The sequence below is a fragment of the Acinonyx jubatus genome, chromosome B3 (genome assembly GCF_027475565.1).
Source record: "Acinonyx jubatus isolate Ajub_Pintada_27869175 chromosome B3, VMU_Ajub_asm_v1.0, whole genome shotgun sequence".
Lineage (NCBI taxonomy): Eukaryota > Metazoa > Chordata > Mammalia > Carnivora > Felidae > Acinonyx > Acinonyx jubatus.
Genome location: NC_069386.1, coordinates 103,451,692 through 103,740,049, shown reverse-complemented (window position 1 = coordinate 103,740,049; position 288,358 = coordinate 103,451,692). Strand labels below are relative to the sequence as shown.

General features: G+C 41.0%; 1 protein-coding gene and 1 long non-coding RNA gene across 3 annotated transcripts; both read right to left on the bottom strand.

Moving 5' to 3' along the window:
• Positions 1-79,385: 79,385 nt before the first annotated feature.
• On the bottom strand, positions 79,386-242,049 carry LOC128316045 (uncharacterized). Its single transcript, XR_008299428.1, has 5 exons — positions 240,117-242,049; positions 238,867-238,938; positions 138,602-138,742; positions 91,261-91,358; positions 79,386-79,630 (listed from the first exon to the last, which is right to left on the bottom strand). It is a non-coding gene; the product is annotated as an uncharacterized LOC128316045 (long non-coding RNA).
• A 10,475-nt stretch (positions 242,050-252,524) lies between these two features.
• Positions 252,525-262,732, bottom strand: DACT1 (dishevelled binding antagonist of beta catenin 1). 2 transcript variants are annotated; one of them, XM_027065821.2, is made up of 4 exons: positions 262,043-262,732; positions 259,677-259,809; positions 258,780-258,935; positions 252,525-255,582 (listed from the first exon to the last, which is right to left on the bottom strand). In XM_027065821.2, exons 1-4 carry the CDS (start codon positions 262,385-262,387, stop codon positions 253,694-253,696), a joined length of 2,523 nt encoding a protein of 840 aa, XP_026921622.1. In that variant the 5' UTR covers positions 262,388-262,732; the 3' UTR covers positions 252,525-253,693. The 2 variants fall into 2 exon arrangements, with proteins under 2 accessions (XP_026921622.1, XP_026921623.1); XM_027065822.2 differs by having other exon boundaries at positions 252,525-255,471.
• Between the last annotated feature and the right edge of the window lie 25,626 nt (positions 262,733-288,358).

Genomic DNA, 288,358 nt, shown 5'->3' with positions numbered 1-288,358 from the left:
AGTCTGGGGTCATCAGTAACCTGACAGCTTGACTACGGCTGTGGCTGTTGGCCTCAGTTCCTTGCTGGCTGTTGGCAAAAGGTCTCAACCCTCATCCTGTGGGGCCTCTTCACTGGACTACTCACAACATGGTACCAGGCTCCCCCCACAGTGAATGTCCCAAGAAAGAACAAGGTTGTAAGACAGCAACCAAAATAAAAGTCACACAGGCTTTAATAGTCTCTTTTTGAAAGTGACATAACATTGCTTCTATCATATTCTCTTGGTTACACAGAGGAACTCCAGTGAAACGTGGAAGGGAACCATACAAAGGCATGAACATTAAAGCAGCATGGATTGCTGGGGGCCATTTTGGATGCTGCCTACCACAGCCTTTAAAGAAAGTGTGATTTGTTTGTTTATCCAATGGTTTCTCCTTGTCTCAGTGGAGGTAAAGTCTTTCACATTCTTCCACAACCTAACCAGCAGCAGGATGACAGCCAAGGGAATGTATTTAAAGTACAATCTTCCAAAATAACTCTGTCTTAACTTAAAAGCATGTTTTTAACTAAACACATTTTGATCCTTTTTTAATTAGCTTCACTGGCCATAAGACGGTGGATCTGTTGACATCGTTAGAATTATTGGTACAATTGGATTTCCAAGAGAAAATAGTAACACCATGCTAATAGGAAAAACCATTTAAAAGACTGGAAGGCAATGATACATAGCAATTAAGACGCAGATCCTAAGTCATGCTGGCCTGTGTGCAAATCCTAGGGCTGCCCTGTTCTTGCTATTTGACTTTGGACAAACTGAGCCTCGGAGTGTCAATTTCCTTATCTATAAAATGGGCACATTCTGAGCTCTGTTGCCTGAAAACCAGGCAAGTGCATAGCCAAGTGTGATCACTGTTAATAATGAGGCTTTTGTGTTTTGGTATAGAACCCATGCGGGCAAAAGCGTCTTTAGGAAGTTTTTTCCAACTTCACTGACCCCTCCCTCTCCTTTCATCTTAAGGAAGTTATTTAGTCTTTTTTGCTTTCTATAGAAGGGGGATGTTTCTTAAGAGATTCTTTATTTTCAACGTTCGAAGGCTGTGACCAGCAAGGGAAAGCCTTGCTTGTGAATAGGTGTTTGCTTGCAAGTGAATAGGTGTTTTATTCAATTTTTAAAATTAATTTCAAGAATCTGTCCGAGGCAGGCATTTCGAAGCTAGTCTGCTGTGGACTGTGAAGGTTGTTCCCTCACCTTTCCCCTACTCTTTGCCCTGTCCCCCAGAGTGGAGCAAGTACGTGACCTGAATTGCGGTGGCAGCTTTCACGTGTAGAGCTGGCCTGTGGAGGTCCCAGGAGAGGTGAGTGGCTGCAGTGTACCAGGAGGCATCTATTCGTTACCAAGTACACCGATTCTCGCTGCTTAAGTCTTGAGCAAGGTCATTATCCTCAGTCTGCGATGCAGGGGTGCACGGCAGGCCCAGCTGATTGTGCACAACCCATTAGTATTCTGCACATTCCATCGGCTAAATTTGCCATTTCGTTTAGAATGCTTCTGATTGCACACTTTTAATACTCCTGGCCTCCTCAGAGAAACGCATGCCGCTGTTGGTGATCTGACAGGCAGCAGGGCACACAGTGACGCGTCTGTGATCAAACTAAAGGGGAAAGTTATTAAAACACTTGGCCGTCAACCACGAATTTGGTCAGAATCATTTAAGTCATAAAAGTGCTTTTACAGGCAAGAGCCAAAAATAAATAAGTAAATCAAGGAAGAATGGGGGGGGTGGATTTTCATCTCATAAGTTAGAATTTACTGAAAAGACTGCCTTTCTTCTATAATTATGTCCAAATAAAAGTAAATGAATGCAGACTTTTTTTTTTCCAGGCTACAAAATCATTATTGGGCCATTGATCTCGATATCTGCTCAAGGCACATTTGGCATCACATACTTTGCAAACGCCAGAAACGACATGTTTTAAAGTATGCACCTTTAAAAGATAATTAATATTTATATTTAATTATGCTCTTCTCAATATTTCTTCGATGTGATAGGCCAGAAGACATCTGAATTGCCACTTCACAAAAGAAATAAATGAGGAGCATTGTTTTATGGGCTGTGAAGGGAATGTAAAATTTGTCCTCCTATCAGCAGACCTACTAAAAAATGGAAATTTATGATTTTTGCCCCCCAGAAAAACCTCATTAAGCTCCTTGAAGAAATGGAAACCTCATGAGCAGTAATCAAAGCATATGAAGCCTCCTGAGTGGTTAACAGAACCCACTTCATCAGACAATTCCACTGAGGACGGAGTTGCCCAAGGACATGCTTCTTGCGGAATGTATTATGAATTAAAATTCAGCTGCAGAGAGTGACTGAGCTAGAAAGCTTGAACACTAGGATCCTTCCTGAGAACATATTGGCCTTCCATCATCGTCAAATCCCCCAGGAACCATAAACAAGCAAGAGGCAGACTGATGGGCTCCATTCAGGGCAAATCCATGGACAGAACATTCCAGACAGATAGGCAGTGGAAAGCCCCACTGCTGGAGGTAAAGGCAGCTAGATAATACCACTCCTCAACAAGTCAGTGTGATTTTGAACCACAGTCTGTGTATGTATCAGCTTGGACTAAGCACGCCCTCTCTGTTTCCACCAAGAAGACCACTCATACATGAGCCTAGATACTACTAGCCTGAGGAAGGAACATCCAATAGAAAACATTAAAAATACTTTGATTTTAAGGACATCCTGTAGGATGGTCCAGCTTGAGGCTGCTGTAACAAAGTACCACAAACCAGGTAGCTTAAAACAACAAAACATTGTGTCATAGTTCTAGGGGCTAGAAGTCTGAAATCAAGGTGTTGGCAGGATGGTGCTCCCGCCGAAATCTCTAGGATGGAGTCCTTCCTTGCCTATTCTAGCTTGGTATTTGTCAGTAATCCTTGGTGTTCCTTGGCTTAAAGATGCATCACTCCAGCCTTTGCTTCTGTGGTCTCCTGGATTTCTTCTCTCCATGTGTCTCTGTCTTCACATGGTGTTTGCTTTTCTTATAAGGATACGAGTCATTTTGGATTAGGGCCCACCCTAATGACCTCGTCTTAACTTGATTACATCTGCTAAGACCCATTTTTCAAATGAAGTCACATCACAGGTACCAATGGTTAAGACCTGATGTACCTTTTAGGAGACACTATTCAACCCACAACAGACCACTTTGGTTGAAGGAGGCTGGAACAATTCATTTAGATGGATAGGATGCAGACTATGAGAAAATTCACTGCAGAACACAGAGGAAGAGACTTTTAGAAGAGTGTGGCCAATAGCAGTGGATTGACTAAATTAAAACATTAAGTAAAATAAAAACCAGGTATCCATTGGATTGAACAGCAGGGAAGTTTGTGACTATGGAATGATCAGGGCTAGGACCATATTGCAATGGGTAACAGAGTGAGCAGCACATAAGGGCATGAAGACCATGAGTGTAGGTCAGTCTCAGGACATTTAGCTGTGCAGAGATCCGAGACAAGAAAGCTATGGGAGAGAACACCGATTCTATGCAGGGCTTTAGTGTCAAGAAGCTGGAAGCACATAGCATGTTTTGGTGCTTCTCCATACTGAATGGCCCTTGATCCATTCATACACCTGCCGTGGATGAAAACACTAGCACCTCCCTTTTGGTGGCAACGATTCTATTTGAGAGCATATTGCTCCCTGCTTATAATGTGGTAGGCAAGGTGTTTGAAAAGGTGGTTTCAACTGGGAGGGGCTTGTTAAGCATGCTTCAATGAAGACCACGCTTTCCTCTACAAACTGTCCCCAAAACTGACTCTGAGCAGCTAAGTTTGGCTAACTCTGTGACACTTGCTTGCGTCAAGGGCCCAATAAACTCTCCTGTGATTTGCGGGTCACCTGTCTCTATCTGTCTTTCACTACCTGTATCAGTCAGGGTTCCCCAGAGAGAACCAACAGGCTATATATGTACGTAAAAAATATTCATTTTAAGAAATTGGCTTAAAGGATTGTGGGGCCCTGGCAAGTCTAAAATTTGCAGGGAAGGTCAGCAGGCTAGGAACTCAGGTAAAGAAGCTGATGCTGCAGTAATAACAGTTAGAAAAGCAGCATTAGGATTTAGAAATGCAGAAATAGCATTTCTTCTCTGAGACACCTCAGTTTTTCCTCTTAAAGCCTTCAACTGTTGGGATGAGTGAGTCTCCACCCTCATTATCGAGGGTCCTCTCCTCTACTTAAAGTCAACCGATTATAGATGTTAACCACAGTTACAAATACCTTCACAGTGACATCTACATTCATGTTTGATTGAATAACTAGACATTATAGTCTAGCTAAGTTGACACATGAAATGAACCATCACCTCCTCCTACAGACCTCTGAGAAGCCACAGCTTCTGAAAAAGCACACCCATTCTGTCCACAGCAATCAGGCTACTTTATTGTTACAGGCTTGGATTTAGGTATTTATAGAACAGTACTTTCAGAGAAAAATCTACATGGTAAATGGAGTCAGTAGCCACAAATAAAACTATTTAAGACAACTGGTTCACAGAATTATAGACACTTGCGTTCTTTCTAAAACAGAAGTTGAACTATGATGTGCTTTGCTCATTCATGGTATAAAAACACCAGTCCCTGCCTGTGGCAATTAGCTCATTTTCTTATAGTAACACTACCTATTACTATCTGGAGGTGTCATTAACCTCCTTTCTCCTCAGAGGAGAATTTAATACAAGGCAGCTCTGTCTCTCTTACCATTCAGTGGAGCATTTAATTATCAAAGGATCAAAAGCATCTTGTTAGTATGTGGCTGTGCAGTGTGGACTCCGAGGGAATTATGAAGGACAATTTAAGTGTAATTTCCTAAAAGAAAAGGCTGTCAACAAAAAAATTAGAACACAGAAGACGATAACTTCAGAATCATAAGCCGCTTATTTCCATATTTCTATCACAGAAAACTCTATTAGTGTAACTTACAACAGGAAAAGCATCCAAAGAAAGCCAGATTGTTTCTCATATGCATGCACTGAACATATGAAAGTGTCACCAAAGGTGCTTACTCGAGAATGCCATATATTGTTATCAGCCTTTAACATTTCAGTTTAGGTCACGTATCAAAAGACTGTGGTAAATGGTGAAACACACACACACGCACACACACGTGAGCTTCCCCAAACTCCCGCAATTAAATGAGGTTTAAGATCCTTCACTCCCTGATCATATTCCTTCCACTCGGAAATGATTTTATTATAGCTTCTCTTGAGATTTTTTTGAAATTGAAATGACATAATATGCCAGCAGAAAGATAGAAACTCACAGTTGAATATACAAAGGTGTCATTTCTAACTCATCCTTCCAAGACAAAACGAGCTCGCCTTTGTATAAAAGCTTGACGGGTTTGTGCAGGGGCTAAAACAATGCAGACAGCCATTTAACGTGAGCATTGGAAAGAAATCCGAGCGCCGCCTTTTCCTGTTTATATTTCTCATCTCCAACCCGCATATATGATTAAAAGATGTCACTCAATTACATTTCAATTTTTCTGCCAGCTGCATTCATTACAAAATTTCAGAAATGTTCTGGGAGGGATAATTTATTGAACGGATGTTGACTCTGCTGTTAGAAATTGACAAGTACCAGGAGCACATTTTGTTCTCTCTCAGAGTTCATTTATTTCAAAATATTGTAGTTTTGATAAGTGGACTGTGTTTGGGACTTTAGCGTGTCATCCAGAGTATAGTAATTCCTTCTTACAGTGATTTAAATGCTTTTATTACTAGGTCTTATCAAGGAAAAAAATGTGGGTTATATTAGTGAAGGGGATTATTTTTTATTACATAAATATTTTATGATATCTATTTTCCATTTCTTGCCCTGACACTTTATTACTACCCACTCTTATTAATTCCATGCTTGATATAAATTAAATGTGAGATTTTGATGTGTGTGGTTGCAAGGCCTTGAGGGCATAAAATCTCTTCTCTAAAATTACAATTACCTAACTTCTCCTAGGATTAATATGCCTAACCACAGTCCCTAAGCTATCCAAGAAAGGGATAATTTGGAAACATAGCAGTAGGCTTCAGATGTGATAACTCATAACCTCCTCTTTATGCAGTTTGTGGGAACTCCAAGAGAGAGTTCACCAAGAAACCTTTTATAAAAAGCTTGGGAAATTGAATACACTCAAACTCTCCACTGTTCAGAGGCCGGTGCTCTTGTCTGGGGACCTCATTACTTGCTGGCACCTCCGCGTGAGGCTAGATTGGGCTTGGGGACCCACACCATGGTTACCACTTGTTAGCAACTCACAAGAAATGTGGGTATGGTGGCAGAACCAAGCTCTGCCTTCCTTGGGGACTTACTCAGGCCCTCCTCACCTCGGTTATCATCACAAAATTGATTCGACTGCTGTTGTTTTTCTAAGTTTCTCCCCAAAGAGAAAGGATAAACACAAGTAGAAATGCTTAAACCAACAGGATATGATTAAGAACAATGAGGATGACAGAGTCATAGGGTAAAGGGAAAGAACACTGGAAAGACAGGCTAGATCGGATGTCAGAAAGACATGAAGCTGAAAAGTGTGCATGTTTTCTGCAGGCTGTAGTTCCTTAAGTACCTTACAAATGCCTTTTTATGTTACTTGTTTATTTATTTATTTTGTCAATATTTATTTATTTTGAGAGGGAGGGAGCACACACGTGCATTTGGGTGAGCGGGGGAGAGGGAGAGGAAGAATCCCAAGCAGGCTCTACACTCAGCAGGGAACCTGACTGGGGGGGCTCAATCTCATGACCTCCAGATCATGACCTGAGCCGAAATCAAGAGTTGGTGGCTTTGGGGCACCTGAATGGCTCAGTGGGTTAAGCGTCCAACTCTTGATTTCAGCTCAGGTCACGATCTCATGGTTTGTGAGATTGAGCCCTGCATCGGATTCTGTGCTGACATCTGAGACCCTGCTTGAAATTCTCTCTCTCTCCCTCTCTCTGCCCCTCTGCTGCTCTCTCTCTCTCTCTTTTTCAAAATAAATAAATAAACTTAAAAAAAAAAAAAGAGTTGGTTACTTAACAAACTGAGCCACCCAGGCACCCCATAAATGCCTTTTTAAAGGAAACAATTATCCCAGTGTTAACTTTATGAGATATAGATACATGTATATATATGTGTGTGTGTGTGTGTGTGTGTGTGTGTGTGTATATATACGCACACACATATATACGTATAATACACGCATATGTAAAACATATGCGTGTATTATACGTATATATGAAAATTCCCCACTCGTGTTCTGCGTGGTTGGCTGAAGCTCATGGTTAACCTTGCATTATCTTCATTATGGGGTCAGGGCTGAAGAAGAAATCCTTTTCTACAATATTGCTGGGCTCATGCCAGAAAGAAAGAAAGAAAGAAAGAAAGAAAGAAAGAAAGAAAGAAAGAAAGAAAGAAAGAAAGAAAGAAAGAAAGAAAGAAAGAAAAAGGAAGGAAGGAAGGAAGGAAGGAAGGAAGGAAGGAAGGAAGGAAGGAAGGAGAGGGTGAGATACGTAGTGGCTCTGAAAGCTTCCTCTGGAAAATGGCACATTCACGTTCATTCACATTCTATTTGGCTAATCAAGTGGTGCAGCCAAATCTAAAGTCAGGAGGGTGGGATGTAGTTTTCCCACAAGGTCTGTGATGTGACCAGATAGTGGCTACATTCTCCCCACACTTTTCTCTACTGGAGCCATTGTACTGAAAACCTGCCTACAAACAGTTTACTGTCACAGCGTTTGGACTTCACATGGATCAAACTCATGACAAATTTCGTCCACTTCTGTTCATTTTTCATTAATGCATGACATTTAAAATTGTATAACTTGGCACCAATAAGATCATAAAGAGATCTGCAACACAGACAGTGAAATTTTATGACAGTGATAAGACAGTCGTTTAGATGTTCCGGGATATACTTATACTATTTTTTAAAATGATTTTTTTCATTGTTATTAAAACACAAAATTCAGAAAGATCCCAGGCAACCTAAACGTGACCTCCCTCTTCCCACAAGAATGTCACCCCAGGGGTCTGGGAACACTGCTATAATGTGGAAGGGAGCCGCTGAAGAATTTCATGCCATCAACTCTTAAAAGTCAAATTTATTTTTGAGAAAGATCATGCTTAGGAAACCAATGGGCACCAGTTTGGAGGCATGACAACAGGCTGGGTAAAGGTGGGTGGAGGCCTGAACTTAACGGTGGTATGAATAAGATGGAATGAAGGAAACTAAGTGTTTAAATGGCCAGCTATGAAATCTGGAGAAGAAAACTTTGAAGAAGCAGGGAGAGATGAATGGGGGATAAAAGGCTCACCTGAATTCAGGTACATAAAATCTCCATGCCAGCCTCCCAGAGCAAGAGGAACTCATCGCAAATAAGTCTGTGGGTGGATGATAAGTCACAAAAATCGGAAAGAACACCGAACAGAGTTAAAAAAAATATATCAGAGTTCCAGCTTCAGCTCTGCCACTCTCCAGCTTTGTCACCTTGGGGAAACAACAATCTGAGTCTATAAAGAGAAGATTCATGAGCAGTCCTGCCTATGTCACAAGTGTTTCCGATAGCAATACACGAGGAAGCACATGTAAGCAGTTTTACATTCAGTTCAACAAATACTTCTTAGGTATCTACTACACTGAGGGAGGAACTTGGAAATTTGTCAAGTGCTATACGAGTATGTTACAAGTAAATTTTTTTCCCTGTTCCTTCTGTTCCTGGAGCCCGGAAAACCCAATAATAAAGTAATAGAATGGAAAGTTTTGTATGGAACTCATCTGACCAGGAGCCAGGCACTCTTTCAGCATAAGGTAAGAATGTAAGCTAGAAAAAAAACTCATACATAGAAGTGTTCTGATTTCCTTTGGAGAGTCTGCTCTTTCCTGTTCCATTACACGCTTAGCGCCTGGGCTTCCACTTGTCCCTGTCAAGCTCATAACAGAAAATGGCCACCCGTGCCAGAGGCTGTGACACAGGAGGATAAAGAAACTTCAGAGGAAGAGAACTGGCCACAAGGCCAAGGGATTGAGCGGAGGAAGCAGAAAAGGAAAGAAGAAATGTGTCAAAGGGGGTGCTTTCTGCTTCTGAATGGGGAGCAGTCAGGTAAGGCACCTGGAGAGTCCAGGAACAGAGGCCCCAGACAACACGTAGATAAGTCAGTATGAGAAAGGGACTCCGTACTGGTCAGATTGTTGCTGGAGGCAAAAAACGGCTTGAACATCCTCTGGGGGTCTGTGTGTGTGTTTGCTCAGCTGAGGAAAGGCTTAGCCCACTGCCTTCACACTTCCTCATCCCAATCACCAGAAGATACCTGGAATCTGACAGGAGAAAAGACCAGGAAGCAAACAAGTCATGTGGGATTAATCACTAGCTGACCAGTGAGACATTCTTCTGAACTTCTTCCCTCCCACCAAGACAAGAAACACAATGTTCATCTTACACTATTCTTTTAAATCCACCCCTCTGCTGTAGCATGATGGACTCTCCTTAAAGTTCAGAAACCACGAAACATTGACCTGAGCAAAGAACAAAGAGCTTCTTGTGGGAAAGCAGGTCTTAGAACAGCATTATGATTTGTCACTCTTTGAGGAGTTTTATCTTCTATATTTTGATTCCTGACTTTCCTGCCATTTTCTGAGGCTTTCAAACTGAAAGTAAATGTGGGTTATTGGCCTCTAAGCCTTGTTAAAGGAAGTATTAAAAGGAACTGTGGTTAAGCTACTGGCCTTCCATCTTACAGAGGGCAATTCAGCTACATACAAGGACACATTGTGGACTTAAAGTAAATCAGATTCAGCAACTTTTTAAAGGTGGATTTGAAATCTGCAATGGTAGCCAGGGAATTAAAACGTTGGAGAATACTGAGGCAGACACCGAAATCATAATATTTATCAAATCTTACGTCACCTTACCCTTCCAGTACAAAAGGTCGCATAATATTATCCTTGAGCAAGAAAGAATGTTGTTCAACATCTGAAATGAAACACCAATATGGCTATACTACTTTGCAGGAGTTTTACAAACATTATTATAACAACAGTGTTCTCTCAAGAACGTTAAGACCACTTTTCCTTTTCTTAGATGGGCAACTTAAAGGACTATCTTCTTCCTTGACACCTTCCAAAGCCTCAAGACACTCCCCCAAATTGTGTAGGTCCTAGTTTATCAGTCCAGAAACTACAAGAACAAAGCTTCTGATGACTATCTGTAATAGCCCATTAGCACCTGTGGTTTCAGGAATGCTTGACATCCCTATGAGGCAAGTAACTCACAAACAGTTATTAGAAGATTGGATTAAGAGAAGTTGAGTGTGTTAACGAATGAGTGGTGAGCAGATCTAGTTGTTATGGTTCCCAGATTGGTATTTTATCTCCTGGGATAAATCACATTGCCAGCATAGAACTCTATTTTAGAAGATCAGATGCCACCACAGTGAATGGAGGTTAATGCTAAGAGGTATCAATTTTAAAGTTGGGTCCTGAAAAAGACATGAAAATATCTAAGTAATCCAATAAATTTAACTAGTGTGGGGCTATTGACTGAATAATATGGCTCTCACTGTAACATGTGTGTATGTTTAACCTCATACATGTGTCCTTTGAAAATCTGTGTAGATATAATTTTTTTTAAGTTTATAATTCAAGTTTTATTTTAAATATCCAAGGGGAACTCACCATTGAAAGAAGGAAGCCTCTTTTGCACATGCCTATCCTTTTTAGAACTTGAATCCTCACTCTCTCGTTTGGAGGCTTTAGAGTCTCAGATTTAGTACATTTGTGTTTCCTGATAGCAGGGCTTGCCGAAAGTTTGAATTAATAGGAAAATAATATTTTGTAACAGTTCACGTTTGGCAGATGTATGAGAGTTGAATATATTCATGAAAGGCTTTTACTTGTATTGTAGGCAATGGTATGAGAGCAGTAACTGATACCAAGGCAACATTCTTTTTTCTACTAGATAAAATCTCATAAACATATTTTTAGACCGTGCCCATCTGCTCCCATGGCCTTAAATTGTTAGGCGTGTCTTATATGCATGGGTTGGCTCTCAGAGAGTTATCTCTTTCACAGATATCTGTCTAATTGGTAGCAGCTGTTAATCAAGCACATTGTCACAAATCCTGTAGTGTAGCATTTATCCTAAAGGTTTGTGGATTTTTACATTTTGAAGAGAAGCCATATGCCTTAGGCAGCATGGAATGGAGTAGATTTCAAGTAATTACATTGAGTCAATGTAATTTGGCCTGAAATATCTGATTTGAATGTTTATGTTGATCAAACTCCCTGGGAAACTGTCAGGGCTTATCAACACTTTGTGCTGTTCACACATAACCTAAAAGGAAACGTCCCTTTAACACTCTGGTTATAGGCCTTGGGAACAGAGAATTGAAACATAGCAGCATGCTGTCAGCGGAAGCTTGGCTTCAGCAGTCTGGGGCTTGAATCCACATTCTATCATTAATTCGTTAAATTACTCAGCCACCTTTCAGTGTCTGGATACATGTAGCGCTGTGCTAGATGCTGGGATACCAAGGTAAGTGAGCCATAATTTAGCCTCAAAGGCTCCCATCTACTGGGGGACACTTCAATCACCGGGGCACAACAAGACCAGGCAGATGCTCCAAGACACCCAAACCCATAGGCCCCTATATCCTCCAAGCCTTCTACCCTAAAATCTGTCAGACCAGGTTGAAACTACCTCAAGTTCAAGGAACCAAAATATCCACCCTTGGGTCCAGCGCCTACCTTCCAATGGGAGACGGTCAGGACTAAACCCATTCAATCTTCTCATCCCAGTTCTTTTCCGTCAATGCCCAAGTCTAAGCTTCCTGCTCCTTTAATCTATTCTGCAGGCATTACAGTCGCTATAATACTCTGTCCTTCCTTATCCTCAACTTGATAACCTGACCTCTCTCCCCGGAGCTCTCTGAGTCCCCTCGCTGTTATCAGACTGCTCCTACCACCTCAACCTACCCTGCAAGGGCTTCCTCCACTTCCTTTCATGAACGGAAAGGTGACACTCGTCAAATATATCCACTTCTACATAGTTCTGTCAAATGAGGCTCTTTACTCTCATACACCAAGCACCCAGGGTTAGTGGTATGCTTTACGCTCCCCCATGCCTTAACCCTTCAACCTCTTAAACATGCCTTAACCTCTTAAACATCTTCAACCTCTGTGGCAGACTGCATTTCTCAAAGGTGGCTGTAGCAATATCCCCCATTTCAACTGTCACCTTGCCACGGGGACAGGAACTCCCTCATCCTCAGCAAATGTACATGCATCTGCCTCATCTTCCTTCCCTCTCCTTCTACTTTGGAGTCCATTCTTGTATCCATTCTCTTCTCATTCCTGCATTTTAGGCTTGCCCCCTCTAGTGAATCCTTCCCAATGCCAATAGCATTTACACATTTTCATGTTTGGGGGCACCTGGGTGGCTCAATCAGTTGAGCATCCAACTTTGGCTCAGGTCATGATCTCACTGTTTGTGGGTTTGAGCCCCACATCAGGCTCTGCGTTGACAATGCAGTCTGCCTTGGATTCTCTGTTTCCCTCCCTTTCTGACCCTCCCTGACTTGTTCTCTCTCTCTTTCTCTGTCTCTCTGTCTGTCTCTTTCTCTCTCAAAATAAATAAAGTTTTTAAAAAGTCCATGTTTTTGCAAACTTAACAAAAAAAAAAAGGTACTTGATTGTCCAACCTCAAAGATAGCCTCCCTTATAGCCATGCTTGTCAAGAGTTGTTTATCCTTGTTTTTTCTGTTTCCTCACTTCCTTCCCACTCTGAAGCCAGCCCCATTTGATTTCCATCTTACTGATTCACCAAAAGAGCATTCACTAAGGAAAACACAGACCTCTGTGGTGCTCATTTTTGTAGATATTTTTCAGTCTTTGTTATAAATGGTGCCAGATCTAGGGATATAGTTTTAGGGGTGAAAATAGGGATAGGGATCCTTCAAGGAGAAATCCTGAATACCAAGAGAGACAGGGGGAGGGAGAGGAAAGGAGAAGACCCAGAAAAAAGAACTTCAGAGAAGGCTAACACATGGAAGGGATGAGAAAAAAAAATTCTGAAGAAGACTGAGAAGGCATGGTTACAATATAAGTAGAGATCAATATTATGGAAGCCAAGTGAACAATAATACATGTGTTATTGCTTATATGTATTCATGTAGTGCTCATGTATGACTGAGACTGAGAGGGTCCACTGGATTTAGGAAGTAGGAAGTGGATGGTGACCCAAGCACAACAGAATAATGAAGCAAAAGACTGATTAAAGACAACAGGAGGGGTGGATGGGTGGCTCAGTGGGGTAAGCATCTGACTCTTGATTTCAGTTCAGATCACGATCTCACAGTTCATGAGGTTCAGCCGCACATTGGGCTCTGTGCTGACAGTGCAGAGACTGCTTGGGATTTTCTCTCTACTCTCTGTCTCTCTCTGCCCCTCCCTCACTCTTGCCCTCATAAGCTCTCTCTCTCAAAATAAATAAATAAAAATTAAAGAGGAAAAAAAGAAAAAAGAACAGGAATGGAGACACTCTTTTGAGAAGTTTACCTATAAAAGAAAAGAGAGCAGGGTGCCTGGGTGGCTCAGTCATTTAAGCATCTGACTCTTGGTTTCAGTGCAGGTCATGGTCTCATGCTTCATGGGTTCGAGCTCCGCATCGGGCTCTGCACTGAGAGTGTATAGCCTGCTTGGGATTCTCTCTCCCCCCTCCCCCACCTCTCCCCTGCTCGCACTGTCTCTCTTTCAAAATAAATAAATAAACTTAAAAAAAAAAGAAAAGAGAGAGATGAAGCAGCAACTAGCATTCTCTCTGCACCTGTTTTCAATTCTGTTAAGTAGTGAGAGTAATCACTTACTTGGCGGAATTATTGTGAAGGCTAAATTAGATGAGGAAGAGAAGATGTATGGCATGTAGCATATGCTCCACAAATGATAGCTATTGTTATTAAAGGATGAACATGAGAAATAGAGTACATTTGCAGTTGGCAGGAAGAAACTAATGGGGAGGGGTTGAAGATAATGGGTGCAGGAGAGAAACGGTAGAGAGAGGTCCTGTGACCCTACTAAATGAGATCGAGCGGGTAGGTGGAGAAGCTGCCTTGACCAGAAAGAAGGAAATATCATGGCCCCAGACTGAAGAGAAGGGGAGAGGGACAAGTGTTGCTACAGAAGGCTGCCTCTGGAGGGAGAAGAGCCATGAAACTGAAGTGTGTGACTGAAAACCAGGATCTATTAGGCAAGTACATGGGGAGGTGATCTGCTGATAGTAAACGTGTGGGGGAAGATAAGGGGTGTCAGTAGGATAGAGTAGTTGCCAAAAGGAACAGGACACAGTGCTGACCAAAGACAATTTAAGTAGGTGGGCATTGCTGAGGGGGCCACTGAAACTGGAAACCAGAGATGTGCAATGGCCCCAACCCGCACCACAGTGAGCCTTGCTCTCATTGCCCTGGGTTGATCCATGCATTGCCCATCTTCCACCAGGAAACACAAACTCCCTGAGGGTAGGATCTGTGTTGATCTTGGTCACCACTACATCCAGTGACTGTGCAGAGTAGGTGCTCAATAAATACCTATTAAAAGAACAAACAAATTAACAGATATAGAAATGCAAAAGGAAAATCATAAAGTTGTGTGGGTTTTGGATGTGTCAGATGGAAGAATTAGGATGGGAAAGAAGTAAGGGAACACATAGGAAAATTATGAGAATGTGTGGTGCCTGGGTGGCTCGATCAGTTGAGAGTCTGACTCTTGATTTCAGCTCAGGTCATGATCTCACTGTTTGTGGGTTCGAGCCCTGCATTGGACTCTACGCCGGTAACATAGAGCCTGCTTGGGATTCTCTCTCTTCCTTTCTCTCTGTCCTTCCCCTGCTCACATGCATGCATGCTCTCTCTCTCTCTCAAAATAAATAAATAATCTTTAAAAAGAAAATTATGAGAATCACATAAGTGAATCAAACTATTACTGGAGATATTAAATCTAGGACATGCCCAAAGGACTGAAAATTTAAAAAGAAATGGAGACCAAAGTCAAAGGACCTGAAGGTCAAGGAACTATGAGAACAGAGTGAAGTTTTCATCATTTTTCTAGCTTTAGTACTATGAAACAGACTGAAAACAAACCATACTGGATATCTCTCCTCCCAGGGTTATTTGTACTCATCTTATCTTCCCGGAGGGTAGGGACTGCACCATACTAATTTTAGGTCAATGGTTTGTACATAGATGGAACTTTGTTGAAGCGAATAAAAGATAAGGGAGAATTGCCTATTCCCCTTCACTCAGACACGCCACGAAGCCAGAACTGTCAATCAAAGGTAATGATATGAAAATCTGTCCCATTCCTGTTCCAAGGGAGGCTAGCCAAATGTTAAAAAAATAAGAGATTAGCAATTAATTTAGCAGCAGAGATGATGTCAATGACAGATTGCCTCAAATATCAGTTCTATGATTCCTCCCTTTAAATGACTCTTTGTTAAAGGTGAGATACAAAAAAGACTTCAAAGTTTAAAGTTTAACAAATATCGAATCAAAAAGATACAACTGGGATGAATTATCTCCATTATCAAAGTGCCTGGCCAATTGGTCAGCATATCCTATCCTCTCTCATCCTCAGTTTTCTCATATCTAAAGTAGGGGGATTAACAGTACTATCCCTCCAGGATGTTTGTAAAGACCTTAGCATAGGGCCTGGCACATAGTAAACATTTAAGAAATGAAAGGTATAGCTATATTTATCCATGAGAATGATGCAAATCCCAGGCCTCCTAACCTACCTCCTTACATCCAGTCATCCACAGGGATAGCAACTCAAAAGTTAACTCTGGCCTTCCAGTTCAATATGAGAGATAGAAAATAGGCATTGACTTCTCCTCCCCCAAACCCAATGAATCACAGTAACGAGGCGTAAGAAGAAATTCCCATGGGGTGCCTGGATGGCTCAGTGAGTTAGGCATCTGACTCTTGATTTTGGCTCAGGTCATGATCTCATGGTTTCTGGAAACGAGCCCCATGTTGGGCTCTGCACTGACCATATGGAGACTTCGTAGGATTCTCTCTCTCCTCTTGTCTCTCTGCTCCTCCCCCACTTGTGCTCTCTCTCCCTCTCTCAAAATAAATAATTTTTTAAAAAGAAATTCCTGTGTGAAAGCCCTAAAAAAAAATGGGAAGGGTGTTAGTTTGCTGGGGTTGCCATAACAACATATCACAAACTGGATGGCATAAACAACAGAAATTTATTTCCTCACAGTTCTAGAAGCTATAAGTCCAAGATTGAAGTGGCAATAAGATTGGTCTCTTCTGAGAGCCTCTATTCTTGGCTTGTAGATAAGCATCTTCTCCCTGTGTCTTCACGTGGTCTTACTTCTGTGTCTGGCATGCCCAAATTTCCTCCTCTTACAAAGGCACTGGTCAGATTAGGGCCACTCTAATGACCTCATTTAACCTAAAGAGCTTATTCCCAAATAGAGTCACATTCTGAGGTACTGAAGGTTAGGGCTACAACACATGAATTTAGTGTGGGGACACAATTCAGTCCATTAAAGGAATACAGGTAAGAAGGAAAAAAAGATATACATAAATTTTTGGAAAACAAAATACAGTTGGAAACCAGATGATGGATAATCCAGGGTGGAGACAGATAAGGCTCAGAGAGGGGGATTCCAGAGGATTCAGAGATAATTGATGGGGGAGAAAATAATACAAAATAGAATTTAAAAAAAAAGATATACAGAAATCAAGGAAAAATATTAAAAAAGAATTGAGTGAAAGAAAAAGGAAGGAAACAAACCAGGACAGTCAATAGCGTTCTAACAGGAGTTCCAGAAGATGAGGACAATAAAAGTAAAGGCATGGGGATTATCAGAGAAACAACAGAAGAAAAATCTTCCAAAAGACCAGTCTTCAGACTGAGAAAGTCAGACAGCACTGAACTGAATGGAAGAAAAAGACTCGCAAAACTCCAGGACATCAATCATGATGAAAAAGTTGCCCAAATTTTGAGAAATAAAAATCAAGTTACTCACAAAGGAAAGAGAATCAGGTTAACATGATACTGCCTATCAGCAACCTTGAAGTTTAGTAAAAGAGCGACCAAGGCCTCTAAAGTTTGAAAGTCTTGAACCTAATATTTGGTATAAATAAATAGAATTCTCTATGCAGAAAAATTCTAATGGAGTGAAAAAGTGAAATACAGACTTTCAGACATATACATACTCAAAGTCTCCCTCCATGAATCTTTACAAAATAATTTTAACAGACTCTTAGCTATAGAGAACAAACTGATGGTTACCAGAGGGGAGGTCTCAGGCAGGGGGGTGATGGGTGAAATATGTGATGGGGAGTAAGGAGGACATTTGTGATGAGCACCGGGTGTTGTATATGAGTGTTGAGTCACTAAATTGTACACCTGAAATTAATATTACACTGTATGTTAACTAACTGGAATTTAAATAAAATCTTGGAAAATACTGTTTAAAGGTGAGGATGTATTTGTCCAAAACAAAGAATAAAAAGAATAGGCAAAGAGGGGTAGAGGCAGAGAGAACTGTAGGAACATGAATTGCCTGTGTTAGCTATTTTTAAACCCTTAAGTAAATGTAATAAATTAAGATATAGACACTTAACTATATGATTTGAAATTATGAACACTACCAGTAGATTATCTGAAAATAGAAACACATGGAAAAACTAAATTGGGGGCAGAGCAGGATTACTGTTGGTTAGCTAAATTCCTCAATCCCAAACAGGAAGATAATAAAGATAAATGTCTATTATGTGGCATCATGCAGTTAACTACTAAAATAAAAAGACACACAAATAATCAGAAGAGGTTATCTTTGAACTTGGAAGGATAAATAGAAAATGCAAGAAGGGCCGTGGGTAGGTCAGTATGGGAAGACTTATTTCTATCATCTGCACTATCTGAATTTTATCTCCATGTAAATGTATTATTTTCATAATAATTAAAAAGGAAATTCTTCTCAAAGATTCCTAAATCTCAAAACCATCCCCCTGAATCACAGTTATATCCACCTCCACTGGGCTTAGGGACATTCTTTAAATAGCTACATGCTCTCCACCTGGAAGAAATGTCATCAACAGTGAAAAACTGGACACTTGTATGTTCAGCAGTTTATCTAATACAGCCTTTTCCTAGCTAAGCAATATTTCATAAAATGTTGATTATGGTTCTATTCTCTACCCTATCCCCACTCCTTTTTTATTCCCATCTTTCCTTTTTTTCTGGTCACATTGCTATGAACTCACACATTCTGTGTAATCTAATTATGAAATATCTTCTCACAAAAACTCATTAGCACCTTTAGTCTGCAAAATACATCAAATCTATATCTTTCTAATGATAAAGTTAACAAATGTGATAGTATTTTTTAAGTGCTATATTTCACACGTATGTGTATGTAAATCTATGATATAACATAGCTACAATTTCCATCGTAAATGAGTATCAGAGGACTGACTGGAATAACGCTTTTATTCAGGACCTCAAATTGAATCACCACGGCATCACTGTAATTCACTCCCCTCTGCTGAAAGTGGAGGGCAAAGGTTAAGCTTTCAGAGGTCCCTTTGCTCATGTTTGTGCTGGTTCCTCTTGGCCATCTTGCCCAAGAATCGCACTGATAAGGGTCATTTTTCCACTTGCCTATTGTAACACCGTCAGTAAACTTCAACCTCACAGTAAATAAACTCAGGTCTCTCTGTTTCCAATACCCTGAACAACGAACAATTGAACTTTAGACATAACTGTTCTACTGCTTTTCTCACTGAGAAAGTGCATAAGCAGTAATATAAGACTTTTTCAGTTTTGCCTTATTGTACTAGTTTCCTATTGCTGTTACAACAAATTACCACAAACTTAGAGGCTTAAACAGGGCACATTTATCTTACTGTTCTGTAGATCAGAAGCCAGATATGGGCTCACTAGACTAAAATCAAGATGTCAGCAAGGTTGCATTCCTTTCCGGAAGCTCTGAGGGAGAATCCTTTCCCTTGCCTTTTTTGGCTTCTAGAAGCTGCCCACATTTGTCGATTTATGACTCCCTTCTTCCATCTTCAAAGTCAGCAATGAATGGGTCCTTCTCACATTGTCATCTCTCTGATTCTTCATAGCTGAGAAATGTTTTCCACTTTTAAGAATGCATGTCATTAGGTTGGGCCACCTGGTTAATCCAGGATAATCACTCCTTTTCAAGGTTCTTAACCTTCATCACCCCTTTTGCCTTCTACATAACATATGCACATGCTCTGGGGATTTGGGTATGTATATCTTTGGGGGACCATTATTCTGCCTGCCATTCTTATCAATTGTTATTCTTTGATGCCCTGGACAGATTATTCCTGTAAATGAGAATGAAAGCATGATCTTGATTTAGGGACCAACATTTTAAGTACTTCAAACACTTATCAGAATTACATATTGATAACCAGGACTCTCAGTGAAGGAATCTACAATTCTAAATGGCATAAAAGAAATTCACATACCACACCTGATAACTTACACAAATATAACTTAATAGAGTGTGACTTTGAGTCTATGGATGTCCTTTATAGGAGAGAAGAAATAAGCTAGGCTCATGGCAGGGACTCGATGCATTAAAGGGGTTGTGGGAGGTGGGAGATTTTATATTCTTTATTTTATTTTTAACACAATTTTTTACTGAGTATAAAATGAATATATGCTCATTTTGAAAAACTTGGGAAATATATAAAGATGTACTGAACAAAAAAAAAAAAAAAAACAAGAAAACTGTAAGTCGTCTCATCTCTTCCAAAATTCTTATTTAGGTTCACATTCAATAGATGACCATGGATGGCACTTGTTGTAACACCACCACCATAATAACATCCCCAGATATCACATTTTCTACATTAACACTAAAGATTATTTATACTCAAATGAAACAACTTTTAAAAGACTGAAGATCACCTTCAGTTGATTCTCTCCGCTTGAAAATCTAGCTTAGTCTAATATCTCAACACCTCCAGAATTGACTTGCCCAAAAAGCAAGCAGTTGGTAAGAATCTTGAAATGTGACCACATCGAGGCTCTTACAACAACAATAATAAAGATTTATGGGGTATTTCTAACGTGCCAGGTGCTGGTCTACATTTATTAACTCATTAAATCTTCACAGCCACCTATCGGGTCGGTGCTATTGCCACTCCCTTTTTACAAATGAGCACAGGCAGACACCCAGAGATTAAGTGCCTACTCAGATCACTCAGTTAGTATACAGCAGTCCCGGGGCTTCAGACCCCTGCTCGCAACTTCAATTTATTTTTCCAGCATCCCCGAAGCTCCAGGATGTCTTGCTCTTTGCTTCCCATCAATGCATCAGAGACCAGAGAAGATAGATATTAGAAAAACTGCATCTACCTCAAATTACAGAAGGAAAGGTCTGTAATGGTGTCAAAATCCCAATAGCGGCTAACATTAGGAGTCACTGTGGGCCACGTGCTGCCAGATGCTTTATCTCATTTAATTCAAACAACGATTTCATAAGGGAGGAGCTATTATTGACACCATTTCACAGATGAGGAAGTTGAAACTTAAAGAAGTTCAATAACTTGGCCATGGCCACACAGGAGGCAGAACCATGATTCCACCCCAAACCTCAAACTCCCGGGCCTGCCCTGTTAGCCAATGCCTTTTATGTGATTCTGTGCCTGTCCCAGTCCTGTTCCGTAATTTTATGGATAAAGACACAAAGGCACAGTGATGGACCACTTCAAAATTCAAAATAAAAACCAAAATTAAACTTGACGGCCTGGAGTGATGTGCAAAGAGAAGAGAATGGAGATGTCAAGCCATGCCCCAGGGGCCTCAAAGTAGTTCACTGTGCTACTGGAACCTATGAGAAGCTGGAATCTAGGAGGGCTACTGAAATATAAAGTCTATCTAAGACAAGATAATTTGACAAAGATAATTTGTAGTTGCAGAGGGAAGGTGTGGGGAAGGGCACAGTCCTAAGCTGGGGAGCAAAACCAGAGATCTGATGGCCCAGTCAGTAGAGCCCTCCCCCAAAATCTGAGCACAAAGAGGCTAGACTGTGTGATATCATAGGTATATCTTTGAAAGGAGTCTGAGGAAATGGAGAAGGGGAAATCAAGTAAGTAAACAAAAACAGAAAGGTTACAAGAGCTGATTTCAAATATTTGGAAGACTAGCTATTGTGTATAAGTGGAATTAACTCCAGGCAGGTAGCTTAGGGTCAACAAATATATTTTAAAGAGATTTTGATAAGCAGGTAAATTTGGTTGGGCAGAAGGAAGACCTGCAAACAAAGTTGTTCAAAATGGAAATTGTAGTATTATGTTCCCTCCTCACCTGGAAGATTCAGCCGCAGCCTTCATGACCACCTGCTGGGAATGACATAGAGGGCCCAGTGAATGTGTGGATTGGGTAGGGGATCAAAGGGGAACCATTTGCTTTAAGTTTATTTTCATCTCCACAGCTCTGTGATTTCATGAAATGGGCACCGGCAACTATAGCTAGGAGGTAAGAAAAAGGAGGCAGGACATCAGTAATGGGAAAACATGAGGCGGACGAGTTTCATAAAGATGGGAAGCTTGATTTCTATCAGTCTTAGGGCTCCTACCCACTCTAAGATTTGCAAAGAGTTTTCTGTTGTGGCTTTCATCTGAGAAAAGGAAGGGTTCAGTGTTGTTTCCTAGTTCTCAGGAATTACACTTCTGCCTAACTAATTGTCGACCTGATTATTAGGTTGTAAATATGTTTCTACCTGTATTGTGAAATAAAAGTACATTTTGATGGATGTGAGTAATGAATGGAATATATCGGCCCCAAAACAACTCCAGGCTGTTGGGAGGAATGGAATCTCAGAAAAGGTGGGTGGCCACTGGAGATTTGGAAAGAAATAAAACACCTTCAGAATCCCTGGGATCTGGCCTTTGGAAAGTTGTCAAAATTATACCTTTGAAATGCAAAGATTCTATCAGGGGTTTAGTTTTTGTTCACTTTCAATGACTCCAACAAAAAATTAAGGCAATGCATTCTTTTATTGAAAGGCTATAATTTGCACTTTATTGTCTGGCATTCTTGATAGTGTATTGACAGTGAAGCCAATCTCACGTGTAAATGTGGCTGTATGCACACCCGGAACACCTTCCACATTGGGAACACATGTAGTTTTGCTCTGCTGAGTAAGTGACCGCATGTTTCTAGGATTTGTCTTGTTGGCAGCTCAGTCTCTATGCTTTGCTAGGTATATATTTCTTTTGTTCAATGTGTGCCACACATTTCTGATTATAACATGGAGCTTAGGCTGCAAAACAAAAATTCCTGCAAATGTTTTGCCATATGGCCTGAGGCCATGCTGAAACATACTTTTATCACAATTTTTTCTACCTTCTCCTTTCGTGGTTTTGGAATCATAGCTTGCTACTAAGTAATTAGCTCAGAAGTCTTATTCTAATGTGTCTTCCTTCTTTGTCTAGATCAGGGGAAATGAATTATATGGAGTATCATTCTGATTCCAGCCAACTTGTGGGTCAGAGAGTCATTGCTGTGATCTTACTTCATGACAAATGACAAATAAAAGGATGCCAGTAAAAAAATGGCACTCATATTTGATGGGATATCACTGCCCCCATTAGATTTTTGGCCATAAAATAGATGAGTACCTCGAGCTATGGTGAAGCTTAAATATAATATACATTAAGTACTTCAAAGCTTGGCACATAGTAAACACTCAATAAAAAAGGCTTATTGCTAAAACCGGCAACTGAGCAAGGCGTCCTTGTTTTACATATTCATAGACTTAATCTCTATCACAGAGCATATCACACTAATGTGTTGTGCTCTCTTTATTTATCTGTCTCCCCATGCAACCAGACTTCATGTCTGTATCCCAAGCATATAAATCAATGTAATTTGTTGAATTGCAAATTGTAGAAGACTTGCCTTTGGACTCCTAAATCAATCAACAGTTATGCTGACATCTAACTCCATTGGCTCTCGAAAGATTAGCAATATTTCTTGTTCACATTTTATAAGTATTCTTTTTATTGATGCAATCAAAACATAAATCAAAGTTTTTAAAATATTTGGATGTAATCATACTCTCACATACATTAATGAAGTAAACTTCACAGTTACAGACTGATTATTCTGGAACTCACAGTACAGTTCTGCAACATAGAGTATATGGTAGTTGACCATGTACATGCAACTATTATGTCAAACCACTGAACCGGACAACAAAAAATCTGAATAACAGACTTCCTTCCTGGTCGGGTCTGGGGAGACCATGGAGACAAAATTCAAAAAAGTCACAGAACCTGGAAGACGACGTACAGGGAAACTAAGAACAAAACCAATGATTCCTTAACCTTAACCTAGGTATTATAGATAACCCAGCCACTAAAAAAGTAAATAAATTTCTCTACCAAAGTATTAGAATGCTCAAGAAGAATAAAGAATAGGATCTTACAAAATGTGGCAGATTCAGTATGCAGTGGTGTTAAAGCAGGTGGGTAGAGGGGGAATGATTGGGACAAAAAAAAAAAAACACATCCTGGTTATGCCAATAAAACCCTAATTCCACTTTCACCATTAGCTCACATGCCATTAAAGATTCTAAAAAATAAGTACATATTTTCTCCAAGTGGATGAGTTCTGACCCAAATTTTTGGGCCACAGCTTTTCTCATTGAGTTCAGATGAAGACCATTGCCTATTTTGGATAATAATACCATGGTTCCTATCCTGCCACTCTCAACCCTGCCTTAGCAGAAAGACAGAGACCAAATCCTATTTGCCCAGTACCATTACCCAAGTCCTGGTTCATGAAAAGATGTAGGCAAGAAGAATTTTAGCCCAAGTGGACTAACATAAATGTATAATGAGCATCAAAAATATTTTTAAATCAAAAGTTCTCCTAACATTGTTAAAATCAAACTACCTGTATAATTTATATACGGTTAGTCACATGTTATTTAATTGCCTGTCACAAAGAGGAGATTGTGTTCTCAAAATGTAATTTCCAGAGGATTACAAAGTATGGCAAGATGCCAGTCACTGAGTTGGTTTCCCTGTAATAACCAGTAGCAGGCTTGTGATTTTACAAGGACAATTATGCTTCCCAAGGCCAGTCACCTACCCCACAGAAAAGCCTGCCATTCCCAAGCAGCATCCATAGTTATGCTCTGCTTTGTCAACATATATCCGTTATGCACCCACTGTGCCCTTGATTCTGCCCTGGGCAATGGGGCACACAATTGTGACCAAGACTCAAAAAATCCTACAACCCAAGTAATGAAATAAACTAAACATAGTTGCAATGCAGAGCAATGAGGACTCTGGTATGAGATAAAAGCACTAAAATAATGTGAAAATTAGTAACTACAGAGCAGCAGAGGATAAACTGAGTCAGCCAGTGAAATGTAGCAGTTATTCAGAAATTAATGCGATTGTCTAAAGGTGTTGAAATTTGCCTGCATATAAAGATCTTAATATTCTTTCACATTCTTCTCACAGGATTGAGGGGATCCTTGAAGCACCTATGTTTCTCTGGCCAAGTGTGGTTAACCACATAACTCAAACCATTAGGTGAGCCTGATGGAGAGGACAGGAAGGAATAGAAATACATTTTTGGAGCAACCTTTAGTTCTTTATTGCTAAAGCAATAAATTGACATCACAGTATAATGATGGTTCACAACTCCCAGTAGGTTCTTTCTACACTTTTTCTCCTCTTTAAAACGATAGGACACTCTCTGATTAACTCATTTTTCAATGGCATATTTAAAAAACAAAGATAGTAAGAGGGGTATGTGACCAAAAGCAATCATAAGAGGATGTCACAGACCTGGAAGAACGGTGTCAAAATATAGGATGCTTTCAGAATTCACTGCATTGAAACTTGAGGAAAACACCAAAGATGATGCATAGAAACTTTTGTTATACTCAAGCACAAAGGATGGAGTGATAAATTTGCTCTTGAGAGATCAGCTGTAGAACAATTACAGGGGAGTGTTAAAATAGAGACACTGATGAATATCTATGTTGCTTCTCTTTTATGAGGATGATGATCTTCAGATGGAAAAGGACAGCACTGGTATCAGCTAAGAAAAGATCACAAGCAGTTGGGGATATTATAAGGGAGTCCCTAACTCCAATGAATATTTCTCAGCGTTTCTAGATGATTAGGAATGATCACCACAGCCCCAGCACATGATTTTTCAAGTACAGAGTATTCTAGGCCAATTTCCCAGGAAGGTGATGTAAAGGTCAGGATTTTGATACAAGTGATTTATTTTGGAGGTGATGTCAAAAAGCATAGGTAAGGAAGTGAGAAAGAGAGACAGAAATGAGAAAAAAGACAATATAAGATGGGTTAGTAAGCAGGTGATCTCCACAGGCAACTAGGACTTCATTGTGCTAGGGAACACTGTGCGACAGTATGAAAATGTCTCAGAGTAGTCCTATCCAAGGCACAAGGAAGTGGGAAGTTTTCTCTAACTCTAGAAGTTTCTCCTCCTGGGTCATTCACTCTTCACCATTCCAACTTGTCACACTGCCTAAAAGAAAACCTTAATGTAGGGTCATAGGTGTTTGTGGTAAGATTCTATGGGCACACCAGGAATGGGTGAGCACTGAGGGAATATGAGTGGGACCCCCAACAATGCCTCCTACAAGTGGCAAGGAGAAAATGGGCAAAAAACTAGTAACAAACCAATGTAGACCCAGTTTTCAAAAAGGGAAAGTGGAGTTCTACAACCAATCTTGGAGATCTTGCCAGTATTGTGGGGGCAAAAACATACTGTTACAGGGTCAGTTTGGGGTACCTAAAAGAGGAAGCAGAAGTGATGAGAATCTAACAAGAGACTCATCAGATTAATGTCATATCTCTTTTTTTAACAAGGCCACTAAACTGAGAAGTGAGGGAAATAGGATGAACCAATCTAACTGATGTATGCAGCTCTAGGTTCTTTGAATAACATGAAATTGACCAAGCTGAATCAGAAACTGCCGTAAGCAAATGGTTTACTCAGGATCAGGTGGTAGAACTTCAAAGAATGCAATCTACATAGTATTCTGGGCAAATGGTGCCCCCTGGAACAGAACATAGAATATAATGTGACTAGAGCTATGCAATACCACTGACCCTGTGGCACACAGGTGTAGTGAGAGGACATAAAAGGACGTTCAACATGCAGAGAAAGGCTTCGACCCTTCCCCTGAGAGGCTTGCAAATCTGGAGGAGGAGCCAAACAATCTGACCAAGGTTCTCAAGTTTATGCAGCTCCTCTTGCAAGGCCTTTAAGTATGCAAGGCAGGTAGGATGTTCTTCAACATAACAAGACAGAGCTTAACAAATTCAACATTTTCATGTCCATGGGCATCCATGGATATTAATCTATAGAAAAATCCTTGTGGCATGCCAAAACGTTCCTACCAAGATTTTTATTAATGACTTAGTGTCTCTGTTTATTCTCTCCCTCCCCTCCTCCAATCTCTCTCTCTCTCTCTCTCTCTCTCTCTCTCTCACACACACACACACACACACACACACGCACACACAACCATCTTACGTGCACAAAATGCTCACTCACCTGAAGCCAGGTGATACTAAATTTGCAGATCACATATACATTTGGGAATTGTGAGAGAGACTGAAGGTTAAGCTTCTCAACCTCCATTTCACTTTCCTTCTGTTAAAGATGAAGAACAGTCAAAACAAAGAAACAAAACACCTCTTATAAGTAGGATTCTGGATGCAAACTGCATTCCACCACTCAGGGATGCTCATGTCGAATTTGGAAGATGGAAGTGAAGCACATCCCATTTTCCTACCCCTTTCCATTGTTTCAGTACCCTGTGAGGTCGTGGAACAGGAGTGTTCCTGCAGCTGTGTTCCAGTGTCTCTTTTACATCCTTCTAGATGTAAGGAGTTGCACATCAGTGGTGGTAGCATCTTTATTCCTGGATCACAGCTAGGGCTCCGTGTTCTTGAATTTATAATTTCAGAGGTGGCCTTAGAGACAACTGTGTAATATTCCTGGAGCTATCTCTAAAGACTCAGCTTAGGATCCATTCTTTCCCTCCTTCCAGTAATTTTCCAAGCACCTAACTGTATGTGTTAAACTTCTTCCTGTTGAAAGTGCCTGGGGAAGTTTCTATCTCCTCCTGCATTGGATACCGACTGACACAGTAGTGTTGATAAATAGTATGTTGAATGACAGAATTAGGGTAAAAGGCAAATATAACGTATAGTTGAATAGGGAGAAGTGGAGAAGTTCAGTGCTTAGGTCCAAAAAGTCACTGCACATCTACAGGCTAGAGGAAATATAACTTAGCAGCTTCATGTAAGAAAAGTCAAGAAAGGGGCCACCAAAGATGCTAACGTGGTATCAGAAAACAAACAAACAAACAAAGATTAGACATGTTCTACTAGTCTATTCTGGTTAAGACAACATTTAGAGAATAGTGATTAATCCTAGGCATTGTGCTTTAAGAGGGATACAGCCAAAATGGAGATCCTTCAAGGGAGACTAAATAGATTAATTAACCTAAATAATAGATTAAATTAAATCAAGGAAGACCTGAATCTATATCACAGAAAAAAATGCTTGAAGACCATGGGAGAAGTATACCCTGAAGACTAGAAGAGATTTAAGGTGGACCATGATAGACATCTTTAAATATTTACCTGGTTTTCCGGTGAAAGATCCAGTAGACTTGCTCTGTACATTTCAAAGGTTTGGAACCAGGACCAACAGAGGGGAGATACGGGAGGCAAGATAAAAGTTCTTCAGTAAGAGATGTCAGAATATGAGAGGACTATTCTGGGAGGCAATGAATTTTCCAACATTTGGAGTATTCAAAAATAACCTGGAGATTCACTTGATGGGGTGACTGTCGGACACACTCAAGCATCAGATGAGTTGCTGGTCCAAGAAAGTAACCTTTGAGGCTTATTCCAAAGCAAATAATTTTTATAGCAAAAATTTTATAAGACTCATCGGATATTCTTATAAAACTCATATATAACCCATATTCTTGGAGATACAAATAACACACACACACACACACACACACACACACACACACACACACTGAATGAAAGATGTATGGAGGTAGCTGAAAGAGCCCAGGATTCGGAATTAAGTAGGTGCAGGCTCACAGCTAAGCACTGCTGGGTTCCATTGCTTGTTAGTTGGATGACCTTGAACAATTTAAATAATCTCTAATTCTTTGTTTCTTTCTTGGTGGGAAATGATACCTACCTTATGATTTTATTATGAGACTTTAAAAAAATATGCCCTATGCCGGATAAATACAATTGTTACCAAAAAAAAAGTTGTTTTCTAAGACTTTTTAACTTTTTTTCCTTAATTTTTAACTCTTTCAAACTGCTAGATAGGAATGGATGAGTGAGGGTTTTATAACTATCTAAGTTGAGGTAGTTTCCCCTCAGATTTATAACTTTGCCATAAAGTAGGCAGTATAGCACAATGGTTAATAGTAAAGGCTCATAGTCTAGCTGATCTGGGTCTAGATTAGCCTCTTCTTACCATGCAACAACATAGTTTGTAAACAACTGAGAATTCTAGTTCTCTTATCTGTAACATGGTACCAGTACCTAGCTTATAAAATCTGGTAAGGATAAAATCAAATAATTTAAGTAGAGCATTGTGCTCAGTGGGTGCTCCAAAGCCATTCACCAATAAAAAAAATTATGGTATGGGGCGCCAGGGTGGCTCAGTCAGTTGAACTTCTGACTTTGGCTCAGGTCATGATCTCGTGGCTCATGAGTTCGAGCCCCACATTGGACTCTGTGCTGACAGCTCAGAGCCTGAAACCTGCTGGATTCTGTGTGTGTGTCTCTCTCTGCCCCTCCCCTGCTCGTGCTCTCTCTCTCTCTCTCTCTCTCAAAAATAAATACATATTAAAAAATTTAAAAAATATAAAACCATTATGGTGAATAATAGTGATGGTAATGATGAAGGCACAAACTATATGGAGCATCAATCTGAAACATTAATGCTGTTGACTTTCTTATCCTTCAACATGTTTATCCTGGATCTATTATAGCATTCCTCATGTGGTGAGATTATTTAGATATTTACACTTTTTTTTGTAGCTACACCACATTTCACATTGACTTCTAATTGCCTTCATGTTTCATGAAGGTGACAAAGACATACAGCCATAATTTAACTTAGCACATACACTGGCTATAGACCTATTTGGGAGGCCAGTATACCAGGAAGGCTAGGAAAACACTATTTTTTACTAGCAGCATTAACTCAATAAACCTCCCAGGGGTGCAATAAAAATGCAGTAGCCAGCAGTCTTAATGAGGACATGCTCAGAGCATAGTGAAATCTTATAATGTGCTCAGTGCCCTGAGGAATCCATAGGAATTTGATTTAGCAACATTAGATTCCAGTTTCTCAAGATATTAGCAAATATGATTTGTAATAACTGGTTCTTATTTTAGTGGATGACATTGCAAATTACAAGTGTTAATATGGCATCGTTTATAATTCAGAGATGTTGCCACAAGAATCTGCCTTTCAGCTGTTGGCATATGTGAGTGGAGTTTGCCTTTGTTAACACAGCACACGCCAAATTTTTCCTTAAGGCCTTTAATCGGTGTGGTGCATCTATCAGGGCATATGAGAAATCCATTTAGGCAAAACAATTTAAAAGGCAACCTCTAGGGGCTCCTGGGTGGCTTAGTTGGTTAAGTGTCCGACTTCGGTTCAGGTCATGATCTCGCAGTCTGTGAGTTCGAGCCCCAAGTCGGGCTCTGTGCTGACAGCTCAGAGCTTGGAGCCTGTTTCAGATTCTGTGTCTCCCTCTCTCTCTGCCCCTCCCCCACTCGCTCTCTGTCTCTCTCTGTCTCAAAAATAAATAAACGTTAAAAAAAATTTTTTTAAAGTCAACCTCTATTCTATCATTATGACATTTCAAATGAATCTTTGTCTCTTTCACTCCCCAAATATTTTCAACTGGGCCCCTATTTTGCTCTCCACTAATCCCCTAAAACCCCGAGTATTGGAATGGCCTTATAAATTGAAACGGCCAAGAAAAAGAAGTATGAGAAATGTCTTAGCACTTCAAGAACTCCCAGGTTCCACTTCTCAGGAACTTATTATCTTTGAAGTTAGAGGTAATAATAGAAATGATAATCACACTTAAGTGATAATTCATAGGCAATGCCTAGGGATAGCTGGGAGGGAGTACAGAGAAAAAGGAAGGTTTAGGGTGAATATTAGTAACTTGCCCCAGATGAAAGAACATTTATCAGCTATTTCAAAGGCACCAAGATCAATCTAAAAAGAAATCATGATAGAAATGAGCTGAATATGTCCTAATTGGGAACTAACTTAGGGGGAATTTTCAAAGTAATTATCTGGAAAGTATAAAAAAATCTCCTACAGCGTCACTTGAACATAAAAACTAATCACTCAGCATGTGGGCCTATCAATGGAGTTAATAGGCAAAAAAAAAAAAAAAAAAACTGCGCTGAAATACACCATCTAATTGAGAGTCCTACCCAGTGGTGGCACTTATTCAGAATATAACTGAGGGGCTCAAGCCTAGAAAGTCAGCCCCTCTGAGCAGCCACAACAGATGTGTGACCCACAGCATCTGTACCTCAGGCAGGTTGTATCACGTCTCTGTGCTTCAGTTTCCTCATCTGTTGAAGGAGGTACAAATATAAAGCACACGGTGAAAATACTCAATGCTTTTGTTGTTAATCTTATTGTTATCATTTTTATTACTGTTGTTACTACTGCAACAACTACTATTTCTACAAATGTAGCCATAGGGAAGCCTCTTGGGCTCTACTGACCTTTTTCACTCACTTCTAACAAGCGTACAGATAGCTATGTGGCAAGCACCTAAAAGAGTATCTGGCGTGTAGTAGGTCCTAACTAAAAAAGTTTTGAGTGAATAAAGGCTTTTGAGTGATCAAGAAGGCCCCCAGTATTTATTGGAACACATGGATATCAGAACAAAGGCTACATTTCTCAGCCTCTCTTGCAATTAGATACAGCACACTGGAAGGATGAAAGATTGCTAGAGAAGGCATGTGTATTATAGCACAAATTAACAAGGCATCTTCTGAACTCAGCAACTTTAGTTTTCACCCTTCCCTATGAAAACCAGACAGAAGAACTCAAATGTAGCAAAGGAGCAATTTCACATACCTCTATAGCCTTTAAGGGAAATCACTGATGTTGATAATAGTGATCCTGAGTTATCACTATATCGGGACAAATTCTCTTTGCCAAGGACACATATACATTTAGTAAAGATTACATGTATATGTAATATATACATAAAATATTTAAAAATACAGATAAAATAAGTCTTAGCATTTAAAAGATAGTAAGGTCTCCCAATAAGAAGTCAGAGACAAAAATATTTAGCAGCAACCCAGTCGGGATCCCTCACTCTTGACAGCTTTGTACTTTTGTTCAAAAAACTCTGTATCACTTTGCTAAAAAAAAAAAAAAAAAATAGTAATCTTTATCAAGAAATCTAGCATTTTCCATTAATGTCAGATAAAGTGGGTAATATTAAACTTTTTTTTCTAGATACAAAATTAAGTAAGCCACTTATTTTGAAGTCTTTTACAAGGTGTTAGAATACCTAGTAAAGAAATGCAATCACCAGAAGTTCTGAGAGGTGTATTGACCTCAGTTGGTATTTTATTCATTCCTTCAATAAATAATGACCAATGTGTAAGGCCCTGTGTTAGGTGCAAAGTTTGTACAAGGTGGAAGTCTGTGTTCTCATGGAAGTTATGATTTGGGAAGAAGATGAGATGTCCACTCAGAAGCCACTTTGAGACAGGATACGGTAGATTATGTTGAAGGAGGAAACAGCAAAGACCTATAGAAGACAGAGAGCCACTGCAGCAGGGAAAAAAGGAAGCATGGATCTTGGGTTTAATTAATGATCCAAGAGCCCCTCAAGGTGAGCCAAAGTTGCCCAAGATTCCACTGAGAGCCTAGAGATGATTCATCCTAAAATGTCTTCCAGCAGCAAAATTCTGCCTCTCGAAATTCCCTTTCCTTATCACTAATAGTTGTTTTCAATCTATTACCCCACCTCTGCTTCCTTTATCCTAATTATCTTGCCAATTTATCCCCAAGTGATGGTTCATGAAATTATTTATAATAGCTAAGATTTACAGATTGCCCACGATGTGCCAAGTACTGTTCTAAGTACTCTATATGATATTAACTCACTTAAGTTTTACAATAACACTGTGCATGTAACAGGTACTATTATTATTCTCATTTTATTATTTTTTTAATGTTTACTTATTTTTGAGAGAGAGAAAGAGACAGTGCTTGTGGGGGAGGGGCAGAGAGGGAGACACAGAATCTGAAGCAGGCTCCAGGTTCCGAGCTCTCGGCACAGAGCCCAACGTGGGGCTTGAACTCATGAACCACGAGATCGTGGCTTGAGCCAAAGTTGAACATTTAACTGACTGAGCCACCCAGGCACCCCATTCCCATTTTGTAGAAGAGGAAACCAAGTCACAAAATGGCTAAATAACTGTCCCAAGGTCATACGGCTAGTAAATGGTAGTGAATGGGCAAAATATTCCCTATTATATGTCAGACTGAAAAAAAATAAGGTAGCGATTTCTGATAAATATGTCTGATTTTCAAAAATATAATTGTACATGAAAACATATACAATTAAAATTTTTTTAACGTTTATTTATTTTTGAGGAAGAGAGACAGAGCATGAGCAGGGGAGGGGCAGAGAGAGAGGGGGAGACACAGAATCTGAAGCAGCCTCAGGCTCTGAGCTATCAGCACAGAGCCCAACGCAGGGCTCGAACCCACAAACCGTGAGATCATGACCTGAGCCTAAGTCAGACGCTTAACCAACTGAGCCACCCAGGCGCCCCGAAAACACATACAATTTAAAGGACTGTCCTGGGGCGCCTGGGTGGTGCAGTCGGTTAAGCGTCCGACTTCAGCCAGGTCACGATCTTGCGGTCTGTGAGTTCGAGCCCCGCGTCGGGCTCTGGGCTGATGGCTCAGAGCCTGGAGCCTGTTTCCGATTCTGTGTCTCCCTCTCTCTCTGCCCCTTGCCCGTTCATGCTCTGTCTCTCTCTGTCCCAAAAATAAATAAACGTTGAAAAAAAAATTTTTTTTTTTTAAAATAAAGAACCGTCCTGTATTCTGAGATTATGCTCAAATGTCTAAGCTTTCATGAAATGATAGTCTAAGGAAGTTACACAATCACCATTTTTTTAAACAGACCCATAAAAATCTAAATCCACTGAACCCTCCTTCCTGCTTGAGGAGCAAACTCTGCCCCCTGGTTGCCCCCATCCAGCTCTGCTCCAAGTCCTTTCCCTCCCTGCCCTTTCCTTCACTAGCCTTTCATGTTCCCCTGCGAGATGCCGGTTAAAGCATGATCATAATCCGTATTTCCTTCCAGTCTTCCGGGTAGTTGAAACCTGACTCCCATCAGTGGGAGCCACTTCCTTGGTTGAGCATACTCCGTACTTTTCAGATTGCTCTTCTGCTATCATTGGACAGGCTCTCCTCCTCACCTTTACCACCCATTCTTCCTCAATCATTATGCCTTCCCCTGCTTACTTCTGGTACCCTTTCTCCGTTTCCTCCATGACTTTACCACTGATAATTATGTCCTTCTCCAACCCAAACCCCTGCTACCTGCTGCCTATCATCAGTGTCCAGAAAGATGGCCTTTATAACATCTAACCATTAAATAGCCTCCCCAGTTCCGAGAGTATTTACTGTCACTCTACTTTGCTTAACCTTGCCATGTGTGTCCCATGCTGAAAACATGGGGAAAGAAGAAGGTGAGTCTGTCGGATTTGGCAGTTAGCATATCAGTGGTGATATGCTTCCAGAGAGCAGCTATGGTAAAGATGTGGAAACAGATCCCTGGCTGCAGGAGGCTAAGAGGTGAGTGGGGGGCAAGAAAGTGGAGGCCACCATCACTCAAAAAACGTCCCTTATTGGAATCCATTTGATCCCATGGCCAAGCACCTTCTCTTTTTAAACCCTATTCCCTTAGCTACACTGACACTAACCTGATTTTCCTCTTCTATCTCTGACAGGTCATTCTCTGCTTTCATTTAATATACAAAACATTTCTTGAAGAGTGGTTGAAGCAGGAGAGTGGTTAAAAAAAAAAAAAAAAAAAAATATATATATATATATATATATATATATATATGCCATTGAGAAGGGTATAATACCACTGGGACCAAATTGTGTAGGATCTAAAAGAGAATGCTTATAATTTGAATTTTACCTTGTAGGCCACGAACAATTACTGAAAGATATTGAGACAGTGACACCGTAACAGCTATGTTTTAGAAAGACAGTTCTAGAAATGGCATGGACGATGAAAAGAAAAAAAGAATGCAGAAATACAACTCAGCTGGTGCAATGTCCTAGGACACATAAGCCCTACCTTGTGTTTCTTCTCCCTTTTTTTTTTTAAATGTTTATTCATTTTTGAGAGAGAGAGAGAGAGAGAGAGAGAGAGAGAGAGAGAGAGAGAGCATGAGTGGGGGAGGGGCAGAGAGAGAGGGGGATGGAGGTACCAAAGTGGGGTCTGTGCTGACCACAGGGAGCCCTATATGGGGCTCACAAATTCATGAACCGCGAGATCATGACCCGAGTTGAGGTCGGACGCCCAACTGACTGAGCCACCCAGGTGCCCCACCCTGTGTTTCTTCTTGATTTGCCTCATAGCCTGTCTCAGTGAGAGCTGCGGGAGTAGCTCTGATAATAGAGAAGGGAAAATAATATGAGTCCCCTCAAGGTGATTTAATCACTTCAATCAATGGGACCTGATGACCAATTAAATATAGAAATTTGGAGATCAGGAAGAATCAAGCTTGATTGGAAGTTTTAAACTTAGTTGACTAGTGAAATAATTATATTAGCACCCAAGACGTAGAGGTTCTTTGCCAACTCTCCTCCCATGTCCTACTCCAAAAGTTTTCTCTTTTATCTTCTTTTCATTTTCTAAATTCTTTGCATGACATTTTCACATCCTTCGATTGTTCAACTGTCATGTGGATGATGCCCGAGTATTTCCTTATAGCCAGTATCTCGATGGGTTCCAAGCACACTTTCTCAATTTGCGTTCTAGAGGCCTCTGGCCGCTTCTCTCACTACGATCACAAGTTCGCTTTCAGATGTGAAACTATCCTCTCCTTACCTTCCAACCAAACCAGCTCCTCCAGGCTTCTCTCTTCTGTGCTTAATACCCTCCCACCCAGCCCTAAACCTCTCAGTAATCCAGTCCCACAACAAGAGTTCACTGCTGGAACATGTTGAGTAAACCTCGATTCACCCTCCTGTCATCTCTCACCCCCACCCCTCCTTTCCATCCCTCCAGCCAGCTCTTTCCTAAAGTAATCCTCCTTCACTTCATCTCACCTCCAGGACTCCCAGCAACACAGGCTTACTAACACATGCTTAAAGCTCCATTTTATTCTGTCTCTGCCCAGGGCAACAGTGTTCAGTGGGGTCCTGACAGTGTCCCCAGCCCAGTGATAGACATTTTCACCTTTCATCATTTTAAGGTGCTCCCAAAGCAGTAAGAAAGTAGCGTTTCACCAAAGCATCAGTTGTAGCTCTCTTGGGCAAGAGCTGCTTTTCACTTAATTTGTTACTGTTTGTAACACATAAGGCAGGCCCATGTTCCTAGGATAATGCACTTTCTAATCATAGAAGAAAAACGGTTTCATACACCACCCTCCGAAATGTCTACCCCTGAAACAAAATTTTCTATTCGAATAGATTTTTTTTCTTAATCTTTAAACTAGTTCCACAGCAAGATTCCACTCGCGTCTACACATCAAATTCCTTTCCTGAGATTCCGTTTTCTCAATATGAGCTATTAGACACACCGCAGTAATTGGCAATCATGGGAAAACACTTGCAAACCAGAGCCCATGGGTCCGTTTATTTTCTCTAACACAGTCCTACTAATCGCTCTGTCTCATTAGCAGACTTCTGAGTCCACAACTGACTCCAGGTCGACTCCCCTTCACAAAGGCAGCACAGATGTTCTGTCCCTGCCGCAGGCTGCAGTTTCGCACTGTTCCACGTGAGTGAGATATAGGTCACCAGTAGAAAGCAATTGGATTTCAACCCAGGGAGCCCAAAGTGCCACTTTGGAAAGGCAACCTCTTGCTCGGTCCAAGCGCGCCTCTGAGTCCAACGGCACGTGCTTGCCTCTAAGGGAACTTTCCAGTCTCTACCACCCAGACCCGGGAATAAAAGAAAGGAGACTCCTTTCCAGCTGCCTTGGCAGCTCCACTCCACCTGGCTGCGGACTCACAGGCGAGAGCTCCCTGGGCTCAGAGCTCTGGTGAGCAGTCGGGAGGGGCTGTGACTCCACTGCTACGGTTCAGAGATCAGCACAAATGGATGGGGTGCCCTGTCCAAAGAGGACACTTTCGAGAAAGACGTCAAGATGACAAAGTGATACCTGTGACTCAGTCTTCCTGAGCCCCGAGCCCGTGAGCAGAAGCAGCTGACTTCACCATTTTCTGAAAACAAGACAAACTCTAAGCAAGCATCACACTAGCATGCAAGCCTTACAGGAGCTTCTGGTACTGCTCCCCAGCTACAGGTGTGCTTTAATAAGAGAAAAGACACCGGGCACCTGGGTGGCTCAGTGGGTTAAGCAACCGACTTCAGCTCGGGTCATGATCTCGCGGTTTGTGAGTTCAAGCCCCGTGTTGGGCTCTGTGCTGACGGCTCAGAGCCTGAAACCTGCTTCACATTCTGTGTCTCCCTCTCTCTCTGCCCTTCCCCCACTCATGCTCTGTCTCTCCTTCCTTCAAAAATAAATCAACATTTAAAAATTTTTTTTAAAAAAATAAGAGAAAAGACAGGAAGATTCTGATTAACTCACATTTTAGGGTCATTTTTAAAGTGACCATTTTTTTACTGCAAAAAGAGCACGTGTTCATTGGAGAAAATACAATAAAGAGAAGATGAAAATAAAACATAAAATAAAATCATTATGATCCCAAGACCTAGAGATATCCACTACTACTAATAGACGACATTTTCAAGAATATGCCTTCAATCAGTGTATGTGCATGTATGTGCATATATTGCATGCATATGTATGTATTTTTTTATTCCCATATATTCTTTTCTCCTCCACCATCCTAAAATGGGATAGTGCTGTACTTAGCATCTTGTAACCAACTTTTCTCACTTAACAGTATATCATAGACATTTTCCCATATCACTAAAAATTCTCCCATATTGTTTTTAGTGGATGCTTAGTATTCAAAAACAAATTTTACTTTAAAAACATATTTGCATCAACCTAAGGTTACTATTGTTTGCGAGCCATTCATAGGGCAGAACAAAGGGGCTGGTCAGGCATTGCTTCAGTCTGATGGATTCTAATATTTGGAATAGATATTGCTAAACTTCTTCATAATTCTGTACCTCAGACATATTTTTATCCAGAGCTCAAGGTCATCAGAGATATTTTATGTCAAGAAAATAAAAATATATAAAGAACTTATAGAACTCAACACCAAAAAATAATCTTATTAAAATTGGTTAGAGGACTTGAATTGACATTTTTCCAAAGAAGACATACAGTTGGCCAACAGACATGTGAAAAGATGCTCAACACCACTAATCATCAGAGAAACACAAATCAAAACCACAATGAGATATCACATCACATTTGTCACCATGTCTAAAATAAAAAACACAAGAAACAACAAGTGCAGGTGAGGATGTGGAGAAAGAGGAACGCTCCTGCACTGTTGGTGGGAATGCAAACTGGTGCAGCCATTGGAGAAAACAGTATGGAGGTTCCTCAAACATTAAAAAGAGAGTTACAATAGGACCCAGTAATTCCACTACTGGGTATTTACCCAAAGAAAACAAAGATGTTATTTCAAAAAGATATAAGCACCTCTATGTTTATTGCAGCATTATTTACAATAGCCAAGATAAAGAAGCAACCCAAGTGTCCATCCATAGATGAATGGGTAAAGATGTGGTATATATATATAATAAAAAAGAATGAAAGCTTGCCATTTGCAACAACATAGATGGACCCAGAGGATATAATGTTCAGTAAAATAAGTCAGAGAAAGACAACTACTCTCTGATTTCACTCATATGTCAAATTTAAGAGCCAAAACAAATGAGCAAACAAAGAAAAAATGAGACAGACAAACAAACAAGCCAGACTCTCAAATGCAGAAAACAAACTAGTGGTTGCCAGAGGGGAGGTGAGAGTGGGGGCTGAAATAGAAAGAGGGAATTAAGAGTACACTTATATTGATGAGTACTGACAAATGTATAGATTTGTTGAATCAGTATAATATACACCTAAGACTAATACAACAGTATGTTAATTACACTTCAGTTAAAAAATAGACATAATAACGTCTAACTTTTTTTGCATTCAAATATGCCAGGCACTGTGCCAAGCAAGTCCCATGCATTATCTCATTCAATTTCATCAACACTCTTTAATATAAGGAGGACTGTTGTTTTCCATATTTTTCCCATAAAGAAACTGAGACTTACTGAGTTATATGACAGACCTAGCATTCAGCCCAGTTAATCCAGAGAACTCGTATAATTCATCCCATGCTTTTCCAATAAGAATTTCTACTCTCGGGGCACCTGGGTGGCTCAGTTGGTTGAGCATCCAACTCTTGGTTTCAGCTCAGGTCATGATCTCACAGTTGGTGGGGTGGAGCCCCACGTCGAGCTTTGTGCTGCTGGTGCAGAGTCAGCTTGGGATTCTCTCTCTCCCTCTCTCTCTGCCCCTCCCCTGCTCATATGCACTCTCTCTCAAAACAAATAAATAAATAAACTTAAAAAAAAAAAAAGAATTTCTACTCTCTAAGAAATGAAAGGATAGCTCACGTTAAAATGAACTCCTTATCCCTTCACACAATTACTCAAAAGGTCATAAAGTGGGAGAAACCATATAATCCTTTACTTGTGTCTGTGAATGGAGTCTTTAACTTTGTGTTTTGAAGCAAATGATAAGAAAAACTGAAATCTTTTGTTCCAAGTGACTTCTAAGATTTAAAAATATAGTCTCATGTGTAGATGTTTTTAAGAATGATCTCCTTCACCACCTCACACTGCCTTTTAACGAGACAGCCACCTCTCACATCCTGCGCCCCCAAACTCAGTACAGGCGACCTATGAAGCCAGGCTCTGCAGGACAGGTAATTTGCAGACAACGTCTGGCTTTCAACACTAGATGATTTCTGCTCACAGAATGACTTTCTAGGTACTACAGAAAAATCTTACTTCTCTGGAGTAAAAGTCACAGACCTTAAATTTCTTTTTTTTTTTTTTTTTTAATTTATTTATTTTGACTGAGAGAGAGAGCATGCGCGATTGCGGGCAGAGAGAGAGGGAGAGGGAGAGAATCCTAAGCAGGTTCTGCACCATCAGCAAAGAGCCCAACTCGGGGTTCAAACTCACAAACTGTGAGATCATGACCTGAGCTGAAATCAAGGGTCGGATGCTTAACTGACTGAGCCACCCAGGTGCCCCCCAGACCTTACATTTCTTAAACACAACCTTTAACATTTGCTTAAACATTTTTTTTCTTCTCCTGATGATACAGCATAAACTTAAGGACACAGATGATCGGATCAAGTAGCAGCCCTTAATCTGTAAATAATCTCTCTGGCTTTGTGGCAATCAGGAAAACAGTGGGAAACAGCTGGTTTAAAATGAAAGCGACAACCTATTAGCATTCAGAGAGAAATTATTTCTCTCATCACCTTTACTGGAAGATGTTGTTGCTATGGCAGCTGGTCCCTGCATTCATCCCATATCCAATTGCTGAGATGACAAGGAAGCTGGTCAGGCCAGCTTTTAGGTGACAGCCAGTAAGACCTGTGAGGGAGATTCCTCATACAAACCCAGCCCTTTTCACTGTGGTGAAATGCTGCTTGACTAAGCTTCCCTAACTTGGGTCTTTGGCTAAAACTTAAGTTCTTTAATTTAATTCAACTGGTTAACACTTAACTCATGAACTAGGATATGCCTCAGGGACATTTGAAATGTTTTTCCTTCTATGCTTTGCTCCACAAACTAGGTGTGTCTGGGGTATGATATGTTCCTAAGGGATACAAAACACGCTGGACAGAGATAATCTGCAATTGGGTTTACGGCAGGAGTAGGGCCACAGCTGTTCCCTCAACACCTTGGCAGTCAGATTTCAGGCTGAGGCTGAAATGCGGATCACGGCGCTGTTTTCTTATATTTTGCCCTACTCTCAGAAGCCCAGTGGGATTCTCTAGAAGCTCTAAACTCACACTAAAATCACAAATGGGGATACGTGTGCACTCTGTGGTAGCTACCTTGCCGTAGAACCCATGGAGTGCGTTTCTTTAGAAGTCTGAACACACAAACACATCTCCGGTGGAAACAAAGTACGCAGCCAAATCATTTAATTCTATTTCTTGAAGGAAACCCAAAGGACTGGCTTATCTTGGGTGACCACCTCAGATGGTTCCTAGAGCACCTCAAGATCGTGATGTTTTTAAACCCATTGCAAGAACAGAGAACCTACATTCATCATCCTGCTGAAATAATAAATGCACAGCTTTTAAAAGTTTCATGTGAGCTGGAAACCAAATGTCCTTCAGGGAACGCTCTCATTCATCAGCAAGCAATTTCCATTCATGACTCGTGCTGTGGTAGGCTTAAGAAGAATGAAAAGGAAGTCCATTTTCAAAATCATACGGTCCTCAAGTGCCCACCGATAGCCCTTTGTCTTCCGTTTCCAGGGGGCCGTGTCTATTCCCTCCCGACTCCAACATGACATAATAGACCCAAGTAATTTCTCTGGGATTTTGCAACGAATATCCCTTGTTAGTTCTGTGCCCAAAATAAAAACATGCTCGTGCTTTGGCCCAATTGCAAGGGAAACTCTCGGCTACTTTGAAAACTTGATGGGCAGAAGAGAGAGTAAGCAGCAACAGAAATAATTGCTTTGGGGTTAATAGTTATCAGCTAGGGAGCCTCTTACGTGTGATTTATCGCTTGTGATTTGATACGCACAGGTTGGAACAAACTTTTGATTCCAGATTGAGAAAGCTTTTTGCTTTTTAAAGACATGCTGCTATTGGCCTTTGGCCATTCCAGGAGTCTCTGGAACGCCACTGTCTTACATATTTCCTTCACTTGAGAGCTTGTCTCTTTTCCTGACTTGCCACGCACTGTGTGTATTTTCCCCTACTGAACTCACAATGCGGATTTTAGAATGCCTTTTGTAACTGATGATACTGAAGAACCAAAGAATGCATCTTGTTGTCGGATTTTTTTAAGCCAATACGGGCCAGCCCTGGGCAGTTTTAGAAGAATAAGGATTCGTTTTCCCCAACATTAAATAAAAGTATGGCACTCGACAAAGAAAACTGCCTCAGGCAGTAGCATGTGGCAAAGTTCCAATCCACTAAAGCAAGGTTTTGAATAATCTCTACAGTCTTGCAACGCCTCATTTCATATCCTAGAGAGCAGAACAAGTGTCTGTTCGTGGTCCCATGAAGGCCTTCCAGCCCCAGGTTGCAGGGCTTCTCTCCCTGCTAATGACACATTCGCACAAACCCACACAAGAGCAGAATAAGCAGTGCCAAAGCAATTGATCATGGGGTGCATATGACAGAGCCTAGTGACGTCTACTTTGGGTTTTTTGAGGGGGGGATTATTTCTTTTTTTTAGTTTTGAAATTTAAGATAACAAAAATTACATTGTAGAAAATTGGAAAAGACGAATAAACTAAAAGAAAATTTAGAACACTTATAATCCCATTCCACAGAGATAGCATTTAGTGTGTATGCTTCCAGAACTTTTCTATTTTTCCTTTTCTCAAGAAAAATGGATTACGATACACCTATTGTTTTTCTAAATCTCCTATATGGTGAACACCTTTACACAGCAATAATATTCACCTGTGCTGTTATTTCAATAGTTGTATGGTCCGTCTTATAGGATTAAATCACAATTTCTTCAGCCAAATTCTCTGTTGTTGAACCTTGAGTTGCCTGCACAAATACTTTACTGACCATCCTTGAATGTAAATCGTCACATCCTTGTGATTTGGCTGAGATTGATTCCTGGAGGTGATCTTGCCAGATCCAGGGATATGTAAGTTTTTAAGGCTTTTGATACATAGCTTCAAAATGTTTTCCAGAAAATGTCAATTTACCCTCTACCGACAGTGATTCAGAGTATCCTTTTTTCTTCTCTTAATCAAAATCTCACATATCCTAGAGTCAGATAGAAATACTTTTCGGGAGCCCGCACCGTTGCTTTGCTCCGCTGACATTGGTGACCACAATTACAGAGGGCCACAATGAGCTCTCACACCTTACCACATTGCTGTAGCATTCTGCTCTTTTTCAGAGAGAGTAGGTGTGGGACACACCTGCAGACACTGCCCTAGGGCACTCTTCCCACAGGGGCTGCCCAGCACCCCCGTGAGTCACAGAAAGGAACCCCAAGTAGGAACTGGCTTGTCTGTGATCACTCATCTCAGGACAGTGGGCTTGTTGGGTCAAGGTGAATTCCAGTCAAAGGTACAGATCTGATTTCAAAGGTCTCGTGAGCCAAGTTTATATCAGGGGCCGCCCAGGTTCATGGATTCCTGGAGAGGCTATTCCAGACTATTGGGAAAACATGCCTTCCTTAGCCCCTCAGGGGAACTCAGAGGTTCCCCTGAACCAAAGTTAATTGGCTCAGGCTGGTACCCCCAGAGCCCTACAGCTCACCCCCATTTTCCTGTCAAAGCCTTTCTTTGTCAGCAGGATGGGGTGGGTTCCCCCGCCAGTGTACAAATGAGAAGAGTCCATATACAAGGGTACCTTCTTTAATAATTAAACGTCAAACTCTGTTCTGGGATGGAAAACAGTTATCTAGTATTTCTAGAGTGGGTTACAAATGATACACTTGATTCTCGTTCTTTCATTCACTCATCAAATAATTATCGCATGCAGTAGAGACATTAAAGAGTATGACCCCTGGAGTCAGACTACCTGGGTTCTAATCCCAGCTGCAGCTCTTATTATGTGACCTTACACAAGCTACTTTTCCTTCTGTGCCTCGGTCTTCTCACGTATAAAATGGAAGTGATACAGGAGAGCATTTCTGTGAAGATTACATTATATTTTTCCTTACTTTGCTTAGCTTAGAACTTACATAAAGCAATGTCTGGAACCTAAGGGCTCAATAAATCCCAGGTATTATTGCTCCTACGTACCCAGGGGCTGGCTAGAAACTAGAGACACGAAGACAAAAATTCCCTGGATTCCCAAGGCTTCCTTTTCAATAGAGAAGGTGATTATGTAAACACATCATTAGGGCTGCGTGCTAAGTGTGATACTGTAGACGTGAAGAAGGCGCGACAGGACAGGATCGCAGAGAAGGAGTATTTAACTCTGCCTGAGGATGCTGGGGAAAGTTTCTTCTCTCCCCTGGGAGTCTGAGTCTTTAGGGTAGGTTGGAATTTGTCATGCAGAAAAGGGGAGGAAGGGCATTCAGGCAGCACAACTCACGTGAATTCATGGAGAGGAGCTATGCAGGGAGAATTCAGCTGAGTCAGGTGGACTGCATGTGACTTGTTGGTGTGGGGAGAAGGGGAGATGAGCAGGGAAACGTTGGCAGAGATCTATTCGTGAAGTCCCTCCTATTTCATGCTTAAACGGGTTCTCCCTTTATCCTGTAAAGTCTCCCTTTCGCTCACCCTGGGGTCTTGGGAGCATGTGCCAAGATCTTCCAGGCGTCAGAAGCATAGTTCACTCAAAAAAAAAAAAAAAAAAGAAGCATAGTTCACTCAATAATAGGTATGATAACTTGCATCGTTATTTCCCTATTACAAAAAAACCTCAGATATTGTGGAGTGGACTATAATATTTGCATAACTGTTCAAGGAGCTGCATGAAATGTAGAACTTGTGGGAGAATGGTTAGGGCTGGCTATATACCTCCAGCCCCCAAGAGCAGGAAGTTTTTCTCCTCTGCCAGTCAGGTCCACCAGAGGAAAAACAGGAAAGATGGCTTGTCTGAGAAAAGCAGAATACAATTCTGTGATGGATCTTGTTCAAAGACAGCTTTGCAAAAGTATTAGGGAACCATAGAAGGATTTGGAGGCGGGCGAGGTGTTACTAGGTAGATTTACCTTGAGAAGGATCACCCGGGCTTCAGGGTAGCTCCAAAATAATAATAATAATAATAATAATAATAATAATAATAATAATAAAAACAGAGGCAGAAAGGCCAGTGAGATTATTTTCATAACCAGAACCCAAGATAGTTCCTCCTTTCGTTATTCTCAAATACCCTGCACTTTTCTTACATAGCTGCAACTTTATTCAGTGTATGTGTTCCTCACTGAACTAGAAACCCCTTGAAAGAATAAGCTAGACATTTATTGCTATATCCCCAGTGCCCAGCACTATCTCTGGTATATGTTAGCTGCTAAATAAATGGTGGTCAAATCAATGTACGAATAAACAGCACCACATGGAATTGCTGTGAAATTATTCTCAGAGGTCTAAAATTTTTCTTTGGAAGAGTCTAAAAAGATAAATGCCTAATTTCATTCATGATTTGATGTTCCTTTTTATTGTTGGAATTTAAACTCGTGAAACAATACTTGTTCAGTTCATCTCAGTTTTTTTTAATTTTTTTTTTAACATTGATTTATTATTGAGAAACAGAGAGGGACAGAGCATGAGCATGGGAGGGGCAGAGAGAGAGGCAGACACAGAATCTGAAGCAGGCTCCAGGCTCCGAGCTGTCAGCACAGAGCCCGACGCGGGGCTCGAACTCACAAACCACGAGATCATGACCTGAGCCAAAGTTGGCGCTTCACCAACTGAGCCACACAGGCGTCCCTCATCTCAGTTTTATTAATACTATTTGTTGGTTCTAAATATATTATCCTTTTTACAGATGATGGCCTGAGAAGCTCAGATTGAGATTAAATACTTTGCCAGGGTCACCCGCTCAGTAAGGAAGAAAGAACTTGACCCTGTGCCTGGCAGCTGGAGCCTGTACTCTTACTCACTGTACTAGGCTTTAGACTTAAATGGGCCAACTCGAGAAAGCTTGGTGGAAGCCATGACATTTAATCCGGTTCCCAAACGGAAGGTAAACTTCCACGTTTGAGATGGGGATGGGACATTCCAATTCCAGGGAGCAAACATGAGCAGAATCCGGCGTCTAGAGAATTCCTAGTACCCTGGGAAAAGAGTGAGTAAACCAATGTGGCTTGGATACATAGAAGATGGAGAGAAAGAAAGTCAAAGTGGGAAATCCAGTTAGTGAAATGGGTTAGATCCAGATCTTGTTAGGCCAATGCAGTCCAGGAGAGAAGTGAGCCACTGCAGGTTTCTAAGCGTGAGAGGGCACTGCCTAAGCTGAGTGACATGTGCATTGTTTGAGGCTTGAGCTTTTATTTTAAGTTTTTTAAATATTTACTTATTGTTATTACTTTTGTACAGTTTTTTTTTAAGTAATTACTTTTGTACAGTTTTTTTTTAAGTAATCTTTCCCCCAACATGGGGCTCAAATTCACAGCCCTGAGATCAAGAGTCACATGCTCTTATCGACTGAGCCAGCCAGGCACCCCAAGGCTTGAGCTTTTAAAGGTAACTTTGGGGAAACCAACTCCTTTTGCTTATCAGTTTCCATACCTGTAAAAGAGCAACACATTAACTCAGTCTTGAGTCCTCATTCCTCAGCTTGCTAGGAATGTAGCCTAGTTAATTACCACAACTTTACTGAAAGTAATTATGATGACAGGTTTTCCTTTCAACTTCGAATTCATCGGTGGATGTAAAAACTAAAATTGCTTTTCTCTGCTGCTTTCTCTGCTTCTGGCTTTTGTGAACCTCTTATTTACTTAAGCCAAGTATTCCTCTAGTTCATGAAATCATACTATGGACGGATGTATCATTTGTCTCTTCATTACAAGACCAGAAAGAGATGCATCTGGCCTTCTTGGTTTCTAGCCATCATTAGAATCATCTTGGCTCAGGGTCCACAATTTGTTGTGGATCTTAGTGGGAAGGTTTGAAGCTTGCTTCTCATTCTCCAGGTCTTACAGAGTTAAATGAAACGACGTGGGAGTAGGAGCTATCTGGCTCCTTCCATTTGTCCCTCCCTCCCTTTTCCTTAATGTTAGATGTTCATCAGCCTTGCCTTAAAGGAGGTTACAAGCCAAAACTAGCACATAGTTGGGTGAGGTCTGGAACACAGAACCCTAGGCAGGCAAACAGCAACCACCCCCACCCCAGCCCAGAGGATTTCGACATTCACATTCCCACGTCTGAGCATATATGATATGGTTATATCCTAAACATCAAATGTAAGCTATGGAAACAATATGGAAAACACTCCTTGTGAATTCTAAAACATGGTAATTGAAACCAGACTTTGGATCCTTATTTCTTCTAAATCCAGGTGAAAGTTCCTTATCCTCAGAAAGAAATTAATGTGATCAAAGTGCTTTTCTTGGACTTGGAGAATATTGCTCAGACTCCACTCCATCTTGTCTGTTTGAACCCCCTCTGCCCCCACACCCACCTATTTTCTTCCCCTCTTTCACGGGTTTGTTGTCCCTCACTGTGCTGCCTGCCCTACCCTATTCCCACTCACGGCTCCAGGACCTACAGGAACACACAAGGGTTATTTCCTCAGTAGGCTGGGCTTTCGGTAATGTTAAACTGTTTAGTTTGGAGCTGTGGACTAACTTTGTCAAAAGCCATCTGGTGCTGAGACAAAACTGGGGAGAGGAGAACACAGCTAAGATCCGCAAGATGTGTGGCGAACCAAAGCTGTGAGTTTAATGAGGAAAGAAGAGATTAAGGGAGTTCTGGCTTTTTTGGCAAAAGCCCCAGTTGAACACAGGAATGCCCAGAGGCAAAAGCAACTCAACCTACAATAAATTAATAAAACAGCCTATTGATTCCAGCTTTGTTGTCCACACAGTAGACTGAAGCTGCTTCTCAATTTTCAGGAAATATGCGCTCTCGGGCCTCCCAATTTTACACGTAGGCATATGCCCCGTCTCCAGGGACCACAGAGGATGAAGTGCTCTTTGCAGGCCTTTCTCAGCTGTGTAGTAAACTAGCAACGTGTCGCATTTATAGCAAAGTTCCCTTTCTTTTGTGAAAGAATTTTGTACACCCGTCCCACATGAGTTACCAGTGTGTCAGTGGGTTAGTCCATATAAAATCACACTATGAAGAAAAGCCTCTTCATATTGGTTTCGCTGGAAATAAACAGGAGAGAAAAATATTCTCTTTTTAAAGATGTTCCCATGAACGAGAAAGTAAATTATCTTCTACAAGTTAACATCCACAAAAGTCATTCACCCCCCCTAACCCATCATATAAAATCAAAATATGTTTATTCAAGTGGAATTTCTATTCAAATATTTTTGACATGGAGTTCATCTTGTCATCTCCAAGTCTTTCATTTCTAACTTAAAAAAAAAATAATGACTCCAAAACACAGAGAAAGTGAAAAAACTAGCTGTACTTGATAATAAATAAGTTGATTGCATTCATCTCAAGGCAAGGCAAAGAGAGCCCTAATAGTCTGACAGCCCTAAATAGGCCACTGCACTGGAATTAGAAATGGACAGGTGCATACTGGGTAAACTCACCATGTGGATTGTTATGTATGTAAGAAAGTCAGGCCATGAACTGGACTCCTAATTTGGTAAGGGTAGAAAGTTGAACAATTTACAGAAGATATGCTAATATAAGACTCAGAGCAGCACTCAATACCAGCTAACACAGAGGAAGAGAGTGATACCCGAAGCAAGCTCTGAACAAAGAGGTGAACACCTGCGTGGGAAAGGAAGAACTTCAGGCACAACAGTAGAAAGGACTATGAATGTTTAAATTTAAAAAAAAAAAAATTTTTAATGTTTTTTTTTTTTGAGATAGAGAGAGAGAGAGAGAGACAGAGTGTGAGTGGGGGAGGGGCAGAGAGAGGGAGACACAGAATCTGAAATAGGGTCCAGGCTCAGAGCTGTCTGCACAGAGCCTGACGTGGGGCTCAAACCCACAAACTGTGAGATCATGATCTGAGCCAAAGTCTGATGCTTAACCAACTGAACCACTCAGGCGCCCCAAAGATTTGGAGGAATATTTAAAATTTTGTTTAATGTTTATTTGTTTTTTAGAGAGAGAGAGACAGGGAAACAGAGCGTGAGTGCGGGAGGGGTAGAGAGAGAGAGAGAGAGAGAGGCAAAGAATCCGAAGCAGGGTCCAGGCTCTGAGCTGTCAGCATATAGCCCGATGCAGGGCTCAAGGTCACGAACTGTGAGATCATGATCTGAGCCAAAGTTGGACATCATGACCTGAGCCAAAGTCGGACACTTAACAGACTGAGCTGCCCAGGTGCCCCAGGACTATGAATGTTTAGTTGGGCTAAATATTCCTGCTTCCCCATTCCCACAGGGATCTGGAAAGCATCGGGTCAGCAGCAGATGGGAACTCCAAAGGAGAGAAACTGAATAAAGCTGACAACTGAGGTAGGAGGAAGAAGGAGAGATACCGAGAAGGGCAAGGCAGCCCAGGAAGAGAAGCCAGACAGAACAGCCAAGACTGTTCATTTTGCCTTCCATTAAGGCTTCAGCAGAAGATAAGGAAATCTAAGCCACGTCGGTGAAGGGAGGACAGCAGGAAGGCCTGTGGGTGGGGGCTGGGGGGTGGGTCATGATGTGGATTCACTCAGCATTGATGAGAGCAGCTCCCCAGAGAGAGATAGTGAGGTAGGAACTCTAGTTATTAATGGAATCGGGATGAACTCAGAGAGTGTCATTTGTAATCGTTTAAATTCCAGGAAACAGAAGAGCTTCAAATCATCAATATAACTAGATTATGTAAAGCCTATTTCAAAGAAAAAGACTAGGTCTAGGAAAATAAATTTGTGGCAATTCTGTTTAGCAGTCCAAGGTCAATGTTTCAGTTCTTCAAAAATGACAACGAAAGTAAGCCATCTGTGCTCAGGTAAAAGGACATTGTGATGTTTTAACAGTTGTGGGAAAGTAAAAACACATTTGGAATTTATGCATGGAGATATGCATGAGAAAAAAATATAGCAAGAGAAGTGGAATTAAATGCCCATGATGTACTTTTCAATTAGAGGTAGAAAAGGTACAACAAGATAGCCAAAGGCAAGACAGAGGGATAAACAGAAATGGATGGACGGATGGATAAATAAGCCAAAAGACTAATGGATACAATTAAAAGATAGGGCAATGTGCAGAAAAATCTATTTAGGTATTTTAGGAGATTCAGTTTCCAGTTTTGCATCCTTGTAAAAATAGAATTTTATACAACCTTGGTGATGGCAAAACTAAAACATACTTAGGCAAACGGTCCAATTCACATCAAAACAAGAAGAGGCCTACACAGCTGGGCCAGTTAACATGAATGAATGAACAACTGAGCCAGTAACATTTGCCAAGATGAATTTAGACAAGACTCCAGAGGTTGTAAGAGGAGAAGGCAGACAGGAGGCTTCCGGAAGAAAATGAGAAAAATAAAGGTGATGAATTTAGGATTTAGGAGTGAGAGTGGAAGGGTCAGAGAGTACAACATTTTAATAAATGCAAGTACAACATTCTAATAACTAAGCTAGCAGGAATTACAGAACTTAGGAAACAAAACAGAGATGCATGGATTCATATTACAGAAGTGAGGTGTGTGTGTGTGTGTGTGTGTGTGTGTGTGTGTGTGTGTGTTAAGACATGCCAGCCCATGGGCCAGAGAGGTTGCTGGCTGCCAGCCTCTTGAAGACTTTGCATGTGCTGATGTGCTCACCCAGCTCCAGGGTCTGGCCTTCAGCCTTGCAAAAAGCTGGATTTTGTCAACACTGGGACTGGATCCAAAGCCCAGGCTCACAGAGATATATGAACCCAAATGTCTGTTTATACACGCACAAGGACAGTCTTCCCCACAGACAGTCTCCAGGGGAAAGCAAACAACTGGAGTATCGCCTGGTGTAGATGGTGTTATGCCCAGAATTCGTGATCCCCAAAGACCACTAGGGAGCCAAGTCCGATGCAAAAGCAAAAGAGCCTTTATTCAAGCTAGCTCGAGCTCAATCCACTACCTGCACCGACGCAGCGGTGAGATACCAGGGAGAGAGAGCGAGTTTCAAAAGGACAAAGGTTTTATTGGGGCCTAGGGGCAGTTGGTGAGGTAATGGCTATGGCCTCAGCCGATTGGCTGGGGAAGGGTCCTGGGGAAGGGTCCGAGTCCTGTTAGGCAGGTGAGGGGGGGTTACTCAAGGGGAGGAGGTGTGGTCAAGGTGAAGGACACAGAACAAGATGGAGTCGGCCAGCGTAGGCCCGCCCTTTCAATGGCACTGGCACAAGAGAAGTCCTGAGGCACAGAACTAAAACCCCACACTGCGTAGCACATGGATTTGTCACTTGCTCGCTACGTGGCCCTGAGCATTTGATTTAATCTCTGTGTCTCAATTTTCTCCTCTGTAAAATGGGACATTCCGGTTATCTAGTCCTACGTAACAAATCACTAAAATTCAATGACTTTACTCAATAATCTTTTTTTTCTTTCGAATCTGCCATTTGGCAGGACTTGACAGGGACAACTCATATATATAACCCATGGCATTAGTTGGGGTGGCCCAGTGTGGGGCTGTGGGATCCATTTACAAGATGGCAAGTTGGTCCTGACTGTTATTTGGGAGCTCAGTTGGGACTATGGTCCCAGGATTCAGTTCCTCAACGTGGGCCTTCCCGTAGGCTTCTTTCTGCGGCTTCCTTAAACTGTGGTGGCTGAATTCCAAGAGCAAGTGCCCCTAGTGACAGAAAGTAAAAGCTGTTCCTCTCCTAAGGCTCTTGACCAGAAACTGGCACCTGCCATATTCTATTAGCCCAGCAGCCACAGTGCACAGATGCAAAAGGGGCGGGTGTAGGGCCACGCATGCCTCTCAATGGGGAACGTGTCAAAGAACTGTAGGGTAATGCTTTAAAACTGCAAGGGTCTGCCCTCTGGCTACAAATAATTTATATTCTTCTCATGTGCAGAATACATGCACCCTTCCAAGACCCCCATCACAGCATCACACTTCTTTTTGTTTTGTTCTATCTCTTTAGGCCAAGCTGGTATTCCACTACAACAATTTTCTGACATTTGGGGTTTTGTATAAATCACATTGGGGTTATTCTATTGGACATAAGCCCTAACCGCAAATCTCTTCAAAATAAGTCCTTCTTTACTTGGGCTCCCCGTGAGGCTGCTATGGAACAAACATCCTTATGATACTTAGAAGCCTTTTGTTTTTAATGAGGAGCATCTAAGAGGCATCCCTTCAAATCCTTACTGGACCTTTTGTCTGTCTGAAAAATTCTATGAGGCACTGCCTCAGATCTTTCTGAAGTCTTAACAAAGGATTTGATAGTCCCACCCTGGATTTGATCTTTGGCCTGAGGCCCTCGCTTAATTTGAGAATTGCATGCCATCTGGAGAAGCTAGGAGAGAAATGGCTTCGTTTTCAAATCCAGCAAGTCCTGGCTTCTTTATATTTAATAGTTCATTCTTTATCTCCCTATCTCTTCTCATTTTTTAACCATAGACAGTGAGACGAAACCAGGCAGCACTTCTAATATTCTTCCTGAAAGTCTCCTTAGCTAGAGCACTCAATAGGTACATTTCTTATTTTCCACACTACTTCAGCCAACAGTGTTTCCAAACCTTCTACTGCTGCATAACAAGGATCCCTTTATTCTCGCTTCCAATAACATTTTCCTTAATTTCCTTTCTGCCCTCAACCAGCAGCTTCCTCCAGGCTCTACAGGCTTCTGCCAACACCCTCCTAGAGGCCCAACCACCTTGTACCCTCCACCCGGTCTCAAACCAATTCCACATGTTTTAAGTTTTTGATATACAGAGTCCTCCCTCCAGGTAGCAAAATCATCTTGGTTTCTTATGAATCAATTCATACTTTATTAAAAACTATGTCCTTAGAGAGTAATTGTGATGATCAACTTAACGCCTATAATGTGTTGAGGGCATATAATAAGGACTCGGTAAAGGTTTTCTGTTATTTAAATGCTTTTGATAGATGCTTGATGTATTGCTTGAGAATATTCAATATTGCTATAGAAGACAAGAAAACAAATGGGATGCATGAGACTCAAGATGTTTCAAGTATATGTGTGTGCGCGCATGCAATTTAGTAACTTGGATGACATATTTAGAAATAGGAAACATAAGTAGAGCATAATGAGTGCTCAATATGCTTCACTTACGTTTTCTCGATAAAAAGAAAACAATGGGATGGAAGATAAAAGAGATAAAAAGTATGGAAGGACCAAATAACACTTGGTCATGAATATTGTAAATATTAGTGTATATTCATGATAAATTAAAACAGGAAATATGAGGGGCGCCTGGGTGGCTCAGTTGGTTAAGCGTCCAACTTCGGCTCAGGTCATGATCTCACGGTTCGTGGGTTCAGGCCCTGCGTCGGGCTCTGTGCTGACAGCTCAGAGCCTGGAGCCTGCTTCAGATTCTGTGTCTCCCTCTCTCTCTGCCCCTCCCCCACTCATGCTCTGTCTCTAACTCTCAAATATCAGTAAACATTAAAAAAACAAAACAAAACAAAACATTAGATATGAGACTCCATTCCCGAAAGCTAATTTGATCATCCACTGGTGACATCCATCCTGGTCCCTTGTGTTTTCTGCCCATAGCTGCTCAGTAGACTAATTGATAAGCTACAGTTGTATCTCTCTAATAAAACATGTGCTTGTCATTGAGCCCAGATACTTTCTTTTTAAAAGATATCTTTTCAACATTTATTTATTTTTGAGAGAGAGAGACAGGGTGAGCAGGGGAGAGGCTGAGAGAGGGAGACACAGAACTCGAAACAGTCTCCAGGCTCTGCGCTGTCAGCACAGAGCCCTACATGGGGTTCCAACTCAGGAACTGTGAGATCATGACCTGAGCCAAAGTCGGACGCTTAACTGACTGAACCACCCAGGGGCCCGGAGCCCAGATGCGTTCTTATTGAATCCTCTTACTCAAACCTCAACACTGGTCCTTGTAACCACATCAATAACAGAGAAGGCTGATGTGGCAGAGAGATGGAAAGTCATGTGATCATTGTATAACTCGGGAATTTTGTGGTGTGAGCTTTCCACCATTTCTTTCCCCTGTGTTGTGAGTGGAATTGTGCACCACCAGCCATAAAAGATGTGTTGACATCCTAGCCCTACGTACCCATGAAGGTGAATCTTTTTTGAAAGTAGGGTCTTTGCAGATGTAATCAAGTAAAGGTGAAGTCATACTAGAGTAAGATGGGCCCTAAATCTCATCACTAGCGTTCTCACAGCAAAGACACACAGAGACACACGCACAGGTAAATAATGTCATGTGTAGCTGGAGGCAGAGATTGAAGTGAGGCATTTACAAGAGAAGGGGCATCAAAGGATTGGCAGGAACCAATCGGAGCTAGGAACGGGTGAGGAAGGTCCTCCCCTTGAGCCTTCAGAGGGAGTATGCACCTACCAACGTCTTGATTTCAGACTTTCATTTTCCAGAACTATGAGAGGATAAATAAATGTCTGTTGTTTTAAAGCTATCCGGTGCATAGTATTTTGGTATGGCAGCTCTAAGAGACTAAGATACCTTGCTTCTAGCTGTGAGTTTTAAATTGATCTGCGGAAATAAATCGGGTTATTAGAGTTATTAATGTGGTCTGTGGGCCTTTCTGTTTTGTGACTCCTCAGGTAGCCGTGTCGCCATGTGGTAGTATTTTTGGCAGTTGCCATTGCATCAGGACATTTCCCTCACACCAAGTCACATACAGTCACGTCTGCCTTGGACAGTACTTCAGTAGGGGAACTGCCAACCTCTGGCCCCTGCAGTGTTCATGTTTTGTCCTCTAAGGAACTGATTTCCAGCATTTAATATCACCTGGGGATCTTCTTTATTTGATTTTTTATGATAAAATTGAGATAAAACATTGTGTATTTTAAGGTGTACAGTATGTTGATTTCATGTAATTTTGCAAAATGATTACCATGATAAAGTTGGTTAATAACTCCATCACTTCACATAATTATGATTTCTTTGTTTTGGTGAAAGCATTGAAGATCTACTTTCCTAGCAGTTTTCAAGTATATGAAAACATTATTACCAACTATAATCACCATGCTGTACTTAGATTCCCTAGAACTTTTTCATTTTATAACTAGAAGTTTGTGCCTTTTGACCAACGTCTTCTCACTTTCCCTACCCCCCACCCCCTGGTAAACACCATTCTACTTTCTGTTTTTGAGTTTGGCTTTTTTAGATTCCACATATACGTGAGATCATACGGTATTTATTTTTCTATCTGACTTATTTCGCTTAGCGTAATACCCTCAAGGTTCATCCCATCCTGTCACAAATAGCAGGATTTGCTTTTTTCTCATGGCTGAAAAATAACCTACTGTGTGTGTGTGTGTGTGTGTGTGTGTGTGTGTGTGTCTCACATCTTTATCCATTCATCCATTGACAGATGCTTAGGTTGTTTCCAAATCTTGGCTATTGTGAATAATGCTGCAATGAACATGGAAGTGCCAGTATCTCTTCAAAATATTGATTTCATTTCATTTGGACATGTGCCCAGAGTGGAATTACTGGATCATAGGGTATTTCTATTTTTAATTTTTTGAGGAAACTCCATACTGTTTTCCATAGTGACTGCACCAATTTATATTTCCACCAACAGTGCATAAGAGTTCCCTGTGGGGGGGAGCTTGTTTAAACATAGATTTCCTCCCTCCAAACTCACACCCACATTAAGTGTCAATTCAGTAGGGGTTGAAGACATTACTGGTGCTCACCCATGTATCTAATTCTCCCCTCCTTCCTGGCATAAGGGACATTATACTTACTACCTCCCCTGGAGTTGGGCAGGGCTACATGACTGGTTCCAGACAATAAAACGTGATCAGAAGTGACATGTGCCACCCATTTAGGCAGAGGCAGTGAGAAACCCTAGTGTATTTCTCCATTCATTCCTCTTGCCCTGTTGCCACAAATGCAAAGTCCTCATGTGAGATGGAGGGGCCCCAAGAACAAAGCAACTTAGGTGAGTGAGTCCCTGAATGGAAGTAGGCTGTTGTAGAGAGTTGCCAGACATGGATCTGAGTTTGGGTTACCAAGAAATAAACTCCTGTTGTATTAAGCCATGAAAATTTCGGCAAAACCTATTTAGTTCTGACTAGTAGATATGAAGTGGGGTCCAGACGTAGGTACCTCAAGGTTTACTTTTTCTGTCATATAGGTCCATGGACCACATTTTGAGAAACATCCTGTCAGGCTGACCATTTACCATCTTCTACTCATGGTCTTTTTCTAAACTGGGAGCTACGAAGTTTAAATGTTCTTTTGTAATTCTCTTAGAATCATATTACCAACTAGCTTCCCTTCTTTTACTTTCGGATCATTTCCATGCACATTTTGGTTGCTTTCCAAAGCACGTATTCATGGTCTCTTTGTTCTCCCAATTGTTGGAGATTTTGGTAAATTTCTTTTAATCTGATTATTATCTTGTAAGTACATTACCACTACTCCAATATAGTGAAAAGAAAATGCCTGCAGAAAAGGAAATGGAGAAGGAAATAAAGGAAGCATCCAGAAAAGGTAATAGAAGGACAAGTGCGGAAAAAATTACATGATCATAGTGGATGGAAAGAAGTGAAATATAAAAATTTATCAAGGGTAGATCTTATTTAAGTGTTCTTTTCACAAAATAACAACGATAATCAAAATAAAGAGGGCACGAGGAAACTTTTAGAGGTGATGCATATGGTTGCAGCATAGATTGTGATGGTGGTTTCATGTGTGTACTTATCTCCAAATTCAGCAAGTTGTATTTATTAAATAGGTACAACATTTTGTGAGTCAATGATACAATACAGTGGCTTAAAAAAAAAAAAAAAAAACCTGACAGGTAAAAGATAAGGTGCAAAGAATCAACGAGGGAATAAAAAAAAAAGACAGAGAAAGTGCAAAGAACAACCTAATGGAACAAAAATCACAAAGTCCAACTAATCAAATCCAAGTTACCGAATGTAAATGCTACAGGCCATCGGGACAAAGTGATCATGACAACACTCATCATAGCAGCTGCCAGTTATACAACATTTGCTATATCCAGGCATATATTCTTTTCCTTTCATCCCTACAACATCACAGAGTAAATTTTCTTACCACTAAGATGAAAAATCAGGCTGGAGGACATTCAGTAGTTTATTTAGGGTCACATAAGAGAGTAAATGGCAGAACCAGATTCAAAACCAGTTCTGTCTTGCTCCAAAGCTTTGGGCTTTTCCAGGATATCACAGGGCCTCCCCATAACATAAAGGTTAGAATGGGAAAGCAGGGCTAAATATAAATAAGAAAATGTACCGTAAACGAAAGGCCCAGAATTCTAGTCAACACAGAAGGGAAATGAGACTGGAGGGCAGATTTATTTCTTTTTCCCCCTTTTTAAACATACAATCTGGAAGCTTAAAAGGCCAAGATTTTTGTGGGAATATGCATGGTCACAGGGATGAATTGGAAAGGGGGAAGGAGAGGGAGGCCCTAGCTCTCATTTCCTACATATAATACTAAAAGCCGCAGTGGCAAGAAGTTTCAAGTGAGATTTTGGAAAAGGTGGGACTGGAAATAAATCAAAGTGGCCCCCAAATCGAAACATTTAGAATCCCTCGATAAGAACAGATAATTTAAAGATTACTTACTTAGCACACATGCTAACCGTCCCCCAGAAAGGCCTTGAGCCCAGGAAGTTTAAGAGCCATAAAAGGAATAAAATCACTTTATTAATGATAAGGAAATAACTGAAAATAATTTATCAAAATGAGGGATATTTTACAGAGGTATATGGCAGGTAATCAAATTATCTTCAAACGAAATACATTTGTAAGAAGAATGATTGAGTTGATGAGAGCCCTCCTGGCTTTGGAAAGGATAAAAGAATGGCAGGACATGTTTAAAAAATGATACAAAGAAACTCAAAGGAAGGAAGAAAGCCAAAGTCTTTTTTAAAAACAAATAAATGCTCCCAGCTGTGGTAATGGCTAATAAAATGCATAGAGAAAGGGGAAAGTGTGGAAACTGAAGCCAAAAAAACAAATAAATGAACAAATAGGAAATGTTGGAGGCAAAGTCGAGGTAATGAGAAATGAAAAAGGAGATCAAGAAAGAGTGAACTATCCTCTTGTGAAGATTTTAGTGTTCAGAGAGAGAGCAGAGAAAATGGTGATGGGTTAAAAGAGAGGCAATAAAATTGGGAGAGAAGTTAAGAGACTGGGTTTAAAAGTCAGACACATGGGGTTCCCTCCCAGCCCCAGGTCTTAGGCAATTTTCTTCTTCTTTTTCTTTTCTTTTTTCTTCTTTTTCTTCTTCTTCTCCTTCTTCTTCTCCTCCTCCTCCTCTTCCTCCTCCTCCTCTTCCTCCTCCTTCTTTTTCTTCTTCTTCTTCTTCTTCTTCTTCTTCTTCTTCTTCTTTTCTTTTTTTTTTCTGAAGGAACTTTCTTAACTCTCCATGCCTTAGTTTCTCTTTATGTATAAAATTGGAGACAAGGGAGATTTCTATACTTACATATTACATTTACTAGCCTGGGCTAGAGATGATAAAAAATGAGGAATAAAATGAGATGATACATATGAGCCTTTTAACATGGGGACTGGCTCATCAGGAAGAGTCAATAAATGTTCACGATTGATGATTAATTATTTATGATAACCTTGGAAGATAAAAACCAGCAAAGAGCACTGAAAGAGAAACTGCAGACAGAGGAACTGTTTCAAGGCGGAAAACGCACAGAGATGCAGACTCATGTTTGAGAATCAATAAAAAAGGACAACTCTCAAATAATTTATTTAGCAAATGCAACTCAACAAGTGAGCCTCACTGTTGAAGTGTTTATTGATGGGAAAGGATTCCTGGGTCTAGCTGACTTACTGCTGGGTTCTTAAGAAGACAACTGACAATGTCCAGCATCCTGCCTTCAATGAAGTATGAGAGAAGATTGAAACAAGATCCACGGTGAAATAATGAGGGTTAACAAGAGCTGCTTGAGGAAAGAGGAAACATATTGACAATTTGCGGTCACATCCTAAATGCCCATCAATAAAGGATAGTTAGTTAACTAAGTTATGGTTCGTCTGTATCCTCAGAGATTGCTACAAAGAATATAATGGTTCTGCATGCACTTTCATGGGATAACTCCTCTATAAGGTGTTTAGTAATAAAGTGCAGAACATTGTGTATATTAAAATGCCCTATTTTAGGAGAATATTTTATATGATTATATGTACATAAATGAATCAGATACACAACAGACGAGGAAATGGGGCTGGGGTATGGGAGGGACTTTTCCTTTTTATTATTTACCCAGAGGAAGGTGAAATGGTACAGTGGTTAAAAACCCAGGATCTGGGGGCACCTGGGCGGCTCAGTCAGTTGAGGATCCAACTTCAGATCAGGTCATGATCTCTAGGCTTGTGAGTTCGAGCCCCGCATCGGGCTCTCCGCTGTCAGTGCAGAGCCTGCTTCAGGTCTTCTGTCTCCCTCTCTCTCTGCCCCTTCCTCGCTTGCACTTTCTCTTTCAAAAATAAATAAATCTTTAAAAAAAGTGATCTGCACCACTTAAGTAATCCTGGGTAAGTTACTTAACCTCTCTGTGCCTAGTTTAGCCATCTGTAAAATGAGGATACTAGCTTGATAAGGCTGTCATAAGGATAAAATAAGATCATGAACATTTCATCCAAATAACACTTGGAACAGGGCTTAGCACCTAGAACTCTCCATCATTGTCCGCTGTTGGTGTGACGGCTGCACCTCGGTAATGTTTGTCGTCATGTAACCACAAGCCTAAGTTGCTTCTGTAAATCTTTAAAAAGCCCAAGTGAGGAGAATGGAGAAGATTTATAAAGTTATAAAAATAAAAAGAAGTTTTCTCCATTCTTGAATGTTTATTCCTCTAGGAAAGTGTCAGTGCCACTTTGCTAAGTTTTCCACAAAATCTTGTATTTTACTTGGCACTGTTTTAAATTTTTGGATTTGTTGAGGGAGAACAGACACTCTCACACTGTTGAGCCGTCATATCCAAGATCAGGGCGTGCCTTCAAGTTTTTCTTACATTCTCAGTATACTTAATTTTTTTTTATTTGGGTCTGCACATTTCTTAGGTTTGTTGCAAAATTCTTTTTTATGTTAACATTGTAAATGGGATCTTTTCTTCCAGTATTTCGTCTTACTTGATGTTGTTTGTATATAGGAAAGCTATGAGGGGGATGAGCCCTATCAGATAAAATGTATTAAAAGGACTATAATAATTAAAAACAGTTTGGTTCTGAAGAGGAAATGAGAAGAGCAAAGGATAGAATAGGGAATCCAGAAATAGACTCTAATTCATATGGGAATTTAGCATATTCAAATCAAAATGAGAAAAATGAGTTAACCTGTAAATCACAATGCAAAACTAGCTAACACTTAGGAATACATAAATGCCTTCCTCATTCTTTTTACCAAGCAAATTCAAATTAATATGAGGGGTTTTTTTTTAACTAAAACTATAAAATTAATCTTTGATTTAAAAACATCAATTTAGTATAGGAATAGAAGAAAGCATAGATGAATTTATAATCTTAGAATAAGAAATGATTTCTAGGTAATACATATAAAGCCTAGACACCGTAAAGGAAATTAAAATATTTACGTGGTCAACTTCATCGAAATATTTGTTTAGAAAAAAATACGCATCATAAATAAAGTCAAATGACAACACACCAAAAATATATTTTTGGTGGATATTAAAAGGGCCAATTTCTACAATTCCTTAATTCATGCAAATCAGTTAGGAAAAAAATCTGACAACCGAACTGAAAAATAAAATGAATGAAGACCATCAGCTCATGAACACGGTTGGTAGAGATGAAGTAGAACTTCATAACCACCAGGAGCAAATCCAAGCGTACAAACAAGTCCCAACAATCAGGCAGGACCTCAGGGAGCACAGAGGGGATCGAGGACTAGACATCTCACTTGGCAGGACACAGAGCATGGATTGTTCATGGGCCCAACAAGTCCATAAGCTGTAACCCACACCTTTTCTGTGCTTTTTTTTTACTGGGATGATCATTTGGAATGGCTTTCACGTCAGCATAGTATATGGTTAAGTCAAACTCACATGGATGAGCTAGGTGTGAACGATAAAGAATTACTTTACTGTCAGGAATGACTTTTTAGTTTGGTGTTCTCAAGTCGCAACTTTAAAAAGAACTGTATCTTGGTGTCCTGGTCACCTAAACCTGACTGAGTTTCGTCCTTCCTGTAGCCTTCTGTCCTCAAGTGTTCCATCTCACGCGCGGAAATGTAACGCTAACAGTTTTGTAATGTAATATGTTCTGAGTAGGGTCTCTGCTGAAGTGCAGTTATTCTTTCTGAAACCTCTTAAGGTTTTTTGAAAGTCCCGATTCTCTTGTCTGACACTTTTTCTTTTCAGTATAGGTTGCCCCTGGTGTTTCTACGTACAAGATTTTCGTTTCTTTTCTAGATCCTTCACCTTCAGATAGGACTGTGGCACATCTGTCACAATAGCCTTTAAATTTTTTTTTTTAATGTTGATTTATTTTTGCAACAGAGAGAGAGAGAGCAAGAGGGAGAGGGGCGGGGAGAGAAGGGGACAGAGGATCCCAAGCGGGCTCTGGGCTGACAGAGTCTCAAACCCATGAACCGTTAGATCATGACCTGAGCCAAAGTCGGAGGCTTAATGGACTGAACCACCCAGGCACCCCTGTCACAATAACCTTTTCATGTGTGATCTGTCTGTGTTATTTGAAAATCTTTCTCTTAGGGGACCACCACCTTCCTTCTCCCAGTCTTTGGGCATGGAAGCTTGTTCTCTAATAACCGATTATATTCCATCTTCTTAAAATTGAGACTTGAAAGCACAAAACTGTAATTCCAAAGGAAAATAATTCTGCCAGCATTCTCTGTTCCCTGTGAGAACCTACTGCCTGATGTTCTGGCTCCTCTCTTAAAGGCTAATGCGCTGAGTGTCTCTGCCATTAGCAACTCAGGAATCTAACACAAAGGAGCAGGTCAGTTGCCCTCCTGTTTAGTTACATTTAGTTGCGTTTAAAAGAAAACAACTAAATAAATAAAAGAACTCTTCCTGCAGGGATCTTTCTATTTCCCACAGTAAGGAAAGAGATTCACCATGCAAACACTAAGATACGCAAATAACCTAAGGATTGTTAATATCCACAATGGCCATCTTTTTGGTAATTATATAAATATAATTAAACATGTAATGTATACATATCTATAGCCTCTGTACATGTCAGATAGTCACAAAATATATTTTATAAGTCTTATAATTATATATGTATGTATGCATATATATACATACGTACCTATATGTATATATATACGTATATATAACATATTTGTATGTAGTAATAGTATATAGAGAGAGACATGTTATAACATCTAACACTTAATGGAACATTTAGTCTGTGATGGATGCTGTCGAGTACTTTATATATACTGTCTTAATCCTCTCCATTACTTGATTAGATTAGAACTATTGTAATCACCACCTGTGGTTGATTTAAAAGGCCCACAAATTCTTTGACCCTCCTCCCATTGAGAGGGGAGGTCTAAAACCCCTCCCTTGAATCTAGGCAGGCTCCGAGACTGCTTTGGCCAGTAGTTTGCGGAAGAAGTGATGCAGTGCCAGTTTCCAGGCCCAAACCTCAAGAGTCGCCCTTTCCCACCTCATGTAGGCTCCCTCTCAGAGCCCTGGGCTGCCACTGTAAAAGCCCAACTACCCTGCAGAAGATACCACCCGGAGAGGCTCTGAGCCCATCTGGAGAGAGAAAGGGGCACAGCTGAGCCCAGCCTCCCTTCTGGTCACCACCCCCCCCCCCTCAAGGTGCCAGACCCTAAGGGAATTCTTCTTGGAGCCTCTAGACCAAAGCAGCTGCCAACTGAATACCACCAAATGACCCAGTCAATGCCACATGGAGTGATTGTCAGTAGAGCTCTCCCTAAAATTAACTGGCTCACAAGATCATGAGCTTTAAAAAAATGGCCATTGCTTTAGGCCACTAAATGTTGGGGTAATTTGTAATACAGCAAGAGACGACTGGGATTCCATATCCCAGATGCAGAAGCAAAACCACAGTGAGTGAGGTAGGGGGTTCTGAATCACATGCCTCGTTAACAGTGCAGCTGAAATTCCAACTCGGGCAGCCTGCCTCAAAAGCCTATAATCTCAGCCACTCAACTGAATTCTTTTAAAATTATAATTAACTCTTGGAGATAGGGCATATATAACATCTTGATTCTTCTTAGCATCTAGTCTAATTCCAATCTAATGAAGAATTTGTGCCAAAGGCATATATCCTCTCTGCATTCACAGTTACCTATTTATGCTTATTTTCACACCCTTCTGAATTTTAAAATGTGATGATTTTCTCCAACAGATCTGCCTGTGTTTATTTTAAGAGGGTAGGATAGAGATCCTCCTTTCTCTTTCGCCCTCGGCATAGATCATATCAGCAGTGCCGCTTAATACCAAAGGGCAGGCTAATTCTGGGACTCAGGAAGTTGATTTCTATAGTATTAAATGCGGCTTAGTAATTTTCCAAGGAGACAGAGACTCTGAGGTCTTGGTAGTTTCCCCGATAAGCTATCATCCCATCTATTTTATATTAGAATGTATTGTTTACTGAAAAGGGTTAGGAATGGGGCAAAAAGGAGCCTCGGTAGCAACTCCTTGACAGGCAAATAGATCTGTACCTGCAGCCTTTCTGGAGCCGAAAAGGTCAGGGGTCGAGGACCCAGAGGTACTGATGAAATCAAGGCCCTTAAGCTAATTAAACACTTCAGCAATATGCACTGTAGTGTAGATACTGTTGTTTCCACCACAGGATAAATAACATGATACACTACATCAAGGAAAGCAGATTCTCTGTGCAGGTGTCATCCTCTGATCACAACAAATAGGAATAATCAACAAAGCCTAGATGTACGTTTTTTGGCATCACTCCCAAAACATTTTGATTTCCGCTTCCCAAGGACTAATCCCATTGTGAAAAAGAGCCCAACAGTGATAGGCACACGATTATCAACATTTCCTAGAGCTTAAAACATAAAGTTAGGAAGCAAGCACAAAACACTTCTAGGCACTCCAATGATTCTCGTTAGATTTGACTTTCTGAGGTTACACTTTAGAAAAATCTAGAAAAAAAACAACAACATAGAATTCTGAGATTTTAGAGATCAATTGGCCAAATGGCTCATTAATAAAAGTAAAATCACAATGTAATTTTATTTTCTTCCCTTGGCTTCCAATAAAAGTAAAACCACAATGAAAAACAATGGTCCTATGTCCCAGTACTGTTCTAAGCATTTTATATTGACTAGGACATTTATCTTCACAACCACTCTATGAGGTGATTATAATTATCCTTTTTATAGATGAGGAAACCAAGACTTAGGTTAAGTGACTTGCTAAGATCATACAGACAGGAAGTCAGGGAGTCTGGACTTAAACCTAAGTTAACAGTTTACAGTTTACAGCATACAGTCAAATATTTTCTTCCGTTATATCCAGCTGTTCATGACTGACCATAAATTAGGTTGAATATTTTTACTCTTTTTTTCTTTCCAGCACTATCCCAACTTCTTAATTTAGAAATCAGAACAGTTCCTTTTATTTAATTTTTCTTTAACATTTATTTATTTTTGAGAGACAGAGAGACAGAGCACAAGTAGGGGAGGGGCAGAGAGAAAGAGGGAAACACAGAATCTGAAGCAGCCTCCAGGCTCTGAGCTGCCAGCACAGAGCCTGACACAGGGCTTGAACTCACGAACTGTGAGATCATGACCTGAGCCGAAACTGGACCCTTAACCGACTGAGCCACCCAGGCGCCCCTGAACAGCTCCACTTTTATTCGCTTTTATACATAAGACTGAGAAGTATATTTATTTTTCAATTAGAGCTCAATAAAGCTGGGGGAAAAAACCAGACAAATCCCAATTGAGAAACATTCTACAAAATACATGACCAATATTCCTCAAAATTATCAAGGTTATTAAAAACAAGGAAACCTGAGAAACTGTCACAGTCAAGAGTTGCCTAAGACATGGAGATTAAATGTAATGAGATGTCCTGGGACAGAAAAAGGACATTAGAGAAAAACAAACACATTATGGACTTTGGTTAATAATAATAATGATATTAGTTCATTAATTTTGGCAATATCCTGCTAACATATTATTAATAGGGAGAAGTAGTTGTGGGGTATTCTCTCTCTACTATCTTCATAATTTTTCTGTAAACCTAAAACTATTTTAAAATGAAGCTTATTTTTTCAGAAAAGAAATATATACTTGATTTTTTTAAAAACTCCTTGAAAATCACTTTTTTAAATGTTTACTTATTTATATGGTAGGGGAGGGGTAAAGAGAAAGAGGGGGAGGGAGAACCCCAAGCAGGCTCTGTGCTGTCAGTGGGCTGGAACTCATGAGCTATGAGATCATGACCTGAGCCAAAATCAAAAGTCAGACCCGTAACTGACTGAGCCACCCAGGTGCCCCTGAAAATCACTGCCTTAATCTAACCATTGCTTAGTTCTGTGAAGCAGCAGAAGTGCCCAGTGGTTTCTAGACCTACCCACACAGAACTGGGGCATGCCCTGAGTCCAGAACCAGAGTTCCTCCCTGGTGTACAATCAAATGTTTCTTCTGCTCTAGCCAGGAGGTATTCTTGACTAACCATAAATCAGATTGAATATTTTCACATTTTTCCTTCCATGTTATCTTTCTCTCTATATAAAAACACACCACTGGTGGGGGAAAGGAGCATTATTTTAACCCGCTTCCACTTCTCAAAAGGAAGACCCCATGAGAATGTTAATGCCTTGAATTTAAGCACATGACATTCCCACAACTAGTCTGGGGCCAGGAGGAATTGAGCATCCACGAATCTTGGACTACCCATAGGACACCAGCAATGGTAAAAAAAAAAAAAAAAATACTATTTGCAATAAATATAAGCAAACTAAAGAAATAAAATCAATGAAAGTACATTAATGCTATTAAATTCTCACTGAAAACAGTTGCCTGCTGACGACAGAGCCTGAGGTCTGCTCTCTCTTTTCATAAGAAAAGGAGATTGTAGGGGTGCCTGTGTGGCTCCATTGGTTGAGCATCCAACTCTTGATTACAGCTTGGGTCATGATCCTGAGGTTGTGGGACCAAGCCTGGCATTGGGTTCCGTGTTGAGCATGGAACCTGCCTGGGATTCCCTCTCTCTCTCTCTCTCTCTCTCTCTCTCTCTCTCTCTCTCTCTCCCCCTCTCATCCTCTGCCCCTCTCCCTTACTCACATGTTCTCACTCTCTAAAAAAAAAAAAAAAAAAAGAAAGGAAAGGAAAGAAAAGGAGATTATAGAAAGATGTTAAAGACGTTCCTTTCTTAATAACTGAATAATGGTAATAAACTTCCTTTCTTAATAACTGAATAATAGTAATACACTTTTTTTTTTCTTTCAGTAAACAAAGCCAATCATGGTCCTTTCATTGTTGCTTCCTCACAGAGGAATTTTTACTGTTGTAACAGGTTCAGCAGTCTTCCAGAGATAAATTATGACGGGGAAAAAAATTACCTCTCAGTCTTCTTGAAAATGACAGAGCAAACCAGTGAGTAGGAAGAGAAGAGGAAAAATACAAATACATTTTATGTCGTAAGAACCGAAAACTGCACTGAACATCACATGATAACGGTGCACCCAGCCCATCCTAGGCTGCTCAAGCCTAGAACTGTGAAGCAAACGCCTTTCTGCATGTCTCCATGACTGCCAAAATCTGGCATGTGTAGTGGATACCTCCATAACCGGCCTAAATCTCTACCCAGAACCCTGGGCAGCTGGCAAGAGCCGACCTAGATCTCAAGTTCAAACAGTTCCTTTTTTCTACGACAACGCAGAGCTACAAGAGTTAGATCGGAGGAGGGTGGCTACCAGCCTTGAGTCCAAGGGGCACCAGTGGTGATCAAAGACTAGCCCTGCAGCACACAGACAGAGGAGGTTCGCATGCCTGTGTACACATGAGGCAAAATAACGACGAGAGGGCTTTCCACTTAGGGTCCACAAACTATTCAAGGTCTGCTGTGAAGTTTATATGCCCGGTTATAAACGAGAAAAATTCCACACGTTCGTTTTTCAAACTTTGGTCTTGGTAGAACATATATTTCAGAGTATAGTACGAAGTGTGCACATCGGTGAAAAAGAAAAATAACATAGTCAACCAAAAAATGAGTGTGGAATCCACTTTATCAGCACTTTAAACGCAGTTCTTAAAATAATATCTAAATAGAGGCTTTCCATGCCAAAGTGGAGACAGATGTGCTTTAATATAATATCCCGATGTTTGTCTATTTCCCGATGACCCTTAGACTTCTAGGGTGGGCTCCTATTTTCTCTTTTGAAACAGATGTCGGTAAATGTCTACTCCTAAAACCAAAAATTCTGATCTACAGAGAGTCCAACCAGTTGTTTTCTTCTTTCTCTCAAATTTGCCTCAGCCAGGTCACATTCTTTGTCTGCAGCTATGACTAATAGACTGTAATCGGAAAATAAAGTAGGAATACCTTGATAATTCAGGACGAAAGCTTTCGTTTCAAACATTCAAAATGTGCTAACCTAAACACAGTTCCAGAGACAACTCAGGAAAAGTGTAATTTTCCCCTTTACCTCCTAAAACTGGATATTCAGTAAATGTAATTTTATACAGTCAAACATATAATTACTGTGCTAACCAAATGTTGCCTAGCAAAAAGCCTATTAAAGCATTAATCGATAAGAATGGCTTAACGCTAACATATTACAGCTTCAGCGTAAGCATTGTTAGCCTCGACAGGACACTAACACGGCAGTTTGTCTCTAAATTACTATTTCTTAAATGCTTGAAAACACTTTGGCTCTCTTCAATAGACAATCATTTCCTTTGAACTTTGTTCATAGTCTTGTTAACAGGCTTTTATTTTCCTCCAAACATTTGCAAAAAAAAAAAAAAAAAAAAAAGCCAACTTCATGACCCCAGTAAAAATATCACAAATTCTAATTACTCAACTACAAATCAAGGCAATTTTACTATAATGTCTTTATGGTGCTTTCTTAGAAAATTATTAATAAATCAAATTCTTTTTTTTAAAAAAAAATCCACCAGGAGCTCATTAAAAGAAACCTTTGATCAATCCAAGAATTTTTGACAACACTGATAATTATCTTCTGATGGACTTGTTTTGTGAGCTCAGACATTTAGCAATGGATTATTTTAAAAAGGTCACACCTGTAATTTTGGCTCATCAAGATACCATACATTTCTCTCTTTCCTTTTAAAGTAAGCCTTATTTATTTTATTTTTTGAGTTTATTTATTTATTTTGAGAGAGTTGAGAGAGAGCGCAAGCAGGGGAGGGGCAGAGAGAGAGGGGGACAGAGAATCCTGAGAAGGCTCCACACTGTCAGCCCAGAGCCTGACATGGGGCTCAATCCCATGAACCTTGAGTTAATGACTGGAACTGAAATCAAGAGTTGGATGTTTAACCGACTGAGCCACATAGGCGCTCCCTAAAAGTAAGCTTTATGAATAGCAAAAAGGACTCTGAAAACTTCAAATATTAGAACAATACAAAAAGACAACAATGAGTAAAATTCAGTCTTTAAAAGTATAATTTTGACAAAAACAAAGAAAATTGTTTGCTTTAGTCTGTTAACCCGTTTTCTACAGAAAGAAATTATACCTTGTTATTTCTAAAGGTTAAGTTTATGTCTTTAAGGAAAATCACTAAACCAGAAGTGCCACAAATACTCTTTATCTAACCAGGTGTTTTGCACATTAACAAAAGAACTAATGCAGAAGTCAAAAGAGAGTAAAATTTTGCTAAACAGGGAATATGATAAGAAGAATTACCGTATCATCCAGCAATTTCACTTCTGTATATACTCAAAAGAACTGAAAGCAGGGACTCAAAAAGATATTTGTGCACCAGTGTTCACAGGAGCATAATTCAAAATAGTCAAGAGGTGGAAACAACCCAGATGTCCATTGACAGAGGAATGGATAAACCAAATATGGTCAATTCATACACAGACTATTATTCAGCCTTTGAAAGGAAGGAAATTATGACACATGCTACAACATGGATGAACTTTAAAGACATTATTCTGGGGCATCTGGGTGGCTTAGTTGGTTAAGCATCCGACTTCAGCTCAGGTCATGATCTCACGGTTTGTGGGTTTGAGCCCCATCTCGGGCTCCAAGATAACAGCAAAGAGCCTGCTTCAGATTCTGTGTCTCTCTCTCTCTCTCTCTCTCTGTCCCTCCCCTCTTGGGGGGTGCTCTCTCTCTCTCTCTCTCTGTCTCAAAAATAAATAAATAAACATTTAAAAAATAAAGACATTATGCTAAGTGAAATACATTAGACACAAAACAACAAATATTGTATGATCCCACTTATATGAGGTACCCAGAGTAGTCAAATTCATAGAGACAGAAAGCAGAATGGTGGTTGCCAGGCACTGGGGGGAAGGGGAACTGAAGAGTTACTGTTTAACAGGCTGAAATTTCATTGTTACAAGAGGGCAAGTGGCCTGGAGATAAACGGTGGTGGGGGCTGCCCAACAACATAAATGTATACACCTAAAAATGGTTAAAAAGGTAAATTTTATGTTATGTATATTTTACTACAATTTTTAAAAATGTGGCATTTTCAGCTGTGATAATAATCAGTGATGTTTAAATTGGAACTGGGTATCAGGGAAACTCGGATTCCCCAAAACCATGCTGAGGGCTCAGCCCAGTCTCACAGCAAAGGGTCAGCCACCAACAGACCTCTCCTGACGTCCAAGATAAGAGCACTGCCTTGTGAAGCTGAACTAGGCAACAAAGGGAGTAGGGTCATTTTCTATTTCATTCTGGTCTCTTCCTTTTCCAAAAGGCCATTTCCATAAATGGTTCCTTCTTGGTAGAATTTGAATAAATTTCATGTATTTGCTGGTTTTTTACTAGAACAAAGAGAAAAAAAGGTAAGAGAAATCCCTTTGGGGGAGAACAAGAAACGAGAAGTTAAAAAAAAAGTCAGGGAACATTTTTGATGGAAGTGAAAGTTGACTCAGAAGAGAGTTTGATTTGATTCTTTTTAATGTTTATTTATTTATTTTGAGAGAGAGCTGGAGCGCAGGGGAGGGGCAGAGAGAGAAAGAGAGAGAATCTGAAGCAGGCTCTATGCTGTCAGCATAGAGCCCGACACAGGGCTCGATCTCACAACTGTGAGATCATGACCTGAGCCAATATCAAAAGTCGGGCACTCAACCAACTGAGCCAACCAGGCACCGCAGAGAGTTTGATTTTTAATAAAATGCTAGACATAATTACCAGGTGAGAGAAGGGAACTTACCAACACAAGTAAGTAAAGGACAAGAGATAAGATCATCTACACATTTATTTCCCAAAATGCAATGAATCCTGCATAAGAATGTTAGATTAATCAAAAACGTTGAGTTCTGTGAAAAAGAAAAATTCCAGGTCATTATACATTCTCATCTGCTAAAGATGTGAGATACTTACTAAGCTGAATGTGGAGATAAAGTTAAAAATGTGGCCTAATCACTACATTTTACATTACACTAAAATAATCAACCAAAAATAAGCAAAAGAGCATAGCACCACAGAAAGATTTTTAATATCAGTACTATGTGCTTAGACATATAAGGACTGTGCTTTTGCAAATTGTCTAGAAGCTATTTGGACGCATTCTGAAATAAATAATCTCTTGTCCAATAACAGAGTATGTATGTTATTGAAAACAGGGAAAAGAAATTGCAGTAGATGCTGATTTTAAACCCCCGGCAATGGAGAGCAATGAGACTAACTATGTAGAAGGTATAGGTCTCAGATGCTATATATGTATATATGTCCATATTAAACCATTATATGTCCATATTAAACCATTCACAGCCCATCACTTGGCATCAAAAAGTCCCACATTACATGAAGAGCAATTTTGAGCCAGTGAGCACAAAAATAAACCCAAAGAAAATCTGCACTTGATGATTACATTAAATCTTGCACTGATGAGAGCCACCTAAGAAATCCTAGCTTTTAATAAGTATATCAGAAAATAGGAATTGCAGAGAATATCCACAATCTAAATAAGTAAGTACCTGTATGAAATGAGTGACAACGTTTTTTTTAAAAAGCTTATATACTAGGTTTGATCAATGTAAAATCTGTCTTTTAAAATTGAAGAGTAATTTGAAGTGTATTACAGAGTTAGAAAAATTGCAGCAATAACAAAAAAATACATGGTTCCTAAAGTCCAAAAAGGACATTACGAGAAAGAATAATCACTGTCTCCATGTACACATCAATTTATAAGGAATTATCTATTTTTTATTGGTATGGAAATATATGAATTTTTATAACTTGCAAATCTGCGATTAAAGGGAACAGTGTGGCTCACATATTTTTCAAAAGCACAAGAAAAATGGAGACTATACCCTTCAAAATTTTATCCCAAATGTAAATGTTAATTTAAAACAATTACTTGGAGGAAAAGTAATTTTAAAATCCCAAGCAATAGCAAGCATTTATTAAAACAAGTCGTTTCAGGTAAAATCACATAATTGCTCTTGGCAAAATTATGAAGTTTGTTTAGGAAATAATACACAATTATACAGGGGAGAGCATTAATAAAGCATCCAATATAGCACTTAATAAAATGTTTTCTGAAGAAAATTTAAATTAGCTTGGAAATAAACATTGTCAAATAAACTAAAAGTTGGCTTTTAGTTATTTTAAGTTATTTAGTTATTTTTAGTTATTTTAAACAAAAGAAATTGATAAATGGCTCCATATCCAACTGAGACAAGATATTTGGCAGAAGGTCTATTCTCTCTGGTCTCAATAAAAATTTTATAAGTGACTTGGAATAAAGAATGAGCATTAGATTATTGATATTAGAAGTTCTGTTTTGAATAGGCAAAGATTGTGCTCAAAATACACAAAGATCAGAAGGGACTGGATCTAAAGCCAAAAAATGATAAGCTAGAGTCAGCTTAGAAAATTCAAGCTACCATAGCATGCAAAAAAGAATTTGAAACTAATTCAATTCCATGAGAAAACATAAGGAATAGTAGACAGAATATTAAGTACCCACTTAGAGAACGGTAGGAAATAGAAGCGGGCCAGTGCTGATTTTCCAAACTGTCCATGTCCATTGCCCCGTGGTGGCCGTTAGCCACAAGGAGATGTCAGTGATTAGGTAAGGTTAGATTGGCAGGCCTTTCCTACCTACATAGTCTGACCACTTCCATCACAGACAGTGGGGAGGAAAATGGTAAAGTTTTCAGCAGAACCCCATGGTTGCTGAACCCTGCCTCATACCAATGTCTGATTTGTTTGCTTTAGCTGAGGTTGGATAGAAACAGAAATGAATCCTATAGCCATTGATAGCAATTCAGGGAAATGGGGCTGAGCACTAGACTGGAGCTAGACTGAGAACACTAGCCTGGGAGTCAGCGAATCTTCCACTGACCAGCCTTCATTGCCTCCTTCAGACGGCAAAGAGGTTGAACCTTTACATTCCTAAGATCCTTCCAGCTCCAAATCTACACGGTGGTTACTTGGGTCTTTTGAAAATAAACTGTATTTAGAACAAAGACCCTGTGATAAACTTAAAGAATATATTACTCTGATAGAAGAGGCTGAATATATAGGTGGATTCAAGAAAAAAAAATCTGAAACTCTTTAGGTTCTGATTAATAATTCATGTGTATTGAGTATTTCCTATTGCTGGGCACCATGCTGAGCCCTTGACATGGATTATCTCATTTAATGCTTAGAAGACTTTTTCAGAGTAGGTGGGATTTTTCTCTCTCCTTTAGGGACAGTCTCACTGAGTCTTATAGAGCTTAAGTAACTTGTCCAGGGTTGCACAACTAGTAAGGGGTAACATTCTTGGACAAAGTCTTCATCAGTCCTTAGTGAACTAAGAAAAATAAGGACAACGGTGCTCCGGAAATATTTGTTAAATAAGTAAAATGACAACTGGGAGACACCTCCCTGCACACTGTCTTTTGGGAGATAGCGCAGTGAGGGAACTGGCATAATATCTGTTAAATGCTGCCAGGCACAGTACTAGGCACTTTACGAATATCCCATTTCACCCTCACAATCAAACTCTGTCTAGATGAGATAGATGTTGTTATCCTCATTTTACAAGTAAACAAACAGAAGCCAGCTTCTCATTGATGTGACCCCACCTGGACAGCTACCCCCAGAAATGTGGCATTTGGAAGTAGGTCTGGAGCAGAGGGGAGCAGAGAACGGCCCCCCCACCCCCCAACCAGCAGCATCCCAGTCCCTTCTGGCTAAGTTAGGAGGCATGTGGTAGACTTGAATCACTTTTTAGCTTGACAGCCTCCAGCTTCCCACTGCCTTGCTTTTGTATCCAAATGTCCTTTCTGGAGAGTCCCCATTTTGTATGGCTCCGGTGAGAAGGGCAACTGTTACCTACTGCCCTTAGATGCCGAGGAGGCCAGGCCCTTCTCTTCCCCGGCCTGCGCAGCCTTCTCCTGGAGGGTTGGGAGGCCTTGAGTTTAGATTGAGCCAGATGAAGGTTTTTCTCCCAGAACTTTGAATCTCGAGCATGTGAGAAAAGGGCGGATGGTTGGGGGTCACACTTCTCACAGCTGTGCAGGTGGTGCATGGGGCAGCCTGTCCCTGCAGGGGACATGAGAAGCTATAGTCCTTTCTGAGGCCTGTCTTGAGGAGACTTTGGTTACTTCCCATTCTTCAAGACTATTCTTCAGCTTCCCAGTGATTTTGTGAACCCCAAATATCCTTCTAACAAATTCTTTTTGGTTTAAAATAAACACAGCTGAAGGGGGGGGGGAGGGGTGCCTGGGTGGCTCAGTCAATTGAGCGTCCAACTCTTGATTTAGGCTCAGGTCATGATCTCATGGCTCCTGGGATGGAGCCCTGCATCCAGCTCTGTGCTGACAGCATGGAGCCTGCTTGGGATTCTCTCTCCCCCTCTCTCTTTCTCCCTCCCCTGTTGGTGCATACCCTTTCTCTCAAAATAAACAAAGAAGCATTTTTAAAAACTACTTTCAGATAAACAGAACTGGTTTCTGCTGCTTGCAACCTAGAAGCCTAAGTGGTACAGACTGTGGGTAAAAAAGCAAAGGCAGGGATTTGCAGAGCACTTAAAATGCAGTCTTGTTACAGCACTCTCTCAAGTGATAACTTCTGTCCTCCCGCTTCCCAAGTACCGAAGGATCATTCCCTGATCTGTGACTGAATATTGGTACCAATTCATATCCTCACCCCCAAATTCCTCAAATTCCTCCTCTCAGCTCCACCAGCTTTAAACAAAAAGTGTGCAAAGGCACAGTATAACAATCGAGTTTTGCGATTTGTGCTGTTTATGTCATTTTGATATTTGACCCCCTTAAGATGAAATCCTTTAGGTAATGAGAAAAGAATGCTTCAAGTTCTGTTGTAGGTACTGCATGTATTGACAGAAAAGACAAGGCTTCTTACAGTAGCTCAAGTGTCCTGCATGAAAAATGACTGCTCACTACTGAGTTAAGCCACGAAAGTTTCCCCTCTCCTTTTCTATTATCCTTCTACACAGACACACGCGTGCTCACTTGCAAATGCATTCACTCACAGCTACACACCTTGCTTTATTTTTCCCTCACAGCAAAAGAGAAAGGTATAGCCACCGCTCTAAGCTAACAGTACTTTTCTGAACAGAATGGAAGAACATCCATTCAAAGAGTTTCACACTCAGATTCTGTTATCTCTGTGTTGGAAGAAAACCCTCCTCAGGCTATTCTGAGCTGTTCTCCACACAGGTGTCTAGGTAGGTGGAGAAGCTGGGCAAGAAGCTCTGAAGTCAAGAGTGATTGAAGTCCTCTGGGAGAAGGTGAGGCAGGGCCTCTGGGGCAGATCACGAAGAGGGTGGAAGGAGGTGTGAGGGTGGCCCTGGGCAGCCTCTGGAGGACAGGACCGGGAGGGAAATGGGGCAGCCCTCCACTGTGGCTGTCCACGGGAAAACTGTTGCCTCCGTATTTGCGCCTGACAGGAGAAAACCTGGGAACGAGAGTTCCAGGGAGAAACCCAGGAAAGAAGCAATGTGTAGGAGAATGGTCCCTCAAAGTATGTGGAATAAGAAATATAACAGTTTCTTTCCTAAAGTCTTATTCCTAAGAATGTTGTTAGACCATGAGCCCGTGAAGAGTTATAACTGGATTTTCTCAGACTGATTTTCCACGGATTCTAATATATGCCAATAGAAAAATGCTTATATAAACAGAGTGCAGTAGTATTTTGTGCTACAATGAACCAGTCCACTGGAATAAAAAAAAAAAATCTCTTTATTGCTTATATGCACTAAGCACATGTTTGCCCCAATTTTGTCTGGCTGCAAGCCAGGATCTTTGCAAACTACCTCACTACTATTCATTTTGATAATGCTTATTACAAAGCACTATACTGTAGGTCCCTTGAAAGCCTAGTGTAACCCAAAGTCAATAGAAGGGTCTTCTGCCCTTTGGAGACCTAGGAAAAATTGACTCAAGTCTCCAGATTCTGTACACTGGAGAAGTCCAGATTTCACCCCAAGATTTCCACAAAGCCCCTTAAGGGCCTAACCCTTGTGATGGCTTCCTGGCCTCCTGTGGCTTCAGGATGGCTCTGTGCTGTTCTACGTCTCCCGTCTCCCGGGGGGCCCTCCTGCTCACTCACAGCAGGAACAAATCAACATCACCTTCTTTACTCAAGGTGTTGGGAGGGAAATGGAGGGGTATTTCCATGTCAGAAATTCAAATGGAAACATTGTCGTCACAGTTCTTCTGTATGCTTCAGCCCCTCCATGTCCAGGGGCCCATAGGCCCTCCATCCCACACTCCCAGTTGGCAGGCCTCCCTGCTTTGTGCTCTCCTTTCCCACCCCCTCAGGCACCATTTCTCTCTTGTCTTCCTTGATGAGGTGTGGGCACCAGTCCACCCCCCAGCCTCACATCTCAATTTCTGCCCTTAACTATTATTATCATTATCGTGGCCCCTTTTCCCAACAAAGAAATTTACTTTGTGTTGGGGCCCTGGGTGGCTCAATCAGTTAAGCATCTGACTCTGATTTTGGCTCAGGTCATGATCTCACAGTTCATGGATTCAAGCCCCGCATCGGGCTCTGTGCTGACAGCTCAGAGCCTGGAGCCTGCTTGGGATTCTGTGTCTCCCTCTCTCTCTGCCCCTCCCCCACTCACAGTCTTCTCTCTCTCTCTCTCAAAAAATAAATGAACATTAAAATTTTTTTAAAAAAAGAAGAGGGATGGGAGCTGATGATGTAAAGAGTTCAGGAGTTTCTGCTCGCCATCCCTGAGGTAAGTCTGAGTGTGGCACACCCTCAAAGGGCTCAAGCAACCAGGGCTTGAATTGACTTTCGATGAGACTCAGACCCTCAAGTTTCTCCCTGACTCAGTGACCAACCCAAAGCCATAACCTTGCACCCAATGGCCTGTGCTGTGAATGCTTAAAAAAAGAAAAAATTTAAGAGACAATTGTCCCAGATCTTTTTCTCTGCCTATTTTAATCTCAGATTTTCTATGCAGTCTGACACAAGCTGTTACTCTCCTAATACTACAAACCCACTACTAAATGTCATCATGAAGAATAATTTTGAACAGTGCCAGGAATTATGGAAAGCATTTATCAGAAACTGGAAAGGTGGTAACTATCTGCGGAGAAAGAGGGAGAGAGAGAGAGAAACAGGAGAGACAGAGACAGAGATGAAGAGACAAAGGTGCACAGAAAGAGAGAAACAAGGGGGGAAAAACACCTCCACAGAAGATAATGCCCTCAAACAATAGCATCCAAGCTTCAAATAGCAGTGACTGCCTTCTAATTTCAATTTGACGTGTGCAGAATTCTTTCTTTTCCAATGCCAAATCCTGAATGAAACATGCAATAAAAATTACTGCCTGAAACATGGTGATAGCATTTAATCCTCTGGCAACACATTAGAAAGGCTTTCAGCTTTAAACCGAGGACTGCCACACTGCAGTCTTGCTCGTGAAATTATTTATTCATGCCTTGGTTTATAAAGTCCTTTTTATATGCTTTCTATCGGCTAATAATGGGCTGGAGCACTTATGTTCTCAGCCTGACAGATTCCACATTATGAGGCTGGAAGACCAATGCCTGGCAGAGAGTTGAGGCCTGGAGGGAGCCATCCCATCTGCTTGAATGGGTTTTAGCATCAGGAAGCCGCAGGGACCATGGCAGGTTGGGGCACCTCGGTGACCAGAGGGTTGACATGTGGGGAGACACAGAGTGCAAGGCAATGAGGGAGGAAGGTGATGTTTGAATACGCAGTAGCTGCTGACAACTATGTCCTAAATGTCTAGGACAGTGCGTGCAGAAAGGGAGGAGAAAACTCCAAGGACACAGAATAAATCTCTCCATAAGCCAAATATCAGTGATCATTAATTAGTGGCAATATGTAAGGGCTGACTTCCCTTTTGTGACTAGGAAAAAAGTGGAGAGAGGGTATTGATTTGCTGAGCAAATGAAAAGCGGAAGCATCTTACAAAGAAAATATTATATATTTAGGAGATCAAATTAATTTGAAGCGCTTTAGTATGTATTTATTTACGTGCAATTTATCTCTAAGGAAAGGTAAGGCTATGGTGGGGATGGATAAAAGCTTACTGAGATCACTCCAATCCACTCGTTAAAGCAGGACTGCTAGAAAATAATATTTATGTGGGTTAACTCTTTCCTGACATTTTGATTTGGTCAACTCCTGCTATTGAGTATTTTCATAATACCATACAACCTCTTTTTCTCAGCACCTATCACAGTTAACAATTTGATTTAATTTTCCATATATGTGTGTGTGCGTGTCCCAAGAGGATTCTCTGAGGGACTGTGGTTTTTTTCCCTTCCACTAGTACCTATGAGTAAATAAAATTACCTTAACTCCGACTTTCCATTACATATTGGTTATGTGAAATGATAGTAAAGGGTACAGCAAATCACCCAAATAATAACATACATTGAAAGGAAAAATATTATTCTTGTAAAATATTGGCAATCATGGACAATGTTAAGATCTCTTGGCTTTAATGTTAAAATAATTATTAAAATTAGTAAAGTTCAAAAATCCTTAATGGTATGGTTTTGTAACTGTAAATACACTAAAGTACAGTTCAATGAGCTAAGTTTTCACCAGAATTAAACAAGTCTTCAATGCTTTGCTCTCGATTGTCAGAGAAAATACACTGATTTCCTCTTTCTTGATCATTCTGTGCAAATAGATCATCTTTCCACCATCCAACACCTCGATTGTTTTGCTTCAGCCCATTGGCCTTCTTTCCACTCTATTCCCACCTCAGAGTGTTTGCACCTGCTGTCCCCACACCTTTGTAGGACCTCTTTCTTCTCTTCCTTCTGGTCACTCCAGAGAGGCCTTTCCTGACCATGCTAACGATACTCATCCCCACTTCCTCTGAAGCACATTTCCCTCTTTCATTTTCTTACTGGCACTTGTCCTTATCTAATATTATCTTACCTGTGGACTCATTGGTTTGGAGGTCCATGTATTTTAGGTCTCCCTACAAGAATGCAAAGTTCTGGAGAGGAGAGTACTATATCTGTCTTTTCATGTTTGAAACCCTAATGCCTAGCATGGTGTCTGGTAAGTAGTAGGTACGTCATGAATATTTGCCAAATGAATGAATGAACAGAAAGCAGCTGGGGGAGTAAGTGAACCTTCTTTGCTACATAGTTGCAAAAGAGTTTGATACCATATTCTTAGATGAGGTGAGACAACAATGTGTAAATCTTGCTATTAAAGTGTCTGTGTTAGCTGAGTTGGCTGGCTGTCTATGCATCTAATAGCTTAGAGCTTAGGTCAGCATTTACAGTGTACTTGAGCGTGTGCCTACATTTATTTATTTGTTTCCCACAACTATCTCGTAAGTAGGCAGGGCAAGGACAGAGGCAGGATCATTGTTTTTACAGATGAAGAAGCTGAGTTCAGAGAGGTTAAATTACTTTCCCAAGTCATGCACATAATAGGCAATAGGACCCGGTCTCCAGTTCAGTTTGGGTTTTTTTTTGTTTTGTTTTTTGTTTTTTGTTTTTGTAGCTTTCCTGCTATACTAGCCAGAATCTGACTCTTTTGTTTCCAAACAAATTAATCATTTATTTAGTTATTCTTTCCAGAATCCTAAATCAGTCAATCCTAAACCTACTATTGACTGTGAAGGACTCTCTTAGGCACTATGCAGGAATAAAGACGTGCAGACAACAATTTTTCTCTCTGGAAGATTAAAAGCACAAATGGCTAACCCACCTAAAGATCTATGAGTTAAGTGTCTAATTAGTAGGAAAACCTCAGTGTTATCAAGGTAGAAAAACCTGGCTTGTGTAATAGTGGGATGGGCCTCCAGGAAAAACAATTTTGTAGCTCTCCTTGGAAAGGTGGATGGATTTTAACACAAGAAAAGTAGAGAGAGGACATTCTAAGGAAAGGGAACAAAATGAAACAAGAAAACGTGATCTGCTTTCAGTAACCAGTATGGCGCTAATTGAAGGAAGTGTTTGAAGCAGGGAAAAAATTGGAGGAAAGACTGGAATTCATCTTAAATGACAATTGCTGTTTGATGCCTTTAACATATCAGGGTGGAGTCTTGTGAGTCTTGTAAAATGCTAAGCCAGCTGCCTTGGAAATGCATTAGTCACATGCCATAGAGGAAGGTAGGCGCCCAGCTGGTAGCAGGAGCAAGAAAATGGTATCCCAAAGCCGAAAAGTTCAAATTGCGACAGGTCTGGGGCCAAAGGTACTCATATTTAAAGTTTGAAATGCTTGGTATGGAATATCTACTTACAGTAAAATATATATATTTTTTGCACCCAGAGAATATCAATTTAAGTTCCATGAAGGCAAAAAGCCAGAGAAATGTATAAATTAGCTTGGCGGGGGCGGGGGGTGTGGAGAATTCTTTCCATGGTTATGATTTAGTTAGTAAGACTCTATGGCTATATATTTAAGTAGATCTATAGAAATACAGAGATACAGCACAGAAGCATATCACACACACACACACACACACAAACACAACACACTGTACCACCACTTTCCTTGGTACGTGGATGGACAGTTCCTCTCGACAATACTTTCCTTACATGTTGGGATACGTTCAAGTTCACTTTTTACAACAGAATCTAATCATTTTAATAACCAAACCCGAGTTAAACTTGTGATTCACTTACGTTGGTGGAACATTGGCAAGGTGATCTAAGAGATCGATGGTGAGAGCTTCTTACTTCAGAGATGTGGTATTCACAGAGTAGGTAGGTCTCGTGCATCCTCATAGGCAACACCATATTTGCATATACACATTCCTTGGTACTCTCAGCGAATGGGCTGTTTTATTCGAAACCAAATTTTCTTGTTACTGTGGTTACGAAGAGTGTGCACTATGTCATCAAAAGGAAATGGACTCAAATCCCAGCTCTTTCCTCTGGTCACTGTGTGATCTGAGGAAATAATAACCACCTACCTCCCTGGGGTGTTGTCAGGATGAAATTAAATTTGATTTGTGCACAATGTTTTGAACAATATCGCACGCCTATTAGCCACTTAGTAATCATACACATTAATAATCATCATCATAATTACCTTTAAAAATCAATGACAATCATTTCTTGAGTGCCTAATATGTTCTGGTTACCTCAAACACATTAATTCTAATCTTCACAGAAACTCTGTGGGTTACATTATACTATCCCATTTTACAAATGGAAAAAAAAATGAAGTTTTTAGGGACTCATAAACGAACAAAATTGCCCAATGATAAACGGGGGAGCTGAGCTCCGACCTGTATTTGACCCACCTTATTCTTCTTTGTTAATTTTGCTGTCGCTCTCGTACCTTGAAGTACCTCATGTGCCTCAATAGGCAGAATTCCTTTTGCCTGGAATAATGCCTCATAAATATTATGACATACAAAAGAGCTCAAATAATACACCATTTACTGAATGGGACTTGAGAGATCTAACAAAGGAATTAAATAAAAGAATAGTGTGCAAGGCAAAACTTGTGCAGGTAAGCAAACAGACAAAAATAAATTCTAGTTGATGGGTCATCTAATAGTCATTGATACGTGACACTGGTGAGGCGCCTGGGTGGCTCAGTCGGTTAAGCGCCTGACTTTGGCTCAGGTCATGATCTCGCTGGGTTTGTGAGTTCGAGCATCGCGTCGGGCTCTGTGCTAACAGCTCCTATGCTAACAGGAGGCCTGGAGCCTTCTTCAGATTCTGTGTCTCCCTCTCTCTCTGCCCCTCCCCCACTCACACCCTGTCTCTCTCTGTCTCTCAAAAATAAATAAACATTAAAAAAATAATAAAAATAAAGACATTATCAAAAGCCAAAATAACAAGCCTGAAATAAATATAATAAGGCACATAACTGTTTCTTTTTGATTCTTTATAATAGAAAATTGAAGGTATGTAATCTTCATTTCATTGCAATTAACTTTAGATCACCTTTAAAACCTAAAATGAATATTTTGTGGGCGGTATAATTTATTCCAATAAAGCCAACTTCATTCCCTATTTTATTTGGAGGCTGACTGGGCAGGGACCCCCTGGGAGGCAGTGCGGTATGATGGTTAAGAAAGCAGAGTTAGGTTCCCATTGCATTTTTCCCATTTATTCGCTGTGTTAGATTGCACACATTAGGTAACTTTCTAAGCCTCAGTGTTTTCATCTGGGTGGACATGATAATAAAAGAATCTGTCTCGCGGAGTTGTTGTAAGGATTAGGGAAGAATACACGTGAAGCTCTTATTTCACTGCCTTCCCAGAATAAGTCTTCAATAAATATTCGTGGTTACTCTTTTTACTGTGGAAAAGTAGAATGGTTTAGCAGAAAGCATATGAGATTTGGATAGGATATACAAGGCCTCATTCAATTACTTCCTATTTATGGAACTAAGCACATACAAAACTGTCTTCCAAGAAGGAAATCTTGGAGAGGTTGGATTCTTTATTGGAGGGGTTCTAAGGGTAAAGCCAGGATAGATCTTGAGGGATGAAAGTAGTTTGTTTCTAGGAAAGCCGTGATAATGTATAAGTTGTCATGCTAAATCTTCAACCCCAGCGAAGATATTGAACTTTTAAGCGGAAATAAAAAGTTCTCCAAAAAGTGACATAGACCAGAAAGCTGGCAGGGAGAAAAGGGGTTTTTGATTCAAACAGCTAGTGTGCACCACTGAGAATCACATCCAGTGGTACGAACCGCTCAGATGCTATGACTTGCTCCACGATCTCAACGAGCCTAGAAGGAATGCATGTCAAAAATTATAAAGGATCTGGTATTTTATCCAACTTGCAAGCTAGCAAGTTAGCGTACCACAGTTTCATGGATGCTGATAGAAGAGGCAACACTCCTGGATCAGAGATGAAGGACAGTTAATTACTCGCAGCAGTAGCAGTAGCCGGAGTATTGGCAGTTGGTTGTGCAAGTTTCTCAAACTCCAATGCCTAATTTTAAGGCTGTGCAAAAAAAAGGGGATGATAATATCTGCACACGCAGGAGGTTGCATTGTGAGAGGGAAGTCCGAGCTGAGGAAATCCAAATCTTTAATAATAGGTAGTAGATGTTTGCCTGCCCTTTTCTCCAGAGGTGGACGCGATCTTTATTATAAGGGACAATAAGCATGCCTGCCCTTCGCCCAAGAGGGAGATCCTATCTTCCAGGCTGATCACTATGCACACATTCTTGTTCAGGACGAAGGTCAGCCAGTGTCACTGCTCACAAGATATGCAGCCATGTGAGTAACCCACGGAGAATTATTGCCTAACAATGCGGCAAGATGCATATAAAAGCTTCTCAAGTCACCCATGTTGGGAAGGAAAGTGCCGCTCACAAAAATCTCTTTAGGATTGTGAAACCCATCTATCAAGGCCTCATGTTCCCTACTCTTAAGTTCCCCTTGCCTAAAGCTGGGCTGATCACTGCAGGAGCCAGCTCTAACAACGTACTAACCACCAGCTTTGCAGAGCCAGAAAACACCCCTTCTGATGTGCCAGCTGGTTTGGGGCCTGATGCTTTGCATCCTCACAGCTGCCCGGGGCGTGTTCTTTGCAGTGGGTGAGTGATTCCCTGGATAATGAAGAACGATAGGTGATTTTTTTTCACCTGAACCCCGTTCTCTATTGACACACTGTGAAAAAGCAAAAGACGGCTTATTTCAAACCCACTCTGTAACCGTCCCATTGTTGTGAGAGGAGCACAGTGTCACAGTTCTGACTGGGGGTCTCCCTGGGGAACCCTGGCTTGCCAGGCTCCCGGGACAGGGCAGCAAGAACCAGAAGAAGAGGCAAATCTCTCAATCTGCCCTGGAGCTCCTTCCATGAAAGTGAAAGTTTGCTACCCAGGGATGGTCTGGGATTCTTTTCCGGGGACCTTCTTTCAACATCAGATTTCCCAGTCCTTCCCATCAGGATCCATTCTGAGAAAGGCATCAGACATCACACAAATTTTACCTTAGTGTGGTTTAAGGTAGTCTCGGTTGTTATGGGGGCAGAGGAGACTTGATTTTTAAGCCTGTTCTTCTAATGAAGAAATAAATCACTGTCTCTAATTCAGAATAATCATAGCATTTGCCAGGTGCCAGGCACTCATACAAGTGCTTGGCATATGTTTACCCATTCTGTTAAGGTTACCTTTATGTCATAAATGAGGAGCTTCAGGTACAGAGATGTTATATAACTCCAAGGTCACACAAATAAGTGGCAGAGCTAGGATTTGAACCTAGGCAGTCCAAGGCTAAGTCTGGGCTCTTAGCCACTAACCAAGACAGCCTGTGGGATAAGAGAGTGTTACCCCCATAGTTGACAGACTCCACCCTACAGGCTGAACTTGAGTAGTGCATATTGATATGTTAATGGCTTTTAATGTGTGTATGGGAAATAAAGTTGAGTTTAGAATAGACGAAAGCTAATTCTCACTAAAAAACAAAGAAACTTCTCTTCCACTCCAGATATGAGGCAGCAAAACTCACCCACCCAAAGTGATTAGCAGAAAGATCTCCTAAAAATAAACCATGAATATGGTGGGGCTGGGATTTACTTTCTCAGATCTTTGGAACTACATTCCCTAAAACAATGACAAATTACATCTCCATCAAGCACATGGCAACTGAAGCCCAAAGCTCATAAATCATCATCAAGAGGCCAGGACGCCTTATTGCACCTGCCACACTCTCTCCTGATGGGACAGCTGCAGCACACCTGTTCTTCCCTGCTTCAAAGTCAGGAGTTATTTGAAAAGAGTTGTCCCAGATTCAGGTTTCAGGGACAATCAACCGGTGCTGATATTACCTCCTTCTGGAGCATCCTATTTACCAATTTCCAATTGTTTTTCCTTCTTTTCCTGAATGGCAATTTAAAAACCCTTCTTTGACACATTGACACCTATGCTCATCAACACCTGAAGTTAAGAAGTGACTCCAGGAAGGGGCACCTGGGTGATGGCTCAGTCGGTTAAGTGTCCGACTTCAGCTCAGGTCATGATCTCATAGTTTGTGAGTTCAAGCCCCGTGTCGGGCTCTGTGCTAACATCTCAGAGCCTAGACCCTGCTTCGGATTCTGTGTTTCCCTCTGTCTCTGCCCCTCCCCGACTTGTGCTCTATCTCTGTCTCTCAAAAATAAATAAACGTAAAAAAAAAAAAAAAAAAGAAGTGACTCCAGGTAAATAATTGAAAGCTGTGTTTCTATGTAACCATGTCATATATGCAGTTGACAACCCCCTCAAAGTGTTTACTGTCTAAAACTTGCTGGTTTGGGTTCCATTTATCATTTGTGGCCCATTTAACATTTTTATCTGGCAACAGATGGAGAACCTCATGATTGCCTAACCCCTTATCACCTCCCACAACCACACATGCACACAGATATGCACACACACAAACATCTAAAATTACAGAAACAAAGGCGTCGCATAGACAATTCAGTTTACACTGCTTATTTTATGGATAAAAAAAAAAAAAACTGAGGTCCTGAGATACATATATGTCTACTTGGTCACTGTGTTAGTTAGGCCCTTTAGTTGCAAGCAACAGAATGTTACCTCAGACTAGTTTAAGCAAAAAAGGAGAATAATTACCACATGGATACAGAAATGCCTCCAGGATCTTGAGGGAAGAAATATAAGCAGACTCAGGAAACTGACGGAATCCAAGCCCTGTCTGAAGCCTTGATTTCCCTTTCCTCTACACCTGCTGCTTCAATGTCCTTTTCTCTCTTTCTCTCTCAACCTGCTTCCTTGACTTCCCCACCTGAAGCCCAAATTCAGGGAATAAACTCACTGACCCAGCTAAGTCAGCTGCCAACTTCTCAATCAAGAACTCAAAACCCAGGAACACGGTCACATGGTAACATGACTGCTTCCACCACAACAATGTGGTTGGGAGGAAAATTCCCAGAAAATGAGCAGAGGACAAAATGTTCCATGTGAATCTAGAATTTAGAACTCCTCACTCTTGGTTGTGTTGCCTTTTCTGCTTCATCTCTTAGCCTGCTTTTTGGGTGTTTTTTTTTTCAATTTTTTTTTCACTTTTTGTTTGTTTGTTTGTTTGTTTGAGAGAGACTGAGCGCAAGCAGGGGAGGGGCAGAGAGAGAGGGAGACACAGAATCCGAAGCAGGCTCCAGGCTCTGAGCCATCAGCACAGAGCCTGATGCAAGGCAAGGCTTGAACCAACAAACACAAAATCATGACCTGAACTGAAGTCGGAAGCTCAATTCACTGATCCACCCAGGTGCCCCTCTTATCCTGTTATTTGTGAATTAATAATTCAAATATATGCAAAATCTATACTGTACTCATTCATAACTATTATTTATTGAAGACCTCCTAGATATCTTCTGTGTACTTAACAACTACATAGTTGCATTTTATTTTCATGATTGCTTGGCAAAAGAAGTAATATTAACTCCATTTTCTAGATCCACACTGAATCTCAGATAGAAAGAATGAATAAATAACAGCCAAGACCCAGAAACTAATGTTCATCAACAGATGAACGGATAAAATAGATGTGGTACAGATACACAATGGGAAATTACTCAGCCACAAGAAAAGAGGATATCCTTTCATTTGCAACAACAGTGGATGGACCATGAGCACATTATGCTAAGCAAGGTAAGTCAGAGAAAAACAAGTACCATAAGACATCATTTATATGTGGAATATAAAAAAAAGTCAAACCTTACTGTAAAAAAAGAAAGAAAACAGAGAGTAAAATGGTGGTTACTGGGAGGTGGGGTGGAGGTGGGGATAAGATGGACGGTGTTTAAGAGAACAAACTTTCAACAAGTAGTGAATAGAGATCTAATACATAATATAAAGAATATAAATAATATTGTACTATAATTGCATCATGTGGTAAATATCACTACAATGGCAACCATATTATAATACATAAATGTATCAAGGTAAATTTAAATTGTATAAACCTTCAATTTACACAATGTTACATGTCAAATTTATTCAATTTAAAAAAAAAGGTGAAAAGGAGGAAGATGGGAATGAGCGCAGGGAGAGTACATGGTAGAGGGAAATAAATGAAATCAACTCTGAGCTTGAAGAGAAGTGTACCAGGAGGCAAACTCTAAGTTCAAAACACCAAAATCACTTATCCTATACAAGAGAAAGATTGTGAGTTTCTTTTTAAGAACCCACAGGCAAGCCAGCCTCACTAAATTTAAAGGCTATCAGTTAAGGTTTCCAGGCCCCAAAATATCAATGCCATGACCAGTTATTCCACCATTTTTTATCACGATTTCATGGCAAGGGGGTCTAAAATATTCAAGGAGACTATTATAGAGGGAGTATGTGATTATTACAATCAAAAGTAAAAGTTAGAAGTTGACTGGTTATGTTGATTTTTGTATACATTTGGATTGTAGAGTAATTAAGCAGGTCAGCCCGAAAAGATGTGTAAGCAACACATTGAGCTGCATCCTATGGAGGGTGAACTGGAGAACCAGTGCTTTGCAGGCTACTGTGCTGGAGACAGATGAAGTCCTTAAGTTCCATCTCCACTAGATGTGGGGGAACTAGAACTAGGCCTGTGAGGGACTAATGGCCACTCAGTCCCAGAGAATCATGTGCCCCTCAGTGATTGTCCCTGGGCATTCTCACAGAGCAGTAACTCCCAATACCCATGAGGCAGTTTTCTGAAAGAGGCTGAGAAGAGATTAAGAATTAAATTCAGGCACATGGCACAGTATCTCATTTCCAACAGCAACTTGGGGAGGTAAATACTCTCATCTTATTTTACAGATGAAAAGCCTGAGGCTCAGAGGACTCAGATATTTGCCTGAGGTCACAGAGGGAGGAATAACACATCTGTCAGACCCTACAGGCTCTGTATGGTATCTCTTACCACCGGCAGGACAGTCCCCACACAACCTGTCCTAAGCTGGGAAGAGATAAAGAAGGGTCTCCTCATAGCCCCCTGATCCTTGTTCTCAGTTTTAGAGAGAGAGAGAGAGAGAGAGAGAGAGAGAGAGAGAAGAAGAAGAAGAAGAAGAAGAAGAAGAAGAAGAAGAAGAAGAAGAAGAAGAAGAAGAAGAAGAAGAAGAAAGCAGACACAGAACACTCTAGAAAACTACTTCCTCACCCTCTGAGACCAATCCTCTGTTCCTGGTCTTGTATTAATCACTTCCTATTCTTAATGTTCTTAAACAGAGGCCAGTCCCTCCTTTCATACCCTACCTTTCATCCTTGTGTACTTTACATACCCCTCACTTCCTCTTCTGTCAAGTCTCTCCCTTCTCTTTGGGTGTTCTCTCTCATCTCTTTGCTCCTTTGTATTTTCTTTAATTTAGCTCTTCTCAGCCCTTCCTCATTTTCTTGCCACAATAGCTCCCCTGCTGTGCTTACCTTGGGGCTCCTCCTACCCTCCATTCCCCCTCTCCCAACCAACTCCAGCCCCCCAAAGGCCTCCAGTATCAGGTGGGTTGTGCACCCTGGACCCTCACCATTTACACTCCCCCCACCCACGGCACTGGCTCCACCCTTGCCCCAGTCTGGCCTGCATGAAAGTTGATGCCTGCAAATGCTCTGTAGGGGACAAACAATAGCAACAAAAGAAAAATGGAAGAGGAAGGCGTAAATATTTATCGAGTCAAATATATTCCAGAAACACAAATGTGTATGTTTAAAAATGAACTTTAAAAATTAAGTAAAGTGCTGAGTATCGTGACACTTTTGTATCCAAATGTGTATGCCTTCGATAAAGAAATACAAGATATTAAAATTAGATTGCCACTAGGGACCTATCTTTACCCCTGTGAATTGTAGGAATTTTTATGGTTTCCATCCAAAAACAAACAAACAACTAGTAATTCTAATTCTCCAACACTTTTCTTTGAATGAACTACATTCCTTATAGATCAAATCCATAGTTCCACTGCTTTACTTTCTTTAATCAATATCTGAGTAGAAAAGAATTATATTCAGGAGAAGCAGCAGTATGAGAAATCTGATGCCCTAATTGACTTTCCGGATAAAAGTTCTGGTGCAGAGTAGACCACACCATATATATATTTTAAAGATTTATTTATTTTTGAGAGAGAGAGCGCAAGTGGGGAAGGGGCAGAAAGAAGGGGAACAGAGGATCCAAAACAGGCTCTTTGCTGACAGCAGTGAGCCTGATGTGGGGCTCGAACTCACAAACCATGAGATCATGATGTGAGCCAAAGTTGGACACTCAACCAACTAAGCCACACAGATGCCCCCAGAGCAGACCACACTATAAAAGATCATCCCATTTAAAGTGGATCTTATGGGGCGCCTGGGTGGCTCAGTCGGTTGGGTGACTGACTTCGGCTCGGGTCATGATCTCACACTCCGTGAGTTCGAGCCCCGCATCGGGCTCTGTGCTGACTGCTCAGAGCCTGGAGCCTGTTTCAGATTCTGTGTCTCCCTCTCTCTCTGACCCTCCCCCGTTCATGCTCTGTCTCTCTATGTCTCAAAAATAAATAAACGTCAAATAAAAAAAAAAATTTAAAGTGGATCTGGTACATGAAAAACCTGGGTTCCCCCGAGTAAATGAATTATTTGGTCATTCTTCACCATGCAAAGGTCACACACACACACACACACACACAAATTCTTTAAAATGTGCTGACCTTAAAGAGTTAAAGCAGTATTCAATTCACCATATACGCATTTGCATACAACTATTCCAGTCTGGGGAATAGTTCCTCTGAAAGAAGTACGCTTGTAAGCAAAGCTCAAGTCAAGAAACCCCACCCACTGATTCACAGGAAAGACAAAGAGGGGCACCTGGGTGGCCCAGTCGGTTAAGCAACCAACTTTGGCTCAGGTCATGACTCACAGTTTGTGGTTGGAGCCCCGCATCATGTTCTATGTTGACAGCTCAGAGCCTGGGGCCCGCTTCAGATTCTGTGTCTCCTCTTCCCCTCCCCTGCTCATGTTCTGTCTTTCTCTCTCTTAAAAAATAAACAATTTAAAAAAAATAATAACAATTTAAAATAAAAAAATTTTATTTAAAATAAATAATTTAAAAAAATTAAAAAAGAAAGACAAAGAGAAAATTGTTAGCTTCTTGGAACAGCCCACAAGAAAGCCAACCTTAAAAATAGTAGGATTGAGGGGCACCTGGGTGGCACAGTCGATTAAGCATCTGACTCTTGGTTTTGGCTCAGGTCATGATCTCACGGTTCATAAATTCAAGCACTGTGCTGGGCTCTGAGCTGGCAGTGTGGAGCCTGCTTGGGATTCTCTCTCCCTCTCTCTCTGCCCCTCCCCCACTTGCTCTGTCTCTGTCACTCTCAAAATAAATAACCTTTAAAAAAAAAATAGTAGAATTTAAAGGATATTGTTTGATGTCCCCAGGCCCCCAAGCACCCATCACATTACCATTCATTTCGTCACTAGATTGAGACTCAAGTTCTCAAGAAACATCAATGCTAAGTACAATTCCTCAAGTCCTTTGTTTTTAAGATTTTTGTTACAAAACTCTTTCAGATTATGATTTTTTTTTTTTAATTTGAGAGAGAGAGAGAGAGCACATGAGCCAAGAGAGGGGCAAAGGGAGAAAGAGAAAGAATCTTAAGTAGGTTGCATGATCAGTGTAGAGCCTGACATGGGGCTTGATCTCACATACCAAGAGATCATGAGCTGAGCCAAAATCAAGAGTCTGATGCTCAACAGACTGAGCCACGCAGGCACCCCTAAAATTCTGATTTAAAATTTCCCCTAAAATATGCTCATCTACCAGAGATACACCAAATTTGGCCTCTTTTTTTTTTTTTTTTTTGAAGGGTCGGTCAGTCCCCCTGCCTGAAGCTAAGGCCTTAATTATCACTTAGCAACTTCGCAAGAAACTAACAGTCAGCTGAGCACAAAAACAGAGCAGAAGGCAAGCCCTAAAATCATGGCATCAGATGAGTGGGAAGTATCCCACGAACCAACAAATTCTTTACGATATTACAGATCACCAGACCAAGCTGGAAGAACACATCCTTGAAAGCTCTGAAATTTTTGCACTGGGGGAATGAAGGTAGCAGAGGTTGAGAATTGTTTTAAAAGAGTTTACATAACTTTCAAGTGAGTGGCAATCCATTCCCTGAGAATTCTTTAGATCAGAATTCTACCATATCTTTACAATTTCTTAAATTATACATTCTCAGACAATGAATATCCAAGATGTGGCCAGAGCTGTTATGAAACACTTCAGAGCATGTGAGCATAATTTCATACTGCATTATAAGGGATTTCTATGAAATTATACGATGCATCTTTCTGAAACTTCGAGTCTACCCAAAAACACAAGTGCCCTGAAACTTATCAGTACATTCCGACTACTTGGCTTTCTTATAACAAAGCTTTCAGAAATGAAGAATATTCTTTAAGACTACTTAAATCGGCCAAAATAGACAGTCCCCAATTTAAACAAGAGAAGTTTTGTCATTAAATGGCTGACTTGGCTAAGCATAACATTCTTTTCATCACTTTGTTTTTTACCCAGTGTTTTTCTGTCTTAAAGATATTACGTCTCCTAAACTTTTCTCCAGTTTTTCTTTCCAGTGAATCCACTTAAGTCACAAAAGCTAGTCATTGGAAACAAACTTCTTCATTAGCCAATAGGCAATTAGATAGCTGGTCAAATTTTAGACTTCAGCTCTATTTTAAGGCAAAAACGATTCTTAATTCTTGCTTTGATCTAAGATCACTTGGGAAATCCAGAAGCGCTTCTTAAGGAACTTAGCTCACCGTTTTTGGCAAAGAACTCAGAAAACATGGAATAAGGATCTGACCACCCAAGGGGGACCACCTAATACATGTGTAAGAGAAGGGCAAAGGTGTATTGTCCATTTGTTCAGGCATATTCTAATGGAACTCAGGGTCCCCCAAGGATCACCACCCCATTTGGACAAATATGGTCTAAATCATTAGTATTCATCTCTCCGTTTTTCTGACACCGGTCCAACGTGCTAATAAGAAATTTCCAGCTGCCTGAGGAGTGCTCCCCGTTCATGTATTTCTGGGAGTCTCCAGAGTCTGTCTTCCATGTGCGGTTCCCACAGCACCCACAGTGCATGGCTGGCGGAGGCGGCTCTGGGAAGCACGGCACACTCCTGCTGGGGGCCACCTGGCAGACGGGACAATTGCTGCCTGCAATTGCTCCCAGCACTGCAATCCTCCCATGGAGAAGAGGCTCCCTGCCTTTGTGGCACACTCTATAGATGGGTCCCTATGCAGTAGGTCACTGAGCCCCCATGTGTCACAGATTGGCATGGCATGGCTTTTATTTACAGTTGCCCCTCTCTTCCAAGCCCAGAAGGGCTCCAGGAGCTGGGCTGTGATTCGAGTCTCATATCAACTCCATGGCTGGACTCCATCTTCCTCCTTCTCTCTGATGAGTAAGATGTTCAGATAAAATCCCCCTCCACCCCAAGGGCTGTTTCTCACAAGATCTCCTTAGCCCCCCTACAAACAGTCATCAGGTCAACTTACCTGTTGTGGATACAGCTGAGGCTCAGATGAGGTCCTTGCTGCTCAAAGCCTACCTCGACAAGGCTCCAAACGTTCCCTTGGAGGTGATCAGACACGATCTATGATGTAAAATTGTCTTGATTAGAGGAACTAAGATGTCCCACATCATAAAGAACAAAGAGGATTTGATTCAGGAAACAAAAGACCACCAGGGCAGGCAAATAAGGAAAGGCAAGGAGAACAAAAAAGGGAAAAATATAAGAAGGAAATAGAAAGCAGTGGGTTTGTGCCAGCAAAGGGCTTCCTGGTAATGTGGCTGACAAGGTTTAAAAGCAACTTTTCATTCCGGCAATAAGATGGTCATTCCCAGTTGGACCAGGCCCCAGGCTCCACTCCAAAGCACTTTGCATAAAGGGTGGGTAAATGCAACGTGACCTACTTGTGTCTGTAATCCAGGAAAGCCAGAAGAGGAATAATGACAGGGTAAAGAAAATTCATTATGCTATTTACCCCCCTCGGACTGAATGCCCCAGCTGTTTGATTTTGCTGATCCTAACAAGCTGTAGTATGGTGTTGGGGATGGCAAGAGCCTGCCAACAGTTGGACGTTTCCATGGGTTTAATTATTCTCTGATAATAACTTCTCCCTATTTCTATAAAGAACAGATGATCAACAATACCAGCCCAGGGTCCTGCATACTATGCAGGGGAAGATACAGCTTTTCCCAAACACAGTTTATGAATGTCGTATCCACATTGTGATGTACTCACTGCAAAGCTTTAATATCAATAATAACAGTCTTTCCATTACACATATTTAAATAAATGCTTTCCACGTGAAGCAAGAGTAATTATTATCAATATTTGGGTGAGCCAGAATACCGGTGACAGCTCCAGCAGCTGCATTCAGCTTTGGCTCAGTAACAAAACGCAGAAAGCTCCCCAGTGAGAAACAAGGCAGGGTTTGATGAGTTCCACTCAGCTCTTCAGTTACAGATTATTAAAAGATGAATTATAAAATTGGCACAATAATGGCCAGGCACATTCTTTCTGGCCAGCATCATTCCCAAGACTCGGATAGTCACAGAAGAATCTTTAAATCAGAGGACACTTCAGGTCTAACTCAAACAGACAGTGTTTGTAAAACTGCCACGCATCATTAGCACATTCACTTCCCTGAGCGATTGTTCAATTACTCACCACAGACAGCCACATGCGGTTGCTAATGGGACAAAGACAATACGGGATGACATAAGGGTGTGGACATTGCCATTTTCTAGTCCCTGGATAAGAATTAAGGACATGGAGGCAAGTAGACAATGCTTTCAAAGATATTTCACCAGAAGCCCTGGACCGAGAGCAGAGTTCTACGTGGTTTCCCAAGCAGACAAAGGTTTTTAGCCGCATGTTCATGGGAATTCTAGGTAGAAGTCAGCAAAATATGCTGAATCTATTAGGATGTTGACTAATTCCAGTACCACACACTAAATATTTATTCCCTTTCAGATTTCCTGTTTTAGTAAGAGTTCTCCAGATAAACAGAACCAGTAGGACAGATGGATCTAGATCTAGATATCTGTAGCCACATAAATAGATAAATAAGGTTACAGATACAATATAGATAGATATATTTATATTATGTTATATAATATAATAGATACAATGTATATATATTATATATTATATTTATTATACATAATTATATATTATATAGATACTGTATATAGAGAGAGATAGAAAGATAGATATATCTAGAGAGAAAGAGAGAGAGAGAGAGAAAGAGAAAGAGATTGAGTTTTAGGAATTAGTTCATGTAAGTCTGGGCACTGGCAATCTAGAATCTGTAGGGCAGGCCAGCAGACTATATTCAGGTAAGAGTTGATGTTTCAGACTGAAATCTGCACAGCAGGCTGGTGGGCAAGAGATTCAGGCAAGGTTTCTACGTTGTGGTCTCAGAGCAAAACCCAACTGATTAGATGAGGCCCACCCGCATTACAGAGAGTAAACTGCTTTATTCAAAGTCTACTGATTATAAATGTTTATTACATCTAAAAATTATCTTCGTAGCAACATATCAACTGGTGTTTGACCAAACAACTTGACACCATAGCCTAGCTAACTTGACATTAAAATTAACCATCACAGGGCACCTGGGTAGCTCAGCTGGTTCACCATCCAACTCTTGATTTGGGCTCAGGTCATAGTCCCAGGGTCATGGGATCGAGTCTCATGTCGGGCTCTATGCTGAGTGTGGAGTCTGCTTAGGATTCTCTCTCTCTCTCTCTCTCTCTCTCTCTCTGCCCCTCTCCCCTGCTCACATGCTCTCTTTATAAAATAAAATTAAAATTAAATAAGATAAGATAAAATAAAATAAAATAAAATAAAACCATCACATTACTTTTTCCTAAAATATAATGGCTGAAGATAGAATATGTATATTAATGAGGGTTCTCAGCATTCCACATATGTGGCTGAGTATGGCTGCCACTGTGTGTCTCACACTCACACACATCCCCCAGGACATGAAGTTAGCAGGCATCTTTCAGAGTGGACCCAGGAAGGATACATGTGCACAGGACTTCAGTGAGCTGAAGTGAGGGCTGGTGTCTCCCTCCCTGACCCTCCACCCTTTCTAGGTTGACCTTTATCTAGCACACTTGAGGGGAAGGGAGCTTTGACGGGTCCCTGTGTACCTATCACTTGACCCTCTCACTGGTCTCAAGACAACATTGGACCTCCACTTGTGATGCTTCTGGGAATCCCCCGAAGAAGGCTAAGAACATGGTTTGTCCTTAACAAGAGGCTGGCCTAGGCAGATGGGGCCAGGAGAAGAACTCTTCAGTGCTCCTTCCTTTAGTTCCTCATCTAACACACCAAGTGGTATGGGTGCAATAGACTTTACTGAAGGTTTGGAGATAGCTAGAAGATACTACAGCATAGAAATAAATTAATACTGAACACTAAGCATGATTGTTCAATGTCTGTAGGAATTTACCAAGATAAACTCTTCTTAGGGACTCCCCCTAGGATACAGCCCAATTCCAAATCTCAATTCCCTGTCTTATAGTCCATCTTTCCCTTACCCTTTGAAGACAGAGCTATTTCTTCTGTCCTTCCCAGAGTGACTCTCCATCCCCTCTCTAGGACTGATCTGCAACCATACCAAGGCAATCTGTGGTCCTCCACAGTCTCCAACAATATCTTTCCAATCCTGGGATTATTCATCCAGAATGTGTTCTGGTCAATAATCCAAGTTAGGTTATGGTATTTCAAATATAGTCACCCGTGGAGATTTCTCCACAGTGTGATGTGACACATGATCTACTATACCCCAGGTTCTTCCTTTAGTCTTCTAGGGTACTACAGATAACTTCTGGACAAAACACACACATATGATGCAGACATATACATAACAAGAACAAAAATAATTCTCTGAAGCAGTGCAGTCTAAATTTAGAAGAACAAAGAAAAATATTTTCTTCAAACAAGAAATCTGTCCAGCTTTGTCTACCCACAACAGGAAGAATAATTTATGTTTTTGTGCATAGTGATGCTAGTTCCCCTTTTCATCAGCTCCCTATTCCTGATGACTCTCGGAAGCCCAGCTAGGCCTGGGCATTGGAACATATCAGAGGACCTTTCTTAACAGCAGAATTCCTCTCCACCTGAGTAATACCCTAAGACAGTCCTTCCCAATCTTGATCATGGCACATAATAAACTCATAGTATGATAAACTCATATAGTGCAACAGGACAAATGGACTGGTACGTTTATGGCAAGAGGCTGCCCCAGGCCCCATCTGGCCTCCCAGAGTAAGAAAGGAACAGTACCTTGGCACGTACCTACTCTATACATAACACCCCCAAGGAACCCCAGCATACCTGTAGGGAAGCTCTGCCCGTGCTATGTGCATCTCCCTTGAACCAGATCAAAATTTTAGACAAAACTTCCTATCCCAATGTCATTGACAAGTGGCAGGAGAACCATATAAAGATAGATTGTCCCACCATGAGCAGTAAAGCCCCCAAAACTAGACTGAGAACCTGGGCTGTGGTTTATTAGATGCATCTATAATAACTGGCCTTCAAAACATTGAAAGAGAATCTCTCTCTGAACTCAGCTATAACAATTCCTGAGTTGACAAAATGTGGTTTGAAAAAGCTGATTGGAGAGGTTGACTACTCTTTTTATAGGGGAGAAAACAAAGTTCTTATACTCTAGAAAAATCTCCCTCTTTTTCACCTGAAAAGGTGAAGAACAACAAGAACAGAACTGTAGTCCCAACCTTCTTGATAAACATGAAAAATTCTATTACTTAAGAGTATTTGTACCCAAATCCTGGTTTTTGACTGTCATTAAAAAATAAGGACAGTGTCTTTCTTATTTTCCATTGTATCCCAGTTGCTAGGAAAATGTTTGGCACCCAGTAAATGTTCAATAAATATTTATGGAAACAATGTGCCCCACACTTTGAAGGATTGGACAACTTTTAGTACACTCATCCAAGATTTAGGGAATTGAAATTCATTCCACTTGTCAATTATAGTTTAAGGAGATTATCTAGCGGGGGGTGGGGGTGGCTTTCTTGAAATAAGATTCCAGACAGAACTCCATCTGTTGACTAATGATACAGATATTAAGAAATAAGAAGTCTCTAACAAAATTGTGAAGTCTGGCCTCCTGCCTGTGTAGAGAAGCAGTTCAAGTGCCATTATCTGCTTACACGGCAGGACATGAATCCTTCAACTCCTGTCCTTCACCTTCAGAATTTGTTGAGAAAGCAGTTACCCCCACCATGGAGCAAACAGGCGCTCATGCTGGTTAGACTATAAGACATCCTGCTGGCCAAATTCTTCTCTGAGCATTCAAAATGTTTCTAAACATATTCACTAGTTTCTTGATGAGAGTCAGTAGCTAATGCAATGCATATGGCTCAGTTAAAATAAACACAAGCACAGTTAAAAATTTATTCAAATCATCATTCTTTTTGTTGTTGTTGTTCATAATAACTGGACCAGAAAGGAGCCAAAGTTTCTATCTTTCACATCTATGACAAAACAAATTGTTTAAGCAAATACATAGCATATATAAGCAAATATATTAATAAAATTATAGGAGACCTCACTAATCCTACTGTGAAACCTAAAATTTCAAGTATCTTTATAATATTTATACATAAAAGGGTTTAGGCTTAAATTTTTTTTTAATGTTTATTTATCTTTCATAGAGAGACAGAGTGTGAATGGAGGAGGGGCAGAGAGAGGGAGACACAGAATCTGAAGCAGGCTCCAGGCTCTGAGCTGTCAGCACAGAGCCCGACGCGGGGCTTGAACTTATGAACTGCGAGATCGTGACCTGAGCCAGTGTCAGATGCTTAACCGACTGAGCTACCCAGGTGCCCCAAAAGGTTTAGGCTTTATCAAAAAGACAGTCATATATTTATTAAAGCATGCTAACCGGATTTCTCCATCAATGCTTTGTTGTAGTCTGTTACCTTTAATGATGCACTAAAAAGTGCAAAGTACGTAATCCACAGTATTTCGCTTTATAGTATCTTAATTTAGTATAAATTGGTGAGGTTTTGTTCTATGAAAACACTGAGCTTATGAACACAAATAATACTGCTTAACCAAATATATGGGATTAAAAAAAAAATAGAATGCTTCCACACCAAAACATACAACTCTTTTGCAAATACCAATTCTTGTCCTTTCTCCTTGACTATGACCAACATGTCACCCTAGAAATAGTGACTGAGTAACACAATGGAAAGAAGGCAAAATAAAGGAAATGTTTTTTTCTTATCATCTGTATTCTTATATTTGTCTAGTTTATCACTAAACTATTCACTTTCTAAAATTTAGATCCTAGGTCACAGAATCACAGAAAAGAGAGTGAGAGCCAGACCATGCCTCTGTCGGCAAAGACAAATGGGTTTTTATCTTGGTCTTAGATTCCCCAGAAGGTATTTTTTGTAATGTTATTTAAGATTCATTTCACACATACTTAATATGCATCTTCCCTGTGCAAACTCACACTTCTATTATGCTTCTAGAAATATTTCCCTTATTTGGTGACTTAAGTTGGAGGACACCTAATTAGCCACTTCTGGAACTACTCGTTTCTAAGTTTACACTTTCAAGAAGCATTTTATAACCTTCTCTGGGCCCAGCACTGGGCCTACAGGGAAAATAAGGCAGTCCTTTGCCTCAGAAACAAACTCACAATCTAGAGAAAAAAATAGACCTGTAACAAATCAAGTTAATGCCACTTAATCTGGAATACAACAGAGGTAGTTACAAAGGAGGGCCAGCCAACTCTGTCTGGGTGCTGAAGAAGGACATATGGAGAAAACAATAGTTCATCTGGTTCTCTGAAAGATAAGGAGATATTCTCTGAAGGAAATATGAGCACAAGGCATTCCAGACAGCAGGAATAGCTGTGCATGGTGAGGGAAAAACAGTGGGCAAATGATGCATAGGCCATTATCATCAGAAAACAATAGCATAGGGGATGGGTAAATGCTAGAAAGCCAAATTCAAAAAACAAATCATGAAGGATCTTATATGCCCAGGATAATTCTGCTCACTTTTATAAAAGCCAGTGTCTTTTAACCTATTTTTAAGTGACAGAAAGCTTCAATTAATTGTTGGAAACTATGACTCCTCTCCCTAGAAAACACACGACATGTATACACAATGTGTTCCCTAACCACATGGTACCTCTCCACTATCCAGACACACCATCCTTTGTCTTTTCATTGTCCTTGCATCTCCAGACTTCTTAATCCAAAGATCAGGGTCTCCCTTCAGACCTTGACACAGGAACTTGAATATGAGTGAGAAAGTCCCGAGAGATTGTCTTCACAACTCAGACTGTTTTTCCCTCCTATCTCCAGTCCTAAACTTGCCAATAAAATCTGCCTTTCCCACGTCTTCTTATTCTCTCCTGCAGCTATGCCATCGAGAAGCCTTCAAATTTTGAAACATCTCTTTCTTTTGGAAGATCTCTTTCTGCTCTGGCTCCTTCATTTTCAACTTTGGGTTGTAACAACCATGCCACCAGTATCTGTGATCACTCTCATCCAGCACAGCCCAGCCTATAACTCTGAAGATATTTAGAGTCCCTCTTGTTTCATCCCATCTACAATTAGCTTCTAGATGTAAAGATGGGCAAGCTAAAAATAGCTATGACTTTAACATTTCTTCTTTGATCTTATTTTTCTATTTTAATAATTTCTGTTACTTTATTATGGATCTTTTACACGTTCTCAAGAACCTTTTTAATAAAGAGATATAAGATTAAGGCTAAAGGCAACGAGTAATTAGCAGTTCCCACAATTTGATGTACTATGCATACATCCTACAACACACTGTCCTTCCTAACCCCAGAGTCTGATTGCTACTCTGTTATTTTTTTAAGTTTATTTATTTCTTTTGAGAGAGAGAGAGTGCACGCATGAGCAGGGGAGGGGCAGAGAGAAAGGAGAGATAGAATCCCAAGCAAGCTGAGCTGTCAGCGCAGAGCCTGATACAGGACTCCATCTCCTGAACCATGAGATCACGAGCCAAGCTGAAATCAAGAGTCAGAGGCTCAGTTGACTGAGCCACCCAGATGCCCCTGGTTGCTACTTTAAACATAACTTAGGGCTCATGACATGTTTTTTCTAAACATCTCAACCCACAATAAAAATATCAAACAGATCATTGTGTCTCCATGGGTAAACAACAAATCCTGGAGGCCTATGAACAAGTCAAGAAGGAGACATTCTCCATGTTTCCTACCCCTGCTTGCCCATGTGTGCTTCAAATATCTCCAAAAAAGTCTCAAGAAAATGTGCGAGCTGAAGTCCCAAAGACAGAGGAGTCAAACTCATGCCTGGAATAAGTATAGATATCTGTCAAAATAAATCACTGCCCCTTTAGGGTGAAAAGGGTCCAATGTGGTTAACTTATGACCGAGAGGCTGGATGGTTTCCTCAAATGATAGTCTGTGCTTCTGGCCATTGAGCATGTGCTGAAGCAGTAGCTAGATCTGCTGTGGTAACTGGGAGCCCTTATTGTTGAGCTCACACATAGTCCCCATCTCAACCACCATGACTGCTGGGATTCACAGGCTTATTCAGGCATTTTCCCTAATAATCACTGCCATCGAAGGCCAACCCTTGAATGGACTATCATGCAGCTGTATTATTTCCTCACATTCTATTTCTGAGTCAACCCGTCTGCAAACCAAGCTCAGGATTTTCCTTCTCTCAGTTGGTCAGAAGAGATTACTCCTACGTCCCTTAGGTGTAAACTGAGGGAGAGGTGCTGAATGCCTTCACAGGGAAATCTGAAGCTGGGATGACAATTCAGAGTTACTTCAAACTGAGGTGAGGGGTACAGATCTGTATATCCCCACGTAGACCAGTCTACAGAGAAGAGCTGACCTAGGAAGGAGGTGTGACCATGGATTAGGAGACTCTCCATCCAAGACAATTCCATCTGGTAACTGGGAACTATCTTCTAGCAAGAAACACTCCCAGAGGCAGACCCGAAGGAGGATCTAGGGAGCATATCACAGAATCCATTACACAGCCGGAGTTCAAATCCAGAATTTGCCAGTTTTTAGGTCTATAATTTTGTGTATTAGTCTGGGTTCTCAGTGAAGCAGATACCAAGACAGGATTAACCTACAAGAGATTTGTCAGGAGGGTAACACTAGTGTACCTAGTTTCATAGTGTTCCCACCAAATCCAAAGCCTTCCCAGGACCTCAGAATGTGACCTTCTTTGGAATTGGGTTTGTTGCAGATGTAATTAGTTAAAATGAGGTCATAGTGGAGTAGGGTGGTCCCTCAATTCAAAATAACTGGTGTCCTTTTAAGAAAAGGAGCAGAGACATGCACAGAGAGAACACGTACAAAGGCACAAACACTGAGAGAAGATGGTCACAGGACAAGAGAGGCAGACACTGAAGCTATACAGCTGCCACCCAAGGAGTACCAAAGACCGCTGGCAATGCCAGAGGCTAAAAGAAAGGCATGGGACAAGTTCTCCCCCAGAGCCTCCAGAAAGACTGGCCCTACTCACGCCTTGATTGGAGACTTCTAGACTCCAAAACCAGGGACAATAGATTTCTGTTGTGCCAAGCCACCCAGTTTGGGCACAGTAGCCATGGTAAACTAATATAGCCTGAGAGGAAAAATGGGGGAAGGAGTTGGAAAATGTTGGGAGTGATGTGAGCCTGTGGTGCCTGACTGACACTTGTGAAGAAAAGCAGACGAGAAGGAAGAGGGATGGAAGAAAGATGTTTCTGCTTGTCACAGTGAAGGGGGTGCTCAGTGTCCTGCAATGTCCAGGAAAGCCCCTGCAACAAAGAAGTATCCAGTCCAAAATGTTCGTAGTGCTGAGGTTGAGAAACTGAGCTAGAACAATACAATTAACCTTTAAGTTTCCCTGGCTGTAAAATGAGGTCATTTATTTATTGTACAGCTAGTACGTGTGAGTGAAACAAAGTCCTCATGGAGGTTATACTCTAGTGAGGACAATAATATCACCTACTTCATGAGGTGATATTATTTAGGCTTTGAAGCTTAAAGGATTAATAAATGTAAAACACTTAGAACAGTACTGGGCACATACTAAGAGCTTTTTTAAAGCAATGATTACATTACCTATTACAAAGTATGTGCTCATTAAAAAGCAACTGATAGTACTGTAAAACATAGATGAGTCAATATTTCCTAGCAGAAAGTTGGCTTCCTGAGTACCTCATGTCTCCTGTGCCTGTCATTCATCCTCAACTTCCCATGGGGACCCAGAGGCATTCCAAAGCTTCAGAGGGGTAATAAGCCCATGTTAAAGAAAACAATTAGTAGGTCTAGGTGGTGCTTTTTTTTTTTTTTTTTTCCTGAACAAGTGTAGTAGTTTCCTAATGTTCTCAAAGAGGAACAAACAAAGAAGGATACAAATATACAAGGGGGAAAATTCCTTGGCAAAGGCAGCCTAACTCTATCTCATACTAGAATTCTGAATTAATGATGCCCCTCCAGAAAGCTCAGTACCCATCTAATGGAAAAAGGTGGTAACAAGAAAAAAATCATGGTGGTCCTTTGCACAAATTTCCACCAAAGTGACAGATACGGGCATCATTTTGTACTAGGCTTAGTCAGCTGATCCTTGTTTACACATTTTTTTGGTGATTTGTTTTGCTTCGCAGGCTTAGCCACCCCTGGCTCAGGAACAAGAGAGCCCTAAACATTTCATTCTGTGCACTCTTGACTGATTCAAGGGAGAGGCTGACCTAGCAAGGCAAATCACACAGCCCAAAGGACAGAAGCTTTGATTCCACGCAGAAAAAGCTCTGACTTCAACTCTCTCCTACATTGCTTGCTAGAGAATTTGGGGAGGATGAATTGCCTGTATGTGCTCCTTGCATTCCTGCTGGCGTAAGAGGTTGTGTCCAAAATTTGATGAGGGATTGCTAAACAAGAAAACCTCACTGGAGGAAGGGGAATGCAGAACTCATTTTTCTCTAATAGAGCAGAGCTAATTAGTCAGCATCAGATTTTTAGGTAATTATGAAATCACAGAGAATCACCATTGAAATGATTTTCTGCTGCTTATATTTCTCATGGAATTGTTTCTAGACATGAAAAATGGATCCCCCTCCTATACTTGCCCAAGGGAAAAGAATGACTATTAACAAGATTTGTGTGTTTAATAAGGATTTGATTAGGATTGGTGTTCTTTCCAACTGTGACCCTGACTTGGGTCCAGAATGTAGATTTGCATTCATTGACAAAGATGAAAATGAACAATGGGCACAATGGAAAATAAGGAGAGAAGTTCCATGGATGTTTAGGGACATGGTCTGTTTCATCATGACTAATGAGTTGTAACTTCTATCTTCTCTTTTATGGCATTTAAAAAAAGGGGGGGGGGGTGCGGATTCTAACAGATTTCAGTAAGACTTTCCATACATTCTTCCTTTCCTCTCCAGGGGACAGGTATACTTTATTACCTATGGTCCCTTCCCATACTTGACTGCCCCACGATAGAATTTTAATTATTTGTTTTAAGATCCAAGAATGAAATTGTGTTCCAATGTATTGAAAGAAAAAAAGAAAGAAAGAAAGAAAAAGAGAAAGAAAAAAAAAGAAAGAATGAACCTGTCTCTCTTTTCCACTCTTAATTTTAGAAAATTTTCATCACACTTGAAATAACAGCATTCATCCTCCTTAGCTTTATGGTACAACTTTAATTTATAAATGTCAGGGATTTGTAAATCTGTTGTGTGAAACATTATACGAGAGAAATGAGTCTTTACATTGTTTTTCTTAAACAGCACAGGTTTTGCAATTAACTCCACCCTTCCTTAGAGGCATGTAAGTTAACATAGCTCAAGGCCACCTCCCTGACAATATCTCCTCAAGGGAGTTGGCTAGATCTATTTCTATACTTTAAAATGCTTTAGAGTGTTTTCTGAAATTGCAAATTTCAGTGATAAACTTCTTCTACCCTAGAACTAATAGAGCAATTTTTACAGTTATGACTATGTGAATAGAGTTTAAATGGACCCTCAGCAAAAACTTTTTGAAGATCATTTTCTTTGACAAAACATACAAATGACAGACATCCTTTTGATTCTGGCACCAAATTTCTAGTCTCCCAGTGTTTATGAATAGCACAATCGGGGATATATCAAAAAAACAACACATAGAACTTTTGATATTCTACCTTTCTTTTCATGAGAAGTCGGACAAAACTGACGTACTCTACCAAGAACATTATAAGCAACCTAGACTCAAGATTGGATGTGTTAGCAAGTTTCAACCTCTTTTCCTGTCTGATATCACACAGAACTAAACTTTTTTTGCTAGAGAATCTAGAAGAATGGTTGCAATATAAGTGGTCAAGAAAATTCCATCACAGTTTTTTTTAAAGATGGTTTATTTTAGTTATATTCTGTTATATATGCTACACATGGCACAAAAGTGAGGCAAACATATAACACGGAAAGAGAATATTACCTCGACCTCCTCAGTCTCATGTCGCTTTCCACACGCCTCTGTTAAGACGCATATGGTGTGCTATCTGTCTGCCCTATATTCCCACTAAGCTCAGCTCTGGGAGAATAGAGAGCAAGCCTTGGTCTTCTTTGTTTTCTTAGGACCTAGTTCTTAGTAAGTATTCAAACATTTATTAAGTAAATAAGAATCAGGTAGTTCACTTCTACTGTTACTTAGTAGCCAAACAAGGACTAAAACTGGAAAAACTGATAAATAAATTAATTACACATTTCTTCTCTAGTAATCAAAACAATCTCAGCCCTTCAAAACCAGGATTCCTCAAGAGAAATCAGCCCTGCAGAAAATGATTTGCATGCTCGTTTTTTTCAGTTCTCTCAAGGATGGTACATTCTTGATGCATAGAAGAGAAATTAATTAGTTCATTATATACAATAGTTCCTTAGGGCATTAGGGCTTAAGTCTCTCAAACTCTTGTTGAGAAGGGTTGGTATTGATCGCTATTGCACAAATTTAAAATATGAATATGAAAAATATTTAAATCAGTTTTCTGTCTGACCTTAGGGAAAATAATGTCATGTATTGATTAAGCCAATCTGCTAATGAGCTGGTTAAAGGTTTAGTGATTAGTGTGGTATCCAAAGCCCAGATACCCTAGAAAGCAGAGCCTGAGACAAGGATTTAAGGTATTAACACTTTATTTGGGAGATGTAAGCCCAGGGCAGGAAGGAAAAGAATGAGTCAAGAAACAACATGATGCAGGTTGCTATCTCCCTTCCCCGCACCACCCCCACACATGAGCTGGGAAGGGACACAGCAGGTCACTTGGCAGGCATGTTCACATAGCACCTGAGATTTGTCCAGAAGGACAAGGAGGAACTGTACCCCAACATGGTCCACGGAAGCTGGGATGGAGGGAGAATTTATCTATCCGGCCCCCCTCTCATTTCTCATTGGTCAAGCCTCACCCAGAGGAAGCCAATACCCACCCACTTCTTGGTTGCATCATCCAGCCCCTCTGCAGTCCCTCAAGATTCCAGATCTCACACCTGCAGAGCAGTATTTTAGTCAAGTCCAAAAATGCAGGGGCTACCAGTTGAGGGTGGGGTCCACTGACAGGAAAAAAAGAAGCAGCCATGGAAATCTAAGACTTACTACCTAAGACACAAGGCTTATGCCTCAGCGCAGCTAGATTAAACCAGGGTGAGGGGCTTAGAAAGCACTTTCTCCCTGGAGACCAGTTGTTACGGCATACATGAAGGGGCGTTCCATTATAATAAGAAAGGATCCTCCAAAGACTCTCTCTGCCTTAGATTTCATGTTCTGAGGAAGTGGCTCTGGTCCAAAACACACACTCTCCTTTTACCTTATCTTGGAGAACGCTGGGCGTTAGTCCAAGCTACTAGTTTACCATGTCTCCCAAAAGCTAAATTGCTATGTCTGGGTAGAGTTTGAGGAGACCACTCCAAGGAATTGTTTAGCTTGGGTTGTTTTCAAAAGCTTACTATTTGTACAATTCTTCAGGCAATTTGTGTTAAGACCTGGTGTCATCAGTCTTTCACCTTTATTTAGTCTTTTGGCTAATTCACCTACACTCATGAATTAAGTATTTCAACCAGCCCTATCTAATTCCAGATAAACTAAGCCAGGTAAGAGTTAGTATGATCTGTCTCTTAAAATGGGTAGGTGACCACAATTCTTAAATTCTCTGCTAGAATTTATTCTCCTACAATAAAACTGAACACTGATGAACTAGAGGTGACACAAATGTCTAGGGGCACAACACAGCTTTTCTAACAGCAGAAAACTACACTCACCGAACCTTTCTAGGCTTTGGTCCACTTCGACACTACCATTTGGAATGATATATATCATTCCTTAGGTACCCTGTGGAACAAATCTACCTGTAAATCCTGCCACTCATTTGAACAGTTAAATGTTGAGACACATCTACCCAAGTCCAATCTATCCAGATCCAACCATACACGATAAGATATCGGTAGAGACCACCAGAATTTTGTCAAGGGTTACAAGCATTTGGGATTTACCATCCAGTTTCCTTAATCTTCTGTTATAATGTTAACAGTCCCTAGAGCAATTACTCACAGTGGAAAATTTAGATTAAGAAAATACCTAAGTGTATCAAAATCCATTAGGCAAAAAAAAGTCTAAGAACATTTAGTGTTTTCAAGTTAAAGCTAAATAAACTGGAGCAGTGCATTGAACTAAGGCCCTGAGGAAGAGAAAGGCTGCTAGATCCCTTGTGTAAAGGAGCAACTCCACTCCTGAGTTCTCCCTCTGTGAAGCCATTTTTTTTGGCATCAGGCTTGCGTTTGATCCATTAGCCTTCATCCATTTGAAAGGCTCATGACATCATCTGTGCATGCTCGCAGTACTGAAGGTTCCTTTTTGTGGAACACTCTACCATGTCGCATCATTTAGCAAAAGCAGCTGGCCTCCATCTATACCCTGACTTAGTCTGAACTGTGCCTAAGAGCTGCAATCACTATGGAGACTGACTTATTACATTTCTGCTGAGATCTCTGCTGGAATGAGTGATTGATGGCCAAAGCCCTCCCCCTTGACCCATTTTTCCCAGTAGCCCCTTCTTCTATAATTCTTTCTATTTGGCTCCACTGTAACCAAAAGTTTGTGCTCATCTTAATAGAACGAAATGTATCGTGGTGAGACAAACACAAAATGTGGCCCCTGCAGTGCCAATCCTAGCCCTAAGGCCAACTGCAACTGTGGTCTTAGGCAACGTGCTAGATACAGTTTCATAGACCACAGAACATGTAGGACTGAAATCTACCAGATATAAACTAGTACAGTCACAGTGATAGTCAAAATGTTGAAATATTTTTATATTTCTTGCTAAGGAGCTGCTGCCCCAAGCTCCCTACTCCAGCTTCAACACCCAGCTGCCCTGTCTCCTCTCCCTGAATCTTTGATTCAGTAACTACCATGCAGTAACTAAAGGGGTAAACCTAGTCCGTTCTCTGCTCCAGCATTAGAGCTGGCACCCACTCTGATCCATCTTGACCCATCTGTGCCTGAGCTATACCAGTTGTTCAGTCATCTGAACAGCACCCCTGAGAAAACGTACTTAGAAGCAATAGCCATAAAACTGCGGGGCCCTGAAGAATATTGAGAACAATTGAAATGACCACTCTAGAATAGATTTACTCCCCTTCTAAACATCTGTTGCTAATTTCTCTTGTCACTTAACTGAACACCAGGGACTCTTTCCACTGCTGTCATTTTGGCCCAGTCCTTATTTTCCCAGTGCCTATTGTGATTTCAATTAGTTTCTCAAAGCAAGACACGTGTTAACCATCCTTTGAATATAGTTATAGAAGAACAAAGTCCTCTCTGAATTGATGTATTAACTCAAAAAACTGCCAATCAAAATTTCTAGGAAAATTCAGTATTGGCAAAATAGAGCAGAGAGAAACTGAAAAGAGTAAGAAATTGAGCCTGAAAAAAGAGAAAAGTAATGTGAAAGAGAATCCAAAAACTCCCCCTTAAACTTAAGCTACCGAAAGAAGAAATGGAGAGAGCCAAGATGTACCAGGCTTTTCAGTAATCCAGGAGCAGCAAAGTCCTCTAAATTCCTCTGGAATGTGGATGGCTAAGCTCAATTGACCCAACATATGGAGGTTATGCCGCTGAGAGGCCCAGCTTCTGAACAGACATGAATATCACAGTCATTGTCACCAAAGCCACTCAACAGCAATATTTGAATACATGACATTTTGAATTAAACTAAAAATAGTCTGAGAATCTAAAGACTCTTGCACCTCACAGATACAGGAGAGAAGGACATGAAGAAAAAAATTACTGAAATACACAGGGTTTTGGGGGTTCTGTAGCTCTTTGGGATAGAAATCAAAGAAACAACCACAGCCTGTTTAGTCGTAAGTGACCACCAGTTCACTTATACCTATTCAGTGAACAGGTTGTAAGAACTGAATGAGAAATGCCTTACTGAACCCTCACTGTATGCTGGGCACTGTACTAAAAAAGCATTTGTATCCACTATCACACTTAACTCCATAACTACAATAACCCCATCTTAAAGATGAGGAAACTCTCGCACAGAGAGGTAGAGTAATTTATCCATATTCAGAGGGCTGTTAAGAGGCCGAAGCAGGATTAACCCCAATCAGTTTGTTTCCAGAGACCTTGCTTCTAAGATATTATATAATTTCAGAAGTATTAATATCCTAAAACATTCTTAAAGTAGAGTTGGTATTTTCCTAGTGAGCACATTGTTATTCTCTCTTACCCTTTTCCAGAGTTTAATCCTACAACTGTCCAGTCAAATAAAGGACTATTCTGTTATCCTTTAATTGCAGTAATCTTTTAATCTGAGTTCTTAAAACAGCCATCTATTCTCTTAGCAGCTAAAATCCACACCCACCTCAGTTTGCATTCTCCATACCCTCTCCAAATTCAGTATTAACAAACACGGTCTTTATTATATCATGTTTCCTCCTCAGAAGGACAACACTCAGTCGATGACTTAAATGCCACATTTAACTGCAACGCCAGCCAAACAGAAGTGGTTGGATTTTTTTTTTTTTTTTTTTGACATCTCTTAAGCAGCTGAACAGCTCACAATTTGTCTAAAGCCAGTTCAGTGCTAACTGAATCCTGGGAAGGTCTGTTTTCATTATCTGTACCCCAAGACAATGGCTGGTAAGGGCTGCATTTCAGAGATCAGATCACCAGGACTCTAAAGGAAGGTCCAGATGAGCCCAAACCTAATGAAGAATTCCTCCTTCCCTGGAGGAAGATGAAAAACACGATATTGGGTTCTCCTCATAGTGCCCAACTGAGACGACTAATCCATACCTCCAAACTGAAATTAAGCAGGCAAAACCAAACTGGCCTTAAACAGAGCACATGTCTGGAAAACCACTGAATTCTCTATCCTCAGCTCTTTGCAGTAGTTAAGGAGTGTTCCCATGACTGAGGACTAATTCCTTTCCAATGGGCAGGGAATAATGTCTTCTGCTTTGTTATATTACTTTTCTCCAGTGAAGACTTAATCACAATCAGCAATGTATCTCCAGGTTGTACCATGACATATGAGAGATTTCTATCTCATCTGCTCTTACAAGGTCATAAGAATTTTCAAATCCTTGGCCGTGTAGAGTTTTGAGAACCCTACATGCAGTAGAGTTTTGCACCGAAATTCACTTTTTTTCCAGTGTGGTAATCTCAGGGTATATTTAACAAGAATTATAAAGCCTGAGGCTTCTATGATTTTGAGATAGGTCATCTATTTTTTTCTTCCTAGCAATATAAATTACCAGTTGGCAATCATTTCCATAAAACTAAAGTATTTGCAATTCTAGTCCCCTGAAATACTCATCTATCAAATAATTTTCACTCACAAAAGGCATGAAATAATCAACATTTTCTAAGCTTATTTTATTCCTTCTCTTTGGTATGGAATCTCAGTTTTCAATCCCAAGATTTAATTTCATTTAGTTGTGGTATTTATATTTCACTAAATGATTCTAGAACCCCATGGGTAAAAGGTATGTTTAAACATATAACAACAACATAAATTATTTCCACAACCGCTTGATTCTTCCTAGTCCTTTCTCTTCTCACCCATTTATTCCCACATAATTCCTTCACAAATCCCTCCATTTAATACAGGAAAGTTGATGATTCCTAACACTGAAGTGTCCTTGAATGTGGAAAAGCAGTTAACTATTTCAAAAGAAAATGCTACAAAGAAAGTAATACATCGTGTAAGTAATTATAGAATCAAAATGAACATTCATATTCTCACATTCACTAATCTGCCTCAAAAAAACACATGATCGGAGTCTCTAAGATAATCTAACTGGTGCAAGAAGAATATTCCCATGTGAATGTCTTGTTTATCAATCATTTCAGCCTCAATTCAATCATTATTCCAAAATGATTTGTATGCCTACTCTTTATGCACTATTGAGGCTTCATTCTTAAAATGGAGATAGTAAGTAAACATGATTATCTTATGATGATAAGGTGTGAAAGGAATGTGCTGTGGTTGACATGGAAAAAGTGCCAAATATAAGCTAACAATGGATGACAATGTTGATAACAATGGTGGGCAATGGAAATAAAAAAAAAGATAAATATTATTTTATTGACCTCAGTCTGGTCAAAATCTAGCAGGGAAGATACGTGGCTATAATAAGAGTACAAATGGCACCATAAATGCAGAAACATTATATTCTGGATATTCCAGGATAACTAGATTTCAAATATTTTGCCCCATTGACAGACCCTTGAGTTCAATACATGTCTCATTATGTTATTCATGAAATATGATTTCTATATCCATAACAAAAACACAATTGAAATAAGAGAATAGGGAAAAGGAATTAGAAACTCTTGCTTTTAATAAGTATATAGTTTTGTTAAAAGCTTTATGCATATAAAACCATTTAAAAAGCAAGGTAAAATAGCCTGTAGCCTGGGGCATCTGGATGTCTCAGGCAGTTAATTATCTGATTCTTGATTTCAGCTCAGATCCTGATCTCACAGTTCCTGAGATGGAGCCCTGCATTGGGCTCTGTGCTCACAGCAGGGCCTGCTTGGGATTCTCTCTCTCTCTCTCTCTCTCTCTCTCTCTCTCTCTCTCTCTCCCCTCCCCCGCCTTACCCCCTCACTCATGCACACTCTCAAAATAAATAAATAATCTTTAAAAAAAAAAAAAGCCTGGGGGTGCCTGGGTGGCTCAGTCGGTTAAGCCTCTGACTTCAGCTTGGTTGGTGAGTTCGAGCCCCATGTCAGGCTCTGTGCTGACAGTTCAGAGCCTGAAGCCTGCTTTGGATTCTGTCTCCCTCTCTCTCTGCCCCTCCCCTGCTTGTGCTCGTTCTCTCTCAAAAATAAATAAACATTTTAAAAAATTAAAAAAAAAAAAAGCCTGTAACTAGGCTCAACTACATAGACCAGACAATAAGTACTAAAAGGAATATAATAATTCAGAGGAACTTTTAAGGATAAATTGGACTTTCTGGAGAAACTTGGATTTTAGCTTAAACTCAAAATGGATAGGAATTTCATAGCAAGAAACAAGATTACAGGGAAGAGGCTGAGCATCATTACATTGAAGAAGATAATAAAGGTACAGATAGATCTAATTTCAGATTCTAAAATTGTTCCCTCAAAGAGGTAAAAGCAAATGTGTTCAGTATAGTGGGGGAAACACTACTATGGATACAATAATCAGGAACGATGTCCTCAGACAATGTGTTTCCTAAAGCAGCTTGAGAAAGGGAATTCACTGGTTCCTGGACCAGTGGAAACTGAAGGTATAAAAAACATTTTATTTAGCTGCAAATCCCCTTGCATTTATTTAGTACTGTTACCTTGGCCAAGTCCTTGCTGTATGGGCTCAATGAGTCTGCCATGTAACTGTAGCTAGCGGCTGCATATAAGGCAGCTCCCTTCCAGCCCTGAAGCGGTGTCTGCAGTTCAGTGTTCAGAGTCCTAAAACACTGGCTAAGGAATCCATGCCTGTCCCTCACTGAGTCAGAAAGCACTGCTAATGGAATTGGGCCCCTAGGAAATGTAAACTCAGCCTTGATTTAGAAAGACCTTTAGTGTTATATAATCACTGACTAATTGATCGGTTTCCTTCTTACATTTAGATATGGTTTGAGACCCTTTGGAAGTGAAATAAACACTCCCACATCATCAATTCCCTCATGTAATGAGTGGTAGGTATTTAGCTGTGTTCCATAAGGATCCAGACGCAAAGAACGGCAGAGCATTAAGGGTTTTTTATTGACCAATAATACAAAAGAGTAAAGGCTGTCTTTTTTGATTATGGAAATAGATGTACCATAATATATGCAGCTCTCCAAAAAATGTCCTCCCATAACCAACTTGTTAGAGAAGTAGAATGTTCCCCTTCTACCAGAGCTAGGAAATGTTTGGAAATGATGCATGTCAAGTAATTTTATAGTACCCCAATTGCTCCTTAGCATTTTAGTCTGTAGTAGCTAGCTACTCTTGGCAAACTAAGAAGTCTGGCTTTAAGTGGAGTTAAAAGCACCATGTAGACCCAACAGATCCCTTCATGACCATAAGACTGTGCCTTTCCCCATCTGGAAGAGAATTGTGCCTTGAATTCAAAGAACATCTTGACTCTGTTCTCTCCAAGTACATTTACATTTAGGGCATTGACTTGTCCTATAAATCTTTCCAACTTTCTCATCACTGCTTTTCAAAAAGGTAACTTCAATATTTACAGGCTAAGTGATTTGTCCCAAATCATCTGGGGAGCCCAGATTTCACTAAAATAGTCATTTTGGGGAGCCACAGTAAGGAGCTCCTAGAAAAATAAAATTGGGAAAAGTTCTCCTTGGAGAATGAAGCCAGTAGGAACCACTATACATGGAGTTTAAACAATTATAGAAACAGACACCCCTATGAGATAGTTTATAATAATATTGTTCCTAAAACTGGGCAAATCAGTGAGTATCCTCAGGAAAACAGCTGAAATGTAATTGATACAAAAGAAAACTCAGTGAAACTTATGTATTATAGGGCAAGGATAGCTTTGGTGAAAAGTTTTTAAAAGCAATATAATGTTGAAAATCTCTTCATGATTATCAAGCTCTCTTGAAGGCAAAACAACCCTAACTTGAAGAATCCATCCCTCAGAAATATCTGCTCTGATCACTATCATTCTGTCTTGACCAAGAGACATTTAGGCCTCTAACTTAGGTACCTGCATAGAGGTACACTACTCACCAGGAGAAAGACTCCCAAAACTGTGTATGACTACAAAAAATTATTCTGACAGATATTATTTATACCATAATTTAATGCATAGGAATCTGATTTTCAAACCAATGCCTTGTGAATTTTATTAATGAGACACCACCTAGTCATCTCTGAGTAATTGAACAAATCATTTCTGGACCTGTGAAGTTGAGGATCTGTTCATCAAATGTGATGCCCTCTCCAAGGTACTGATTCCCATGGGGTTCTGCCCATATCTGCCACACAGCCTCTGTATCCGTTCCTACCCGTGGCATCTTAGATCCAGTGCTCTAGATCAGTCTTTCTCAAACTTTAATGTTCTTTCAAATCACCTGGACTTCCTTTTAAATTGTATTCCTTTTAAATTGGCTTCACAAGCCAAACAGATGGCTTAAATTCCTTTTAAATTGGCTTCACAAGCCAAACAGATGCATTATTTTTTGCTGCATAGAATCTAAAATATTTCTATTTCCGTATCTATAAAATAAAGGGGGTTGATGATTCTTGATGGTGAGTAGGTTTGTTCTCTTGAACCATTTATGAGCTGTTGGTCATGACTGTGGTTGTTCTATCTTGGGAAGGAGTCTGAAGCTGTCTCAGGAAAGGGGACTGATTAATAATGTCTGTCACATATTTAGGTTAGAAAAAACATGGCAGACATGTGACATATTTAAAATTTCATATATATATATATATATATATATATATATATATATATATACACACATATGTGTGTGTGTGTGTGTGTGTGTGTGTGTGTATATATATATATATTTAAAAATCCTATACAGATATCCTGTAAACTTCCTAACTTTCCATGATTCTTGGAATTCATAATGTTCTAGACATCTTGGGAAAGATAAATGTTTCTTTGAATAATGAAAACAAGCTATCTACAATCCCAATATTCAACATTTGTGAGTGTGCTTGTATATGTGTGTAACAGAAACAGCTGCTAAGCCCAGACTTTTGAAAGTTCAGATTTTCTCTAGGGAAGTTCCAAAAATAACACATACCTCTGGCTCACTGCCTCTACCAGAGTGGTACTACAGCTTTGTGTGTGTGATCAGGAGTGAACGAGATGTGTCTATCACACTGTCACAGCTTCCTAGAGCTGCTGTAAAACAAATCCGTTAAATTTTAATGAGACATGGGCAAGATCCAGGTAAAATGTGAGGAAGTTGTGAAAAGATGAAGAAAAGTTCCTCAGTCCTTCTTGAACTCCTCTTAATATATATATTAAGATCCAGTAGAAACAAGTCACCTTAATGCTTAAGGTTAAGGTATATCCATTTAAGGGGATGTTATAAGGCCATTAAAATTGTTTATGAAAAATATGTAGTAGCAATTTGAAGTACTCATGTTCCAAGTAAGGCAAGAGAAAAATGAGATGAAAATTTTCACAGCTATTAAAATACATGCTCGTGGAGGGAAGGAAATAGAGTGAAAATAGCCTTCAAAGCAATAAACTTGTTTTTGAAGAGTCAGTCTAAAGGCACAATGTTTCTTAAATTTCCATATTTGCTACAATGAAGATGTATCTATATTGCTTCTATAAAAGGAGATAAATTACAAAGAAAAGCTTACCATGTTTGATTTAAAGGAATTTTTGCCTTGTTAGTTATAGAAGTAATTTAACAATATTAAGGCAAACTGGAAATGTGGATTCACATATAATCTAATCAGTTGGTGACATGACTTTTTTACTTTTTGAGTATTACCATAAATATATCTTAAGGTTTTAAATAAAAGCAATTGCACCTTCTAAGGGAAAAGTGTCTGTGACTGGGGTGTTAAGCTGTAAAACTCAAAGGAAGTTAGCTGTTTGTAATTAAGAAAAGAGTTATGTTAATTCAAAACCCATCTTTATATAAGCTTAGGACTTCAAAAACCAGAGCAAGAAATACAGTAATAGCCGAAGACTATGCCCCCTTCTGACTAGAAAATAACTGACGTAAGGGATTCAAATCTGGAGTGATTCCACAAATGATTATAATATCTTCTTTCCAGTTTGGGGCTAGCTACATGGAACCAAAAACCAGTATTTCCTGTGTGCAAAAAGACATCATGACAATAATGGTAATATAAGTAAAAAATACCAGCATTTTCCCATTTATGGAACACTTCAGTTGATTTTAGCTTATTCTTCTCAACAACCCTGGAAGGGAGGTACGGTTATTCCCACTTTACAGACTCACATCCTGAGGCTCAGGGATGTTGACTGGCCCACACAATTAGAATAAAACTGAATGCTTACAAGAGAAACTAAGCTGCCTGTCAGAATGAGGAAGGTCATGTGCTCAAGAGACTCCTGATTAAAGCACAGTGATTCTCAGAGGAGCACAGAGGCCTACCGGAATCATTTGGAGAGGCTTTTTCAAATGGTACACCAACACCCCACAGGGTTCTCCATAGCTTTCTAGAGGCACCATGTTCCCTTCCACAGAGCAGTAGACCTCCATTGCATACTAGCATTACCAATGTGTGATGTGTACTGACACTGTGTTCTCCCATTCCTGTCTTTTGAAACAGAAAAAAAGGTTTGAAAACTACTAGTGTTTTGGCAGAAGAAAAACTCTAAGGAACACAAAGCCTAATGTGGCTGAGAGTTATGAAGGTCTTAGAGCCTTAGTCAGAGACTGCGCATATCAAGAAAGATTCCAAAATTGAGTGGCTTCTTAGAGAAGGGTCAAAATTCACTAGAGTGAGATGCAAGATGCTGATTCTTCTCCATTTGTTCTCCAGCCCAGGCCCTTCCTCTGTGTTTCTCTGGCTGTCTGTGTCCCCGCAAGACTGATGCTCACGGGCAGTACTATCTAGGTTCAGCTCTAGTGTCCTGTAGGGTTCTGTTAATGGAAAAAAGTAGCAGGAGGTCAGAGGGTGGGAAAGAGAGATGCTTGTTCCTGCTCAGCCCCACGGTTCTGGCAATGATTAGGTCCCGCTTTGACTACAGCTCCTGTCAGGCAGCTACTCTTCCATAGCATGAGCTCTCAAAGGACCCCAGAAACACTGTTTTCTTCTCTGCCCCCTCAGTCCCAGGAAACACTTTCTCGTGCTGCTGGTCCCTGGGTGCGTCAACATTCCTTCTTGGTCCCTTTAACTCTGCCACAGCTCGGTAAATTGTCCTTTCACTGAATTCTCTTCAAGATATCTATTGACTAGGGGCACCTGGGTGGCTCAGTTGGTTAAGCATCTGACTTCAGCTCAGGTCATGATTTCACAGTTCGTGAGTTCAAGCCCCACATCGGGCTCTTCACTGACCGTGCAGAGCCTGCTTGGGATTATCTCTCCCCCTCTCTCTGCCCTGTCCTGCTCATGCAATAAATAAATAAATCAATTAATTAATTTAAAAAATCTATTGAGTATGCTGAAAAAATGATAACAGGCAGAGATTGATGTAAAAACTCCTGCTTGTGCCTAGTTATGCATATTTCTTTCGATCCTGCTCAAAACAATCTTTAAATGCCATGGTACCATGATTAATTGACATTAATGTATTGATATTTTACTAAAGAATATATTTGTATTTTGTAATATGTAATTTAAATAATCTCCAAGGCCCCATGTGACTCAGCTTGGAATTACATTCAAAAGAAACACAAATCTGACTTCATAAACTTTGGATTATATTGTAAATATTTGTTATTTTTTTTAATGGATCATCCAGGAGTTTCATAAAGAGTACCAACCAGGAAGTTTTCCAGAAATTAACTTTAGACCTCAGTCCTTATCTCCCAAATTTCACACCCAGTATAGCTGCTTCAAAACCTTTTCCTGTCCTCTCATTTTTGAGACTGTCTCACCATGATTCTGCCCTCTGTTCACTTCCTCCATTTGTCTCTGAGCGCTTTCCCAGGCTAACTAGCCAGGTGTGACCATCCCGATTGACCCACACCTGGCCACCTGGCTGGAGAACTGACTGTATAACCCCATGTCACCAGATCCTTCCTCGATTCCCTGAGAAGAAAGCGTGCAACCTTCTGGGAATTCTTCTGACTTCTTTTTGTTAATAAATTTAACGGAAAATTTCTGATGAATAAAGTTTTTCCTTCCATTTCAGTGAAAAATATGTTATATCCTCAGTTACCCTCACCTAAGGAGAAAGCTTTGCCCTTTGAACCTTGGGTCTGTAGCCTAAACAATATGGAGCCACCGAAATACAAACATACTAAACCCAGAAGGAAGTGAATTATCTCCTTTAGGGAAAGACCCCATCACTGAAGACAGATGAAAAGTCCCACCAATGGAAAAACCACATTGACTAATGGCATCATACCCAATGTTTATTTATATTTTAAAGAATAATTTGTCCACTAAGGAAAAAAATTAAGATGTTTCCTTTTACATTCTAGAAAGAAAGAAGCAGATGAAAATATTTTTTGAAGGGGCATAAAGCAGCTCACTAAATCAAGAAAATATGGTAAATCTGTGGCCAAATCTATGATGAAAAAGCCAAAAAGAGTATCCAAATCATTCAGGTCTCTTTCTATGAGAAATCCAGACTGCAAGTCATTAAATCTATACACTTATCTCAATGATTCAGTTCTGTCGCACAGAATCCAGAATAATCATATGAAATTACAGGATAGATTCTGGCCAAGAATAATCTCATCATTTTCAATGTCACTGCCATCACACAAAGGGAACAAAAACCTAAAGGCAAACTTATGAATTGCACATACTTCTTCTCAAGTTTTAAGCCCCCTTTCTAACTTACATAAGATGCGTTAACATTACTTGCCAGAAGCAAGCCCAACAGCCAAGGGAGGTGGTTGAGAAGCACAGATGAAAACAGCAGACCACAGGTGCCAAGCATTTGGAAGCCAGCCTGCCCCTGGAACCATTCACCCAGGACTGGCTGATAAGGAAAATTGCTCCTTTTTGTTTCTGAGTCAACATCAAGTTCTGGCACATCTTCCTTTGTCTATTCAATGACAGTTAAAGAAGGTGTCTGAGAAAAGGTGGGCAATCAAGTTAGATATCTCTACTACTCTATTGGTCCATTCAGACCACCCTACAAAATACCAGAATGGGTAGCTTATAAACAGCAAAAATTTATCAAATACTTATCATTATATCCTCACATGGCAGAATGGGCTAGGGATCCTTAGCCTCTGTGGGATCTCCCAAAGGCCTCACCTTCTAACACCATCACACTGGGTATTAGGATTCCAACATGGGAATTTAAGGGGGACACAAACATTCAGACCATAGTAACTATTATAATCCTGAATGATTCACAAAGAATTCACCTTATGAGCAAGTAGCTGGACCAAGAGGTCACCCCCAATGATTCACTGTGCTAAGAATCTCTAGTAAATATAACAATACACAGAGGAAGCCATCCATGGCCCACATCTTCAGCATCTACGAGTACTTATGTAAGAGAACGCGATAAATGGGAACACCTTGCCCCTTACAATTCCCCAGGGCTTGGACAAAGGTTTACAGGTATACATAAATATTAAACGTGATAGAGTAGGACATAATAAGAGCTCTTAGCAGACTAAAGGAGAGGTCTCCATCACAGGTGACACATTCCCACTGGGAAATCCAAGAAAGCACTGAGGTAGAGCAAGGCTGAGAGCCCTTCTGGATGGGTCTTTGAATGGTTTCCCAGATAGAACTTCACATAGGCGGGAAATCCCAGTAGGAAGGGAAATACGATGAGGGCTTAACAGCCTGGAAATCTCACACTTGAATCCCAGCTCCCTCATTGACATTACTCCTTTCCCTCCCCAGCCTCAGCTGTCTCACGGGGTTTCAAAATGGGGTTGGTGTAAGGATTAAATGAAATTACTTGCATAAAGTGCTTAGCATAGTGCCTGGTGTATAATAAGCACTCAATAGGATCATGGCTCTGGCATCATTACCCATATATTCCCTTATACTTTTCTCTTTACCTTTTTATATTTGAAAGTTACTTTCCAGAAACCTTTCCTAGGCTCTGAAGGAGGCACACTAGAAGAATCCTGTCTTTTTCCCTCCGGAGCTTGGCTACAGAAACAATGATTTGACATCCTCTCCCACTTTCTCCTCCAAACCACCTTCCCTTATGCCTCACATGATAAGCCAGAGTCAGACCCAGATGGAAAACTAGGTAAAATGTAAAAATCCATGAAGTCAGCTGTTTTCAATTATAAACATAATACACTAATCATACCCACAACCTTCTTTGTAGGAAGCAATGAACTGACGGAGAAAATTGCATGTAAAAATACTACAACATGCAACAGTAAGAATGAACTGTTATGTTCCACTTTTACAAAAAAAATCGCAGGGGTTGGGGGTGCAGATACGGGAATTGTGGCACAACCGAACTAACCTTAACTGGAATGGAATTCTGAGATGCCAGTGCATGGCTTGTTTGGAAAACTGAGCACCGTCCTGCAAATCAGAACCAGCTGGAAGATTCTATCTAAAACAGATTTGGCCGTGGAAAGGGAAAAAATCTTAAACTGCCTCAAACTGGCTTTGTCAGCCTGCCCTTGGACTAGCAGAAAACACAGGGTGGACCCTTCGGTTTCAGCCTTTTTAAAAATTTTTATTTTCCTAATGGGGTTAACTTTTTAGGGCCATAGATACCAGATCCCAGCACAAAGTATAAAGCCCGTTGTCCTAGTTCCCCCACCTTTACAGTCAGTTTGGCACTAACAAAAAGTCGTGTCACTAGGGTAGGGACTCGGCTTTGGCATCAGGTTCCGCTTATTTCATTTTTCTGTTTCCAGGCTTCCTCATCTCTAAACACAATGATCTTTTGAGGATCAAATGAGTTCATGTACATAAAATGGTGCTTAGCATCTAGCAAGCCCTCAAGAAATGTTAGCTATTATTATTTCAATTCCCCGCTCTTATTGGACTTATTATTCCAAAGCAGTTTTTTTAATTATTAATAAAGAACAATTAAAAAATACAATGTCTGAGAGCAAGCCTCCTCTAAAACTTCAGATCCTTGAAGGATCTGAAGGAGAACCAGCTTCTAAGTAATGACCCTCCAAGTGCTTCTGCAAATACAGTATTTGCACTACAAAGGCCAAAAGAGGGCGGGAATAAAAACTTTCCTCCCTGTGTTCTCAAGAGCTCTGGCCAAGCTTGTTTTAGAGAATTCTCCTCTCCCTAAAACTCGGGGTGTTTTAGACACTGTTGTGTTCTAACACATCAGGATATGTGTTTCTCCATACCATAATACTAACAGTAAAAATTTATTCACAGCCAAACTACAATCCAAAGCAACTAGTAGAAATGCAAGGATGTTTTCACAGCCAAATTGCTTCATTTTCGCTTCTTCTTTTTTTTGTTTTTTAAGTAAAATTATCAGTGCTCTTGGGATTTATAGAAAGCAGTCAGCAAAATGTGTTATAAACACCTTCTTCAAAGAGACCCCAGAGAGCTTGACTACAAAATTTCTCACTCTTATAATCCTCCCTATGCCAGTTCCGAATAATCTTAGAGGCACTCTGACATAGAAATTATGGAAGCTCAGATGGTGGGCTACTATAAAGATGTGCTTAGAATGTTTCATGAAGAGTCTGTCAATTATGTTAAGGCTCTGTATAAATGCAACAGCTATTTGATAATCCTATACAAGACACTGGGGATGGTGGGGAGGATACAAAATGACCCATACATGACCCTTGCCTTCAAGAAACCTATATCCCAATGTGAAAGAAATAATCATCTCTTCTTATATAACATTAAAAACTAAATCACTACATATGAAAGGTTTTCTTCACCCTTGTTCTCCCACAAGCATCCTTGAATCTTTTTCTCTTATCTGCATACGAACTCATCTTCCCTTGGCCACCATCATGTGGTCTTTGATCTCAGTACTCTCTACCCTGTATTGAAGACATTACTTCTGACTCCTTTATTGTTCAGGCTTTGCCGAGATTCCAGAACTGTCTGGGTGCTATGAGTGTGCTGGAGGTAAGGGGGATAGTTGTAGATGTGAGGGGAGATGGGGGGCAATGTTTATACATGTTGGGGGTGGGGTGTTTGTTAAGAGATGGGTATACCAGTAAACTCTCTTCCAGACTGTTCTTCATCCCATCCACACCCACACCCACCCCTGAGGCCAGAGTTATCTTTAGTCTCAGGCTTGAGACATACCAGGAAATAAAAAGAATAAACAGGTCAGCTCAGTCTCCTCAAACAACCCACATATCTACCCCAAGGCTCTAAGTTTCCAAGGTTATTCTAAGAGAAAAGTTGATGAGGATGTTACCAGGTGCCTCTCAACTCTGTTAGGAGCCCCTTCTGGAGGCTAGGAGTCCTGGTCTTGTCTACCTATGTGCCTTGGGAAAAAACACAAGTAGGCTAAGATAAGGACAGGAAGGAGGGGAAGGAAGCAAGAAAGGTTACGCTGTTGGCATCAGGACCCTCTGCATCTCTGAGCTGACTCCAGGCAAGAAAAGATTAACAGACATGGTGGGAAGGAGAGAGAAGCAGCACCCACAGCCATTCCAGGGTTGTGATCTCTCTTTGCCAAGCAGAGGCGTGCTGTGATCACCAAGTCCTGCCTACCAGTCCCTGCCTACACTGATATTTGAGCATAAATATAATATTATGCTCACCCAAACCAACCCAACCATCCATGTTGCATGCTGCCATAACTGGCGGGTCTTACCTAACAAGATATACCTTTTTCCTCTCATAGGAATTCATGAACCAATGAGAATCCACAAAGATCCAGAAACTATAGTGAAAACCAGGAACCTTTAGGTAAGAAGGCTACTGCAATGGTGTCTTCAAGTAGGATGGTGGTGAAACAGATAGACAATCTACAGATACATTTTGGAGGTTGAACAACAGGGCTTGCAATTGGGTTAGATGTGAGGAATAACATCCAGAAGGCATCAAGAATGTCTCTCAGTTTTCTGTAGTTTGGCAAGTGGGTGGATGACATAGCCATTGACTAAGGCAGAAGAGGATGAGAAAGGACCAGTTAAGATAACAGATTTGAGAAATCTATTAGGTATTCAAGTGGTCATGTCAAGACAGTGGTTGGGTATATGTTCTCAAAGGAGAGGACTCTTCCCTAAATCTGTCTTCCAAATTACTGCTCAAACTAGACAGTAGTGAGGCCCACCAGGAGCTGAGGATCGTTGAGTACCCTGGGAAGAGGAACCATAATGAAATAGCAGGACACACACAGTGAGGCAGCTATACTCATTTCACTTTTTATTCATTATTTTAATAAATATTTACTATATGCCAGGACCATGCTAGGTCCCAGGGGAAAGATGATGAATAAAACCTACATAGCTCCTGCTGTCACAGAAATTAGATCTAATGGAAGAAAAAAGATTAAAGGTTTATTTTTGGGGTGCCTGGGTGGCTTAGTCGGTTAAGCATCTGACTTCGGCTCCGGTCATGACCTCACGATTTGTGGGTTTGAGCCCTGTGTTGGGCTCTGTGCTGACAGCTCAGAGCCTGGAGCCTACTTTGGATTCTGTTTCTCTATCTCTCTCTCTTTCTCTCTCTCTCTCTGCCTCTCCCCCACTAGTGCTCTCTCAAAAATAAATAAAAGTAAAAAAATTTGTTAAGTTTATTTTTAAATAAATAAAATAAAACAAAACAGAGCACACATTCTGAAGCCAAACAGAGCTAGAATCAAATCCTAATTCAGCTGCTCATTAGCTATGATAACCTTGACAGATTTCTTGACTTCTCTGTGCATTTGCTTCATCCTCAGCAAACTGGGGATAAGAATTCCTACTTCACAGCTGTGAGAACAAAATGAAATAATCAGTCATATACAATACTTAGCACAGTGTCTGGTGTGCCCTAAGCACTTAAAAGATGTTAACCAATATGACAGGCGCCATGGAAATCATAGGAGGTTTATGTTTCTAAAGATTTATTTATTTTTTAAGTTTTTATTTATTTTTGAGAGAAAGAGAGAGCATGAGTGGAACAGAGAGAGAGGGAGACACAGAATCCAAAGCAGGTTCCAGGCTCTGAGCTGTCAGCACAGAGCCCAACACAGGGCTCAAACCCACAAACCGTGAGATCATGACCTGAGCCAAAGTCGGAAGCTTAACCGACTGAGCCACCCAGGTGCCCCAGGAGGTTTATGTTTCTAGAAAGAGCATTTGTGAGGGCCTGAGCAGGAGGGAGCTGGACAGGTCTAGGAATGAGTTATGGTGGAAAGGTTAGATGGCACATTAAGCACAATGGAAAGCCCTTGAAGAGACTTGGGTAGGAGCTAGGACTGTCCCTCATGTGCCCCTCCAGCCCCCATTCACCATCCCCACCTGTATTTACATACTAAGTCTATGCCCTCCCATGCCCAACACATGCAGGGACATGCCTTTCTTCCAGACAATTCCTTTCCAATCTGTGAAAACTCTGCACTTTAAGGAGTGATGACAGGATGTGAAGGAGGTTAAAACAGGAGCTGAAAGCATCTGCTTTGTTAAGTGGACCATTGTCTTTTCATCATTCCTTCTGAAGGTGGACCATTTGGGGCAGGGGAGTAGATTTGTCATGAATAATACTAGCACGGGCTGCGAGAACTCACAAGCATCCTTGCTCTGCATAAGCCTTTTTCTCTGGCCTCCACAGACATGGCTTTCCTAGTTCTTTCTACACTTGGGGGAGAGCAGAGCTGCCCTGCCGGACAACAGCACAGGCCCAGGCTCCTGGTGCTAATGGCAATGCTTCTGGGAGTCTCCTTTCAGCACTGCCTCACAGACTCAGAGCGGCGAGATCATCCATCACCCTTCTCTTCCTTTCCCCTCTGCTCCTCTGATTTCAGGGACGGCTCAGATAGGGAGCCTCTATCCCAAGCCCTCGACAAAAATCGAACCACAGAAGTCACAGGCATTTGAATGAGAGCTGGTCGTGAAGGATTAGCAGTGGGTGATTGAAGGCCCAGGTCTGGCTTAAGTGAGTCAAACCGCAGTAATGGATGGAGCAGTGCCGGTCTCTGCTCTGCAGCCAGCTTGGTCCCATTTCTTTTTCTTTTTTCCCCTCAGCTTTACTGAGGTAGAACTGACAAATAAAATTATATTTAAAGTATACAATTTGATGATATATATATATCATCAAATATATATGTCAACAAATATATATATACACACACACATACACACACATATACATGGTGAAAGGTTTCCCACCACTGACTTAATTAACACATCTATCACTTCACACTTACTTTTTTGGGGGGTGGGGGGGTGAGAACACTTAACATTTTCTCTTACCAAATTTCAACTGCACAATGCAGTGTTTTCAACTATACTCACCACGTTATACATTAGATCTTTAGACCTTACTCACCTTATAACTGAAAGTTTGTAGCCCTTTACCAACCTCTCCCTATTTCCCCCACCCTCCAGTCACTGGGCACCATTTTCGATGAGTTGGGAAAATGACAGGATTGTCATTTTTAAGGCTTAATGATATTCTACTGTGTGTGTACATACATATATATATATATATGTATGTATACATATATATATGTATGTATATACACACACACACATATATACATATATATACACACACATATATATACATATATATGTGTGTGTATATATATATATATATATATATATATATATATATATATACACACACACACACATACGTACACACCACAGTTTTCTTATTCATCCATCCATAGATGGACACTTAGGTTGTTTCCATATGTTGGCTATTGTGAACAATGCGGCACGAACCTTGGAGTGCCGATATCTCTTCAAGACAATGATTTTGTTTCCTTTGGATATAAGCCTAGAAGTGGGATTGCTGGATCATACGGTAGTTCTATTTTTAATTCCTTGAGAAACCACCATACTGTTTTCCTTGGGAGTTATATATCAATCCCATTTCCAACTCTTGAACGGTGCACAGTTCAGAAGAGGGCTGGGTCTCAGGAGAGTTGAACAGCACAGATACAAGAAGCATCTGATTGGTAAGAAAATGTATAACTCCAAGCCACGCAAGGAAACATGCACAAGAGTTTAGCTGGCTTGAGCACATAGTAAGAAAAAAAAAAATGTAAGGACAATGGGCAGAATCAGTGCAATACCTTTTGATTTTGGACTTTTAACCCCAGGACAATAACAGAAGGCTATTTCTGTGATTCCAGTTTTACATTACTGACTGTTGGACACTGTGTCAAGATACTGTAAATGTGAAAGAACATTTTTATGAGATCATCATTGTTTAATAGAAAATTTCAGTTAATTGGGGAAAAAATATGTGCTAAGTGTCAAAATGATGGAAGAGTCATTTCCAAATGATGTATCCCTGACTCTCAGTTAATAGGGATATCATCATTGATTTAAATATAAAATCTTATTTGTAACAAACATTTTTAAAGGGCTTTCAAAATAAAGGAAGGATTTCTTGTCATTCCTAAGTCTATCACTAAATAAATACAAGAGTGAATCTCTATTGCAACAGTATAAATAAATATCCACTTTATTTATCCTTCAAGTTTCCTGGGAACTATAGGATCCACACACAAGGAAAACAAATTAGTGGGGTAATTTGATGACAGAGGTCCCAGCATTCAGACTCCTTCTGTGTGTATGCAGCCACAGAATGTTCAGGCACAACTAAAGGGCTCCTGCTACTTGGGGAACCAAAGGCTGGCTGAGCTGAGAAAGGAAATGACTGGATTCTGGAGTGGAGTGTGGAGATGGTGGTAAAACAGCCCCTGTACTAGGCCTCCTCAGTCCCTAGGGAACAAGCACTGTCCTCTAATGACATTTTCTCCGAGCTTATATCACCTGTGTCCTGATGAAAGAGAATGTTGGGGCACATGACTGTGGCAGCATACAGTGTCACATGGGTGGGTCTTTTGGATGAAATGACATATTTTTCCCCCATTCACTTTGGTCAAGTTTCACAGACTTCAAGGGGGGGTGGGGCGGGTGGTGAGCTCTGTTGCCTAATGTACACAAACAATTACTAGTTGTTAATTTTTCATGTGGAGTCCATGACCGATTGGTCACTGTCTCCTTCAGCTATCACCTGACAAAACTCCAACGTTTTGCCTATTCCACATACCTACCTAGGTAACTGAGCATAGTCAGAAAAAAGTATGCAACCACACTGACAGATCTTTCCTCAAATTCTCACATAAGACCTTGGCTCTGCATCAGATAGACCATTTTATCAGTGTCCTCTGCCTCTCTTCTAGAGAGGCTATTTCACTTCTCATCTCTCTTCAAATCTCTGGCACAGCACTCTGCATCCACTTGATTAGCCCCTGGCCTTGCCTCTCATTTCACCAGGGTAAAAGAAGCAATCAAAAGAGGGCGTGCATACTCTCCCGCAACTTAGTCAACCATCCTACCTGCATCTGCGCCCATAGCTGCCTTCCGTCTTGTTGATGAATGAGTTACCTGTGCCCTAGCAAAAGCCAAACCTTCTTCTCTTTGTACAGAATCCCACTCCCTCCCATCTGCTCAAGAACAGAGCTCCTACAGTTAGGTCATCTCCCTCCTGCTTCATCAATTTTTTTCTATCGCACTGGATCACCCCACTATTATACACTGTGTTGTACCCTCACCTTTTTGTAAAAAAGATTTCCTAGATCCCACCTTTCCTCCTCTAGCTATATGTCTCTGTTCCCTTTTATAGCAAAGCTGCCACAAAGACTTGTATATACTTGTTATTTCTACTTCTCCTTCAATTCTCTCTTGAATTCATCCCCATTTGCTTTCAATCCTACACGCCATCAAGATTGCTTAAATTCTCCAATAACCTTCTGTGGCCAAAAGCAATGCTCATTTCTAAATCCTCATCTTACCTAATGTATCAGAGGTATTTGATGTAATTGATCCTTTCTTCCTGAAATACTTTCTTCACCTTATTGCCAAAAAACCTGAGTTGGTCACTCTTTCTCAGTCTCCTCTGGCCTCTAAATATTGGAGGGCCCCAGACCTCATATCTTCTCTATCTACACTCACTTTGATTTTATTGAGTACCCTGACTTGAAATATTCTCTATCTGCTGTGGCTCTCAAATGGACATCTCCAATCCCAGTATCTTCCCTTTAGGCCAAGCTCATATTTCCAATCACCTACTCAACATCTATGTCAAGCCTTATCCTCTTCCAGTTGTCCCCATCTCAGTAAATGACTTTTCCATTCTAACCAATTGCTAACGTCAAAATCCTTAAAGTCATCTTCTCTTTCTCTCATACTCACATTCAATCCATCACCAAATTCTGTTAACCCTTCCTTGTAAATATATTCAGAATTTGACCACTTCTTAGCACATCCACCATTACCTCTATATTATAGGACATTACCATCCCTCTCCTTGACAATTACAGTGATCTCCTAACTCGTCTCCCTTCTTCTACCCTTCTCCCCGCCCCCTACAGTGTATTCTCCACACAGCGGTCAGAGAGATTTTGTTAAATTAGAAATCAGATCATGTCACTCATCTTCTTGGAACCCTTCAATGCTTCCTGTCCCACTCGAAGTAAGACTTAACATTGTTCATGGGGCACCTGGGTGGCTCAGTCGGTTAAGTGTCCGACTTCGGCTCAGGTCATGATCTCACAGTTCGTGGGTTCGAGCCCCGCGTCGGGCTCTGTGCTGACGGCTCAGAGCCTGGAGCCTGTTTCAGATTCTATGTCTCCCTCTCTCTCTGCCTCCCCCTGTTCATGCTCTGTCTCTGTACCAAAAATAAATAAATATTTTTTAAAAATTAAAAAAAGACTTAACATTGTTCCATGGCCTATAAAATCCCAAGGGACCTGCCTCTACTGCCTCCTACTCTCCTCTCCCTCCACTATTCCATTGCATCTATATTGGCCTTCTTCCTGTTCCTTAAATATATCAAGCCTGCTTGTACTGCTTTGAACTCGCTATCTCTTTGCCTCAAATACTCTTTCTTCAGGTAACCAGATAGTTCCCTCTGTCACTTCCTCCAAATCTCTGCCCCAAAATCACCTCATCTGTATTAAAGAACACCCATACCCACCATTGCTCTATCCCCTTTTCTTGCTTTACTCTCCTTTGTATCACATACCACCACCTGACTTGTACCGATCCATTCCTGGAGCATCTCTTTCCCCTCTTTCGATTGTAAGCATCATGGAAGGAGGGACTGGATCTATTTTATTTATAGACATACCCATACTACCTAGAACAACGCTTAGCACATAATAGGCACTCAATTTAAGTGTTTGTTGAATAAATTAATTAATGGGGCCATTGGTATGAAGTACTGAGAACTTCCCTCCAACAGGATGAAAAAGACAAATAAGAGCATTTTGCTGCGGTGGGTAGATGCTCTACATTTGTCATTTTCCATGGAAAATCAGGTAACTGGGTAGAATGTGGAGAAAGATGGCAATTTTCAAGAGCCACAGAGTCCCTCTCCCCTAACCCAATCCTCCTGCCCTGAACCCAAAGAGAGAACTTACAGGGGGCTGAAGTTTCTGCAGTTCATTGAGAAGATAGCTGAGCCTGAAAAATAGCATTCTGTTACTATTTTGGAGACCGTAATGTACCTCCAGCTGGCACCCTAGGAAGCACCTGTTACCTTTATAGTGATAAATGGTATATGTGTTTATACAGGTCAATAAACAATTCCATAATAATGCTCTAAATGACCACAATTTGAGATGCTCCACAAAGGGGATGGAGTCCATTAACAGGCTCAGTCATTCTGAGTCTCTCCAGAGGTGGTTCAGATTCCACAGGATGGCTTGAGATCAAAGGTTCCGTGGCTTCCTGGGCCAGGGTCTTAACCCAAAGGGCTACTTCTGCCTCCTTCTGGGAGACAGGAACCAGGATGATAATTCTGGCTGATGAGGACACCATAAGGGAACTGTAAACCACCCAAACCACATCCTAGGATTAGGTCAACAAAACTACAGGAATTGGGGCAGGGGGGATGCTGCTGACTCATAAACTCTATGGAATGAAACTAAACCTAACACTCAAAGTACATTGGGACCTCAAGGCACCAATTCCATTTGAGAAAGGAAATCAGTAAGGAAAGCTGGAATAGATCCTTTTTTCCCTAAGTGATCTTAGTAAGAAAAGAAAATAGATGCACTAAAGTCACATTTACGACCTCAGAATCTAGTAATGATTAATAAACATGCCTGTGATATATTTATCAGCACGCTTAGCAGATTATAAAGCCAAATAAAAGCCTTTTTTTTATTTTACGGACATATACCCTCCCTCCCCTAGAAATGCCAAATATATTGCTAAGCAATGTTCAGTATATGAGGAACTTTCCTATCCTGGTAAAATCAAACAAACATCTATTTTCTTAATGTATATTTAATCCACTAATGCTCTACTAATCCATTTCCAAGTTCTCTAAAATTTTCTTCCTTTTTTGTAAAGACTTCCACATGCAGCAGAAGCTCCACAGTATAGCTAATCTAGTTGTTTAAGAGAGATTCCCTTCATGAGCTTGTTCTTTCTGCATGTGTTGCTTTCTGCATGTGTAGTGCATGTATGCAATGGTCAACTCCTAAGGGATTTGTCTCCTGAGCTGCTCAAAGTATTTTGGGTGCTGTGGGCTCATAGCTAAATTCTCTCCCAGAAGTGCTCTAAGCGCCATCTAAAGTTATGCTCCTTCCTGGGGCAGCTCACAGCTTATGACTGGTAGGCACTGGGGGATGAAGGCCTAACCTCTTGTCTCAATAAAGAACAAATCCAAAGAAGAGTCACATGTGCAGAGCTCCTCTTGGACCAGCTGAGGCTTCTGAATTAATTGTACTTAGCTCAACTATCTTCTGTCCAGCTCTGCTCCCCTCTCCCTCCCAGTGTTCTCAGCATTTATTTCCCAGGGAACCCCACCTAGGAGATCCTAGGTGAACTTCTAGGAGTACCAGGTAAGTAAAACATGGTCCTGTCCCTGTCTCAAGTTACTCAGAGGCTGAAACACCAAAACAACACAAAAATACACATGCTGTATACAGGCAGAAGGTGGAGCGAGCACCAGCACTTACTTTAGAAGACTCCACAGGGGCAGCGACGCTGGGACTCACCCTTGTCGGATGAGTTCAACTGATGGAAAAGGTGACAAGGTGAGCAAGTATTATAGGTGGGTGCGATAGCATTGGCCAAGTCAGAAAGGTATGACAGAGCCTGGCTGGCTTCAAGTAATGGTAAACCTGTCAGTGTGGCTGAAGCATACCATGAGGCAAGAGAGGAGATAGAAAGTGTCAGAAATGAAGCTCAGAAAGCAGGATAAGTGCTATTACTAAGGGATAATCTAGAACTTCACCAAAAGCCTGGATTCTGGGGGTGCCTGGGTGGCTCATTTGGCTAAGCAGCCGACTTCAGCTCAGGTCGTGATCTCACGGTTCATGGGTTTGAGCCCCGTGTCGGGCTCTGTGCTGACAGCTCAGAGCCTGGAGCCTGCTTCTGATTCTGTGTTTCCCTCTCTCTCTGCCCATCCCTCACTCGTGCTTTCTCTCAATCTCTCTTTCTCTCTCTCTCTCTCTCTCTTTCAAAAATAAAACATTTTTAAAAATTAAAAAAAAAAACACACACACCTTGGATTCTGGTGTCAGACGGCCTGGGTTTGAATGTCAAATCCACAACTCACCAGCTACGTCACCACAGGTGAACTGCTGAATCTCCCCAAGCCTCAGTTTCCTCATCTAAGAATGAACATAAAACTATGACCTACCTCATAGATATTGCTAAGGAATTAAATAAGGTAATGCACATAAAGTGCTTTGTAGAGAACTGGGCTCAGAGTGGGCTTTCCAAAAAAAAAAAAAAAAATTATTTGTTGTTACAGGCTTTCTCTTACAGGGGATGGGAAATTATTAACAAATCGTAAACAGATTTATACTTTTAGAAAATAGCTCTGATGAGGTGTCTCCTTTCTGGAGAAAGGTTCACACTGGAGAGGGAAATTTACAAGAGACTTAAAGCCAAGAGCCCAGGACTTGAAGCATGGGCAACTCATACAGAGTGAGAAAGGGGCCTGTTTAAGGGCAGCCGGAGCAGCAGCAGCAAGAGAGACAGGACAGAAATCAGCACAGGCTGCTGGGAAAGCCAAAGATGCCTGCAGGGAGGACTGGAGTCCCATTCTGAATATTGCAGACCATAAATTATAGGAAAAGCTCTGAGAGCTAAGTAAATAACATTCCAAGTGTTGCTGCAAAACATGCAATGCGAACATCCCTGAAAACTAACATGCTTGCTGTCTTCGTTCATTCAAAGACTACATCCTCAGGATTCTGTTTATCAAAGCCTATTCCTAAAAGCACATCCCTTATTCGCTTCCTAAGATACACCTCCCACCCAAAGAAGTGTTATAATGGATATTCTCGTACGAGTGAGTATTAATGAACAGCAATCAGGATGATTTGTAAAAAATATATTTAACTAAGCCTCAGGATAATTTAAGGAAAGTGCCTATATGCTCCAATCTACTTCTGGAAAATGAAAATTAAAGTTAAAAGTCCAGCCAGGGATACTGATCAATCAAATGTCAATATTTAGAACAATTATTGCCTAAGTTAAACTCAAAACTATATAAGTCAAACCTTTAATTATATAGTTAAACAAGTATGGAAGTTAAATCTTTAATATATATAAAAATTCATGTATATTAAAGTTAAACTTTTATTAAAATCATAATGAGATATCACCATATATGCAGCAGAATGGCTAAAATCAAGAGGAACAACAACACCAAATGTTCACAAACACGTGGAGCAACCAGAACCCTCACACACTGTTGGTAGAGTGTGAAATGTGAGAATCGCTCCGGAAAAAATATCCGCCAGTTTCTTATAAAATTAAGTCTACGCATACTCTGTAAGCTAGTCATTCCATTTCTAGGTATTTATCCAGGAGAAATGAAAACATATGTCCACAACACGACTTGAACAAGAATATTCATTGCAACTTTTTTTTATGTACTGACAACTGGAAACAGCCCCACCCCAAAACTGGAAGACTGGAAGAACACAGAAGGGAATATTCATGCAATGGAATTCTATCCAACAATAAGAAGGAACAAACTACTGAAACAGACAACAAAAGAATCTCAAAAACATTATGCTGGATGAAAGAGACTTTACACAAAGGAAGCAAAGTGCATGAGTCTATTTCTATGAAGTGCTAAAACAGGTAAACCTAATCTATGGGAGGAAATAGAGCACTAGCTGCTGCTGAGGGAATAGAGGTAGGTATTGACTGAGCAGGGAACTTTCTAGGTGATGCCAATGTTTTATATCTTGATAGGGGTTTGGGTTACCCAGATGTATGCATTTGTCAACTCACAAACATACACTAATGATACGTGCGTTTCATTGTATGCAAGTTTTATGTTAAGAGGAAAAAAAATGCTTTATGCCCCCAAGAGAGAAGCAACTATACATAAAGCAAATATTAAAAAAGAAAAATAAAATAAAAACTAAACAAATATTGAAGTCTAGTTACTGATATACATAACGAAGTAATTAGGGGTTAGGGTACAGACATCTGCAATTTACTTTGAAATGTGTCAAAAGTGAGACGAATATATGGATAGATATATGATAAAGCAAGTAGCATAATATGTTAATAGAACCTAGGTACGGATTTACAGGTTTCAATGTAAAAACCTTTCTACTTTCATGTAGGCTTTTAATTTTTCATTAAAAATGTTGCGAAGGTACTTTTATTTTAGAAGACATAGATTCAAGGGGCACCTGGGTGGCTTAGTCAGTTAAGCGTCTGACTTCGGCTGAGGTCATGATCTCACAGTCTGTGAGTTCAAGCCCCATGTGGGGCTCTGTGCTGACAGCTCAGAGCCTGGAGCCTGCTTCGGATTCTGTGTTTCCTTTTCTCTCTGCCCCTCCCCCACTCACTCTCTGTCTCTCCCTGTCTCTCAAAAAATGAATAAACGTTAAAAAAAAATTAAAACACGACATGGATTCAAGTCAAAGGATGGAAGCTTAATCTCGCAACTGCCACAGCCGGTTTCTCTGGGTGGGTCAGAGGCCAGCTGGAAAGTGAAAACCCTGATGAAAGTATCAGGGGTGGGGGAATGTAGGGTGCATGATGGGAAGAGCAGGGGTGCAGAATGTACCAGGACAAGGCTTCCCTTTCTTGCTCAATCTGGTACTCGGCAGACCAAATGAAATCCAACAGCTGAATATTCCATAGACTGAGCACTTCCCCATTAGCTTTGAAACTTAGACCTAGCAGACAGTCTGTGGGCAACTCAAACAAATAAATTAGCTAGCAGGTCTTTGCAGGGGTGAGCAGTAAGTGGTCTACATGTGCAGAGCAGAGTGGAGCGGGGGGGGAGGGTCTTCTTCCTCCTTCCTGTGGCACAGACAGGCAAAGCTGCTGTGAAAATAAACAAATGGATCTGTGGGGTTGAGGGGCTGTTTGGCTATGCTTGGGCTAAGCCCCCTGCCCTCTGATCCCACAATGTTTGTGGAGCCTATATTACTGTCTAGCAACAGGGTCTATTTTTCTATCCCATGGCACTGGTGGATGCAGCTGTCTGTGGCTGATTTATAGGAGGAAGTCACCAGTAGGAGCCCCAGGAGGCTCTCACAGCCCCCATCTTCATTTTCACTTCCCAGTTCACAAGCAGCCATGGGAACTCAGGGGTGGGGTACTCAGTGAACTGAGGGGTGTTGGGGGCTTTATCCTTCAGGGAGGCACCCCTCACTCCCAAAGAAGCCCCAGAAGGCTGTCAGACTAGTCATTTTCTCTGCAACTGATTGGATTTAGATACTGTTTGCCATGCACATTTTTCATTGTTCTTCGTCTCTAGCCCTAGAGATGCTATTTCCCCCTTCAGGGGAGGGTTTAGAGGTGGGGCTTGGGATAAAAATGGACATCTTTTTTCTTCAGTTTATTAAAGTAACACTCCTGTACATTTGTGTACCTTAATGGAAGCAGCCCTGCCTTTCAAATACGTACGTAAGTATACAAAGAATCCAGAGTCTTTCCAAGAGGGGCAACCACAGAGAAAACACTTTCCATCCATTATTCTGTGCAATGCTTGCCATAGCCTATAGAATGGGTAGTATCATCTCCAGTTTACTGCTGGGGAAACTAATGCCCAGACAGGTTGAGTGATCTTCATGAGATGCACAGTTAGAAAGCTTTAGAGCTTTCTGTCTGACTCCAAGTCCCACAGTGTGAAAAGCCATTACCCACCATTCAGACTGGGAGACACTTTCACCCATATTGTTTATTTTATATCCATGGTAGAAGCCAATCAAGTAAATCCTCATTATCATAAACTCCCTGAGATTTCTCTCTCAGGCTGAACTTCAAGAGCCAGTAACCCTAACAGCAATGATGTGGCAGGCTTTATATGCGATGTGGCCCAGTCAGCTGAGCCTCTGACCTTTGATATCAGCTCAGGTTGTGATCTCGTGGTTGTGAGATCAAGCCCCACACTGGGCTCTGTGCTGACAGCACAGAGCTTGCTTGGGATTCTTTCTCTCCCTCTCTCTCTGTCCCTTCCCTGCTTGTGCCCTCTCTCTCTCTCTTTCTCAAAATAAATAAATAAATTTTAAGAAAATAAATATAATGGGGTACCTAGGTGGCTCAGTCATTTAAGCATCCAACTTTGGCTCAGATCATGATCTCATGGCTGATGAGTTCAAGCCCTGCATCAGGTTCTGTGCTGACAGCTCAGAGCCTGGAACCTGCTTCAGATTCTGTGTCTCCTTCTCTCTCTTCCCCTTCCCCACTCACTCACTCTCTCAAAAATAAATAAACATTTAAAAAATAATAATAAAACTAAAAATACTGATTACACTCAAAGCCATCACTAGATATGAATCTGGCCTAAACCGTTAGTTGCAGTTCATGCCCCAATTTTGCACCCCAAACCCCATCAAAACCCCTGAATCATTAGCACCCTACCAAACCCCAGGAAAAATCCAAGGCTAGCCCTAAGTCGTGACCCTTGAGAAGCTAAGTAGCTCTCCAGAGCTTCCTTGAACACCAAATAAGGAGATTATACATGTTTTAATCTTTAATCTTTGTATATCTAATTTATAACTTAATATTAATAACATAGTAATTTTAGTTATAGTAATAACTTTAAGTAATTTATAACTGAAATAATTTAATATATTATTTAATTCTTATCACCACCCTACAAGGCAGATAGATACCATGATCGTTTTACAGATAAAGTAATTGAGGCCCAGAGAAGTGAAGAAATGTCCAGCAGCCAGGGGTGCCAAGATTCACATCCAGGTCTGTCTCTCTCCTAAAGGAATCTAATAACCATGGTGTAGCAATTCCATTCTCAGACCTGTCATTGCCATGCTATACTTCTTCCTACAGGCTGCCCTTCCCCCTCTGCTGTATATGAGTATCCACTGGAGAATGTGGGAGGAGCTAAAAGTGGAGGCAGGTGATAAGCATGTCTCAGCAATAGACTGGAACCTGGAGGTAACTGCTGGGCTCGAGGGGATGGAGAGGAGGAGTCTGTGAGTGAGCACAGATTTCCAGTTTGATGGCCTCCCATAGGGTATCCCATCTCTTCACAAACACTGTAAAGCAGTAAATCCCTAACCACAAGAACACTCAGATAGCCTGTGGTCTTCTTCAGCTGGCCCACCGATGAATTTCCTTGGGTCTTTTAACTGAATTAAACTTCAACAATTAAAAATGAGATTTCACATTAAAAGCCCAATTTCTAGCTTCTCTCAAGAAATCAGAAGATTCAGCAAGACAAGGCTCATGTTCCCAAATGGCCAGGTCCAGCTGAACCGACAGTAATGGCTGCGTGCCAGGATCTACATTCTCCAGTTTGCCCAGCATCACCACCATGTGCTAGTCTTTCCCCAGGGTCACCACCATGTCCCAGTCTTTCCCAGGCATTCAGACATTTACTTGGCTCCAGGAGCTTTTGAGTTGGCAACCTCTACATACGTACCAAGAAGCAAATATTCATTCAACAAGCATCTTAGGCCCTTGACTGGCAAGGCATAAGCTGCTACCAGGGATACGAGAAATATGATATGGCTCCTGCTTCCCAGACAGTATGGTCTAGTGGGAGATGTGAGTGAACATGCCCCCTAGAACATGAGCTCCCCAGGACAGGAACTATATCTATTCTGCTCACAGTTGTCTCTAGCACCTGGAAAGTACCAAGCACACAGATGCCCATTACTTATTGTTGAATGGAAGGAAGGATAGAACAAAGGAAAGAGAGAGTGAGAAGAGGGAGGGAGAGAAGCAGGCAGGCTGCTTCAGTCCCTTCTAGAACATTAATCAAGAGATGACAGGGAGTTTGGCATGCAGGGCAGCCAGTGATTAAAGCCACAGAGAAGTGATACTAAGTGCTCTAGGAATACAGAGGAAGAATTTTTCTATGTGGCACGACCAAGGGAGGCTTTTCAGAAGAAAAGAGGCTTACTGGATGTTTAAAAACACTCCTGATATTTAAATATTTGCCCTCTCTTTAGTAACCTGGATTGACTTGTTGAGATTGCTTCATCTCAAAAGAGAAGGTCCAGGTCTAAAGCCCACAGACTGCTCAAATATGCTCCCTCCATCAGAACAGACTCTAGCCAGGAGGAGCATTGGATGGGACCCCAGGCTGCTGTTCCCATGAGTCACAGGGGCAGCCAGACCACAAGCTACTACAATGGTAGTCTGTGCAAAGAAACCTATCTGGTCCCAAGGCTCAGGAGGTGGGAGTGGGAGCAGCCTTTATTTCAAAGTGGACCGTGCAGAAGCTCCCAGTTTGGTACAGTGAAGTGCACTGACCTCAGATTTCTGATTGTTCTGTGGACAATTCTCTTGTTTCACCCTGAGCCATTCAGTGAAGCACAGGGGCATCTAGCCACCTCTGCCTCTCGCCTGGTCTTCTAGAGCTTCTGTCACACAGGGCCTCACTCTCTCTACCCAAGGTAGGAGAATATGCGTCTGTTCAATATCTGAGGTCTTGATTCAAGTCCAACAACACACTGGGCTTTCCTGAGGACTCCTGGTAAGAAGACACTACTTATCTCCATTAACCTCTGACCCAGCTAAGATGAAACAGCTTCCATCTGCAGGCCTGAGTGCCCCTGTCCCTGAACTGAAGCTAAATAAAGTATGAGGGAGGGGGCAGGAACCTGGAGTGGCCCCAGACTCGCTGCCTTCATCCCCAGGGAACGGCTGCCCCCTCCCTCTCGGGTATATACAGCCCAGAGCCTGTTAATAGATGATGCCTTGGGAATCCCTCCAGGTGGCCTCGGGGTTAAGAACTACATCTGGAGGAAGTAGTGCCTCCTAGGAAGATGGAAGGGCCATAAACCCTCAAAGACAGTCCATTTGATTTATGTAATAATCATGGGAATGTTCATCTCCAACGGCAAAGCCATTCATCCAAAACTCCAGCCTCCTCTGTCTCCACACCTGACTTTCATTGGCTGTTCCCATGAGCTGTGAGCCAGGCTTTTTACATGCAGCATCCCATTTAATTCCCTTCACAAGCCAGAGAGCCATATATTCTCAGGATGCTCTGTTTACAGATGAGGAAACAGAAGCTCAGAGAGATCAAGTGACTTGCTCGAAATCACAACTACTGGTTGCTGAGTTGTTCACAAGAGTGAGTGGCCCAGCTTAGAGCATACCATGTCTGCCTGACTCCAAAGTCTATGCTTTTCACCCCTGTTCCACACTTCCCCAGCAATCACACCGGGAAGTGCCTATTTGGTTAAAAAGAAAAAAGTCCAGTTCATCCAGAGGCTACGATGATCCTGCTCTTCAGTTCTTTTATTGAAATCTTAATTTACAGGACAGCAGAATAGGAAATGTATTATCTGCCCTCTGAGAACTGTACTTCACTCCAGTTAATACTAGACGCCTGCTCGGAGGCATCACAATCCCAGACTTCAAGCTATACTACAAAGCTGTAATCATCAAGACAGTATGGTACTGGCACAAGAACAGACACTCAGATCACTGGAATAGAATAGAGGACCCAGAAATGGACCCACAAACGTATGGCCAACTAATCTTTGACAAAGCAAGAAAGAATATCCAATGGAATAAAGACAGTCTCTTTAGCAAGTGGTGCTGGGAAAACTGGATAGCAACATGCAGAAAAATGAACCTGGACCACTTTCTTACACCATCCACAAAAATAAACTCAAAATGGATGAAAGACCTCAATGTAAGACAGGAAGCCATCAAAATCCTCAAGGAGAAAGCAGGCAAAACCCTCTTTGATCTTGATCGCAGCAACTTCTTACTCAACACATCTCCGGAAGCAAGGGAAACAAAAGCGAAAATGAACTACTGGGACCTCAACAAAATAAAAAGCTTCTGCACAATGAAGGAAACAATCAGCAAAACTAAAAGGCAACCAACAGAATGGGAGAAGATATTTGCACATGACATATCAGATAAAGGGCTAGTATCCAAAATCTACAAAGAACTTATCAAACTCAACACCCAAAAAACAAATAATCCAGTGAAGAAATGGGAAAAAGACATGATTAGACACTTCTCCAAAGAACACATCCAGATGGCCAACCGACACATGAAAAAATGCTCCACATCACTCATCATCAGGGAAATACAAATCAAGACCACAATGAGATACCACCTCACACCTGTCAGAATGGCTAACATTAACAACTGAGGCAACAACAGATGTTGGCGAGGATGCGGAGAAAGAGGATCTCTTTTGCATTGTAGGTGGGGATGCAAGCTGGTGCAGCCACTCTGGAAAACAATATGGAGTTTCCTCAAAAAACTAAAAATAGAACTACCCTACGACCCAGCAATTGCACTAGTAGTAAAATGGCATTTATCCAAGGGATACAGGTGTGCTGTTTTGAAGGGACGCATGCACCCCCATGTTTATAGCAGCACTATCAACAGTAGCCAAAGTATGGAAAGAGCCCAAATGTCCATCGATGGATGAGTGGATAAAGAAGATGTGGTATATATGTATACAATGGAGTACTACTCGGCAATCAAAAAGAATGAAATCTTGCCATTTACAACTATGTGGATAGAACTGGAGGGTATTATGCTAAGTGAAATTAGTCAGAGAAAGACAAAAATTATATGACTTCACTCCTATGAGGACTTTAAGAGCTCTTTGAAGACAATAAGCAGTGATAATCAGAATGAATTAAAATTAATTTAAATAAAGAGAAATCAAAAGTATTTTTTTTAATGGTCTGCTGCTTGGTGGAGTTGACCAATCAATGGACTCAAAATGAAAGCAAGGCCACAAATCTGAGACCATAAAAGAAGTCTTTTTAAAAGGATAATTTAGGTAAATTTGGATGGGTCCATAAAGAGCCCCTTGGGGGTAAACTATGTCTTATTTGTTTTTATATTCCTAATGCCCAAGACGTAACATGTGCTGAGTGAAGAAGCATATGAATGAATGATTTGCAGGCTTTTCCAAGCAGAGGCATTTCCTGGGCTATGCCACGAGCATGCTATGCCAACTGCATAGCATATAAGCAAACTTAAATGAATTCATCACGGGGAAAAAATAACCTCTGAGGACTTTCTTCATACTGCCTAGGTACATGGAGGTGTGTTCTCTCATTTAATACAATAAGACTATGAAAGCTCTATTGTGCACCTTGAACAATGAGCAAACTAAGGTTTATAGAGTTTAAGTGACTTACCAAAAAGCCCAGAGCAAGAAAGCAGTGAAGCCCCAATCCAGACTCGGGTGAAGGCTCTTGAGTGCACTCCCTCTCCCTCACCACACTTTCAAGGAGTTCGTGTTTCTCTGCTGAGGAGGACGCTGCAGTGGACCTCCAATTCTGCGAAGAAAGGCAAATGGCAAATCACTTTGCAAAGAAGAGAACTATAACCACTTAAAATGGAAGTGAGGCCACATTGTGACTAAACTGGAAGTTCTTAATCTTTTTATTTTGAACATCACTAGCCAGAGGAGAGAGGGCTGGGCACATCCCTGTCGTGCAGTCTGCCCTGTTAGTGCACGATTGGTGGAAAAGCAGACACTAAGAGCCCAGCAGTTAACCTCCTTACTCTCAGATTCTTGCTCTAAAACCAGCAAATAAAGCCCCTCGCTAGCACCTCCACCAGAGACTTTAGAGAAGAAATAAATGAACAAATAGATTCAAAGGGGGCATTATTGCTGTTTGTAACCAATTATAGGTTTGTTTTATCTTTCAGGAGATGAGGAGTATTAGGAGGATACAGATGGGGAAGAAAGTTGAAAGGACATTGTTTTTAAAAATGTGTGTAATTTTCTTTAAATTTAAATTTAAACTCCTTTAAACTCCTTCTTCTAGCTAACCCCAATTGGCTGTACAACCAGGCAAGTTTGAACTGTTAGTCCTATACACGAATTAACAAAAATATTTTATTGTGTGTACCTTATTGCCCGATGCCCATTTTGCTGCCTGCACAATTTCTTTGCAAAAATTTCCAAGGTCCGATGCAACTGGTTTAATTTGGCCTGTAATTGAGCTTTGCTGACAGCTAAACTCTTTTTGAAGTAGGGTGGATAAAGAGGGAACCAGGGAAGCAGAGTTCCCTAAAAATCTTTCCATGTGCACACATTTTTTTCCAGCCTGGTGTGCTCTCTGAACCATTTCCTGCATTTAGCAGGTGGAGCAAGGGCTCATGTGAAGAAGGAAGCACACACATCATGACTCCTCACTGAGAGTCAGCTCTTTTACCCTCTGTTCCTGCTTCCCCCGTTGTGAACATATTTGCTGGATCAAAAATTGAGACACATGATCTGGCCAGGAAAAATGAAATTAAGAAAATTAAGAATGCTCCAGAAATTCTAGGACATATGTTCTCCAGAGCTGTAGCAACCTGGCACTATGTACACAGTAGGTGCCTAATAAATGCCTGCATTGAAAATCACAGCAGCATTCCAAACGGCACTTTGAATTTTCTTCAAAAATCTTATCTGCAGCTAAAATTTTTTCTAAACCCTAAATTCCTTCAGAACCCAGGAGTATGCTGATTTGCTATAGGCCTCTGCTGGGTCCATCCAACTTAAGTACCACTGTTTTCATTTTGAGATTTAAACTAAATCTAAAACTGAAACCTGGGGTAACCGGGTGCCTCAGTCCATTAAGCATCTGACTCTTGATTTCAGCTCAGGTCATGATCTCAGGGTCTTGATTGAGATGGAGCTCTGTGCTGGGCATGGAGCCTGCCTGAGATTTCATTCTCTGTGTGTGTGTGTGTGTGTGTCTGTGTGTGTCTGTGTCTCAAAAAAAAAAAAAAAAAAAAAAAAAAAAAAAACCCAAAACGAAACAAAATAAAACCTGAGGGCTCTCACTTAAATCCTGGGAACTTTAAACTATGGCTAAAGATGTACTATATTCTTTTCCACTTGAAAAATAAATAACTGGTTTGATAAGTAAAGTGCTACTCCAAACATACAACAGTAAAATGCCCCCAATGAAGTATTAACTGTTGGTGTGTTTAGATAAGAAATACATCGAGTCAAAATCAAGCTGCAATTACAGGACTTCAAAGCAAATAATTTGGCTCGGCAATGTTCGCTCTAATCTCACATCAAAAGCAGCTGTATCATACTCAGCTTATGAAAAGAAAACAATTCTTTTGAACCAATGTGAAGCATGGGAAAACAAGGATAATATTTCCTGAAAACTTCAGGGAAATAGAGTCACACGTGGAACACACAGAGAATTTCAGAAGTTTCTATAAATATAAGATGCCTAGAAACACTACATTTCATGAAACAAGAACAAGCATAAAAACCCCAAAGGGAACATCCAATTTTCATTTTTAAGACTTCTAGAAGAGCATTCATATGAAAGAAATCACCATAGCTAAGATCCATCCTGGACACCTGGGGATAGAGAGAGGAGACACAGAGGTGAGAAGGGTGACATCCTAAAATTCATCCAACGAATCCCATTCTCTGGACTACAAAGTGGACCAGTACTTCTCACGCTTTAATGGGAAGGAAACCTGTTAAATGCAGAGTATGGTTCAGTAGGGCAGGGGCAGGGCCTGGGAGTCAGCATTTCTAACAAGCTTCCAGATAATGCCACTACTGCTGGTTCACGGACCACACTTTGAGCAGCAAGGATGTAAAACTTCTGACCTCTGAATCCCATACATCAATCACTCCTTGCAAAAAGCCAGCAGCCTAACTAGATAAAATGTGGCACAGTGTGTAACCCTGAGGAGGTAAGGGGTATTTTCATGTGTTAAATGACCTCCCTTAGAGCCAACACAACAATATAAAGCAAAACAAAAGCAGAATTTCAATGGCAAAGACCAGCTCATTAAAAGCATATCATTAGAGAGATTTAGATAAAAGGCAACTGAAGCCGGCTGAAGAGGGTGCTGGAGCTTTTACCTGAAGCTTTTGATTTCTCTGTAAAGTTTGGTGAAGAGTCGCAGAAGGAAGGCAGTCGAACAAGTTGGTAGCCAAAGTCATTATCCGTCCCAACTTTGACAGATTGAAAAACATCCATGTGAATTTGCACCAGAAACAGCTGACTTGGAGAAGATTTCATCATACTTAATGAAGATTTGTAAGTTCGTTATTTATATTATTAGGCTTATATTACATTGATTTGGGATATCCAAGAATCTAGTTCCAACACAAAAGGATCATAAGCTATGAAAATGTATGGGGCCTCACTAGGAAAGTCATCCACTGAAAAGAGTCTATTAATCTAAAACTGGTGACAATCACTCAACTAGATACTACTTGTTGGAGACAGACATTTATGGGAGGAGGGGGGAACCTGTTAGTACTTCATTCCTCGCTTAACACAGAAATAATAACATGGGGGAAAAAGTCATTTGAAAAGCAGATATTAGGCCTACATGAGTTCAAGGAGAAATATAATTTTTCAACCTCCAGTGCAGAGGTTATTCTTACTTTAAGAACAGTAAACAAAACAGCCACTAAAAAAATCTATATTTTGTTGCTGATGCAATAAAATAAAAAACAGCAATAAAAAAAAGCAATATTTTCTCAACAGTCCCCAGCTAAAGCCCACATTAGTCAATGCTATGAGTTGAAAAAAGAGGATGTCTTTGCCAGCGGGTGGTAATGTTCAATTTTTCAAGAGAACAACTGTATGTCAGTGAAGGAAAATGTCAGCATATAATTTTATTACAGAAGGTTCTCCCACACATTTGCCTTGGTCCTTATAACTCTAGCATCAAATTTCAGAAGGGTCATTGGTCAAAACACATCCTTCTTTGGGGGCACCTGGGTGGTTCAGTCAGTTAAGCCTCCAACTCTTGGTTTTGGCTCAGGCCATGATCTCATAGCACCTGAGGTCAAGTCCCACATCAGGCTCTGTGCTGATGGCGTGGAGCCTGCTTGGGATTCTCTATCTCCCTCTCTCTCTCTCTCTCTCTCTCTCTCTCTCTCTCTCTGCCCCTCCCCCGCTCTCTCTCTGTCTCTCTCAAAAACAAATAAATAAACATTTTTTCTTGCCTCATGAAGAACTCATTTCCAGCGAGAAGTGAGATCTGGAAAGTGAGTATGGTATAAAGAACTGGGCAGAGACTGGGAGATGCTGGAGACCCACTAGAGAGTGCCTCAGTGAGGGCAGGAGTTCTGTCTGGTTGGATCACCAAAGCGGCCACATCACCGAGAACGGTGCATGAATGTGTAAACCCAGCTTCGTAAATCTGACCACCAGGCTTTACTTCTCTCATTGGCCAAGTAGGGAGTTAGAACCCAACATGGTCCCTCTCCATTAAGATTCAGTAACGTCCTTCCACCATTAACATTCCAGGATTTTATGACTATTGCTGTGTATGGCAGAAACTTCACGGGATACATATTCCCAATGTTAGAATATCCTAAAGATTGGCTTCCTGCTGAAACAGGCAAGATAAACTGGACTAGTCTCCATTTTAACCACTCTTCAACAGACAAGAGATATTCAAGTCCATTTTTAGGCTGGACAAGAGGGAGCCTCCTGCTCTCTAGGCATTCTATGCTAACTTGTGTTTGAGCGCATGAAATGCTTGGCTGAGTCTCTGAAGAAGCCTGGACTTCGCAAAACCTTGGACATATTTTTTTCCAGGCCAATGAGGCTAGAATCCAAGGAATTTCCCAAACGGAGCTCCTCTGCTGAAGCTATACCAAGGACTATACCCCCAAATAGTCATGCAGTTGTCCATGTATACATTGCTCCTGCATCAAGTGCCAGAAAGCCTTCCCCAACCTCTCTGACTAGTCACATCTCCATATCAGGAGCGCTTATACCCCGTATCCCTCCCTTGCATGGCACTTAGCCCAAGGGAAATTGCACAGTTGTGTACTTATTTGAGTATACTAGACTCCAGCTTCAAGGGCTCATCATCCATGACTACTGTTGCTTACCATTGTCTGCCCAGCATTTAGCATTTGGCACATGTTAGACACCTAACAAACACTGAATGAGTAAGTGAATGATTTAAGTGATCTGCTTAACTAGGGGAAAAAGGGGAAGTGCCTAGAACACCTAAATATTCCTTCTAATTTTAATACCAGGAACAAAGAGCCCTGTGGGCTTTCTATAGAAAGGCAATTTCAAAATCAACCGGGCATCCTCGTGCCACCGAACTGAAATATAATCCCATGTGCTGTGGTCGGCATCCAGATACGTAGCCCACATCATGGCAGGGTAATAGTGAAAACATGTGCTTCAGATCCTTTCAGAGCTGGGTTCAAGCCTTGGCTTTTCCACATGACGGCTCTGTGACCTTGCAGAAATTGCTGAATCTCTCTAAGCCTCAGTCTTTCTTATCTATAAAATAAGACTCATTCATAGGACTGTTGGAAAGATGAAATGAGAATACACCCAAAGTGTTTAGCAAAGTGTGGGAAATATGGAGAGTGTTAGGAAAATGTTAACTCTTCCATGGGGAGCCTGGGTGGCTCAGTCGGTTAAGCGGCCGACTTCGGCTCAGGTCATGATCTCGTGGTTCGTGAGTTTGAGCCCCGTGTCGGGCTCTGTGCTGACAGCTCAGAGCCTGGAGCCTGCTTCGGATTCTGTGTCTCCCTCTCTCTGACCCTCCCCTGCTCATGCTTTGTCTCTCTCTGTCTCAAAAATAAATAAAACATTAAATCAAATTGGTTTTTTTAAAAAAAAAAGAAAATGTTAACTCTTCCCAAATATCATTCATCGTGTCCTGAAATCAAGCGTAGCATCCGTACAGCCAACAGAAAATACTCAAAAATAATGATTCTCAAACATTTTCAATCCTATGACCATTTTCTATCATACCTGGATCTTGCTGTTTTGGTTTGATAATCCTGCAATTCAGTGAGGAACATCTTGGATGAGATCTCATAAATAAATCATTGGCTTATCCCAGAAAGAGAAACTGAGAAATTGTTAAGAGGCGGCATAAGACCCTAGCCAGGGGCCACATAAACATCCCCGTGCTTAAACACCAGGCTGGAAGAACAGAGTGCGATGTTGTGATTGGAAGGTCAGGAGGGCACTTACTTTACTTTGACTTTCTCAGCAGCCCCCGGGGCCCCCACAAATACTGCCCTCTTGATAACAAACTTCCCAACATTCATTTGCCCCCTGTCCTGGGACAATGTGACAGTTCAAACCAGATCCAGTCTCTATCAACTACAACAGAGCATTTGAGGATGGCAAGATTAGTAAACTTCAAAAGGTTAGAAGGACTTGATAAGCCAAGGGCAGGGGTGGGGATATTTATTTAAAAGCTTACAGTGCCTGAAATATTCCATTTGAGGCCCCTCATCACCCCCTACCACCCCCACCTTCTTTCCCCTTGACCTTTCTGCGACCCTCTCTCAGCTCTGGAGGCTTCTTGCCTTGGGTCAGCTGCATTTCCAGACATAATGCCTTTTTTTTTTTTTTTTTTTTTTTTTTTTTTTTTTTTTTTGCCTAGTTAAGGTTCCAGAGACATCCCTCTCCTCAGGGTCCCTTGAGGGTTTAAAAAAGGAGATCAACATTTACATTGGTAAAATACACTCAGCTGTGGGGAGGGTTTAATCTTTTTTACAACCTTCCCCTGCAGCTGTGCTGTCCGCTTACCCCCCACTGGCCCTCTGCCTTCCTGGAAATAGCTCTCCCCACACAGCACTGATCCCAGCCTCACTAAATATAGTTAAACCGAGATCTCTCAGAAGTCTCCTAACCAGATGGGATAACTTCAGTGGGGTCAATGCATCCAGGAAAAGAGCACAAGGACGGACAGAAGGGGACCTCCTCGTGAAAATAAAGCCCTACTAAATGATCCTGTTTGCTCAGGGAGGGGCATACAGAGAGAAGCACCAGGGTTAGGGAGAGGTGGAAGATTCTTTGGTGGGAGCCATCAGGAGGGGAAATAGTCTTCCTGACATTCCTCCCTGAAGCAACCAAACTAAATTCCTACAGCCTTTCCCTCCCTCTTTTGTATTAATTTTTTCAAAAATATGTAGGAAATAGAGAATGAATCAGCCCAAAAAGTTCCTGGGCAACAATTCAGATCCAACTGGGCCTCTTTCACAAGTCGAAAGAAGAAAACAAGAACAAAGGAGAGAAATGGTTTGTTTAAGGGGAAAAAAAAAAATGTTCCTTAAAAATACAACCTTAAAGTCACTCAGAGGTCTACTTTAAGTATGCTTTAGGAAATAAGGAAACCTGGCATCACAAAAATAATTTTTTTTCCCCACCAAGCTTAGAGGTGGCCCTTACCACATCCAGAATAGAATTCCACATTATCACCATTCAAAACCCTACATGCTCACCTTTGGATTCTGGGTCATGACCTGAATTTTCCTGTTACAATGGCAAGCTGTGGTTTACCATTCAACTTTTAAGGAGTCACAGAATGAAATAACGATTTAGAAAAGATTAAAGTACAGCATGAAGACAGCGAGCTAGGTGAGCAACACAAAGATGGACAAAAAAGTAGCGGCATATTCACACAATGTAAATTACAGCAGTTAAAATATTATGGACTACATGTTTCAACATGGATAAATCCCCAGAACAGAATGTTGAACAAAATAAGCAAAGTATGGGAATGATACAGTCTGATGCTATTTATGTCAAGTTTAAAAACATGCAAAATTTGACTGTACACTATTTACAGATAAGTACATATATTTATAGATACATATGTAAAGTATAAAATGTGTGGAAACAAATGATGAATGCCAAAGGCGGAGTAGTGTTTTCCTCTGGGGAAGAGGGAGGGGGAGGGAATCCGCAGGGCACTTCACTGTACCTGTTTCATTTCTCTTAAAGGTGATGTGAAACAGATATGGCAAAAAAAATAAAGAATAAAAAAAAATAACAAGGATTTGAGGAGCTTCGGTGAGTAAGTGTTCGTTAGTGTGTGTTTAGTGTTTTACTGCATGCTTGAGACATTTCGTCATAAATATGTTAAGAATCTCAGGCAAGAGTCTTCATATGAAAGTCAGTGCACAACTTCAGACACCCACTGAGTTCAATTATAGGACTTCCTGTACTTCCCCAAATATCTTCAAGGACCTCAGATAGGGCCTCTGTGGTGGGAGGGCTGCAACCTTCATCCTAGCACAACCCTAACCAGCCTTGGGTGCGGGATGCCTTTTTAAGGCACTTGTGAAATCATTTCATCTGAAGGAGTCACGAAAAAGCAAGCATTAGGTATCTAAAAGCTTCCGTTAGGAATTCTTAGGAGGAAATGGAATTTAACAAGCCTCCTTCAGACTAAAACATGGATACTTGCAAACCTGGTCTTTTGTCAATTCCACTACTGGGAGAGGCTGGCTCTCTCCCCAACTTGGATGCCTAGTGAGTGACATAATCTTGGGTAAAACCATTCACATCCCTGGGCCTCAGCTACTTCATCTGGGCCTAGAAGACCTTTCATGTCTAAGTTTGAGAATCTATGGTTCAAACTGGAGAATTAAGAAAATAAGGCAGATGTGGGCAGGTAACAAACGCTACCTCCCAACTACAATTTATTCTAAGGGTGCTGGCATCTCTTCATACGTGGCCCTAACCCCCAAACACACACCTATCTCCCCCACAAGGCTTCCATAGCTCAATCGTCACCGACGGACACTCCTTCAGATTAAATGCCGCGTTAAAATGCAAACGATACCTGGGACCACAATCACACCTTAGCCTCAGCAACATGGATTATCTCTTCATTCACACACAACCACTTTTAACATAGGTGAGAAAACTTCAGTGATTTGCCCAAGAAAAAACGGTTCTTGAGGGGGAAACCCAGGTTTCAAGGCCAAATCGTCAAGATTTCAAGCTTAGGTCCTTTTCAGGACAAAGCACTTGCCTCAGATTAGCATTAAGAGGTGACAGAATCCCAGAAGAAAGCAAGAGTTAGGGGGCAGGGAAGGATGGACAAGGAGATGCGAAGATGCATCTGTAGGAGAGTGAAAGGCACTGAAAATCCCTTTGTCCCCCTTTGTCATTTTGTGTAAGGCCAGTTCCCTTCACAACCTTAGGGGTTTCAACATGGCACAAATCATCATGGGTCTGGAAACAAGCTACTGAGGTGTGCAAGACTGTTATTTCTATTCCGAGTCTTCTGACTACAGGCAAGCAACTGTGCAACCCAGGAGAGAGGATTTGTGTCAATCACTATGTGCAGCCCTTGGCATTGTAAGTGATCAGTGAACGATAGCAATGATTAAAGTGTGGATGACAACGATGGTGAGGACCAAATCAAGAAATGACCCAAGGTCACTCCAAAACATTGTATAGAAAATGCTACCCAACTTCATCAATAAAAAAAAAAAAAGAAGAAGAAGAAGAAAAGAAAATGTCATGCAATCTGACAGGTGCACCACAGGCCTTTCATTATTCATGATATTTTCAACAGTTAAAACTGTTTTAACACGATTCAGTCTCTTTCCCTGTCCAAAGTGCTAGGTTCAAACAGGTTTGTTTGGCAAACATAATCCTCCCTGTCTCTTTTCTAAAGGATTTTTAATCCCTAAGAGAAACAACAGCAAATAAGCAGAGGGGCCTTCTCCAAGTTTCATCCCATTGGTCAATCAACCTTATTTGTAAGAAGAAAATAAAAGAAAGGGATAGACTAACAGGTACTTCCACATATTAAGCAAATTAAATGGACACTTTAAATAGGAAAATAAAGTGTTTGTATTCCTTTCATTAGGGAAACTCACAATATTATATTGCGAATGCCTATTATAAAGCAAAGATTTTCTTTCACTTCCCTGGGATGTCCCTTATAATAGGAGTTGTACGTTAGGTTCCTTACAAAATCTCACAATACTAAGGTGTTTTTCTCATTTATTTTATTTTGAATTTCAAAGTGCTTTGAGAGTAAGGCACAAAAGCCCTAAAACAACCCCAATCCATGATTGTTTGGGGGTACTTACAGATGTCAGTGTGGAATTGGTTAAAAAAAGGAAACAAAAGAAATGTAACCCAAATTTAGTCATTTGTTCTCCTAGGTAAAGACTTACATTTGCAACTACTGAATGTAGTTAACAATAAGCCAACAAGCCTTTAAAAGTAACTTTTAAAAGTAGGACCTTAGGTGGTTACATTTTAGAGATCACAAGTACTTACCTACATGACCATAAAAATTCAACTACCTGATGTTAGCCAAATAAATACTTGTTGCTTGGCACAGTGGTTCTTATGACCACATTAAACAGGTACTCAAAAGTTCTATTTTTCAAATAACTTAGAAGAATTATGAGCTCTGGAAAGCTGTATTAGGTCACCAAAGCAGAAATCACTCACACACACACACACACACACACAAATACATGTAAAGAGAAAATAAATAAAATTATTTTTGGAAACTGGGAATGGAAAAAGTAATATTTCTGTTTTATTATTTTAGACATATCATCTTAAATATAGATGAGTACTGGTATTAAGTAAATATCAGTTAATATTTAACTAGCTCAACTAACATTCGTGAAAGTATATAAGGAATTTTCAAACTGACCAGATCCCTTTTTTTGGCTCTTAATTGTCTTTTATTCCTATATTCAGGTATATATAGTATGTAGTAGTTAAGCAAATGGGACTGCACTTAAAAAAACAAACACAAATAAATCATTCATAGCCTTTGGTGGGGAAGAAAAAGAAGACAGAAGCCACTTGCTGGAGCACCCGTGTGAGACGAGCACAGCATCGGAGACCTCAAGCCTTCCTGATTCCAGCATCTCCCCACAGGACTCTCCTTTGAAACATACTATACAATGAGATTTTCTTCCACCAATCTTAAAGGTGGCTGGCTCTGAATTAAACCACCCTTCTCCCGTATCAGGCTAGCAGTAGCCTGTAGAGAACAATGAGGCCTGTAGAGAACATTTTGTTGTGTTGTGTTTTATTTCTAACATCCCTAAAAGTCTGAAGAGGGGCACCCAATAACCATGATAAACTGGAGAAGCCAGAATGAATTAAAAATAGCTTATGAAGATTCTGACTCTATGTCATAAAACTCGACTCTATACCGAATCATAGAACTGGAGCAAGAAGAAATCCTAGAGATTTTCCAGGAAACACTTCTGATTCAAGGTAGAAAAAAAAAAAAAATCCCTTCACACATTTTTCTTGTGTTCGAAATAAGGTATTTCCTTTAGGTCCTGAGGAAAGCTTACCAGACATTTTTCCCCAGGCTAAGTAGAACCAAAGCCCCTCTTTCTACTGAGATTAAAATAAAATTAAGTTTAAAGCTCTTAATACTTGCCAATCTTTTTGAGTGAACTGTTAGCTTTGATTTACAGGAAAGGTAGACACATTTTCACACTTCATTGGCATCACTACATCTACAAGACACCTGCAGCTCCTCCCTGACTTCATGTCATATGGTCACCATTTGAGGTCACCCCAACTGAAAATTCAATTCATACTAAATCATCTAGGAGACTAGAGCTACGGGCCTGAGAGCTTCACATGAAAGAATCCTTACAATAAAGTGGGTAGTGTGTTATCCTCAAACTTTTAGTTCTGTTATTGTTTTTAAAGCCAAAAATATATTTATAGATACAAATAGAATTCTACATGAGATTCTAAAACTTAAAGCATTTCCAATTTTGCTATTTTAAGTCAATAGTGTGTGTGTGTGTGTGTGTGTGTGTGTGTGTGTGTGATAGTTGCAGCTGTAGATTTTCCATGTGATCAGAACTTTTCCAGTCCAACTTTCAACCAATAACAGGGTAGAAGAAAGTGAAATCAGGCTGATGAACCACTAATTCAAAATTCTTGAAGATAGTAAAGGCAAGGACACAAAAGATGAATGTTCCAATACATGGCCCACATCCCATCCCTTTGGGTGATATTCAAACTTGGGTAAATATTGTAGATAAAACTCTAACTTTAGGCACTTTGGGCAACATTCAGAGAAACAGAGTCATGAATGAACCTGAAAGTACTGATTTTTAATGAAACAGAAGCTGGTTAAGATGAGATGCAATAAAGGTGAGGAACACAATATACTGAGACTTCTCAAAGAGTATAAGAGTACGAAAGGCGAGTCAAAAGGGGTGCCTAGAAAAGGACAGGTTGAGGAAAGAAGTATGGGGAAGATTACTCTAATCAGTGAAAAAGAGACTGAAATTTGAAGCATAGTGTACCTAAGGAATGATTCCAAATGGTTTGGAATCTAAGATCCCAGGAATTAAGTACTTAATGTACCCATGGAAATCAGTTTTCACTTGAACTCACGAGTTGTTTCTGAAATGTATCCAAGAAATGTATTTTCCTTCAGGATGAGGGAATCCATACCCGTAAATGAAGGGGGAGGGGGAAAACTGTGTTATGCTAGGTCACAAAGCTCTACCATGAGCCGTCTTCATGTGTCTTTGTGGGTCTTTGGCTCTTACCTTGGGAATCCTCACACTATGGAAAAGTGGAATTTTCTTTTTTTTAATTATTTTTTTCAACGTTTATTTATTTTTGGGACAGAGAGAGACAGAGCATGAACGGGGGAGGGGCAGAGAGAGAGGGAGACACAGAATCGGAAACAGGCTCCAGGCTCTGAGCCATCAGCCCAGAGCCCGACGCGGGGCTCGAACTCACGGACCGCGAGATCGTGACCTGGCTGAAGTCGGACGTTTAACCGACTGCGCCACCCAGGTGCCCCGGAAAAGTGGAATTTTCAATGTAAACATCTGGTGGGTGAATGATATGTGGATGTGGCACCAGTTTTGTTCTTATTCATTGGGAAAAGGAAGAACAAAGAACAGAAAATTGACCAATGGGATTCTGATTTAGGCTTTAAGAAAAGTGTGATCCAAAATCTACTGTGGCAAGGGCATTCTCATCCTTCCCTTTGGGGTTGATCAAATCACAAAAGCTGCAATGTTGCCTTGATTTAGATGAAGGGAATGTATCTGCTTCTTCCACCAAGCTTTATGCACCATGAGGTCAGTTCCACCCCATCTGTGATAACTCAATACTGATTCCTACTGAGCATTAAAAAGTTTTGTTTCATTTTTTTGTTTCATGTTTTCCACTTTAGAGTCAATTTTTTTTTTATTGCTTGATAAGGGGGGAAATGGTGCCCCTAAAACCAAAAAAATATTTTAAGTCACATTTTCTTTCTTATTACTTCATGTATTACTTAATCATCATTTCTTAATATTTTACATTTTCTTCATAGTTTAACCTGTACCTCAAATCATCATCTCAGTTCACATCTTGAACAAGAAGGAAAAACTAAATACATGGGCTTGGAAGTCGGGTAAATCTCTGCTCAAATCTATATCCTGCCACTTATTAGCTATATGATCTTTTCAAGTTAATTAGCCTCTCTGAAGGTAATAGTATCTACTTTACATAGTTATCGTTAAGATTAAAATGAGGAGGAAATGCATTTAGCAGAATGCTCGGCACACAGTAAATATCCAATAAATTTGTTTAAAAACATTCTTCCTAGGGGTGCCTGGGTGGCTCAGTCAGTTAAGTGTCTGACTCTTGATTTCACCTCAGGTTTGTGAGCTCAAGCCCCACCTCAGGCTCTGCGCTCACAGCACAGAGCTTGCTTGGGATTCTCTCTCTACCCCCCCCTCTCTGCCCCTCCCCTGCTTATATTTGCCCTCTCTCAAAACAAATAAACATTAAAAAAAATTCCTCCTATCTTTTTATAGTCACCAGATTGGCAAAAAGTTAAAGGTTGTCAATACGAAGCATTAACAAGGATATGCACAACACAGACTCCCTTATTTGACTGCAGGAAATATATACCAGATTTAAGATGGTGGCCAGAAATTATTGCTCTCTCTTATATTTACCACCAAAAGATTTGGGGGGTCTATGTCCCCTCCCTTTGATTCTGGGCAGGCTCTGTGATTACTTTGACCAATGGAATGTGGCAGAAAGGATGGCACATGAGTTTCTAGGTCCAGACCTGCCACTTCGAAACTCTTAGAACTTTTGTTCTTGGGACCCTGAACTACCATATGAGAAGTCAGGCTACCCTGTGGCCACCATTCTGTGACAAGCCCAAGCTATGTGGAAAGGCCCTACAGTACGAGATGCCATGTGAAGACAGTTACCGAAGAGCACCAAGACATAGATACATGAATGAAGAAGCCATTCTAGAAGTGGATGCTCCAGCACCTCAGCTTACACCATGTGAATTAGAGACAAACTGCTCTTCCTAAATTCTTGACCTACAAAATCATGAGCAAAATAATATTGTTGTTTTAAGCCACTCAAGCTGGGGTAGTTTGTTATACAGCATTAGATAACCACGAAAGGATGAAATCAATGCAATCACTTCAGAAAACCATTTGGCATCATTTTATAAAGTTAAACATACATATACTGATGATCCAGTGATTCCACTTCTACAGAAACTCGAGCACATAAACGCCACGAAGTAGGAATAAGAATGCTGATAACAAGCATTGGAAACAGAAAAAAGACACAGGAAACAACACAAATGTCCATCAAGGGAGGAACAAATAAAGAAACATGGTATATGCACACACAAAAATGCAACAGCTATCTTTAATGAACTAGGGGAACCCGGGTGGCTCAGTCGGTTAAGCATCTGACTCTTGATTTTGGCTCAGGTCATGATCTCACAGTTTCATGAGTTCAAGGCCCTTGTTGGGCTCTGCACTGACAGCACAGAGATTGCTTAGAATTCTCCCTCTCTCTCTGACTCTCTCAAAATAAATAAATAAGCTTTAAAAAAAGAAAGAAAAAGAAGATTAATAAACACTAGCTACATATAGGTACCTGGATGGTTCTCAAATCTTAATACTGAGAAAAAAAGATAATATTGAGAGAATAAGGCATGTGATAGAAGAAAATATAGAGTATTATTTCAATTACTCAGAGATCAAGAAAAAGACTAAACATCTTATATATTTACATATACATATGATAAAAATTTTTCAAGCTAAGGAATGAATACATAAAATTCAAAACCGTAGTTAGCTCTGGGAGAAGGCATTGGATGTGCTCAGGGAGGGGCACTCACAAACTTCAAAGATATTGGTGATATACTGTTTTATAAAGTAGGTAGAGGTGAAAGGAGGGCTAATTTATTATTCTTTTTTTTTTTATTTTTTTTTTACGTTTATTTATTTTTGAGAGAGACAGAGACAGAATGTGAGTGGACTGGGGGCAGAGAGAGAGGGAGACACAGAATCCGAAGCAGGCTCCAGGCTCCGAGCTGTCAGCACAGAGCCCCATGCAGGGCTCGAACTCACAGACCATGAGATCATGACCTGAGCTGAAGTTGGATGCTCAACTGACTGAGCCACCCAGGCGCCCCTATTATTCTTTTTTTTTTTTTTTTAATTTTTAACGTTTTTTTATTTATTTTTGAGACGGAGAGAGACAGAGCATGAACGGGGGAGGGGCAGAGAGAGAGGGAGACACAGAATCGGAGGTAGGCTCCAGGCTCTGAGCCATCAGCCCAGAGCCCAACGCGGGGCTCGGACTCACAGACCGTGAGATCGTGACCTGAGCTGAAGTCGGACGCTTAACCGACTGAGCCACCCAGGCGCCCCGCCCCTATTATTCTTTAAACCAGGGGTTAACAAACTTTTTTTTGTAAAGGGCAAGACAGTAAATATTTTAGGGCCACGTATGATCTCTCTTATATTTTATTTTTTCTTTTTTGTCACGATCCTTTAAAAATGTAAAAACTTTGTCAGCTCCAGGGCCCCACAAAAAGAGGTCATAGGCAAAATTCGGTCCACAGCCTATAGTTTGCAAACCCCTGCTTTAAACTATTTGTACATGTTATATTATCTTTTGTGTGCATGACATATTTCTCTCTCACAAAAAAGGAAAAGAGTGAAACAGGAAGATGGTAGCCACAAATTTTTTTTTAATTTTTTTTTTAACTTTTATTTTTGAGAGACTGAGAGAGACAGCACAAGCAGGGGAGGGGCAGAGAAAGAGGGAGACACAGAATCCGAAGCAGGCTCCAGGCTCTGAGCTGTCAGCACAAAGCCCGGTGCCGGGCTTGAACCCACGAACCGTGAGATCATGACCTGTGCCAAAGTCAGACACAACCGACTGAGCCACCCAGGCACACCTATTATTTACTATTTACTAATATTTACTATCTACTATCTTTTTACAGAGAAAGCATACAAATTCCTTCTAACTCAGATCACAAATCCATCAATTAATCCTCCAGTCTGTTGACAACTCGTCTGTACCATTTCACCTTAAAGAAAGACACTCTACCTTTTCTGTTTGTAAAGGGGGAAAAGTCACGTAATCCTCCATTATTCTTGTCCACTGTAGACTTTAAGCAGATTCTAAATGCCAAAGTCAGAATGGTAGTAGTAGTTCTCTGTTGCTTGAGCAGGAGGGTGGGAAAAGTCATAGATAAAATGCCAATTTGGCCAAATAATAGTAATCATTGAATGCTATCATCCAATGAGTGTCTGCTCTCAACTCAAAGCTAACATATCCTGGGCCTCACCATAGGCTGGGCATTGGTCTCACACTGTACATGTAATTTCCTTTTGTTTCTCACAACAATCCTACAAAGCAGGTACTATCATGAACCTGATTTTAGTGTGGTGGCAACTGAGGCACTGAGAGATTAAGTCACTTGCTCAAGGTTACAAGGCTAGGAAGTGACAAAGCCCATATCCACACCCAGGCAGTTGGATCCTGAGCCCACAATCAGCCATGACACTATTCGAGTTGTTAAATACATTTGTCTGCTCACCACAAATGAAGTGGTATTTTTATTCTCATTCTACAGATAAAGAATATGTACTTGGGCCTGACGTTGGTCCAAGAAGCTTGACTGGAGGCTAGGACTAGAGCTAAGGCTGTTTGTGCTGGTGACATCCCACTTTGGCTTATTTAAGGAGCATTTTACAAGTCTCAGCTTGTCAGTGGTGGGCGAGGAGCTGCTAAGAAAAAAATAGGTAAAATGAGAAGTCAGACTTGTATCCACACGTCTTCAGAGTGACAGGGGGCAATCCTTCACCAAGGCCATATGAAAATAATTATACTCCATCTCCAGGCTCATACTTGGTCTTTGAGGGGAGCGGGCAGGGCATGAAGGTTATTCCTGAAGTAAGGAGGAAATCTTGGTAGCTATGAAATGGAAAAATAATCAGCATTCATCTGACTATAAATAGAATGTGGAAACGTCATTACCATTTATTCAACAAACATTTTAAATCACCCACTATGTGCCAAGACCCATGGTGGATGCTGGGATACAATGGCAAACATGCCACAGTCCCCCTCCAAGGGTTTGGAATATCTCCCCTGGGCCTTCAGTGGAACATGTTTTTAAAAGAGCAAAAATGGAAGGACATTAGATCTTTAGTCAAAGGCAGGAGAATGGCAGAGGTATGACATCTCTGGGGGCCACTCTGCTGGCCATACCAACACTTCCCACCCCGTACCTGGGCAGAAGGCAGAACCACACCCTGCTCTGATGAACTTTCCCTGCAGAATTCTCTCTTGGCAAGAGTTTACAATTGCCTTTTGTCCTGAGGGATAGGGTGGGGATGGGGTAGGCAGAAGAAGGAAGGTGGTTGTCAAGAAAACGGATCCTCAGAAGTGCAGTTTCAGGACCTAAGTGATTCAAAAGTCTCCCTTTGGTATCTCAAGCTCAGGTTACATAAGACTAGCACATCTGCTCTGAATCAGTTCTTTCCTCTGTCTACACCCAGCCTGAGCAAACTCTCCAAATTATAATGATCCAGAAGGAGGGCTGAGTTTGTATTTTTCCTATATGGATATTTTGGGGGAAGTGAGAGGAGAAAGGCCATGTAAAAGGCCATCCCCAGGGAGATTACCAAATAACTTTGCTCAAGACTACTTTCCCCCACCAAGTATTTCTATGCTGGGGACATTTATTTCCATGCTAGAGAAACATGGTGATCACAAGCCTGAAAGAAGGCCTTGATGAAAGGACTGATGTGCAAACAGCAGGCACAACCCGGTCACTGGGTAGAAATGTCCCCGAGAGGAGGTGTCACAAAAGGCGCCAAAGCTGCTGGCTTGTAAGTACTGATACCCTTACATACTGATGCTAATTTCAGGGCCAGCTGCCAGCTGCTAGCTCCTCCTCTCCCCAGCTGCTCTGCACAGCCCAGAGCCTAAATATCATTCAATTTGGCACACCCAAAGGAGGCCTCTGAAGTGGTAAGGAAATCTCCCTCTTTTTCTAATGGCAACAGAAATTATCTCCCAAAAGACTAGCCCACGCTAGCTAGAAACCCTCTTATAAAGACTGCTCCCATTTGAACACCAAGCCCCATTTAAAAACAAGCCCCCTATTGCAGAATCCCACTAGGCCTGTCCACACATTCGGGCTTAGGTCCCATTTTCAAATAGTCAACATAACGATTCTCTGCCACAGGGAAGCACTATGCTATAGTTAGTGACTACAACACTTCAATTAAGTATCAGAATCACTTGGGGTGTTTATAAAGCAGATGCCCAGACCTGTCAAACCAGAATTTCCAAGAGTGAGGCCCAAGAATTTGTGGTTTTTTTTTTTAAGAGCTCCCCAGGTGGAGAGCAACAGCTGATCAAAAAACCTTTGTGGCCCCTCCTCATACTCTTTGGAGCCTGTTTTCTCCAGAGTCCAACAGCTCAAAGGATCTGAAACTAATTCACATTTGGGATTGAACAAGCAAGAAGGCTTAACCATGTAGGTTCCTACATTTTGACTGAACGCTGCCCTAAAGGAAAGAAATGACTCTCTAAAGAGTGAAAAGTCAGATCCAGCTATAGGGTTCATGGAGATTATTCTGATGAGAACATAGATATAGCACATCCACATTCAAGATACAGCTCAACCATCCCAATTTCAAATGTTTTATTCCATAGTCCCCATAGCATTCACATATTAAAAGCCATGGGACCCAATCTGAGAGTATAGAAAGTATGTGTTCTATGCCCAGAAGTGACCTCTATTTACTTAAAATCCCCTATCAACCTTTTTTTCAGGTTTTTTTTATTATTATTGAAGTATAATAGACATATAATGTTATTTTCGTTTCAGGTGTACAAAATAGTGATTCGACTATTTTATATACATTACTCAATGTTCACCACAGTAAATGTAGCCATCATCTTTTACCATACCATATTATTACAGCATTTTTCCTATATTCCATATGCTTTACTTTTCATCTCCATGACTTACTTATTTTACAAGTGGAAGTTTGTACCTCTTACTCCCCTTTATCTATTTCACTCACCCCCGTACCTACCTTCCCTCTGGCAACTACGAGTTTGTTCTCTTCATTTAAGTGTCTGTTTGTTTGCTTTGATTCCACATATAAGTGAAATCATATTTTACTGTGATAAAGACCACAACTAAAAAACAAATAAAAACAAAACAGTGGAATAAAAAAACGATTGACTTTTTCAACTGAGAAATCAATTGTGTACTGGGTACTGTAATTTGAAAACGATTAGTATAAGATGACCCTGTGAAATAGTTTAGGAAACCTCAGATTAGTAGAGTCCATTGGCTGGGGGAAGCTGGAAGCAGTAAGAAATATTTGAGGGCAGTGATAAAGTGAAGTGGAGGCATCTGAGCCAGAAAGACTGAAAGAGGTAGAAGGATAGGAGCAGAGAGGAGAATGGTGGTGCCTAGGGAAGATCTTTCTTCCTAGAACTCCTATGCATTCTCCACTGCCAGTGTCATGGCCAGAATCAAAAGACTGGGGTACTCATCCCTCTTATTTCTACTCTGAGCTTTGTTCAACTGAAACCTGCCATGTGGGCAAAGCCACAGAGCTCTGGGCTGCTGGGGACCTGCAGGGGGCAGGGGATCCCTGCTGAGTGAACAGTTTGCAAAGATATTAAGAGCACTCTCTCCTAGATCCAGATCCACAGTAGGGAGAATAGGAGGCTCATGACAGAAAGGAAGGGCCAGAAAATGGAGAGGCGATGTATTGCAGTCTCATTAGCAAGACTTCCAGAAAACAACTGGATATCATTAAGAATAGCCAAGATTCTTCCATTGCCTTGCGTGGGTAGATAGAGAAAGTCTTACATAGGCTGGGAAAAGGAGAAAGCGACTGGAAGGCTCAAGAGGCCTGGGAAGAAGAGAACAGAAGAAGTTGAATTCAAATAAACCAGAGGGAAAGAAAGATAGGGACCAAAATATAATACAAAAAAAAGACATTCATTCAATAAATATTTGTTAAACACCTTCTCCCATTCTTAAATTCCAAAGTCTTCATTAAAAGCAGTCCAGATGCTGAAGCATCCCAAGTATGGTTTTCCACTATGGTTCAGTACAAGTCTTTAATTTCACCAGAGCTTCCCTATTAACATACCCTGTTTCCTATCCATGATTATTTCCATTTTCATGTTTTTGCTCATTTTGCCTGAAATGCTTTCCCATTTTCCCTTCACCCTTCAAATGCTAGCCATTCTCCAAAGCACCTCCCATGCAAGCCCTGGCCTAATGTCTTCACATCACTCCTTGAAACATCTCATTGAGCTTATTATTGCATTCCACACAAACACAAGATATTTTTCATTTTAAATTGTTCTATTACTTTTGACTGGAACAACAAAAAGCCCAGAAGAGTTGGTTAATTAGATGGAGATTTGATTTAAAATTAGAATGAGAAACTGATTTTCCTATAGAAATAATTATATATTATTAATAGGATAAATTTTACTGCATTGTTGATTGCATTGTTTTACTGCATTGTTGATTAACTGATAGTTGATTGAGATTCTAACTGCTATCTGTAATATTCTACGGGTATGTATTTTTAGTTCCCAGCTATCAGTTTACAAAGAATATTTGAGAATAAAGTATGTTTATAAATTAAATATTGCTTCTGTGAAGGACAAGTGAAGACAGAGATTAAAGAGGTGTAGGATATAAGAAGTATTAGGAACTGAGTAACAATTGCCTTCAAAAAAAATTGCAAGGTTGAGATTTTTTTAATTTGTAATTAAAATATACAGCTTATGGCCTCCTCACTTTTATATGTGGTCACATTTTATTGTAAGAATTTCTATCTTCTGTTTCTTTTACCTTAATAATTTAAGATCCCATTACATTTATTTTTATTGGTTAAATCAGCACCAGGAAGGTTAATCTGTTAAGCAGTAACATTTAAGAGTCTCATGCTCTACTGACTGAGCTAACTGGGTGCTTAAAACAGTAACATTTACTAGAAAAATAGGAACTAGTAACATGGTATGGACCCTTTCATAAAACATGTGATGATCTATCCTCAGAAGTCACATAGTGGACTAATGGGGGGAGGGGCCTTCTTTCAGTTTTCTTAGCTTCCAAGACTCTTGGGGCAACCTGGAACCCATTCAGCAAAGTTTCTAAAAGTTCCCTGCCACTGCCTGCCAAATCTATCAGCAACACTTTTTTGCTCTTGCCTTTTGCTTGGGACGATGTTTCCTACCGTTGCCTGTAACTGTAACTTAGCCTAGACCTTGCCAGGAATACTCCTTGATTCACAGCACTTGACTGGAAGTATTATAAAACCCCAATGAGTATGGGCCATACTCTGAGTCTGGAATAAACACTGGATTCACAATAATTGTGCCTTTACTGAGGTTTTCATTAAAATATCACATCATTTCATAGATTTAACTTAGAAGAGGCCAATTTTTTTTCCCTCAAAATACAGTATGTGTTTTGCATGAAAGAGACATAGAACAACTATGCTCATAATTTAAATGACTTGTTTTATGGAGCAAAACAAAGTATTCTCAATTTGAATTAAGAAACACACTGAAGCAGGTCACTGTGGCTTGAGTTAGTCTTGAGATCAGCGTGGGCCTTAGCACCCAGTGACAAAAGCTGTAGCTCATGTGTCCGACCTTCAGTAGCTCAAAGGTAACCATGACATTTCCTTCTTCATCAGCTAGTTCCAGGCTCCTATTCTTTCAAACAGCAGCAAGCTGCTCAGAGGACGTTTGCCAAGTCAGGCGTTCAGTTAAAGTTAGCCCCTCATCTATCTAAATATATAACTTTGGGCCAGGTACTTAACTTTTCTAGGTCTTAGTTTCCTTATCTGAAAAATGGCCACAATAATATTTTCCTTATAAGACTTCTGTAATGGTTTAATTGGACTGTGTAAGATGATGCGACTGGAATGAAGAAAGGGAGGTTGGCACTGTGGTGGCTATTTGTTGAGTGATACTATTGCCCTAAAGCACAGAGAAAATTAGTCGTCTACCTTATTCCGTTTACTAAGTCACACACACAGCTTTTAATCTCACTCCCACCCTAAATGCTCACAATGGGTAGAAGCTCCATCATTTATTACAGTGTTGAGGCTCACTATTCTATTTCCTTTGTGATCTGAGTTGGCTCACATGTACCGCAAGAAAAGTTCCAAATAAATGTGAACAGAATACTGTCCAAATTGATGACTTCTTAGCTAATTGTTTTCTTCTGGCTTCTGCAAAGCTACTAGAAGAAATGAAGGCAAGGATGCAGGATAAGAAGAAGAGACAGAGAAGGGAGGTTAACAGAGCAGATCATGCAGAGACTCTTAGAGCTGGAAAAATCAGCAGTCACATTTTAGTTCCTTTGTCTCCAAGTAGGACTATATTTAACCCTAACCCTCAAAACGAGTGAGTGATCTGTCTCAGATCTTAAGGATCCTTGGGAAGAGTCAAAGCCAGCAATCCCATGTCCCCTATTAATTCAAACTTCATTCCAGCCCAGCAGCTCCAGGCCTCAACAGAAATCCAATGACATGTCTTTATTTCAAATTTCCATGAGTCACTGAAAGATGTCTATTGTATAAGAATAAACATAGTGAGGGGCGCCTGGGTGGCGCAGTTGGTTAAGCGTCCGACTTCAGCCAGGTCACGATCTCGCGGTCCGTGAGTTCGAGCCCCGCGTCAGGCTCTGGGCTGATGGCTCGGAGCCTGGAGCCTGTTTCCGATTCTGTGTCTCCCTCTCTCTCTCTCCCTGCCCCGTTCATGCTCTGTCTCTCTCTGTCCCAAAAATAAATAAACGTTGAAAAAAAAAAAAAAACATAGTGAAAAGTAAGAAATCTGTTTCTTTGGTTTGAAAGAAAATATACAGACCATTGGCCAGTGGGCCACAGAAATTTGAAAAAAAGATGAAAAGTGCCCAACAGATTGGTGTTTCCATAGGGAGCCCCAGGAGATGAAAAGATAACTATCAAGGAGGGGGAAATAGCCCCACCTATTAAAAAGGAGGTTGTGATAGAATGATATATTTTCCTTCCTAACTCAAACATTTTCAACCATTCCATAAACACAAAAGAAGACAAATCTGCAATTTTCCCCCATGTTATTCTGTCCATGGCATGTTATTCTGTGAAAACAGCAGCATGGAGGGTCTCTAGAGTTTTGGTGAGATCAAATAATAAATTTGTGAGTGGCCCTATGAGTTGGAAGTAGAAAGTTTAACTATGTGGTAAAAGGAGCCAGTTGTGATCAAGTTTGCAGATGTCCTTGCTGCTGACTCCACCCCTATCACAATTTCAACCCTCGTTTTGTTGGCACTGCTGTGGCAGATACTCTACTGATCCCTCTCCATCTAAATCACTCCTCACCAGCTCCAGAAGACACGGGCTTTGGTCCAAAGGTAAACAACTCTCTGATTCATTTAAGCTCTGAAAACATCTGTCTGACCAGACCTCTTTGAACACGTTGCCAGCTTTTCCATATTGCTGCATTTGCCCACCACCTTAACCCACTGAGCACTCACCCTCAAGATTATTCACAATTCTCATGAGATCTCAGAAAGAAGAGATCTGCTTCATGCCCTGTGAAGAATTAAACTAGACTTGTTTTAAAAATACAACTCCTAGAAAACCAATGGGCATTATCTTTTAAAGCTGACCGTTTTTATGCCCTGCATTCCATTCCTAGATATATACTCAAGGGAAACATTTGCTGTTAGTAGTGAAGTATTACTCTTAGCCTTGAATAGTGTAATATTAAAAAACCGGAAATAACCAAATACCGTCAACAGTAGGAGAAATAAATGGTAATGTGTTGATGCAATGAAATATTATATAGCAGAGAAAATTAACTATAACAACAGAGAAAAATTTTAGTATATAATGTGTGAAGAAAGCAAGTTCCAAAAGACTTCATGTAATATGATATTCTTTGCATAAAGTTTTAAAGTAAGTAAAACTAAATAGTACATTGCCATAAACCAAAAGAAAAATCACGTAAGAAATGCCTCTGGGAATGGGGGAAGAAGACAGAATAAGGAGAAATAGTTGGTTGGTACAAGTTGTTGATCATGTTCTCATTCTGCCATGGGTGAAGATTTCACAGGAGTTCATGGTATCAGTTAATTTTTTTTTTCAACGTTTTATTTATTTTTGGGACAGAGAGAGACAGAGCATGAACGGGGGAGGGGCAGAGAGAGAGGGAGACACAGAATCGGAAACAGGCTCCAGGCTCTGAGCCATCAGCCCAGAGCCTGACGCGGGGCTCGAACTCCCGGACTGCAAGATCGTGACCTGGCTGAAGTCGGACGCTTAACCGACTGCACCACCCAGGCGCCCCGGTATCAGTTAATTTTTAAAAGGGTCATGCATACACAAATGATGGCAATATATAAAATAAATAAGCAAGTGATAACTCCACAAATATTCACTGAGCCTTTGTGCTGAATATAAATCTAACAAGAACATCTTCATAGCAGTAGGAGAGAAGGTTAAAAACCACTGTAGGTGGCTTCCCCACTGCTCCTCTCCCTGGCATGCTCAGAATTCATTCTTCATAATAAAATCAAGCTACCATTCAGGATAATATTTCACATAGAGGGGGAGGAAGTCCCCAGAGTCATGATCTCTTATTCAGCTGCAATTTTGTAAATGACAATTTTGTCAGCCTCCAACACGGCAAAGTGGAAAATTGGTCACTCTCCATCATTACTATGTTTATTTTGCTGGTCTTGGGCAATGCTGAAGCAAGTTTAATAGAACTCAATTATTGCTCAATAAACCCCAGTCTTCTTGCTTCTTGCAGCAAATAAAATTAGCTTCTGTATGTCCCTTCTGAGCCACTGTGGCTACCCAAGATCCAGGGAGGTCTGTTTATGGTTGGCCTGGTTGGCAAAACCTAGCAGAGTAAGAGCAGGGTGAGCTAAGCCAGAAGGGAGCGATGTGGTGGCTGTGAGGTTCCTCCTCCGAGAAAGGTTTGCCCACTGCCCAAGTCATCCAGAACTGCTCATCAGGGCCTCCCCTCTGCTCACCCATATTCCAGAGGTCAGTAAATTCATGAACACCCCTACAGGTGAATGAAGGAAACCGGTTAGGAAGAAATAGTTCTGTTTTATTAACTATTTTCAAATCACTCAAGGAAAACCTAAGTTACCATTACTAAAATAATTGCCTGATTTAGAAGTGTTTAGTCTGTTGTCTGCTGTGTGAAAAATGACCAATTGAATTGACTCTATTTCTTGTACCAGTTTACTGCCAAAAAGAGAAACTCTTGCACTCTTTCCCATTCTATGCTGAATATAATTAGTCTCTGCCATTTAGGAGCCAACTTTCTGTTCAGAAACCTGAGATCTTCTCAGTTAATCCCCATGTGAATAACACAAGCACCATTAGCAATCCATATGACCAGTGGCAATACTTGCTATTTTGGCGCAAAGAAGCTCTGTCGGAAAAGTGAGCTTTCCGGAATCTGTGATTAATAAGAAATGGGCACAAACCCACGTTGCCTAGCCCTAAAAGTATCTTTCTCTGCTTTCAGTTCATCTGCAAAACAAGGACATTCTTATGTGCTACCTGCTCATCAACATGCTATCAGCATAATGAGTTGCTGGGGCTATGAAATTCTTGGACAAAAGCCATTATAATGCAGCGTAACTACCTCCTAGAATTCTATTTGCAAACTCAGATGACACAGTAACCTCAGTGTGAACTACATTAAGTCCTTGTCATTTATTATGCAAGCCGCTTCCCTGAAGAAGTCAAACGCAGCAAATCAGACTACATTCTTACCAATCTTCCTGAGAGCTCTTCTAAGGAATCCATTTATAGATACAGTGGTCCTTTATCTTGGATTGGTATCTTGTTATAAATACCCAGGTAAGTCTGAGACACCTCCGATATTTCCCACTATTCCTCTTCCAGGAGAGGAGATGAGTAACTACACAAGTTACTCCTCTGGATTGTGTGACTTAACTCAAAGAGAAGAAAAGAGAGACAAAGACAGAGACAGAGACAAAGAGAGAGATCCAACAAGATCCCTGACAAATTCCAAACAAGGGATTTTACCAGGACAGAAGCAGTCTCAGAAACTGCTAGATTCAACACTGCCAGGGTGGGTTGTCTTAACTTTGCTTCAGTCTTGCATAAAACCCAATGGTGAGGCCACACCAAGGTAGTAGTGCCCTGGGCACAAGGGGTAAAGCAATGGCACAATTATGCCAGCGTGGTAAGTCTTAACATGGACTCTGGTGCCTTTGGATAAGGCGTGTGATCATCCCAGGGTCTGTTCACCCTCTCTGGGGATGGGATGAGAAGGGCAGACCTTCCCATCAGCTCTGTCCTCTCCATCTTAGCATTCCTTCCCCTTCTCCAGGGTTCCCTACAGTCTCTCCTTATCCCACAAAACCCTCCCTCCTCACCAAAGGACACCCAGCTTATCCACCAAACAAGAACCTCATCTTTGCTTGACCAAAACCACTGCCCCTCCTCAAAAGAGAAAAGGGCAGGGAGGCATTCTGGTTGTTGTTAGCAGGGGGATATTAGATTTTGCACTGAGGGCCATTTTTATTTGTTCTGCCATGACATAAACCATTATTTCTTGCCAAGAAGAGAACCACACTAGCTTCCCTTTTGGACATGAGAGATTGCTAAGCTACAGACTCATCAGTGGAATTCTGCGTTTCTACAGCCTCTTCCTGAGAAACAAGTTCTACTCAGGTGTGCTATGTCATATTTCCCACCCCCAACTCCTCGAGGGTGCCCAAATCAGCCCCAGACAATACCGATAAGAGCTGTCCTCAGGTTTATCTGCCTTAAAATCTAGAAGTTGAAGAGAAGATTATCTGAGGGTATCTTCTGCCTTCTGCAAGGAAAAGATTGATGGTTCGGAGTTTTGATTATTCGCCACCCACCAAGCAGGCTTTCCAAAGGCTTTATAAGCAAGCAACAGTGGAATGTGGCTGGAAAAGAACAAATTAATCAAGGCTAGCAGGAGCCTGCTTGAGTAATGGATCGACGAGCTTTCCAGAAATACATCAGCCTGGTACCATCAATATAATAGCCAAAAAAAAAAAAAAAAACCTGCAGCACAAATTCTATTTTGTGAGACAAGATGTCTGGGAGCTAACTTCTTTTTTTTTTTTTTTTTTTTTATCCTTGCTGAATTGACTCATGATTACCAACAGTTTGTATGGCTCCATTTACACATAAATCAATCACACTGGATGCTAGTCATAACTCAGTCTGTGTTCTCAAGCATGCTGAGTGCCTGACACTTTGGTACAAATAAAACAAAACCCTGACATCCACTGCCTTTGCCCTACTCTGAGTGTGGAGACTATCAGGGTATCATTCTTTTGTTTCATGTCTCCCAGAAACAATTCCATATACTTCCTTAAGTCCTAAATGTCACGTTAGGATATTAAATGGAATTTGCTTCTGAAATTTAAATGTCTATTTCTCAACTTTCTGTTAGAATCAAGCTTTTGATGATGGGTAAGATAACCCCAAGTTGGGTCTGCTGGTCTTCAAAACATATGAGATTATTCTCTGATACATTAACACCCCAGGGTCAGTAGGGCCTTTACTCACCTCAGAGGGGTATTTTGTCTGTGCACATGAAGACATTAAGAAATATATAGTGAAAGAATCATTTTACAAATATATAGTCTCCCTGTCTGGCATGATACAGACAAGGGGAAATATGGCTTACTTATTTCTGCCCCTTGCAAATCCTTTATTTCCTTTCCTGAAAATACTCAATGGCATACCAGCTATGACCCTGCATCTGGGGTGTGTGTGTGTGTGTGTGTGTGTGTGTGCGTGTGTGTATTTCAATTGTGTGTTGATGGTAATAAGAAGCATCCCTAAACCCACTGTACAGGAAGCCAGTCCATAGCTGCTAATATGAGATTACATTCTAATTATGTATTCTATATCCCTTTTCACACCATTATTCCATGTCCAACAGATCAGGGTTTTCCACTGAATACTAATGCTGCCATTCATCAGTTTCCTAGAGCTGTATTTCTGTGTCTCTCTGGACAGAGAGGACAAAATGGGGATCCACATTCTGCTCAATATCACATTAGCATGTCTCTTCCTATTTCAGTCACAAAAAGTCATTTCTCAGTTGTCCTGCATGAATAGCCCCTTTACCACTTATCAATATGGATGAAGCCCAAACTACCCACTTTATGCAAAATAGTAAAAGTGAATTGTCCTTTCTTTAAAAAAAAATAAATAAATAAAAGCAGGCAAGTAGATCACCTCTGCCCTTTTTCTTTGTCAAAGCAGCTGCTTCTGAAGCTTTACTCTCTCTCCTAGAATTGCCAGCCTACCCACATCAGGCCCAAACAGGAAACTCCCCATGGAAACTAGAAACTGAAGTTTAAATGCAAGGGGAAAGTCTATATAGAAAGGCAATGAAACAATAAATGACCCAGGAAAAGAGCATCCCTCTCCCCTTGTTCTCCCTGGAAAAGTGTTGTAGCTCAAGTCCAGTTGATGAACCTGATGCAAAAGCAGCCACCCAAGCTAGCATGGGAGCCAAAAGGAAGGCAAGCACGACTACCTAGATGAACTACCAGAAAAGAAGGGTGGCTGAGGCACCATAGGATGTGTTTTTGAGTATTTAAAAAATTACCTATAGTCAGAGGTTTATCCTCAATTTTTATTTTTTTATTTTGTTTGAAATTTTTTAGTGTTTATTTTTCAGAGAGAGAGCACAAATGGGGAGGGGCAGAGAGAGATGGAGACACAGAATTTGAAGCAGGTTCCAGGCTCCAAACTGTTAGCACACCGCCCGGTGCAGAGCGTGAAATCACAAACCATGAGATCGTGACCTGAGCTGAAGTCAGACGCTTAACCAACCGAATCACTCAGGCGTCCCTCACCCTCAATTTTCAGATGGAGCTGGATGAGAGGCTACTAGTTACTGGTTTTGCTAGCTGTAATGTAAACAGATCACTAAAGACAGATCTGTGACAGATCAGTAAAGACAATTGGCAAATATTTTATATATTATATATACTGTGAGGGCTGAACTCCATCCTACTTCTTGCAGTTAGGTACTCAATGAGCACTTGTTTTTGGTTGGTTTTTTTTTTTTTTAACGTTTATTTATTTTTGAGACAGAGAGAGACAGAGCATGAACGGGGGAGGGTCAGAGAGAGGGAGACACAGAATCCGAAACAGGCTCCAGGCTCTGAGCTGTCAGCACGGAGCCCGACGCGGGGCTCGAACTCACGGACCGCGAGATCATGACCTGAGCCGAAGTCAGGGCGCTTAACCGACTGAGCCACCCAGGTGCCCCAATGAGCACTTGTTGATAGTGATAGCTGACATTTATTGAGCTCCTACTATATTCCAGATCATCTTCTAAGCACTTTAAATATTATTTCTAGTAATTACCAAACAGCCCCGTAAGATAGGTAGGTAGAACGTATTTGTTATGGGTAATTTGGTGTGTTAACTAGCCTAGCCACAGGGTGCCTAGATTAAACACTATTTCTGGGTGGACCTGTGAGGGATGAGATTAGCATTTGAATTTACTCAGTAAAGTAGATGGCCTTCCGTAATGTGGGTGGGCATCGTCTAATCTGCTGGGGACCAGGAAAGAATACAAGGAGGGCAAGAAGGAATTTACCCTTTTTTTCCTCCCTCACTGATTAAACGGGGACATCTCATCTTCTTCTGCCCTCAGCCTGAGATTCACACCATCAGTATCCCTGGTTCTCAGGCCTCCGCAGTCAGACTGAATTACACCACTGACTCTCCTGGGTCTCCAGCTTGCAGACAGCAAGTTGTAGGGCTTGTCAGCTGCCATGGCCTTGCGGGCCAATTCCTTATAATAAGTCTCCACATACAGAGAGAGATCCGGTAGGATCTGTTTCTCTGGAGAATACACTGCTTTAAAGAAAACTGTGACTCAGAACAATTAAACAACTTGCCCAGAGTTACAGTGCAAGTAAGTGGCAGGGGCAGGATTTGAGCCATTTGGAGTTCTGTGTGACTCTAAAGTTTATCCACATTCTTCCCACGACACCAATCAATATCCACTACAGTAAAGTGTGCTGACTTTACTGAAAGTTCCAGGCTAATAAAAATGAGGAAAGCCAAAAGTTAAAAGGCACGGTAAATGTAAAGGTTTTCTCTTCCAGCCAAATGGAAAGTCAGGCTCAGAATTACCAGCTGTTAAAACACCACTAAGCATCCTTTCCTTAGTTCTGAAGGTCAAAAAAGTCACCGATCCAGAAATTCAAAGTGCAAGTTACTTTATCTCAAGAGTTTAACACAGAAGACAGTAGAATAAGCTTCCCAATGTTTTAAGCCCCAGCTTGGGACTCAGGAGACCTTGCTCTACTCCCAGATCAGTTACGAAGTAACTATGTCCCTAAGGCAAGCTGCTTGACTGCCCCAGCCTCAGTTCTTGTCTGCAAAAGGAAGGGATTTGACTCTACAAGCTTTCTAAGTTCCCAACTTGGTTTAAGGCTAAAATCTCTCAGAACTGATATTAATTCACCTCATGACATCCTGGAGAGGTATGACATATTTTGCAGACAAAAGGGAGAGATTCAGAAAAGTTAGGTACCTTACTCAGCACTTTAGCACAGGGTCAAGGACTAATGGCCCCCTGTTTTCATGTATTGTCAGAGCCTCCTCCTTCCCCATCCTGCCTTGGGATACTTCATTGACATTGGCTGAGGGGAGGCCGAAAAGAACCAGAATGCCTCTCTCCACCCTGCTCTAATGCTGACCACCATCCCTCACTCTCTACTGTCACGAGGTTTCCTGAAGAAGTAGCCATGTCCCTAACTCACCCCGTGCTGGCAACTGTCCCATTGGCATGACGTATGTAGGCGGGGGGAGGGGGAGGACTGTGATTTAGTTACCATCGATTTGTGTGGATATGATTAACAGTAGACTCACGCAGTCACCAGGGCCCCAAAAAGGATCTGTTGTTGAGAGGCAGCACTTCCCCTGTGTGTTTACTGACACCTCAACACAACCCCACAGTCTCCTTTTTGGCCACCTGCCTCCCACTCATTCCAGTCACCTGGGCACAAAACCAAGCCATGCTGTTCTTCCGTACAAAGATGTCCTTGAGTGAAAATTCAAAACACAAACTTACCATGTTACACGAAGGCCATTAAACTTTTTGAGCCAGCCTTCTGCTAAATCACTTGGGTTTGGCTGTCTCTGTCTATACATCACACACGCACACCTCCCCGCCCACCTGGAGAAATCTGGCTTTTTCCCCTGGTCCAAATTTTCACCAGTGTGCCTTTTAAGAGCCCTTTACCCCTTGTTTACTTCTTCTTTCACCACCTCAAGGTATTTCATTCCTGAGTGCCTTCTTTTTCCATTCCATATTTTCTCACTCTTGCATGCCACTTACTCCTTCATTCCTTCCTCTGCCTTTATTTAATTTTCCTTTCCCCTGGCAGAACAACAAACAGACAAAAAAAAAAAAAAAAACCCTCCTTTGTTAGTATGCTAAAGTGTGCTACATTGCTTTTTCTTTCTCTTTGTCTACCTTACGCGTTACTGACCCTGGAGACAGACGCCTCCTTCTGCCCTCTCGGGATTTACCAAGACTATTTATTAAGCACCCACTTACACACCTGCATGTATTAGATACTCTGTGCCTGCTTTCTCATTAAATCCTTACAACCACCTTATAAAACAGCTCTTTCCCTAAACCATTACCTCTTAGACTTTAACGTGCACATAAATCCCTCAGTGCTCTTAACATACAGATTCTGATTTAGAGATTTTGGATGAGGCCCGAGAACCTGCATTTATTTCAAGCTCCCAGGTGATGCTCAAGATACATTTGCAGGTTTGGCCTGTATTGGAACAGTGGCAGTATTTTTATGTGATTGAGAGGCTGATGTGAAAATTCTGCTTCTCGTGAGCATTTTTGGTGCCCGGTGTCAAGCATTCCACGCTTCCCACCTTCTTCTCCTAAAATGAAAACATTCTTCAGAAGGTCAACAAGTTCATCGTGAACAGTGAACTGGTGACAATTTCAGAATGTGCAACATGAGAGCAATAAGAGCACAGGGAAAGAGAGTGACACCCAAAGGGAAGGGAAACAGGAGAAGCAACAGTTGTTGGAGGTGAAAGGGATCCAGCAAGAGACAATAGGATCAATCTTCAAGAGGGACATCGTCAAAGAAGATGTTTACCCCCACTTCCCGCAGGGGTGAGAAACAGACATACCACCTCGGAATTCACTGAATCTCCTCTCAAAGAGCCTTTGTAGAATGCCTACTGACATGAATGTATGTGCCAGGTACTCCGTCCATCCATCTTCCCGTTAAATGCTCATGACTACTTTTGGAAGTAGCCACCACCCTCCGTTTTACAGATGAGCAGAACTGAGGCACAGAGAAATGGGCTAACTTTTCGCAATTTACATAAATTGAATTCGATCCATCACTTCCCCCTGCAAGCTCAGGTCTCTTATCACACAAACTATCACAACACTGGAAAAAAAATAGAAAAAGCCCACTAAAGTGCCAGAGACAGACAGGAGCTTCTGCCTCATCTATGACTCAGAAGAGTATAAATCTATTTATAAAGCTACTCGTGGCTTTGGATGCAAAGACAGAAAAAGAATCTTCAGGAATATAGGGCAGAAGAGGGTCTGTATAACATGTAGTGAAGCCCTTCTGTGCCTTATTTGGGGCACTTCTAATCCCTCTTACTAGGCTGGTATCCTTGAGAGCAGGGAGACTTTCTTTGAGATCAGCTTGTCTCTGAAGGAGAAACCACATTCGGCCTGTGTTTCATCGCATCCTTTCCCACTTCCTCTCAGCCTCCTGATACCTATGTGCTATAAATTACCTGAAGCATGATTATATCAGTTTCTTCCCCACTATTGGGTCCAGACTTCTAATAAACTCTAGTTATTTCCTTTAAGAAACTGCATCAAGGGGCAGCTAGTGACTCTTGGTTAAGCATCTGACTTTTGCTTTGGGCTCAGGTTATGATCTCATGGTCTGTGACATCAAGCCCCATCTCTGGCTCTGCACTGGCACTACGGAGTCTGATTAGGATTCTCTCTCTGCCTGTCTCCCACTTGCTCACGCATGTGTGCTCTCTCTGTCTCTGTCTCTGTCTCTCTCTCAAAGTAAGTAAATAAACTCAAAAAAACAATCAATTCTGTAGTCCTACTACCTTCTCCTTTTCTCTATTTCCCCTTTCCCTCACCACAAGCTCCTTAAGAAAAGTCTATCTGCTCTTTGCTTTCACAACTGAAAGACCCACTCATTGTTTTAAGTCTTTGTGATCTGACTTCAGTCCCCACTGCTCTCCTAAAACTGCTTCCCTCCATGGTCACCCACAGCCACGTAACCACCTTTTCTTTCTGACTGTCTTATCTCATGGCCGATCCTTCTTAATTTGGTGGTACTATTTAATACTGCTTCATCTTGAAAAGCTCCCTCTGACTTTCAAAATGCAGCAGTCCCTCATCCTGTTCCAACCTTTATGGTTTACCTCTGATCTCCTCTAAGACTTTTTCTCTTCCTCTCATCCCTAAGTGTGGATGACCCCTGATTTTCATCACTGCTCCACTGGCACTCCCTCCTTTGATGAGTTTCTCCCCTGCAGTGGCTTCCATTATCATATTGTAGGTAGATAATTTTTTGGCTCTAGACTTACATTTCCATCTGGCAACCAAACATTTCCAACCATCATCTTCTAAGGAGCAATACTAGTTAAACTAACAAAATCTTTGCTCAGATTTTCCAGTTTCTATGAATGGTATTGCTATTTTTCCATTCATCTAGAGTTAACGTGTCATCTCACAATACTTAGCCCTTAAGATCGAAGAGAGTGTCAAATCCTATAGATCTTCCCCAACATTTCTCACATTCTCTCCCCTTCTTTTTATTCTACTACTACCACCACATCTCAAATCCTTGGTGGGTCTTTAATCTGTTTCCTCTTTTCCATTCTCACTGCCATTGCTTTAATAATCTCTCAGTGTCTTCCTTCCTCCATTTCCTCTTTTTTATCAGATAGATATTCCAAAGACAGAGGTCTGGTCATATCACTCTCCAAAACTTCTAGTTCTCAAATGCCCAAATAGTGGAGTCCAAGCTTCTCATCCTACTGTTTAATACTCACCAAACAATGACCTTAACTTATTTTCTAAGCTTTAGACACCACATCGACTTCATTTATACCCTGTTATGCAACCACCAAACTAGACTGCTCTTTATCCCATGAACATCCACTATACTTTTCCACCTCTGAGTCTCTACTCATGCTTCCTCTGTCTGAAATGTCCTCCCCAACATCAAGCTCAGTTCCCCAATTTTCTGGATTAATCAGGAAGGATCTCTCTTCCCCATGCTTTGAGACTCCAGAAGTTGTACTTCAGTATCTTTAATAGTTTCTTCCTCAAGTTATTTATAATAGCTTGCAAAATAACTCATAATAGAGTGTAGTGCCTACTTTATAATCTAGAAGCAAAGATACACATGTATCCAAATGGCTGTGATCAAAGCAGCCCCATGATGACCAAAGCATCCCAAATTTTTTCTCCATTAGACACCACAGAATTAGAAATCCATAAAAGTATGTATAGAGGGACAGGAGGGAGTCACATGAGTTTTTACTGATAACACCAGTAAAATATTACTTGTTAAGTATTCAAAAATATATAATCTTAGCAGTAATATAGAAGCAGCTCCTAAAACAGTTCGATCAATTTTACCTCCATAAAATCACACAGGGGTCTGGTGTTAATTGTTAACGAATTTTAATCAAATTGATGAGAATCCCCTTTAAGAGACTAACTAGAAATTCTCACATCAGACCATTGAACAGAATTCCCTGCAGATTTATACAGTCTTCCACTCTAATTCAGTAATGGGGTAGGGCATAAAAATTTAGTTTTAATCATCATCCTAGGTGTCTGATAAAAACAACAACAAATGTGTATACACACACACACACACACACACACACACACACACACACACATTCCGAAATTTCTCAAACATTAAATGCATTGGAATTATTGGTGATATTATTAAAGTGCAGATCCCGAATCAGTAGGTCTGTGGGAAAGGAGGACAGGCTGAGATTCTACATTTCTAACAAGTTTCTAGGTTATACCTATGATGCTTGGTCCATGGACCACACTTTGAGTAGCAAGGGGTCTTAAACCATGCTTGAAAATCACTCAATATTTTCAGTCTGGGCCCAACTCAACTCCTATGTCGTGTTTCCAGTGCTATTGGTGTAATGCAGGTTTAATTTCATTACTTCTAATTTGCATCACAAAGCTAGATTGATGCAAACATTTCCCAGAGTTTGGCTTTCTTTATAGGTCATTTGAAACTCACATAATGATCCCCAAAATTCCAGAGATATTTTTCATTTTGGTAGACAGACTTGAAATTTGACTCAAGCATTCCCTTTTTAAATTAAGGTATCCTGAATGGGGATGCTTGATAATTGGGATACACTCTGAGGTTTATACTCCAACAGATAGTTGTTGAAATTTAAAGTAGGATTCTAATGGATCAAATTTTGTGGTATCAGTCAGCAAATGGGGCTTTATCTCTATTAAATAGCCATGTCCTTCTTTAAATTTTGTGATTCTGTGGAATTCAGAGCAATTCAGCAATGAAAAATGAGTATAGTACCTATGCATGGTGCCTGAACACGAATACCTATACTTCTTTAACCATATCAGCAAGCCTTGACTTTTTTCCCTCACAGTTTTAAGGTGAATGTATTCAGATTTCTTCTCTCATCAGTAAGAAAGTATAATCTTATGAATCCCTGGGACCCAATAAATTGGGTCTCTCAAAGCCCCTTAATCCCCAAAAGCCCTTGATCTAAGAAAGCCACTCAATAAATCCCATCTTTTCAAAAAGTTTCCATGACCTAGCCATCTGCATGCAGAGAAATAAACTAAGTTTCCATACCCTGCATCAACCAATTTCTTCCCAACCTCTCATAACCTGGCAAGTGTTAAGGGCACAAATGAGAAGAACATTCATAATGCTGATCATTTCCTCAATCACATCACACAAAAAAACCCAATAGAGTTCTCAGTACAGACTTTCCCCAACAAATGATGCAATGGAAAGGCACCCCACCTTCTCATATGATCTAAGCAAAATGTTGATGTCTTCTTTCCCCTCAGATTGCAGGTGCCCCATATGTGACCACTGGACTCAGCTTTTCCAGGATAAGACTATGTAAATTTCTTACTGGTGGTAGGTTAGGTTCTTTTGGTTTATGTTGGCTAATTTTATAAGTGCATTTTTACTAAATATTTCCAACACACTGTATCCTGCTGTTAAGAAGACCACATTTTAGAAGACTCAAATCATGGTTTTTATTATGTCATTATATACACCCTTCTACATCATATGCTGGAAGTTTCTTCCAAGGAAGAAATAGTATTCTCCTCTTGTGGAGCATCTTTTCCTAAAAGTTTCACCATAAATCAAAACCATTATACATCTGAAGGAGCTAGTAGATTCTAACCCAGTTACTCAATCTTTTGACGAAAACAACCATTCCCTCATTCTGGGAACAGCACTGCATTCTGCTTCAGATTGCCTGTCTCGAACTCTTAGTTTTTGTGGTCCTGATGGGCTCATAACATGAGCTAATCCAGGCCAGTGAAAGTAATAACCAACACTGTGGAAAACTAGGAAGGTAGGACCCCCTTTCCACTGGGTTGCTAAGATGGAAGCCATCTTGGCACCCACAGGGAGAGCCCATCTGAGAGTAGAGCTAACACAGAAGAAAGAAGCATCAGATTGAGATACCATCATTATGAGCACCTGTTAAAATACCAACATACTCTTTTTGTTTAACTTGAACTAGGTTTCTGTTAGTTATAACTACAAGTGCCCTGGCTGATAGAGAACTTAGGAGATGATCATGATAATAACAGCTAACCCTTATACAGTGCTTATACAGTGTGCTAGGCACTTTTCATGTATTAACTCATTTATCTTCACCACAGTCCTATGCAGTAGATGTCGACGTCATCATCATCATCATCGTCATCATCATCTCCATTTTCCAAATAAGAAAATGAATACAAAAACCTTCCTTAAGGCCACCCAGCTAATGAGTGATGGAGTCAGTGTTCACACTTAACAATCTGGCTCCAAGTCAGTCCTGTGAATCAGGGCTGGTCAAAGAGTGGCCTGCAGACTGGTCGCAGTCTATAAGCTCTTAACCATGTGGGAGGAGAAACTGAAAATACGTGTATAGAAACCTTCATAGCAAGTTGACCTTGCTACAACACTTTTTATTTATAGAAGCATTGGTCCATGTTGGATTGGAAATTTTTTAAATCTTCTTTTTCACCAGAGTTTGAGGAACATTTTTTAGCTTATGCTTACAGCATAAGCATAGTGATTTAGATATAAATCACAACTTCTCTCCAAATGCTCTTAAGTTTCTATGAATAAGGTTGGCGTCACATTGCAATACCAAAATATATTACTCCTTGACTCAATTCCAATGTTTCAAAATAGAGTTATTTGAGGTATTTTTAGTTCTCATGGCACTGGATTAGAATAGGATCCTGAGTTCCTAGTGGGCATTTTGAGAGACAAATGTATTATGAGTTAATGCTACATAGCATTAAGGAGCTTGGCAATGGTTTCTTCCCAGTGAAACTTGTACTAAGTAGACAGAGCAAAAGCAAAGGGAATCACAATCCTAGACAAAGTAGAAGTCACAGAAGGCAAGTACTAGGGAATGAGTGCTTCCAGAGAATTGAAAGAGGGATACAAATGGAGGAAAAAATCTATAACAAGGCCCAGAAGCAAAGTGTGATCCTACAGAGCTTTCCTATACATCCTACTTGGAGAAATATACTTCTCGCCTAAACCCTGGCACAAAGAAATAGTGCCTAGGACATGAGCTTATTCCAGTAGATCTGAACTAAGGGTTCTGATTGGAACTAAGGTTTAGAAATCTTCACTGAACAGTCTGACGCCTCACAAATGGGCAATAAGCCCATAAAAAATGCTTGATAGGGGCGCCTGGGTGGCTCAGTCAGTTAAGTGTCTGACTTCGGCTCAGGTCATGATCTCGCTGTCTGTGGGTTCGAGCCCCACGTTGGGCTCTGGGCTGACAGCTCAGAGCCTGGAGCCTGCTTCTGATTCTGTGTCTCCCTCTCTCTCTGCCCCTTCCCTGCTTGCTTTCTGTCTCTTTCTCTCCCTCTCTCTCTGAAATAAATAAACATTAAAAAAAAATTTTAAATGCTTGATACTGTTTATCATCAGGGAAATTCAAAATAAGACCACAAGATACCACAATACACCCACCACCATGGCCAAAATTAAAAGGACTGACAATAGCAAATGTTGGCAAGGATGTGGAACAACCAGAACCATCATGCAGGACTGGAAAGAATGGAAAAATGATTGGCTGTTTCTTATCAAGTCAAAGTACACCTACTTTTAAAATATACTACCTTTTAAATTCCAATCTGACATATTTACCCAAGAGAATGGAAAACATGTTCACACTAAGATTTATACAAGAATGCTCATAGCTCCAAACAGGAAAGAATCCAAATGTCAGTTAGTAGAAGCATAAATAAATTGTAGTCTATTTCTACAACAGACTATTATTCAGCAACAAAAATGAACAAACTACTGACACGCAACCTCAGGGATGAAGCTCACAGATGTACTACTAAGTGAAAGAAACTGCACACAAACAGAATGTACCACGTGATTTCATTTACATGAAATTCTAAAATAGGCAAAGCAAGTCTAATGTGAAGATCATCAGAATGGTGGTTGCCCAGGGCAGCTGGGTGGCTTAGTCAGTTAAGCAGATGACTTCGGCTCAGGTCATGATTTCATGGCTCTTGAGTTCGAGGCCCACGTCAGGTTCTGTGCTGACAGCTCAGAGCCTGGAGCCTGCTCCACATTCTGTCTCCCTGTCTTTCTGCCCCTCCCCCATTCATGATGTGTGTGTGTGTGTGTGTGAACAATAAATAAACATTAATTTAAAAAAAGAAGAAGAATGATGGTTCCTCCTTGGGAAAGGGAGGCGGGCAGGAGAATTCATGGGAAGGGACATGAGGGAATTTTCGGGGGAGATAAAAATGTTCTATATCACTATAGGTATATGAGTAATAGAAGTGTACTAAGTAGGAGGTCTGGCGAGAGCATAAGAGTATATGTGAAGTGGGGCACTTGGGTGGCTCAGTCAGTTAAGCATCTGACTTGATTTCAGCTAGGGTCATGATCTCTCAGTTTGTGACGTGGAGCCCAGTCTGGGGTCCTGGGTCGAGCCCTGCATTGGACTCTGCACTGAGCAGGGAGCCCGCTTGAGATTCTATCTGCCTGTCACCCCTCTCTCTTCCCCTCCACTGCTTGCATACGTGCATGCTCTTTCTCTCAAAAGACATACACATTAAAAAAAAAAAGTACAGGTGAAGCAAGGATGGCACACTACTGATACCTGTTGAAGTTGGATGATGGGTACATGACTATCATTATACTATTGTTCACTTTGTATCTATTTGAAATTTTATATAATACAAAATTAGAAAGTAAATAAAGTCTCTTGCCATTTAGTCAATGTCATCAGCAATTTTTCCGAGGAAAAAGTACGTCTAGGAATCAAAGGCCATTGCAAGAATAAGTACCACCAGCTAGATATCTCCTGAATATGAGGCAGAACATGTCACAGTTTGGAATGCAGAGGGTATGCTTTTCTCTTGCCATATACTGTCCACCATCATTGTATCCAATAACCCAAAAAGCCTAGCGCCAGAAAAAAAGTTCTCATTGATTTGCACACAATTGTTGGTTGCTTTATTTAAGACACAGCACAACTCAGCTTCAGTGGTAAGTCCTGGATACAAGGTAAAGGGTTATGAAATTAAAATACTCTTTCTTTTATCTTCACCTTACAGCTTATTATTTTACTGTAAATGCCAATACTGATTTGGAACCAAGCTATTTAAGATTTCAATGGAGTAAATTAAAATTGTTCTCCATATCACTTAAAAAATATTTTAAAAAATTCTAACAAGTCCAACAAGGGAAAGAATGACTACATTGTCATACAGCACATTCTGTAAAAGTATAGTTTATAAAGAATGATTTAAAACATATTTATGCTATCTATGTCAAGTATAAAAGAACACAAATTTATTCATCATGCCAACTCTTAAATATATTCACACTTGTGGACAAAAAAAAACTCGAGGAAATAATGACTCCAACTCAAGAGCCGTATATTTACATCACTGGAAAGTGAGATAATGAGTATATTTTTTCTTTATACTTTTCTGAATTCTCCAGTTTTATATAAACTCACTATTAAAGCAAAAGCAAAATTTTACCTATAAGTGGGGTTCACTTCTTGTTAGAAATCATACTCAGCAGCAATAGAAAAACCAAATGTATCCTTTTGTTTTATCTGGGTTTTCTAAGGAAGAACAATCATGTCTGGTGAATTAGTGCTGTAACAGCTTGCCCACTAAGATTCCTCTTTTCCTAACTGCTTTTAAAATAAGTTCAAAATACCCACTTTGCTTATTTTGGTATGGGGGAAAACAGGGATAGCAAGCCAACAGTCATTTTTCTTTCTATGTTAAACCTCCTTTATTCCAAATCCCCTCACTATTTCTAGCCCTCAAGTGATTCCAACAATGTGCCATCCTTCAGCCAAGGCGCTGTGGCACACAGACCTTGGTTGACAGACCAAACCATATGGGTTAAATCTCAGTGCAGAAAAGAAAAGAAAAGAAATTTGACTTAGCTCTTCTCCCAATGGTCTGTCCCAGTGTGAAAGACCTATGTGGCTGCCTGAGTATCGAAAACACTAGCCAATCCTCCCTCTTTCACTTACAAGAACCTCTAACCGACAATAAATTAATACATTGCTATTGTCACCCAGGAGCACACCGCATAGAGTTGAACCGGTGGGGTGATTTAATCGCAAAATCTTCACCAAAGCTTCTGTGGAGAAATGACTGTCTCACCAAGTCCTGCCTCTGGACCCCATTATAACAAATTCAAATTTGGTGAGAATCCAGCTGACTGTTCTTAATACTCTTTTATTTATTTGGTTGGTTGGGGGAGTCATTTTTTGGTTATTGCTGTTCAGTAATGCAGGTTTAAAAAATAAAACACTTTGTTCATAAAGAAGACCACCTGGCATATTAAGCCTAAAGTGACACCATTCAATACAGAAGCATGAGCCACACATGGCCATGGAGTATGTGAAATGCAACTAGAAGAAACTGACATGTGCTGTAATTGTAAATTTTACATCAAATCTTGAATACCTAGACCAAAAAGAAATGTAAAAGACTTCATTAATAATTTTAAATTTTTTTAAGATTTATTTTTTTAGAGAGCGTGCATGTACAAGTGGGGGAGAGGGAGGCAGAGGGAGGAAGGGAGGGGGGAGTGAGAGAGAGAGAGAGAGAGAGAGAGAATCTTAAGCAGGCTCCTGATCCTGACTCTGGGCTCGATCCCACAACCCTGGGATCATGACCTGAGCTGAAATCAAGTTGAACACTCAACCGACTGAGTCACCAAGGCTCCTTTCATTAATAATTTTTATACTGATTGCATGCTAAAATGATATTTTAGACACATTAGGTTAAATAAAGTACATTATGAAAGTTAATTTCATTCATTTCTTTTTACTTTTTTAGTGTGACTACTAATTTTAAATAACATGTGCCATGCATATTTTATTTCTATTAAAAGGTGTCCCTTTAAAAAATTATTAATGTTCATTAAATAAGTAAGTACTTGTGACTACTCATCCTGGAGCACCCTAGATAGAAATGTCCATATGAGAGATAGCTTTATCCTAAATGAGCTATTGTATCTCAGCATGTCTGCTCTTATGTCTTTCAATTGGGGGTTCCTACGTAACCCCACTCTTCATTTTCTCTGTTCTTGGGAGAGTCAATGCATATGGCATGTCTCCCCTTCCAGATGTCCCACATGCTGCCCATTGTTATCCTTGTTCACTGCTCTTGTAGGAATGACTATGTAGCTATTTGGGGATCCACAGACATCTCCGTTGGAGCAGTTAAACCAGGAAACCAAGTACTGCTTAAGAGGAACTGTAGGAAAACATCACTGAGTACCCTAATGAAAAAGGCAAGTACACTTACCCCTCCAAAATCAGGTATGCTTCTCCCAGCTGGGACTCTAATGACTTTCCAAAAGATTTTTGAGAGAAGAAAAAATTCTTAGCCAAAAGACACAAATAGCAAACTCTGGTTCTGAGACAAAGAGGCTAATATAGGCCCCCTAGAGAATAGAGCTCCTGATCCCACCTGGATGGGTAAAGTCCAGAGTTAGGTCACTAAGCCTTCTCCTCTAGCTAAATGGCTAATTATTTCTGATAGTGGTGATCTCTAGTAACCCCTCACCTGCCCTATAGCAGAGCAGATCTATCAAGTGAGGAGGGTAGTAATTACTGATGATACTTGAAAATACTCATTATGGAAAATACTCCAGGGTCCTTAGGAGACAGACACAAGATATAAAAGGGATCAACAAGTAATAATGCCAAAAGGAAGCTGAAGTCATTTGAAAAGCAAATTCAAAGAATGTTATAAGTAAGACTCTAATATTTTACTGTTATATATGTCTTCTGACATCTAAGAATTGTTTCTGGCCTTCCTTTCCCTATTAGCTATTGCAACTGCTGCTAAGACCTCTGCTTCTACAACATGCTAAACCTCTTTTGCTTCGGGATCTTTTTCCAGATTCCAATTTTTCATAGATAGGGGTTGTGCCATCTGCTGAATTCCCCATAGCTCCTTGAACATTGGCAGGTCCAGAGAATGTACATGATACATACAGATGGATTGGTTACACTTTGTCTTCAGCTATACCGGTTGCCCACTCTTTATAGCTAAAATCCTCAAACATTTCACTATTCTAAAGTCTGATGAACCAAAGTGATCATCAGTTATGGTTAATAATATGAAACTTCAAGGCCACATGTAAACACTCTATGAATATCATATTGTGTTATAACGGACAGAGGAGACTTCTTGTTCTCAAAGATTTCTGATGCTACTGAGGTATCAATACAGAATTTATTTTAGGCTAAGGAATTACTGTAGGGGAGAATGCAGAGAATGTGAATTCAACTGTGAAATCACTTTGCTGGCTATTCTAAGATTCTCAAAAACACTCTCCTTTTCCTTCATGAAAGAAAGTTTATAGAGAGTCATGATGGACAGAACAGTGGAGCCTTTCCCTTTTAAGACACAACCAGGGTTTAATTTTGGAGAGAGGAAACGAGATTTCAAAAGACAGACTCTGCTGGAAAGTCACCAATTGGCTACAGACAAAAATGTGAGGGTTTGATATTTCTCACTCCAGCTGGGAGTTTTGTTGTTTTTCTTTTTATATTTTCTGAATGCACTTCTCCTAGGATAACATCCCAAATTCCCAAATTCTATTCCTGGATAATCTGAAAAGGAGATTTCTTTAATCTTCAGATCAGTCTTGACTTTTACGGAGAAGAAAAGTGAAGGAATGCCTGGGTGGCTCAGTCAGTTGAGCATCTGACTTGATTTTGGTTCAGGTCATGTTCTCACGCTTGGTTGAGTTCAAGCCCTGCATCGTGCTCTGTGCTGACAGTGTGGAGCCTGCTTGAGATTTTCTCCCTCCCCTTCTCTCTGCCCCTACCAACCAGATAAATAAATAAATAACTAGAAAAAAAAGAGGAAAAGTGAAGAAAGGTTCAAAATATTTAAATCATATATATATGAATTTGAATATTTTTACTATTTATATTTTATATTTTAATATAAACATATCAATTTAATATATTTATTTTATAATAAGTTAATATAAAGTTTTATAATTTACTATATATATACATAGTCAACCCTTTTTTTAAAGGTTATTCCAAGAAATAGGAGCTAAAAACAAAAACAAAAATATAAAGGAGAAAATTTATTAGGAAGAAAATGAAAAATATAGATGTACAGGGGCGCCTGGGTGGCGCAGTCGGTTAAGCGTCCGACTTCAGCCAGGTCACGATCTCGCGGTCCGTGAGTTCGAGCCCCGCGTTGGGCTCTGGGCTGATGGCTCAGGGCCTGGAGCCTGTTTCCGATTCTGTGTCTCCCTCTCTCTCTGCCCCTCCCCTGCTAACACTGTCTCTCTCAAAAAGAAACAAACAGGGGCACCTGGGTGGCTCAGTCGGTTAAGCATCCGACTTCGACTCAGGTCACGATCTTGCGCTCCATGAGTTCGAGCCCCGCAACGGTCTCTGGGCTGATGGCTCGGAGCCTGGAGCCTGTTTCCGATTCTGTGTCTCCCTCTCTCTCTGCCCCTCCCCCGTTCATGCTCTGTCTCTCTCTGTCCCAAAAATAAATAAACGTTGAAAAAAAAATTAAAATATATATATATATATAGAGATGTACAAAACTGGATATGTCATATGGCAAATCTTTTTCATAGGAGCATCTCAAGAAGGCTTTACTCTCAGTATGAGTCTGCATCCATTCAATCACTGGGCACATGAGTGATTTCATGCCATTGGGGTTTTGGGGGTTTGGGGCAGGTTTTGCCTTAACTTGCAAACACTTAAAAAAAACACTTCATTTGCCAAAGCTTTAAAAATATACTTATCTTTTGAAATGAAAGCCCACACAGACATGCACACACACAAAGTTCTGCATATTATCAAAAGAACAGTGGCATCTTTATTGCCATGGTCGTCATGTTTAATAACTTACGTCCCATCTGCATCTTCAAATCCACATACATGCATTACAAAAATTCTAAGAAACCTCTTCATGAAGACTCTATTACTACATGGTTCCCACTAAAACAGAGCAGCACTTTGTAATATTATAGCACTTTTCATGCAAAACTAGGAAAACTTTTATGATTTCTTTGTTTTTCTCCAGATGCCCGTAGAGGAAGGTTAATGGCATATGCATTTTCTTGAAACTCTCGTCCAGGAAAACATAAAGCCAAGAGAAGAGAGTAATACTGTGACCTCCTTGAGGTTAAGCACTACTTTCTTAAGCTATTGAAATGTTTTTTTAAATGTTGATTGATTGAAAATGTAAAGTTCCCATTTCACCTTAACATTATTCCCAGTGAGGTATTTCTTATCCCCTCTACCACTATCCCGTCTCCAGGCAAAAAACACTCTTCACCCATCTGTTATGCTTGACCCCTGATAGTCACTGAAAATATAAAATATAGAAATCCAAATGCTTCTCAGGTAGGACCGGGATAAACTCAGCTTACTCAAAACATGAGTGTTTTAGTACAACATGAAAGGCATCAGGCAGTCTAACTACCTGAGCCACGAATTGGTCTCCAGATGAGAGTGAGGACAAGATGTTGTTTCAATCAAGTATCCTGATAAGTATCCTTAGTATATGAAGTGTTCTTCAGAAGAAAATAAGAGGAGAGGAGAAAGGAGAGGGAAGGAGGGGAGGGAAGGAGAGGGGAGGATATAGAAGAGGGGGAAGGAGAGGGGAGGAAGGAGGGGAGGGAGGAAGGGAGGGAGGAGGGGAGGGAAGGGAAGAGGACAGGAGGGAAGAAGGGAAGGGAGAAGAAGGGAGAAGAGAGGAAGAAAGGGAGGGGAAGAGATGAGAAAAGGGTATAAAGAAACCTCCCAATATTAATACATTTTTAGCAACTATGAAACCAATGGGACACATTTTGGTCATTGATAATCCTTACAAAATATCAGACTCAACTGCACTGTGACTTAGAGCAAAGTTTGTATGCCTAGGAATTAATCATTTTCTACTTTGAGTTCTTTTGTGAACTTGCTAAGCAATTATTCCATAATTTGCCAAGGAAAATAATTCTACTGCCCACTAAGAAGAGACTAAAAAGGAAACAAATAATGTGTTTTTATTTTTTTTAATTTTTTTTAAACGTTTATTTATTTTTGAGACAGAGAGAGACAGAGCATGAACAGGGGAGGGGCAGAGAGAGAGGGAGACACAGAATCGGAAACAAGCTCCAGGCTCTGAGCTGTCACCACAGAGCCTGACGCGGGGCTTGAACTCACGCCCGTGAGATCATGACCTAAGCCGAAGTCAGACGCCTAACCGACCAAGCCACCCAGGCGCCCCAATAATGTGTTTTTAAAGAAAAATACGTAAAAAATACATATTCTCCTTTTTTTAATTTTCTGGGTAAAATTTACAAACAGCTGACATATCTGAGGATAAGCCATTTTGTATTTGCAATATATTCATTTATCCAGATGGGTGTTTGTAGTGATCATATTAATAAAATTCAAAGATTTAAAAAATCCTTGAATTACATTATTTTTCAGAAAACAAAGTTATGTATCTCCACATCATTCTCACTGCCCTTTCTTCCATCCGCTATAAAGTGGACCAGGTGAGGGCACTCAGCCCAATCTCAAACAGTATGTTTAAAATCAGGGTGGGAAGGTAGTAAAAACGGAATAAGGCCTGGTGGGTGAGGGGGATGGGTTAAATGGGTGATGGGTATTTAGGAGGGCCCTTGTGCTGATGAGCACTAGGTGTTATATGTAAGTGATAAATCACTAAATTCTACCCCTGAAACTAATATTATACTATAGGTTGATTAACTGGAATTTAAATGAAAACTTGAAATTAAAAAAAATACAAAAAACAGAGTAAGGCCTGAAGGTCTGAGTCTAAGGATTCATTGGGCATTAAGACATCAACCACATTTCCATGGCCTCAATTTCTTCCTCAAAAAATAATAACTAAGAAGTCTTCATGATTTCCTTGATTTGAAGCAAAAATAAATCAAACTTAATAAATTGTAAAAGGATTTTGGGGGGTAGGGGACACAGATAGAATGAGAGAGGAAAAAACCACTATGTGGACCACAAACATGTTTTCAGGAGAATCTGGTGGTCTGCAGGTCACATCTTGAGAAACACTGTCAACAGTGACCTATTTTTTCAGCTTATTCAACCTCTTTACTTTTAATTGCTTCCTTAAAAACAAAGTTTTATCAATAGATGTTCCACACATGAGAAAAGTAAGAAGATTTGCTCAAATCCATTCTGAAATTTTCAAATAAACAATCCTGATGTTCTCTACCATGTGGTTATATTACCCTTGCATTCAGTAGATATAAGCACCAATCACGCACCAGCCATTGTGCTGGGCAATGGGGTCTTAAAGATGAAAAGGCAGACTTCCAGGGGCCTACAGTCTAATGGGAAGAGATAAATAAGTAAACAAATCATTAAAACACAATGGGACAAATATAATGAATGTAAGTAGAGTCCCATTTAACTTCCACATACCAACTGCTTAGCAAAACGAAAAATGTAGTAGAGCAAGGGCTCCATCTGTTTTGAAATGGTAGAAAATCAAGAAAATATTGCTATCCCTGTCAAGACCATGACTCTCTTTCCTAGTGGAAGCCAAGAAAATATAAGCCAGCCAAAACCTGATTTCTCAGTTCAGGCATTTTAATCCAAAAGCCATGAAACAGAGCAAGTAAAAGTCTAAAAGAATATCTCAGTTTCTCCTGACCTAGATCTCAGGGGTATGGTAATCCTCCTCTCTGAACAGTTACTTTTCTCATGTAACAAATCTTTACCCATGCCTGATTTTGGACCCTGGTACCTACCAAGAATAAAGTGTTGCTGTAAGGTAATCCAAGGCTAAGTAGGAGAAAGAAACTCGTTTAATATAACAACAGGAAGTGCTAGCAGAAAACTAATATTTGCAACTCAGTTATTTAAATTCTCCATCCTAAGGTAATCTTCTTATCCTCCTCTGCATTTAGAACCCAAAGCCCCCACCTCACTCCTGCTCCCTCCCCCAGGAAAGCAAAAAATAACAGACAACTCTCCCCTGAAACTAGACACAAAGTTAGACAGGAAGGAGGTCAGAAGAACGGAAAAATAAAGGAGCCAAGCAAGGCAAGGAAAGAGGCAGAGAGACTACAAGGGAAAGGGGACAAAACAGAGTCTTACTTATCCATGTGGTTGACTACATAATGTGTCCCAAGCATTTAAGACTAAAGTCCCAGAGGCAAAGTTCAAGGACAAGTTGAATTTTCCAACTTCCACCACCCTAACGACTTGGAAGGAAATATAATATAGCACTTGGATTTGAAATAATTAAAAGTGTTTCTAGAGTCCATGTGCAGGCAGGGTTAACCAGCTAACTAGGGACTCTGCTATTAACTATAGTACCTCTTCCTTCCAGAATAAGGAACACTAGTTTAGCAGTGACATCTAACAGTGGTTGGTCTCTTCTTTAATCCAAGGGAATTTTGAAATAACTTACTTCCTCTGCATGTGCTATTCTAGCATCCACCAAATAATCTGTTGAGGATATATCCAAACTCATAATTCCCCAATAAAAGAATCCATCTTAATCCAAGACATAGTAAGACTACTAAACAGAGCTCCTAGGGGCATCTGGAGAAAATCCACTGTTGGAAGAGGGCCAACAGGGCCCTGTTGAGCATCATCATGATCATTAGGCTGTCATTCTTAATCTGACCTATTAAATTAACATGTAGTCTCCATGTTGCCACTTAGGAAACTATATTGCCTTGATTTACCTAAATTCTAAAAAAGTCAAAGACTCTCCTTGTGAAAGTTGTGAAAATGCCTACGCTCATGAATAATTTCCATGGGAACTATGACTGAGGTAGGTCAAGTCTAGGTTCATCAGACTCCCACCTCCATATTCTTTCTTCCTTAGTCCTCCCTATTGTGAGTGGTTGGGGTAGAAACCTCCATGTTCCTTCCCTTCCCAGCTCACTCCATCCTTTACTTTGTATTTGAATAGAAACAAAGACTCAGACATAATTCCATCTTCTCTCATTTAGTATGGAAACTATCTCTCTCCTTGCCCTACTTGCTTCTATTTTTGCCTTCTCCAGTTTTTATCTGTTCTTCAAGTGGGGCAAGGGCAAAATATAAGGATATAAAAGGTGTTACAGAGCAGAGAGAAATAACTGAGATATTAAATGGGGTTGAGTTATATATGACAGAAAAACCATTCCCAACTGGCTTAAGGAAAAGAAGAGAAAAGGGATATTTTATGGGCTCACAAAAGGGTCTATGTTGGATCTTGCCTACTGGAGAAGCTTGGTTCAGTCACAATGTCTCTGGGCCCCTATTTCCTATTCTTCTTACTTTGGATAGGCTCTAAAATTTGACTCCACAGGATGGTTCCTAAACTACTTGCTCATAGCATCACAACCCTAATTCAATGAAAAGAAAATCCCCTTCCCCCCAGTAGCTCAAGCAGCAGTGTCACAAGTGAATTTCATTTGACTTTGATTGACCCACTTTTTATCATATGCGCAAACCTAAACAATGGCTGTGGCCAAGGGAATGGACTACACAGATTGGTCTGCCGAAGTCACGTGTTCTACCAGCTCAGGCCCAGGGATAAAGTCAGCCTCACACAAAGCACATAGACTGAAATTAGAAAGGGGTACCATTAAAGTAAATCTGTGTCCCCAAGACGGGTGTGCAGGTGCTGAATGATAAAGTTAATATGCATTCATTATGCTTCCCCAACTCTTCAGGGATGAGCAAGAAATGCTTCATAGAAGAAACTGGAAGAAACTCTAAGTTGTGAGTATCAGTAGGAGTTTGACAGGCCAAAGAATGCTGGGATAAGAGTAGTAGTAGGCCATCCAAAGCTAGGAGAACACCGTGCACAAATGCAGTGGGCAGGCAAAGTGTCATGATCTTTTCCGGGAAATTCAAGTAAGTTCTGTATAAATGTACCTGTGGAAGTTTGTGATATTTGAGGCTATAAAGTAGGCTAATCGTGTTGGGATTTTTATGCCATACCCAGGATAATTTAGATTTTTATCCTTCATGAATAAATGAGAGCACTGAAATAGACACATTAACCCAGCATGTGAGCTCTTGAGCAGGATGTTTGGTGTGTTGGTTGGACGGGACAAGGGTTATGAGAATGTAATGGAATCACAGTCAAAAATATCTCATATAATCTGAACCAAAGTCATTTTCATGGAGATTAAGAGGTGAAGCTAACAAAAAAAAAAAAAAAGAAAGAAATTTTTGCCATTTTTAACAACAAAGATGGACTCTGAGGGCATTATTATTAAGGATAATAAGTCAGACAAAGATAAATACTGTGTAATCTCACTCATATGTAGAATATAGAAAAAAACTGAACTCCTAGAAATAGAACAGATTAGTGGTTTCTAGAGGTGGGGGGTGGAGAGTGAAGGGAATGGGTGAAGGTAGTCAAAAGGCACAGACTTGCAGATATAAGATAAATACATTTTGGAGATCTAATGCACAGCATGGTGACTATAGTTAACAATCGTGCATTGTATACTTGAAAGTTGTTCAGAGAGTAGATTTTTAAATTTCTCATCATAAGAGAAAAAGAGTATATTTGTGTGAGTGATGAAAGTTAACTTACTGCGATGATCATTTCACAACAGACACATATATCAAACTATTACATCGTACATCTTAAACTAATACAGTATTATATGTCAATTATATCTCAATAAAACTGAAAAAGAAAAAGTGGGGATGGACTTAATACATATCTAAGTCTGATGGGTTTGGTGACTGATTGGATGTTGGAGATGCAGAAGAAAGAAGTTTTCTGCTTAAGTTTCTGGCTTGAGGAGTGCATAAAATGGAATGCAGTTTCACTAAAATACCGAATCCATGAGGACCAGCCACGACATCATCATTAAGCTATGGCTCTAACATTCCCATTCAGGTCTTCAATAAAAATATATGTCCGTGATTTTAGCTACTTTCAATATTTAGAGAGGGTTTTATGTGACTAACCATTTCATTCACAAATTTGTCCCGCAGCACCTCCAACCCACCCACATACTCACCCACAGTGCATCTGTTCTGTGTGGGTTATTTATGATGCAGCTGTTTTAGCAGTTGGGATCCTCATGCTATTCTATCACAACACAAAACAAACAACTCCTCTCGACCATCTTGACTCCACTGGATTTCCAGCTCCATAAAGTAGCATATTGAGGAAAAGTCCTTATCATCCTTCCTAGTCCATAAATAACATAGCTAAGATCATTCTTGAAGCAGTGAAATTCTCATGGTGACATTTTATCTCTGAAAAGTGAATTTTTAGTAATGACAAAGTCCGTCTGAAACAACCCTGATATTTATTTACATATGTGTGTGTTTGTGAAAGATATCCCTGCAGGATATCCTCTTTAAGCTTTGCAGCTGTTGACAATGGGTGCCTGCCCAAGTGTGGATTTATTTTACAAACACATTTATCATCTATCAAACATATTGGCTGGCAAAGGTTTTGTATATTCCATGACTTGTAACATTCTTGTTCCAGGCTATTCTGAAACACACTCATATTGTTCTTGCTCAGCCTTTAAGAAAGAACTGAAAGACTGACTTTGTCTGAGAGGTGATAGGATTAAATTGCACTTACGCTGAATCCACAGTGTGTATGGAGCATGAAGCTGTTTTCTAGATGAATCAGCTGATTCTTTGTGCTTTATAAGCCAGTGAAGGCATTAGTTAATGAAAATATAAGAAAATAGCTCATGTAACCAACACTAGGAAAATAAAGGAGGAAAATGACGCTACAAGACAGATACATCATCTTCCAGAGATACTGCTTATTTCACTCACTCCAGGACCTAAACTAGGAGCTGTATTTCCAGAGAGATGGGCAGATGCATGCCCCAATTTTTAAGTCAAGGAGGAAGCTTACAGGGTACTACATGAGTTCCTGGGCTCAAGCCATTGCCATCAAGAGAGGCTAGGGAATGGTATTCAGGATATCTGACTGTTCTGGACAGCATCTTTTTGAACCAAAGAAACCAGGTGCAATTGGACCCATCCCAAATTGGGCAGAACTTATTTTGGCTCAGAATATCCTGCCCAAAGCCAAGTCAACACCAACCTGGATGGCAAGTGAGTGGGAAATACTACTAAGTATTACTGCTGGCATTCATTTCTTAGCTAAAACTCACTCCAGCTGGACAGGAAACCGTGGGTTGGAACTTTGCTGTTACTTTTGATTTTTTTCTCTTCTGGAAGCATGAGAAACTCTCCATTTCTTCCAAAATAGATGAAGAGGATTCAAGCTCCCTATTTAGTTTCTTTTTGGTTTCACTGATCTTTCTACCCTATTTCCTGTTTCATGATGTTTGCCCTATGACTCCTTAACTCATTTTCCCACCTCCTTTGCTGTATTCCTTCTCTATCTGTCTTTTTCAAGTTCTACATTTTCCCTCTTCTCTACCCAATTCACTACTTCCAAGGCTTTCTTTCATTTGAGGTATTGATATTTTTGCTCCAGAAAGTTAGGTCAACCTGAAAAGTTACAACATTTAGATAGAGAAAAGATAAGCAAGTTTGAGAAAGCCATCAGATTCAACAGCTAGAATTCCTTAAAGTCCGATCCAGATATTATGAAGATATTGTATTGGTATAAACAATACAGTTTAGAAAAACTGCCCACAGTTTAGAAAAACTACAATCAGACTCTTTCAGGTTCATGTTTCCATAATACTTTGGTCAGCAAAGTATGCCAAGTCAACGGCCCTGTTATTCCAAGAGCAGCAGGAGTTAATGCAATGGCAGAGCCCTATTAAGCTACCTCTGTGTGATTTGAGGCATATTGCCAGGACTCTTCACCCTCTGCCAAGCCCCCAAATCCCACCTTACTATCAATAATTGATAAGATAACAAAACAGGGAAGTTTCTCCAGAGTCTAGTGGGAAGGAAACTCACCTATGCTTCCTCTAAACCATGAGTAACTGATTCTTTAATCAAATTAGATAGTTGCCGGAGGGAGGGGCTTGGGGTTGTTAGGACTCTTTTGGTTGCAAGTGACAGAAATCCAATGTGAACTAGCAGAATTGAAGGCAGGAATGTGTTAGTTCACAAAGTTCAAGGAAGAGTTGAAGTACCAAAGTGAGAGAGAGGCAAGGATCCACCTTTGCTTAGGAGCACTCGGTCGGAACCAGAAACACAAATCTTGGTCCCTTCTCATTTCTGCTTCTCTCTACATAGCAGCACCATTTCTGCTAGGAAACAAAGACCCCAAGAGCTCTCCTGAACTTTACAACCCACCTCTGGGACCTCCATAGAGGAACTGACACTACTCTTCATCTAATTTGAAAAGTTCCCAGGGAAGGACTCTGATTGGCCCAGACTCAGTCAATGCCAACTCTGGACTAATTAGCTATGGCCATTGGGCCATACTTCAAATACACAAAACATCATGGCAGCTACACTGGAGCCGCATGATGAGAGGAAGAGGAAGAGAAGTTCTCAAAAAAATTTAGTAGGGGAAGGGGATGCTATGTTCAGACAATAAGGATGTATTGAACAAACAGAACACTGAGTGCCTATTACACACAGACCCTGAATGATAGGAATAACAACAAACAGTACCAAAGATACCAGACCTGAAGGGCCTGGAGGCACTGATAATCTATGCCCGAGGTGGAGGGGTTGGGAGCAAGCTGTGCCTTTATCAAAATTCTATAAAACCCTATTCTTCTCCTTGGCTTCTCAGACACAGAGGTTATTAGACCCAAAACAGCAGATATATAGAACCCTGGAGCTTCCAAGCTACAAAGTCTAAGTAGTTTGAGTAACATCATCTCTTCTATATGAAATAACAGAAAATATATATTGGTCTCCACCCCCAGTTCCTGACATGGACCTCCCAAAACCCTTGTAATTTCCTACATGATAAGAGCACTAGGAGCATCTTTTGTTCTAATATTTGGTCTTTGACCCTGATTCCTGACACAGAGCTCCTAAATCCTTTGGAATTTCCTGGGTGATAGGAATGTCTTTTGTTCTAATGAGGTGACTCTTGGTGGGCTCCTGGATGGGGGTTGGTAACGAGAAAGACCAAACTATGATTAGAATGTTAGAATTTTCAGCCTCACCCCCTCTTCTCCAAAGAGGAGAGAAGGGCTGGAAATTTAGTTAATGATCAATTATGCTTATGTGATGAAGTTTCCATAAAAATCTCAGAAGTATGGGCTTCAGAGAGCTTCCAGTCTGGTGAACACACCCATGGACCTGAAGGTGGCGTACCCCAACTCCATGGGGACAGAAGATCCTGTGCTCAGGACCCCTCCAGACTTCCCCCACGTATCTTTCATCTGGCTGTTCATCTGTATCCTTTATGATATCCTTTATTATATAATAAACTGGGAAACATAAGCAAATATTTTCCTGAATTTTGTGAGCTGTTATAGGAAATGAATGAATCCACAGAGTGGGTCATGGGAACCTTTGATCTATAGCCAAGTCGGACAGAAGCTGTGGTAATCTGGAGAACTACTACTTGTCCATGATATCTTAAGTGGGGGGCAGTCTTGTGCAACTGAGTGAGTTCTTAACCTGTGGGGTCTGCATTAACCCTAGTTAGTGTCAGAACTGAATTGTAGGACACCCAGCTGGTATCACAGAGAATTGCCTGGTGTGGGGAAAAACCCCACATCTGATATCAGAAGTGTCATAAGTGTGGTAGTGGTGTGAGAGTAAAGGAGAAACACATCGAAGTGTTTTTCCATCACGCCTAGGTACACATTAGGTACACTTAATGAAGCAAGATGACAAATACTATACCAGTGTAGAATCAAATGCATGTAGTGGCCCCTTAAGAAGCAACATCTCCAGGGCTCTGGGTGGCTCAGACAGTTGAGCGTCCAACTCTTAATTTCGGCTCAGGTCACGATCTCCAGCTTTGTGGGATCGAGCCCCACATCAGGCTCTGTGCGGACAGCATGGACTCTGCTTAGGATTCTCTCTCCCTCTCTCTCTACCCACCCCCCCCACCCCCGGGCTTGCTCTCTCTCTCTCTCTCTCTCTCTCTCAATAAGTAAAAACTTTAAGAAAAGAAAGCAGCAGCACCTCCATCTCCAAGATGATACCAAAATGGGTAACTTTTAAACAAATGTCTTCTTCAAAGTGAAGGTAAACTGCAGACATGTCAGAAACTTTTAAAACCCTACTCACCTACTAACCACCTTGCTTTTAGGGGAATTAAAACTGAAGTGTTTTCCATAATCTAGAAAATTTTAGAAGTGTAATATCATCAAAGACTTGTAACTATTGAAAGGATAAAATTGAGAATGCATGTAAAAGAACTATGTGCAAACATGAGAATTTTTACATTATTACTACTTTATTAAGAATGTGTGTTCATGGGGTGCCTGGCTGGCTCAGTCAGTTTAGCGTCCGACTTCGGCTCAGGTCATGATCTCACTGTTCCTGAGTTCGAGCCCTGTGTCAGGCTCTGAGCTGACAGCTCGGAGCCTGGAGCCTGCTTCAGATTCTGTGTCTCCCTTTCTCTCTGCCCTTCCCCTATTCATGCTCTGTCTCTCTCTGTCTCTCAAAACTGAATAAAAGTTTTAAAAAATTTTTAAAACAAAGTGTGTTCACTCTCCTAGGCTCTTGTTTTTTAGAGTACTGTCTACCTGCCTTTCAGGAGTTAACGCTGAAGCTGGCATTAAATTCCCTTCTGTAGTGGGGGGAGGGGGAGTGGGGGGGGTGTAAGATGTTTGTCAGGTTTGTATCTATGAGGAATTATGCTTGAGGTTATCATGCAGTCAAATAAACTTTTTTTCTTATGGAATACATGAAGAAAGGTCCAGAGGACTGGAGGGGCCCTGTTTTTTATTGAACAAAGTGATTTTGTTCTGAGGTTAAATCTGTATGACCCAAAGTACAGGCTGGTATGCAAAGAGTCATGCATTGATTTAAACAATAATAAATTGTGGTTCAGAATGCAGGGGAAAGTCTGTTCCCTCATGGACACTGAAGACCATACAATTTCACTGCTGTGATTTCAAAATAAACCTTGAACTTGTTAAGTTTTGGATTTGCAGCAAATGCTAGGAACTTTTAAAACGGATACTTAATCCAGACTTATCATGCTTATGAAACAACTTTTAATAAGTAGAACATAAATCATTATAAATAGCCAATAAAATTCAGAACTCAACAGTCAAACAATAAATTTTTAAATCATAAGATCTGGCAAACACCATATAGTGACTTTAGTCCATGTAATCCAGGACTCAGGGGCCTTTTAAGCAAGATGATTTAGGAATGGGCTCATCCATGCAAAATCTATGGGACCTGTGGAGGCAGGTGTAGTTTTTAAGAGGCAAAACAAGTCATAACTGTGCCTGGTATGTGGAAGTTATTCAATAATTATTTATTGAATTAATTAGTTAATTGCTATGGAGTGGTTATGCTGGCACAATAGGTAAGATCATCACTAACTTCTACCAGTAAAAAGGGGAAATACAGTACCATTCATTCCTAGGTGGCAGGTTACCAACATGGCTCTGGGTATGCCAAGCTAGGTACACCATGGTCTTTGCTTTCCAGAAGACACCATGACACATAGTAGGGCACCATCAGTCCACTGTCTTATTATTATTCTTACACTGGTGGAGCAGCCTTGGATGTTATGAGCCAGTAGGCTCCTTTCACTAAGCCCCACAAAGCCCCTGTGCCCCAGGATATCTTTCTCTGGGCATCTGTTGATATCTGACAGTTCTATTGGTAGACTCACCCTCACCCTCAAATGAGGACCTAAATATGCTAGGAACGACACCCCCCAGAGAAGGTTATCTATGGCAGCCTCTTCATCCCAGAAGATCCCTTTATGCCCTTGACTAAATGATAATAGCAACAACAACCCACTAACAATAAAAATAATTCCTTACATTTCCCTTGAGCTTTCCATTCAGACAGTGTGGTACTATTGTCTTGTAATAAGAGATAAGCTACCCTTAACAGATACCATCCCATACTCCCCTTGAACTATAAACAGAGAATCACTATAATAAAAATGTTTCAAATGTAAATGGAGGCCCATTAATGAAACAACAAAGAAAAAATGAGCCATGGGAAGAAAGATAAAAAAGAAATCTGGAGGCCCCAGAGCTAGTCCCCTGTGCCACCACAAAGATATTAGCATTATCTCTTAGCTTCTCAGTGCAGTAATCTCCTCTTCTAAGAAATGATGAGTTTGGACTTTATTGTCTGCCTGGATTTTGAAGACAGGCTGACCCTCCTGTATCCTAGGTACCTGCAAAATATAAGGCATCCATATACCCACTCTTTTAAGCAAGGACCCTCCTTGTTTTCTTCTAGCTCAGTTCCCCTCTCTTAACTCCTTCTCCTGTGTCCCTGCTGCTCCATTGATTTGGTGGTTGGTTGTGCTCTTGACTCTCCTAAAAGGATAATGACTTTGGCTCACCCTTGAACCACTCTCTAGTTTGGGCCCTAGTTTGCTACATTAACATCCCAGTTGTGCCCACCTCATTCAGTTTCAAGTCGGGGGAAAGAGGAGAATTCAGACAATCATTTCTGAGTCCTCTTTCACTTCCAGACTCCTATGAATCCATCAGCATAACAAAGTCTGAACAAATAAAGTTTTCTTTGGCCAATATAAATCTTAGCTGTGTTTGAGCAGCATGAAGAATGGCAGGTTCATTTTCAGCAAAGAAGGCAAGGATCTTTTGGCCTTAGGTGCAGAAGGAAGTCTATCTCATTTTAGAAGGACATCTCTTTCCTTAGTTAAAATTAGTCAGTGTTGCTATCTATGAACTTCATAGGCACTCAGCTTCAATTACTTATGTACTGGGGAGAAATTGCTGCAGAATGGAAAAATAACCTTGAAAAAGAATAATAACCTTGAAAGATCTTAACACCCAACACAAAGCTGCCATTGCCCCTCATTTCTTGGAATTAAGTCACATTTATCGAGCTTCATGTCTTGTAAATGTTTATTGACATGGAGCCTTTGACAGGCATCAATCTGGCTGACAGCTTTTTCCTGTTAAATCCCAAGTTGCTTTTTGTTGCCAAGAGTTTTTAATGACAAAAATTAGGAAGTTGTGTCTACAGCAAGAGACAGAATCCTTGAGCTTGATTTCACCTTGTCCCACTTGGCCTTCTCTTATTTTTTTTAAAGTTTGTTTATTTATTTTGAAAGAGAGAGAGAGCAGGGGAGGGGCAAAGAGAGAGGGAAAGAGAGAGATTCCCAAGCAGGCTCCATGCTATCAGCATGGAGCCCAACGTGGAGCTCAAACTCACAAACCATGAGATCATGACCTGATTAGCCTTTCTTCAATAAAGAAGGACAGCCATGTCAATGTCTTTTGATGAGGAATAATTCACAAACTGGGAAGAAATTGGCATTTAAGAGTTTCATGAGAAGACTCTAAAAGATCAGAGAACTAATATTTATTGAACATCTATTAAGTACAAGGCACGATTTCAATGACCTGAAAATTATCTCTTTAAAATTATCTTTCATTCCCATGAAAATCTTGTGAGACTGGTAATATTTCACAGATAAAAGAAGCCACCTCAGAGAAATACATAAGTAGTTCAAATTCAAATAAGAGGTGGGAAGCTAGGATATTATCCCAAGTCTATAAACCAGATCTTACTTATTTCTGATGTGTGCTACAGACTTTTGACTCCAATTAAACAAAAGACATAAATACGCATGTGGGGGAAAAAAATCATAGAATCATATAATTTTAGACCTTAAAGAAACATTAGAGGTCACTTCTTAGTGACTCTAATCTTTCATGTTATAGATAAAGAAATAGACCTACAGAGTTAAAGTGATTTGCCTAAATTACATGGTTCTACCTGTGCAAATTGTGGAGATCTCTCTTTATTGAAATATTAGTGATTAAGAGGCAGGCCTCTTGTAGTTAATTAAAGAAGAAATGTCCTAAGTCAGCACAAACTGTTTCGTGTGTTTTCAAATAACTGAGATATTTGAAAAATAACAAAAGTTCCAGGTGGGAATTTCTAAGATAACCCAAAGACATAAAGTACTATGGGCTTTAAGAAAGCTTTCCTGGGGCGCCTGGGTGGCGCAGTTGGTTAAGCGTCCGACTTCAGCCAGGTCACGATCTCGCGGTCCATGAGTTCCAGCCCCGTGTCAGGCTCTGGGCTGATGGCTCAGAGCCTGGAGCCTGTTTCCGATTCTGTGTCTCCCTCTCTCTCTGCCCCTCCCCCATTCATGCTCTGTCTCTCTCTGTCCCAAAAATAAATAAATGTTGAAAAAATAAATTTTTTTTAAAAAAAGAAAGCTTTCCTATCCAGGCAACAACCTCTTTGACCTTGGCCGCAGCAACTTCTTACTCAGCATATCTCTGGAGGTAAGGGAAAGAAAAGCAAAAATGAACTATTGGGACCTCATGAAAAAGCTTCTGCACAGTGAAGGAAACAATCAGCAAACCTAACAGGCAACCGATGGAATGGGAGAAGATATTTGCAAATGACATATCAGAGAAAGGGTTAGTATCCAAAATCTATAAAGAACTTATCAAACTCAACATCCAAAGAACAATCCAGTGAAGAAATGGGCAAAAGACATGAATAGACACTTTTCCAAAGAAGACATCCAGATGGCTAACAGACACTTGAAAAAATGCCCAACATCATTCATCATCAGGGAAATACAAATTAAAACCACAATGAGATACCACCTCACACCTGTCAGAATGGCTAAAATTAACAACTCCAGCAATGACAGATATTGGAGAGGATGCAGAGAAAGAAGAACCCTTTTGCACTGCTTGTGGGGATGCAAACTGGTGCAGCCACTCTGGAAAACAGTATGGAGTTTCCTCAAAAAATTGAAAATAGACTACCATATGACTCAGCAATTACACTACTAGGTATTTATCCAAGGGATACGGGTGTGCTATTTCAAAGAGGCACATGCACCCCAATGTTTATAGCAGCACTATCGACAATAGCCAAAGTATGGTAAAAGCCCAAATATCCACTGATATTTATATATATATATATATGTATGTATATATACGTATATATACATGTATATATACACATATGTATACATGTATATATACGTATATATACATATATATATATGTATATGTATATACACACACACAATGGCATATTACTCAGCAATCAAAAAGAATGAAATCTTACCATTTGCAGGTAGATGGATGGAAATAGAAGGTATTATGCTAAGCGAAATTAGTCAGAGAAAGACAAATATCATATGACTTCACTCACATGTGGAATTTAAGATACAAAACAGATGAACATAAGGGAAGAGAAGCAAAAATAATATAAAAACAGGGAGGGGGACAAAACAGAAGAGACTCTTAAATAGAACAAACTGAGGGTTGCTGGAGGGGTTGTGGGTGGGGGAATGACTAAATAGGCAAGGGGCATTAAAAAGGACACTTGCTGGGATGAGCACTGGGTGTTATATGTAGGGGATAAATCACTGGATTCTACTCCTGAAATCATTAATTCACTATATGCTAACTAACATGGATGGAAAGAAAGAAAAGAAAGAGAAGGAAGGAAGGAAGGAAGGAAGGAAGGAAGGAAGGAAGGAAGGAAGGAAGGAAGGAAGGGTTCCTATCAAACCAAAGGCCTCCAAAGCCTAATTGTTTTCATCTCAGCATCCAAATTGGCTGAGCAAGTCCCCCTTCAAAATGAGGAATTCACTCCACATTGGGTCAATAGGTTAAAAGAAATGGTAGGAAACAAAACAGACAAAAAGGGGGAGAAGAAATGGAAAAGATGCATCCAAGTAAACACTAGAAAACAAAATCAATTCCACATATTTCTCCATTGGTAAAGGAACAGTTTTCCACACAAGCCCACATATATTTGCATTTCTTGACCATGGGTCAGAGATTTGAACAGACTTGTCTGCCCAGAGAGAATTCAGTCTTAATCATCAAGCAGTTAGCCAATCTCAGTTATATTTTACTGGAAAAAGCAGACATTTAATAGACCTCTCTTCCCATAATGCTAATGCTCTAGTGTAGGCAAAGATCACCCACAATTTTAAAAAGCTTAAGAAGGACATTTACGTTTTGGCTTTTATAACCTTAAACTCCAAGGTCCAGAGAGTTATGTAAATAACAGTACTCAGGAAAGGGAACTTATCTTTTGAATTTGGGCTTGCGCAAAGCTCAGATACAAATAGTGCCTGTGAGAGGGATAAACATGATTCATAAGGGTTGTTTCATGTGGTTAATCCTTCCAGACAGAAAGGGACTAGATTCTCCATAGATGTTTTTACCAACTTTTTCTCTTAGATCACCCAAATGGGTATAACTGTTATTAAGCATCTTATTGAGTTGTCTGTCTGTCTACTAATCCTGGAGGACTGTGGGCAAAAGTAGGAGTAGAAAGATGATGAAACAAAAGTTGAAAACTGTCAAGGAACATTATTTGATGCTCTTAATTTCTACACAATTTATTGTAATACAACTTTTATTGTAAATTAACTGAAGCTTAAAAGATGAAGCCATCTCACGCTTGTTTGTAACGTTGCAAACAGTAATGCTATCTGTTAATCTACTTAACGGATCCTCACTTGGACATAAACTGAAGAGACCAGCAAATGGAAAGGAAAAATCACACAATATAGACTAACAGCATCAGTCCATTGATTTACACAAGTTTTCTCTCAAAACTGGTTACATTGTGCAACAGCCTTCAGCCCTTTGACCAATACATGCTGATGCATTCACAATGATTAGCAACTACCTGGCTCAAAACCCTTTATTCCATTTGTACTCAATAGGAAGCAAATCACCCCCTCCTGAAGGTTAGGAGATGGTCTGGGACTTATCAGAAGATCCTTATAGGCTGGTCTCTACAGGCTGGAAGTGCTGTCAGAATGACTAATGCAGAAAGTCATGGCAACTTCAAATGTTCTCCATTTAAAATTTTCACAAAAGTTAAACAAGATAACACTGTGAAAATATTTTTGGAAATTTTTGTTGTCATACCTAGAAATAGAATTTTTCTCATAATAATAATAATAATAATAATAATAACCAATAATGATAATTCCGGGGGTTCCTGTGTGGCTCAGTTCCTGTGTGGCTCAGTGGCATCTGACTCTTGATCTCAACTCAGGTCATGGTCTCAAACCTCGGTTCCTGAGTTCAAGCCCCACATTGAGCTCTGCACTGACAGCGCGGAGCCTGGTTGGGATTCTTTCTCTCCCTCTCTCTGCCCCTCCCCCTCTCACACACTGTCTGTCCTTCTCTCTTAAAATAAATAAATAAACTTTAAAATAATAACAATAATTCCATCCATAGCTAGCAATCAACCTGGGTCTCACTTGCATCTGGTTTTCATGAAGAAGTGAAAGGACATTAGGAAAAGGTTGTTTTCGTTTTAACATAAGGTTTTTAATTTTTACCCTGAAAAGTTATTATTTATGTATGCCAGGGTTTCTCCAATTCAGTCCTACTGACATCTAGGGTTGGATAATTCTTTGTCATAGGGGCTGTTCTGTGCATTGTAAGATGTGTAGCAGCATCCCTGATTTCTATCTTCTAGATTTCAGTGGCACCCCCTCCAAATCCCTCCCCGACAGTTATGACAACTAAAAATGTCTTCAGACATTGCCAAATATCTCCCCATTGAGAACCAACAAATGTAAGAGTTTGGCTCAGGGAATCCTGTTTCATATAAGTATGTTCTGCCACAAAGTAATATGGCTGTCAAACCAGGAAATGGAGGCAGAGAGGAGCCGTCAGCAGCCATTGCCTATTGCAGGGCACTGACCGGGCAGCTTTGCTTACAGTCCAGTGATGATGGGTCCAGAGCTTACACCACCACTGCAATGGCCCTTTTGGGAACCTTACTGTTTATTTACCAAAGGCTGGCCAAGAAAAGTCAAACTTTCATTCGAAAAATCAGAAGCTCCTTAGCCACATTCAGTCTTTCTAAACCTCCGCAGCTGAGGAAAAAAGACTACCTTACTGCTTTCAATCACATCAGCCCTACTAGGTGAATGCTGTGCCAACTGCATTACCCTCTAATTGAAAAAATATATATTAATAATAATTAGAAAAATCATGGCATTGAGAAATACACTGCCAAAAGGAGATACCTTCATTAAAAATTCTAGATATCCAAGTTTGCAAAAACTTGTGGGCCAGAGGCAAGAAATTTGCCATTTTTTTTGGTCAAAAGGAAATTCCTTTTAAGGACAAAATAAGGTAAAGAGATCCCAGAAGTTCCTTTATCTTAGGTTGATGTCATTAAGATATAAAGTATTCATCACCAAGGATAGGTCAAGAAGGAATCTCTGCCCCTCATGTAGAGTTCTCAAGCAACTCAGACTAACCAGTCTTAGCCAGTCCAAGTTCTAAAGAAGAACCACTTTGCTGGGACACTGGCGTTTGTTGGGCATACTTGCCTTGGCAGAGTTTTCTGGTTGCCTATCCAGTATCCATCCTCCCTTTTACTAATCCAATTTTGTATGATATGACAAGATACCTAACATTAAAAAAGAAAGAGGGAGGAGATTTTTCCCAGCCTCTCTTGCAGACGGAGTGGCTGTTTGACACAGGTCAGGCAAATGAGAGATACTAGAAAATTATTAGGTGAGGCTTCCAGGAAAGCTCCTTAACATAGAGGCAGGCTAAATTATCCATGCCTTTCCCTTTGCTCTTGCTTCTTGGAACACAGACATCATACAGAGATAGAATAGCCATCTCATGGCCATGAAGCAACAAGCTCATGCTAAGAATGGCTGAGGAGAAAGACAGAAGGAAATTTGGTTCCTGGTAGAACCTCTCTCTACCAATGCTGGTGTATTAGTTTCCTAGGGCTGCTGTAATAAATTATAAACTCAGCAGCTTAAAACAACACAGATGTATTCTTTCACAGTTCTGGAAACTAGAAGTTGGAAATCAGGTAGGGCTGTACACACACTTTGGGGGCTGTAGGAAATAATCCGTTCTTTGCTTCTTTCAGTTTCTGGTGGCTGTCCCTGGGCTTGTGGCCACATCCTTCCCATCTCCACCTCTATAGTCACACTGCCGCCTCCTCTTCTGTCTGACTTATCTCCCTGTGTTTCATTCTTACAAGGACACCTGTCATTGGATTTAGGTCCACCTGAGTAATACAGGATGATCTCAAGATGTTTACTAATATCTGCAAAGATCCTTTCTCCAAATAAGGTAACATTCAGTTTCCAGGAGTTTGGATGCTTCACACATCTACTGTTGGGCCACCACTGGGAAGCCACCACTGGGGGGCCAGCCACTACACCTGGATTGCTTATCTCAAGACTTCTCATTTATCCTCCCCTCTCAAAAAAAAAAAAAAAAAAAAAAAAAAAGTCCTTATTAGCTTAAGCCACTGTTTTCCAGGAATTCTATGACCTACAGCCAAATTCTCCCTAACAGATTGCTTAACTCAGTGAGGACGTTAGGAGGATTTCAGAGATGGATCCTGATTATAGTTTAAATGCTGAGACTCTGAATCTTTGCATTGGCACTTTTGCATAGAGGAGAAAGATCCCCTTTAGAGCACTAGTCCACTTCTCCATGTATGACCCCAGAATATCAGAATCCCCTAGGGTGCTTGTTTTAAACTCTGGTTCCTTGCCTTTGAAATGGTTTGATGAATCAGAATCTTTGGGAATCTACATCTTTAACAAGTCTTCATGAAGGCTTTTATGTCCACTGAAGTTTGAGAACCACTGCAGTCGTTCCTGCCTTTTACAATGCTTCTCTGTATATTGACTTTAGTTTGAACGATTAGCCTTTATCACTTAGGGTGGATTGTCTATCTCAAGTTCTATTGATTTTGTACTTAAACCTCCTTGTGCCCCCTTAACTAACTAAATCCGTGTTTCCTTAACAATGAAAAAAATTATCTTTTTATATTGAGTCTTTACAGATTTCCAAAGCTACCTGAATAACCCAGCCCAGACTTCTATTGTGGATGCTATGTAAAAATGTGTTCACCTTTCTTAGCTACAAATTGCACAGCCAAAACATGGTATCACAAAAGAGCACCACCAATATGGCAGCACCAATATGACAGGATTTTTGTTTCAACAGAAGGGCACCATGCGTCCTGAAGTACATGAAAAACAGAACTTCCCTCAGTCAGATTCATGACTCCGTTGGGATTAGTCAAATCCCTGGTTTGTGAGGGAGTTTAATGTACATTCCTTTGTCCCTAACTTCTTAAATTCTTGCTTTTCGGCTTCCCTCCGGGGAGCATGTGTGTCATCTGGGATCAGGCGACAATTCCAAAGTGTGGCTCCAGACCATCCAATCACTGGTTCTAAGTCCTTCCTTAAGCCCCTGCAGTTTTGTCATTCACAAGGAAGCCTGTTCCCCCTCATCATTTATAGGAAAGGAAGGAGAAACAATTATCTGAGGACTCAGGCTTTGAGCGGGTTTTGAACTTCTCAAGCATCACCAATACAAGAGTCAGAGGTTGAGCTCTGAATCGCTAGGTTTCCCACTCAAAATTCAGGCTGCTGGTGACAGAAGAAGCATAAAACTGGAAGTCAAGTGGCTGCACTTATAGCAAACTGACTGCACAGAAAAGGCTTTGTGCCAAGGAGACGCTGATCTGAATCACATTAAAGGTCAAAGAAAAGGATTGTTTTATTTCCTAGGAACTGAACCACCAGAACCACACCCCCCTCACTCAAATCCTTTCCAAATCTCTTAAACTCAGCTAGAAGCCAGCCCCAGATGGGGGGAAGGGGCGGTGAGATTCTTCTGGCTTTAAAAGTGTGCTGTGTCACATTAACTGCTTCCCTGCTAAGAACCTTTGCAGTCTCCAGAGCTGAGACCCATGTGTGCTGTTCAAGGCGCCCAAATGAACATTTGTACATTTGTTTCCCAATGTGTGCTGGGATTGTTCCTCTGCCAGGCCTCCCCACCCATCAGGGGACCTGCAAACCTACAGCAGAGAAACCACCACACCTACTGATGTTTCAAATATTGGCACCAGTTGAGAGGACATGAGGCCGCCTTCCATGGGGCTCCACGCAGGCTCCTCCTCTGGCTGTCTGGTTTCTGTTTAGAGGGCACAGAGGGGGTTAACTCACTTTGGTCTCCCCACGCTGCTTCAGTATGCTTACAAAGTGCTGCCAGAGAAACAAAGCTCCATTCCTTTCCCGGTTGCGTTGGGCTCTGTGTTGAGACTGTGTTTAGCTCTAAACTTGGGCACATTTATCTATCAGAATCCTTTTCAGAAGACAACAAATGCCACCCCATCCTGAGTAATTTCTTCCATCTCTTAATCCCGGTGGCATTTCACATCTGTATCCTCCATATGGCCTTTAGTGTAGGCCTGTATCCTCTACATGGCTTTTCGTATCAAGACATACGTCTATTCTCTTCTCTGCTGTAAGTTCCTAGAAGGCATGTGGTATAATCTTAAACGTTGTTAGTGAGAAATTATCTTTAACTGAATTAATGAAATCTTAAAGCATCATGTGTTTTCCATTTGGAGGCTATCAGAAGAAGTTGTTACTGTGTGGGAAAGGAATGGATCAATTTTACACTTTAGGCCAAAGCAGACTTGACCCCAAACTTCCCCTGAGTGAGTCAGACAGAGACACAATGGTGGCCCCTTCCCCTACCTACATTCAAAAACAAACTGTGAGGACTAGATCTCTTATGAAAAGATGGGCTGTCCCTGTAACTAACACCAAACTTCTAATGGTATGAATTAGAAAGGATACGCAATGGCATTGGAGTAACTTTATTATGTTTAACAACAGCATATGTGATGGGAGATTTGGCTTTGGTGCAGCTGCCTCCCTATTCAGAGGCAGAAAATGAGGATAAATAGGAAAATATTGGTTAGATAACTAAGGATAATAGAATCTTGGAATAAAATATCCAGTTGTCAGTAGGATATAATTACGCCCATAAGTGAATTTCTTTGAGGTTACTTGCTCCTCTGAGATTAGATTGTAGCTATGCCAAAGTCTCATTTTTCATGGCTCAGTCCCTGGGCCCTCCCCATCAGTAAAGGAAATTAAGGTCAAATGGCTTTTTTAAAAAACCATTTATCCCTAGTTTCTAGGTTGCTCATTTAATAAGAACTTACTGAATGCTAAGTATGGATGTAATGCAATCAATGTGAGGCACCTGTGGTAGCTTGTCTCCAAAGATGCCCTTCCAACCATGCCTCCTAGTATTTACTCCCCTGGGTAGTCCCCTCCTCTGTAAACAGGGCTCTCACTTTTGAGAACTCTGTGACTCCCTTCTGATCAATAGAATGTGGCTACAGTGATACTACATGATTTCTAAGACTATGCCACAAGAAGCCTTGCAGCTTCTAAGGTGATCTCTTTGGAGTACTTGCTCTGGGAGAAGCTAGCCCCACATAAGAAGTTCAAATGCCGTAAGACTGCCATGCTTTGAGAAAGCCCAAGGTTGCCATGTGAAAAAGCCACAAAACAGAGGGAGAGAAAGAAACGTAGAGGATAGAGAGCCCAGACAGCCCCTACCTGCTCCAGCTATCTCATATGAGGAGTCAGACACGTGAGACAAAAAGCCATCTTGGGTGCCCCATCCAGTCGAGCTTTCAGATGACTCTAGTCTCTAACACCATGTGACTACAACTTCAAGAGAGACCTCAAGCAACAATAGCCTAGCTAACACACACACACACACACACACACACACACACACACACACACACGAAACGTGAGAGACAGTAATAAATTAGTATTGTAAACCTCTGAGTTTCAAGAAGATCTGTTACATAGTAATAGATAATCAAACCAGTTCCAAAGAAATATTTTCTTTTCATTAAAAGCCAAAGAACTGGCCTTTGAAGAACTTGGATTATAAGGGAAACAACAACACGCCCACGGAAAGCAACATAAATACCCTACAACATAACTCATCTGCAAACATGAAAACAATCTTTTCCAACTAAGGAACTGCTTCAGGAGGCCTGCAAGTGGGTTTGTGAAGAAAGTGGCACCAGCCTTGCCAAGGAGAGTAGCCAAACTAATCCTGGCAGTCAGTGAGGGGGACAGCTGTCACATCTACAAAAAAAGTAAAGACAGAGCCTAGAAACAGGATGAATTGTAAAGCAGAAAAGTGAGCAGAGAAAAACTGGCAAAACACATTGTAAAATATTCAAATGCTCACATTAAAAATACAAGCAAAAGAAATACAAATTAAAGCAAGACATTATTTTTCAACCATCAGATTAGCAAAGATCTTTTTAAAATGATAATACTCAGTCTTGCAGGGTTCGGTGACACCCTAGTGCCCTTTTGGCCAGAGTATATTGGAAATGAATCTAATCTTTTTGCAGAGCTATTGCATCAGAGCCTTTAAAATAATCATACCTTTGGCCTGTTACTGAGTTTCTAGAAATTTAACCAGAGGAAATTATTAGCCATTTATACAAAAATTATTGTGTGTTTCTTTTATAGATTTACTTATAATAGCATGAATTAAATATAACCCAAATGTCCAATAATAAGGAAAAGGTTAACACTGTAATGATATAACTACTGGTGATATTCAAAATATTTAACAACTGGTATGACACAGGCACCAACCAATTATAACTACAACCAACACACCAACCAATCAAAACCAATAGACTAACCAATCATAACAGATGCACCAACCAATTAGTAACCAACCATGTTACCTAACGGCTGGATATCAGCCTAGGGTTCTTCCATTTAATTGAAAATCATACAACTTTTACAAACCATGTTTAATGATATCACAGCGTAAAGTTAAGCGAGAAAAAAAGAGAATAGACCTCATTATATACACACATACAAATGTATGCATAGAAAAAGGAAGGAAAATACGAAATATAGTGGTTGTCTTGAATGGTGAGATAATCAGTCTTGACTGGTGGCATTTGGGGTGAGTCATTTGTTTTCTTTCTTTGTGCTTTTCAGTGCTTCTCAAAATCATCTATGATAAACAGGGACTATTTTCATAAGTTATCAGAAAAAAGTCACATTCATAAAGGAAGAGATTAAGTAATCAGAGAGCTGTGGTTGGTTGAAGTGTATGAAGTTGGAGTTAGAGTGATTAGCAGAAATGAAGGGAGGTTCTATTTGGGAATGGAGGGTGGAAAACAATAGTAACTTCAGGATGAGAATGGAGAAATCATGAACAGAAGGAATTCTAAGTGCTTGAACAAGGCAATCACAAGAGGAAACCAGTGCTAGATGCAGGTAATTCTAACTGCGAGGGGCAAGTCTGGTGGAGAGAGGAGAGAAAATGAGAAGCACTAAAGGGCTTCTGCAATATCCCTGGCAGCTAAGTCAACATGTACATGAGTACACCTCCATGGTTTAGGTTTCTTCCACCTTGTCAGGATTTTGACTTTTGCCAAACACTTCTGCTCTGGTCATGCATCTTGAGCAACTCAACATCTATCTGATCAACAAATGAGGCTTTGGTATCTTCTCCCAGTTAAGTATCTTTGTAGAAAGGGGAAAACAGAAAAAAAGCAGAACACTAATACCAAAAAAAAAAAAAACAAACCCAAAAAACCGAAAAACCAAAGTCAGAATTTTCACTTACCCCATGGCAAAAGAGTTTTGGATGAGGCAAGATTTGGCTCAGATATCTAAAGGCATCCCTCCCTCTTAACTTTTTATTTGGAAACAATTTCAAACTTACAGAAAAAATTGTAAAACTAAGAATAGAAAAAAGAGTACCCTTCACCCAAAATCACCTATTAACATTTTACCCATTTGTTTTATCATTTGTTTTCTTTCTCTTTCCCTTTCTCCCTTCTCTCTCATATACATATGTAAAAATATATATGCAAACCATATATGTAATTTGTAATTACTTAAAAATAAGTTGTATATATCATGTGTATTTTTCAAAATTAAGATATTTTATGTAGCCATACTACAGTTGTCTATCAACTTCAGCAATTTTTTTTATTCAAAAAATTTTTAGTGTTAATTTATTTATGTTCAGACACAGAGAGAGCATGTGAGCAGGGGAGGGGCAGAGACAGGGGGAGAAAGAGAATCCCAAGCAGGTTCTGTGCTGTCAGCACAGAGCCCTATGCGGGACTCAATCTCACAAACCGTGAGATCATGACCTGATGATGCTATAATTTTATATGATCTATTGCCCATATTCCGAATTTGCCAGTTGATTGCATCGTGTCTTTTGTAACACTGCTGTCCTCTTAGACCAGTCTAGAATCAGGTATTGCATTTAGTTGCTATGTCTCTTAAGTCTCCTTTTATATGCAGCTAATTTGTAGGATTAATTTATGCTACACACACACACACACACACACACACACACACACAGAGGCATTCCTTCTCCATTTAGACATCAGTTTCATTTGAATTACACACTTTCCAAATTAGTTTTGCCAGGAGATTGCCCTCAATGGCACTCATCCTGTCTGACCTCTCTTACATGGTACCGCCAGGCAACACAGAGTCTGTTTGAGTGGTAGGTATAGTTATGCCCTCCCAAAACATTTTTCCCCCTTAGCCTTAAAAGGACTCATGGCTAGAAACTTTGTTGCAAATCAATATGAAGTGGTGACCATTTACTTTAAGAGAACATATTCTTCAATGCCTGACTGGGGAACAGTGGTACAGATTCTTTTGTGGTGGTGAATTACCAAATCACTTCACTGCCTGAAAATATTTTCCAATCCCCTCCTCCACCTGTCTCCTTCTGAAGTACCATGACCTTTGGACAGCCAGCCTGACAGAGAGAGCCCATTCCTCTTCAATTACTTTGATAAATGTAAGAGGAGAGATGGCTGCAGTTGATAGGCACAACCTAAACAATGGCTCCAGTTGAGAACTTCTGATGGCTACAGTTTCCATCTGAGCCTAGCAGACAGGTATTAATCCCTATAAATGCTGTAGCCAAACCATATGGGTGGGGGAAACTTGACCACTACAGTGAAATCACAGACACACTGCAAACTGAAAGACTACACCTCTCCCAATGTCACGGTTTATTTGCATGCAATCCCAGTCAAATCAATATCGCCATCTTAATCAAGAGGGAATTACAGGCTTCGGCAGAGAGGTAACATTGTTAGTAATTACATTCAAGCCGTTTTTAGACCTAAGCACTGCACTCTGAGCTGAAATGTTTAAACAGATATAAGGGAGGGGAAAAAAAACACATGGCAAGAGCTTGAGGGCTGTTTGTGCCCAGAGTGGTGATTCAGAAGTCATTGTGTTCATGTTCAAACTTTAGAATGGAAGTGCCAGACCAGGAATCTAAGGATCAAGGAGAGAAAACAGCGGTGGCATTGTGGATGTGAATAACATGAGTAGAGCGTGTTGTAATCTTCATTGTAACCAGCCAGACTTTTTTTCTTTTAATCAAAATACACCATCTCTGTGCATCTTTTAAGGGGAAAATTCCTGGCATGGTTCCCATGTAAGACATAGTGGGTTTACAGCTTGCCAGAGATACAATGTGGGAAGAGGACCCCTCTGGCTGGCTGTGACATGTTCTTGTGAGCCCAGGACACCACACCCTGCCCAGGCCTTCCAAGTAACAAGTAGAAATTAAGGGAGGTGGGGGTGGTGGGGAAGCAGATCCAACAACATTTATTTGTACTTAAAGTTTTGTATTGTAAATTCTTTTCATCCATTTTCCACCCCACCCCACCCCCAATTTGTGTTCCAGTTCTTGAGAAAGAGGACTTGCTTAAATTGAGAAAGTCTGAAATGGTGTTTGTGGATAAGGAAATGTGCTTTTTCAAGTTCAAATGCAGTTGGCATCAAAGCAGAAGAGGGGCAGTGGAAGAGACATGCTTTAGTTAAAGAAGAAAAAGGACTTATAATTAACTCTAAAATGGCATCTTGAACCAGGCTGGCCTCAGCTGGAAAGGGCTTTGTTTATATGCAAAGGACTTCTTCTAAAGGCACTAGAAAATCTTATCCTGGAGGAGGTAAACTTCTTGATATCTTACCTATTCTACTCACTTGGTTATCCTCCCTCCCACTTTTTTCCTGATATATGTCAAGAAAAGGTCAACTTTAACTCCTATCAGGAATGATCACATATTTCAAATTAATCTATTTTCACTGGTTAAATACTGCCCCACACACATGGTTTTACCATCATAATTATTGTATAATGATGCTTTATTAATAGGCTCCCATGGGAACAAAGTCAGCCAGGTCATCGAGAGGATGATGATGTTGGGACCCTCAGGACTGGCTTGGTGGCAACAGCAGTGAGACACAGAACGTTCCCTGTGTGCCCCTGATTCTGGACATGTCTGTGGGGCCAGGGCTCAGCCCAGCTCAACACAGAGCTACTTTTGCAGGCTGGTGCATCCCGGGTGTGGTGTGGGTATGCTCAGAGTCCCCTTGGCACAGGGCTATCTGAAAAAGGAAAGAATGTCCTTTGCCAGTCACCCTCTCCTCTGCAAAACAGAGCCTTAGTCCACCTTGCCTAGAAGGAAGAGGGTGAAGTAAGGGGCTCCGAGCTCTGGGGCACAGCTATATGCATCTCACATTACTTCACACCATTATAAATTTCCACCAGTAAAAGGTGTTATTAAATGTGGCCAACCCCCCCCCCCCCACCTTCCATAGGATTCCATTACCCTGCATCTGGCATTCATTGGCCTTTCCCTCTGAGGAACGTCCACCCCGTATATCCCATCACCAAACACTGCCAATTTTACACCTTAGAATTGGACATCTGCTTTGTCTCTTTCTCCCATTCCCAATATACTGCTCATCACCTGCCCATTCATCTGACCACTGAAAGAACTGCTTAGCTATATTCTTGCCTCTGGCCACTAACTTCTAGTATGACCTTCACACTGTCACTAGAGAGACAGACAGATGGGTGAGTGGCCAGAGAGAGAGAGAGAGAGATTGAGAGAGTCATGCCACCCTATGACCCAAAACCTTTCCGTGGTATATTAGTCCACTCGGGCTCCTAAAATAAAATACCACAGATTGAGTAGCTTAAACAACTGAAATGTGTACTCTCACAGTTCTGAGGGCTAAAAGTCTAAGATCAAGGTGTCAGCAGGTTTGATTTCTTCTGAGGCCTCCCTCCTTGGCTTGCAGATGGCCACATTCTTGCTATGTCCTCACATGGTCACCCCTCAGTCTGTAGGTACAACATGTCTGGCATCCTTACAAGGGCATCTGTCATGCTAGGTTAAGGTTGACCCTAATAATCCCATTTTAAGTACCTCTTTAAAGACTGTATCTCCCAATACACTCCTATTCATACGAACAGGTAGGGGGACAATTCAGCTCATACACGACTTGACCAATAGAATATGGTGGATGTGATGTTCTATTTCTAGGCCCAAACTTTAAAAAGCTGGGAGCTTCCTCTTCCTGTCTCTGCAAACTTGTTGTTGGAACCCAAGAGTCATGCTCTGAAGAAGCTCAGGCCATGTGGAGATACCACGTGTAGGTGTTCTGGCTAACAGCCCCTGCTAAAGTCCTAGCAACCATAAGATAAGTGGGTGAGATGTTTTCAATTTCCATTTCTTTTTTCTTTTTTTTTTTAACGTTTATTTATTTTTGAGACAGAGAGAGACAGAGCATGAACGGGGGAGGGGCAGAGAGAGAGGGAGACCCAGAATCGGAAGCAGGCTCCAGGCTCTGAGCCGTCAGCCCAGAGCCCGACGCGGGGCTCGAACTCGCGGACCGCGAGATCGTGACCTGAGCTGAAGTCGGACGCTTAACCGACTGAGCCACCCAGGTGCCCCTTCAATTTCCATTTCAACTCCAATGCCAGCCACCTGCTGATTGCAACCACATGAAAAACCCTGGATGAGAATCTCTAGCTGAGCCCGGTTGTTCCTAGAACCATGAGAGTTACTAAAGTAATGGCTCAATTTCAAATCACTAAGTTTTGTGATGATGTCTTATGAAACAGCTACTTTTGTGTGAAGTCTTCCAATTACAGCATTGACAAATACAAATTTAGAACAGAAAACACTGCTTCAGCCAAATTCTACACTTCTGTGGGCTGCCAGATGTTCTGCTTTTTTTTTTTAATTTTTTAAAGTTTATTTATTTATTTTGAGAGAGAGAAAGAGAATGAGTGAGGGAGGGGCAGAGACAGAGGGAGAGAGAGGATTCCAAGTGGGCTCCTCCACGCTGAGCACAGAGCCTGACTCAGGGCACATTCTCACAATCGTGAGGTCATGACCTGAGCCAATACCAAGAGTCATCTGCCCAGCCAACTGAGCCACCCAGGTGCCCCCAGAAGTTCTGTTTATAACTTCTGTATGTTCTAGCAATACCCAAACACTTGGAGTGTCTGCCAGCACCTTGCTTGTTCATACCTCTGTGCCTTTGCAAATGCTATTCCCTCAATCCAAGCATTCCAGCTGCTTAGTTTCCCTCAGAGAAGACCTTGTTAACTTTGGGGGAATAAACGAACAGGTGACCATATAATCAAGAACTGACTGTACCGGGATCACTTCCTGTCTTCCTTGATTCTCCCTTGAATCCTTGTCTTACGCCCTTTCACTAAGGTAGGCTGACTTGGCTCTGTCCTTGCCACTTGCAACACAATGGCCTTGACATGTTATATACTTTTTATTTTCCAGCTTCCCTCACCTGGGGGATGTTTAGTGGCCTCTTTCCCGTGGACGGCTTCCTTATTCTCTTCCTTCATCTTTCCTCGGGCAATTCTGTTGTTTATCCACTTTTCTCTTTAATGGCTTTCAGTTATTCAAGGAAGATTGTCAAGTGCCACAAGGTCACCAGGAAACGCACTCTGCAGTCCAGAGGGCACAGAGATGGGCACAGCACACGCAGTCACTGAAGAGCCCACCTGCTCTCACTGCACCTTCCAGCAACGGGAACACCCCTAACTTAATGCTAAAAGCCCACCTGCAATCAGAGATGACCTGTGGATACACAGGTCTATGGCAGTCCAGATCGAATCCTTTCTTTTTCACAAGTAGTAAATCGTAAGGAAAACCTCTTTTCACAGTGGTAAATGCTTGTTTGCCTCTCTTTTTGCTTCATCCCAGCAGCTTAGTGACACTCAACTTATTTCTTTGTCCTTAGATTGAAAAAAAAAATTTTTTTTGATCTTGCAACTCAAATGGTAGCTAGATGCCTCTTAAATAGTTCCCCTGCATCTAGTGTCTCTGCCACCCCAGCTCCTTCCACATAACATGGTAGATTTCATCTTTTTTAAATGCCACCTAAAAACTATCATCAGAGGCTATCCATATACCCAGAAGCAGCTCCAAGTGCCATGGCTAGAAGTCAAAGGCATCTAAGGCCTGGCCCCAACTGATTTCTGCCCCCTCCTCTCCTGTAACTCCCTGCATGAACCCCGGCTCCAGTCAGACACAATCCCTCATTGTTCCTCAGGACACTGGGATGCCTCCCCCAGCTCAATAGTTTTCTCCTACTTTCCTTCCTCCACCTACAAACCCCACACTTGCTACAGAGGCCATTCAACCTTTCATGATCCTTTCTCCAAAATCTTGGAGAAACCCAAACGTCTCTGCACCCAGATGATACAAGCTCTACAAACTGAGATACATCCCTCACCTTGTCCTCTCTCTGCATGCACGTTCCGCATATCCAGAGAGACCTAGCCTTTCAAAGGCAGAAGTCATGTTTTGTAAAACTTTATATCCCGAGGACCTAGCATGACTCCCCATGGTAGATGCTCTGTACATGTCCCACATGCAGACCTGTGTATGTATAAATTGCTTGCTTTTGTTATTAATTAGACACAACCCAACTGACAGTTATACATCTTTGGACGGTGACCTTGACTTTCCTTCTGACCCTGTAATAATGTGTAAAACTTAGCAGGATTTACTGGGTACTCACTAATTAAATAATTGATTAGGGGCTCTCCACTGTAAACACCACCTACAGAAATGTGAAATCCTGTCTCTAAAACAAACTTGCTTACCTCCAAACCATGACACTCGATACTCCTGGGAAGTCACCAAAACAGTATCTGAGAAAAAGGTTATAAGCACCAAAAAGGGAATCAATATGATTATTGATTTTATTATTATTTTTTATCTCGCAGGATCCTGGGATTAGTATCCATGCTGAACCATGCAAGTAGCAGGCCAATAAGTGTCTGACTTTAAATATGTAAAAACTAACCTAGGAAACAAGTCAATAGGCTTAACTCAGAAAGCATTCAGCTAAGGGGAGTTCAGCTCACTTCTCACTTCTTTAGAATGACTAGATTCTAAAGACACTGCTGAATGCCAATGAAAAGAAAAGGGGTATAAGCTTCAAGTAAATAGGGCCATGTTGGCAAATCTATATGCAATTAATATAAGGATTAAAAGTTAATAAGCATCCTGGATTCTGGTTAGATTTTAAATGGAGCTTAATAAGACTATTAGGACAGAAAAATCTGACCAAGAATTGGCAAGTTGAGGTAGAACTTTCTAAATCATTTTTTTTAAAGCTAAATAGGGTGCTTTACAGCTATTCATGCCCCAACAAATACAAACAACATATTATGACTTTTACTTAAATGACAATGACCAGACACATTCAAGTATTTCCACTGAAGACTCCCCATTTTGTGGATGATTAAAAGCAAGGTCAGGAAGCATTAAGTAACTGATTCAGTCACAGAGGCATCCTAACCCAAAGGTCAGCAGCCTTCCCCTGCACCCACTGCTCCTAATTCAAAAAGAATGGGACCTCTGGAGAGAAAGGGTTCAAAGATAAAATGTCTGCAGTGAGTGACTCTTAAATGGACAATACTAAATTATTTAGCATACATTTGTACTTATGAAAAATTGGAGTTCTTTTTTTTTTTTAATGTTTTTATTTAGTTTTGAGAGAATGCAAGCAGGGGAAGGGCGGGGGGGGGGGGGGGGGAGACAGAGGATCCAAAGCAGACTCTGCGCTGACAGCAGCCAGCCAAAGAGGGGCTGGAATTCACAAACTGTGAGATCGTGACCTGAGCTCAAGTCTGACACTCAACTGACTGAGCCACCCAGGTGCCCCTGAAAAATTGGAGTTCTTAAGTTGACTTCCTGGACCAGTGAGGGCAAACTGGATTCTCCCCAGGAGCTAATCTGATCGATTGTCTTAAGCCCAATGTTGACAGTTTCCAAGAATACCTCTGGGTTTGATAGGAAAAGTAAATCAACAGATAGTGATGTCTGTCACAGGCAAGGAGAGTTGTGTGTTAGTAGTATCCATGCCACATATTTACCATTCCTGATTTAGACACTTAGATGTTGATTTTGTTGTGGATTTCCTCTGTTTCTGACTGGGATTCAGATCCAGTCCTCCCAGAATAAAAATAGCTGTTTGGACAGGTCAGCTGTAATAGGGGAGCTGTGAAACACCTTGTTTCAGGTAGAACCATCCCATTGGAAGGCTGATTCAGTGTCTCTGAATTATTTGCTTTGTGATATATCTCAGGGGAAAATGCACAGAATATGAAGATTCTAACCTCCCTCAAAGAAAAGCACATGGTTCATCTTGTTAACAACTGGTACCTCACAGTGAGAAGAGTGTTGTTTGCAAACTGCCATGCATGAGATAATATCACGTTTTAAAATATTAACTGATTTTTTCCTCCCATTATGTATCCCTTTTCTTTTCTCGGTCCGTCACCCCCTATTCCCACTTCAACCTGTGAGAATCTGTTTTCAATGGAAGGATTGGACAAGACAATGAAACTAAAATAGCCAGTCACACACTCGGACACATTTTTGTTTATCCATTCTGCAGTCCTTGGACATGTATGTAATTTCTACTTTGTGTCCATGATGCATACTGTTACTGTGAACATTCAGGTACAAATTTTTGTATGAAGATATGTTTTCATTTCTCTTAATGAAGCAATTCCTCTCTTGTATCTGTTTCTTTTATCAGAGAAGTCAAAGGCTTACCAATATGCTTCCTCTTTTTTCACTGGCCAGAGTTGACTTGAATGATCACCTTTGTCTATGAGACTGGAAAAGACTGATAAATGTTCCTGGTTTATTTTACTATGGGAGTTGAGAAAGGGAAAAAAGGAATTGGGGATGACCATTGGATCATCCAACTAACAATGTGCTTCTAATGGAGATGTGCCCACTGAATATCTCCACTTGTGTGCCAGGCACCTCAAAATCACCATACCCAACTCTCAACTCATCATCTCCACCCTCCTAGTAAGCCTGGTCCTTCTCCACACCAGGCTTGTCTTCCTTGACCCCTTTCTTTCCCTCACCCCTGGACCTAATCAATCTCCAAGTCCTATTTTACCCCCTATACATGTCTCAAATCAGTTCTCTTCTTTCCATCTTCTCCACACTATTTAAGAAACCTTCATCTCCTCCCTGCACTGACACAATAGCCTCCACCCTCTCCTCCTTCCAACCCACTCTCCTCACTGTGCCCAGAATCATAGTTTCAAAATGTAAATTGACTCATGATGTTGTGATACTTTAAAACTCTCAAAGTCTTCTCATTGTAAAAGCAACGAAAGATTAAACTCCATCAAGTCCCTTTATGATGTTGCCTTCCCCAGGCCTTTGCACATGCTATTCTTTCTGGCTTAAATATTTTCCCCCTATTCTTTTGTCTAATTAATTCCTACTTGTCCTTCAAAGCTCAATGCAAGCATCCTTCACTCTAAAAATCTTCCCTGATTCACCAAACAAGGGCAAGTCCTCTTTATATGTTCTAGCAACAGGTATTTTGCCTTCACCCATTTGACATACACAATTAACTCAGTACGGAATTGTGTGTTTAGCATCTGTCTTTCTTGCATGAAAGTAAGTTCCATGGGTCAGGGAAGCATTGTCTTGCTCTCTACCCCTTCTCCCACGCCTAGCACAATACCTCATATATGGAAGGCTCTTGTGTAGCTATTGAATATATAACAAGATTAAATGAGTTCATAAATAAATGGAAAGTGTTCAGGACCAATCACTAACACAAAGAAAGCCAGTAAAGGAACTCTGCATCTGAGGAGCAGAAGAGGAAGAGAAGATTAAAGAGATTTGTTTTCCTTCAGAAAGTACAATAATGTTCTTGTGGACAAAATTGTTAGGCAATAATAGCCTTTGGGCACCTGATTACTAAAGCATTCAACGATATTTGTTCAGATATTATTTTCTGATCCTTTCTTTTCTCAAGTTCAAGTCTCTTGAAGGCTAGGACAATTTCTTTTTTTTTTTTTTTATGTTTGTCTACTTTGAGAGAGATAGAGGAAATGAGTGGGGGAGGGGGAGAGAGAGAGGGAGAGAGAGAATCCCAAGCAGGCTCCGCACTGTCAGCACAGAGCCCACTGTGGGGCTCCATCTCACGAACTGTGAGATCTTGACCTGAGCCAAAATCAAGAGTCCAACACTTAACTGACCGAGTCACCCAGATGCCCCAAAGGCTAGGATACTTTCTGCCAAATATCTGAAGAGTACTAGTGTGGAGCCAGGTGCAACTCCTGGACAGACACCTAATAAATACTTTGAGTTTAATGGAATCTGATTATCACTAAACTGTAGCACTACTGACTTCTGGTCTCCAAAAATGCTGTAAGGAGAAAGCAAAAAGTTGTGTCCTGAGGGCAAGGATAGTATCTTACAATCTTCACGGTGCCTGATACAGATGATCTGTAAATGCCCACTGAATTGGGACCAGGCATGGGTCAGGCATTCCACAGGGTACTGGCACTGACCAGCCTGTCTCACCAGCCCTACTTTTTTATGAGATCTCCACTTTACGGAAGAGAAAGTACCCAATGCCCATGTCTGGGGAAATGACCTACTTTCGAAGAGCTCCTGTTTGGGGTGACCGGATGGTGCAGCTGGTCAAGTGTCCGACTCTTGATTTCAGCGCATGTCATGATCTCACGGTTCGTGGGTTCAAGCCCCACGTTGACCTCTAAGCTGAACAGTGAAGAGCCTGCTTGGGATTTTTTTCTCTCTCCCTCTCTCTCTGCCCCTCCTCCACTCATGCTTGCTTGCTCTCTCTTTCTCTCTCTTTCTCAAATAAATAAACTTAAAAAAAAAAAAAAAAGGAAGAAGACCTCTTGTTTCAAGTCCAGAGATAGAGCCTCTGGGTCACCTCAAAAGAGATTACAACTTGGGGCGCCTGGGTGGCTCAGTCGGTTAAGCGGCCGACTTCAGCTCAGGTCATGATCTCACGGTCCGTGAGTTCGAGCCCCGCCTCGGGCTTTGTGCTGACAGCTCAGAGCCTGGAGCCTGTTTCAGATTCTGTGTCTCCCTCTCTCTGACCCTCCCCTGTTCGTGCTCTGTCTCTCCCTGTCTCAAAAATAAATAAAAAGTTAAAAAAAAAAAAAAGAGAGAGAGATTACAACTTGCCCTCTCATCTTAAGGAAACAAAAGAAGATACTGTGGTGCCTAAGCTCACTCTCTTCTAAGTTATGGAAAAAGCAACTTTCTCTCAGTTGATCAGAACATACCTATTGATTTCTTTTTCCCTAGAACAGTGTGCAATTGTGTGATTCAGCCCAGTCCCACTGTCCCTAAATCTTAATACTCTAGCCTTCTCTTTGATCTAATGATTTCATGAAAAAAAACATTAGTGCCCAATTGGACTCTCCTTGAGTCCAATTCTGATTCTGCTTTGCTGCTCAGCCCCAAATCATAAAGCAGAGCATTATTTCAGTCTGGGTATCCCCACCAAACTCACTTAATGTTGACCACTTGAGCCACTCGGTCAAGTGGAAATATGCTCTTTGTGATGTCTACATCACGAACTGTGCCAAGAGACACCGACCAGCTCCCCACAAATGCTGGCTGGAAAATGTCAAGGCCGGTAAAAACCTTTTTAAGAGAAGTCTAGAAGTTTTTCAACCAAATGTCAAATGAACATCTGCAAAGACGGTGATAATTATAAAGGCTTTTGTTCCGGCGCCTATGTCCTATTAAAATGTGTTTTAAAAAATGTATTAAAACTAACTCACCTGATGTTTTGCACCAGGGAGTCAAGTCATTTGACACAGGATGAGATGTGTGACTATGCTTTATATTTTTCACAAACGATTTTTACAAATAGTGCATCTTCTATGGGAGTGGGGATTATATGCTCTATAAACAAGGACCAATATGCTCTATAAACAAGGACCAATCTGTACAGTTTGGGCTACAAATAACACACACCATTAATTCCTAAAGAGTGAGGCTGAAACACCATATGGTGACGATAGCAGGAATTCTGATCTATCCAAGGCCTGACACCCTTTCTACTCTGTGCCCTCAAACTGCTCAGGCCCTTAAGGTGTCTAAAGAGAAAGTTCAGGGGGGCCTGGGTGGCTCAGTCAGTTGAGTGTCCGGCTTTGGCTCACCTCATGACCTCATGATTTGTGAGTTCAAGCCTCACATCGGGCTCTGTGCTGACAGCTCAGAGCCTGGAACCTGCTTCAAATTCTGTGTCTGTCTCTCTCTGCCCCTCCCTCGCTCATGCTCTGTCTCTCTTTCTCTCAAAAATAAACACACACACACAAAAAAAAATTTAATAAATAAATAAAGAGCAAGTTCAACCCAGCAGAGCCCCATCACAAGGCACAGACTGAAGCTGAGGGTTGCTGGTAGCCTACAGTTGATGAATCATTTCCCAAGTGCAGAGTAGATGGGCAATATCTCCAGTTCCCACAGGAACCACAGGGGCTAAGTTGGTAACAATTCTTCAGGGGTGGGCTGTCCACTCTTCATGTTTAAATTCAATAAATAAAGAAGCTTTCTGCCAGGGCGTCTGGGTGGCTCAGTAGGTTAAGCATCTGACTTCTGCTCAGGTCATGATCTCGTTGTTTTTGAGTTTGAACTCCTCACTGGGCTCTGTGCTGACAGCTCAGAGCCTGGAGCCTGGCTCAGATTCTGCTTCTCCCTCCTCTCTGCCCCTCTCCCACTCACGCTCTGGCTCTGTCTCTCAAAAAAAAAATGAACGTTGAAAAAATTTTAAAATAAATAAATAAATAAACATTAAAATTTTTTTTTTTTTTTAAAGAGAAGCTTTCTGCCAAAACAGCCACCACCCTTTGGATTCAGCCTTTTTCATTTTCTTACTCTGTTCCATCCATCAGGAGCCAACTCTTCCCAAGTGAGTCAGGTGGGGAGGGCTTATAGGTCAGTTCTTACAGGTGTGAGGAAATGGGAATGCAGGCTGTGGTCGGCCAAGAAGATATGAGTGGAGTAGGGGAAGGGCTTGCTACCTGCACCGGGAAAGCTATCCAAAATGTTGGGTAGAAATCAAGGTGTCACAGCTAAGGCCACCATGAATGCCAAAGAGAACTCCATCATGAGAATTCTTCAAGGCATGATGACCCTTCCCTCCGCCCCCACCAGAATCCCTCCTCAAAAGGCCTGGGCCCCAGGCAATTCCCTCTTAGGGATCAGTTGTTTCAGTTCACATAAATATCTATATCTGAGTGAGCAAGCTGACCCTAGGAGGGCTGAATGAAGACCAGCTCCCACATCTCACCCATCCCTCTCTTCAGGTCATGACACCCACTCATTCACACACTCAACTAAGAAGAGCTTGATTCTGTTAAAGAGCATGGAAAGTATGCTTCAAAATTCTGTCCTGGACTGATCTACATGTGAAGCGGCTGGCAGCTTCCTCTTCCTGGAGAAAGGGGAAGGTGGGGGGCCACAGAAACGTAACCTCTGGCCAGAAGCTCCTCTGGCAGAGCACCCCACCACACTCCAGACCCTCTGCTCCCCTCGCCAGACCTTGCCAGCAGGGTGCCACCCACTGAACACCCCAGTTCTCAAGACCATCATTGTTGATGACAGTTTCACCCAATAATGCTACTTAGACTCAAAATGGGCTTTGCAGCCCAGGATGCTGAAGCACTTCCCCACCTTCTTTGGCAATTTAATGTACCTCACACCTCAAAAACAGTAAAATGAATCACACTTCAGTACTCTGCTTTGTGTTTCTCCAATTGAGAGGAAAGATCTTCAAGTACAGCACCTTAGCTATTCTTTTCTCGCGTAGGGAGTTCCTTTATTTAAAGAGAACTATCTGTCCTGCGTCCCAGGGGTTTTGAGTCCCAGGTGGGCTTCTGGGCAAATGCTGACAGGATGCACAATTAAAGCTAGAGAATGTTGTAGTTGCCTTTCTTACATCACTCTGCTTTTGAAACTTCAGAATAAATTGCAACCTGTACAGTCTTATTGGAATTAGAATTCTTATTCCTGTTGGCAATTTCTCAACTCCCAAAGTTTAAAAAAGAAAATCAAAGGCATACATATCTTTCTAAAACAGCACTCTGCCTTCTCCTCCTAACGCTATTTTCTTTGCCCTGCCTTAAAAACTATGCTTTCCCTCCCTGATGAAGTCTCTGATGTGAAATCTGCCTGTAGGCACTTTATCGAGATGGAACTCACCCTCCATTCCTGCCTCAATTATTTTTCATAGAGAACCCAAAATTCCTTATGCCAGGTTTCCTACTCCCAAACCATCACACAGTGCCCTAGAATTTTCCCATTATGTAAAACAGAGAACTAAATAAAAAACAACAACATAAAAATATTTTATCCTAGTGATGGGTGATTCTTCAAGTAATGGAGTCAAGAAAATTTGATTCTGCCTTCAGCTCAATTTATGTGATCTCCCCCAAAATTGGAAACTAAAAGGAAGCAATTTATATATAATTGGAGAGAAATCAGATTTTTGTTCAACCTAAAAAGCAAAACTCAATATACAATTAATGATGGAGAAGATGAGTCCAACAGCTTCAAATCCCTCCCAGATCAAGCTAGCAACTTATAAAAAAAAAAAAATAATGAAATCAACACGGTGCTGTTGGTTCTTTTCCTTCAGAACAAACATCAGCATCGTGTGCACCTGTCCAGTGATTTATTGAACCACACACTACCTCTTACATGAGTTACACATCCCAGTTATATTCTAGTCACTGTGTGCAGTTGTGCCCCCTGAATCTACATGGCACAGTGGCTAGAAATTGGGACTCTGGAGTTAGACTGCCTGGATTCAAATCCTAGCTCTGCTACTTACTATGGGGTGTGTGCCAGATGGACCCGGCTCTCTGCCCTGATGCTGGACTGTACAACTGACATCGATAGGCTTCAAAAAACTTCTGATAAAGTTCTGCCCAAGTCCACCTCTGAAGTTTCCTGGCAGGAGTCCACAGGAGGAAGGAGAGGGAGATTAGGGTGTTTATTCCCTGGGCTCTTTCTCTGCAAGGTTGCCATGGGCTAACAGTGCCCCTGCCCAGAGTTCACTGCTCTGTACAAAGTGCAATTGGCTTCACACACATCTCCCTCCTCCTGAGTTAGCCCATTTTGTAAACAAACCCTCCCAAGTTAACTATTTTCGTGTGTCATCTGTACTCCGTTTGGACCCTGAGTGATAAACTGTGTGATTCCAGATAAATTACATAACCTCTCCATGCCTCTAGCTATATAAAATGGAGATAATAATACTAACTTCCCTCCTAGACTTCTGAGGATTGAATGAGTCATTAATATGTGTGAGATACTTAGAACAATGCCTGGTATGTAATATGCATAATTATTGTACTTTTATTTCTACACCATCGTCATCATCGTCAACATCAGGCAGCACTAGTAAACAAAGGTGACAACGCCAATGTCCTGTAGGAGCTAACCATCTGATTTCTAGCATGCTGAGTTGTTTGTGGAGAGCTGTTTTTTAAAGAAAGGATCCAGAGAAAGCTGGCAATTACTACAGAAGGTAGCTTAAGGGAAATCCAGGGGTGATTGAAAAACAGTCAGCAGTTAAGATCAATGGTCATCACTAGGGTTCCCATTACTAGTGGTTCAGCTGCTTGCTCTGTTTTTTCTCAAAGTCCTTTTGATATACCTTATCCTAGATTCATGGACATTTAGAGCTAAAAAGGACTCTAACCAGAAACGTAACCTTTCATTTAGCACTTTATTTAGAAAAGAAAACTGATTTAACCAAAATAAATTTTTAGGCCATTTAGATGTGGACTGTGCATAAGAAAAATAAATGGGAAAAAAATATTGAAGCCTTTTAGTCTTGCTCAAGGGACTCTCACCTAACCATTTGGAGAGATTTATTTCTAACCAAGGTTTCCTAAATCCAAGAAAGAATATTATTGTATCCTCTCTCTAGAGAAGGGAAATGGATCTTAATTTTTAAAAAAAGAAGAAAGAAAACAAAGAGAAAATGGAAGTCCCCCATCCATTCTGCAGACTGATTTATAATACCCATTAGGTTCAGAGGAATATGAATTGCTATGTGTCCAAAGCATTTGACTAGGACTTATATTCTATTCCAAGAGTGATAATAAACGGGGGTGGGGGTCCTTATACCTCAAAAGAAGGGAGAAACTTATAAGAGATTATGTGTGCCCAAGCTAACTTGTGAGAGTCCCATTCCCCTGATAGAATGAAGGTCTAAATCCATGCATTTAAAAATTGGAATCTTCGGGGGAAAAGAAACTAGATCTCAACCCTGAATATTTTATTTCATCTCCCTGAGCTTCTATTTCCTGTAAAATGAGAGGGTTGAACCAGATGGTCCCTGTGATTCCTTCTAGTACTTTATTTCTAGAATTCAGTGAATTTTAAATTGGATATTACAGATATCAAAGAGTCCCCTTCCCAGCCTCAGATTCTATTACAAAGAAACAGATGAAGGCCACATCTTAGTTGTGAAAGGATCAAAGCTACTTCTTTCTTTCTTTCTTTCTTTCTTTCTTTCTTTCTTTCTTTCTTTCTTTCTTTCTTTCTCTTTTTTTAAACATTCCTGAGTGGGTTTCTGATCCTTGAGTCCAAAAATTCATCTAAAACTCATCCAGTTGTTTCAAAATCCTGGTGAACAAATTTAGTTAAAAGAAATGATTTATGAGTAGCATGCCAGAGGTCACTTCATTAACATGTTCAATTAGGAAACCTACTTGGAAGATGGAATTGAAAGTAGAAGGGTGAAAAGACACTTTGAGCAATGAGAAAACAAATCATCCACTGAGAGAAGTACTTGCGTCACAGACAACGAGTAAAGTGCTAGTAGCTGAGACATGTTTTTAAAAGCAGCAAATCAGCAAGGGAACCACACTCCAAAAGAAAAATGGGCACAAGATTACACTTTATAAGAGAGAAATGACCGATGAGCATGAAAAGATGCTCAGCATCACGGTGCCTGCGTGGCTGGGTCGGTTAAGCTTCTGACTCTTGATTTAGGCTCAGGCTTTGGTCTCACGGTCTTGGGATCAAGCCCCGAGTCAGGCTCTGCACTGGGCATGGAACCTGCTCACGATTCTTTCCCTTCCCTTCGCTCCTCCCTTACATGCATGTGCACATGCTCTCTTTCTCTCAAAAAAACACACTAAAATTAAAAAATATTTTCAGAGAGATACTCAGCCTCACTAATAATCAGGGAAATGCAGCTAAAAACAACAAAGACTATTTCACTCCTATCACTTCGGCAACAATTTAAATGACTGACAATACCAAGGGTTGGTGAAGATGTGTAGACATAGGGATACACATGGCTGGTCATAGTATAAACAAAAACAAACATTTTAGGGGCACCTGGGTGGCTCAGTCAGTTAAGTGTCCAACTTCAGCTCAGGTCATGATCTCACACTCTGTGAGTTTGAGCCCCATGTCGGGCTCTGTGCTGACAGCTCAGAGCCTGGAGCCTGCTTCAGATTCTGTCTCCCTCTTTCTCTGCCCCTCCCCTGCTCATGCTCTGTCTCTCTCTGTCTCAAAAATAAATAAAAACATTAAAGAAATTAAAAAAAAATTTGGAGACAAAATCTAATGAAGTGGAAGACATACATACACTAAAGCCTAGTAATTATATTCCTAAGTATATAATTCAGGGAAACTCTAATATAATAGTTCAAGCTGATAGCTTACAAGAGTATATTTATAATTGCAAAAAATGGGTTACAATCAACATGCCTATCAAATAATGAAAAGGTAAATAAATTTGGTATAATCCTATAATGGGATATTACGCAGAAGTTAAAATAAATGAGCTTTTCAGAAACAGATCAACAAACACAAAGAACAAATTTATGGTTGCCAGAGGGAACGGGGTAGGGTAAGAGGCAAAATGGGTGAAGGGGAGTGGGGAGCACAGAGTTCCAGTCACGGGATGAATAAGTCGTGAGAATAAAAAACACAGCATAGGGAATATAGTCAATGATAGTGTAATAGTGTTGTATGGTGACAGACGGTAGCCACACGTGTGTAGAGCATAGCATAACATGTAGAGATATAGATGGGGGCACCTGGGTGGCTCACACTGTTATCTGTCTGACGTCAGCTCATGTCATGATCTCACAGTGAGTCTGAGCCCCATATCAGACTCTCTTCTGTCAGCACAGAGCACACTTGGGATCCTCTGTCCTTCTCTGTCTCTGCCCCTGTTAATATTTTTTTTATTAAAAAATAAAAGAGCCTCTCCCCCAAAAAAAGAATAAAAAATAAAATAAACATTAAAAAAACACATAGAGATAAATAGAGATGTTGAGTCACTATGTTATACATCGAATATAACATTGTGTGTCAACTAGACTCAAATAAAAAATTTTAAGTAATAAGTGAAAACAAAATGAATGAGCTTTTTCAGCCACATGTACCAACAATAATTTATAAATGTCTAGTCATATGTATTTATAATATTATTTCATTTATCTAGTGCTATAAAATGTGCAAAGAACTATATTATTTATGGATACATATACATGTAGTTAATATATAAAGTCATGGACCAGAATGTATTTAGGGTTGATGTATCTGATATCAGGAGAGTGGAAACATCTGATGAAGGAAGCTAGGAAATCTGAATAAGAAAGTGTTCACAGGGCATAGGGGATTTCCATGATGTTTTGTTTATTTTAAAAAAGAGGAAAAAATGTTCTGTGGATAGAGTAGGGAAATTACCAGATGAGCCTGGAACACCTTGTGATAACAGAAAGTAAGGAAGTACTCAAAAAAGATGGGGCATCTAGAAAGGATGTAGAAGTCATCTGGAAGGAGCTACCGATGGCCAAATCTAGGATACTTTGAGTGGCAAAATAATGACAGTAGTGGAACATAGCTTATAGAATAAAGCAAATTCCATGAGTCCATATTGATGTAACTAACTAACTAAATGGTAGAGAAAGCATGATGGAAATAGAAAAATCACCATTTGACAAACACCAAAGTAATAATTGTTGCATGCAGGAATCACCAATGGATGCCTAAGTTGGGGCTTAAATTGGTAGGTAAAAGATATGATGAAAAAGAGGACATGTTTGGAGTCTCGATGTATTCTGCACAAGATATTTATTAATATTACTAATTACAAAGAGGAAAAGAGTAACTTCACAGGGGAGAAACCCGGAAAACATCTCCTTAGCCAAGTGATCAAAGTGAACATAACCATTAGTGGAACATATCAACATTGAAAACCTGATATGACGCACTGAAAAGGACACAAAGTCACTTCTGGGTAGTCTTGCTAAAATGTATAACATGAATTTAAACATAAGAAAACAGCAGACAAATCGAAATTGAGTCAGTCCACAAAACAAATGACCAGTACTTTTCAAAAGCATAGGATCATAAAAGAAAAAAGAAGACTGAGGAACAACCCTAGATGCAACGTAGGATCTTGAACCAGAAAAAGGACTTCAGTGGGGAAAAACTGGTGACATCTGACTGAGGTCTGTGCACTAGTTAAGGGTATGGTATCAATGTTAATTTCCTGCCTTTGATCTTTGTACTATGGTTATGTAAAGTGTTAACACATTTGAGGAATCTAAGTGAAGGGTTTATATAGTCTCTGTCTTGTTTTTTGCAATATTTTAAGCCTATAATTATTTCAAAATAAAATGTTTTACAAAAGCTGAAGCAAATATGACAAAAGTTTTAATGGTAAGGAAGTATCTATTATCTATACTCTGTGTATTTAAAATATTTTATGGTAAGAAAAAAATGAAGGATGGGTAAACTTAAAATCTGACTATAAAGAATTAGAGAGTCTAAAGAGATGTTGTAATCACAGAGCAAGTTTTAAACAATGAGTCACTGTGGTGAGGGGTTTGTATCTGCCAGGAGCCTTGATAGAAAATTAGAAATTCAAACACTAATGTATTTGGTAGCCCTGGTCTTCTAACTCTCTTGTAAGCAAAATGCATGATGTTGATTTCCTGTCCCCCTGCTGGTTTTCTCTCCTGGCTCATGTTAATTTCACTGGGCCTGCTACTACTCTAATATTTTTCCTGATTTGCTTTCCATCTAATTCCTCGCCAGCCTAGAGGTCTATGGGTTAGCTTATTTTGCAGCTTTAGAAGTAATTGTCAAGTTGTAGGAAAAAAAAACCATCTGAACAAAAATAGGAAAATCAAGCGTACAGACTATTTGTGAGGAGATGATGAGCTGAACTTTGAAACACTGAACTTAAATGGCTTCATCATGACCTTCAAGTGGAGAAGTTTTGCCAGCAGCTGGAAATGCAGGACTGGAATGTGGGACTGCTATTAGCAAATGACCTGGGTATTTGGGGATTATCTATAATAAGACGTGTGACCTGATAAGGTTTGTGGACTTAGAACCTTGGAGAATACCTACATTTAAAGAGCGGGGAAAAGAGCCTTTATTGGGAAGGTGGAAATGGAAACAGAATTATGCTTTATTACCAGTACTGTTAAATGATGTAAGGAGTTCAAGAAAGATGAGAACTAAGTAAAAACCAGCAAACGTGGTTATTAGGTGTGTGGCCTTCAAGGCATCGGATTCAGCAGGACAGTTAGGGAGGGATAGGACTGCAAAAAGCTAAGGCCAAAGTGAGTGGGAATGAAGAAAAGGAATGGATATGTGGAGGTGAGGAGGAGGAAGGTGGGGTGAGCATCAGCCTTGATGGAAAGCTGCACTAAGGGAAAGACTGTAGGGGTGCCTGGGTGGCTCAGTCAGTTAAGCAGCTAAGCATCAGACTTCAGCTCAGGTCATGATCTCACAGCTTTTGAGTTCCAGCCCCACGTCAGGCTCTGTGCTGACAGCTCAGAGCCTGGAGCCAGCTTCTGATTCTGTCTCCCTATCTCTCTGCTCCTCCCCTGTTCACTCTCTCTCTCTCTCTCTCTCTCAAAAAATTAATAAACATTAAAAAAAATTTTTTAAAGGGAAGGACTGTAGAAAAAGAAACATGGGCACACTTGTAGGAGAGAAGGAGCCAATGGAGAAGGAGGGGAAAGTACACGCTAGCAGGATGGAGGAAAGCCAGGGAGGAGCTGAGAGACAATGCAGGCCATAGATGGAGAGGTGCACCAGGAGGAAGAACTGAACCTACCATCTTCAGTGTAGCAGTGAGAGAAAGATGGAAAGTGAGGATCTGGGAGACAGAGAAGAGAGACACGGAGGAAGCCTTCACCTAGAGTCTCTGGGAGGTCAGAATCAAAGTCATTTGCTGAAGAAAGTACAGGGGACAAGTTGAAAAAAAGAGAGGTTGAGGGGGAAATTGCGATTTTAAATAGAAGTGAAATCGACTGCTACTCCATTTTCTCAATTGATTCTCAAGCAGCCCTGGAGTAAAAAGGATCGATTTACATAGCATTTAATAAGGTTGCTTGTGCATTTGTTTGGTAACTTCATTCCAATAACTGTGTGACATGACAGGATGGATCTCCCTAATTACGTTTTGTAAATGAAGAAATCAAGGTGCTGCAGTTAAAGGCCTTCCAAGGTTGTACATCAACTCAAGGTAGAACTCTGTTCTTTTCACCTCATTTTGTTCACACTACACGCTTTGGAAGATTGTGCTACTTTACACAAATTACATGCAGCCAAGCAATTTTTTTAAAGCTCTCGAGAAACGCTGCCAACGTGCGCACTGTCAACAGAATCATGCCTAATAATCTTCTTAGTTGAACAAGATTCTTCACTAAATTTGTTTCATGGTTAGATGGGGGTCGGTAGCAGATGGTAGGTATCGAAAGCAGCTCCTTACAGCTAAAAGCTGTTGGCAAGAGCATTAGAATGTACAATGATGGACGACATAATATTCAATTTGGGGAAGGTAGTTGAGCCTAACAGGGTGACCCCGGGGTCAAACTCAGGCTTAGTCCTATTCATCATTTCTTGTGATTCTTTCAGCATGCATAACCAAATGTTAACAGAATCTGAAGACAATCTTAACTGATTGGTGAGAGAAATATACTAACAAGGCAGGGGAAAGAAAGTAAGAGGAGGTTGATGTGGTTTAAGGTTTAAAGAAAAGAAGCGAGGGTAAGGAATTGCATCAGGTTTAAAGTGAAAACATTTTTTAGGAGGCACCTGGCTCGGTCGGTAGAGTGTGCGACTCTTGATCTCAGGGTTGTAGTTCAAGCCCCGTGATGGGTGTAGAGATTACTTTAAAATGTTAACTGAAGAAATGCATAAAATGTGAAAACATTTTTCACCCAAAAAAGAAATGCAATTGTATAATGTACAGAATTGTTGAATCCCTATGCTGTGCACTTGAAACTAATATGACATGGTATGTCAATCAAACTTCAGTTAAAAAGAAAAAAAAAATTGGCCAACTTTTCCCCAGAAAAGAAAGTAGTAGGGAAGAATCCCTAAACTCTTTTTTTTTTTATTTTTTTTAACGTTTATTTATTTTTGAGACAGAGAGAGACAGAGCATGAACAGAGGAGGGTCAGAGAGAGAGGGAGACACAGAATCTGAAACAGGCTCCAGGCTCTGAGCAGTCAGCACAGAGCCTGACGCAGGGCTTGAACTCACGGACCACGAGATCGTGACCTGAGCCAAAGTGGGACGCCCAACTGACTGAGCCACCCAGGTGCCCCAGAACCCCTAAACTCTTGGAAGAGGACCAAGAAGAACATAGAAGATGATCAGAAGAGAGGTAACAAGTGTTCATGCAGACAAGACAACAAACTGTCAACCAAAAGGCTCAACTGAGTCTGGAGTTAAAACTGCAACTGACATGTTATCATTTGCTTTACAAAAAAGTGGGAAAAAGCATGGATTTATGTGTTTTTGCATGTATACGATATGGACATACACACAGAATATCGCTGAAAGGATAGAGAAGAAAATAATAACCCTGATTACCTGCTGTGAAAGAAACGGATGGCCCGCAAGCTAAATGCAGCCTACAGATTGTTGTATGTGGCCACATATTATTGAAACTTTGAATATCTTTAGGCGAAGTGTAAGTGCTCCGGTTCGGCATAATGCTTGTCAGTCTCTAATTAGCCTCATATCCAGCTGATCTCACACATTTATCTGCCTGGCCCTTGGGGGGAATTTAGTTGGCAGCCTCACACATGCCCACACTCACAGACACAGCCATATATGGAAACAGATAAACATAGAAACGGCCTTTACAGATATATATGGATATATTTCGAAGGGTTAGCAAGAATGATCTCTGAGTAGCTAGATTATGGGTGACTTCTATTTCTCACATGTCTAAATGTCCTGCTCTAAACAGATAGCATATTTATACAATAAATGATAAAAGATGGTTGATCTTAAGTTCATGTTTAAATTAACATGAGTTAGCAGTCTCTAACCAATCACAATCATGGCCCTTCCAGGGAGGTATGGGACAATGAACCTGATAGATTTGGCTTTCTGTTAGCCCTTTGCTACCCCTGTGCCTATGCCTTTGCACCTGTCTTCAACACCAGCCAGGGCAGGTGAATGTATACTATGGATAGATCATGCACATTAACAGACAAAGCACACCAGCGGGCCTGGTGTTCACCTCACAATAAAGGAAATATTTTAAGAGAAATTTTTTAAATTTTCATTTTCTTTAATTCTTTTCATGTTCATTTTCATTTTCTTTAATTCTTTTAATGTTCATTTATTTATTTTGAGAGGACGAGAGAGCATGAGTAGAGGAGGAACAGAGAGAGGGAGAGAGAGAGAATCCCAAGCAGGCTCTGTGCTCTCAGGGCAGAGCCCGACACAGGGTTCGAACCCACAAACCACAAGATCATGACCTGAACCAAAATCAAGAGTCAGATACTTAACTGACTGAGCCACCTAGGAGCCCCTTAATTTTCATTTTCATAGGTAATATTCTAATAGGTCATTTTTAAATTATTTAATAATAGCCCATTCCCACAATCATCCAGTTCCCTGACACAGAGGCAACCAAACTTATCAGGTTTTATACATATTATTTCAGACGTAGCCTATGCATTAAAGTAATTATAAATATATAATCTTTGAGAAAATGTTGCCCATGACAAGTCCATTGTTTTTATCTGAGTATTATAAAAATATATTCAAAATGTATTTTTTTACATAATGTGAACAGAAGTCACTTTCAATTTATTGTGGAAAAACATGATGCTTGCCACAACAGGTATGTGTCTATTTCATTATCATGGTGGCCACAGGCACCAGTGGTTTTCTCACTCTTCCTGGTGCAAGAGAAGCAATGAGACAAGCAGCTTAACCAAATATTTCAACCAAGCAAACCAACTGCCTTAGTGCTTTTAATGAGATTCCTCTAATCTGATCATTATTACCCCATTCCTTTTCCGTTGCTGACAAAAAGCCTATAGAGAATACCTAGTTTCAAAAGTGAAATGGGCTTGAATGTGAAAATATGCAACCTTATGGTTTTAGTGACAATTTATCTTTGTCAGAGGTAAGCGAATTCGAATCCAATCCATCATATTTCTACCTTCACATCTCCTACTAAACAATCCTGAGAAGACATGGTTGTGCCTGCTTCTCCTAAGTCATTTATCATTTTTAAAAGGGGAGAGAGAGAGAGAGAGAGAGAGAAAGAGAGAGAGAGAGGTTTTCCGCATAATTAAGAATCAAGAGCTCCCCCTGAGGATGCCAGGATTCTAACTGTGGCAGGTGTCTCTGCCGAGGGAGTTGGAAAAGGGGCTGGGATGTGTGTGGACGATGGCCCAAGTGAGATAAACATCCTTTCTTTAATAATCCATGCAAAGACCACGTTCAGAGGATTAGGGGAGAGGCATTCCACTTTATCATCAGGATGTTACCGCATGACTGGTGACCTCTGTGACCTGGTCCCGACTCTGGGGAACGAAAGTGTCTAGGAAGCAGGGGCCAGCTCTCTTCTCTCTCCTGCCTCTTCCCTGCTGCAGTCTGTGGTGTGATGGAGGCCCGCTGAAAGGTGAGCCTGTCGCACAAGTCTCTCCAACAGCCTGCCAGAATGTCGAGATGTGACAGGAAAGGTCATGACGCCCAAACAGAAGTCTCCCTTGGGATTTTCAGCTGTCACTATGCAGGGTAGCAAGGCTGTCTTCTACTTATTCCAGAACTTGGAATGTTGACTTTCCTGACTCCTCTTCTGACCAACCCTCCCTCCCCAGCTCCAAATTGGGAGGGCATGCTACCAGCGACTTAGAATGTTTGAGTTCAACTGCGCTAAGAACCAGACCTGAAAGGTCAGGCAGTAGGGGGTCAGTCCAACTGCTGAGGATTCCCACAGTCCTCCTATTTCATTTTGCTTTGTCTCTGGGCTGGCTGGCTCACTCCTCACAAGCCCATAGGTGGCCCGAAAGTACACCAGCCCTACCTTTAGGAACAAATCCTTTGCTCTCCTGAAGCCATCTGACCTCATCACCCCAACACCTCTTTAACAAGATGCTCTCTCTCCTGCATTGTTCTCCCTCTCAAAGCTTCTTTCTTTAGCAAATCTAAAAACAGACGTCAGGAAGAGATTAAAGTTAAGCATATCTACTTCAGGATTCTGCCAATCACTTCCACTCACCCACCCCCACTCCTATTTCACTCTGTGTCCTCAGTGCTTACAGCCAACAGACCCTAACAGCACAGCACAGTTTAATGGTAGGACGTGAATACTGTCTCCCCTTACCAGGGGACTCAGGAAAAGCACTATTGCTTCAATGGCTACATGACATCTGCCCCCTTTTCCCTGCTGAGAGAAACACATGCACAAAAATGTGCATTTCTATTTGTTGTAAAAATGTTTACAAAGTAATCACCTTAGTTTTACTTTTTTAACCAATTAAGGGAATGTATGCCATCTAAAGTATAATGTATCAAGACAGCCTCACTTTGGGTGAACATGTATGCTTTTCCCTCACTGAATGTGGGCAAGTCACATAGATTCATAGCGCCATGGACTTACTTTACATAGGACAGGAGTTGCCTTCAAAGGACCCTTACTCTTAGATTTGGGGTGCCTAACTGAAAGCAAAGCCTAAGCATGATAAGGGAGAGGGAGAGTACCTAAGTAACTCCCAGGATGGCCTTGCACCCAAGGGATATAGGGCTGGATAAATACTGGAGACCTGGCACTCAGTTTTTGCCTTGGGCCACTTGCAAAATCTTGTCATACAAATCTTCCTTGTCTGATGATGGAGTTACATCCCAAAAAACCTATCGTAAGTTGAAAACATAAGTTGAAAATTCATTTAATATATGCAATCAACTGATCATCATAGCTTAGCTTAGCCTACCTTAAACATGCTCAGAATCAACAGTTCTGAACCAACAGCTAACGCAAAGCCCATTCTACAATCAACGTAATGTATTGAATGTTGTCCTGAAAGTGAAAAACAGTACAGCTGTATGGGTACAAAATGCTTGTTAGTGTACGGGTCGTTGACCCTTGTGACCCCGTGCTGACTGGGAGCTACAGCTGGCTGTGACCACCCGGAATCACAAGAGAGTATGGTGCCACATATCTCTAGACCAGGAAAAGATCCAAATTCAAAATTCGAAGTATAGTTTCTAGTGAATGCGCAATCACTTTTGCACCGTCATAAAGTCAAAAAATCTTAAGTCAGATTGTAAGCTGGAAACCATCGGTACTGGGATAAAGAACATTATCATAAGAAAAACAAGAGAAGCTTGACGGTTTTAAGACTAGTGCTTGGAGATAATCTGAAATTAGTATGAAATGCCCTGTCTAATGAGAGTACCAACATTTCTAAAAAGATTTCTGGGTGAAGGCCTGTAAGGGCAGACATTGCCTGAGTAGCAGCCAGATATCCGATGCCAACATCAGTTATTCATCAAAAAAAAAAAATGACTGTGGGGTGCCGGGGTGGCTCAGACAGTTAAGCATCCGACTTCTGCTCGGGTCGTGATCTCGCAGTTCGTGAGTTCGAGCCCCACATGGGGCTCTGTGCTGACAGCTCAGAGCCTGGAGCCTGCTTCAGATTCTCTGCCTCTTCCCAACACGCTCTCTCGCTCTCTCTCTCAAAAATAAATAAACATTAAAAACAAAACAAAACAAAAAAGATGGCTGAATTCCACTTCTGGCAGCCTCACCGTGCCCTTGACTTTTTCTCTGGCCTCTCACTGCCTGCCCACCCCAAAGGGAAGACACTTCCCTAGCCTCTTAGATCTGGGTCCACTCTACACTCCTGGACCACACAAGCCATTTGCAGCAGCCCAGGCTGCCTTGACGCCTCTGCTGTCCCCTGTCATCTGACCCTTTTGGCAGCTGGTGGGTTCAAGCAGCACCCTGTCTTCAAAGATATGTCTCCCCTGAGTAATGGGTGCTGTGCAACCCTAGCACACCTCTGTACACAATTCTTTGGAATCTCACCCAAACCTAATACAGAGAAATAAAACAAAACGGGAGTAAATATAATATTGGGTCCATAACAACTTGTGATAGATATGAAGTTTCTATCATTAAGGACTAAAATGGTGAGGAAGTCAGTAGAATAGAAGAGAAGGCATTATAAAGCGTGATTTAAATTGACGTCCATTTGGAAGCAAAACAGTCTATCGGTGTCAAAATGGGTGGTGCATACAAATTTTGTGGGTAATTATCAGCAACAGACGTTGTTTATTATTATTCTGAGGCCTTATTTTTGGTGACAGCTTCGTTCTTCTAGAAAAGAATCCTGCTCACCATTAAACTACTTTCAGCTGGTCAGAGACACCAGCAACCTAGAGAAGGACTTGCAGTTGAGAGATGAATGGGCCCGGGAGAGGAATCAAAATGTGAGGTTGAGTTTTACTCTAATGACTTTCTAGGCACTAAACAACCCATTACAACACTCCTCTTTCATTGTAATTTTTTTTTTTTTTTTGCCATGGTGTCTTTGGCTGGGAAACATCTGAAGACATTTTTCTTGATAAGTACTAGATGAAAGTTTCAAGTTTCAATGGACTTTTTGCTATCATCTGAAGGTTTCCGTTGAATGCATAAGACAGCCAACATTCAAAGCTAGTTTTGAGGATTTCATCACCAAACGTTATTCCCGCCCCCCCCCCCACCTTCACTTTATGAGCCGAGCGGTATACTTAAATCACATGTACCTGAATAAGGTAAATGTTGAGTTTAAAGAATTAAGAGGAGGAGATATAAATCATTTTTCTTTTGCAATTGGAAGGTATATATTAATTAATTTTATTTTAAAAATTAAATCATATGATTGAAAACAAAAAAATAAGCATTTCAGTCTCATATCTGTGAAATAGTCGCTGGATGCTCTGAAGGCAGGAAGCAGCTTGGATGTCATATTATTTAATCATTTTCTAAATAAACAGCAACATATGTCCCAAACCTAAAAGTCTAACATAAATGTACTTTGTCAGCTAGACACTGAAACTTGAGACTAATGAACAGAAGGTAGAAAATTATTTAATGGCAAAATATGGTTGTAACCCTGAGAAAATACCAAAGAGCTTAAGAAGTCCCTTCAGACAGTGGCCAGACAAAACAAGAGCTTCTCTGACCCAACAAACAATCTGTCCCCAAACTAAGAAGGGCTGACAGGACCTTCCAGGTCACCACCCTGCCTGAAGACAGAGCAAACATCATTCCAGAGAGACAAGAATCACCCATTTGTCCGAAGAGCTCCTCCACTTTCTCCCAAAAGCCATCAAGATGCCTGCAGCCTCCACGGCCACTACCTCCTACTTTTCATCCAGCCTGAATCCGTCTTTGCTGTGATTCAAGTCTGTTCCCTCCTGGTTTATCCTTAGTGAAGACAAAGAACAGTCAGTCTGTCGCCATCTTCTCACACTGATAATCTATCATATACTTAAGACGATTTGCTGTTGAATTGTGGACTTTTTCTCAATGAATTATTCCCAGTCCTTTAGCCTCTCCTCTCGGACCTTTAGCTCTTCAATCGTACCTATGGCTCCCCTTCGAACAGACTTCATGCTGTCCCCTCCCAACTCGGAGTGCAGGCCTGGACACTGTATTCCACTGGTGTGCTGACAGTGCCGATTAGAATAAGGTTGTTTCACAACACACCAAGCAGAAACACAGAGAGGAACAAACACTAGAGACAGAAAGGCCTAACAGGCTTCCAGTCTTTGCTTCTAGGCTAGTCCCAAGATCCCAAGGCACCTTGTCTCCTAATAATAGCTACTTTTGCTTAGGTTGACTTCACTATTTTCTGACACTTGCAAACTTTTTCTCACAAGTACAACATCTGTGTTTAACAGCTGCTTCCAAATACCGCTGCTTTAAGACTGACAAGGCCCAGGTACAGGGCAAGGCAGAAAGAAGTTCTTAACAGCAAAATGCTAAAGCATTTGACCATTTGACCCTTTCTGGAGACTCTATCCCAGATATTGCCTCTTCCGTCTTTGACCCACCACCACTTAAGCTTCACGACTCCTGAGGATTTGATACTTCTAGCTAGCTCTACCTAGATGACTGGTCCATTATCTTGGATGATAACACCCAACTCAACATTCCCAACTGCACAGCCGTGGCCCCTTTCCCAGCCTTTGCTAGGGTTACAACCACCTGTTCGATGCCAACATTTCACAGAAGCTGAGGAAAATATAAAGTACATCTCACTGTCTGGGCCTAAAACATCCTACCTACTTGCCTTCTGCTGATTGATCCACAACTTATCCCAAAGTCACTGGATTCCTTACCAATATCTAAATCATCAAGGAATTTGCTATGCCAATAGTTAGCAGTGTAACCTTCAACAAAGTGCTTTATGATTCTCTAGTTCTGTTTCCTCATCTGTTTTCAGACTTTTTTTGTTTCTCTCAGCACTGGCACCTATGGACACATAGCCCAGTGGCCAATAGCCTTGACTGTCAAATCACAAGACTCCCCTTAGTCCCTGATCTCAATTCCCCTTTAAAAAGCTACTGATTTTAACTCCATGACTATTAATAGACAGAATAGCTTCCAGGCAACACACCTCCAAAAGACTGTCCCCTGGAAACATGTGGCATCTTTCTCAGTCTTTGAATTTTCCCTTACCAAAAAAATAAAAAGGATCCTTCTGAATATGCAGAATTCTACTTAACATGTGAAACCTACTCCAACTCTGGCTCTTTTACCTAAAAAACCATTTTTAGCATTTTGAAACATTTTTATTTCCATACCATGTAACAGTTATATCTGCAATTATTTCCCTTCCTCCCTTCCTTTCTTTCTTTTATTTCCCTCAAGTTTATATCTCTGCATTAATCCCCCCTGAATTCTTCTGTTTTTATCTTCAGTTACTTCCCCAGCTTATCTAGCCTAAGGCTACCCTTACCTTTCCAAATTCCCATTCTGGGATCCTCTAAGAACTTAACCAGGTTTTATTTTCATTTAATTTCCCATCAATGATTAACACTGCTCCTGAGCAGTGAACTTCTATTTAAATAATCAGCCATATCAGGGGAGAGGTAACATGGCTTACTTGGACAATTTTGTTGTACACATTTTGTATCCTATTTCTAGACTCCCCTCCGTAGTCTACCCACAGTTGCTGGGACACTACACCCAATCCATTATCCAGAAAATGGAAATAGTTAATTCTAAGTGATTTATTGCAGCCCCATCTCTTTCATAATGTCATAAAAATTTATAACACTTAAAAGCCAATGATCCCTGAGGTCATTTATCCTCTAGAAAGAACAAGTTTGGTCTTGTGGAGCAGAATCTATTTCAGGTGCAGTTCTCATATTATAAGACATGTCCCTCAGTGCACAACATCAGGGCAGCCTGTAAGCGCCCAGCATCCATTTGGTGCCCTGATGGTGCAAAGCCCATTAGATGGAGGCAGGTGGGCTCTTACCATTCAGAGGTAAGGACCAGCATTTCAGCAACTCACTTCAGCCTCAATGTCAGATGTGGTTTCACAGAGAGATAATGATCCCCTTCAAACAATAGGAAATCACTGAGGAAAGTTATTATGTCACTGTTAAAAAATGTACTTGATTATCCCACCCTAGCTGCTACCTAATCTGAGTTTTATTTCTAGAGGCTCCTGAGTGGGAAGACTTAAGCGCTTGCACATTCCTGGCTCATGAAGTAATTGCATTCAATGTACACCAGATATTGGTAGCAGAATGTGAGCAACTGGTGAATAAGGGGGTGAGGTAACTGAGGAATGAGGTAGCAGTCAAAGAAGGCACAAATCTACACCAGTGCGACAGAGCTCTGACCCCCTAACGCCAGTTGGAGAAAAAGGAAGGATCCAACAAATGAGGGCTGCTTACAGAACACCAGCTGGCCTGACGTGACTTCTCCAGCACCATCTGCCTCCAAACAGGCTCTCACCTGGGCTCCAGGCTGCTTCCTGGGGGAGCCCCAGGCTATGAGCAATACTGATCCCCACTGACAGCCACCCCTCCAGAGGGCCTCCTTTGGGAGCGACCAGTTGTCCAGGTATTAGATTCAGTCTCTCACCCTCAGGCAAGCGTGAAACTAACCTTCTCTGATGACCTTCTTTCAAGCCTTCTGCTCCCTGTCTGCTCCTGTAAGTAAGCAGTTCTCTTAAATTCCTGATAAAAAGGAACACAGACATATTTCATATCACTGAAAGTTGGGCTTTCCACATTGCTCCCACAAAATATTATGTAGCCTTTTGAAATGATGATGCAGTTATACTTACTGACCAAAAAAGAGTTCACGCTAGATCGTTAAATTGAAAGTGTAGTGAACATTGATCTGACAGTATTTTTTTTTAAATAAATGTTTATGTGAATATTTTTTGAGGCATAAAAAATATTAACCGTGGTCATCTCTGGAGAGTGGAATTATAGGTTATTTTTTTCATTTTGCCCACCCATGTTTTCTAATTCTTTGATGAATGTGTACCATATGTATAATTTTTTAAATAAGTTAAGAGAAAGAAATCCAGTCTCTAAATATGTGGAACAATTTTTTCCCCTTTTTTTTACATTAGGGACTTTTGAGACAGCAGTTGTTGAACAGGGACACTACAGTTCCCTAACTCTGGGAGAAATCTCCATTGGCCACAAGAGTTCCCTAAGAGTACTGTGCCCCACAAAAGAACAGTGGAGCCTTATAAAGAAAATTGAGGCCTTGGAGAACCACTGATTAAACACAGCAGAATTGCAGGAGGCTTGAAGGGAGAAGTCCAAGTAACATGACTTTAAAAATTTGTTTAAAGGAAATAAAAGTACCCTTTAAATAAAATATATTGATTTTGAAACCTTGACTATGACCTTTTCTTGATGATCAAAAGCAGAATTTTATTCATAACCACCATAATTTTCGTTTTTTATTTTTACCACCACTACATAATATAAAACATCTGCTGCCCTTGGACTATCCTCCAATTTGCCCACTACCCTCCATGTATCCAGGCCCACGCCTCAACCACAATGCTGTTTTTGACTGTATTCTTTCTGTGCTTCCTATCATCTATACAACTTGTTTGGTTTCAATAATATAAAACCTTTATGTGATTATTTAAAATTTAATGTGTATATGGCTTCATCTCCTAAGAAGATTTAAGTTTACTACCAAGAGATCTTGCGAGCTGTCCCCAAATACATTTTTTTCTTCTTCCAGAGTAATGGACTTCCAATTTTACCTGGGGCACATAGCCAGCCATAACAAAGTCCACACTTTCTAGCCTCCTTGCTGTTAGAAGTCACAATGTGATTAAGTTCTGGCCAGTGTGAGATAAATAAAAGAGCGGTGTGCAACTTACAGGAAGTGCCTTTCAAGAAAGGAAGCGTGCTCTTCTTTTCTCCTTTTTCTTGGAAATGTTGATGTGATGGCTGGAGCTCAAGCAGTCAGCTGGGACCCTGAAGTGAAAGTCAGATGCCAGAGAATACAGAGCAGTAAGACATGGATACACTGGGCCCTGATGATATTATGAGCCTTCCCTAACTGCCTGGGTTGTTTTCCTCTAGATTAATTTCATGTAAGAAATAGATTTCCGTCCAGCTTAAGTCTTTGTTACTTAAAAAAAAAATTTTTTAAGCTTATTTATTTATCCTGAGAGAGACAGAGACAGCACGAGTGGGAGAGGGGCAGAGACAAAGGGAGACAGAGAATCCCAAGTAGGCTCTGCACTGCCAGCACAGAGCCCAACATGAGGCTCGAACGCACGAAACAGTGAGATCATGTCCAGAGCTGAAACCAAGAGTTGGACACTTAACTGACTGAGCCACCCAGGTGCCCCTAGTCTTTGTTATTTTGAAGTTTCTGTCACTCACTGACGAACCAAATCCTAACTGGTAAAAATGATGAACACATTTTTATTCACTCCACAAATATTTCTTGAGTACTTACTGTGTGCCAAGCACTGTCCTGGTGCTGTAATATAGCACTGAACAAAGTAGACAGAATCCCTCTCCTCTTTTCCACTCATGGAGCCCACATTCTAGCTCAGCATCCACATAGCTCCTAACACAGTGCTATGCACATGGGAGGTACTGAAATAGCTGATGAATAATTCAACAATGAGCCCTCCTGTTTATCTTTTGGCTTAAAACTGATTTTGTGTTCATAAATCTGACAACCTTTGTACAAATAATGCTCAAGGGAAAATTCACAACTACTTTTTAAAAAGAAACGTCATTGGGGTGGCTGGGTGGCTCAGTCAGTTAAGTGTCCGGCATTGGCTCAGGTCCTGATCTCATGGTTCATAAGTTCGAGCCCCGTGTCGGGCTCTGTGCTGACAGCTCGGAGCCTGGAGCCTGCTTTGGGTTCTGTGTCTCCCTCTCTCTGTCCCTCCCCCACTTGCATTCTCTTTCTCTCAAAAGTAAACATTTTTAACAATTTTTTTAAAAAAGAAACAAAATTATTTAACCAACCATTCCTGTTACCATACTCCCCCCTCCACCAAAAATAGGCAAACACATTAACAAAGCCTATTGTTGCCTTTTGAGTTATAATAAACAATGACAGCCATTTTGATAGCTCAAAATAATGCACTGTAGTGTTAAACATACTCTCTATGCATCCATTTCCTTATCCATAATGAGGATATGTATATGACTGTTGTGAGAAGTAAATGAGATAATGTCTCAGAAGCAGTTAATAAATGTTAGCTATATTCAGTTGATAATAAATATTAACAGCTTTAAAAATAGTCATAATCCCTAATTTAGTAATTCCATTTCTGGGATTCTATCCTAAAAAAACAATCCTAAGTATGAGGGGAAATTTTATGAAAAAAAATTGCTCATCCCAGAGTCATTTTTAATAGGCACAAACCAGAGATTTAGTGGCCTTGCCCTGCCACCCTGACTTTTATCCAGTGGAGAGCTCAGGCCTTGTGCTCTGGCCCAAGCCAAGATCTATAAACCTAGGACTAGCTGGGAAAATATAGACAGGGTTAGAAGCAAAATTAAGAGAATTTAAGTTCAGCTTCCTGGCAAGTTAGCCTTACCAGAAGGAACAGTTCAAAATGTCAAGTACATCAGGGTAGAGCAGAGCAAGAGAGCCAAAATGAAGCTTGACCTCTGAGATCAAGCTCCTTGAGGGAACAGTCTAGAATGTGGATTCTGGAGACATGCCCTGAGAACGGGTGGGGAAAGGAAGGAAGAATATCTCAGGCACAGTTGGTGGGTGGGCCAGAGTTGCTGGGTCCTGAATAGAAATAAAATAAATTTCCATCATGGGAGGAATGGCTAAATAAACTATTGAATACAACAATAAAATATTATATATCATTTAAGTACATATATAAATATATATAAATATATACACACTTACATATATAGAGTATATACTTATATATAAGTTTATATATAAGCATGTGTATATATGTGTATATACATATACATATTTTTATGTATAGGATAGCAACTATGGCATATGCATAGAAAAAATACTTAGAGGAACCACATCAAAATATTAAGAATTGTTTGATTAGTAGAGTAATGTTGATTTGCCTTATTTTTGAGACAGAGACAGAGTGTAAGCAGGGGAGAGGCAGAGAGAGAGGGAGACACAGAATCCGAAGCAGGCTCTAGGCTCTGAGTGAGGCTCAAACTCATGAGCCATGAGATCATGACCTGAGCGGAAGTCAGATACTTAACTGACTGAGCCAGCCAGGCACCCTGATTTGCCTTTTTTAAAATTTTATTTAATGTGTAGGTTTTAAATAACTTTTAACTTAAAAACTTGGGTGTGAGGACAAACAGAAAATTAGGCACATTTATCTAAATGTTACAATGCTATCTTCCACAAATTTGTTTTTTAAGAATAAAATATGTGTGTCTTAGGCAATGAGCCATATTTTCAGCCTCTTAAATCCTTTCCTCTAAATATCAACTAATGAGATTCTGGAGAAAGAATGTTTCTCCCTTGGCCTAGTTTTGGCTTTGGGGGAATAACTGTAACTCTTTCCTAACATGGGATATCATTTAGGGGACAAAGCTCAAAAAAGTCATTTATGGGATAAATGCTAGTGGCCAGCAAATCACTGGGTCCGTTCCAAAGATTCTAACTTCGTAAACCTTACTCACACATTACATAAAGAAATACAAAAGAAAGCAAAGGCTACAAATATAAGGACTGTTACATTCTTCACATTGTATGTTCTTTTCGTTCCTATTAGGAACTTCTTGACAGAATGGGTGTCATTTCAGTCTCTGAATTCACCAGAGCACAAGTTCATCTTTGATTTTGGTAACTCTATAGCTATGATCAGAATCAATCAATCCATACAACAGATTCACCACATGATTATCAATTTCAACCATTAGGCCTACTAAAGACTTCCCATGAATGCTCTGAATCAACTGAATTTAGGCAAATATTTAGAATAACATCCTTTTATCAAGGATTGATTTTGAATTTAATTTTTTAATTGTATTTATTTATTTATTTGAATTTTTAAATTTTTTTAAAAGTTCCTCTAAACACTTGAGGAAATGTAAATGTGTCCTAGATATTACATATAAATGCGTTTACATGGGAAGGCAGAGACCTCTCACTTTAAAAATCAAGTGGCAAAATAGCAAGTAAGGTATGATTTCATTCTAAGAACCAAAATACATATATATGCATAATTGGCTAGGGATCTGGAAGGATATACAACAAAAGGTACATAGGAATCCTCTCTGAATAATAAAAATAGTGTTTCATATTCTTATTTTTTGCTTATTTGTATTTTTAAATTTTCTATAATACACATATACTGTATTTGTAATCATAAAAGATTATTTTCAATAAAAAAAAACTCCCCTTACAGTTGAAAATAGAGTTCTTTATTTCCTGCTTCTAGCTAAGTACAACATTCAGAATAAAATGTCAGAACCCACTAGAAAGCCAGAAATGTGGGAATAGCCTCCACTTAAGGAATATAAATTTAAAAAGAAAATCTCATGGGGAAAAAGATGCTTCTGCAAGATTTCCCTGCCCGAGTTTGCCAGTTCAAAGACCTAACACATTTTGTATAAGAATTTAATAAATACATAGACTTTAGGATTGTTTACAAAAACCAAATTCTACTCTGATCATTTTGTTTCATGAAACTCTCTAGGCTGCAACTCTATATCCTCATGTCTGCTTATAGCATTCCCTTTAAAATGTAACAGCTAGAGGAACTAGTGATATATAGGACATTTTTTATATTTTGGTAAGCCTGAAATATTCATCTGTTATACTTAAATATAAAGGTAAATTATTCATTGACCACTTCAGCTGTAATGATTCTAAAGCATCTGTTATTTACCTAGGCAACAGTTCTCATATTAAAATAATTCTCTGAATCAGCTCTTGGCTCCGTGCTGCTACTCCTTATGTTTAACAGATAGATTGTATCAGCTCCAAAAAAGCACTATGAGCCAAGGAATAAATAACCATTTTCAAAAGCATAATAATATACCATAGTTATATTATAGTTAGAGATATGATGATCAGGTAAATAATTAAAAGCGACAAGTCTAAAATCAAACAAAATGATCCCAAGGAAACAAAAGGCACTTTTATGTCACCTTTCCAGCATTATATGTACATATAAAGAATGTATGTGTATATATATATATATATATATATATATATATATATATATATATATATTTTAGCCCCAAAAGAAAAAGTAGTATAGAAATAAATTATATAGCTGCCCTCTACCTTCCAAATTAAAGGTTTCCACCTAGAAATAAGTAAAACAAAATTGACTATGCCAATCCTAAACACCACTCTCCTCCTCAACATTGATAAAAGATTTTCTTGCTTTTAATGACTCATACAATTATATGACATTTGAAAACCAGAACACTGAAAGCCTATATGTGTTTATGTGTTTTCAGAGTAGGTGGGAAATTTGGTGGGGGGGGGGGGGGAGGGGAGCACACATTGATGGGCTCTCTGGCAGAACTCTTCTGGGTCCTTGAATTCCATCCATATAAAAATAAACGGGTCAGTGGATTCTGGTTCTGCCATGGCAGTGTGAGTCCACTATAGCCTAGCCCTCCTAATGTTTACAATTAAAAACTCTGACAAAAATATGAGAGCTGGAAGGAACTACCTGAACACTGTGAAAGTAACAAAAGCAAGTGGCTCTGGGGGTATGGGTGAGTTTTCCATTTGCTTTCTTTTCTCATGCTGCTTTATCCTGAGGACAGGACCCAGTTTCAGAGCAATGTGTGCAATAGGCAGCTAAAAGTCCAATAGAAACGTGTCTTTTCTATCCAGAGGAACCAGGAAATGTTAAGCCTATGGGGTGGAGTGAGTGGGAAAAATTCCCAAGAGGAATGAAGTATAGAAAGAGGTTCCCTAATTCTGTGTATTGGCTCCATCTACCATCTGAGCCAAGCATGCAAGATACAGATGTAGCAAAAGTTTTGAGAATTTTTTGTTTTAAGTAGGCTTCATGGCCCAGCATGGAGCCCAATGAGGGGTGGAGCCCAACATTGGGCTTGAACTCACCACCCTGACAGCATGACCCAGGCTGAGATCAAGAGTCAGAGGCTTAACAGAATGAGCCACCCAGGTGCCCCAAGGCTTTGAGAATTTAAATGAGATATGAACCACCTGCACAAGTCACAATCTAATCCCTGAACTATATATGTGCAGGACAGACACAAAGTGGTACAGCAAAAGCTTGTATGAATTAACTGAGGCTTAAACCACTGCCCACAAAGGTATGAAGAACTTAGGTCAGAGCCTAAATGGGTTGATTACCTGCTAAAGCAAAACCATCAATATTCTCCTAAGGATTATAAAAAGCTCAGACAGAACCCATATAATATTACATTGACAATGTTCAGAATACAATCTGAAATTACTTGACAACCAAAAAAAAAAAAAGGAAGATGTAATCAATTCTTAAGGGAAAAACAACTGATAGATGCCAACCTGAAGATCACCTAAATGGTGAAACTACCAAAGACTTTAAAGGAGCTACTATAGGGCACCCAGGTGGCTCAGTCGGTTAAGTGTCCAACTCTTGATTTCAGTTCAGGTCATCATCTCACAGTTCATGGGATTGAGACCCACCCATGTCGGGCTCCGCACTGACAGCACAGAGCCTGCTAGGCATTCTCTCTCTCTCCTTCACACTCCCTATCACCCACTCACGTGCACACTCTCTCTCTCAAAATAAACAAATTTTAAAAAAGAAAATAAAAAATAAAGGAGCTATTGTAACTATGCTCCATGAGGTAAAGGAAAACACATTTGAAATGAATGAAAAGACAGAAATCTCAGTAGAGCAATAGAAATTAACAACAACAACAAAACACACCCATTTGGAAACTTTAGAACAGAAAAATACATTATCCAAAATTATTTAAAAATTTTTCATTGGATGGGTCCGATAGAATGTAGATAACAAAGCAAAGTGAAGATAGAACAAAAGCAATTACCCCAACTAAAGAACAAAGAAAAGATTGGAAAAAAAATGAACAGTTTCCAGATCTTTAGGATAATATCAAAGAGCCAAGGATTAGAATTCTACAAACCCATCCCTAAACAAATAAATGAAGTTAACAAGGTACACGGATCAAGGTTAATATACAGTATCAATTGTATTCTTTTATGCCACTGGCAACTGGAAAATAAAATTTACAAAACTTCCATTTATATTATCACCATGGGGCACGTGCATGGCTCAGTTGGGTAGACATCTGGCTTCAGCTCAGGTCATGATCTCACAGTCTGTGAGTTCAAGCCCCTCATCAGGCTCTGTGCTGACAGCTCAGAGCCTAGAGCTTGCTTCAGATTCTGTGTCTCCCTCTCTCTCTGCCCCACCCATGCTTACGCTCTGTGTCTCTCAAAAATGAATACACATTAAAAATAAATTTGTATTATCACCAAAAATCATAAAATACATAGGAATAAATCTAGCAAAAGATGATCAGGACCTGTACACTAAAAATTACAAAACCTTGCTGAAGAAAATTGAAGACTTAAATAGATGGAAAGATACAGCATACTCATGGATTAAAAACTCATTATTTTTAATTTTTTTTAATGTTTGTTTATTTTGAGAAAGTGAGAGTGAGAGAGAATCCCAAGCAGGCTCTGGAATGTTGGTGCAGAGCCCATCCTGGGGCTTGATCTCATGAACCATGAGATCATGACCTGAGCCAAAGTCAAGAGTCAGACGCTTAAACGACTGAGCCACCCAGGCACCCAAAAACTCATTATTTTTAAAATGGCAGTACACTTGTGCAAACTATATTCCATTTGATACCAATAACAATTTAAGCAGGGTTTTTATTTCATTTCTGTTTTGTAGAAATTGACAAACTGATTCTAAAATGTATATGACAATGCAAAGAATCTAGACCAATCAAAGGAATTAAGAAGGAGAATGAGAAAAGCAAAGTTGGAAGTCTTGCCTTACCTGATTTCAATACTATAAAGCTACAAAAACCAAGACAGTTTGGTATTAAAAAAGACATACAGATAAATGCAACAACAGAATCCAGAAATAGATACATACATGTATCAATTGTTTGGTTGAGTGTGTGTTTACAAAAGTGTCAATTCCTAGGGGAAAGTTATTTCAACAAATAGTTACAAATTCTTATGTTTTATTGTATATTTGGGAGACAGAGAGAAACAGAGCACGAGCAGGGGAGGGTCAGAGAGAGAGACACACACACAGAATCCGAAGCAGGCTCCAGGCTCTGAGCTGTCAGCACATAGTGCAATGGGGGGCTTAAACTCATGAACCACAAGATCATGACCTAAGCCAAAGTCGGACACCCAACCAACTGAGCCACCAGGCACTCCTCAACAATAGTTATAGATCAACTGGATATCTGTTTGGAAAAATTGAACATCTATTCTTACTTCACATCATACCCAAAAATTAACTCAAAAGAAGGTCAATGGCCTATATGTAAACCTAAAATCATAAAACTTCTAGAAGAAAAACTGCAACCGTGGATTAAACAAGATTTCCTAGATGAGACACCAAAACCACAAACCATAAAAGAAAAGATAGAAAATTGGACTTGATAAAAGTGTAAAACTTTTGTTTTTATAAGGCGCCATTAAGAAAGTGAAAAGGCAAGCCACAGACTGGGAGAAAACATTCACAACATTTATCAAAGGACTTGTACATGGTACTTATAAACAACTCTTACAATTCCATATGAAGACCAATCACCCAGTTTTTTAAATGGACTATTTGAGCGGACAACTAACCGAAGAAATATAGAGATGGCCAATAAGCACATGAAAAGATACTCACCATCATTAGTTATTAGGGAAATTCAAATTAAAACCACAATGAGTTACCGTTATACAGCCACTGGAGTGGCTGAAATGAAAAAGACTGAGCATGTCAAACAATAGCAAGGATGTGGAGTAAACAAAACTCTCCTACCTTCCTGGTAGGAATGTAAAATGGTACAATCAGTTTGGAATATATTTTTGTAATTTCTTAAAAAGTTAAAAATATACCTGCCCCAAGACTAAGACATTCTACTCCCCACATTTAACCAAAAGAAACAAAGACGTCTTTTCCCACAAAGACCAGTGCGTGAATGTTCTTGACAGCTTTTTTTTTTTTTATAATAGCCCCAAACTGGAAATAACCCAAATGTCCATCAACAAGTAAATAGGATAAACAAACTGTCATGTATCTACACAAAGGAATACAACCCAGCAATAAAAAAGGAATGATCTATTGAGGCATAAAATAGCATGGAAGAATCCAAAAATCATTATATGAAATGAAAAATTCAGGCAAAAAAAAAAGTACACTACATACAAAGTAATCATTAGTGACAGAAAGCAAATCAGTGGTTGCCTGGGGAAAGGTGCAGAGGGAGAGACGGGTTAGAAAACGTATAGAGGCAACTTCTGAGAATGATGGAAATGTTTGTTGCATTGATTGTAGTGGTTACATGGGTGTATACATATGTCAAAACTGTTCAAATTGTGCAGTTCGGATATGTGTGTTGTACTGGACTTCAATTGCATCTCAATAAACTTGTACCAAAAATAAGAGGGGGGAGGGAAAATCCAACTTATTGACAAAGGCAGCAAGTAGTTAGTTCATTGCTTCCAGCCATATGGTGAACTGAATAACCTAATCATCTCACTGCAAAACAGTTAGAAATGATTGATAAATTATTAACAAATATCCTGTGTATTAACTTCACTAAGAAGAAAGACACCCAAGTTTAGTCTACTCTGAAAGAGTTGGGAGAGAGGTTGCTGGTGCCTTAAGCAAGGGGCTTTGGTTTAGACAGGCGCTCAGGGACAGGAAGTTGGCTTGGATTTCGGACTCAGACTTCCCCATAATCCTGAAAGCAATGAAGGGCTACACCCTCAGTAAAAGGTTGGTCCAGGAAAACATTCTATTTGCTAGCCCAGGATGAAAATAAGGAAGCTCTTCTGCCTTGGAAAAGGTCTTCTCTGAGAACATGCCTATCCTCATGTGGGCTCAGGGTTTGAATACAATATACCTCCACAGTCAGGTAAACCAAAGTAAAGAAATTAATCTAAAAGGTAGCCCAGGGGGCACCTGGCCAGCTCAGTGGAAAAAGCATGTGACTCTTGATCTCAGGGTTGTGAATTCAAGCTCCACACTGAGTGTAGAGATTACTAAAAATAAATAAATAAACTTTAAAAAATTTTTTTAATTAAAAAAATAAAATGTGGCCCAGGCTGAAAATGTCCCTGAAGCACCTGACGGGAAAGAAACACAAAACTTCCGTGTATGGTAAAATCTTGAATCAAGCCTCACAGGATGCACCCAATAATACCCCACTGGAAGTGAGCTCACAATACAAAATAACAAAATACACTAGAAACACAGAAAGGCAGTGTGTGTGCAAAGGTATAGCACTCGGGTTAACACTTTTGTTGCTAAAGAGTAGAATTTTTCTAAGCAGAGCAAACAAGTAGGCCATAAAATCTTGTGCCTTTTTTCTCAGTGAGGACACACTTAGAACCCCATTAAAAAGAATTAGGAAATATATCTACTATACAGGTCCATGAAATGAAGGAAGCAGGTTACAGAATAATATATAATACATATAGCTTGAGACTTCGTTTTGAAGAAAAAATATAAAGATTATATATTTCTATGTGCATATAAGACAATATGGAAATATATACACCAAACTTGCTGGAGTAGGATTTGAGGAGGATTAACAGAGAATTTAAATACCTGTGCTTTGTTCAGATATCATTTTTTCTCTTTTGAAAATGAGCATTTGTAATTTATTTCAATAAAGGAAAATAAAGAGATTTTTGTGTGTGTGACAACAATGGCAACTATTTTTGTCACTGAAACAGACAAAACCCAATTTTCCAAGCGCAGTGCAACTGCTGGGTACAGAGAAGTCAAGCAGGAGATAGAGGAGGACAAACCCGGGGTTCTTTGAAAATCCTGTTTTTCACGCTTCTCTTCGTTTGGCGTTCTGTCACCTAAAATGTAATTATTCAGAGGCTGGTCTTCAGAAAGCGTCTCCTTCCAAGAATAATGCTCATTGAGAACAACTTGGAAATGATTCAAGAACTGACTGCAGGTCACAGTTGCCTTACGCGATAAACTTTATAGCCTCCCCCCAAAGAGATGGGATCACAGCATTAGAAAAGATGGTGAGATCATCTCCTTGCTTGTGCTTGGCTTAAATTTAATCAGGTAGTCAAAGAAAATCTAGTCTAAGCAGAATGATTGGTTGCATATAAAAACATATGAATACTAAAAGACTAACAACATTTTGAAGAATTGAGTTGTCTGAGCTGTCTTGCTAAAAAAAAATGTCTTGTTTAAAAAAAAGATATCTTACCTTTATAAGCCATGGAGAATCACTTGCTATGTTCCAAAGTTAAAAACCTTCTTAGAGATAAAAGGCATATAAAATATTTCCAAGACAAAATTTAAAAATCGAATAGTTAAGGAATTTTGGTCACATTGAAATTTAGTATCTGATTAATTAATTATAATTGAGTACAATTCATAATAAACATAAGAATTATGAGATCGAGCTGATTCTAGTTTCCTGTTCACAAAATCATCCTCCGATTGGCCAAATTTGGGACATGTTGAGCATCAAAAATAAACAGTAACTATGATTGTAAGATACCAAGTGAATAAAAATCTAGGAGTCCATTGTAATAGTCAAAAAAGAAAAAGGGAATGTTATAGAATGTTAGCTAATAAAGCTAGAGGGAAAGCTCTCTAGAAAACCATCATTAGGAATCCCTAAGGCAACAACTGGTTCAGGCAAGGATCAGCAGTGTCAGCTAAATCCATCAAGTGGAAGGTTGTGAAGAATATCCATATAATATGGAAGAATCACCCACAAATACTAACCACTTGCAAAAGAGGAAAAACACCTTTATAATGGAGAAATCTCTGCTCACCAACTTAATCAAGGGAATCACTCTTAAATTCAGTAATAGTACAGCAACCTGATATCGTTTCCCACTATGAAGCAATGAAAATACACAAGATCACTAGTGAAATCCTCTTGCCAAGAATGTTTAACCTGAATCCAATCAAGCCTTACTGGGTTCATGGGAAATAGAGGGACTAGATGTTAAAAGACAGCATCAGGAAACACCCAAATCCAGAACGTGGGCCCTTCTGCAAGACAACTGTCCTGACTTTAATAGCCCAATGTCATTTTTAAGAAAGGAGGGGAGACTATTCTAGGCTAAAAAGACTAGAGATCTAAAACCAAATGCAATATACTGACTGAATCCTGGCTGGGACAATAGGGAGGAAGCTGCTGTTAAAAAATTCTGAAACAAATTGGAAAATTTGAATAGAGATTAAATATTCGACGATATTAAGAATTATCAGTTTTCCTCGTGTGATCATGATGTTGTAGTTATATACAGAAGAGTCTCCTTATTCTTAGGAAATACATGCTTAAGTTTTTAGATGAAATATCACAATGCCTGAAATTTACTTTATAATAATGCAGTAGCATGGTGGAAGGAGGATTGCCAAAATCTGTCTTTGATCTTTAAAGTCAGCAATATGGTTTAACCTAATATATACAGAGTTAAAGCAGTATAGCAAAACGTTAGCAACTGCTGAATTGCTACAAGGGTGTTCACTGCGCTATCATTTCCACTTCTCCATGTTGGAAATTTTTTTAGACTAAAAAGTTGGGGGATGGGTGAAATTCCCAAAAATTATCTTCCTTAGAAAACATCTACCAAATTTACTTCAAATTTGAAGAAGTATCTTAACTAGTTTTTTTTTTTTATGGGTATTTATTTTTATGGAGAGAGTGAGAACAGGGGAGCAGGACAGAGGGAGAGGAGAGAGAGAGAAAGGAAGAGAGGGAGAGAGGGAGAGAGGGAGAGACGGAGAGACGGAGAGACGGAGAGACGGAGAGACGGAGAGAGGGAGGGGGAGGGAGAGACGGAGAGAGAGAGAGAATCCCAATTAGGCTCCACAATCAGCTCAGAGCCCAATGCACTTGATCTCAGGACCAGGAGATCACCACCTGAGCCAGTCAGTTAAGCCACCCTGGTGCCCCTACCTTAACTATTCTAAAGAAGTGGTTTGCTTTCCCTCATTTATTTACTCACCATTCATTCGAAGACTACACCTAAAACCTGCTTTAATTATTGCAAATATTCTAATGCTAAAATAGAAACAGAAATACCAAAATCATCAGCACAAGATTCAGATGCATAACTGGTTTTATACCCAAATAACAAACTTAACAGCAGTAAAACAAATTGTTTATTACAGCATAAAATGCGTTATATTAAATTTACACAATGATATATAAAAACACATACTGTTTATATCAAACAGTAATTTAACATCAATAGAAATATAAAAAACGCTACTCATGCACAAAACATGCATATATTGGTATAAAAAAACAGCTTTACACAATACTGTTTACCAAAAAAAATTTTTTTTTTAAAAAAGCCCTTCCAGACAGGGTCAGTGGTCCAATCTGGACTGGATTGCACTAATATGTTCAGGCCAATGTTCAGGTGGCAGAGTGTTCAGTGAGCAATTCTGGGCTTGGAGTCGCACTCAAAGGTTATGTCATTAGAAGTGAATTTTTCTGTACCCAAGGACCAAAATGTTATCCCAAAGGCAAGACCTTCCAGGAAGAAATGGCTGGATCTGCTGCAACTCAGAGAGGAGGAGAAAGGCATCAAAATGTTGGCTAATCGGCCCTAAAAGGGTAACTGTAACCAGGGCCTAGGCACCAAGTGCGGCAAAAGTTTTAGTGAATCCTTTTAAGGTTATTACCAGCCTCCCTTATCCAGGTCACCAGCTCTGGATCTAGGGTCTGGTCTTCGAGTTCTGAGTCCAGTTAACCAAACAGTTCTGGGAAGAAAACAGAATGGGGATACAGCTAAGAAAGGGAGACGATATAAAAAATTCCGGAAAACAGTGACTGTCCGTCGTACCTACTTCACACACTTGTATGTGATGCCTCTCAACCGGAAAACTCTCGTGGAGACACTGCCCTAAAGACCCAAGAAGCAAATGTATGTCCTAAATTCCATCCACCTGACCTTCAGGTCAAAAGTAATCTGAATCTCATCGCAGTAAGACTTGAGCATCGAAACCTGCGCCTTCACCGATGCTCAGAGTATTTCAAATAAAAATCACCTGCTACCACAAAACTCGTTCACTATCACCACCAGCAAAACTCAGTATTTACTCCTAACCAGCAAAACATTCTTTACCTTCCATTAAAGGCACTAGTGTCCCTACATGATGAAGACGAGACATAATTTACCTCCACAAAAGGAAAAGCATTCCAGGGAACTGTCACACAGAAAAAGAAGCCGCCACCTTGCTCCTGGGTGACTAGACAACAGCCCATCCTCCCCCCCGCACCCCCCCCCCGCCCCCAATGATGTCCCTCAAACGGTCGTCATCAGTTTCAGGGAGCCGGACCGAAAGCGGAGGATCTTCTTCTTGAGGTTATGGGAAGCCTTGATTTTGACAAAGGTTTTCGTGGGGTTGCCGTGGAGGTCTGGGCCTGCGACCGCCTGGATGGGGAGAGTCTGCACGAACTGGGACCAGATGAGGCCCCCGCTCTCCTCGGAGTCACTGGAGCTCGTGCTGTCGCCCGCGAACTCCCCCTCGCTCACGCTGGACTCGCTGTCCCCGAAGCAGTTGGTGGTATAGTTGCTGCGCTCGTCCTCGCTCGTGTCCAGCACGGTGGAATGGAAGAGCGACTCGCACTCGGCCGAGTACTCCGAGTCGCTGGCCACGTACGCGTAGGGGCTGGCGTAGGGCAGCGGCACGGCGGCGGGGTACAGCCCCACGTGCTCGCGCCGGCCGCGCCGCGACCGCCGCAGGGCCTCTTCCAGGGACACCTCCGCGGCCGAGCGCCAGCGCCGCGAGTCGGTTCGCTTGTGCTTGGGCTTGGCCACCAGCGCCTCCCGGCCGTGGCCGTGCGCCCTGGCCGCCCCCGCCCTGTGGCCCCCAGCCAGCGGCCGGCTGGGGAGGCCCGCCTCGGGCTGGCCGCCCCCGCCCTTCCTGCCCCGCGACGAGGCCTTCCTGAGCTTCTTATTTGTATCCACGTCGTCGGGGAACCGGCACTTCCTGCCGGCCGCGCGGCTCTTCTCCCTCACGGCGGGCAGCGCGCCGTCCGGCCCGTGGAGGGCCTGGGCCCGGTGCTTCGGGCCGCAGCCCCGCGGCCCGGCCGCCGTCCGGGCGCCGCGATGGGGCCGGCCGCCGGGCTGCGGGCCCGGGCCCGACTGCGCCTTCACGGGGGGCGCTTCCTCCAGGCTCTGCGAGGAGGAGCCCTCGCTCTTGAAATCCAGCGCGGGCCGCTCCTCCACCGCGAAAGCCGCGGCCAGCAGCGCCGCGGGGGCGACAGGGGGCGCTGCCGGAGGGGCGGGCGGCAGGCCGCCTTTCTGGGGCACCTTTTTCAGCGGCTGCCCAGCTTTGTTCTCCTGCGGCGGGGCCGGGCCCCTCCCAGGGCTCTCCTTCGGAGAGGCAGCGAGGACCTGAATGCTGTCTCTGGGGGAGTCCCCCGTCACTGCGGCGGGCCCCCGAGCGTGTTCCTGCGAAGCTGGCTTGGCATTCTTGGGCAGATGCTTACTTGGAAGTTCAGCGGTAGCGCCCTCCGGCGGGGACAACCTCTTGCTTTCCAGTGGTTCTGCCTTTGAGTCTTTGGACCACTGCTTCGGCGGGGAGAACGTCCCACTGTCCAAAGAAGGGACTCCGCCAGGGGGCAAAAGCACCTGTTTAGGGTTCTTAAGGTTCCCGCTGTTGCCCTGTAGGACGCCCCCGGTCACTCTGACACAAACGCTCCCGTTCCTCAGAAGCCCCTTCGTGGGGTCAGCGTTCACACTGGTTCTTGGTTTGTTGGTCCTTACGGGGTGTGTTTTTTTCTGGACCAGGCTCAGAATGTAGCCGTCCATTTTCTTACTGGACGAAGGATGGGGAGCAGACCACAAACTGCTTGGAGATGGTAAGGAAGTGGCTGTCTTGATGGCGTCCGGCTCAGATCCATCACAGACGTCACCGGCATGGTTACCAAGCCTCTCCTCTTCCCTCAGAGGGTTGCCCGTCAGGCAAAGGAGAAACATGGGGCTCTGCACGGCCACGGCGTGAAGCGGACTGGGATAGCGATACACATCGTTCCCGTTTTTAGACACCAGATCACACTGGTACTTGGGATGCACATCTGCAATGACACCAAGGGAATTAAATTGTGATGTAGAGGGGGAACTGCAAACCGCCCCTGAGGCCTGGTCTTCGCAGCGGCCTTCTTTGTATTCCAACCGTCCTATGAGATCTGAAAAACATTTAAAGGATACACTCTGAAGAACTGAATCGGTCAGCACCAGCTTGACTCAGGCCAATTTCTACGAAAACACACTCACGGGGGGAGAGAGAGAATGCTAAAGAATCAACAACTATTCCTACAAGCTTGTTCTAGTTTTGTTTTTTTTTTTTAAATGTTTGTTTATTTTTGAGAGAGAGAGAGAGCGGGGGAGGGGCAGAGAGAAAGGGAGACAGAATCCGAAACAGGTTCCAGGCTCCAAGCTGTCAGCACAGAGCCCAACGCGGGGTTCCAAGTCACGAACCATGACATCATGACCTGAGCCAAAGTCAGAGGCTTAACTGACTGAGCCACCCAGGCGCCCCTTTTTTAAAAAGAATTTTTTTTAATGTTTATTTATTTTTGAGAGAGAGAGCAAGCTGCTCTACAGCCCATACTACTGGATGAGGGAAACAAATATTTAACAAAGATATTTGTAACAAGACATGATACATCCTCCATCCTCCTAGGGAAAAATATTCAGCCATTAAAAATCCTTTCAAACTATTGAATAACATGGGGGTATGCTTTAAAGATCAGTGAAAAGCATGATATAATACCAGACTATGATTACGATTTTAGCCAGACTACATATGTAAAGAAAGAAAGTCTGAGATGAAGCACCCCGAGATGCCAATAGCACTGCAGTGTAGTGAGAAAGCAAGTGAGATTTACTTTCTTCTTCATTTTCTATTTTCTAAATTTTCAGTAAGTATGCACTGCATTTATAACTAGGAAAAAAAAAACCCTTATTTTTTGAGTCATTCTTTCTCTGGGCCCTCTGTGTTCTATTCTTGGTTTCCTTTTGAAATACTGCAGATAAACTGTACTTCCTCTGAGCCTTCTCGTCATATTTTTTTTTTTTAGGCTCAATTCTTAATGACATATGTTCGAGTATAACTGTCAGTTGAAAGGTCAAAGAAACTGATCAAATTTCACTGGAGAGTAACCAAACGTAAATAATTATCACTTTATATTTTTAAGAATGACACTAAAAAATAAGGCAATATTTTTTAATTTTTTTTTTACATTTACTTATTTTTGAGACACAGAGAGACAGAGCACAAGTGGGAAGGCGCAGAAAGAGAAGGAGACAGAATCCGAAGCAGGCTCCAGGCTCTGAGCTGTCAGAACAGAGCCCGACGCGGGGCTCGCACTCACAAACTATGAGATCATGACCTGAGCCGAAGTTGGACGCTCAACCAACCGAGCCACCCAGGCGCCCCAATAAGGCAATATTTTTAACTGGGAAGGAATTCTTGATACGGTTTTAAGAGATTGAGCTGTTGTATTAATGAATAAATTTTCACATCTCAAAAATGTAAATGCCAAAATACAATGAAATCAAGCTTTCTTGCTGAATTAAATGATTTTGATATCTTTCCTTGGTGACTGTTGTAAATATCAAATCCCTTTAATGAACTTAGAGAAAACCAAAGCTTTTATCACTACTTAAGATGTATTATATTTATTCACTCAAATATTGAAAACTTACTATGTGCCGGATTCTATGTAAATTATTTAAGTTAAGAGAAAGCTCCATGACCTTCGATGATAATTAGAAGTCCTGGGGAAAAATACAGTCTGGACCCAGTAATGATACGATTCATTTGTAAAGCAAAGATTATTATAATATAAAATGTGCTGTGTCCCTACCCCCCACCTCCATTCCCAATAGCTTATGGCAACAAGGAGAAGAAACCTTTCTAGCTAATATCGTTGCTCATCTTTCCTCCTCTACTACCATATACTCGCCCTACTTAAAGCATTGCCCTACATTTACCCACACTTTACTATTCTGTCCCTTTTCCCAACTTACAGTTAAGGAACAAGACCGACATCTCAGTCTCCAAGGCCCAGTACAACTGTCTCAATTATGTGAAGATGTGGCATTTGGGAGATCAGGAGTCTGTCTTCAAAGAAAACCTATACCAAACGCCTTTAATGGGTTTTAAAGTTTCCCTCTGAAACCAGATCTGCAGAGTGAAGGGGAGCAATTACCAATGAACTTGAGGCCTAGACACTCTAGATAACACAGATGTGTGCTTCCCCAAATGATTGCTGCTGACAGCACAGTGTACAAACTCAAAGACACCAGCCACTTAGCAGCCTCAGTTGTTTGGCGTTATGTTTGCATTGCTTGGATCTCAAAAGTTCAGCCTTACGCCCAAGTGGAGAACACAGACAAACCAAGAGTGCAGTGACTTGTGCTATAGCACCTACAGCTCTCCATATCCTCTCTGCTCTTCTGAGGAATCACAGTAAAGCAAAACTAAGAAAGGAGTCCCAAGTTTCAGCAACAATTCTGCCATTCAGAAAATGAGGAGCCCCCGTAGAACTCTTTTATAAAACCAAATTCCTCCTCTGTTCAATGAGAAGGTTGAACACAGAAATTTCTGAATTCCTAGTGTGGTGGGAAAACGTGGACCTGACAACTGGTCCTGAGCTTGAATCCTGCCTCTGCCACTCGCTAGTATATTAACCTTAAACAATGAACCTGTTAATTAACCTAACTAGACCTCATTTTCCTGACATACAAACAGGAGCTAACAAGACTTGCACACCCTGCAGAACTACTGGGACGATTCAAAGGAGATAAATATATGCAGAGCATCCAGTACGTGTTTGACACACAGTGGAAATGCAGAAACTTCCAATACCGACAATAGCATGACTCTCTCCTGAGGTCACTCCAAGGATAGCCCAAAGTGGAAACAATGGCACACGGCCTGCGGGAATCCCATCCCACCCACCTCCTAAAAGAAAAGACAAGCTGCCATCACGCAAGACATTCTGGAGAATGTGGAGGGACCACTGTTCCCTGAAGTGCCAAGCAGCCTGGCAGACATATTTAACTTACTGTAAGCTTTAGCTTTAAATGATTATAAAAAAAGAGATCCAAAGTGGCTTTCCAAAGAAATACAAACAAGTCAAACTCACAGCAAAGGCTCACAAACAGAGCTCAAGACCTGTAATATTGCGACAGGATTTCTAAAGAGAAGCTGTCTTGCTACCATCACAATATAAAGCTATGTCATGAGACGTAGCAAGTTGATGAACTTCTCTGACCTTTTGTTTTTCTGTCAGTAGAAGGGGTTAAAGCTAGATAACTGTTAAGGGCCTTTCACCTTTTCCAGCTAAAAATGTCTATCAATTCTAAAAAGTCTTACCTGCAGATTTGGGGCAACCATCTGAGATAGTCAAGGTTGCCTCCAAGGGGCTGCAAAAGCAGGTGCTGGAATGACAACTGGATAAACACTCACTGAAGACCGAGTTAGAGGAATTGGAAAGGGATCCTGAAGCCCCATCACTCAGCTCATAAAACCCTACAAATAAAAACACCATTTGGAATTAAGATCATGTCAAGCAATAGCATACATTTGTGTTTAAAAGGAAAAGGGTTAATCATCTAGAAAAGGTAGGAAGGGGACATTTTGGTGGGGTGGGGAGCGATTCTGGTTCACTGGATTTAGTGTGAATTTCAAGTTTTATTTCAAGTAATCCTTAGGAAAAGGCAAAGAGCCTATATCTATGGATACATTTCAAAGCTACTCTCACCCTCAAACTGACCTGCCTTTTTGACCCCACCTTTAAAGATGTGCAAGGAAAGAGACTTAGATCTGTCAAAGCCCCCAACTTTATCATGAATGTTTCAGAAAGAATAATTTGAAGAAAAAAATCTATTTAAGGAGCCAAATGGCTTAAAAGAAGAAGAAGAAGAAAAGAAAAAAAAAACTTTTGAAGTGGTCTCAGGAAGCTGAAGTGTGACTAATTTTCTAGCCCAGTTCTGACTTTCTCAAGTTTCAAAGGAGGACTGCTCTTCCAGAAATTTGAATAGAAGCTTTTATTTTTAAACTCAGGAGACTCCAGTCAGATCAATCTCATTATTAACAATTTGGTCATCTGGTTTTATTTCCCTCTCATACAACTGAATGGCAGACTGCTTTTTTTTTTATTCTCTCTGCACTAGAAACAAACTCCATTGCCTTTTGCAGGTCTGGGAAAGTTAAACAGTGGAATGAAGTAGAACTCAAGTGCAGAATTCTGTCCTAGTGTCACACACTCACCTGAGCTGGGCCGACTGTCTGTCTCCAGGTGCTCTTCAGAGGTCTTTTCTACATCCAGTCTCAGGTCACTTATCTGCTTGTCAAGTTCTTGCAACTGATTCAACAAACCAGCATCTCTTCTCCTCAAACAATTCTGATTGGGGTGGGGGGGGCAGAAATGAACACATTTAGGTGACAAAGAATCAGAAAGTCTGCTCTAAGTACTCAAATTGCCATTTGGAAAGTTCACTAAATCTTCCAAAACCAAAATTTTTACTGGATGACCTGAAATTAAAAAAACAACAAAAAAAAACACACAAAAATAAACACAAAAAACAAAACAAAACAAAAAAAACTTCAAGAATATGTCCTATGTTTCATTTCACTTTCTTTCATTTTGCAGTGCTATAAAGTTTCTTCATAAAAACAGGACTTGCTGTTTGTTTCAACTTACACAAACTCACTTTGTATAGGTTAAGGATAAGAAAACACAACGAGATTCTTTTAAATCCTCTATGTACACCCAATTTCTTGCAAAACAGTGCTTCACAGCAGACTCTTTAATTTGAAGTCAGAGTGTAACAGATTCCCTACAATACACTATACCCTTACTTAGGTGAGATTTTCTGGCCAAATGTCCTGCAGAGTTTTGTCTTCTATTAGTTGCTTTGTGGGGTTTAATCAGTCTTAGGGCCTTTGAAAGTGAGAAACGAATACTAATAGCCAGTGCCAAGTATAATGTGAGCTAGCAAAATCCAAAACCCTCAAGGGAAGGTCCATCAAGATTTGAACTCAACTCAGGTTTCCAAAGATGACAGATATGTAGTGCTAACTCACACTGCCACCTAGTGCTTCCTATTGCTGGAAAAGCAAAAGGACCAAAAAGGCATCTGGTTCAAATCGCGAATGCCAAGTCTACACATGAAAATAGTACCACAAACACTGACGGGACTGAAATTCTCTTGACGTGCTGCCTTGCTCCCCTCCAGGGGACAAGAGGAATGTGCCACTCACAATCTTGAGATTCGTGAAGACAAAAAGGGGCTATTGTAAAAGACAATGCAGAAAAATGTCAATGACAAGGCATCAACAGCAAGAATGGAGTCAAACCAATGTTACATGCACATCTGGTCGGCGACCAAAGCAAAGGTAAAATGCCAAATAGGTATTGTACAAAGCAGGATACATCCTTGAAAAACAGATGTACCAGGAGTATCTATTCCTCCTGTCCGTCCTTTGATTTAAAAAGCTTGTAGACAAAAACCTTATATGCCTTTTTACTACAATGAGTTTCTTCAGGAGAAATGAACCAAAGTAAAAGTACTGTGATGCTGAGAGACAGAGAGGGAGAGACTGGAGAGAGAGAAATTATCTGAAAAGACATAATACAAGAAACCCTTTGACAAATAACCACACGGCATCACTATGTTCGCTGTTGGAGGAGGAGGGACATTATCTAGCATGCGCCTAGTTTCAGACAGTATCACATGGCCAAAAAAGATTTTTTTTTTTCCTCTGTTTTCAAAAGTACATTTTTGAGGTCACTGTAACAAAGCTGCCGCCATTATTCTGAGGCGGGGTCAAAAGCTGTTCATCAATACATTAAGCGCCAAAGTTCTTTTCCTTCCCCATTAATGAAGATGGCACAGGATGGCTGGCTGAGACGCTGACGGAAATCCAGTAAGATAAACGCTGTCTTAAGAGCAGGTTCTCTCTTCTTCCCCCTCCACCACCAGTCACATAAAATATGAGGGGACGGGGCACTTTCCCCAGCCAAATTTCTATCATTTGCATCTGTGTTAGCTGCTGCATACAAAGGGCTTCTATATGAAATTAAGCAACAGCCCGGGCAAAATCTGGCATGCGGGGGAGAGCCCTGGGAGTGGCAGGGCGCCCTACGTGCGCTTCTGCGTAATCGTAAAATTCTGCATTGGACAGTTAACCTCGCCACAAGCCCCCTCCTCGGCTTTTGTCCCTTCTCGGCGGGAGGACACGAAGCTAAGACCTCCAAAAGATAGGGTATTTTAAAGGAGGGTTTGCAAACATTCGGGGAGAGGGGCGTTGCATTCGTCGAAGTGGAGAGATTTGAAGGTTACAACCAGGCGACTCCAAGAATCCCGAAGGCAGAGCGGGAGAGGAGGGCTGCCACCCCTCCCGGCAATCCGCGCGGGGTCGCCAGCCCCTCACCTGACACAAAGCGGGGACACGCCAGGAACGCGTGGGCGACGGCGGCCCACGCGCCGCGCGCGCCCACGCAGGAATGGGGGTCCCGGAACGTGGAGCGGCTCCCCGGCCAGAGGCGCCCTGGCGCCCACCCCCAGGCCACCTGCCCGAACCCCAGTCCCCGTGCAGGGACAGCCGTGCCCCTTCCTCCAGGCACCGCTTACCAACTGCTTCCGCAGCAGCAAAATATTCTCTTCCAAGAACTTCTCCTCCAGGCGGCTGCGCTGCGCCGCCTCCCCCGGCAGCTCCCCAGCGCGGGGCGCAGCGCTCCCCGCGCCCCCGGCGCCACGCAGGGCACCCCGGACCAGCAGCTCCTGGCGCTGGCGCAGGTACTCCAGCTCCGCCAGCCCGGCCAGCGTGGCCTCCTGCCGCTCCCGGGTGCGCTGCCGCTCCGTGTCCGCCTCGCCCTTCTCCCGCCAGCGCCCCTCGGGCTCCGCCGCGCGCGGCTCGGCCCGGGCCGGCGCCTGCGGCTCCAGCTCCCTCGCCGTCCCGGCCGCACTCGGCTTCATGGCCCCCACCCCTGCAGGAGCGCCCGTCACCGCAGCCGGGCCGCCCGGGCGGAGGAGCGGGCGCTAGGGCTGCGGCCGGGGGCTCATGCCGCCCCCGAGTCGGGGCGCAGCGACGGGGCGACGGCCAGAAGCGCCCGGGACCCGCTCGCGGCCGCTGGCTGCAGCCGTCCGGGCCCGGGCGGCGCCGTCCGCTGTCGCCGCGCGTCCCTCGCCGCGGCCCCGCAGCTGATAACGCCCTGCTCGGCGCTACGTCACGCGCGGCGGCCCGGCAAACCCCCGCCTGGCGCCCGCCTCCCCGCGCCGGCCCCTCCGCTCCGAGGCCCGCTCCCCCAGGCTTCCCCCTCTCCTGTCAGGGGCGCCGCTGGCGCTCAGCGCCGGCCTCCTCCTCGCTAGGCCCTCCCAGCTCCTCCCTCTCTCCTCCCCTGCTCTTCCCGCGGGCCTCCTCGCCCCCTTTTCGGGTTTACTGCACCCAATTTTTTGCCTCGCTCCTTATTGGTTCTTTTCCCCTCGCACAAAGCAAGGGGCGAGCGCCTCGAGCCCCAGCATCCTGTTACAGTCGGCCTCGCAGGCAGGGTCGCGAAGGGACGCGGCAGTTGGGCTCCCCAGAGAACTTTCTGAAACTCGACCGAGTTGCAGCACACAATCTTAACCCTTTCCCCCCACGTCCACTGTTCACATCCACTCACACTGATTTCGCTTTCTTTCACCTTGCCGAGCAAGGTACTGAGAGTGCATTCAAAGACCATTTCTTTGGCTCCGCTTTGTAAAGACAGGCAATACCCAAAGCACAGTGCGATATCGTTCTAAAACTGTCTCAGTCTTAGTTTTGTTGCTGTTTTATCTTTTCACGAAAGGCATGTAAAATTAGGCAGGAGGATGTCGCTGTAAAGCCAGGGGTTGCATCAACTCTTTCACAAGCCTGGGGTTTAATGTGTGTGCGCGCGCGCGCCTGCGCGCTTTGGTTTTTGTTTGGGCTTTTTATTGTTGTTATTTGCTATCTTGGGCAAACACAGGAGCTCAGACTCCGAAATCAGGCTGTGTGAATGTGAATCCTGTTCCAGCCTTGACTAGCTGTGCAAACAAGTTACTTCGCCTCTCTATGCCTCTCTTTCCCCAACCGTAAAATGGAGCTACTAACAGAACCTGCCTGTTCTAAGAATTACATTATATAAGTAATATACTGTTGTAAGTATAAGTAATGTACATTACTGTTATAAGTAATATACATTATATAATATGTATTTGTGGGGCGGGGTGAGCGTGTGCGTTTACAACGTGGCAAGCTGGTAGATAGTAAGGATTATATGAGTTGTGGCTCCCCCCCCCCGCAAACTCCAGAGAGACCTATAAACTTTCCCCCTGAAGTAGCATTTGTGGTATGGTCACCTCTGTCCCTCTTGGGACACTGGTCACAGGGAATTTCAGTGGGATAGAGAGGTCTGGAAATGCCACTAGCTGGCTTGTCTATGGAAAAGCAACGTATCTGTTTTAAAAAGCAATACATCAAAAAGCCTCATAAATTAAATCCAACAAGTTACAATCTGCTGAAGTTCAGGCAAAGTGCTGTGTGAAGGAATGCATCCTATATCATTATTTCAGACTCGAACATCGCTGCCCAGCTTCCCCTTCTACCCTGTGTGGTCTAACCCTCCCTCCAAGATCTGTTCACTTCCCTCTTCTGCACTCTGGTTAATTGCATGAATATCTGATTCTTACCAAATGCTATTTGTTTGGTTATTTATCCGGGTGTGTAGACACATATCTATGTATGTAGGGTTTTATGTGTATTTCTTCTCTCCAATTATGTTATAAAAATTGCCTGAAGGCAGAGACTGTTTTAATACCCTCTTAGTATTACCGTACTCAAAATAGTGCCTTGCAAGGATCCAACTGATGTTCTCTAGAGACTCAAAAAAATGGAGGTTGATTGTACATTGTTTCTACCTTAACATACTATCTAAATTAATAGCACCCATTTAATCTCTGCGACAAGTAGAATCAACTCAATACTTACTAAAAACAAAACAAAACAAAAACACAAAAGTTCCCTTGCCACCCTCCACTGACCTCTCCATTGCTGTCCCTCACAGACATAAAAGAAACTATAACTACAACCATGATTCATAATTAACAAGGTTGTTTATCAGGTCTAAAAACAGAATTCTGTTCAAGTGTTCATCAGCATACAAAATCACTTTTATTCAGGTCACCTCTTCTTTATGCCAACTGTGTGCCAAACACTTTTCTCGGTAACACAGGAACTAATTTTCTTCCACAACTTCAGTGAGGCGCTGAGGAATAATGACAGATCCGGCATGCCAAAGGCCACTCACCCACGTCCTCATCATTGTCTCATTCTATTAATTTCTAAGCAAGCTTCCTGCTTTCTAGCTCTGAATTAGATTCCTTTTGGCTGGGTGGAGTCTATTATTGTGGCCTGGGTTATGTCACACATCGACAACTATATTTATATAGCTGAGGGGGGAGAAAAGCTGAAACATGTTTTACACCCTACTAATAAATCTTGCTAGAGCAGACAGACAAGCCGCTATGTCTCGGAACCTCCCCCCCATCCCACCCCCTCCCCACCAAATGCCACTTGGAGCTGGCTCATTAGTCCCAAGCAAACCATTTGCCATAACAGCTTGTACATCTCCATGAAAAAGTGTTCCCAGCAAGTTTAAGTATTAAAACTAATGTATTCAAATGGTTCCACCAGTAAAATGGTCACAAATAGGAAAAAGAGGTTATGCTTTCCAAAGTATCCATTACACATTAATAAATAATGCTGTTCATTCACATGCCAATTAAAACAAACTTGGGCCTTCAAGTGAAATTAGAAGCAAGGAGCTCAATGCTGTAGCTCTTTGTTTGTGTAGGTTGTTTTGTTTTGTTTTGTTTTTTTCTGAAAACTCCCAATGTCATCAGATTAAGTGTGACTAGCTGGGTTGCCCCTATTCTCTTCTTAACAGCCAAATTTTCTCCTCTCCAGTCTAGGCCTGGCTTTTCCTTCCTCTTTGATTCTTTGTTTTGGTGGCAGGTATTCCGGAGGCAGTTGAAGGTAATCACCCACTGCTCACAGCTCCCTTCTGCTGCCAGAAGGATCTCACTTCCTCCTACTGTTTTGATTTTTCTTTCTCTACTTTTTAAAGCAGGTGCTGGGTGCTTCTTCCTCCACGGATGCTACTTTGTTATCTCCTTTCTAGTATTGGTCAGCCCTAGTTAGTTCTTTTGCATCCATGCCCCACCCAAGCCTCAGTTTCTCAGAAAAGCTGTTAGTCCCCAGCCTGAAAGTGTGGCACTCAAGATGGAGTGGATCTGCCACCTGGGGCACCTGGGGGGTAAGATTAAAGTTGCTAACATGGAAAAGTCTTGACTCAATATGTCGTAGTTGGGTAGTTTATGCTTCAACATATTTCCTGGGCACAGCCAGGAAGAGTCCCTCAGATCACACAGTCTGACCCTTTGCCCTTGGGCAGAACCCTCCCACCAGCACCCCCACCAAAGTCTCAGAATCCTTCTACAAATGCCTTCTCCACCAGTGAACATTCTACTGCAGCCGGGAAAAATAAGGAGCATCAATTGCACGTTTTGCTCTCCGGCAAAGCAACAAAATGATGCCTTGCAGCTTTTATGGCCAAACAAACACAAATGATGTAATTGGGAAAAGCTGTCTCCAAATAGGAGGGAGAAAAATAAAGGGCAATCCTTTGAGTTGGGGTGATGACCACCATTCGAGGGTCTGGGATCAAAGCTCCAGCCAGACATCAAAGCCCATTTGAGTCTAATGCCAAAAGAGCCACAGTGAATTAAACTTCATATATAAACTAATTATAGCTTGACCCCACAATCAGTCTTCAGTGAGCACATAGGGGAAAGAAAGCAGACATTGAAACAAAGGATCAAGAAAAAGGAAAAGTTGGTAGCAAAACTGGGCAACATCATGGCCCTGACCACTTTAAAACTCTTTTGAGGGCAGGGGGGAATCAGGGAATGGTGGTGGAAACAGCAAACTTGTGACAATGCGGGTCTTGTTTGCAAGCCCATGAAACAGCTCTTTCCACCCTCACTGACTCGTGCACAACCACACACTTCATTACTCCTGGAAGAAAAGGTTATCTGTTAACTGTTTTAGCGTCGTTATAAAGGTTCCCTGTCACCAGGTTTCTGTTGGAGAAGCACTGGATGATTCCATGAAGTTTGAGGGTGAGTTCTTCAGGAAGCTCAGCTTCCTGATACAGCACACCCTAAGTTGCAGACTCTCACTGTGGGGGTAACATGCATCACCCGATGGTCTTCATCACTGATGTCTCCACCAACCTCAGACTTCAGTCCCTTAGCTCTGACATTTACAGATGGAAGTTGGTGTGTACCAAGAGTGCAAACACCCTAGAACATGGCCTTTGCTAACACCGTGAAACTACTTCATTCCCAGGCAAAATTTAAAGGTATTTCAGAGACAAGTAGTCACTTGAAACAATTCTGGTCAGTGGGTTTTGCCCTTACTCTGCTGTAGTGGGACTGGTCCCTAATTAAGTGAAATTCTCCATCTCATGAACTCAAACTATTATACATGTAATTTGATAACCCACAGAACATTTTCAATCGTATTTATTTTAGATGAGCATTAGTGATTTCTTAATTAAAGTAACAAAATCTAATTATAGCCTGAGTCACTTTCATGAGAGAAAGACATTTTATTTTTTTTTTTTAATTTTTTTAATGTTTATTTATTTTTGAGACAGAGAGAGACAGAGCATGAACGGGGGAGGGTCAGAGAGAGGGAGACACAGAATCCGAAACAGGCTCCAGGCTCCGAGCTGTCAGCACAGAGCCCGACGCGGGGCTCAAACTCACGGACTGCGAGATCGTGACCTGAGCCGAAGTCGGCCACTCAACCGACTGAGCCACCCAGGCGCCCCAAGAAAGACATTTTAAAGCAGGCGTTCCTATAAGACAAAAACAAACATATGCCATTATCATTGCCTTGCACCTCTTGAAGTAATCATTCATTTATTCAACAGATATGTATTTCTAATACATGACAGGCACTGGGGATACAGTTGTGAACAGATCAGACATAATTCCTGCCTTCATGAAGTTTATGGTCTAGGATTTTAACTGGCACTAATTAAATAATTACATACATATATGTATGATATATATTCAAATATATACATATTTCCACATATATTTTCAAATATATGTATTTCTAAATATATTTCCAAATTTATATACAATTCCAAATTGTGAAACTACCACTGAATCAGCAAAATGTTTTCAAAGCAGATATATGCTGTAATTATATCTAAAAAGTCATAGTCAAGTAAAATCACAAAAAAAATTATGGCATTTATAAAAAATGTTTTTTACAGGGAAAGGGATCTTATATTTTACTTTTTATTGTCTTAAAAAAAAATTTACGCCCCTAAAAGCTATACTTAAAATGTCTATAGGGAGGGCACCTGGGTAGCTTAGTTGAACGTCCGACTCTTGATTTTGGTTCAGGTCATGATCCCAGGGTCTTGGGATCAAGCCTCGTATTGGGCTCATGGAGCCTGCTTAAGATTCTCTCTGGAGTGCCTGGGTGGCTCAGTCAGTTAAGCTTCCGACATCGGCTCAGGTCATGATCTCATTGTTCGTGAACTCGAGCCCCATGTCGGGCTCTGTGCAGATGGCTCAGAGCCTGCAGCCTGTTCAGACTCTGTGTCTCCCTCTCTCTCTGCCCCTCCCCTGCTTGCATTCTGTCTCTTTCTCAAAAATAAAATAAAAACATTTTTAAAAAAAGATTCTCTCTCTCTTTCCCCCTGCCCTTCTCATGTTCACTCTCTCTCTCTCTCTCAAAAAAAAAAAAAAAAAAAAAAAGTCTATAAGGAGATACTTGCTGTATAGCAAAATAATTCAATATTTTCATCTAAATATCATTCATTGAAAGGTAGTAACTAGCATGTACAAATAAACGTCAAGATAATGAATTACAAATCGACTACCTTTTCCTCAGGACAATCTCAGAAAGGAGAAAGAGAAAGCATGACTCCAACCCATAGTGTTATGAGCAATTTCCAGTGTGGTTTCCGGATCATTTCCACACCAGCAAAGAGAAATGACTGAGGAGCAGCAGAGCTCTAGGTTACTAACATGAAAGCAGAGTCTTTTGCTTTAGGAAAGAGACAACTGGTCCAGTTCCTTCGTTCCCTTGGCTCCTATGAACCTAGCCTCTCTGAGGCCAGGCAGAAACCGAACCAGAACTCAAAACGAGCTTCCGCACTGAGTTCTGGGCCCATGTTTCCCCCCAACACCCACACAGCGGCTTTAATTAAGATCCCTCAGGGCCGAGGGATCCCTGTGGAAAAGCCCAGAATGCCATTATCACCCTGTGAGAGGCTGAAAGCTCTCACTGCAGGCTGAGGCTTAGGTGGCCCCACGGGGAGCCTGCTTCCTCTAATCCCATTGCACCTTTGCAGCCGCAGCGTGTGAAGAGTCGCACATCTACTTCAAACAGAAGTTGGGCCTTGGGTATGTTTGGGCTGAGGGGAAGGCTGGGGGTTGAGAAGAGCGTCAGATTCAAAGAGAAGTCAGCTGGGATGACAGGCAGTGGCTGTATGCGGCTCCAGCCCCCAGAGACTGAAGCGGCTGATAGGAGGGCTGGGGGCTCCATTTCCATCTCTCTCTGCACCTCAGGGGTCTCTCCCTCCAGAGCCAGGATCCTTTGAAGTCTGGGAGGATGGTTTTGACGACAGATGGGACAATTCACTTCTGTTCGGTTTGGTTCCTGCAGACTGAATTCAGAGTCTTGAGGGAGTTTTGCCTGATGATGAAGAAACTGACATTTTGTTAGACCCAACTCTTCTGCCTCCCAGGCCCGATGGAGGAATTTGGTTGACCCTCTCTTGCCTTTCATAGAAGCTGTTTCCACAGGACCAAGAAGCTGATTCTAACCCGGCACTTCCTGGTGTGGTGAGAGGCTAAACAGTTGGGGTCAGGCCAGCCTGAATTTGAATCCAGCTGTACCCGGCTCGGCTCCTGGGTAGCGTTAGCCAGTTAGCCAGGAACGCTCGTACTGCCAACTTTGACCCTTCTCAGCCTCGTTGTTCTCATCTGTAAAATAGGGCTCATAGCTAACCGTGGAGAGAGGTTGTGAAATGTCTAGGAATAAATGTTGGTTACCCCAAAGTCCCAAATGTTATACACGCCCACACAGGATGGGCATTGAAAGACACCCCATCAGATAGAAATCATAATTAACCAGTGCTTTGGCAGTTTTCATACACTGTTTGGAAATTTTTCTTAAAGCCTACGTGTCCTATGGTTTCAGAACACTCCATTTTGTTTTGAACTGGAAGTAGGTCCGAGAGATTTCTGACGAGTAGCACTGTGGTTTCTTTCTTCCACCAGCACTTTGGCCTGCCCACGTAGGACCCGAGGATCGGCCCTTAGAAACCATACGGACCACTAGAGCAACGTGGCATATTGGAAAGAGCATAAGCTCTGACCAGGGTTCAACCCCTTAACAAAGTCCTGTGATATCTCTGAGCCTCATCTGTAAAATGGGCTCACAGTTCATTCTCGAAGAGTAAATGTGAAGGACCTGGCACGTTAGTAAACACTAGAGCAAATGTTGACTTCCTTCTTTCTTCTCCTTCATCTTTTATCTGAGGCATTATTTAGGTTACTGAAGTTTATTTAGCTCCTTCCTTTTTTGGCATAGCCTCTTATTATGGAAAATTTCAAAACACAAAAGTAGAGAGTACAGTATAATGAGTTTGCATGAAACCGCGACCTAGATTAACAATTATGGACAGATTATAAACAGGCCCCATTTGGAAATGCATATTTTCATAATTTGGGGACTAGCAGATATAAAACAGCGTACAGGTCAAAGCTGTATCCCCATCACTAATTTAGTGCCAAGCATATAATAGGCACTCAATAAATGCTAGATATTATTATAATCATCATTATCGTTTTTTTAAAACTTATCCAGAAATTTTTTTACAGACCTTATATAATACACCTTTCATCCAGAGGACACAAAGCATTTCCCACAATCTTTATGGTATATCATGATGTGGGAAGATGAAGTCACCCTGAAGCAATAGCAGTGAAGTGGTTCTCCCAGCCTCCCAGGATAAGACCCCAGGGACTGGCCCCATGGTTCTGACTGCTGCTGTGCACCAATGACGTCCTCCCCGCTCATGTCCTAACTCCCGTGCACCAGTGACGTTCTCCCTCCTGTCTCCTGTCCTGTCTCACCTACTAAGCTTGGAAGTAAGCTCCTTGAGAGCTGAATTCATGCCTGGTGCAATTTTACCCTCCAGAACAAGTAGCAGGACGACCCGGGGGCGGGGGGGGGGGGGGGGGTGCTTACTGTTTGTTTAAAGTCGTAGAGTCTGGAACAAAGTACTACTAGGAAAAGAGCTAGGTAAACCAAAATAACTTGAAAATTAGTTAAAGCATCCCCAGTGTCTAAATTGCACTCCGTTTGTTTGGGTCAGAGAGATGTTTTTTCATGAACAACAAAATCTACTGGTACATAGACTAAAACTAACAGATCCTTTTGGCGGTTATGCATAGAAACACTGAAGCCAAGAATGCGACCTCAAAAACTCAGAAGTAAATCTTGGCTTAATTAGTGTTGCCTCTCTTGTTCAATTAGATTTTAAACTCCTCAAGGGCAGGGCCAAATCCTACTGCATCTCTAACTCCCTCAGAACAAAGCTGGATACAAAACAGATACTCACTCACCAAATGCTTGCTTAATTCAATCACCTTTCAGGGTAGGTTGAGACGGAATCCCCTGCCTATGACACACCAAAAGGACTTTGGAAATTCTATGTATCGGTATTTAGAAACGAAACAAAATTGGGTGCTCTTCTTGTCTTTTTTAAGTTTGTGCCTCTGGGGGAAAAAATGAGGAAACAAGAAGAAGAGAAACAGTTCCATTTCTGAAAAGATAAGAATAAAGTCTGATAAAGACAAAAGGCATTTGAGGTCAGTAGAGTTAAAACAAACTCAGATTGCCCAGCCTGTTTGAAGTTGACAAGAAACAGGGAATGACCCATCGGTCCATTATGGAGCACAAAGCAACTTAATCAGCATTTCATCAATGAGGCAACACCAGGTAGCCCAGCCAAGCCAATTGGCCCTGTGCAAAGAGCCCCGGGGGTTTTCATCCAGAGGGCACTTCTACCTGAGGGCTTCTCTGTGTCATGTGTGCATGTGAGGACGAGGACTGGAAGGGGTTATCACTAATTTGGGGTTTATATTTTCTCATTACTTCTGGTAGTGGAATTCCGATGAAGATTCTTGAAAAATGGTTTCATTTTTGTTTTGTCATTCATTCAAATTTACTCCTTCGTGATAATCCAGAGCACCTCCCAGAGTCCTAAGCACCTACTAGGAGTTTAACAAATGTAATTGAATTAAATAGGGGCAAGAGGTAGAAATCACTAACAAAATATTAAATGCCATTTCCACCAAGGATATACTCCGGCGAGGCCCCTTCTAACTGAAAGTGGTTTCCTTCCGAAAATGGGTACATGGGAGCCCACTTCTCTGAGCACAGAAAGGTTTACACTAAACGCTGTCCAACCTCGGGGTGCCTGGGTGGCTCAGTCAGTTGAGCATCCGCTCAGGTCACGATCTCACTGCTGGTGAGTTCGAGCCCCACTTTGGGCTGTGTGCTGAACAGCTCGGAGCCTGGCGCCTGCTTCGGATGCTGTGTCTCCCTCTCTCTCTGCCCCTAACCCGCTCACATTCTGTCTCTGTCTCTCTCAAAAATAAATAAACATTAAAAAAAACTTTTTTTTTTTAAATAAACAAAAAAACCTGTCCAACCTTGGGGCATCTGGGTGGCTCAGTGAGTTGAGCGTCTGACTTCAGCTCAGGTCATGATCCCATGGTTCGTGGGTTCCAGCCCTGCTTCCAGGAGCTCCAGCCTGTGCTCCCCTGTGTCAGCACAGAGCCCGCTTGGGATCCTCTGTCCCTGTCTCTCTCTGCCCCTCCCCCACTTATGCTCACTCTTTCAAAAATAAACGTTAAAAAGATTTTTTTTTAACTCTTCAACCTGGAACTAATCGAACACTGTAAATTAACTGGAATTAAAATAAATACTTAAAAAAAAACCCGAAACATTCAAACCCCAAGTCCTTCTGTTCTACTGAACATGTACCTGGCAGACCCATATATACTCTGACTGACTGACGCTGGGCTCTTCCCGAGATTTTTCCAGGAAGCCAAGAGCTTACCTTGCCAACTGCCGGCTGCTGTGGCTGCAGCTGCTTGAGTCAGCACAAAGGGAGAGAAACCTGGTTCTGGTGCACAACGGGTGTCCCTTTATGCATCAGGCTGCCCCACGCACCTGCACCTGGGAGATTCACAGGCTTAAACAAACAACACGGATTTAAAAAAGCCCGGAGTTGACATGCACACCTTTTCCTTTCCCTTTTAGCTCATTTCCACATCAAAGAATTAAGTTTCCCTGTTTTCAATAGAGCTGAGCCAGTTTTCAAATTATAACACATACCACTCTGGTTATCTACACCAGTGTGCCATCTGACATTGTCCAAATCATGTTCATCCCACCCTTACCCCCTCCTTCCTCTTTAAGTATCTCCCCTCCGCTGCGGATCCTAAATAAGCAGCAGCTTGGCAATGGAAGGCCATGGAAACTAAAGCGGATCTTTGGCACAACAGAGCCTGTTGAAGAAACCCAGAAAACAGAGATCATGTGACCCTAATGCAGGCTTTGATCATTAATAACCCAAGAGGGGAAGAGTGCAGGTAACACAGAGTCTGTATTCCCAGGCATCACTAGGGACTTGCTCCAATCCTTAGTCTTTACAAAAAAATTTGTCATCCCATAAAATCTGTCTTCCAAGAAAGAATAAAATTAGCTTTTTACCTTTCCCCCATGTTATCAAAAACTCCAAGCCAGGTGATTATGTTCCAGTCTTCTGGGTACCCCCTTCTCCCCATGTGCTCGAACTGGGAGCCTATCAGAAGAATGTGAATAATGACGCTACCTTTCCTATTGACCTAGCTGTTTATAAACAAAGCTTTTCCTTCTAGGAAAGGCAACGGACACTTAAATTGCTGGAAATTATCAGCCTCAACTCATCTGAATTTCATTGTAGTGCTACTCATTCAGGAAATGGAACCCATGAGAAGTTTCCCTTTTTTCCAAATGGCCTCCAGATGTGACACGCAGAAGAATCTTTATTAAAATATCACACGGTAGCCAGTGCCTTATAATTTCTTCCTGTGTCACCGTAGTTAGAATATGAATAACAAACCAGTGGTCATAGAAAAAAGCTCTAGGTGTTGTCTGGGATCAGCTTTAAAATTGCAACAGCCCTCACCCTGCCCTCCTTTGTTCTGTTTCCACAGTGTTTAATACCTTATTACACTATATAATTTATTTACTTATTATGTTCATTGTTTATTGCCTGTCTCCCTTGCCAGAATGCATGCCCCCAAAGCAGGGATCTGTGTTTTGTTGCCTGATGTACCCCAAGAACCTAGAACTGTACCTGGCATACTATGCTTGCCCAAATAAGTATTGTTGAGTGAATGAATGAGTCAGTTTGTCAGCCCTTTATTATATAAAAATCTCTAGTCCTGACCCCCAAATTAACACTAATGTCACATGTCCTTTTCCATATAGACCACTAAATTGTCACAAGGATTATCTCAATCTTATTTCCAGATGCTCTTCACTTTCTCTCATCCCCTCTACCCTGTCTCTCTCCCCAGAGTATCAATTTTGGTCAATGACAACACGATCGACTACTCCTGAGACTAAAATTCTTGTTCTATTACCCTTACCTCTCCTTCATCCCTTAGATCACTAATTTATCAAATCCTTAAAGATGCTTTCTTCAAATATCTCTCCAGGTTGTCCCTTCCTCTCTATTCTCATATCCCCTGTCTACACAATTATCACCTCAAATAGATTCCTAATTGGCCTCCTAGCCTCTAGTCTCTCCCCCCTACAGTTTCTTTTGCATATCATAAGCATCGTTTTGAACATGTCAATCCTCTTCCAGAGCTGGCTGTGATCTGGCCCACCCAGCAAACCTGACCTCCCTGAGTGGTCAAATGGTCAGGAGTTAAATCTTGAAAAAGCAGAAAGTGTTGCATGGCAAATGAATTATGGTAAGTAGGGGTCGAGAAAGGAGCAGAGGAGAGATCATAACTGCCAGGCTAATGAATCTGAACCCCATCCCAGAAGCCAAGAAGGGCAAGCCGCCAGAAGTCACGTACATCAGGAGAATAACGAGACGGAAATGGCGTTTTCAGAAACATAGTATGGCGAGGGGGTGGAGGTGCCATTGGAAGGGAGACTGGCTGGAGCCAGAATTCATGGACTAACTAATTGCAAGATATTTCTAACTATTAATTCAAAAAGATATTTCTAACTATTAATTCAGTAATAATCTATCATGTGCACACCTTATCTCTGGGGATACAGTGGAGAGTAGTTATTTGGTGGGGTTCTGGGAACAGTTAAGGAGAAAGCACCAAAGACCAGTAACGATAACCAGTAACAAGCCACCCACAGCCTCTGTCCTGGAGTCCACCTGGCCACTTCTAGCCCCAAACAACCGCAGATTTAATGAAAATAAGCACAGCTAGCCAGGCTAGGCATCACTATGCCAACACTCTTGCTCAGAGCTGCTGCTCCTGAAGACCTGGTCACATGTTAATTAGAAAAAGAAAGGAAATGTTTTCTGTAAGTCGGGAGTCAACAAGTTTTTTTTTTGCAGATGGCCAGACGGCAAATATTTTAGGTTTGTGGACCTTATACTATCTGTCACAAGTACTCAGCTTTGTAGTTGCAGCACAAAAGCGGCCACAAATAGCACATAAACAAGTGAGCGTGCCTGTGTTCCAATAAAACTTTATTTATAAAAACAGGTGGTAGGCAGATTCGGCCCACTGGCCACCGTTCACTGACCTCTGCTCTAAGATGTTAGGATATTGTAAATGCAACACTCAGTTTTAATTAGAGGAGTAGCGTAGAAGAATATAAAGACAATGAGTTTAAGGAGCTCAGAAAGCTGGTATAGAACCCTAAATTTACAACAAATCTTGGGGCATTAGGAAAATAAATTACAGTTTCCTAATGCATAAAATGAGACGCATGATGGCATGGTGGCCCATAAAGTCAGACTGCGTGGGTTCAAATTTCAGCCTTGCCACACTCTACTTTTGTGATTCGGGGCAAGTTCCTTAATCTCTCTGAGCTTCAGTCTCAGCTGTTTTCATGGGGATAAAAAATATAACCTTCTTCATTGAAAGGATTAAGCGAGACCATGCATATTAAATACTTGGGACAAAGCAAGCACTCGAAAAATGATGAACTATCATTTTTATTATTTATTATTATTATTATTATTGTATTACCGTGAAATTTCCCAAAGAGCAGCTATTGATACAATATGTGAGAGTATTTGTTTTCTTATTTCTAGATATTAAAAACAGAGAGGAGTTGTTCTGTTTTTATACTTTTGTACTTCCTAAACATTTTTCACACATTACTGGAAGCTGAACTCACCTTGTAAACCAGTCTCCGCTTTTTCAGATGATTGCCTTTAAGTGGCTTTCAAATTCTGAAGATTATCATGCATAATGTATTATGCTTATGTCAAGATTAAATTTTTTTCCATTGATTTTTCTCCCGCCTCCATCAGGGTTTTGTCAGACAGGACTTTGTGTCAAGAGGAGGCTGCTCTTGCTTTCTCCGAATTGTGAGCACAAAGAGTTTCTTTCAGACCTGGTGCCTTGAAGCCAACGAATGTGATTTTTGTCTCCAGTTACAACCAAGTTAAAATGTTCCAGTACGCACTAGACTTCCCTTCCCAAGCTAGGCACGAGAGTGTCCCCATCTATCCAATGCCCTCAGGAGAAAACAGGACTGAATTGCGGGCGGCTCCTCCCAGAGCACCCTGTCCTCCTGGCTGCTGGTGCAGGCGCTGAGGAAACAAAGGCCATTCGTGACCTTCAGGAAATCTTCTGTTCCAGGGCACTGTGACCACAGTTTAATTGTAAGGCACAAGTAACCTTTCAAAGCGTACGAAACAATGTATATTATCTTTCACATTGCATAGCATATATCAAGAATAACATTGCTCCAAAACACGTTAAAGTGGGTCCCCCCCACCACCTGGGTGGCTCAGTCGGTTGAGCCTCCGACTTGGGCTCAGGTCATGATCTCACAGTAAGTGACTTTGAGCCCCACACTGAGCTCTCTGCCTAGTGCAGAGCCTGCTTTGGATCCTCTGTCTCCCTCCCTGTCTGCCCCTCCCTCGCTTGTGCTCGCGCACGCGCGCGCGCGCTCTCTCTCTCTCTCTCTCTCTCTCTCAAAACTAAACATTTAAAAAAAGCAACATGTTAAAGCAAAGATGGTCTTATTTAAGACTCTCTAGGACCGTCTTTTTCAGTTGGTCTTTATTCAAATGCACCTGAGAACTCTTTGTGGCTACTTACAGAAAGATCTCTTGAGCCAGAGGCATGGACTGTTTCCTTCTAGTCATTTCACCACTAGCTTAGTAAGCACTGTGGCCTTCTCCTTGCCTGCTCAGAGGGTGACAAGCTGCATTTCAGGTTGTCTCAGACAATCCAAGCCACTGTAAACACCATGCACTTTGTTAGAAGTAATCAGCCACGGGGGCAAAGGCAGTAAACAGTAATTAATATGCAAATTTGCAAATAACTTGCCCCTTGGTGCTGAGCCTTCTTTGTTTGTTTGCACAGTCATCGTGGACAAACTGGGGTTTGTCTCCGCTGTAATTAGCAGGATAAATATAAAATTATGACATTAATGGTTAGCTGGCTTTTTAAAAATGGTAGTATACCCCTGCTATGCCTGAGATGCTGTAGCTCAGTAGGGGGTTCCTTCGAAAATGAATTTTAGAATGCTGAAATACCCGTTTTAATTAAAAGGCAAACACTGAAATGAGTTTGTCACTTCAAATATCGTAGTCACCTGGCAACAAATCATCAATGCATATATTAACAATTAGTATTTGTTAATTACATCGGTTGACCTTACCCCAATGCAAGGAAAAGAGGATCATTCTCTTATAGTAACAATAATAATAATTAATATTTATTGAGGCATTGTGCTAAGCGCTTTTCCTGCATTATTTCACTGAATCCTTGCAGCAGCCAGACCAGGTAGTGCTTTTAATATCCACATACGGACGCGGAAGCCGAAGCTTCAGGCAGGTTTCGTTAAAGACAAATTTTTCTGGGGGCATCTGGGTGGCTCAATCGGTTAAACATCTGACTTCGGCTCGGGTCATGATCTCACAGTTTGTGAGTTTGAGCCCTGCATCGGGCTCTGCGCTGACTGGAGCCTGCTTTGGATTCTGTGTCTTCCTCTCTCAATGTCCCTCTCCCTGCCTCTCTCAAAAATAAATAAACATTAAAAAAAAAAAAAAGATAAATTTTTCTGGGTCGGTCTGTTCTCTAACTGTGGTGCCCTCAAGATTCTAGCTGTAGCCCTCACTTTTTTTCTGGTTCTCTCTTCCCGTAGAAGGTCTCCATTTCACTGTTTTCAACTCATGGCCCAGCACCATGTTGATGATGCTTCTACCTTATCACTAGCTCTGACCTGTCTCCTAAATCCTAGTCCGCAGCAGACTTGAACTCTGCCAACCAACTAAGCCCAGTTTCCACAGGCTGCTATTGAAGGCTCTCTACAGTCTGACCCAGCCACTTTCCAACTTTTATTTCCCATTTTAGTCTTTCATTATCAATTCATTATTCAGTTTCATTATTCAACTCCCATTATTTAGTACTAATTGGTAAAGGCACTGTATTTATCCCTCGGGTGAGGTGGGATAGGCAAGGGGGGAAAGTGACATTTTAGAAAGCATCTGTTCTCAAGGAAGTTTGGGTGAGAATTCGAAGCAACGATCAAATTCTAAACTAAAGACTTCTGATTGCCCCTGTTGTAGACAGGCAGGAATAGGAAATCACTGCCTCTCTTTCTGTAGCACAGCCCAGTGCCTTCAATATAGAGTAATGCCACACAGCCTTTGGTAATGGTTTTCTTCCGACATGATCCATACACCCCTGGAAGCTTCTTCTTTTCTTCCAAGTTTCAGCTCTAGGTTGCTCCCCACCTCCACCCCAGAAAGCCTTCTCCCAAGCAGATTAGACCTCCCAAGGAGAGGTCTCCCAAGCAGATTAGACCTCCTCCAGCTCCTCTCCTTCTCCACCTTTCCTTTAACAATTACAGTATATCACACCATGGCATATTTATGTATTCGCCTGGCCATTTCCCCACTAGACTGTGGGCAACTTGAGTTTAGCACAAGGATTCTTTCCCGGTCTGTGCCTCCCATGCCCACAACACTGCTGTCACCTAACTGGTGCTAGTTGCTCTCTTCAAGCAAGCAGCCAGACAGTGTCAGACCTGCTAACAAAGTTAGGATGTGCCTTCAGGGAAGAAATGAACAACTCAAAGGGGAACGGCTGCCCCCAGGCAAGACATCTCCAAACTTCCAGCTGAAGACTGAGGGCTGGGAACAGGGGAGGAAGGTCCAGTGAGATGACGTCATCAACTGTTCACTCCAGGACCTTCCAGAACAAAACACCACACACACTGCCCCGGAGGCCTGCTCTTTGAATCTGGCAACGTTGGGCAGGCTTTCTTGGGAAGAAGAGAGGTAGGATTTATTCTACATTTTTAGAAGACAATGATGAGATGATGGCACCTACTACTGCCATAGTAGCCTTTTGAAGTCCATGAGACCTTGACCTCAATGGATGTTCAGATAGATATATACACCATCAGCCTGAGCACTGTGAGGCCTCTTTCTGGCATTGTCTGTGGCTTTAGAGTGCAGTGCCAGAGACTGGTGAGGTGGGAAGGAATTGGGGGGAGGGGGGGGCGGAGAAAGCATCACCGTGTTTTTAATATGCGTTCAACCTCTCCCTCTTTCCCCCATAAGACTCTCTCCCATCAGTCACAGAAGACCACCACAGCATCAGTTATTCTCAAAGGGTAAGAGAGTGCCCCCAAACACACGCTCTCGGGGTGTAGACACAAAGTCCTGGGTTATTCTGCTAAATTAATACTACAACTCCTTTAAGTTCCTAGGACTGACCTACACAGGTTTGTTCTCTAGTTTTCCATACTTCTTCTCTGGGTTTTTGTAAAGCCTTTGAGCAGGGTGCAGGGCAGAATGGGGTGGGGACTGAGAAGCCAGAGAAGTCTGGTGGTAGGCACCACATGTAAAGCATGGAGAACAGCACTGGGGCATAGTAAGTGCTTGTATTTCCTTTTACTGTCACTAGAATGTGGCCTCCAGGAGGGCAAGGATTTTGCTGTATTGTTTGTTTCTGTATCCCAAGCACCTAAAACAGTCCTGGCACATAGTAAGTACTCGATAAATCATTGTTGAATGAACTGAATGAATACATTTTGCTACCATCATTCCTCACAGGTCTGGAGGCCACCAAATAATATCACTTCCAACTGTCTTACTCACCTCACTCCTCATAGATTCTGGTCCTCCAGTGTCCTGCAGCCTGTAAAGGTGGGGCCTCAATAAAGAGCATGGCTTAGGAGAAATGGCACTATAGTGAGAAGGAAGAGACAAATTCTGGGACTAGCTCTGCCCCGACTATATCTATGGCCTCAGTTTCTCTGAACTCTCAAACGCAAGGGTTGGAACTCAAAAATCCAAGCATATGAGTCAGCCAGGGCACTAACTGTTAAAGCTACCTGACCACACGCTAGATGTGAAGCTTGGTAGCTTATTTGGTAAAACTAGGTTGGCTTACAAAGTCATGCTCCCAGGAAATAATTGTTCACCCAGAATAATGTCCCTAAGAGCCACCAAAAATAATTCTAAACGTCTGTAATTCTGCTCTTGAATTACAGTATCCTGCTTCTCCATTACCACCAATTAGATGTTTTATTACAATTTTCACTCAACATTCATGAAGAAAAGAGGTACTGACCTGAATGCATGTGCTCCTTCAAAAAAGTACTCCCTGTCCCTTTGAAAACTTTGAAAACCCACACATGCCATGTGGTCATAGAATGGGATGTTCATTATTGCTGCCCCACACCTAGGAAAGAGGCAAGTTGGTGGAACAGCACATTCGAGATTCATTACTGTCAGTTCAGTTGAAATTCCATGTATCAGCACTCAGATTAGGTTGTTTACATATCAATTACTGTAAGAGGGGAAGGCAGGCATTCTTCAGGTGCATGTACAGTTGATGCATGAGTAATAGAGAAGCCCACACCACATATGGTGTACAAGATGAGCTTTTTATCTGGGCATCCTTGAGGACACCAAGGTGAGGCACAAATTATTACTGGTGGTAGGGCAAGCACTAGTGAACACAGGGCTAATGGAACTCTTTGTGGGACAATCTCATGTTAGTTAAGCCCAGCAAAGAATCTAATCTCCATTCTTCCCTCGTCATAAACTCAACGTGACCTGTAGGATTAAGGTAATGATTTGCTTCAAGAAACTCTGAAACGTTCACAGCTCTGTTCTGAGGGACTTGGAATTTTCCTTCTTTAGACTGGGATCTTGGTCTTTCCTCTAAGTTACGGCACCTATGCCTAATGAGGCTTCAGATTAGTTAGCTTTTAATAATACAAAGCTACCTTCTTACCTGACATAATCTTGGCTTACCAACATGGAAGTAGGTGTATTAGCAGCCCAAGGTTTATTCTCTGAACATAGTGAGATTTTTTTTAATTTTTATTTATTTTTGAGAGCAAGACAGAGCGCAAGTGGTAGAGGAACAGAGAGAGAGGCAGACACAAAATCTGAAGCAGGCTCCAGGCTCTGAGCTGTCAGCATAGAGCCCATTGGGCTCGAACCCACGAACTGCAAGCTCATGACCTAAACCGAAGTCAGGTGTGCAACTGACTGAGCCACCCAGGCATCCCTGAACTTAATGAGATTTTATTGGGCATTTAAGCCTGTAAACAGTTCTGACCTAGGTTTCATCCACATTTGGAGATTATCCGTCCTTTCTTGACAGATTCTGGTTATGTGCCTGGGTTTGAGAGGAAGCCATCTTATTGCTAGCTGTTGGCTCTCTAGCCTCTCTCTGAATGTCTTTCCATCTGCTCTGCATTCTGTCTAGACCCTCTTGAACATTCATTCTTTCATTCAGTAAACAATCACTGAGCACCTGCTAGGGGTCATGCATTCTGCATGGCACGGAAAAATTTCTGGTGGCCACGACTTCTGCTGCTGTTTCTTCCCTCACCTCAAACTTGACAGTTAGCAGTTCAACCTTTACCTCCTTTAGTATTTTTATTATGTTAATAATACATTCTCACTGCAAAATAGGAAATACAGATGGGAAGAAAAAATAAAGACAATTGGTGTTTGAAATCATTTGATCATGACTTGTTCTCTCCAGATAAAGAGATATCATAATACCACATATAATATAAAAGGGCCAATACACTTTTGTGTGTTTAACATTGTATTTGAAAATAATTATAAACTCACAGAAAGTTGCAGAAATTTACCTTTCACACAATTTCCTCCTATCAGCATCTTACGTAACTCTGGTGTGCTATCAATACCAGGAAATTGCACTCATTTGTGCATGTGCGTGTGTGTGCGTGTGTGTGTGCGTGTGTGTGTGTGCGTGTGTGTGTGTGTGTGTGTGTGTGTGTAGTTATATGCAGTTTTATCACATGCAGATTCATATAACCATAAGGGAACCACCTCATGATGCTTTACAGTTGCATCACCCTTGTCTCTAATCCCTGGCTACCATGAATATTTTCTACATAGCCATAATTTTGCCCTTTTGAGACTATTACAGAAATGGAATCATGCAGTACATGACCTATTGAGACTGGCTTTTTAAACTTGGCGTAATGCCCTTGAGAGCCTTCCTATTTGTTGCATGTATCAATAGTTCATCCCTTTCCATTGTTGAGTAGTAGTCTATGTTATGGATATACCACAGTTTGTTTAACAATTTAAGGACAGTGGGGTTGTTTCTGATTTAAGCTATTACAAATAAAGCTTCTATGAACATTTGTAGACATGTTTTTGTTTGGTCATAAGTTTTTATTCCTCTGGAATAAATGCCTGAGAGCAATTGCTAGTTTGTACAATAAATGCATTTCTAGTTTGATAAGAAATTGCCAAACTATTTTCCAGAATGGCTGTATTAGAAATCCAGTTTCTCCACATCCTCACCAGCATTTGGTATTGGCACTATTTTTATTTTAGCTCATCCAAGCAAAGGCATTTCTAATAGCAATAGTATCTCAGAAAGCTTGGAGATGAACACAATGAAATTTAACTTTCTTGCTCCTTCTTTTTTGAGAAAGACTAATAATCTTCACTTCTAATATGCAAAGTTTTATCTAGTAATGTTTATATCAGATTCTATATCATTAAATATTTCTTTAGCTTTTCTTACTTGAAAAAAAATAATAGAAGAGCTCAGTCTGGCATTGGTAATTAATTCACTCGTGTGTCAGATTGTAAAAACATTAATTGAAGATATTTTGACAAGTGTCCAGGATTTATGGGTGAATACTAGAATATCAGGGAGCAGGATTGGGTTCTTCATCAGTAGGATATCCCTATGTTTCATTTTGCTTACGGCAGTCCTGATTTATGCTCGTTGTGCAATATATCATGTGGTTTAGCTTTTTTCCCTAGATTTTTCATTCCTTAAAGAGATATAATTAGCTGCATTCAAATAAGCTGGGGTAGATCTAAGAGGCCCCCACACTTCGTATTTCCAGCTTCTGTCAGGCCATATCTCACAGTATGTGAGATGCGTGTTCAGTGAACAGAGTTCCCACTGAAACCCCTGGTTATATCTCAAAGACCACTAGTGACACTCTGTCTCTCTTCTCCTGATCTTTTCCATGTGAAACGTAACTAACATCTCCCTTGAAGGATGTACACAGGGCACTGATTGATATAACAAAGGGAACTGAGACAAAAGTAACCAAGGACTTCTAACTCTTTCAGATCCTAGGGATGGCAGGAGAAGTTTTTTGAAGTCGTTGCCCTGCTTGCCACTTGCCAGTGGTGCTACGGCCAATGTCAGAGCCAGAGAGATGGTGGGATCAACAACGAGTAACATGAAACACAGGGACACACAACTGTAACTGTGTGTGAGACAGTCTAGAAATTAAAGTTTTAACATGGTGGTTTTGTCATTTATTATAAATCTGCAACTATTTATTTTGATAACATGTATTTATACTGCAATAAATCCTTTCGGCAGCAATGAACTCAATAGGAGTAAATTTAATAAAAAAAATAAGTACTAAAAGTCTGAGAAAGTTGTTCATGAACATGTTTTTCAGACAAAACGTTTGCTGACATTTATCATTCTTCATGGAGATCTTAGTGATATCGCTGATGAGATGCCAGCCAAAACACTAAATCTGCTAAGGAAACAGTACCAATGCTTAATTGTTATATTTTTTAAGTTTATTTATTTTGAGAGAGAGAGAGAGAAAGTGTGAGCAGGGGAGGGGCAGAGAGAGAGGGAGAGAGAGACCATCTCAAGCAGACTCTGCACCGTCAGCGTGTCAGGCTTGAACTCACAAACTGCGAGATCATGACCTGAGCCAAAACCAAGAGTCAGACTCTTAACCAACTGAGCCACCCAGGCACCCTGGGTAATCGTTATTTTAAGAAGAATGTGCTGGAAGAAAAGTTTACTACTAAAGCTTCAGGAGATGCTTTTACACATCACTCTGTGAAGCATGACTTTTTGTTTAAATCAAATGACTGTTCTTCTAAACGTGTTTTGATACATTTTGTATTCCAAGTCTTCTTGCGTACATAAAGTAAAACAAGAGATGTTATGTGTTGTCCCCATGAACAGAATCATAGTTAAATGCCACCAGTTTTATATTAGTGTCCTCACTTACATCAAATAAGACATCTTTTTTTTTAACGTTTAATTTAATTATTTTGAGAGAGAGTGAGAGAGAGAACACAAGCAGGGGAAGGGGCAGAGAGAGAGAAGAGAAAGAATTCCAAGCAGGCTCAGTGCTGTCGGCACAGAGCCCAACACGAGGCTTTATACCCCGAACGGTGAGATCATGACCTGAGCCAAAATCAAGAGTCGGATATTTAACCCACTGAGCTACCCAGGCGCCCCAAGAAATCTTTTAATTGTAATATTGGTTCAATATTTTTCATCCAATTCATGGAATCAGAGTAAAGCTTTTAGATTTTAATTCTCCCACACCTGATATTACTGCGAATGCTATTGAAAATTCCATTTAAAAGTTTGAAACTAACTGAGAACAAACTGAGGGTTGATGGGGGGTGGGAGGGAGGGAAGGGTAGGTGATGGGCATTGAAGAGGGCATCTTTTGGGATGAGCACTGGGTGTTGCATGGAAACCAATTTGACAATAAATTTCATATATTTAAAAAAATTTTCATATATTTAAAAAAATTTCATATATTTAAAAAAAAAGCTTGAAACTAAAACTAAAATTATTTTTATGATGGTAATAACACAATGGACACTTGAACAACACAGGTATGGGGCACTGACACTCTCCACAGAGTGTTACTTAACTACTAATGGCCTACTGTTGAACAGAAGCTTTATTGATAACATAAATTCAATTAACATATATTGTGTATGTTATATGTATTATATACTGTGTTCTTTCAATAAAGTAAGCTAGAGAAAAGAAAGTGTTATTAAAAATATCATAAGGAAGAGAAAATACATTCATAGTACTGTACTATAAAAAAAATCTGTGTATAAATGGACCTGCACAGTTCAAGCCAATGTTCTCCAAGGGTCAACTGTACAAGTTTTGGTGGGGCAGAACATCATGGTAAAAAACAGTGTTCTCCAGTAATCGAACAGAAATGTACTATGAATTATGATAGTGTTTATATCTCTTATAGCCATATTGAAACAAACTGATTCTATCAATTCTAACAAATTAGATTCTACCAATTGAAAAAGAAGCTACAATTAACAAAATGGACAAATATGATTACATATACATAACTTTGCTGAACTACCACAAAAGCTGGTGTTGAACACCCTAAATTATGTCAGCATGGTACTACATGCATTCTTTCTTTTCTGTCTGATATTTACAAGATTTCAGAAATACTGAAGCCTCTGAAGAAATATTTTCTGTATCAACCTATATGCCTGTCAATTTTTATAAGCAATTTTCTAAATTTGGGTTGCATTTTATTAAAAATTAGTTGGAAATATTTAATCAGAGTATTTATTGAATGGAATGCCAAATATTTCAGCTTCTGAAGTGTAATGAAGTCATATTTATTGAAAACCAAAGCTTATCAATGCAAAGATTTTGAAATGTATTGTTATATAAGCAAGAGAGAAAATGAACAATTTAGGAGAGTTTAAATGATTCTCTGATATGATTTCCAATTCTATCATTGTGGTTGGGAATATTTCATTTTGTACGAAGCATCTTTTCATAAAATTCCTGTTTTTATCAGGATAAATTTATATACTGTACCAGGATGGAAAGAAATTTGAGAACATCTATAGTTTTGGAACACCTAAACTTGGCAAAACATTCAAAAGATTAATAAATAAATAGAGAAAACTTTATTCAGTGGGCTTTGGTTTGTAAAATTATTTGTTGAAATAGTTACTTTAGAGACAAAAAGATGGTCCATATGAAAATATTTGAGTTGAAATATTCAACTGGATATTTCAGTTGAGAACAAATAAAAAATTAATTTGAAAAATATTTCATGTAGCAAAATTTACTCTGAGCTTAACAAGTGCCTCCGCATTTGTACAGTGAGTATTTTCTCAGACAAAAGTCAATTAAAGGTGTTAACAATTTTAAAGTTTATTAATTTTAAGATGCAATCTTTAAGATGATTGTAATTATATGTAAAACTTTAACTTAAGACCATGTTGAACAAAATATATTCATCAGAAAAATACCAATGGCAGAATATTAGAATATTATGAAACTGATTAAAGCACATTAACATATACCAAGAATATGTCATTTTTAGAGTTCAGATAATAGATATAAATAATTAAATTTTTTATGTATGATGATACCTTTCTTCTTTCATTCTGTAGAAATAATTTCATTTTTAAAAATCGTTTGTGAACAGACTTTATAGATCTGCCATTCTAATAAAATTAACATGTAGGTCAATACATACACACTTTTAAAAATATGTAATTATTTTTAGTACCCCTGTCATTCTTAAGTGTCTAGATTTGAAAAAACAAGACAAAAGTGTCAAGATTTAAATGATGAATTATGTGATCACTCTTTCCATAAAGAGGCATTTTCAGACTGATAGTTATTGCAAAAAGTGGACTACAGATCGTTTGGTGGCTCAGTTAGATCAGAGTTAGGTGATCCTAAGATGAGGTAATGGACAGACTACAAAACACTGACTACACCAACAATGGACAAAATGTCTCCAATGATGTCCACCAAGTGTTCAAGGGTTCCTCCGGCCTTGTGGAGAAAGAATGAAACTCAGTTTAAAAAGTAGCTCTGGCAGCCCCCAGAGAATGCTATATTTCTCACTGTACACAGAGCATAAGGGGATCAGAGATGATCTTCAGTTCTATGAAGAGTTGAAGAAAGGGATCTCAAATAGTCCTTAAACCCATGAAGCCCAGGAGGGAAGGAGAGGCACAGCAGAAACTTCTTCCATGATACCCCTCATGCTTTACTGTTGCGTTCTAGTGGAGCCACTGAAAGATTTATACCAGACTGCACCCCACTGAGATAGTCTTGGCACATTGTGGGGCTAATTTGTAATTTCACACAAACTTTCCAGGTTTAAAGAGCAGCAAGCATAGTAGAAAGAATATAAATGTTGAAGTTAGATACCATTTCACCAGCTGTGTTGTCTTGAGCATCGGAAGTCCTTATCTGTACAATGAGAATGATAATAATAATACCTTATACGTAAGAGAATAATTTGCAGCAGAGAGGAGGATTTGCTATTTAAAACACAACTATTCCTACTTCCATCCCGGGGAAGGAAACAATTTTCTCTTAGGAGTAGTTCAAGTTTTTGCCCAGCAAAATATTTTGATGGGAGCCTCAAACTCTCTCCCTGAGCATAGGCCATGGTTTGGAAAGATATCAGAGAAAAAAGGGGGAATTATAGAGAGGCTAAATTTCAGATACAAACAGCAATTTATGGGAACTATTTAATCTTAATTTCTCTTCTATGAGCTGCCGTGGTCCCCAGCCCCACCCCTCTCCTGCTATTACTCTAGGCACTTTAGCAAATGTGTGGTCCATGTGACTGCCTTGTAGGAGTTGTGTTTTGGGAAATTCTAGAACAGGACCACCTTTGTGGGTATGTGACCTGTACAGTTGCATCACACTCCAAGCTTAGAAAGGCCCTAGGCTTGCTTTAATGCTCTCTTGTTGCCATCTTGAAATTTTAACTATTTTTGGCCAAGGGGCTCCAAATTATGTAGGTAGCCTGTTCTGTTCCAGAAAGAGGATCTATGTCTTTGTTGGGGTCTATGTGTCTGTGGGGCAGATAAAGGAAGAGCTCCAAAAGGCCAGAATGAGAATTCAGTAGGCACGCTAAATCAGAGCTAACAATGACCACAAGAATCTATCCCAATCTTGGTAACAGCATTGGATTTCCACGGACTATTAGGACATTCAACCCAATTTTATAAATTTCAAAAGTAGGTAAGTCCAATGTTCTCTATATTACATTAGCAACTATATATATATAGAGAGAGAGAGAGAGAAAGAGAGAGAGAGAGAAAGAGAGAGGGAGAATATTATATTAATATATGTTATGTTATATTAATATATTTTTATTATATATAATTATATAAATTAGCAATATATAGTATATATATTAGCAATATTGTATCCAACATGGCTGTTCTATGGTTATGCTCAATACATGGCTGGTATTATTGTCATTTTAGGGTCACACTTATAGCAGTAATGAGAAAGTGTGAAAGT

What these genes read in the sequence shown, in the direction of transcription:
- DACT1 (XM_027065821.2), bottom strand. Translation starts at nt 262,387, where the DNA reads ATGAAGCCGAGTGCGGCCGGGACGGCGAGGGAGCTGGAGCCGCAGGCG. An exon ending in AGACAGTCGGCCCAGCTCAG is followed by an intron (nt 258,936 to 259,676) that starts GTGAGTGTGTGA and finishes TTTTATTTGTAG; the next exon opens with GGTTTTATGAGCTGAGTGAT. An exon ending in TGGTTGCCCCAAATCTGCAG is followed by an intron (nt 255,583 to 258,779) that starts GTAAGACTTTTT and finishes AATGTTTTTCAG; the next exon opens with ATCTCATAGGACGGTTGGAA.